The sequence below is a fragment of the Urtica dioica genome, chromosome 4 (genome assembly GCF_054948205.1).
Source record: "Urtica dioica subsp. dioica isolate 48M chromosome 4, U.dioica_male_clone48M_v1_H2, whole genome shotgun sequence".
NCBI lineage: Eukaryota > Viridiplantae > Streptophyta > Magnoliopsida > Rosales > Urticaceae > Urtica > Urtica dioica.
The window spans coordinates 1,346,487-1,572,502 of NC_142759.1; the positions used below are offsets into that span (position 1 = coordinate 1,346,487).

The 226,016-nt window shown below is 37.5% G+C and overlaps 25 protein-coding genes and 1 pseudogene across 42 annotated transcripts; 22 read left to right on the forward strand and 4 right to left on the reverse strand.

Moving 5' to 3' along the window:
- Positions 1 to 16,739: 16,739 nt before the first annotated feature.
- LOC149399073 (Serine carboxypeptidase S28 family protein) lies at positions 16,740 to 20,264 on the forward strand. Its single transcript, XM_089612924.1, has 9 exons — positions 16,740 to 17,225; positions 17,294 to 17,480; positions 17,610 to 17,743; positions 18,011 to 18,123; positions 18,201 to 18,474; positions 18,936 to 19,091; positions 19,519 to 19,598; positions 19,672 to 19,721; positions 19,837 to 20,264. The coding sequence occupies exons 1-9, from the start codon at positions 16,815 to 16,817 to the stop codon at positions 19,974 to 19,976; spliced, it is 1,545 nt and encodes a 514-aa protein (XP_089469050.1). The 5' UTR covers positions 16,740 to 16,814; the 3' UTR covers positions 19,977 to 20,264.
- A 2,191-nt stretch (positions 20,265 to 22,455) lies between these two features.
- PDR2 (phosphate deficiency response 2) lies at positions 22,456 to 28,018 on the forward strand. The gene is made up of 17 exons (XM_089611981.1): positions 22,456 to 22,855; positions 22,938 to 23,122; positions 23,208 to 23,453; positions 23,530 to 23,692; positions 23,762 to 23,866; positions 23,979 to 24,089; positions 24,172 to 24,258; positions 24,333 to 24,515; positions 24,605 to 24,655; positions 24,730 to 24,855; positions 25,139 to 25,218; positions 25,555 to 25,663; positions 25,870 to 25,998; positions 26,095 to 26,160; positions 26,259 to 26,330; positions 26,419 to 26,567; positions 26,649 to 28,018. Exons 1-17 carry the CDS (start codon positions 22,517 to 22,519, stop codon positions 27,856 to 27,858), a joined length of 3,411 nt encoding a protein of 1,136 aa, XP_089468107.1. The 5' UTR covers positions 22,456 to 22,516; the 3' UTR covers positions 27,859 to 28,018.
- A 2,642-nt stretch (positions 28,019 to 30,660) lies between these two features.
- On the forward strand, positions 30,661 to 35,677 carry LINC4 (crowded nuclei-like protein). Its single transcript, XM_089611982.1, has 8 exons — positions 30,661 to 31,153; positions 31,834 to 32,043; positions 32,163 to 32,416; positions 32,544 to 32,814; positions 32,904 to 32,987; positions 33,146 to 34,935; positions 35,029 to 35,188; positions 35,307 to 35,677. Exons 1-8 carry the CDS (start codon positions 30,944 to 30,946, stop codon positions 35,349 to 35,351), a joined length of 3,024 nt encoding a protein of 1,007 aa, XP_089468108.1. The 5' UTR covers positions 30,661 to 30,943; the 3' UTR covers positions 35,352 to 35,677.
- Positions 35,678 to 36,722: 1,045 nt separating this feature from the next.
- LOC149399076 (branched-chain amino acid aminotransferase 2, chloroplastic-like) lies at positions 36,723 to 41,400 on the forward strand. The gene is made up of 10 exons (XM_089612134.1): positions 36,723 to 36,934; positions 37,013 to 37,110; positions 37,180 to 37,354; positions 37,905 to 38,081; positions 38,526 to 38,657; positions 38,930 to 39,028; positions 39,188 to 39,304; positions 39,749 to 39,844; positions 40,196 to 40,308; positions 40,972 to 41,400. The coding sequence occupies exons 1-10, from the start codon at positions 36,803 to 36,805 to the stop codon at positions 41,084 to 41,086; spliced, it is 1,254 nt and encodes a 417-aa protein (XP_089468260.1). The 5' UTR covers positions 36,723 to 36,802; the 3' UTR covers positions 41,087 to 41,400.
- Positions 41,401 to 49,399: 7,999 nt separating this feature from the next.
- LOC149399077 (transcription factor MYB87-like) lies at positions 49,400 to 51,245 on the forward strand. Its single transcript, XM_089612579.1, has 3 exons — positions 49,400 to 49,973; positions 50,104 to 50,233; positions 50,322 to 51,245. Exons 1-3 carry the CDS (start codon positions 49,838 to 49,840, stop codon positions 50,998 to 51,000), a joined length of 945 nt encoding a protein of 314 aa, XP_089468705.1. The 5' UTR covers positions 49,400 to 49,837; the 3' UTR covers positions 51,001 to 51,245.
- A 16,988-nt stretch (positions 51,246 to 68,233) lies between these two features.
- On the reverse strand, positions 68,234 to 70,257 carry LOC149399078 (1-aminocyclopropane-1-carboxylate synthase 3-like). Its single transcript, XM_089612681.1, has one exon. The coding sequence runs from the start codon at positions 70,043 to 70,045 to the stop codon at positions 68,645 to 68,647; it is 1,401 nt and encodes a 466-aa protein (XP_089468807.1). The 5' UTR covers positions 70,046 to 70,257; the 3' UTR covers positions 68,234 to 68,644.
- Positions 70,258 to 83,359: 13,102 nt separating this feature from the next.
- LOC149399079 (Pentatricopeptide repeat (PPR) superfamily protein) lies at positions 83,360 to 85,714 on the forward strand. The gene has a single exon (XM_089611761.1). It carries the CDS (start codon positions 83,492 to 83,494, stop codon positions 85,655 to 85,657), a length of 2,166 nt encoding a protein of 721 aa, XP_089467887.1. The 5' UTR covers positions 83,360 to 83,491; the 3' UTR covers positions 85,658 to 85,714.
- A 67-nt stretch (positions 85,715 to 85,781) lies between these two features.
- On the reverse strand, positions 85,782 to 88,865 carry LOC149399080 (putative pectin methylesterase CGR2). Of its 2 annotated transcripts, none has more exons than XM_089611762.1 (7): positions 88,704 to 88,865; positions 88,303 to 88,437; positions 88,167 to 88,206; positions 87,997 to 88,035; positions 87,420 to 87,794; positions 86,975 to 87,030; positions 85,782 to 86,226 (listed from the first exon to the last, which is right to left on the reverse strand). In XM_089611762.1, exons 2-7 carry the CDS (start codon positions 88,420 to 88,422, stop codon positions 86,074 to 86,076), a joined length of 783 nt encoding a protein of 260 aa, XP_089467888.1. In that variant the 5' UTR covers positions 88,423 to 88,437; positions 88,704 to 88,865; the 3' UTR covers positions 85,782 to 86,073. The 2 variants fall into 2 exon arrangements, with proteins under 2 accessions (XP_089467888.1, XP_089467889.1); XM_089611763.1 differs by lacking the exon at positions 88,704 to 88,865 and adding an exon at positions 88,593 to 88,613.
- A 4,828-nt stretch (positions 88,866 to 93,693) lies between these two features.
- LOC149399081 (GTP-binding protein At3g49725, chloroplastic-like) lies at positions 93,694 to 106,624 on the forward strand. The gene is made up of 27 exons (XM_089611498.1): positions 93,694 to 94,175; positions 94,256 to 94,361; positions 94,866 to 94,981; positions 95,139 to 95,258; positions 95,341 to 95,859; positions 99,002 to 99,206; positions 99,283 to 99,467; positions 99,803 to 99,860; positions 99,954 to 100,147; positions 100,430 to 100,731; positions 101,058 to 101,115; positions 101,223 to 101,388; positions 101,702 to 101,763; positions 101,866 to 101,953; positions 102,991 to 103,302; positions 103,392 to 103,456; positions 103,545 to 103,610; positions 103,709 to 103,798; positions 103,892 to 104,004; positions 104,151 to 104,219; positions 104,572 to 104,716; positions 104,878 to 104,933; positions 105,036 to 105,086; positions 105,180 to 105,234; positions 105,346 to 105,402; positions 105,679 to 105,798; positions 105,912 to 106,624. Exons 13-27 carry the CDS (start codon positions 101,761 to 101,763, stop codon positions 106,380 to 106,382), a joined length of 1,761 nt encoding a protein of 586 aa, XP_089467624.1. The 5' UTR covers positions 93,694 to 94,175; positions 94,256 to 94,361; positions 94,866 to 94,981; positions 95,139 to 95,258; positions 95,341 to 95,859; positions 99,002 to 99,206; positions 99,283 to 99,467; positions 99,803 to 99,860; positions 99,954 to 100,147; positions 100,430 to 100,731; positions 101,058 to 101,115; positions 101,223 to 101,388; positions 101,702 to 101,760; the 3' UTR covers positions 106,383 to 106,624.
- LOC149399082 (putative starch synthase 4, chloroplastic/amyloplastic) lies at positions 96,445 to 98,485 on the forward strand. The gene is made up of 8 exons (XM_089612934.1): positions 96,445 to 96,504; positions 96,585 to 96,648; positions 96,740 to 96,871; positions 97,134 to 97,338; positions 97,582 to 97,716; positions 97,888 to 97,992; positions 98,087 to 98,185; positions 98,314 to 98,485. The coding sequence occupies exons 2-8, from the start codon at positions 96,588 to 96,590 to the stop codon at positions 98,456 to 98,458; spliced, it is 882 nt and encodes a 293-aa protein (XP_089469060.1). The 5' UTR covers positions 96,445 to 96,504; positions 96,585 to 96,587; the 3' UTR covers positions 98,459 to 98,485.
- A 3,206-nt stretch (positions 106,625 to 109,830) lies between the features above and the next one.
- LOC149399083 (MLO-like protein 8) lies at positions 109,831 to 114,817 on the forward strand. 4 transcript variants are annotated; one of them, XM_089611500.1, is made up of 12 exons: positions 109,831 to 109,885; positions 110,417 to 110,532; positions 110,749 to 110,868; positions 110,950 to 111,468; positions 111,543 to 111,727; positions 112,062 to 112,119; positions 112,215 to 112,448; positions 112,745 to 112,823; positions 113,306 to 113,490; positions 113,811 to 113,868; positions 113,961 to 114,126; positions 114,543 to 114,817. In XM_089611500.1, exons 5-7 carry the CDS (start codon positions 111,566 to 111,568, stop codon positions 112,415 to 112,417), a joined length of 423 nt encoding a protein of 140 aa, XP_089467626.1. In that variant the 5' UTR covers positions 109,831 to 109,885; positions 110,417 to 110,532; positions 110,749 to 110,868; positions 110,950 to 111,468; positions 111,543 to 111,565; the 3' UTR covers positions 112,418 to 112,448; positions 112,745 to 112,823; positions 113,306 to 113,490; positions 113,811 to 113,868; positions 113,961 to 114,126; positions 114,543 to 114,817. The 4 variants fall into 4 exon arrangements, with proteins under 4 accessions (XP_089467626.1, XP_089467627.1, XP_089467628.1 ...); XM_089611501.1 differs by having other exon boundaries at positions 110,950 to 111,179; positions 111,320 to 111,727; XM_089611502.1 differs by having other exon boundaries at positions 110,950 to 111,043; positions 111,121 to 111,727.
- A 487-nt stretch (positions 114,818 to 115,304) lies between these two features.
- On the forward strand, positions 115,305 to 144,505 carry LOC149399084 (GTP-binding protein At3g49725, chloroplastic-like; annotated as a pseudogene). Its single transcript, XR_016296520.1, has 18 exons — positions 115,305 to 115,895; positions 115,998 to 116,062; positions 116,151 to 116,216; positions 116,314 to 116,402; positions 116,496 to 116,608; positions 116,757 to 116,825; positions 117,178 to 117,322; positions 117,484 to 117,539; positions 117,642 to 117,692; positions 117,786 to 117,840; positions 117,952 to 118,008; positions 141,973 to 142,092; positions 142,198 to 142,907; positions 143,365 to 143,422; positions 143,516 to 143,618; positions 143,720 to 143,813; positions 144,115 to 144,176; positions 144,279 to 144,505. The product of XR_016296520.1 is annotated as a GTP-binding protein At3g49725, chloroplastic-like (transcript).
- LOC149399085 (putative disease resistance protein RGA3) lies at positions 121,253 to 125,650 on the forward strand. Of its 2 annotated transcripts, none has more exons than XM_089613633.1 (5): positions 121,253 to 123,612; positions 123,847 to 124,166; positions 124,579 to 124,759; positions 125,105 to 125,160; positions 125,262 to 125,650. In XM_089613633.1, the coding sequence occupies exon 1, from the start codon at positions 121,367 to 121,369 to the stop codon at positions 123,572 to 123,574; it is 2,208 nt and encodes a 735-aa protein (XP_089469759.1). In that variant the 5' UTR covers positions 121,253 to 121,366; the 3' UTR covers positions 123,575 to 123,612; positions 123,847 to 124,166; positions 124,579 to 124,759; positions 125,105 to 125,160; positions 125,262 to 125,650. The 2 variants fall into 2 exon arrangements, with proteins under 2 accessions (XP_089469759.1, XP_089469760.1); XM_089613634.1 differs by having other exon boundaries at positions 124,583 to 124,759.
- On the reverse strand, positions 129,792 to 133,089 carry LOC149399086 (uncharacterized). The gene is made up of 3 exons (XM_089612130.1): positions 133,031 to 133,089; positions 132,096 to 132,102; positions 129,792 to 131,958 (listed from the first exon to the last, which is right to left on the reverse strand). Exons 1-3 carry the CDS (start codon positions 133,087 to 133,089, stop codon positions 130,135 to 130,137), a joined length of 1,890 nt encoding a protein of 629 aa, XP_089468256.1. The 3' UTR covers positions 129,792 to 130,134.
- Positions 132,974 to 171,659, forward strand: LOC149399087 (MLO-like protein 8). 4 transcript variants are annotated; one of them, XR_016296523.1, is made up of 11 exons: positions 132,974 to 133,866; positions 134,397 to 134,512; positions 134,670 to 134,789; positions 134,872 to 135,649; positions 135,973 to 136,030; positions 136,126 to 136,317; positions 136,614 to 136,691; positions 137,175 to 137,359; positions 170,893 to 170,948; positions 171,042 to 171,207; positions 171,525 to 171,659. XR_016296523.1 is itself a non-coding variant. In XM_089612010.1 (7 exons), exons 4-6 carry the CDS (start codon positions 135,488 to 135,490, stop codon positions 136,284 to 136,286), a joined length of 381 nt encoding a protein of 126 aa, XP_089468136.1. In that variant the 5' UTR covers positions 132,974 to 133,866; positions 134,397 to 134,512; positions 134,670 to 134,789; positions 134,872 to 135,487; the 3' UTR covers positions 136,287 to 136,317; positions 136,614 to 137,163. The 4 variants fall into 4 exon arrangements, 1 of the variants encoding a protein (XP_089468136.1); XR_016296524.1 differs by lacking the exons at positions 170,893 to 170,948; positions 171,042 to 171,207; positions 171,525 to 171,659 and adding exons at positions 137,678 to 137,735; positions 137,828 to 137,993; positions 138,412 to 138,684; XR_016296525.1 differs by lacking the exons at positions 137,175 to 137,359; positions 170,893 to 170,948; positions 171,042 to 171,207; positions 171,525 to 171,659 and adding an exon at positions 136,938 to 137,163 and having other exon boundaries at positions 136,614 to 136,827.
- LOC149399088 (GTP-binding protein At3g49725, chloroplastic-like) lies at positions 139,086 to 140,818 on the forward strand. 2 transcript variants are annotated; one of them, XM_089612005.1, is made up of 6 exons: positions 139,086 to 139,694; positions 139,806 to 139,870; positions 139,960 to 140,025; positions 140,122 to 140,211; positions 140,305 to 140,417; positions 140,566 to 140,818. In XM_089612005.1, exons 1-6 carry the CDS (start codon positions 139,370 to 139,372, stop codon positions 140,735 to 140,737), a joined length of 831 nt encoding a protein of 276 aa, XP_089468131.1. In that variant the 5' UTR covers positions 139,086 to 139,369; the 3' UTR covers positions 140,738 to 140,818. The 2 variants fall into 2 exon arrangements, with proteins under 2 accessions (XP_089468131.1, XP_089468133.1); XM_089612007.1 differs by having other exon boundaries at positions 139,089 to 139,694; positions 140,305 to 140,428; positions 140,566 to 140,630.
- Positions 142,446 to 142,874, forward strand: LOC149399089 (putative disease resistance protein At3g14460). Its single transcript, XM_089612787.1, has one exon. The coding sequence runs from the start codon at positions 142,446 to 142,448 to the stop codon at positions 142,872 to 142,874; it is 429 nt and encodes a 142-aa protein (XP_089468913.1).
- On the forward strand, positions 145,216 to 148,353 carry LOC149399090 (GTP-binding protein At3g49725, chloroplastic-like). The gene is made up of 11 exons (XM_089612791.1): positions 145,216 to 145,331; positions 145,427 to 145,568; positions 145,662 to 145,774; positions 145,869 to 145,937; positions 146,297 to 146,441; positions 146,603 to 146,658; positions 146,761 to 146,811; positions 146,904 to 146,958; positions 147,070 to 147,126; positions 147,404 to 147,523; positions 147,611 to 148,353. Exons 1-11 carry the CDS (start codon positions 145,216 to 145,218, stop codon positions 148,079 to 148,081), a joined length of 1,395 nt encoding a protein of 464 aa, XP_089468917.1. The 3' UTR covers positions 148,082 to 148,353.
- Positions 149,170 to 149,701, forward strand: LOC149399091 (uncharacterized). Its single transcript, XM_089612801.1, has 2 exons — positions 149,170 to 149,219; positions 149,338 to 149,701. Exons 1-2 carry the CDS (start codon positions 149,170 to 149,172, stop codon positions 149,699 to 149,701), a joined length of 414 nt encoding a protein of 137 aa, XP_089468927.1.
- On the forward strand, positions 156,693 to 160,139 carry LOC149399092 (putative disease resistance protein RGA1). Its single transcript, XM_089612807.1, has 2 exons — positions 156,693 to 159,610; positions 159,837 to 160,139. Exon 1 carries the CDS (start codon positions 156,702 to 156,704, stop codon positions 159,570 to 159,572), a length of 2,871 nt encoding a protein of 956 aa, XP_089468933.1. The 5' UTR covers positions 156,693 to 156,701; the 3' UTR covers positions 159,573 to 159,610; positions 159,837 to 160,139.
- On the forward strand, positions 170,029 to 207,847 carry LOC149399093 (MLO-like protein 8). Of its 5 annotated transcripts, none has more exons than XM_089612013.1 (10): positions 170,029 to 170,053; positions 170,174 to 170,349; positions 205,167 to 205,351; positions 205,685 to 205,742; positions 205,836 to 206,029; positions 206,304 to 206,381; positions 206,478 to 206,631; positions 206,979 to 207,036; positions 207,129 to 207,294; positions 207,608 to 207,847. In XM_089612013.1, the coding sequence occupies exons 3-5, from the start codon at positions 205,190 to 205,192 to the stop codon at positions 205,982 to 205,984; spliced, it is 369 nt and encodes a 122-aa protein (XP_089468139.1). In that variant the 5' UTR covers positions 170,029 to 170,053; positions 170,174 to 170,349; positions 205,167 to 205,189; the 3' UTR covers positions 205,985 to 206,029; positions 206,304 to 206,381; positions 206,478 to 206,631; positions 206,979 to 207,036; positions 207,129 to 207,294; positions 207,608 to 207,847. The 5 variants fall into 5 exon arrangements, with proteins under 5 accessions (XP_089468139.1, XP_089468141.1, XP_089468137.1 ...); XM_089612015.1 differs by having other exon boundaries at positions 205,218 to 205,351; XM_089612011.1 differs by lacking the exons at positions 170,029 to 170,053; positions 170,174 to 170,349 and adding exons at positions 204,373 to 204,808; positions 204,928 to 205,103.
- Positions 172,599 to 174,327, forward strand: LOC149399094 (GTP-binding protein At3g49725, chloroplastic-like). Of its 4 annotated transcripts, none has more exons than XR_016296521.1 (7): positions 172,599 to 173,037; positions 173,136 to 173,200; positions 173,289 to 173,354; positions 173,440 to 173,529; positions 173,624 to 173,747; positions 173,889 to 173,997; positions 174,310 to 174,327. XR_016296521.1 is itself a non-coding variant. In XM_089612008.1 (7 exons), the coding sequence occupies exons 1-7, from the start codon at positions 172,713 to 172,715 to the stop codon at positions 174,048 to 174,050; spliced, it is 735 nt and encodes a 244-aa protein (XP_089468134.1). In that variant the 5' UTR covers positions 172,599 to 172,712; the 3' UTR covers positions 174,051 to 174,118. The 4 variants fall into 4 exon arrangements, 2 of the variants coding, with proteins under 2 accessions (XP_089468134.1, XP_089468135.1); XR_016296522.1 differs by lacking the exon at positions 174,310 to 174,327 and adding an exon at positions 174,184 to 174,228 and having other exon boundaries at positions 173,889 to 173,957; XM_089612008.1 differs by lacking the exon at positions 174,310 to 174,327 and adding an exon at positions 174,044 to 174,118 and having other exon boundaries at positions 173,624 to 173,736; positions 173,889 to 173,957.
- Positions 191,078 to 197,993, forward strand: LOC149399095 (putative disease resistance protein RGA1). The gene is made up of 8 exons (XM_089612838.1): positions 191,078 to 194,162; positions 194,432 to 194,438; positions 194,605 to 194,753; positions 195,584 to 195,663; positions 195,722 to 195,788; positions 196,099 to 196,159; positions 196,646 to 196,723; positions 197,545 to 197,993. Exons 1-8 carry the CDS (start codon positions 191,217 to 191,219, stop codon positions 197,991 to 197,993), a joined length of 3,837 nt encoding a protein of 1,278 aa, XP_089468964.1. The 5' UTR covers positions 191,078 to 191,216.
- Positions 199,914 to 202,905, reverse strand: LOC149399096 (uncharacterized). The gene is made up of 4 exons (XM_089612843.1): positions 202,847 to 202,905; positions 201,887 to 201,893; positions 201,107 to 201,749; positions 199,914 to 201,060 (listed from the first exon to the last, which is right to left on the reverse strand). The coding sequence occupies exons 1-4, from the start codon at positions 202,903 to 202,905 to the stop codon at positions 200,003 to 200,005; spliced, it is 1,767 nt and encodes a 588-aa protein (XP_089468969.1). The 3' UTR covers positions 199,914 to 200,002.
- Positions 207,848 to 208,716: 869 nt separating the features above from the next.
- On the forward strand, positions 208,717 to 214,446 carry LOC149399097 (GTP-binding protein At3g49725, chloroplastic-like). Its single transcript, XM_089612860.1, has 18 exons — positions 208,717 to 208,793; positions 208,889 to 209,241; positions 209,345 to 209,409; positions 209,498 to 209,563; positions 209,643 to 209,732; positions 209,826 to 209,938; positions 210,088 to 210,156; positions 210,509 to 210,653; positions 210,689 to 210,740; positions 210,932 to 210,974; positions 211,068 to 211,122; positions 211,234 to 211,290; positions 211,561 to 211,680; positions 211,769 to 212,550; positions 212,809 to 213,252; positions 213,524 to 213,623; positions 213,717 to 213,839; positions 214,063 to 214,446. The coding sequence occupies exons 1-14, from the start codon at positions 208,717 to 208,719 to the stop codon at positions 211,934 to 211,936; spliced, it is 1,473 nt and encodes a 490-aa protein (XP_089468986.1). The 3' UTR covers positions 211,937 to 212,550; positions 212,809 to 213,252; positions 213,524 to 213,623; positions 213,717 to 213,839; positions 214,063 to 214,446.
- Positions 214,447 to 219,319: 4,873 nt separating this feature from the next.
- LOC149399098 (putative disease resistance protein RGA3) lies at positions 219,320 to 224,747 on the forward strand. Its single transcript, XM_089612016.1, has 5 exons — positions 219,320 to 222,397; positions 223,301 to 223,481; positions 223,773 to 223,977; positions 224,288 to 224,343; positions 224,445 to 224,747. The coding sequence occupies exon 1, from the start codon at positions 219,525 to 219,527 to the stop codon at positions 222,357 to 222,359; it is 2,835 nt and encodes a 944-aa protein (XP_089468142.1). The 5' UTR covers positions 219,320 to 219,524; the 3' UTR covers positions 222,360 to 222,397; positions 223,301 to 223,481; positions 223,773 to 223,977; positions 224,288 to 224,343; positions 224,445 to 224,747.
- The last annotated feature ends 1,269 nt before the right edge of the window (positions 224,748 to 226,016 follow it).

Consider the following 226,016-nt stretch of genomic DNA (forward strand, 5'->3'; position numbering starts at 1 on the left):
TGATTGGGCATAATCTGAAAAATCAATTTTAAATTGTGAACTTTTAACTAATTCCTCCGCCTGATCAAATCACCAATAATTATCAATCTAAGAGACTCAAATTATAAAATTATTCCCCATTGTCAAAAGAAATGGTGGCTCTGTTATGTCATCTTATCACTATTGGTTCTTTTCCCATGTACACATATACCATTAAAGAAAATGGTAGTATTTTTCTAATTTTTTTATGCTAAGTGCCAAGATATCAATGAAGTGACACGTTATCCATTAGACACGTGGACCCCACAAATGATTTGGTATGATGGGCATTTGATTCCGTGGGGAGTTGATGATTATGGAGCGCAGAATTTGGCAATTATGGTGTAATATATTTATAGTATTTATATCTATATATATATTATACAGAAAGAAAGATAATTTAATTAGCATGAGGATTTATTACAGAGCTATTTTTCTTCTTCATTTAATTTGTTATCCATGCGTTTAAGGCCGCCCACCGCTTACATCGGATTTCTTATTCTATTTTTATTTATGGCTGCCGTGATATTTATGAACTTAAATGCGATGGCTTAATTAGTGTGAAGTGTCATGTTTGGCAGTTGAGACTTGAGATCGCGCAATTAGTTCTTTGAGATATAGCATCATTACTTTTCAAGCATATAATTAGATATTATTGGCTTAGGCGTATTAGGTATACTATCGGGATATTTGTATTTAGAACATCAAAATGTGTAGTTAATTAGAAAATGAGAATGACGTGTTTTGGTAATAAGAATCGGAATATTAATGGAATGGCATGTAATGTAAACGGTTTATCTTTCTTTTTTTTTCAATCATATTTGAATGTATTGATTAGTACAATCAAAGACCTTAAATTTAAAGTTTCAACTTTTTACATCTAACTTTTTATAAGCTAGGTAACATACCAAAATCATCAAGATTATGTTCAATCACAGCCAAGAGAAAGACACCACGATTCAAGTCATCGATAAATTAAAATCGTTTGTGACGACGATGGAAAAATGTGAGAAGCGTCGTGCAAAGATGGATAGCATTTTTTTTCATGTTTTTGATTCTTACATAAAAATAAATTAAACCTAAAAGGCTAGTTATTTATCTACAATTAATTTGTCATTTTTTTCTTCAACTAAATGATGAATATTTAATTTTCAATATTAGTATTATGTAATACAAATATGAAATATTACAAAAATGGAGCGGGGATTATAGTGACTTTAAAATTTGTCACATTGAAGTTAATTTTTTTTTTTTTTTTTGTTATAAAAAATTGAAATTTAAAGATGTGAAAGATGTTATGCCGTTATTTTTCACAAGTAAAAAACGACACTTTTAATAAATAAAAAAAAAACGACAAGCAAATGGCTCTGAAGGCTGAGCCCCAAACGGCTCTGAAGGCTAAATCCAAAACAACTTTGACGACTGAGCCACAAAAACGGCTCTAAAAATTGAGACCCGAACGGCTCTGAAGGCTAAGCCCAAAACGGCTTTAAAGGGTGAGTCACAAAAACAACTCTGAAGGCTGAGTCACACAACGGCTCTCAAGGCTGAGCTAAATAATCAAACTTCCGATAAATACTACATATATTTTGGAAGAAAAGAACAACAATTCTAAGAGAAGCAACATACTACAACTTATCTCTCTCTCTCTCTCTCTCACTAAAAATTTCATTAACACATACCCGCAAAATAATACTAGAGATACTCCGCATCTCTCAACTTTGATTTAGAAAAACACAAAAGATGAATAATCCACTTCATTTCTCTCTAGAATTGAAGAAGAATTATTTTCTCTCTCACACATATTTCTTTTCATAAACAAATGATGAAATTATGTAACATTACATTCCCTCTAAAAAGGTGTCAAAGAGTTTGAGAAATCTGATTCTTATGTTATTCACTTGGTAAGAGGGACATTTTATTATATATCACCATTTGTATCTTTTACTTTATCTAAGAAAAAGGAAGATCACGGCGAACCACATCACCCATGTCGAGTTCCCAAAGGTCTCCACCACGGTCGTAACACCACAAGATATCTTCGATCCGTTGCGATCCATTCAGATCCATGGGAGATTTGACGACCGCAACCCAAGACTGATACACGTTGCAAGCTCGCACTCCGACACGTGTCTCGTTAATGTTATAAAATAAACGCATTAACAAAAAAAATTAAATAAAATATATTATTTAACTATGAATGCTAAACTGAATTACATCAAGCTAGAAATGCGTGGATTTCACGTGTGCCGATACTATCAGTTAGTTAAGAAACCAAAACCAATAGCATCTTCAATCATCACTTCCGTTACGTGTAGGAGATAAAAATATGATTAGACGTTGTCTATAATATATGCACATAAATATTGGCCACAAAAATAAGAAAATGTGCTAATGCTATCGCCACCTTTTGGTGCCTTTGCCCATAGGGAGGTACTTTACTAAAATGTATATGTGCTTTGCACCTACGTCATCAAAGCACCCTAAGCATACTATTCTCTTTTAGTCAACTATACCATACATATCTTTAGAGCATCTTCAATAAATTTCATTTAAGTCAAATTCCGGTCTCTTGATCTATGATATAAAAAATAAAAAATTGGAGCTGCATGCCCTAAGATAGTATTTTTAAGATTTTTCTATGAAGCCCTAAGGTGGTTTATTTATTTATTATGTATATTTCACCCACTGCTTTTTGTGATTTAATTCAAATATTTGGTGCGCACTAATAAACTTAATCTTTTTCCCTGTTTGACTGTGTTTTATGGAGCACGATAAACTTATGTAATGTACTTTGAATATACATCAATTATATTAACATAATTATTTCTTTTGTCTTTTTTTTAACAGTTTAATATATTAATTATCTCATATTATCAAATTCAAAAAATAAACTTTACAAAGCTAGATAAACATTACCCTAGCTTATGTGAAAACTTCAATATTCATTTTGCTAGCTACATTAATTTTTATTTTATTTTATAGGAACATAGCTTTATGTTTGGAATAAATTAACATTTTTCAAAAAACCTTCAAGATGGTGTAGCTAAATCAAAACTTTTTAAGGGTATGTGCTTCAAGCCTTTAAATCTGTATGGCAAATTTTACTCCAAACATTTTTTTTGTTGCATGATCAGTTAGGAAGAAGTTGCGATAAAAACGATGTTTAAAGTCTTTTGCATTCGAAGAAGATCTCAAACAGCAATAGCATATGTATAGGAAAGCGCTAGGATTTATCAATAAGAACGTATTTACACAAATCAATTACATTCGATTTCGATGTAATATGTTTGGATAGTAATGGCATCGGATTTCACTTGGCTCATACTTAGGGTTGTCTTAGAAGCAAGGCCGGCCTTAATTATTATTTGGTCTTAGGGAAGAGTAAAAGAATTAAGACCTTTTAGATATATATTAAAAAAATAATAGCTTATTTTCTAAAAAGTTTGGAGGAATCAATATCTGACATAAGTCAAGAGGCAGATCTTGTGCCACTCCACCTTAAGGCATTTTCTCCTAAAATTTGAGGCTTTTTTTTCCACAAAAAATTTGGAGCCTTAAACCATTGCCTAAGTGGTTTAAGCCTTGCTTGTTAAAAAGTGACACTAATTAATCTTGTCATTATAGCCAATCCATTTCACTAATAAATTTAACTCGGGCGAGGGTTGTTCTTGACATATACTTGACTTACTTGAAACAACAAGTCATAGTTCTTGATGGCCGTGGCTCGTTCCACTTGTTAAGCGGCTCACCTCATACATAAGCTAGCTCTTATTGCTCTTGTAATTTTCTACAGTCGAAATATTTTATTCTATATTCTCTTCACATAATGTCAATTTCTTGATTAATCAATATTATATATATTTTTAAAACATAATTAAATAATTAAGACGTAAAATCAATCTCTAGCATTTGAACATCCAAATTGTCCAAATTCCATAAAAAGGCTTCCCAACTTTTTATGAGATAGAAGATTTCATTCTAACTTTTTATGGATTCCAAATTTTATTCTTAAAAAAAAAGTTGGATTGGAATATGGATTAATGTTATATTAACCTTTTATTTTGTGAAAATAAATATTTTTAATTTTAAAATAAGAGATTTTTCTGAAATTTTTTTGTAGTTTTAAATAAATTTGAAAACAATGACAAAAATTAAAATTTTAAATAAAAGTTAAAAGTATCAAATGAGAAATAATTTGAATAACAACATAACTTTGATTAATGAAAACTATAAAAAAAAAGTTTTAAATGAGAAATACAAAAGTTCAAATGAAAAATAAAAAAGACAATGTTTCAAATGAAAAATACAAAAGACAAACTTCCAAATGAAAATAACAATCATCCAAATGAAAATTACAAGGGACCAAGATTCAAATTTCTTCATTCAAATTGACATCAACATTTGAAAATTGCTCGAGAAATTCGGTCATCTCAAATATTCTTCTTGTATCCGTTTTTTCGGGTTGATACCAATCTTTTCCAATTGTGAGTGCCTCGACCAGGTAAGCTTGCACATCGATCTTCAAGAATTCACCTCGCGCTACTAAAAGCGGCTTTGGAAGAGACGGTGGAGACGAGGATGGTTGGATGTCACGGGCCATCTTGGACAATATCGAAAACACATTTCATGTTCTTTCAACCACTTCAAGAGGTCTATGTTATCATCGTCCATTGCCGCCCATTGGGTTGAGTTGTAAAGGTTGATCTCGACATTCGATGATGAGCTTCTTGCACTCAGATATGTTTCGCATTAGTCGGAAAACGGTGGCTCCTCTAGTAGATGAAATTCTTTGCCGAGAAAAAGGATTCGTGATTGGAACGCCATACTTCATTTCGTAATTTTTTAAAAGATAATAAAACGTGTAACGTAATATTCGCCTTATAAACATGTTTTTAAACTTTCTAAAATTCCTCTCCACCCGTGAAATTTACTATGAGGGCCTATAATATAATACCACATCCATACAATAATGGAATTTTTCAAGAACCCAATATTTGATAAACTTTGATTTCATATGGTGTACACAATCACTAAACACGTCGAATTTGCTATATTTTGTCAAGATGAGATGCAATTTGTAACAACGAATGAATAGCTATATGCGATGTGGTGTATAAACGGCAGAGAATGAACAAGTTTGGATGTAAAAAAATGTTTAAAAAAGTACTCCATATTTGTGTCAATTTAATATCATCGACGCTTATCGGCGCATCTAACCCATGAATTGAGTTGATGTAAGCAACGTTAATATCAACATAATTTTCCTCCAATAAATGAGTGAGCATTAGAAAAGTTGGACATTCAAATTAATATGGAGTACAACCAACTTTTCCAATTTAATATAGGGTTATCCATTTTTTCCATATTAGATATTTAGGAATTTGGACTATCCAAATTTCAGGGAAAAAAATTTTAGACACTGTCTGCCCAGCTTTTTTGGTTTATATGCGCAGGGTTACGGAAGAATAGTTGACAATTTGTAGGTCGCAGAAAACCACTACAACTAATTAATAAAAACTGTATTATATATGCATAAACTTGGCATTCGGAAGTGGTGTTTCCATTAGGCAATTTCTTGCTTCCATTGCTTAACGAAAGTAAAATTTCCGTTAGGCTTAATGGAAGTTAGAATTTTCGTTAATATTCATTAATTAAGTAATAAAAAAAATTAAAAAATCAATCTTAAATGGTAAATGAAAGGAATTCAAATGTTAAAATTTCTAAAGAAGGTACTAATATATGTAAAATGAATTGCATCTTTATTAATAAATAAAAATGTAAAAACATGACAACAAGATTATGAGTAAAACATTACAATAAGACTACACTTCATTAATAGTCATGTTTTGAAAGTTTTTATCAAAATTATCAACTATTTTTTTTAGATAATAACTATATACCAATTTGTAGACAATATTGTAGAGATATATTTGTAGAGAATATTGTAGATTAATGTTGTAGAATTGAAATGTGAGTTGTAAGATGAGTTGTGAAAAATGAATTAAAATGAGGTCTATTTATAGGGAATGTGTGGAAACGGACTGAAAATGTAAATAAAAAAATTATCAACCAACGCCCATAATTTTGTAACGGTCTAATGGAATTAAATGCCCTGCCGCTTCCCACCTGCTGTCACTGCCACTTCCGTAGGTGTATCGGAAATTTTTTTCCGTTTCCGTGACAGATAGAAATGTTTCCTTCCATGAGGCGGAGAAGGGTATTCGAAAGCCCTTCTTTCCGTTATGTGCCAACCCGAAGTCCAAGATGAATTATGCATATATATATATATATATATATATATATATATATATATATATAAGATGCCATAAAATCTATCTATCATATATATATATATATATATATATATATATATATATATATATATATATATATATAAGATGCCATAAAATCTATCTATCAAGCATAATTCAGTCAATTCACGTAAAGTCTTGAGAAATATAATTTTTTTTTCATCCTGTTTTTTGAAGTGCATTATTAGGTTATATCATTAACTTTTTTCCTGAATTTGACAAAAGCTTATGCGTGAGAACTGGGGCGTACCCAGGTGGTGGGCTCAAGTGGCCTGGCCCCCCCTCCCAACAAAAATTTGGGCTAAATTTTTTTTTTTTTTTTTTTTTTTTTTACAGCCTAATTTCAGTTTTGGCCCCCACTCCTTCCGAGTTTGGATCCGCCACTGTGAGAAGATGTTAATGTGTAGCACTTATTTTTAAATTTAGGTTAATGGAATATTATTTATGTTAGTTAAACAAAACATTAAGAAAAAGATCGCCAATAAATTACATGTAAATTATAATTATTCTAGAAATCAAAGTCGACAGATGGCAAAAACGATAGAATGAAAAGTTTGAAGAGAATAGTTATTTTGACTATTCTAAAAACTCCTTTGTCTTGTTCTTCACATTTTGGACTATAAAGAAATTATGACTGGTTTCTCTGAAACTCCCAAGAAAATTATTATAATTGTCCGGGTGAATGGTGGTTTTATTATGCACGTCACCAAAAAAGAAGTAAAAAGATTGATTAGAAGAATGTATATTTGGAATTAAAAAAAAAAACTATCTACATAAAATTCCCATGCATACTCATTTAGAAAAGTGATGGGGTAACATTTGATGACCAAAAACGAATCAAATATTGCATTGCACACCATGCATCTAGTCAGAGCAGTACAAATTATTAATTTTATGTTCGATTCTTGTAAGAAAATTTATATATGGCATATAAACAAACACACCGACTTTCAATAACAATTGAGAAAAAGCAAAAGATTGTGACTATCTATGCCATCTTTTGAAAACTTAATTTGTCATTTCTTTCTGTCATATATACAGAATTATTTTTGACATATACATATATATATATATATATATATATACATATTAACAATTAAAAATCGAAGCAAGCCGATCTGTTCCCAGTCTAGCAGCTTCCTAAGCTTGTCCCATTACAATATTTACAGCCAATAAATCTCTTTCTTAGTCATTATACTCGTTTAAAGTTGTGAAAGCAAAACCATGCCACTCAACATTACATATGCTGGGTCCCAGATCTGTTGCTCGCGTGGACATGTATGTGTAACAGTTAACACCACATATATATATATATATATATATATATATATATATATATATTTGTGCTTGTAGATATAATTATATATAAAGGTGGTTGGGAGTTTTGGGGCAAAATAGGTTGGAAAGGCTCTGCCGGCTAATCTTGTGGCACGAAGTTAGGGCACCAGGGACCCATGTAAGTACTTATTTAGTTCACACTTCACAAGCAACTTTAAATCTACTAATGGATCTATATATACATATATATATTTTTTATTGACAAAGATAAATATCATACCCCATGAAGAAGCTAAGGTACTTGGCAGAAATATGACAAGCACGATAAAAAAAAATTCCATGCGAAGCTGTCTACGCATACAGACAAATCTACTAAATTTTAGAAAAAAAATGTGTTCGTGTCAAGGGTGCTATCAGCTATGTGATACGAAAAATCGATGATTAGATCGAAGTGTGCTTCAGAGCGTCGATTTTTTATTTTATATTTATTTCTCATGTTTGTGATATATAGTCTATTTATTTACGTGGATCGTGGATTGATAGGACCCATAATTATTTAGTAATTTCGTGTGATAATCGTTGAGTGCGTGTCTCTTGTTAGTATATACCGTTTTTGTTGTATAACTTTGAGTGATTAATTATTTATCGATAGTATGCTCGCATTTTTTTTTCTTGTATGACTAGTTTATGATCAAAATAACTTCTTGTTATTTTTGGGTTCTGTTTGATAAATTGCATCCATATAGAGTCATTCCTATCTTCTTTCGATGTCTCGAGACTACGATTGCTCGGACCTTGGTGGCTTGTTTGACTTGTAAATTTACTGATTGTTTGACCATGTAAATTTACTGAATAACGTGTGTGTATATACATGAGGTAATGTATAGAGAAATGGGGCAAAATCTTAGTGTTTGTCGGATCGATGAAGAAACACATTCTTGTTTATGGATGAATGAGTCACGTCTATATGTATGTATCATATATGTATAATTGGTTATATAACCTTACATTTTTAACATATATAATTAATTTCTCATGGTATCCAAATTATATATAATAGTTGTTATTGGCATTTGTTGATTTCTACGCGTTTTCGTCTTGAATACTCATTTTTCAAAGAGGTTAAACAAATTAATATTCTTGGAGAATCGTAACTATATTGTTATGAATCGACGAGAGTACCAGAAAATGGAATACAAAAAAAAAAAAAAAAAAAAAACACATATATAACATGAAATCTCCAAGACCGAAAAAGTCATAGGCAGTGTATATATGTATTAAAGGCTAACGAAGAAGGTGACAAAACTCTAGGCAAAAATTCAAAAACTGAAAAGATTCGTATCTCATCAACTACCCAATCCTGAAGAAATCATCGTTGTAGCGCGGGGCTCTTGAGCCCGACCAAAATGTTTTCGAATTGCTAAATAATATATATATATAGAGAGGGAAAATTATGTATATAAATATTTTATACTCTTGTATATATATAACCTTGTATTTAATAATTAAAAATTAGTCTACATTAAGACAAAAAAATGAATGTGTTATATTATGTGAGACATAGAGTACTTAAGCTGTTTATTTATACTTAAATAATTGGAATATAATTTTAATTCGACTATTTGAGATATTCTTTCATATTTATATATAGCCTTAAATCTAAGATGATAATTATGTAGGTTTTTTTTATCCTTAATTTCACTCAAAAGTTTTTTTAAGACTTCTTAATCTAACGGTTATCTAGGGTTTTGTTAACTACCTTTCTTTTCTTTTTTTTTGAAGGGATTTTGTTATCTACCTTGTATATTAAAACTTTCAACTAAGTAATTTGTTAAACCTGTGAACATTTATTATTAATTTTTTTAGGAAGTGATGAACATTATTGATTAAACACGTACGGCTAGCTTAAATAAGATTGGTAGTATTTCCTATCTGTCTGCGTCCGATATATACAGGTGTGTTGGACACTTAGATAAGCTAAAAGATGTACAACTATTATTAGATTTAAAAAAAAAAATTATGATGCATGACTACTAATGAATAAAGTTGCGGTGCAGTGTGGGGACAACTAATAATAATGGTATAAACAGTGCAATAATTGATCATATAACGTTTTCTCATGTCATTTTTATATATAGTATCTCAATATTATAATATAAATGAAACCGGAGTTTGTAATAACTTAGTAATATTGTTTCAAGAACACAATTGAATATTTAGTATAGAACGATTGGAGCTATTGATAAAAATAGTTTAAACATAGATATCCTCATAATGTATTACTATTTATTATTCATAAAGAGAATATTTGTGTTATCTAGACATATACAAGTACTGTTCTTTACACTCTTATTAACCTCTTAAAATTTATGTAACGCTACTTATTTTTCTTAATTACTTATCTAAATTAGTATTTAGCTCTTCAAACTTAACGGGTAAATCCAATGAATAATCTTTTACATACATTTAGGATATGAGACATAGGTACGTAGTTCAAGATTATTAAAAAAAACATAGTAAAAAAAGAAATTAAATATTTTCTTTTCTTAAAAAATATATAACGCTATCAGAGACGTTATTGAGTTTTCCTCTCTACAGCGCAATGATGGTGACATGGCGATATCTCTTATTAGAATCTCATGACTCTAAACAAAATTAGAAGCCCAAAACAACTCTTATCACAAAATCTACTTAGTTTTAGACTTAGCTAGTCTGTATGGGCTTCCAAGAAAGAAGTTTGAGTCTTACTTTCTTAATTATTAGTTTATAACTTTATATGCTCCAAAAAAAAGTCTCACCAACAAGTCTAGACTCTATAGGGTGGTGACACAACGAGGACATGAAGCTGAGGATTTTCCAACACGGACAGTGGACAACTGGAAATTGGTGTATAAATGGAAATAACATCAAATTCCGTGTCCTTGACGAATTTATCTTATTATTAACTTACTCGCTTTTATTTTCATGCTTGTCATGGAATATTTATTTGATTGTGCTCTTTTTATTTTTTTACGGATCACTTTCAAGTTTCTTGTAGTTCTATCCAACGGTGCTTTTGCCTTTTCCACATATGCAAATCCATATTTCCTATTTATGGACACTAGATATTGAATTCGTGTTCTCTTTTGAACCCAAAAGAATTTTTATGAAACGGAATGGAATTGGCTTTGAGGACCATATTAATTTGACGTATTACATTAGTTGAGAAGCTAGCTTCATTGATTAGTCACATACTAAAATATTAATTTCCACCTAACTTTGGCCAAAACATATGAGTGGTAATTAATATAGCGGCAAACGGAACCAGCCAACAACAATTATATGATTAGACCTTTCATATTGTCAATGAATGATCCAAGTTTTGGTTAAATTAATAGTATTGTCATTTTATTTTTTGAGCGAATATCTATTAGTCATGGAAAGATAATCATGCCTTGTCAAAAAAAAAAAGAAAAAAAGAAAAAAAAAGATAATCATGCGACGATGGAAAAGAAAAGGACATGATTTTCCTAATAGACCAATATATAGCTGTTCAATTCGTTAAAATTTCAAGATCTTGAAATTTAGGAAGTCTTCTGGAGTCTGGACAGTGCTTTACATGGTCCAAGGAGAGTAAATACAAAACACGACAATTAGACCAATAATTCAAGTCTATTTTTCTTTTAAAAAATAGGCAATATTTCATTTTATTAAGAAAGTAACCCATCAAGCATAAGTTAATCAAATTAATTGAACAGTTATAATTTAATTAACTTCGGATTGGTGAGTTATTTCTTAGTAAAATGAAATTTTAGCTAAATTAAAAAATTGACTAGTTGCAACAAATTCTTCAAAAATATCACTATTAATTTTTTTTAGAACTCGTTCTAAAAGAATTCATGATATCTAGTATGCTTTATATCAAATATTTATTTATTTATAGAAATAAAAATAGCCATAAGTAACTGATCATTGGCAAAATAGCTAAATTGGTCATTTTTATAATGATACAGTGGATAAACAATAGATTGAGGTATAATTATTTCTTAAGAAAATATTAAATTATTTACAAAATAAAATATTTTATATATATTAGAAATCTGCAGACAAATATGTTATTATAACCAAATAGAAAATATCTATCTAGATATTCATCACACTGTAAGTCATTAGATCCTTCTCAATGGTCCCCCGTAAAATGAGGAGAAAAAATCTTGATCGTTAACGATTGGCCGATAAATAGTAGTGTTCATGATTTCGAGACTTTCTGATAGAATTAAAAAGAAAAAATGCACTACAATGGCCGACACAGGTTTGAACAAAATTTCAACAAACGTACCGGTAATTAATACTTTTTAATCTTAAATTAATTATAAAAAAATCTCACCGTGCCAAATATTTTTAGCTGAAAAGGATTATTAAAATAACGCAAAAACTCTATTTAATCTTATCATCTTTATTGATAGTTGTAACTATTACAAGCAAAAGACATAATCTTTTGCCTTTGCATATAGTTTAGAAAGGAAAAAAAAAACCATTAGAAGCCAAGAGACGTTTATATATTGCTGAATGAGCATATATGGCTTTATCTAGCCGATTTGAGGAGCCATAGTCACAAGCCCATTGTCATCGGTCCAAACCCGAACCCGATCGCAACGGAAATCCATGGTCACAGCCATCCCATTTTTCACTATAACTGCCTTAACTTTAGGGTTTTCGCTCATTATAATAGCCGTTGCAACTTCTCCGTTCACTCCTTTTAACTCCGGCCATGATTTCTTCCCTGATTAGCCATGTTTCATTCATATTAACACAAAAGGAGAGAAAATTAAGAAGAAGAAAGAAAGATAAATACTGTTATTGTAATATTTGGACGCTAATAATTGAAGAAGATAATATAATTATTACCACTGCAATATGCCATTTCTCTATCTCTGGTCGATTCGGCAATGAAGATAACAAAATGTTTGAGGGTTTGATGTATAAATATAGAAGAAGAGATCTTGTTTTGGTTGTTTTGATAGTCTGAATTAATGTGATTCTTGGCATGGTTTGACAAAAACATCCACAATTTTAATATGTAGCCGGTAGTGGAACTGGTTATAATAATAGTATTAATTAAAGTAGTTGACTATTCCTTTAGGGTTGGGATGCTATTATTCATTTCTCATTAATATGAATTTTGTAATTAACTAGGCTACCATAAACTCAATGTTTGAGATTTAACCCACGTTTGGAGATTTTTAAAAAAATAGTCAATTATATTAGATGACACCAGAGGTAATGAGTTAAAATTTCATATTTGTCTATAAATAAATATAACGTTTTTTTTTCTAGATACATCATTTTCTCTCTCTTGTTTTTTAATTCGTCACTTTCTCTCTCATACTTTTTTTCAAACATTTTTTTTTTCATCAAACTTTAAAAATTCATATCTATCTCATACGAACTCGAAATTGACTGATTTCAAATCCTACAAATTGGTTGCGCCGAGATCTTCAAAAATAGATTGTGTTTGATAAAAAAATCATGTTTAATACATCATGTTTACGTTTCCATTTATTTTCAAATGGTTTCCGAAAATTTTCAGTTATTTGCATGTCTAAGGCAGTAACGTGATTTTTCTACGTCTATGGCATTAAACATGATTTTTCATCAATTACAATGGATCTATTTTTGAACATCTCGTCGTCACGAGTCCGTATGATTTGAAATCACTCAATTTCGAGTTCATATGAGATAGATATGGTTTTTTGAAGTTTTTATGGGAAAAAAAGTGTAGAAAAAAAAGTAGGAGAGAGAAAGTGACGAATTTGTTAATAAAGGTAATTCCACACCACCTCCTGTGTGGAGGTCTTGGGTTCAATCCCCACTGCAGCAAAGCTGCCTTAAAATAAATAAATTAATAAATAAATAAATGCAAATCAAACTTTTTTTTTTGCTTATCAGTCCGTTTGACTATATTCCTCAAGTTTGACAAACATGAGCTAAAACAAAAAAAAAGGTTTGTTTTTAGCCATATTTCTAGAACGTCCCATTAATATCATAACCACTATGGTTTTGTTATATATAGTTAAGGTAAAGTTTATCTCAAAATAAACAGGACAATGTTTGGATAGAGCCCTAATCACTGTGTAGTTTGTTTGGGTTATATACATGATGTGGTTCTCTTATTGTTTCATATTGTCGATTTAAAAAAAAAAAAGTCTCTGTCGTTAATTCTCTGACTGTGATTTACATTCATATATGAAAAATAACTTCGTACATTATATAACTAAAATCACGTCGATTAAAGCAATAACGGTGAGTTAAAGCAATTCTCTGACTGTAATTAGTTTTTAAAATATGACTTTGAGTTTAATTAAATTATATAAATCTACTATGTTTCTTAGTCTAAAACTACAAAGCAATAAAGTTTATAACAATATTTTATATATTTTTAATCTCATTTGATACTTTAGCTGTTTTATTTATTGATTTCTATGATGTATATCGTACCTCGATTATGATATTTATATGCTTTGTAGATACTAAAGACATATAAACAACATATATTTAGAAGGCATATGCAAGTTAGTTTGATTAAGTTAAAATTGTATATTTAATTTTGAATTACTACGTACACAAATAAATAAATAAATATGTGATTTTGTCATGAGTTGATTTCTCACGCTAATTATAGTCATAGGGGACTCATAGTAATTATAATCGTGAAATTAGGTTGTCCGCGACTGTCCTCCTATTAGTCGAATCGCCTAATCTAAAAAATAATGATGTTTGACATATTATTAGTACGTACGTGGATCCCAATACTTGCATTATGATTGTGTGAAAGTACAATGCCGATAACTTCAAGGAGACCGTTGGGCGGCCAACAAGACAAAACTACGCCCACGTGAACTTAGACCCACAACTCATAACCATCATACTTTCATGATTGGATTTTCCAATTCATGTAATGTGATTGTGATCTAGATATATATACGTGGGACATACTTTAGATGTCAAAAAAAAATATCAACACAAAACAAAAGTTCTTTGATTTTAGTGGATGATAATAGCTAGGAAGAAAAAAAAAATAAAGGCTTTCATTTCAAATTGAGTGGTGTCTAACAATTGTGTGGTTTTTATTTATCTATTTATTATAATATGTCCTACGAGTTCTAACGTCCAAGTATTAATTGATCTCTTGCTTTCTATAGGTATATATTATTTAAATAGAATATTTTTTTAAAAAAAATAGAGATGAAGTTAATGATATCCTTAATGTGAATTTGGACTTTATATATTCTCGATGTTATTAGTCCAAAAAATTGACAATTCTTTCGTTAAAGATCATGCGTGTATATCTTGTTAGATTTGCCTCTTATCCAGGGTTCATTAATTCCTTTAACTTATTTAGGTGTCCTTTAAAACATATACATACACAAACAAATGTAAGACTTTTCCCATACAAAGAACTCACTAGCGTTTTTAAGATAATTTCTATCAACAAGTTGTGTGGTGGTGACCGAGAAGCTAGATACTATTCAAGTTCATCAAACTTCATACCTAACTATATATTTAAGGGCAGTAGACCAATATTTGGTCTAAATATATAGTTTAGTGAATTTGTACGTAAATTTGGAATGAGCGATCTACTTTGAAACGATATGTAAATGATGAAAATATATTGTCTAATATATATTTGTTATTTCTCAATGTACGCCAGAAAGCACATTTACATTGGATTAATATCGACATTCTCAAGCTCAAGACAGCAAATAAATATGTATGTCTGGAAAACTTTGATAATCATGGTCTTTGACCCAAGATATACTTAACTTAGTACACTCACTTTAACAAAACATGAATTTGAAACAAAGTAAGACATACGCTTTCTTAAAATTTCCCCTAATAAAACTTACGTATAGAATTTATGTTTAATAACATAATCGCTCATGTATAAAAACACGAAACTAGTAATTTAAGAAGCATATACATATTTCTTTAAATACTTTGTTTGTATAAACATACTCGGAATTTTTCGTGAGCTTTCTTCACAAGAGAGGCCTAAAGAGTGGATCAGGCTCGCTTGTATGATATGTGTCTGCATTTGAGTTAAATGAATTATTCATTAGAAAAACATTGTATTCTTTCAGCAATTTTATGTGTGTATAATTACTCAAGCATATCAAAATTTGAATGCCTCTTATTCTTTCCCTTTTCTTGAATGTTAAACTCTTTAACTCTCTTCCAAAAACAAATGTCATTGGATGAAAAAAAAAATCCCTAACGCTCCAAAGTGCTCCTAGATGAGAAACTCAAAATAGCCTAGAGAGATCCATGCAATTCTTCAAGAAAGCCACATTTACGTTATTGATGACTAAAATCTCAAACAGTCCAAGGAGATCTTTAGAGGACTAGGTTATTGAAAGCATTATTTGATGCCAAAAGTATTTGTCCAAACTAAGGACCGATTTTAAAATTGAATTTATAGTCAATTTTTTATTCTAAATGAACTCGTAAACAAAAAAAATATTAATATCAAGAAAAATAAGCCAAGTAAAACTGTATGAGGTAAAAAATTATAAACAATAGGTATTTAATGAGATTAAAACATTTGGGTAAGAATTCCAAGTTTTGTTATTATTTTATTGGAAAATTGCCAAACGTAGGACTAAATTAAGGTCAATTTCCATTTTCCTACTTTTTTTCAAAAATTTACCAAACTAGGACCGGTAAAAAAAAAAATCAAATGAGAGATACACAAAATTCTACCTATTATACCATCATACTAATTACCAACCTACAATCTTCCCCAATAAAATCTCTTATTTTTTCTCTTTCTTTCTATTTTCCCGCTCAGCCCATCGAAAAAAAGAATTTTTTTTTTTTACTAGTCCTAGTTTGATAAATTTTTGAAAAAAGTAGGAAAATGGAAATGTCCCTTTATTTAGTCCTAATTAAGGAAATGTCCTTTTTATTGTATTTCAGTCTTATCAAAAGGCCCAAAAATTCGAAAATTAAAGGCCCAAATCTAAACTCCTAGAGAAGTAATCCTTCACACAAAAAAATAAAAAGTTAACATAAAAGACTCCAATAATCCGTCAAAAAAAATAAAAGACTCCAATAAAAATCCTCACGTGGCAAAATAAGAAAACGACAAAAGGCATCTAATCTACATCCATCCAGTCTAACGACACTGTAAGCTCAACAGTCAAAAACCAACTCAACCGTACGGAAATGGCGAAACCCAAACGACTTTACACAATCTCCGTCCTCGTCGCCGCAATCCTGATCGTCGCGTTCGGAACACCGTCTCCGCCGTCCGTACTCGCCGCCAAGAAATGGACCCCGCGATTCCCCGCCGCCCGGTCCCCGCGGCCCGCGGCGGAGTCAGGCATCCTCCGCCGGAAAATCCGGTACGAGACACGCTACGTGGAGCAGAGGCTCGACCACTTCAGCTTCTTCTCGGAGTCTCCGAAGTTCCGGCAGAGGTATCTCGTTGGCGACGAGCACTGGTCCGGCGCCGCCGCGCAGGGGCCGATCTTCGTGTACTGCGGCAACGAGGGAGACATCGAGTGGTTCGCCGAGAACACCGGATTCGTATGGGAAATCGCCCCGATCTTCCGCGCCATGGTCGTCTTCCCCGAGGTAAAATGAATCATCAACGGTTTACTGCGGTGGTTAGGGTTTTTATTTGTATATATTCTTATATATAGCACCGGTATTATGGTGAGTCGATGCCGTACGGAAGCGGAGAGGAGGCGTACCGGAACGCCACCACGCTGGCGTATCTGACGGCGGAGCAGGCCCTGGCTGATTTCGCCGTCCTGATCACGCAGATCAAGGCCAATCTGACGGCTGAGGATTGTCCCGTCGTCTTGTTCGGTGGATCCTACGGCGGAAGTAAGTATTATTACATCATTCCATTTTTTCAATATTTTTGGTGTGAATTATGATATGTGTTTGTATGATTGAGCTTAATGTGCTTGATGAAATGTAAGAACTTTCATCAGGTTTTAATTTCCTTAACAGTGTTGGCTTCGTGGATGAGACTTAAGTATCCTCACATAGCGATCGGCGCTCTCGCTTCCTCTGCGCCAATTCTTCAGTTCGAGGACATCGTTCCATTCGAGACGTATTATGATATCGCCTCTAATGGCTTTAAGGTCTGCTCTTTCTTCTGTCTTCCTAGGGTTTGCGCTGGATTCGGAGTAACGAATTAGGATTTCTTTCAATATAATAATACATTGATAGTTAAGGGGTTAATAGTGAAACGAGAAGCTGTATTAGTCAATGGATAAGGGGAGATTATATGATGAAAAGGCATTGAACATTTTAGATAAGAAGAGCCAAGGGTGTCTCGAATCACCTGGATTTACAACTTTGTTGGATCGCTCTGTAACGTTGCCGTGTCTTTGTTAAATATTCCCAAGCGGGAAAGTGACAGCTGCTTCAAAACCATAAAAGATTCCTGGGACGTATTGATCTCAGAGGGTCAGAAGAACGACGGCCTTCTCAAACTGACCAAGACTTTCCATTTCTGCGAGTGAGTTTCGCGGAATTTAGCTTTCCTTTCCTTATTGGTCTTTTAATGGGCGGTGTTTTATTTATTTATTTTGGAAGGAATTTGGCGAGCGTGGACGATCTGGTCGAGTGGTTATCGTCAGCTTACAGCTATTTGGCGATGGTAAACTATCCGTACCCTGCGGAATTCGTGAGGCCTTTGCCCGGCCACCCAATCAGAGAGGTTTGTAAAAGGATCGACGGTTCTCCTTTGGGGACGAGCATTTTGGACCGAGTCTTTGCGGGAATCAGTGTGTTTTACAATTACACCGGCGATCTCAAATGCTTCGAATTGGATGACGATCCTCATGGTTTGGATGGTTGGAATTGGCAGGTTCGATACAAACAGTGCTTATAGCAAATAATCCATGAATTATTATGCATGTGGCATTTGGATTTGGTTTTGAGCAAAATGGTGTCCAAAATCATTGATTTTCTAGCATAAAATATTTTATTTTATTTTATGAAATTTAAGACCTATACAACTTGGCTTTTCCTAAAACATTTCACTAAAAAATTTAAAATTGTCATAACCTTTATTTAACCTTTTTTGGGGTTAAAATAATAGACTTTATTCACTTTTTTTTATTAAGAAGGTTTTAAGTTTATTAAGTTGGCAAATATGTTTAAGTTTCTTAGGTGATAGATTTAATAAAATTATGAAAAAGAGTAAAGTGCTACAAAATCAGTAGTTTGAAGACTATAAATGCCATTGACACATCGAATGATTCTAAATGCCGTTTAGGACATGTGAATAGATTTCTGATTTGTTTCTTCTTCGATTTTTTTGCTTAGGCTTGCACAGAGATGGTTATGCCAATGTCGAGTAGCCAGGATTCGAGCTTGTTCGGTACATATGATTTCAATTTCACGTCTTATGAAGAATCGTGTGTCAAGGAATTTGGTGTCAAACCGAGGCCCAAATGGATAACCACTGAATTTGGCGGGCATGTAAGACCATGAACCTTGTGCCTTTTTTTTTTTTTTTTTTACTATTTTCATGAATATTTTTTTGATCAGATTTTCCTGTATGAATATATAGCTTGGTACGAGTTTATCTTTCAATGATGAAACATTGGGTACCATGAGATTAATAAGCCACGAAATAATAGCTTTTTGTAATAATAAAAAAAAAAACCCTTCCCAGGACTTGTGTTTGTAGAATATAATAGCTGAGCTAATAATTGTTTGAGAGAGAAATGTCAGAAGTTGGATGATGAAATTGACCCAACAGGCCATCTTATTGTTTTCATTATTGTTTGTGTGAGGTTTTCTGTTATGTATTTTTTCTGTCCCCAAAGCTCTTTGAATTTGGTAGCAGAGTCTTATCAACATTCTGCTGTTCTATTTATTTATTTTTGAATATTTTGTGTCGTAGAATATCAAGGACGTTCTTGAAAAATTTGGGAGCAACATCATCTTCTCCAACGGTCTACTGGATCCCTGGAGCGGTGGAGGGTACATTTTTTTTATTTTTTTATTTATTTTGTAAATAAACTTATTTAACAGATTCAAATATTGTCTCTTGCAGTGTTCTGCAGAATATATCAGAAAGTATTGTGGCTCTTGTGACCAAAGAAGGTATGATGTTTCTTCTCGTAATTCCTAGCTACAATTTTTCTTGTACTACATATTGATGTCCTTCCTTTTTTTTTTTTTTTTTTTTTTTTTTTTTTTTTTGTATTTTTACTATCAGGAGCTCATCATATAGACTTGCGTTCTTCGACCAAAGAAGACCCGAAATGGTTGGTTGATCAGCGAGCTTCAGAGATCGAGCTAATACGAGGATGGATCAATGATTACTATCGAAAGAAGACAAGAGTCTCCGCCGTTTAGGGGTGATGATGATTTTTCACTATTCGGCTCAAAGACACTTCTATTTTTTCCCACGCAACAATAACTACGTCAATCTCGTTTAACAAGCCTATAGTGTCAATCCTTTTGTGCGTTGTGCTTGTTGCTATTTCATGGCTGATTAAGAGAAGAAGGTTAAGCAAAACGGATCGTTGTTAATTCTTCTTAATACATCGCCTTCTTTTGTGTAAATATTAGCAACGGGCTTGAGATTTGCCAATAAAATGTAACACGGTTCTCAGGTTTGACATGATATTTGTAGGGCAGTACTAGGGCTGTACAAAAAAATCTTGTTAAAAAATTATTCGGAGTACTTGGAGCCACGTCAGCAACAAAATTTTGTGTGTGTGTGTGTGTGTTTTTTTTATTTTTTATTTTATTTTTAATATTAGATTCACTTTTGCAGCTTTGCTAAACTTGAACCAAAATGACTTTACAATACCATTCTTATTTATTTATTTATTACTTTTGGTTTTTGAATCGATTTGTCTCTCAATTCGTTTTGTTTAAAAATTTGGTAAATCATAAATTTGATCTAGTTCGAATTTTTACAAATATAAATTAAAATCTTAAACCGAATCCCAGTGGTCTTTATGATTTTCTATTGTTAAAACTTATGATCAGCAGTTAGACCAGTAGAATATGTCACTATTATTGCTAGTGATACTATTCTTGATTCAGAATTGAGGCAAGTTTCTTTAAGTTTGGTTTATTCCATTACATTAGCGATTGTGACTCTTTGATGTTCATAGAATCATAGATAGATTAATAAATAGATAAAACAAAACGTGAAACGACGGCGTAGGCTACAAATTAATTTGATCTTCCTATGAAAACGGCATTAGAATGAGCAACCTCACCATGCCAACTATAATAATCTGTATCAAAATTATTTTATTGTCCCACTTTAAATTAAATAAAATAGAAACGCAAATGGATTATTTCATCACAAATTATTTTATATATATATATATAATAATAATAATAACAGAGAAGACATATTGCAAGACTCATTTTATTATTCATTCGACAATAGCCATAATCATAATGCCCTTTCGACGTTAAAGATTACACATATGCCATTATAAATGAACAGAAAAATAACTCTAAAAACTTAATAAATTATAAAGTTGCCACTTTTATGAAATAATCTTGAAAACTTATTAAATTACAAAAAGACCTTAAACATTAATAAAATAAAATTATATTTAAATTCATTTTTTTATCTATAATTTTTTAGATGTATGCTGAAATCATTAGATATTTCAAGAAATAAAACCATTAAGAATGATACACATTATCTCAGTATTACATAGTATATATATAATTTATTATTATTAAAATATATCAATCATATGCCTAATTTATTAGTATTTAAATGTATGAATCAATCTCGTCTACAACGCGCCTGGCATATGACTTGTTCTAAAAATAAAATACAAAGAAAATGAACAAAATATCATAATTGAAAGAATTAAGATTTGGGATAACTATAATCATCATTTACAAATAGAAAGTAAATAAAAAATGAAATAGTAATGTGGCTAGTTGACCCTATGCCTTGGGGTAGAAACGTGGGATCTACCTTTGACCTTCCTTAAATATGTCCCCAAAACTCTTAGGGGCCGTTTGGTTTAGTTTTATAAACTTGTTTTCTGTTTTTAAATTCTGTTTTCTGATTCTAATTTTTAAATTTAAAAAACAGATTTAGAATTACGTTTCAGAGTATTTTAAATGTTGTTTGATTATGTTTTCCATTCAATTGTATAGAGATAAAATAGAAAACAACTTTTTATTGTTTTCTGTTTTCTAAACAAATTTCAAAGAAAACAGAAACATGATTATAAATCTGTTTTCTGAATTTATAACCTAACAGTTTTTCTAAAACTGTTTTCTAAAATTTAGAATCAGAAAACAGAAAACAGGAATAGAAAACATAACCAAACGGGACCTTAATTTTTACTTCAATTTGAATCAAGCACTTTAAAACGAAAAATTCACCCAAAAATCCCTAACGACGTCGTTTTTCCCGAAAAGCCCAAAACAAGAGAATAACCAAAGAAAGAAGCCCTTGTCGAGAGTTTTGCAGAGCCCTCTGAGCGACGAAACGATCTGAAAGCGTCTCAAAGAAGCTGGCTTTGACGAAGAGTCCATTAGGCGGAGAGACAAGGCTGCGCTTATTGCGTACATCGCCAAACTCGAAGCCGAAGTAAAATTTTCCGTCAATTTTTAACTTTTTGTTCGAATCATCAGAAATCTAAATTTTTTTTGTTTCAGTGTTGAGAGATTTGATTTGAGTTTGTGAAAAAGCTTGCAAATGAGATTTGATTTGATTCGATTCGTGCCTTTTAGTGTTTCTGTTGATGAGGAAACGAGTATTGGAATGTGTTGTGGTGTTTATTTGCAGTTTCCTTTTTTTACTCTTACGATCTTTTTTGACCTTGACCATTGTTTACGACGACGACCAGCTCACCCAAGCCACACAAGTGAACGGTGGCGATTTCCGATCGATAATAGCAGCGATGGTGAGGTTGGAAGTGGGAGGGAAGGTGGTGGAAAAAGTGGATTTGTTGAGGAAGAAGAAGTGGACGTGGCGTCTCGATTTGTGGGGCTTCGGGGCTCTCTACGCGCTCTGCTTCGCTCTCCTCTTTCCCACTCTTGACTTCTCCGATACCCTCATCGTCCTCGCCGCCCTCGCCGTCCTCCAAATTCTGGTCCTGCTCTTCACGGCCTGGTCCGTCGACTTCAATTGCTTCATCAACTACTCCAAGGTCAACAATGTCCGCCAAGCCGACACCTGCAAGATCATTCCCGCCAAGTTCTGCGGCTCCAAGGAGCTCGTGACTCTCCACTTCCAACAAGTACTCTCTCTCTCTCTCTGTGCCACGTCACGTCATGTCACATCGTATACCATCCTCATTAACAGCCTTGCGTCTCTCTCAGCAACCCCACGAAGCTGAAATCTCTTTCGATTTTAGAAAGCAAAGATTCGTCTACTCTGAGGAGCGCCGCAACTTTTTCAAGCTGCCATTCCCGACCAAGGAGCCATTTGGATACTACCTCAAAACCACCGGCCACGGCACCGAAGCGAAGCTCGGTGCTGCCACCCTTAAATGGGGACGCAATTCGTGGGTCTTTATCCAATGCAAGTGTGTATGATGTGATGGTGATAATGATAGTGATAGTAATGTATCTCTGTGTGCGTGCGTGTAGATTTGAGTATCCACAGCCGACTTTCCAGAAACTGATGAAGGAGCACTGCATGGAGCCATTCTTTGTGTTTCAGGTCTTTTGCGTGGGACTGTGGTGTTTGGACGACTATTGGTACTACAGTTTGTTCACGCTCTTCATGCTCTTCATGTTCGAGTCGACCATGGCCAAGAGTCGCTTGAAGACCCTCACGGAGCTCAGGCGGGTCAGGGTCGACAACCAGACCCTCATGGTGCATCGCTGCGGCAAGTATGGGTTCCGTAATTGAAATGAAGTTCTGTCTTCTTCTTGATCTTGCTGGTATAATTGGGGAATGGGTTTGTAGGTGGGTGAAAATCTGTGGGACCGAGCTCCTTCCGGGGGATGTGGTTTCGGTGGGACGCTCGTCTGTGGAGGATAAGTCGGTGCCGGCGGATATGCTGATATTGGCCGGAAGTGCGATTGTCAACGAAGCCATCCTCACCGGAGAGTCTACTCCTCAGTGGAAGGTAGGGACCGCGACCCAACATTTCATCATCGCATGAACGCTTCATCTTTGCATCCTCGCTGTGTTTCAGGTTTCAATTATTGGAAGAGGAACCGAGGAAAAGTTGTCAGTCAAGCGAGATAAAAGCCATGTACTATTTGGTGGCACCAAAATTTTGCAGCACACCCCCGATAAGGTGGTCCTCCATCCACACTTCTTGATGCTTCACTTCCTGTATGTGTATATGCTTTATATGTCTATGCGTCTCATTTGTCATTCTCTCATCAAAACAAACAAAAATGGTCCAGATGTTCCCTCTGAAGTCTCCTGATGGTGGCTGCATTGCCGTCGTTCTAAGAACTGGGTTCGAAACAAGTCAAGGAAAACTGATGCGAACAATTTTGTTTTCTACCGAGAGGGTAACTTTTAACCAAATTTGTTTTTTTGGCTGTGATGAACTATGTGCTTGATGCTCCACCTCACTTTTCCCTTGCATTGCAGGTCACTGCCAATAGTTGGGAAAGCGGACTGTTTATTTTATTCTTAGTTGTATTCGCTCTAATAGCTGCTGGTTATGTGCTAAAAAAGGTAAGACTGTGGTTCTATGTGGTATTGTTGCCCGGTCTAGTTTCTGTTATGAGACCTAATAATTACTGGTTCAGGGGCTGGAAGATCCCACAAGAAGCAAGTACAAGCTTCTCCTTAGTTGTTCATTCATTATTACATCTGTGATTCCTCCCGAGTTGCCGATGGAATTATCTATAGCTGTTAATACATCTCTGATTGCTCTTGCGCGTCTCGGAATATACTGCACCGAGCCGTTTCGCATTCCGTTTGCTGGGAAGGTACGTCCGACTTAAGAGTCCGGGGATGGATTATCTGCAGTCAGACTTGCGTTGTTTTGTAAAAAGTATTTGTGGTTTGCCATCTGCAGGTTGACATTTGTTGCTTCGATAAAACCGGAACACTTACGTCAGATGACATGGTATGCTCTTACCAACTACGCCATTCTAGCTCCATATGACACTTCTTATCCGCTCCTTTTTGGTTCATTCGCAGGAGTTCTGTGGAGTTGTCGGGTTGAATAGTAGTGCGGACTTGGAATCTGATGCAAATAAGTTGCCTGCTCGCACCATGGAGATCCTAGCTTCCTGTCACGCTTTAGTTTTTGTGGATAACAAGCTGGTAAGTTTCACCAGATGTCCTATCAGCAATGATAACCAATAAAAAAAAAAAACAGATGTACTAGACAGGATTATGTACTAATACGGGTTGCTTTGAAAGAGCACGATTTATGTGTATCTGACTGGAGTTCCGGTTCTTCTTTAGGGGAGAGTCTATAGGAATATGTATCCTTTCAAAAAATGAATTTCTTTTTCCTTGCTATTATTTCCCAATTTTTGTAATTGGTGAATGATATATTTTCAAGTTGGTTAATTTTGTTTGATCAACATGTATGTTGCTGCAGGTTGGTGATCCCTTAGAGAAGGCTGCACTTAAGGGAATCGATTGGAGTTATAAATCCGATGAGAAAGCCATGCCAAAGAGGTGATCTCACATCTTCCTATGATTTATGACATCTGTATGCAGATCTTGTTGTATTGTATAATTTTAATTTTATAATCATGTTGGGGCCAGATTAAAAGATACCGTTTTCCTTTTCCAATTCATTGGCGTTATTAAAGTTACAATTTCATTTTTATTTAATTCGGCAAGAATTTAACTAGTTTGTTTTAAATCTATGAAAAATGGGGCATTCATCAGAACTTTCGTATTGGAATACTCGAAGCTTTTATATTTTTCCTTCATTCTCTCGTGAAATTTATATGAAATGCTGACTGTTGCCAATTTTTTTTTTTCTTTTTCTTTTCCAATTGATTGCAGGGGAAGTGGTCGCTCTGTTCAGATTGTGCAAAGGCACCATTTTGCTTCACACTTGAAAAGAATGGCAGTCGTTGTTCGCATTGATGAGGAATTTTTTGCATTTATTAAGGTTTGTCACGATATCCGAATCTATTATTGTGAAAAATGAAATGCAACTATTAAACTCGGATCCCCGTGCTTTTATATACCAAGTGTACACCTCCAATTCATTATAAGAAAGAACAAAGATTTAAATAAGAATTAGTAATCGTTCATTGGAAATTTACCGTACTTGGTTTGGTGGCTCTGTAAATAGTTAATTTTTTTTGTTGCCAGGGTGCTCCAGAAACTATTGAGGAGAGGCTGACGGATATCCCGTCGTCGTATGTGGCAACGTACAAGAGATACACTCGGCAAGGGTCCCGCGTTCTGGCCCTTGCTTTCAAGCCCCTCCCAGACATGACAGTATGACTCTTTTTTTTTCTATTTTTTTTTCTTCTTACTCTCATTCTCTCTCACTCCCTCGCTTACTTACTTTATCCGGCTCTCAATCCTGTGAAGGTTAGTGAAGCGAGAAGCTTGGATAGGGAAGAAGTGGAAAGCAACCTCATTTTTGCCGGCTTTGCGGTAACTGAAATGTTTCCATCTTCCAGCATTTTTTTTTGGTCTGTAGGAATGTTTTCAGATCTAGTTTATATAACTGATTGGATAAACTTTTGTGGCAGGTATTTAATTGTCCAATTAGAGCAGATTCTGCGGCTGTGTTGGCCGAGCTCAGAGGCTCCTCACACGACTTGGTAAGCTATATGGTGTTGAATACCCGAATAGGTAATGTTCATCCATATAGCGTTCGTGTGTGACATTTTTATGTATGTACGTGAACAGGTAATGATTACTGGGGACCAAGCTCTGACAGCTTGCCATGTTGCTAGTCAAGTTCACATTGTGTCAAGACCAGCTTTGATTCTTGGACCTGTAAGGAACGACGGCTTTGAGTGGTTGTCGCCAGATGAGAGTGAGAGGATTCCCTTCAGGTAACATTACCGAATTCACTTGTTTTTTTTGGGGTTGTAAAGCGTTTGGTCTAACAGTTGGCTCGGTGGTTGGGATGACAGCGAGAGAGAAGTAGAAGCTTTATCAGAGAGTCACGATCTGTGCATCGGAGGTGACTGCTTCGAAATGTTGCAGCAGAGCGGCGCTACTCTAAGCGTCATCCCGTTTGTGAAGGTGTTTGCTCGGGTCGCTCCGGAGCAAAAAGAGCTGATCATGACGACCTACAAAACGGTGGGCAGGGTCACGATGATGTGCGGAGACGGAACCAACGACGTCGGAGCTCTCAAGCAGGCACACGTGGGAGTGGCGTTGCTGAACGCGGTGGTCCCAGCGACAGCCCCGCCGAAGGAGGCGAAGAAGGCGGCGCCGGAGCCGAAGGCGTCGTCGAAATCGAAGCAAGCGGAACGGCAGGAAAAGCTGAAGAAGCTGATGGAGGAGCTCAAGGAAGGGGACGGCGGGGAGGGGCGGGCCCCGGTGGTGAAGCTCGGGGACGCGTCGATGGCGTCGCCGTTCACGGCCAAGCACGCGTCGGTGGGGCCCACGCGGGACATAATCCGGCAAGGGCGGAGCACGCTGGTGACGACGATGCAGATGTTCAAGATCCTGGGGCTCAACTGCCTGGCGACGGCGTACGTGCTGAGCGTGATGTACCTCGACGGAGTCAAGCTGGGCGACGTTCAGGCCACCATAAGCGGCGTGTTCACGGCCGCGTTCTTCCTCTTCATCTCCCACGCCCGCCCGCTCCCGACGCTCTCCCCGCAGCGGCCCCACCCCAACATCTTCTGCGTCTACGTCTTCCTCTCGCTCCTCGGCCAGTTCGCCGTCCACTTGCTCTTCCTCGTCTCGGCCGTGGGCCAGGCGCAGGCCCACATGCCCGACGAGTGCGTCGAGCCCGACTCCCCCTTCCACCCCAACTTGGTCAACACCGTCTCCTACATGGTCCAGATGATGCTCCAGGTGGCCACGTTCGCGGTCAACTACATGGGCCACCCCTTCAACCAGAGCATCTCGCAGAACCGGCCGTTCATGTACGCCCTCGTCGCCGCCGCCGGGTTCTTTGCCGTCATCGCCTCCGACTGCTTCCGGGCGCTCAACGACTCGCTCAAGCTCGTCCCGTTGCCCCCGAGCCTGCGCAACAACTTGCTCCTCTCCGCCTCCCTCATGTTCGTCGCCTGCTACTCGTGGGAGCGTCTCCTCCGCTGGGCATTCCCGGCCCAAATCCCCGACTGGAAGAAGCACCAGCGGTCCGCATCGTCCAAGAAACACGACTAAGGCTCTCTCTCTCTCTCTCACCTTTTTGACAATTGCTACGCTTTTGATCAACAAATTTCAGTTTTTTTTTTTTTTGCTCTTCTTTCCTGATATCTGATATGCATGAACAAACTCGGCAGCTATTCTTTACTCTAGTAAAATTGCCTAATTTATTCTCAAAGCATTTCTACCAGCTATGATTCATTCCAAGAAGATAACTGCATAATAGTTTATTCAGAAACTCATCAATAGAGTGATATAAAAAGAAGCGGAGGGAAGAATGTGGCCTGCAGTGGTATTCTCGTAAATAGTCAACCGGAAATGAGTATATATGTAATGTAACTAATTGAATGTGAAAAAGGAGAAAAAGGAAAATATAAGAATAGGAAAAGGGTTCGGAAGTGGAGAAGTGAATGTAGGAACATCAGAGTAGGACTGTTGGAGAAATTGCCCGAGTAAATTAGGAGTGCTCATGTTTATTTGGCGCTCATGTGGAAAGCACATTAAATTGCTTTTGTATTGGAGGTAATTGGAGCCCACAAAAAAAATGGCACCGGTGCTATGAAGGAGCAACGCTCACCTTATTTTTTTAATACAAAAAATTCAATAAAGCAATAAATATACCACAATGCTATAAACAAATACGCTAAAGTGATATAGTGGGACCTATTTTGAGCAACTATGAGTGATATTAACATTGGAATGTTTGTTTATAATTTACTAAAAAATGATGTGGATGAAAAAAAAATAGCAACGAGTTAGTCTCTAAATAACTAGCACATTTTAGATCGGTAAGGAGAGCCGAGGAATCACTGGGACTGAATCGTTCGCCGTTTGTTAATAATTTCCAAGCGTGAAAGTGACTGCTGCTCCAGCAGAACGACGGCCTTCTCAAACTGACCAAGACGGCCTTCTCATTTATGCGAATGAGTGTCGTGTCCTTTCCTTGATTAATCTTATAGTGAGACGAAGTTTTTATTATTATTGTTTTATTTGTGGAAGGAATTTGACGAGCGTGGATGACTTGGAATGGTGAGAAAAAAAGAAGTAATTACTATCGTTAATAAATGAGCATATATAAATAATAAACTGTTTGATTATATAATTATAATTGAAATGAAATTTAGACTATCACGAGAAGGCTACAACACAAGCGTCATCGTGGTGTCGTTTAAAGGAACGAATTCTTTCAACACAGAGGATTGGTTCTCCGATTTTGACATCTCGCGGAATGGTTTCTCCAGAATGATATATCAGAAATTATCGTGGCTCTTGTTACCGAAGAAGAGACGATGTTTCTTCTCGTAATCATAGCTACAATCTTTCTTGTACTTCAATATTATTGTCCTTCCTTTTTGTATTTTTATTATTATTATTTATAAGGAGCTCATCATATAGAGACTTGTGTTCTTCGATCAGAGAAGACCCGAAATGGTTGGTTGATCAGCGAGCTCTAGAGTGAGCTGATGTGAAAACCAGTCTCTCTGGTTTATCCAATTATCTGATTTTTCACTGCGCGGCTCAAAAACGATAACTATGCCAATCTTGATTGACAAGCCTCTAGTGTCAATCCTTTCTGTGCATTACGGTTGTTGCTGTTTCATGGCTGATTAAGAGGAGGTTAGGCAAAACGGGTCGGTTTTAATTCTTCTTAATTCATCACCTTTTGTGTAAATATTAACATCGAGCTCGAGATTCGCTGATTAAATGTGACACGGCTCTTAGCCCCTCAGGTTTGACAAGATGTAAGGCTGTACAAAAAAATCATGCCAAAAAAATTGTTCTGAGTACTTTGATGCCATGTTAGCAACGAAATTTCAGTGTTTTTTAAAACATATCATATTCAGTTTTGCTAAACTTGAGCCAAAATGGGTTTAACTTTAAGATACCATTCGTTTTATTTATTTATTATTATTAATTTTTTTTATATACATTTTGAACAAGATTTGTCACTAGATTCGCTCGGTTTTTAAAATTGCAAAATCAGAATTTCTATACTGTTATAAAATTTGAATTTTACAAAAAAAAAAAAAAAAAAAAAATTCGAACCAAATTCTAATACCATTTGATTTTCTGTTGTTGAAATCTAAACCTATGAGCTACAGTTATAATAGTTTTGAATATGTCACCGATTACTGCTTGTGGTACCATTCGTGATTCAGAATTGAGGTAGGTTTCTTTATATTTGGTTTATTCCATTACATCAGTGATTGTGACTCTGATGTGTTCTAAATCTAATAACCTTAAAATAAGATGGTTCATTTCATAGATAGAATAATAAACAAATAAAACAAAACGTGCAGCGATAGCTTATGATACAAATTATTTTTTTCCTTCTCATGAAAATGGTATTAGCATGAGCAACCACATCATGCCAACTATAATCATCTGTATCAAAATTATTTTACTGTCGCACCTTAAATAAAATAAAAACACAAATGGCATGCTTATAAAAAGTGGTAAAAATAAAATCCAAATAAATTGAACAAATTACCAACTCCATTTTTATAAACAATAGCCAACTTATTTTTTCCTAAACCATAGCACAATAAATATTATGATCGGAAAGAATTAAGATTTGGGTAATAACTATAATCATAATTTAAAAATAGAAAGCAAGTAAGAAAATGAAATACTAACGTGGATCTACCTTTGACCTTTCCTTAAATATGTCCCCCCAAAACTTTTAATTTGAAACAAGCGCTTAAACCAAAAATTTATTACCCAAAACACTCTAACGACGTCGTTTTATTGCCCCAAGTCCGAAACAAGGAGAAAAACCAAAGAAACAAGGCCTTGACTATTCAAACTGGTCTGTACTTTGTCGCATAATGTGATAATAAAAAAATCAGTCAAAGCAGTAAACAGAGCTGGTCTAGAGAGAGAGAGAGAGCGAAAAAGCACGAGAAAGAAAGTGACAGAAAATAAAGTGGAGAAATTTGGTAGAACTTCATTAGTCTCTCTCTCAGCCTGAGCCTAGATCATCATTTGCTGAGCGAATAGTATAAAGGAATCTAACAAAAAAACGAAAAAAGGAGAGGAAAGTAAGAGAGAGAGAGGAAAAGAGTGAGCTAGAATTTAGGGTTTTGGTTGGTTGATCGGAGATATGGCGGCAACTCCGAGGTCGGAGAGGCGTATGGCGTCGCCGATTTCAGGGCGGTCACTGTCGATAACGCCTGGTTCTAGAGTTTTGCAGAGCCCTCTCAGCGACGAAACTATCTGGAAGCGTCTCAAAGAAGCTGGCTTTGACGAAGAGTCCATTAGGCGGAGAGACAAGGCTGCTCTTATCGCGTACATCGCCAAACTCGAAGCCGAAGTAAATTTCTTCTTTTACTGAATTCAAAATTTTCTGATGGCGTTCCTTAAAAGTTTGGAAATTTCAAGATTCAATTTATTCCTCCATAATCTAAGGAACTGCTTTGCGTGACTCTCTGCGCCTTTATATCAGAAATCTAAATTATATGTGTCAGCGTGGAGATATCTGATTTGAGTTTCTGTTGAGGAGAGGAACAGCATGGGAATAACTATTTATAAGCCTAGTTGTGTTTTTCAGTATACCTAAAGCTTTCTTCTTCAAGTCCTTGTGAGTGTTCATTTTAGAGCGGACCCAGATAAAGAAAGAGCGAGTAAATTGTGTTAAAGTTTAAGCCATTTTGCTAATTATTGATCAGGATTTGATCCTGGTGTACCATATAAGTCTTTCATTACTCGATTTCCTTTCTGTCTTCATTCTGCGTGTGGTTTGTTTGCGGTTTCAGTTTTACTCTTATGATGATTCTTGACCCTTGACCATTATGTATGGCATTTATGTTGTGAGGCAATATTTTGACTGCGGAGTTATTATGATACTTTAATATAATCCTTAGATTTTTAGCGATCTTACAAGTTTAGTCTGTTTCTTTTTATTTTTCGATTGTTTTCGTAAATTGATGATTCTTGCAACGCTCATCTTACATTTTTTTTTTGTCACTTTGAAATTGGAAACGTTTACTGCAGATTTATGAGCATCAACATCATATGGGTCTGATCATAATCGAAAAGAAAGAGTTAAATTCAAAGTATGAACAAATGAAAGCCTCTGCTGAAGCATCTGAAATAATGTCGAAGCGAGATCAAGCTTATCACATGTCAGTGTTAGCTGAAGCAAGGAAGCGAGAAGAGAAACTCAAGAAAACGATAGGAGTCAAGGACGAGTGTATAGCTAGTGTAAGCCTATTACTATTATTTTATTGTCAATACATTTCTTCTATTGTGTAAGAATAAAGTTTCCCCTACATGTCAAAACTCCTGATTTATTTTTATCTGAAAAATGTTTGTAATCGCAGGTTGAGAAAGCACTGCATGAATTGCGTGCTGAATCTGCTGAAACCAAAATCTCGGCCGAGAGTAAATTGGTCGAAGCCAAGAGTTTGATTGAGGAGGCTCGGGATAAATTTTCTAAAGCCGAGGCGAATTTGCACACTGCAGAAGGTTTACAACTCGAAGCTTCTCGGTATCGCAGCGTTGCCGAAAGAAAGCTGCAGGAAGTCGAAGCCCGGGAAGATGATCTTCGAAGGCGCATCGAGACTTTTAAATACGAGTATGTACCGAGTCACTTAGTTATTTATTTGTTTTGTTGAATTTCTACAAATGAAATGAGATAATCATTCATGTTTCTCTTAGTCAAAGGACGAGTTTATTTATTTTATTGAATGGTTGTATGGCAGGGGTGATGAAAAAGAGAGGGAAATCAATCTTGAAAGGCAAAATTTAAGTGAAAGGAAGAGCTCTTTGCAACAAGAGCATGACAGGTTGCTCGAGGCCCAAACTTTGTTAAATCAGAGGGAGGCTTTCATTTTCAGTCGCTCTGAAAAACTTGATAAACTCGAGAAGGAGCTAGAGGAGACCAAACTAAGCATAAAAGAGGAACGTAGAGCTATAAATGACGATAAATACAAATTAGAGTTGGACGGCGTTTCTCTACAGAAAAGAGAAGAGGTATGTTAGTGAAAGTATTGGTCTATGTATTTGGTGTACATTTTTTGTGCAATATTAAAAAAATTCCCTAATATTCTGATCATATGCAGATTTTGATCAAGCGTGAAGCTTTATTAAGCGAAAAAGAGCGGGAGATAATACTTTTACAAGAAAAGCTAGCCAACAAGGAATCTGTGAGTTTATCATCCGACTCCTTTTGTTTCGACCATAGTTTTTATGCCAATTTGGATGACCTTATTTGGGGATAAGGGATGGGATATGTGTATTTACATAATATATTGAAAGAAATACAAATTTCTTGAATAATTGAACCTTTTAATGGGTTGTGCAGAGTGAAATTCACAAGATTATTTTGAATCATGAAGTTGATTTGAGGGCTAGAAAGTCTGCATTTGATGCCGAGTTGGAAGCAAAATGCAAATTGGTTGAAGAAGAGCTTGAGGCTAAGAGAAGGGCTTGGGAGCTGAGAGAAGTAGATCTCAGCCAACGTGAGGACTTAGTAAAGGAAAAGGAACATGAACTTGAAGTTCAGTCAAGGGTGCTGAATGAGAAAGAGAGAGAAGTTGCAGACATGTCGAATTTCCTCGACGAGAAGGAAAAAGTTCTGAGAGCTGCCGAGAACGATGTCGAGCTGAATAAAGTTGCTCTGCAACGCGAAAAAGAAGACATTGTGAAAATGAAGCAAGAGTTGGAAAACTCCCTAAATTCACTCGAAGACAGAAGGAAGCAACTTGATTGTGCCAAGGAGAAGTTTGAAGTCCTGAAAACCGAGACAAACGAGCTATCGGTACTGGAAATGAATCTCAAAGAAGAGATTGATTCGATTCGTGCTCAGAAACTCGAGTTAATGGCCGAGGCGGATAAGCTGACCGTCGAGAAGGCAAAGTTCGAAGCCGAGTGGGAAGCGATTGACGAGAAAAGGGAAGAGTTAAAGAAAGAGGCCGAGCGAGTGAAGGAAGAGAGATTGGCTTTTTCCAAGTTCATCAAGGACGAGTACGACAGCCTGAGGCAGGAAAAGGAAGAAATGCGAAATCAGTACAAACGAGACGCCGAGTCACTTAGCCACGAACGCGAAGATTTCATGAACAAGATGGTTGAGGAGCGATCCGATTGGTTCAGCAAGATGCAGAAAGAACGTGCGGATTTCCTACTCGATGTCGAGACGCGGCGGAGGGACTTGGAGAACTGTATTGACGAGAAGCGCGAAGAGTTGGAAAGCTCTTTCAGGGAGAGAGAAATGGCGTTCGACCAGGAGAAGAAAAATGAGCTTCAGCACATAAACTCTCTCATGGAAAAAGTGGCGAAAGAGACCGAACAGGCTGCTTCTGAAATGAGAAGGCTCGAAGCCGAGAGACTGGAGATAAACTTGGAACGCGAACAGAGGAACCGGGAATGGACCGAGCTTAGTAACGCCATTGAAGAACTCAAGGTCCAGAGGGAGAAATTGAAGAATCAGAGAGAGTTATTGCACTCCGACAGGGAAGAGATCAGCGCTCAGATCAAAGAATTAGCCAAACTCGAGAACGTTAAACTCGCTTTAGACAACATGGCTCTCGCCGAGGTGCTCAATTCCGACACCGTGTCGAATCACAGAGCATTAACCAGAAAGAAGAACTTGAAACACTCTACTAACTCTGTAGACAATGGCGGGTCCGAATCACCACCCAAGCTAAGAGACAACGGGTTTACGCCCGGCACCGCCGCTCGTTTCTCGTGGATCAAGAAATGCTCAAGTTTGATCTTCAGGCCCTCTGCTGAGAAGTCTCCCCCGGAGCGAGGGCAAAGCTCTCTGATCGCTCACAACGGAGATACTAACTCTTCGGATGAAAATGAGGACAAGGTTACGGGGACTACCAAGAAGAGGGAAGAGGATCGAGGATATTCTTTTGAAGAACCGAAAGTGATACTCGAAGTGCCTCCATCGGACGATGCCTCGAAAGGCGTTCATGGTGGTGATGATGATGATGTTGGAGATGAAGTCAGCGAAGGCGAGAGTGAAATCTCTCGGAAAGCTTCGCAGACGAAAAGAAAACGAAGTGTAGGCGAAACCAACTACAGCAGAAAAAGAAAGGGTCAACAACGAAACGGCAGCGAAACTCCAACACAAAACACTCTGCACAGGTATAGCAACACCTTACAAAAATACTTTCAAAACCCGTTTTAAAAAAAAAAAAAAAAGGGTTCGATTCTGACTAGATAGTTTCTATGTTTCAGCACTGCTTCAGGTCAAGGTAACGGTCACGGGATTGAGGGTACGGAAGAGACGGCTGTGTTATTTGTAGATAAAGTCATCAGTGTTTCTGAAGTGACTACTTTTGACAAAGTTGAAATTGTCAAGGAGGACATGGATATTCACCTTGCTGGTGAAAAACAGGTAAAGTCATAGATATGTTTAGTTTATGGTTCTTTCTTTTGATACCTTGCTGACGTAAAACAGTTGGTGGAGAAATAGAAATCGGATTGCCTAACTTTGTGCTAGATTTGATTCGCAGTCTCAGGAAAAGGATATTGCGGAACGCTGTACAGAAGAAGCTTAGGATAATGGAATGGATGAGATCAAAGAAGTTGAAAGAGAATTCATGTGTGTTCTTGTTAATGTACTTATACTCGGAATTTGTCTCATTTCATTAGGTAAAAAAAATGAGTGTTATTAAGTTTCCTCCCTGGTTTGTATTTCTCGGCAAATGAAATGGAATACACAGATTGTTAGGGAGGGTTTTTTTTTCTTCTTTTCTTTTTGGGTTTGTTTGGCAGTTAGTCTATTGGGTTGAGCTGGAATCTGTATATGCGTGGATTGGTTTATTTCTCTGCTATACATTTTGCATTGTATTACGCATTATGTGTGTAATATGTTCATGTTCAATTCTTGTGGTCCATCTTAATTATTTGCTTTCTTGTTTTCGACATTTTAGAAAGACCAGAAGTCCTAATTCAGCCTGAATGAATCGACCATTTATATTCCTACTTTTTTTTTTGTTGGGTTATATATACATATTACATACCAGTTCAACTCTCTTGTCTCGTGAGTGATTCTTCAGAGTTTTATTTAGGAAAGAAAGACGACATTTGGTTATGTTTTGATTAGGCTTTGTTCATGTACCAAAATCTCGAAGCGGACAAAATTTATAGTGATTTTTTATTTGATTTAATAAAGTTACGTAAGATATGCATCAAATTAGTAGGGACATTTAAACATAATGTATCCGTTATACATTCCGACCATTTTTTTTCTTCTTATTTATGCAAATTATGTCGAATCATATGAACGTCAGTTAGTTCGGATAATGATAATAATAATATAGTATTACCATGTTGTCATGTCAAATACTTTACATCACTAGGGCTTCCAATAATTATTTGTGATAAAAAAATCAAATACTAAATTTTACTTGGAGAAATGACATTGTGTGTCACTATTTTGAGAATGTGGGATTTTTATGCCCCTTTCATTTTTCCTTCTTAAAATCGCCCCATATTCACATAAAATTTAGTTTATATTTATTTAAAAATAAATTAAAATGATTAAATTGATTTATTTTAATTAGAAGGACACTAAAGACTAGAGGAGCCATAAAAAAAGGGATAAGATATGGATTCAATAAAGTTGGTTCATTCGACGCCTCAATTGATTAAATAGATGTTCCAAACCAACAATTTTTGGCATCAATAAAAATAAAATAGTTCAATCAGTAATAATTTATTATTTATTGTGTAATTGTTGAACCAAATAAACAAATAAACAAATAAATAAAGAATATCATATGTGAAGAAAAATGCAATACGGCAATGGCAATGGCAATGGCAATGGCAATGTAGACCGTAGAACGGTAGAAGTACATAAAATAATATAAGTAGATTCATATTTACAGTTACTTTTCCATTTTATTATAGTATTTTCTTTTTCTCTCTCTCTCTCTCTCTCTCTCTCTCTCTCTCTCCTTGACTTGTTGTGAGGCAGCCGCAGAGAGTTTGGAGAGTTTAGTCAGCGATGGAAAACGGCGGCGTTTTGACTGCGTTCCAGACCAACTCCGTTCTCTTCCCTCCTTCTTCCTCTTCGCCGTCCTCCTTCGCCGCTTCCATTAGAGCACCTTCTTCTTCCTCTCCTTCTCATATCCTCAAGGTCTTTCTCTCTTCTTCGCTTCTTCATTGCATGTCTCTTTTTTTTTTCTTCTGATTAATTATTTTTTATTTATTCCAGTTTTCGCTGCAAAGGGAACACCTCTCTCTCGCGTCGTCTCAACACTTCTCTAATCTTCATCGCCGCCGCGTCAATGCCGCGGTCTCCGATACCGTCAGGTAAACCTTCGAATGCTGAGCGATTGTTTGGATATTTGATTGAGCTATAATCTTTCTTTTTTTCTCCAGTGAAACTGTTGAATTAGTGGACTTAGATTGGGACAACCTGGGATTCGGATTAGTTCCGACGGACTACATGTACTTCATGAAGTGCTCTCAGAACGGCGAGTTCTCCGGCGGCGAACTTCAGAGGTTTGGCAACATTGAGTTGAGCCCTTCCGCTGGGGTTTTGAACTACGGACAGGTTTTTTTTATTTTTATTTTTTTAATAAATAAAAATAAACCTTGAAAGTATCGATATTTTGATGCAGATTCTAGTGATGCTCATTGTAGTTGTTATAACTTCTGTACTCTTAAACTTCTTTCGATTTTGAGGTTCAAACAAATTTTGGAGCAAATAAACTATCCAAACGGTTGAATTTTAGGATCACTAATAAAAATTCGAAAAGTGTCTCTTTGTTTTGTTCTCGAAGTCTTGAAAGTTTACATTTGATGCAGATTGTAGTGATGGTCAATGTAGTTATTACAGCTTCTATACTCGAACTTATTTCAGTTAGAGGTTCAATGATTTTTTATAGCCATTAAACAACCCAGACGATGGTATTTTAGGATCACTGATTGAGATATTCAAAAGTGTCTTTCCTAGTTTGTTCACAGAATCGGAGAGCTGACCTTATGATCCATATTCTAGTGATATCTCTGTACTGAATCACTGTAGTGAGAACTTGTACATGTCGCCAGTGATAAGAGATAAATTATATTTTTTTCTGTTTGTTTTGTTTGATGTACTTTAGGGTCTGTTTGAAGGCTTGAAAGCTTACAGAACTAAAAGTGACAGCATACTTCTATTCCGCCCCAAGGAAAATGGTTCGAGGATGGAAATGGGCGCCGAGAGGATGTGTATGCCTGCCCCGACCGTTGACCAGTTTGTCGAAGCAGTGAAAGCCACGGTCTTGGCAAACAAGCGTTGGGTAATTTCATCTCTCGTCTACAAGCTCTATATATTCTAAAGTTATTCATGAAAAGGTCCTAAGACCACATAATTATTTGGTCTGGATTTAGATATAATTGAAATTTGATACTAGTAGATAGATTCGGGCCATTAGAAAAAGATAGTTAAGGGGTTAATATATCCAAATTCCCCATCAAAAAAATAAAATAAAATAAAATAAAAATATATCCAAATTCACTAGGCTGATTACCAAAAGTCGTATAAAATTTCGACGTTGAAATCGACGACCGTTGCTAAGTTGGATGATAATTGATTCGAATATAAATTGGGGGACTAAAATCCCCAGAATAAAAGTTGAAATAGTTAGGGAAGAATACAGCAACCTGGTCTGTTTTTTTATTTTTTTTTTTATTTTTTATATTTGTTATTATGTTAAAGAGTGATAATTGATATGCTGTTTCAGATTCCTCCTTTTGGCAAGGGTACCTTGTATATCAGGCCATTGCTAATAGGGAGCGGAGCGGTTCTGGGTATTGCACCGGCTCCCGAGTACACGTTTCTGATTTACGTTTCACCTGTTGGAAACTATTTTAAGGTTTGTTGACTTGTCTCACTGGTTAAATCTCCTGGGTGTGTGTGTGTGTGTGTGTGTGTGTGTGTGTGTGTCCTCTTCTATTTTTCGCTTATTAACGAGAATTATAAGTAATCTGTATCCGACCGTCAAAATCATATTTCGTAAGAAATTTGTAGCAACTGTTTATTCTTTCCTTTTTCATTTCAATATATAGTTTTCGGGACATTGTCAATACTTTTTTTTAAAAAAAATTTATTTCATCTTATATTGTTTTTGTGTATATCACTTGGCAGGAAGGTTTAGCGCCGATTAATCTAATCATTGAGAGTGAATTGCACCGTGCAACCCCTGGTGGCACTGGAGGTGTAAAGACTATAGGGAACTACGCAGCTGTAAGATCATAAGATGAAATACCGACCTGCTATTCAGATGATATTATCGATGTGTTTTTCGGTTTCCTATCTTGCAATATTAGTATCTTAGATTCTGTTTAAGTTGATATCTTGACTGGTGTTTCTGTTCTAATAATTTTTGTGTCTTTTATAATCCAGGTTCTGAAAGCACAAAGTGCTGCAAAAGCAAAGGGTTATTCAGATGTAATTTATCTGGACTGTGTACACAAAAAATATCTAGAGGAGGTCTCCTCTGCTAACATTTTTATTGTGAAGGTAGGTCAACAAATCTTACATTTTTTTAGTTCCTTCTTGAGTGTCAAGATGTTTGATTGCTTGTTTGAAATGCATAAAGGGGATACGTACTTGATGTTAATTTGGAGTAGCATAGACTGTCTTTTTACATTGCTATCAGTTATTGATGAAATATGTCGTGCTATTCTGAGGCCAGTACTGATTTGGTCTTTAGATTGTAATCATTCTTAGCTGAAACTAGAAACTGAAAAAGAAAAAAGAAAAAATCAATCTGTCAAAAAATAATATGATAAAGCTGGTTGTATCGTATTATATATAATCCACCAAAAGAAAACTTGATCATGATACTTCTGCTAAGGCTAGCTCGCTCCTCATCTTATTGTTTGCAGACAAGCTTTCAAAATGCTTCTTTTTGTGTGTGTGTGTGTGTGTACAAGGAAGTTAACTCAGTTTCATGCTGTTCAGGACAATGTTATATCTACTCCAGTAATAAATGGAACAATCTTACCTGGGGTTACCCGGAAGAGTATCATTGATGTTGCTCGTAGCCAAGGATTTCAGGTACTTAAATTATTTATCAGCATTTAAAAAAAATTATAGAAACTCTTGCCATGTTTCCTTTTGCTAAACATCTGGTGATTGTTGATTCATTGTGTTTCTCTCTATCCAAAAAGTTGTGCCAGAAAAATTAACGTCCCCTCGATTCGGTGTCAAGTGATCTATGCTTATGTAAAAAGCTTAGTGGAAAAAAACACTTCAGAACTTGGGAACATAAGTTTATCTTACTTGTTGTTTTCAGCTTTGTATTAGTTATATTTCATCTAATCATCAACCGGGTTACTCTCGATTCCGCATATTGTATATGAATGACTCGTTGATTCAAAATATATTCATCGAACAAATGACGTGCAGGTCGAGGAGCGAAATGTGGAGGTGGATGAACTACTCGCAGCCGATGAAGTCTTTTGTACCGGAACGGCTGTCGTTATGTCTCCGGTTGGAAGCATCACTTACCATGGAAAAAGGTGAATTCTTTTGAATCCGGAACGATTATTCAAGTGATGTTTTTGTCCCTAAACTCTTAATTCCGAGTAAATAGGTCATCAAACTGTTGGTTTTGCAGAATTTTAGTCATTTTCTGAGGAATGTATATATATAATGAAATTTTACAACTAAACAAGTTAAAATAAATTTACAGACTTAGGTAATTTATAAAAGGAATTAGTTATATTATATTTGACCAGGAAAATCTATAAATAAAAGAAAGAACGTTAGATTTTTAGAGTTACATTTTGCTTTAATGAAACTTTCTAAATTTATAAACGAGTTATTTAAGTTTGCAATTATGTTTTAAGTAGCTGAGGTGTTGAATTTCTTAAATTAAAATGACTAAAAGGTTACAAAAATCAATAGTTTCACGAACCTTTTTGTTCCAAAAATCAATTTAAGAACGAAATGTCTCTCGTGTTAGAACATTCTATGTATAATTGGAGATGCTATGCTCTGTACTTTCCCTTAAGCGAACTCATGCAAAAGAGAACTCAATACTTGACAGAAACGATGGTGTGCATGGCAGACTTAATCCGTCAATCGTCGATAGTTATTCTGTTTTTTTTTTTTTTTATTTTTTTTTTTTATTGAATATCCAAATATTGGTTTCAAGTTGATTGTGCTATATACTTTTTCAGGGTGACTTATTCTGGCGGGAAAGTTGGAGTTGTGTCGCAAAAACTCTACTCTGTACTCACACAACTACAGATGGGTCTCACCGAGGACAATATGGGTTGGACTGTTGAGATTTAGCCTTAATCACCGACAATTGTTCGCAAATTTAGTTCCTTACATGGAGCTTTTCTTATTGCGGAGAATGATCTTTTTTCTCGGTTCGCTTTCGTGTTTGAGTTAGATTTTCATTGCATTGTGACAGTTTTGAAGAATAATTGCTGTGTTTGCATGCAGGGTAGTGTTGAGTAATGTTCATATTTCTGACTACTAAAACACCGAAATTTAATAGTTTATAATTCTTCCAAATTTAGAATTTGGTATTATTAAAAACAGGATAATAATACTACATGGTTCTCAAAAGTTTCTAAATTGTTTTGATGATGTGTTTGTTACTCTCCTTTGTTCTATTTCCTATTGAAATGATGAGCCATGTTGTTATTGGCTTTTGGTTTTGTCTCACTTTCTTGTTTCCAAGTACTTTTTTAAGCTTGACGATTTGTGTAAACAGATAGATAAACGTTCTGTGCCACACAAATTGCTGGACAAAGTACGAACCTTTCATGTTCTCTACGTGGTTCTTTGCTTTTATTTATTGTTATTTCTTCTGCATAAGGCAACAAATGACACTCCTAATAAAAATCATTCAGGGTTTAGGGTTGAGTCATAACAGTTCTGTCATAAAACTTTTTAATTTATCAAATTACATGATTGTTCTTTTAACTCCTTTCTTTCTTCTCTAATTCCGTTCATAATGTAACAAAGATCACGAATAATTTCAATAAGGACCAATAGAAAAAAAGTTGAGAGGGTATATCAAAAGTATGACGTAATAGAAAAAAAGATACCTTTTTTTTTTTTTTTTTTTTTTTTTCTTTCTTCTTCTACCCTTTGCCCTTATTTCTTTCAACTTTTTATTTCTTTCGAGTTTCCACATTTTTCATAATCCATTTATTATATGTAATTCTATTTCTCAAAAAAAAAAAAAAAAAAAAAAAATGCTCATCCAAATCTACTTTGGGGACCTCAGTCTTTTGGAACTACGTCGCTTCTCTGTCAATCTGCTTGGTGGCCACACTCGAAACATCTCAAGGAAAAAACAGTGAGAAGGGAAAAAAGATATCCTACAATAAGCATATGCAGGCAAAATAAATATCCACATATATTAAAATAAATAATCACACTTAATTTGTATAAAAATAAAATTACCGTGTGAAAATTAAACAAAAACAAGCAATGGCCCGGTGAGTTTGCCATTCCTCGGTTGCTAATTATCACACTTTGTATAGCTGCCCTAAGTTTATATTTTGTATAATATTGCAAATAACATACGATTTTTTTTCTTATACGTAAGACAAATTAGCAAAAGACTGTATAGGTGTCAATATACCAAAACAATTAATTGAACATAAAAAAGATCATTCATGAGCACTGCTACGTATATTAGCAGTATAATGATGTTTTGAATCTTATTAAATAACATGGTAAGTAAATTTTGTATCTGTAACCCTGTATTGCCTGATATTTCGCAATCACACACAGTTTCATCTTGGATTCTCAACCCTATACAATAAAATAAAAAAGCTAGGTTCATCCAAAACATATATAAAAGTTTCATGAAGCTTAATATATAATAATACAATGTTAATCTTAGATTATATAAAGCTTATTCAGTTTCATGAGTCGTCCCGCGGACTTTTCGGCCGGTTTTGAAGAAGAATTCGAGTCACAAAATCTAACCTCATTGGATGAAATTAATTAGCATAATTGTGGTTCCCAACTTTATAGGGCTAAAATAATAGTTTGAGTTTCTATCATGATCGCCTTTCTCCTAAGTGCGAGATTTTCTTTGCTAAAAAGGTGATCATCATGAAAAGAAACCGCGTTGATTGGAAAAAAGTTAAATTCTCTTTAGTATTAGTCTTCCATAAGTAATTTATTAAGCAAAAGCTTCTTTTTTTTCCCGTAAATTTTATGGGAAGTCAATTTTAGAAATGTCACTGTGGCTTGGCTTTTCTTTGGTCGTAAAGCATAATGCATGTCATGCTTACCTTACCATGACCTATGTCTCAGTTAAGTTCTAATATATGTGGCATCAAAACGATCAGTTCTAATGGCATCAAAATGATCAGTTTTTAAATTATCCTTTTTTTAAATTATATATGTAAATACAATGTTGTCCATGAAACGAAGAAAAAGAGAAGCAAATAAAAAAAGTTATATCCATTTAATTTCATTTCACTCATATGATATATATAGCATTTTTCAGTGTACATAATATAGACCATCATATAATAATTTTGTCGTTCATTAGATTTGTTTTAGATTTGCATATTACGTTTATGCTTGTCTTTTTAGACTTTTTTTGTATTATTACCCAACCACGTGTTAGAACTTTCTGAGTCTCTAATATGTAACGCTTCCCAGTCTTACTAGGTAAATATATAACATTAAAAAATGGGGAAATTTTCTTGCCGTATCATGATGATATTAATACACACACGTATGCTTTAATTCATGAAAAAAATTATATTTTATATTTTTAGTTTGATGACAAAACTTCTTTTATAATTTTATCACAAAAGAAAAAAAAAATCTTTTGTTCTCATATGTAAATAAATTATTTACAAAAGTGATCCTCAAAATTTTCATAGTTTCAATTGTGTATCATATTCATTACATCTAAAAACATGGTATTATATTGTGACATATTTTTGAAGGGTGATTTGGTGATATTACATACTAATGCACGTCTTCCTGTTCATAAAAAAATTAAAAATAAATAAAATATTATTTTAATTAGTAAAGGAAGATAAGTGTAGAATAATTTTTTTTTGTTAAAAGTCAATAAGTGGGATACAAAAATTTTGAAGACTATATTTACATATAATTTTATTGTTAGTGAGGAAAAGTTGTATATTCTCATAGGTTTTTTTTTATAGAACATACAGGGAATAGTTTTAAAATATAAGCTCAAATTTTGTCACTATGAAAAATTGAAGACATTATTATTATTATTATTATTATTATTATAATTATATATATATAAAGTAGAGGTTTGATCTTTAGAGACAAAATCACTATTCAAATGAACAATGATTTGTTTTGGACCCTAAACACAAGTAATACTCGTTCGTACCGATTTTTTTTTAATCAGAAAGATAAAAATATTTCTAAAAAAATTAAAATTCATTTTTTCAAACTTAGATATTTCTGAACATATCTCAATATATAACTTCCTCCAAATTAAAATATATTAACTATTCCGCTGTAATGCACAAGGCATATTCTTATAAAATTGGATTAAATCTACTATTTTTGTATACACACGGTATGAGATGTTTCTAGATGCTCAAAACATTTCAAAGTAAGGTTTGACTCGCATACATATTCACTTCTTGAATACATTATTAAAAAAAAAACATTTTGACATTGTCCGTATTAATTAGCAATATCATATTATTTTTAACGGTAAGAATGATTTACAAACATAAATTGGATAGACTAATCTAGATAAATACCGTAGTCTATCTTCTTCTTTTTTTCATTTAAAAAAAAAAAAAGATAGACTACGGCATTTATCTAGATTAAGAGAAAGTAAGCAAGTACGTAGTAGTAATAAAAAAACAAAAAAGTCTCTACATACGAAGTATATATCATGTGTAGAAACATGGCACGCAATTTCCATGTTTACACACAACTAGGTCAGAGCACATAAACACTACTTGGTAAATTGACCTAATCTTATTTATTTGTTATTTATTATTACCTCAGCGTTCACTTTAGTTGGTGGTGTGATTTTTTCTTGCAACTCAATAACTCGGAATCGTTTCCCGGTCTTGGAGTTTAACAAATCAACTTTGATTAATTGGTCCTAGAATTTTCTTATAGCCATCACAAAGCTATGGTATTGAGAATAATTAATCTCCTAAGAATTTATAGGGGGTGTATTTTTTCAGTTCGTTAACTAGTTCTTTTTCCCTTTTAAATTAATTGTTATGGAAGAAAATCTGGTGATAAGTATAAAAGGAATGGTATCCTTTTCGTTCTTAGATATGGATATGCCTATGGACTCTTCCATGACGCGGTATAATATAATTACACTTGCAATTGTACTTCCGAGATGGTTAATTGACGTTGTACCTTTCAGATGGACAAATTCAATCATATAGAATTAATCAAACTAAACTATTCTATAAGTTTCTCAGAAAATAATTCATATTCAAAAGATCTATTATCGCATCGAAAGTTAAACGAATTTGAGTAAAAAGATAATACTTTTGTTCAAGTTCACCCAATTATAGTTATGTACCACGCCATTCACAATTCTAAGATCGGCGATGAATATATAATCAAATTTTTCTCATACCTAAAAATTGGTTTATATCCTACTAAATTGTATTGACAAACCTCTTCAATGAGTAATACATTAGTTTTTTTTTTTTTTTTTACAATAAAAATACCCTTACATTCCTATTTTTCACATCCCAAACATGATCGATTATGACTGTCAGCTTAAAATTTCGTTGTTAGAGCATCTTTAATAGTAAGCAAATATCATATTTGCTTAACTTGTCACATAAGCAATTTAAGCTACAACTAATTTAAGCAAATTTGTTCTCTATTGGTAAGCTAAATCACTCTCCTAGCTTAACTTTATCCCACATGTCAATAATTAATATTTTATTATTATTTTCTATTCAATTCCCACTTATTAAATAATAAAATAATAAAAAATTGGTCCATTTAATTTGCTAAGCTAGTAGCTTAGTTAAACTAATAGATAAAGTGCAAAATAATGGTAAGCAACTAGCTTACAACTTTTGCTAATTGCTAGTAAGTCCTCACAATTGTTAAGCTACAAATCATTAAAGATGCTCTTATGGCTTGAAAAACTCAGGACGTTCACAAAGTATCGTCTTACTTCAATTAGTCTCTACACAATCTCAAGAATGCTTATCGCTACGTTCATGTATATATCAACTCTTATGAGAAGTATAAAAATGCACTGAAAATTTTAATATCGTTATTATTATTTTTAAAAAAAATTAGTTTATTTTTTATGTTTAGATTGAAAGAAAATATCACAATAATATTATCCTTTTTTACATGTTGTTTCTATAAAACAAAGAGGCAAGAACTGAAATCCCTTTCAAAATCATGTTCTTAAAAAAATACCAAAATATATCTAATCAATATCAATCATGAAGTTATTAATATCAAAACCCCCTGAACAGTGCATATATATGACATTTTCCTTCCACTTTACAACTTGCATCATATCATCTACACTTTTATTTTCTTTTCTCATCTTACCATATATATATAAATAGGGCATAGAAATGCCTCGAGAAGATAGTGGTGACACAGCTGTATTCGCTTTTTTTTATTATTTATTGTTACTTTTATTTGTTTTAACACAACTGTCAAAAAGAGACTCTTTCAAACCCCAAATAGGTCCAAAATCACACACAGAATAAAAAGAGGATAGATTAAATATTAATCCTGACGTTAATAGAGAGAGTGTATATATGTGTGTGTTGGTATGCCCTACCACGTAGACCAATTCATTTTCTGTAGTTGAAAAGTTTTTGTGTACTTCAAACTTCATGCATTAACTTTAATTAACTTTGCAAGAGTAAAATATATGTATATGCTATAATTTCTCGCAGTGGAACTTGAAAAGAATAGTCCAAATGTAAACACACTGAAAACTAGCCACCATTTTTGATATACCATATTCATGTATTCCTTTTTCATACATATAAGTCAGATTCTCTCTGTCATATAAAATGTATATCTAATGCTCAGAGTTTAATATTCTTGCTTCTTTTTGACATTTTGATTTTGTAAATTGCAATTACTAGCCAAGAAATACATACACATGTAAAGTTTATTCTATATTAGCATAACATATTACTTGAAACTTGAAATAAATTAAAATGTCAGTACCAATGAAAAAAAATATATCGAAAAAATATCGAGAGTTCATTTTTATTACTATTATACCCCGAGAGATGCAATGGATATTTTACAAATATTTGAAATAATGTTATCCATGTACATATTATAAAAAATTGAAGGTGAACTTTTTCTTATAAAAAATTGGCTAAAATAACATATGTTTTGTATTAATATTAATATATATATATATATATATACGTACGTGTAAATATATATAATTAGCTATACAACGAATTTTCTTATACTATAGCAACGTACATCGAGATATACGATAGTTTACATACTTGATACTTCTATAATTTTTGAAGACTAGAAGTAATATATAATCAAAACAAGAAGGCAAGGTCAAATTGTGACGCAATAGATGTGACACTGGGCTTTCCTTGTTTTACGACTTCTTCTGAAAAGTCGTTCTTTATACTATATTACTATTATATTATATACGAATATTTTTAATCGCAGTTTTTAAGTGACGAGTGTCGTCAGTATATAATTGGTCCCATCCAATAATTTTTCTTTTCACCAATTGTTTTTAAATTCGTAGTTTCAAACTCTCTCTTTAAGATTAATAAACGTATAATTAAAAGAAACCAATTATTGTTGCTTTAATTTCAAGGCAATGTTGTAGTAATTCGTTTCCCTAGTGGTGATTCGGTCATCTACCTCGACCCAATAATCCAATGTTGCGGATTCCATGTAATTGCTCTCCTTCTAGATGTACTTAAACATCGGATTAACTATAGTTATATCTTAGGCAGATAAATTTAATTATTACGGTCGACCTTTGAAATGTGACTAAAAATGTTTGAGAATCAAATGTAATAAATTCAAATAGATCTAAGAAAAAAGATGAGTATATGAACAATTTGAGAGAAAGAGAGAGATTTGAATGTCGATATTACATCCCATTTATAAAATATCATTAATATTCTAAGTTTGCTAAGAAAGATTATACGGACAAAGTCACTTAAAACGTTGAAATTTTAAAGTAGCCAACATTTGATGTTTTAAAAAAAATAGCCAATATCACTTACGTGACAATCCAACCAAAATTTCAATTCCAAATATAACCTTAAACATGTATTTGATTAAAAAAAATTGGTAGTTTTATTTTTATAAATAATTACTTTTATTTTGAATTCCTAATCCATTTCTCTCTTTCTCTCTCTCGATACCATTTATCTTCTCTGTATAGCCAACGAACATGGTTTTGATTTGTCATCATCTTTTATTTCTTGCCCAATATATATCAAAAACATATTGATGCGCTACAAATATACCAGATATCCAGAAATTGCAGCAATTGAATCCTAAAAAAAAAAAAAAAAAAAAAAAAAACACCCCAAATTCTAGGTATAGTGTTTCTCTATGAATCTCGTTGCAAAAGGCGAAGACGCGTGATAAAGCATATTTCTGCACTTCGTATCCTTCTTCTTTGTTGTCGTCGTGTTTGTGTAGTTTCATTGGGCTGGACAAATTAGTCAATTTTTATGAGAACCAATTATTTTAGAATTTAAGAGTTAGTTGAAATTGATAGATTTATATTCATTGTATTTTTCCTTTTTACAATGATTAAATACAAAAGCATTCACTAAATTATTATTCAAAAAATTAGGTAACTAACTAATTAAAACGTTTGAGATTGCTATATAGTCAACGTTTCGTAAATCTTAGGTATTTCCATAAAGATGACGTGACATTCCCGATTTGCATTTTCATTGAAATAAGAGGGTGTGGTATCTACTTCAATTTGCGCGTGTAAATATATGGACGTGATTATGAATATAAGACAATGAAACGTTGGTTATATAGCGATGTGAAACTGTAAATATATATGACTATAACCTAATGGACTCTTGCTTATTTAACTAATTAAATTAAAATGTTTACTATAAAACCTACAATTATTTATTTTTATTTTTTCAAACGAACATTTCATTTCTATTTTCTCAAGTTAAGAATTAAACTTCTATACACACATGTATGGATAGACCTCTTCAAAAAAACAATTGCATCATAAATAGTGAGCCATTCAAAGTGACATTTGCTTACTTCATATTGATATCCTTCTTTCTAAATTATAGGTTCTTGTTAATTTATTATGCTACCATCACATAATACGCGGAAGATATATCATCTAAAGAACCGGGTAAAAAAAAGGTATATTATATATACATATGAATTATGAACCATTCAACCGGTTACGACTTACAAGACAATTCTTTATCTGGACCCACTTTTTTACTAATATTTTAAAAATCATGCACGGTCATCATCCACCATATCATCGTGATCGTGTGCTTATTATGTGTGTACGTGTAAGAGAGAGAGAGAGAGAGAGAGAGAGAGAGAGAGAGAGAGAGAGAGAGAGAGAGAGAGAGTCAATCAATTAGGTGGATATATGGATCAAATAAAATGGTGTTAAATTCTTGAGCAAAATGTGAAAGCCAGAGAAATTTTTTATTTATGTTATCAGGAGAAGCTATTTTATTTTTCTATATATCTGCTCATTACTATCATATAATTAATCACCCACATAATAAAGGTCTCATATTTTCCCATTAAATTTTTATTTCCCATATCACCTTTTTGAAATTCTGTGACCCCTTCCTTTCCCATATGTTTCTCCTTCTCCAGCTAACATTGTATCCTCTCTCTCCTTTCTCTCAACTCTCTCTCTCTCTCCCTCTATCTATATATATAATCACAATCATATCATAATCTTTACTAGCAACAACAACAACAACAAGGAAGAAGCTCTTAGAATATAATACAAGTTTACCTCACAAACCACTCAGAAAAAGAAAAGCTTATATAAAAGAGAAACGATCAACGATCAACTCAAGAGATAGAGAGAGAGAGAGAGTCATGGGAAGAGCACCATGTTGCGACAAAGCGAACGTAAAGAAAGGGCCTTGGTCGCCCGAAGAAGACGCCACTCTCAAATCCTACATTGACGAAAACGGCACCGGCGGTAACTGGATTGCTTTGCCCCAGAAAATAGGTATGTATATATGCATATATATCAGCTTGAGGTCATGGGTTCTAGTCAAAATCCCCTTATCAATATTTCTTATGCCTATGTGTATATATTATTCGTGTATTTATTTTATGTGATTCAATCATATGATCAGGGCTGAAGAGATGTGGGAAGAGTTGTCGCTTAAGATGGCTTAATTACTTAAGGCCAAATCTGAAGCATGGAGGGTTTTCTGAGGAAGAGGACAACATTATTTGCAGCCTCTATGTTAGCATTGGAAGCAGGTATATACATACATATTAATTCATTCAATTGTTGATTGTGTTATATTAACTAATTAACTAATGCTTGTTTTATTTACTGAATTAAAAGATGGTCTATCATCGCGGCTCAGCTCCCGGGGCGAACCGACAACGACATAAAAAATTACTGGAACACGAGGTTGAAGAAGAAGCTCTTAGGCAAGCACCGCAAAGAACAAGCTTCTCATCACTCCCGCCAAAACACTTCTCAGAAGAGAGCACTAAACCAATACCAATACCACCACGGCAATGCTATAGTCTCTAGTCCTTTTGTTGGGGTTGATTATCATGATCCTCAACACGGGTTTTTCGAATCGGGCCAAATGCCTTACTGGCCCGATTTGAAGCCCGTCCTAACCCTACCCGTGCCCTCGGTAGCCGATCATCACCAACAACAAGCTTCCGCGAAAGAATTCAAGGTTAGAGATCAAGGCATGTTTCAATCAGGGTTAGAGAGTCTTCAGGCCGAGCTGAGCGAGCTCATAAACTACAAGAACTATCAACAAGAGGAAGTCTTGCTATTCGACGGCGGTGAGATCAATAATTACCCTACTTCGATCAATAATAATAACTCGGAGGGTTTCAATGAAAACATCGCAAGCAGTACCGCCACGAGCAGCGCTTCTTTCGAAAGCTCGATTGAGTATTTCTCGTATAACTACGTTGAGAATGCATTGCCTCATCATCAAGATTACAGTGGTTTTGATCATCAAGATCAGTCAAGGTGTTACTTTGGGACTAATTATTGATGCTTTATATATGTATTTTCTGCATACGTCTTAATTAGCTAGAATAATTAGAAACGCAATGATGTTATAAGGGGAATTGTATTCATAGTTAGGAGGGTGAAGGAAATTTGTTTGATTTAATTTGGGGTTGGTATATCTTGATTAAATTTTCGTAGCTAGTTGATGATTCTGGGTGTAATTGTAATTGTAATTGTAGTTTCAAGAACTTTGGTTATTTAAGAAAATAAAGATTTTCTTTTCTATGATCGGATGAGGAAAAATTCAATTGGATCTCTTTTAATTCTTCTGCGTTTGTGTTTGGTTAAAATTAAATCACAAGAATTTCAGAACCCCCTTCAAATATTACATCCTACATGGAATTGTCTCAAACCATCCCATAAAGCTGATCACATGGAAAAGGCAGTATTAATTAATTAGTAATAATAATAAAACGTTAAAACTCAGAAAAAGTGCATGGCCTAGACGTTATTTGGCGCAACTTGCTCGGCTCTACCAAAGTGGATGTTTCCCCTTATTTGTTTCTCAAATCCATTTCCAAATTCTTTAATAACATATTCTTTTTATATCCTATAGGTTCGTATTATATTTAGGAGCGTATATATATATATAGTATATCTTTGACGTGTTGCGACTTGCGATAGAATTTCATGTAGAGAAGAAGCATGAGGAATAAGTACTGATTTCTATGTTTTAAAGATGACTATCGAAAATTATAGATATATAAGAGCTTATTTAATTAATGTTAAAAAAAATGTGGGGCATATTCGTTGGATTTGTTTCCTATGAGTTTTATGCATTCATAAAGTTTCTGGGTCAAATAATATATATCAAGAAGTCATTCTTAAGTTTGCAGCCAACTTGTTCCTCAAGTCCTCGTTAAAACTTGAGTACTCATTTGGACTAATTTCTCATTTGGTATGAAAGAAACCTTTAAACATGTGAGACCTTGCGTTGTGCCACTTCAATTATATTCTTAATTAATTATTGGATTCTGTTTATGATACTTTGATGCCTCTCAAGCTAGGTCAAATTGGTTACGTCAATCTTTGTTGTGTCATGTCGTTTGGTCGTTGAGGTCTATTGATCACGTTGTTTGCTTAATTTTCTATACATGTTTTTCAAATGGATGTGAAATCACCATACTCGAAATCCTAGATTTTAGTCTTATTAGTACAAAGTTTATAAATATCTCTTTTTTTTTCTTGAAAAATCAAATCTTATTTTCTAGCGTCAACTTGGCGGTTGAAATTCGCAATAATGAATGTTCATCTGATGGAATCAAACAACGGAATAATAATAAATGTGAGTGCAAAAGCTATATGATCACGCGAATTATATCTGATTGAGTTGAGTACTGCTCTTGGTGTTGGGCTTTAATGTACAATTTTCACTATATTGAAATAAGTCCCATATATTTAAATAATTGGCCGAAACCCCCCTAACATTCTATTTCGAAAACAAATAAGTACATCGCGCTATTTTGAACACAATTATAATTACAAAATAATTGCTCTCTTTAAGAGTAAGACCCAATACGATGAGCTTTTGCTGAGTCTGATTTGTTCGTTCATGAGCTAAACTTGTTGGCACTAAACTACACTATTTTGAGCAAAAGACCTCTTTGATGATAATGACGAGTTCAACTATATTGACTTTGTCATTTTTCTGGGTCACCTATAACAGTTTTTTATTTTAGCTTAGAAAGATAGATGTTTGCAAGGTCTTCTTCAAAATGATAAAGGAAAATGTAAATAGCACATATTATAGTGAAAAAGTAATGATCGTAATTTTTAAATGCACAGAACGTTGCGCCTATTTTACAAAGTCAAACTAGGCCAACTCCATTATTGGTGTATTATTGATCATTATATAATACCTGCAGTTGTTATATAATTTGTGGACACGGTTATTATGATTTGTAATGCCTATATACCCTAGAAATATATATGCTTCATATTTGAGAATCTCTATGTTGACAATTGACGACGTACCATGCAACTGTTAGATGGGTAGGTCAATATATATGCAGAAACTTCAAAGTCCAAATGACAAAACTCAACTCTCACATCATAAAATTTAAATATACATTTTAAACTTAAAGAGGCGGACCTTCTTAATAATCTACTATATCACCTGGAGTTTGTGAGAATTAACAGTTTTTTCTTTTTTTACATGTTTGTAATCGATTAAAAAATGGTTAATATCGGTTTTTTGAAAAACAAAAACTTATTGTTTTAAATTGAAGTTTGTGGTATTAAAAAAGGTTAATAACTAGCCAACATTTGTTTATATAAGATTGACGTTGAATAAGCTAAAAGTAAACCAAATTATACCATCTCTATTATCACCCTAACTTCTGAGTTTTATAAAAGTGACTATGAACAGATAATTCGCATAACAAAAAATAATATAAAAATATTTTTATAATTTCATGTTAAAATTATCTTTTAAAATAATTTTGAATTTTAATTGGCTAAAAAATTCGTCCACATTTCTCTCAACAAATTAGTAATATATTTTATTCAACCACATATTGAACACTCAATTCGTTAATGGCGGCTAAAAAAAATTATTTGCTTGGTTCTGGTAGTCATGTGTAAATGATTTTACTATGTACGTATCTTAATGATAACTTTTTAGAGAAGATTTAACACTGTTTTTTTTATAGCTAATTTGGGAGTAATTAAAAGAGTTTAGGGCTTGTTTGACTTCTTTTCTATCAAAATGTTAAACTAGAGCTACCATGCAAAGTTTTTAAGTTTCTTATAGCCATACAACTTCCGGACTCTAAACTATATATTTCTCTAGAATTATTAGTGAACTCTAGAGTTATATATATTTACATTTTCTCAATAAATTGAAAGATTTTTTTTTTTCTCGATCACCTTCCTCCCAAAAGAATTATGTAAAAAAAAGAATTTATATATGAATATATACATGATAAAGAACATGCTTTTAAAAGTACGATGTTTGACCGATAGCACAGTTTCATCTCGACCACCAGGGCCACAAAAGGTTGAAGCCTCGGACGTCCTTAATTATCGAGTACCAGCACCTCATAAATGTAAATATTAATTATATTAAATATAATTAATTATAAATATAACACATGTATATAATTAAAGCTTTACTAGCTTTACCAAATATTAAATCTGCCATAAGTTATTTTAAAACATTTATTAAACACATTTGGTTTTTACAACAATTTTTTCCTATAGTCAAATTCAAAGCATTTTTTTTCCTTAACGAACAAAAATGTCAAACTAGAACCAAGACAATATGTATTTGGAGCCTATTTTTATTTTAATTCCCTATTTTGGTGAGTGCATAAGATCTCTAAGAGAACAGGTTATTCATGAGCCCTCGTTGTCACCTAAAAAATATTATGTTAAATCTCTCTCTCTCTCTCTCTCTCTCTCTCTCTCTCTCTCTCTCTCTCTCTCTCTCTCTCTCTCTCTCTCTCTCTCTCTCTCTCTCTCTCACACACACACAATTGAAAGGTGATAATAAATGCAACAAGAGATGCCGGTAAGAAAATTAATCCTAAATTAAAAAGCGTTTATATCTGCAAAATCGAATCAATAAAATGGTGTAAGCAGTGACATCAGTAAAGAAAGAAGACTGTACCGCTAATTACAATAAGGCTTCACTATACATGCATGGTTGGTTTTGCGATCTATTATCATCAATAATATTAGGGAATTATCTTTGTTATTTTGCGACGATAGGGTTCAAAACCGTGATCCTTAAATTTTTCAAACCTAAACTTTTTTTTATTTCAAATTGAATACAATCTATATTAATTAAATTAATTTTAGATTGATCTATTGTTTGATGTTTCAATTTCCTAAATTACTGGTCAACAATTGAAAGTTCAAATTAGGGTTTTTCTTCATGTATCTTGAAGAGATCAAGTTTAACTTTTGAGGCTACTAGATTATTGTATTCATACTTGAGAATCAAGAATCAAAAGACATATATGGCATCTAGAACAACATGCACTTTTTTTCCTTGGTTAATTTTTTATCTTAAGCCTAGTAATTTTATTCGCATATCAGTAGATCCTAACCTGGTTGGTTTTCAACCTTGGTTTTAGTTTTTATTTCTAATTCGGGTTTTGTTTGTAATGACAATTCTGTATTTTTTTTATATAATTTTTAATAAATTTTGAGCTTTTGCATGGGGTAGCGGATTTTTATAGTTTGTGTGTCAATCTAGTTCGGATAAACTCAATTTGAATCCTAGTGGGATATGCTTCATTTGGATAATTGGGATTTCCCAATAATATTCCATACACACACACACTGAGCCAGACAAAAAGATTAAGGGGGGCTAACTTTTCTTTTTTTGAGAGGTGGCTTTTTTTACACAGTTTTTAGCTTCTATTAGTATATATTTTATATTTAAAAAATCAAATGCATGTAGAAAAAATCATTTGTATTTAGAGGGGGTTTAAGCCCCTCTAGACCTATACTGACGCCGTTCATGTATTTATATATATATATATATATATATATATATATATTATATTCTGATAAAATAAATGTATGTATATTTTATGTATATATATACACTACGGTACGGAATACAAAGAGTATACACAGAATACAAAGCACTATTCATAAATAAATAAAATACTATAAATAAAAGGAGGAGCCTATCCTAGGGCTTTGGTTTGTGTGTATGTATATACAATTTGAAATTATAAGTTCATAAAAAATCAGCTGCTATGAAGAACCACACTTAACAGAAAATACCTAAAAGAAAAATAAATATTACCAAAAGAAGGAAGTTTTTTTTTCCGTCCCATTTATCAATTAAATAATGTAAAGCCACTTTATTAAGAGTGGACACATTTCTTCAAGGCCATGAAACTCCAAATGAATAATACCTTGATTGAAGCCTTCAGGTCACTCCGCGAGACGCGACAAAAACCCAACGACGATCTTTGTTTCAACTTTTTATTTTTTTACTATTTTCTTAGCACCACTAAGTCCAATTAACTAACAAGAAAAGTTTCTCTCTGATCTGTTATTTTGTTTATTAATTTTGACGATGATGTTGACACTCACTAACATAATATGGAGAATTATTCTTGATTTTGAGTTTTGTTTTCTTCTCCAAAGGGTTGCTAATCTGTTGTATTATTTATATGTGAAAACGTTATCATATTGACCAAGGAAACCCTCTTTAAATCTGCATATATTTGGTTGTTCCTGTTTGAATTATACTTAGCGAGAATATTGATTATATATCAACCAATATGTGTAACACTTTCACCGGCTAGCTAGTGAGAAATACTATCTGTAAACAATTTTAATACATGTAAAAAAAAATCAATAAAAAGATAAAGGTTGTCCAAAGTATGAGTTAAATCTGAATTTCAGAGTTTCCAAAATTTAATAGGTATTTTTGAAATTCCAGTCTTCAAAATCAATATTCGTTCGTATTTTATTAATATCCCTGATATTCCAAAAATATCTCATTTGAAGACGGTCATTTCAAGAATATCTCACATTTTATAATCTTTCGGTTTTTCTAATTTTCAAACAGGTTTTTCCTTATCATAAATGAAACTATGAACACGGGAAAAAAAAAGATATATGAAACTGTTTTATTTCAACATTTAATTAAAATAAAACTGTGAAAAACAAGAAATGTACGGAGAAATTGTGAAATAAAAACAGTAATGCTATATTTGGGGAATTAAGTTTAAAGAAATAATTTAGTCAATTTCCTCTCATGTTTTAAATGATGGCATAAAAGCCCACTAAGTTTTTCAATCAACACTGGAGGGCCGAAGCCCGTAGCAAGCATAAGCCCATTTGACCTTAGCGGAGATCACCTGCATATAAAGTAGGAAAAAATAATATCAGAAGTAGTGTTTCTAAGGTGTATTATTTCCAAAATAGTGGTTGTTTTTAATTTTTTAAATGTAGTATTTTTTATTAAACTATTTGGTATTATTTTCTTTTTAAATGAAAGGTTAAACAATGAACAAAGTTAAATACAGCTCAAACACTGATAAAAAAAATAAATAAAATATGAAACATAAAAATAAATTTGCTAACGACTTGAAACATACTATTTTCGTGATAAAAAAAATAATATAGGTGCAACTAAGCCTATTAAATATAAATATTGAGAAAAAAAAAATCACCAAATTGCAGGGTAGATTTAAAGACATTTAAGACTTTTCTGCTTCAATTTATTCCCTAAGTATTGTAATTCATTATTCAACAATACGTTGAGTTTTTTTATATCTGTTTATATAGCTAAAACTAACACCATAAGCTGAAATTGTCACATCATTTATATATTATAAATCATCATTTTTTTTCATTATAAACTATCATGTATATAATTATAAATCAATGTTTATATACTCTACTTACTCCAATATAAGAAGGAGACTTGTGTTCTTTAAATAATACTATTCTCCAAAGTTTTGCATTGATAATACAAAGTTTGTCAAAGAACAGCAGTCCGAATCACTAGCTTTGAATGATCAAGATTTGGTGACGAGAGATAAAAGATAAATAAGAGACATAAGTGAATTGAGTATATTCTTATTCACTTTTTTTCTATACAATTAATTTGAAATTTGAAATTCCTTTTTATGACAATTCATAATTAACTTTAACCTGGTTTTGTTGCATGGCATATTAGATATGAGATCGGTCTGTAATCTTCTGATCTTATTATGGATTCGATTTGTTTTTTTTTATATAGAAATATGTGACTGTACAATGTACATATACATATACATATATAAGGAAATTGATCGACAGAAACAACAACAATAAAAGACCTATTTATTTGGCGGCAAGAATGTGTACCTCTTTTTATGTTTATTGTTATATCATTTCTTATTTATATGTCAAATTATATATAAATGTGGGACATTAGTATAATAATATGAAAATATACAAAAACAACCATAAGGGACAATTAGTGTTATCTTTGAAGAAGAAAAAAAATTATAGCTCAATCATCAGTAGAAAACTACAAGGAAAACAGAGGCACGTGTTACTGCTCAAAACATCATCATTTATTGGAAAGAGGATTGTACTGAATGATCTTGGTAAGAAATTTTCAAAATAAATGTTTCTTGGCCTTTATGATAAATTTCTGCCAAGTTCATATGATCTGTAGAAAGTCATTGAATTTCCCTACTATTGAGATCAATGTTGTTGACTAAGGCTACAATGAAATAAAAGTGCTCACAATGGTCAAGGAACATATCCTCTAAATTGATCCCCTCACATTGAAAAATCATAGTCCTTTATTAGAGGGAAAACAAAAGCGAAAAAAAAATGCTATATGAAATTGCGCATGCAAATTGAGTACTTTATATAAAAAAAAAAATTATCTAATATTAATGTGGCTATGATCATTTTAACGTATGTATTCTTGATTATAATTGGTGAATGAGTCTAAATAATAAAAAATAAAAAAAAAAATAAAAAAGGTTTTGCTGTGAGCAAGACAGACTATGTTACAGTGTGAACTCAGACTTAGCCCAATTAAGAATAACAAAACTTGGGTTTCTTTTAGAGAAATTCCACTAACATATCTTGAATGTCTACATTTTCAAAAATTTCATAAATTAATATTTATAATTTCCGATTTGTAAATAAATAAGGAAAACTTAAACGAAACCTTAAACATTAACAATATATGTCAAATAAATCTGTAAACATTGAGGGGAAAAAATGGAAAACAATGAGGTATTCTCAGAATAAAATAAGAAATTAGTTATTCACAGAAGATATTTCTGAAACATGTATCTCCGGTAATTTCTCCATTCTTTTTTACAAACATGGGTTCTATAAAGCCCACTGCCAACGAAAATAAAATCGATTTTTTATTTTATTTTTGTTTTCCCTCTCATCCAATCACCTAAAATCAAGAATCAAATCAGAGTACTTGGATGTCAAAAATGATTATTTTTTGCAGACAGATAGCATTAGGAGTCTTTTATTCATTTTTAGGAGACCTGATAAAGAATTTATACCGATGCAATTTGATGCAGTTGCGGCAAAATATGCATAAAGTTAAATAAAAAAAATAAAAACTCATAAAAATATATGTTTTAAAATATTTTGTCTTCTTATCAAAATATTATTCTCACATTCAATTCACTTTTCAATAAGAAATCTTTTTTACATAAAAAAAAAAAAAACACACACACACACACACACACCTTTTTTTTAGCAAATGTTTTGGTGCAATAATGAACAAAGTAGAAATATAGTTAAAAGTATTATATAAAAATTATATATCTTAACACTCCACTAAGAAAATGATAAATAAATAAATTAAATAAAACAATTATTTCAAACGTTCCTTTCAAAAAAAACTTTGAAGAACATGCAATTATTGTTTGTTGTATAAATTATGGAAGATTTTAGATCAGAATATGAAATGGAGATAATAATAGTTGGTACAAGATGTAAGACAATATTTGGGTCCAACCCATTTAACGCAACTCAGAATGTGCGAGAAGATTTGGGGGTAGAAGAAGAAGATAAGATGTGGTACTGGTGGTGGTGTTTTTTTTTTAAGAAAAACCTTAGGAGATACGCAATCTTAGGGAATAAAAATACAAATAATAATAATAAATAAATCATAGAAGATTTTTTTGGCGGAATTAGTTCCCCAAAAAAAAAAGTTCTTTAGAAGAACTAAAGTTTGTTGGAAGAACGTTATGCTAATAATGGGTTCATTATAAAAATATATAATATATTTATTAAAATAATGTAAATAATTAGTTATTGTAAGGAATGTTCAAAGTAAACTGGGGTGTTAACCGACCCACCAATTGGCAACCCTTAAATTGTTAAATTAAGAGGAATACTAATTAATGTTATACCTTGCCATTATTATTTAATACTTTTTTTTATTAGGTTTGCAGTTAAGGTTCAATTAAGTGCATAACCGCCCATATATTTGTGGGGAAAAGACCAATGCATAACCGAACTATATATTAATTTCAAATCAGATTTGATTTTCAGTTATCATATATTAACGACTTTAGTTTTATAATGTTATATACGTATACATATATACATAGTACACAACTTGGTATTAAATGAACGAATAAATTTGCTATACGTATCTTTTGTTGATTTCAACCTGATCATCACATATAGCTCTCTGCGCCACATTTAAAATTTTAATATGTCAGAAGTCACAGATTCTCACTTAAATAAAAAAATAACGAATAAACAAGTCAGTCTATAAATGCTACGGAAATTTATTATTAAAATGAAAAACGTGATATGTTTCTAATCATAACATTATTATCATTCATAGTTTTCCATTGCCATTCATTGAGCTCTAATTTCGGAGGTTGCACCAACTTAATTGCATAGTGAGGGTCCACGCTAACTAATAAGTGGGACTTACTTCCATATTTTAAATTGGGAAACAAATTTTTCAAAACATGATAATAGTAACTAATGATGTTTAGCTCAGTAAACAATATTCTTAGAGATTGTACATATATGAATATATAATTGGTTTATCTTGAAGAATTACTACATGATTAATTACTTAATTTCGTAATGTTATAAGGTTTATCTCATTTGAGAGGTTAATGGTTAACTCTTCAATAATGTAAAAAGATTCTGCAACGAAAAGTTTAAGATTTATGATTATAATTTGTGTTTAGATAAAATGTTAAATATGCAGCCTAGCGGTTTTTTAACAAGTCGTAGAATTTAACGACGGTAAAAAAATATGCTTTTTCGGATAAAGGCGACTTACGATGGATACCTAAGCGGGACTACGAGTGAGAAAATCATAAATAAAAATGAGAGCGATGGAGGGCCAAATGAAAGTAACAAGGGCATATAGTGAGTCAAGGTGTTATTTATTTAAATTTTATGTCATCATCTTTATATAAAGACAAACCCTCTAATAAATTGCTCAATCATTCAACGACTTCAAAACAACACCAATCTATTTGTGGAGCCTAAGGAAAGACCCCACAAAGGGATAGTGAAATGTCCTATTAGTATGGGAAGAGAAGTGTTTGAGAGAGCCTTCAAAAAAAAGGAAAAAAAAATAGCACTATTTTATGGGCAAATAAGCCATGTTCATGTAGCCCCTTCTTGTCCCCATCACTATGAGCATCACCCAAGGGAGGGCATACCAGGTTGCTCCTCATAAACCCTCACATATATAAATATATATGTACTACTCAATCACTATTTAGCAATCAATATATATATATATATATATATATATATATATATATATATGTATGTATGTATTTAAGGACTATGTATATATTCATGCTCATATTCCACTCACACACATTGAAGAAAATGATGTAATTGGTGAGGAGAGATATAGGCAGGTGTAATATGTTCCCTTGACATGTGATAAGCTTGGTCTTGCTCATGTGAAACCCACATGTCACCCATACCCACGTAATCAAAAGTGTCAAGTCCTTCCATTCAATCCCAAAAATAACTAATCCATATCTTATTTGGAATAATTAACTATTGACCATTAGCTTCTTTTAAATTGTAATCACTGCAACGAATAATTAATCACTTAAATGGCTTAATTAATATACGGCACTCAATAATCTATCCTCACTAATACGATAAAATTAGTACAATTAAATAGATTCAATGAGAATAGAAATATTTTTCTTTAATTCCCAAACTTAGAAATAATAATGAGTTTAATTCAATGTTGATTGTTATTGATCCATTTATAATTAAATTATTGAAAGTTATTAATTTTGTAAGATCGATACTATAAATTATTTTATAGACCTAAAATGGGTTGATGAAGAAACTATTGACATTTTATCAACGTTGAGGTTTATCAAAGTTTATTTCCTTTTCAAAATTGATCATGCATGTGCTTTGTTTTGACAAAAATTTACTAAATTTATGTTAAATTTTGGACTAAAAGGAAAACGTTAGGGATGATCACGGCCTATCTTTTCTACATGCAGTATATTTTTACATACAAATTTATTTATAACCTCATTAGATCAACGTAAGTATAATAAATTATATTTTAATGAGAAAATTAACCTCTGGATTTATTTTTCAATTTTTTTAATATTTCCTAAAATTTATTTGACAATATATAATGATCTAGTGATCTAAACTCCTATTTTTTAAATTCGCGTAAGGACGAGCCATGCAGTGATATAATAAGTACTAATGCCTTAAGTGGGAGTACGTTCGTTCATTTAAAAATATAAAACTTACTATTATCTCTTTTCATAAAAAAGTTATATTAATTATCATAAATTAAAAAAATTATTGCTTCATTAATGTACATCATCTGAAAAAAAAATATTTTAGCCCCCTCAAATATATATTATCAAGTACGTGTAATTGATAATCCATATTAATGCTTATTCTTAAAACATTAATTTTAAACCTATCTTTTCAATGTCTCCAGGAAAAAAAAATGGTAATTTGATTACGGTCTAATTATGATGTTGGTTAGCCTTTGTCGAGAAACAGCTTTATTAATCAAAGATTATCATGTCTCTGAATTTATCTAATGTCTACATATAAAGCCAAACAATATGCACATTGCTGACCTTTGTACTGCTTTATTAGCAAAAGCTTTTTTTTTTTTTTTTTGAAAGGGCGAAAGCTTTTTATCTTTACACATATAGTTTAAAAGGTTTTGCATGTGTATTCCTCTATCAAAGCCAAATTTTTTGTTTAATCCTTATTCGTTATAGTAGTCATAAATATCATGATATTTTAATGAGCTCAAGTTAGAATGGGAAAATTGATTAATTACATGAATGAGAAGTTGTAGACTTTTACTTATGAGATCTAATTCAAACTTCCTGCGCAGCTATATAAGTTATACTGTAATAATATAAAACAAGTTGACATATGGAAAAATATTGAAAACAAACAACCAATGAGATGCCAAAAGAACTAAAATGAAGAAGAAGAAATAAAAATTGAACCTAACAGGATCTCATGATCATCGCAATGAAATATTATATATCAGTTAGATGTATGCAAATAAATAATGTATATTTTTATTATTATATAACAAAGCATTTTTTAGATATTTAAATTAGGTTCTCTAACACATGCATATAAGTCAACAAGAATCGACCAAAATTCTCACTTCTTTAAATTTAATAAATTCCAACTAAATTATTCTAGCGATTTTTTCGCTCATTGTTTAGAAGTAAACAACTACTTTCTCACATGCCATGACCATGGGTCATTTAGGTCATTTAAGTTGGAACCAATAAATTATGTACATATATATAGATTGAGTTGAAAGGATATGCTTTGTTAAGGGATATCTTCCATTTAAATAAGGGCAGTGTAGCGAAATAGCCAAAATGAAACTATGAAATTTGTTTTTAGCTTATGTTTCACAACTTTTAGGAAAATAGCCAACAGACTTACGTGGCAATAATTAAGGTCTGATTTACCCGTATTTATTAACAAATTCGTCACTTTCTCTCTCCTATTTTTTTCCTACACTTTTTTTACATAAAAACTTCAAAAAACCATATCTATCTCATATGAACTCGAAATTGAGTGATTCCAAATCCTACGGATTCGTGACGCCGAGATCTTCAAAAATAGGTCCATTGTGTTTGATGAAAAATCATGTTTAATACCATAGATGTAGAAAAATCACGTTACTTCCTTAAATATGGAAATAACTGAAAATTTTTTAAATTATAAAAAAAAATAAATGGAAACGTAACTATGATGCATTAAACAAAATTTTTCTCAAATACAATGGGTCTATTTTTGAAGATCTCGATGCCACGAATTTGTAGGATCTGAAATCACTCAATTTCGAGTTCGTATGAGAAAGATACGAATTTTTGAAGTTTTGATGCAAAAAAAAATATTTGAAAAAATATAGGAGAGAGAACGTGACGAATTTATTAATAAATAAGGGCCAGTCAGACCTTAATTATTGTCACATAAGCCATTTGGCTATATCCCTAAAAATTGTCAAAAATAAACTAGATCCAAAATCACATGATTAAAGTGACCTAGTTACTTACAAATCTCTTTAAATAAACTCTAATCGTCTAAGAAATGTATATAGAAAAAAGACTGGATATTGGAAGAAAATTTGATAAGGACCATAAAAAAGTAAGGTGTATATATATATATACACTTATGGCTTCATGGATACTATGTGCCTTCGTCCATGCATATATAATTTTCTCTTATGGTGATCGGAGTTTGAGATATGATTGCTTTACCAACTGAGCCAACTCATCTCATTCTTAATGGCCGATTGAAATAATCAATTTGCAATATAGCTAAAATTTGGATAAAATTATAGAAATAGTCAAAGATTAAAAACTTTACAAGTACAAAGTGTTATTATGTTTTTCTCCAATATACAAATTTCTACACATTTGTAAATATTTTATATACAAGTGTCGATATATTTATTGACGCCATCCAATTTTTGTTATAATTTTTTAATTAAATTTCTAACAACACTGATTATTTTACTAATCAATTACGTTTGAATTGCTATTTTTATTATTTTTAGTACCTAAAATACATGTTATCAGAAGGCAGATAGATCAATTAATTCTAAAAATAATGCATGCATGTCTATGAGACTCTAACCGATATTCCACTTAGATATTAAAATAGTTTTCGATTAAATAATTTCGGATTTTATTCCGCCCCACATGGGCCGCTAATATGTATATATCTTCTGAGTCTAATTCCCAATAAATTAGAGTGCTTCTGAAAAACAAAAAAAATTAATAAAAAAAAATAAAAAAATTACTTCTTACTTTTCCACCAAGAGTTGAGTGATTAATTTGGCGGAAAACATAATTTATAAGCCAACAACTTTTAGTTTCGAAAAATAGGTCACACTCGAATATAATTTTAATATGGTTATTGACTAGATCCAAGTAATTGATCTAAAAGAGAGACATATTTATCTGCTACGAAGGAAAACATTTCTTTGCAAGTATAGCAGATTTTGACCATTATCGCATAAAATATATAAACGCCAACTTAGTGCTTTGGTTAAGAAAGTCTATGACTTGCCGATGAATAAAAGACTCAAGCTTTGACATCCAAAAATAAAAGGAGTGGACAGATAAATTTAATTAATAACCAAAGGAGGTTTTTTTGTGGCATGAAATGAAACTATGAAAAACTTGTCTGGTCAAAAGGGACTGTCTATAGCTTTTTAATTATGTATTTAAGTGTACGTGTACTTGAAGTTGATTGTGATTAAAATCTAATGTCTGCTTGAATACAATCGTGTACACTAAGGTGTTCTTCCTATTCAGTGTACCTTAAACTTAAAATATAATAAGTATCGAGCTGAAAATTAAGTTCCCGGTAAAAATAAAAAATAAAAAAATATCTAGATAATATAGCTGATTTTTTTTTTTATCAATTTATGCAGTCATTTTCATTTTTTATATTTATTTAAAAACTATATATTGATAAGCTCCATAATATATTTTTGATTTTGTGTCGATTGGGATTGACAAACTTATGGCTGAAATATTTAGAAAGCCTAATATTTTAGAACCAAATTAGGTTGAAAGAGATCTAAACTTACTTACACACATGTGACATGACATTAGATTCTAATACCATGTAAATTTGTTCTGTTAAGAAATTGACTGAGTAACAGAGTTGTCATCATGATTTTAAGATACTAATAAGAACGGAGAAGAGAACGGACAATAATGATGTTCATGACACTCATACAGGTGAGCTCTATCATCTCAGGTGGGACATACATACATATATATATATATATATATATATATATATATATATATATATATATATGAGTGTCATCAGTGCTGATGAACATTATTAGTACTCAAGAATGAAAATCAAACTCTAAAATTTACTAATATATATTTAGTAGAAAATAAATCTACTGATTTATTACGTATGTGCTAAATATAATTATGATCTCGTGCATGACTTCGGATAATTTATAAAATAAAAAAGATCATATATACCTTATTATATGATCATAGATTTTTTTAGGTGTTACTGTATATCGTATACAATATCTTACGATCATACTTTTTTTTAGGATTTATGATCATACATTTTTTAAGGATTTATGATCATACATTATGTTAGGTCTTACGATATATTTTTATACAAAGTAAATTTACGTAAAGACAAATTTCGGTAAAATTATCCACTCAAAATGGTCCATTTAGATATTTCTGATTAGCATCTTTTAGCCATGGATCTTTAAAATATGATTTTTTAAGTGTAGCTTTGAGTCATAAACCTAAAAAAGGACTAAGTGCTAATGTATTGGCAAACATGCTTTATAGTTTCCTCAAAATTAGCAATCTAAAAGTTATAAGTTATAAACACTATTTTTCGGGAGGATAATTTTAAGTTGGAGAATTGAATATAAACGCGTTACACGTCACTATATCATGTGATCTTCTATTAATTTTATTAGCTGATCATGAATTCTAGGACGTAAGTATGTATTATAATTTTATAAATATCATGACGTGCTATGTATTCATACACTAATACATCACATGTATTTTTTATCCAAAAAAAAAAAAAATACATCACATGTATTATATCGTTTCTCAATGTGTGAAATGATACGAAACTGATCGATAATGTTGATATTATTTAATTAGCAACTAAGATACTAAACAGAAATTGCTAAAATACCATTATATTTGCTCCTTTTTGGATTTCGTGAGTGACACTTTCTCGTGAGACAATTTCAACTTTCAACAAAATTATTATATACAATTAACATGTCTTCTTGAATCTTTTGATTTGCTTTTGAAGAAAGATTATAGGGCTACTAGCCATGTCTTCCGCAAGAAAAATGCAAATTCAGTTAACCTCGATGACCTTTGAATTGATTTTTTTAATTGAAGGACGTCTATCGAATTTTTTTTTTTTTTTTTTTTTTTACAGTTTCATTAACATATACATTATTTAAATAAAAAATTGTAAAATAGTCAATGATAACATAATATTAATTATTTTCTTGTTAAATTAGATCTCTATTTATTTTTCATACTTAATTTTAACCGATTTAAAAAATTAATTAATGAAAAGATCAAACAAAAGAACACTTATCTTCCAAAAAAAATCAAGAGTTGGGTTTTCAATCTTCGATGTTGTCACCTCCCTTGAGATATGAAGAACAATGGAAGACTGACTCTCGACCGAAAAAGGGAAAGTATTTTTCATCGTTATTTTTTCTTCATGTTTTGCCTTTTTTTAATTATGTTTTGATAAATCCAGACTTATTAGATCTAACTTTTGTACTTCCCGATCTTTAATCGGAGTGGTTTTAAATATTTCTTCATATTTGAATCTCAGATCTAAGATATGATTTTCTTTGATTGTGGATCTAGTTAGACAAGACCCCTAAAACCGCAATATGCAACAGGCGAAGACCGGCGTTTCTGCTCGTGATTTGTGTAGTAATTTGACTGGTTACCTATATAGACGGGTAATCCACAAGTTATTTTATTATATTCATAATTGTTTGTGGTCCACTTTTCATCTTCTTTCTGTAAAAAAATTTGAATTTTCTTTGCGATACTTTTATAATTTAAGTCATTGATTTTTATCAATATATTGTTTTGAGGAGCTCTTTATAAATAATAAAAATTAATTAATAGATATGCCAAAAATATATATATAATACTTTCGGAAGTTGTAACCCTAAACCGTAATGCAAATCATGATAAGCTCTTTGACTATCGTAGCTTCTGACCCCATCTATAACACAGAAGTAATTATAACCTTAATTTAATCTACCCACCCATTATTGCGAAATCTTCCATAATATCCGTCTCTCCTATTTACGCGCTCAAAAATATGTAACGAATACACTAATCATTTCTCAACTCACCAATAATCAAAAGAGAGCTGATAATAAAATAGTCGGTTGAAACTTCATATATATATATATATATATATATATATATATATATATATATATATATATATATATATATATATGATTGCATAATGAAAACTCCTCGTCGTCGTCGGCAGCACGAGCCGCTAAACCCGCCAGCGTTATTACTTACGTATTGCATAGATGTATATTTTATATATATAATATAATATTATAACGTTCACACATAAACATGGCATGAGTAGAGTACAGTATTATTAGTGGAATGTACCAATGAAAAAGATTTGTTTTCGATGATCTACAATATAAATATACTCACTTGAGTGAATTATATCAACTATAATAATATTATCATTCATAATAACAAAATAGTATGTAGTAACTCGTAATTACATCAGATAATAATACATATATTCCTTGATTTTTTTTTTCTTTGTACGAGAGGAAAATAATAACACTTTTACACAAAATGTTGCTACTGCTATACGTCCACTTCTAATCCACAAAAAGGACAGAGTGCAGTACATACAAATCCCCCTACACTTAACACCCCTAATTAATTAACTTATAACTTACCCTTAATCAACATTAAAAATAATAAATAATAACCATATAGCATCATCATCGATCACCATATAAACCAATGAACTAGCTTGGCAAAAAATTCTTCCCTTTTTTTTTTTTTTTTTTTTGGAGTTTTAGTGACCGTGTGAGAGTGGATAAAAAAAAAAAAACGACCAGACTATCTTTGCTCGGGCTGGCGATCGCCGGCGTCGAAAGAGAGTCGGAAAACCCACTGCGAGACGGAGCGTCTGCGGTGGCTGCTCTTGGCCTTGGCGGCTCGGTGAAACTCGGCGTTGAGCTGGTCGACGAAAGCCTTGAGCCTCTTGACGGCGGTCTCGAGAGTGTCCTCGGACATGTTGGCGAAGCAGACCCTGAACCAGCCTGGCTCGCCGCAGTGGCACGACGACCCGGGAGAGATGTTTAGACCCACCTCGTAGACGATCCTCTTCCAGAGCTCGATCTCCGCCTCGAACGTGGCGGCTCTCAATAGGTGCCTCATGTCCACCCAGCAGAACAACCCCGCGTTGCTCCTCAGGCAACCGATCCCGGCTTTTCCCAGCCCCGACACCATCAGATTGTGTCGCTTCCTCAGCCTCCGCCGATTCTCCGACAAGTACTTCTCCGTGAACGACTTGTCCGAGAGGATCGCCGCCATCAGGCACTGCGTCTGCGACGACACGAGCCCGAAGCTCGACATTTTCGTCGCGGCCGAGACCACTTCTTCGTCGCCGGAGTAGATCGCTCCCACGCGGAACCCCGGGAGCCCGAGGTCCTTCGACAGGCTGTACACCACGTGGACGCGCTTCCTGAGCTCCACGTGGCGGTCTTCGAGCACTTCCATGACGCTGACGAAGCCGGGGGAGTCGAAGACGGTCCCGGAGTAGATCTCGTCGCTGATGACGTGGATTTTCCGGCTCTCGGCCGTGTCGAGGAGGAGGTTGAGCTCTTCCTCGCTCAGCGTGGTCCCGAGCGGGTTCGACGGGTTCGTGACCAGTACGCCCTTGACGCGTAGGCCTCTCCTCTCGGCTTCGTCGAAGGCGTCGGAGAGAGCCGACTCGGTGATCTTGTAGTCGTTGTCGCTCGAGCAGTGTATCGGGACGATCTCCGCTCCGGTCCGCCATTTCAGGTCTCGGTCGAACCCTGGGTAGTACGGCGTCGGGAGGAGAAAGGCCTCGCCTTGGTCGGCCAGGCAGAAGACGAGGGTCTCGTTTGCTGACGTGGCGCCGGCGGTGAGGACGAGGTTGTTGGGGTTGAATTCGACGCGGCGGCCGCGGATTTCGGACATGAAGTCGGCCAATGCGGATTTGAAGGAGGACATGCCGTGGTAGTCCTGGAAGAGCGCGAGGTCTCTGAACGTTGACTTTCCGTCGCGGCGGAATCCGGCGGCGTCGGGGTTGGCGGCGAGCCAGGCTTCTAGAAGGTCGAAGGAGAGCTGGTTCTCGGCGAGGCCCATTTGGATTATCCCTTTCGGGTTCGAGGCCTCGTCGAACGGGTTTTTCTCATATTCTTCCCAACCCAGGAAATACGACGAGTCTTGGCCGTGGTTATTGCACGAAGCCTTCGTTGACAAAAGAGACATTTTCCTTTCTGATATGTGTTCTTTGTCTTGATTCTAGTTTTGGAGTTCAGTGAGTGTGTGTGACAGTGGTTATGAGGAGAATGAGAGAATTAGGAGAAGATTGAAGAAGAAGAAGAAGATGATGATGAGTTTGTTTATGAATTTTGATGTGTTGTTTTGAGTTGCTGGAGTGGGACGAGACGTCTATTGCAATTGTAGTAACCATATTTATAGGCGCATACGTAGGAGTGATATTTTACTACTATTATTATTATGGTTATTTACAAGAAAATAAAATGAATGCCACGGTGGAAAATCAGGGAGACATACAATTTAAAAAAAAAATGAAAAGGAGAAAAACGAAAAAGGAAAACATACATACATTTGACTAGAGAAAAGATAGGTCTCTCTCTCTCTCTCTCTGCTTGGTATTTGATTAATTAATTAATTTATTGATAGAAACTAAGATATGTCATATGTGTGCTGAGAGACAAGAATGTTACGCGCTTTAGTCACCGTCCGAGAGTTGTCTGTAGTCTAAATGGCAATACTCTCAACTTGAACTCTCACGTATAATTTATGCCGCTATGCGTATAATTATACTCTCGCGTGGGCTTTTATAAAAATGTCTTATTTGACATTAAATCTAAGTCACTGTTTGACTTTGTCATTGCTTTAAAACACACAAAAATCAACTAATTTTATTTTATTTGGCATGAGAGAAAAATTGAGCTTTTTTTTTAATAACCTTATCGAAGGAAATTAATTTAAAAAATTATTAAATAAAAAGTAATTTTATGAATTTTTAAAATCATTTATATTATTATTATTCCAAATAAATGAAGCCTAAGCCAAATATATATATATATATATATGTATATTATATATATATATATATATATATATGAAAAAACAAGAGTTATTAAGATTAAAGGGTGTGTTATGACATATTAGAAAGTGGTTACCGACAAGAAATCACATAGAAAATGGTTAGAGTGGGCTACACGGTCCATGCAAACTAAGACCTACGTTGTGGCAACATTGGTCCATCTGCTTCCTCACATCTAATCTCTGTCTGCCATTTCCTTCACTCTTTTAGGCAATTCCCATTTCTTATTGTTTTTCCCTCTATGCCTTTTTTTGTTTTTCTACTTTCTTTGTTTTTATTAAAACAAACTTTGGAATTGGAAGTCAACCTTGTGAGAATCTGTTGGCAATAAAAGATTATTGTCACCTTGTGACAAAAGATTTTCACCAAAACTAGGTCGGTCCAAATCAAACATTTGATCATGCACTCCTCATATATTTATATAGCGGAATATTTGGGATTACTATCCATATTCCAAATATGTTTCATCTTTGAAGAAACAAATGTAAAGTGTGTATGCTCAAAGAGTAAGACCGCCCTTTTTCTACCTTTGGCTTTGAGACTGAATATTTAGGACGCTGATATTTCTAACCAAAGAAAATATCTTATCCTTTCTCATCTACCCTTGCAAAAATAAATATATGAACCTATTGGTAACAAAGTTGTAATTGTACTATACTACATTTGAGGTTGTTCCTGAATATTATATATAAGTAGAAAGGTTATATCATTCGTTTAAATCGACAATGATCTTGTATTTAACTGTTGTAGAGTACTTTTGGGCGGTGGAGTTGCGTGGGTTATCTTTCAATTTCAAACATTAATTTAAAGTTTTGCCACAACATTAACGTTTGTACCCAAAGTGTATATAAGACTAAAAGTTTGGTCGTTGCTAATTTGATTTAGTGGCATCTATGTTAAGTATAGATTGCTTTTGGTATGAAATATTTGTATATTTGATTTTTAGTGCTCTTTCTCCAATTCACAATTCTGTTTTTTTTTTTTTTTTTTTTTGTTGTTGTTTGTTTGGCATGTGTATTTGGTATAAATTTCATTTATATTTTGAATAAAATTATATGCTTTGAACATATAATTAATTCTGAAGGCATGTTGTAATTTTTTTATGAACTAGGTACATATATATATATATATATATATATATATATATATATATATATATATTTGTAGCATCTGTTTTTAATAATAAGATATATAAATCCTCAAAACATATATACAAATAATATGAACTAGGATGAAACAGGAATTACGAGTGCACAAATTTTTTTTATTCAAAGGAGTCTTTTATCCTCTATTTCTTCATTCGGCTTTCAAATTATTTCTTCTTGTCCTGCTTGTAAAACCATCGACGTCGATAAATATCACAAGTGCATTTCAAATTAAACACTGAGCACTTGCCTTCGTGCTTGCTTCTTATTCTTCATCAATATTATTTCATGTAATTTAAGTTATTTTAATAGTACATTATGCATAAAGGTTAACAAAATGACACATAAAAAAAAAAAATTACAAACGCAAAGTTGGAGGAAATTTTGTAATATAAGTAATATTATGCCATTGAGACAAATCGAGAGTTTATGATATTTTCCTTAAGTGGGTGGATGAAGAAGTATTACAAAGACTTAACAACGAACTAACCAATTGCCCGCCCTTTGTTTTTGGCTACCTGATTTTGTTTATTGGCTTAATTTTGAGTAACATGGTAACCGGATTTTACTACTTTTTATGGTTATAAAAGTAAAATAATAATTAGAATAAGTCAGAGAGCTCAGTTGAATAAGTCACCAACAACTTAAATATTGTGAAGGTAAGAAAAAGGTCATCAATCAAGAGAGACGAGTAAGTTCATTGATTCCTTTCCTTAGAAAAATAAATGTCAGATATCCAAGGTTTAAAATTTGGATACCGCTATTGATATTGATACTGATTTTAGTGAGATATTAGTTATAAATGAATATAATTAAAAATCACATCTATTAATATTTAAATATTAATAATTCAAATACAATATTTATGATTTTATCACTAAATACATTATTTTTACAATAGAAAAATAATATTAAATAATAAAAATGCTATTTACAGCTTAAAATTAATATTGTTTCATTTTATTAATGAAAAATTAAAATTCAACTCGATGACTTGCTCAAAAATACCGAGAGATACTGACTATATTTTATAGGGCACTGTAGCGAAATAGCCAAAATGAAACTATGAAATTTGTTTTTAGCCTATGTTTCACAATTTTTAGTGAAATAGCCAACAGACTTATGTGGCAATAATTAAGGTCTGATTTACCCTTATTTATTAACAAATTCGTCACTTTCTCTTTCTTACTTTTTTCCTACACTTTTTTTTTACATAAAAACTTCAAAAAACCATATCTATCTCATATGAATTCGAAATTGAGTGATTCCAAATCCTACGGATTCGTGACGCCGATATCTTCAAAAATAGATCCATTGTGTTTGATGAAAAATCATGTTTAATACCATAGATGTAGAAAAATCACGTTACTACCTTAAATATGGAAATAACTGGAAATTTTTAAAATTATCAAAAAAATAAATGGAAACGTAACTATGATGCATTAAACATAATTTTTCATCAAACACAATGGGTCTATTTTTGAAGATCTCGACGCCACGAATTTGTAGGATCTGAAATCACTCAATTTCGAGTTCGTATGAGAAATATACGAATTTTTGAAGTTTTGATGCAAAAAAATTATTTGAAAAAAAAATAAGAGAGATAAAGTGACGAATTTGTTAATAAATAAGGGCAAATCAGACCTGGTTACATAAGTCATTTGACTATATCACTAAAAATTATCAAACATAGGCTAGATCCAAAATCACATGTTTAAAGTGGTCTAGTTACTTACAAATCTCTATTTTATATCTATCTACAAACTGAGATAAAAGAATAAAATAAAATAAAATAAAAAAGAGAGAGAAGGTTAAAATTAAGTAGGTGAGTTGCTAGAGTGGAATACGGATGGGCCAATGGGTGTGTAAAAGCAAATATTAGTCCGCTCCCAGATTTGGAGACCCTTTATTTCTTCTTCTTGTCTTTGGCTTTTATGTTTATAGCTTAATTAATAATAGTTTTATAATCAATTTATAGCATTATACATATATTAGTTCATAGTCAATTATAATGCGCCTATTAGACACGGTGTTAAGTGATGAATAACCTAAAGTGTAAGACAGCTCATGATGATCTTACTCTTTTGGCGCTCAACCCGATTGATCGGATATTCCTATATCGAATATATAGAGATATCAAAAAGTGCTTAGAATGTGCTAAGATGCTTCAATTTTATATTAAATGTTATGACTGAATCTATAGGATAAAGTGAAGACGAATTATTATTCAAAATTAACCGGAAGGAACATATCACATATGGAAGATCTTGAAATTAAAAAGAGAGAATAATAAAACACTTGCAAAAAGATTTCGCAAAAAAAAAAAAAAAATAGAATTCTCGAATATTTTAAAGTTTTTGGGAAATTTTCAAAGTTTGTTTTTCTTATTTTTTAAATTCTTAATTATGTTTTTTTACAGAGAATTCAAAATATTACCAGAATAGTAATTCTGTTTTGATACTGTTATATATGTATATATATATATATATATATATAATTTTCGGCGTAGGTAATTAACAAAATTAAATATTATAGAACAGTACAGTTGGAACAAAATTTCTGTTCCGATAGTGTTCATGTATCTATAATTTGGAACAAAAATTCTGGTTCAAAAATTCGGAACAAAATTTACGACGTTCCATTGATTCCTCTGGTTTTACATTATATGATATTATAAATCCTCAGTATTCTATAATAAACTTTCAATTTGTTGTTAGTAGTTGTGAGATGGTATAAATGTGTACAATAAATTTAACAGGGTGAACCACTTCATTATTTACGTGGAATTTCTGAATACCCTCTTCACTACCTTATTAGTAATTTAAGTAGTACTTTTGTCAGCCATTTGACTTGAGAAATTTAAATTAGTCCAAGTAAATGCAGTTGATTTCCGTGATAGCGATTACTGGGATGCAACTTTTCATTTTTAAATAAAAAAAGATAATCGACTTTAATTTATAAACTAACAAACCAGTAACAATAACGTGTCAAGGTGCTTAAACGGATTTTTTTTTTTTTTTTTGCAGTTTTAAATTTGCTTACTGATTAATACGGTTGACTAATACGCTTACCTATTTTAGTGGCTTATCAGTTTTTTTTTTTTTTTAACTGATTATACTGTTTTCAGAAGAGATCTTCTACAACCAAAGAACTTGATGGTAATTTAAAAAAAAAAAAAAAAATCAGATGCAAATGAGGAAACTTAAGAAGGTTATGATTGTAGAGCGCCTTTAATTATATAGTGCAAGATGTTTATGAGTTGTGTACATATTTAATTAAGAAGCACATTAATCTCAGTTAAATCATGATATGCTGAAGCGTTGTAATTGAACCTGATTGAAGCTGGTAAATAAATATATAAATAACGTATAGCTGTATATTTTATTGTTTTATAAGTAATGACATTTTGAACAAACAACGCCCTATAATAAATAAGTACAGCCACTTTGAGGAGTAAATACATAGCGTACATGATTTGACCGTTTTGAAATTCGCCAAAAGTGACCATGCAAAATGGTGCCGTAACTTATATAAACTTACTATACATGTCCATACAAACTAACTGATATTCGAAGGTTGTGCATGCAATATTCCTTTTTAAGGTACGTAGTAGTAGTAATTAGACTAGCTAGTCTTCGTTATATTGTTCTATCTCATTACATGACGTCATCACTTGAGATATGTATGTGAACATATTGACTTCAATATTGGAAACAAAAAGAAATTAACGGAGCCCAATATACATATGTATAAATTACCAAATATATCCTCCTGTAGTTAATGAAAGAAGGAACTCGCTACATGATAGACTGGATGACAAATACTATATAAATGTATACGACAGCAAAATATTATATGTATATAAATATTTATTATGTATATACTTAGTCAATTCAAACTACAAACTAAGTGTCTAATAAAATAGTCAAAGTTTTATAAGTTAGTGTATTGAGTCACTTATATTTTAAAAGTTTTATAAGTTTTATTATGTATATATGAATTATGACAAATATTATCACTCTTTTTTTTTTTTTTTTTTTTTTTTTACTGAAAGAGGGTGTGGATATATTTGACCTTAAGGCTTTAGGCAATTATGCACTTTTCACAAATAAGTTAATATATCAATGACCACGCTAGCTACCACAGTTTGAAGTTTGAAGATGAAATCATTTACAGCGAGGAACACGTATGAAGTAACGTTATCATTATTTACTGAAAGAGGGTGGGGATATATTTGACTTTAAGACAACTATAAAATTTTCACAAATTAATTGCTCAACGACGTGCATATATATACACATATATATATATATATATATATATATATATAATTACATGTATATTATATGTGTGGGTGTGTGTATTTAATATATGAAAAGACAATTGACTGCAAAACAATTACACATTTAAGGATAAAAATCATGTTGTGTTAAAAAAAAAATCCGATTCATCACTTTTTAACTGTACCCCATTACGAATTTTATCTTAATAAAAAAAAAATGTCGGAAATAGTGCTCAATTATTGCGTGGTTAAATTGTCTTGGATACACCATACACGTGCTACAGTAACTGTCCCGGAAAAATAAAACTAATCTCGTTTATAGTATTTTATTTACATGTTATATTTTTTAGGTTATTTTTCCGTTCAATTTCATAATTTTATAGTAAATTTATGGTCGTTTTCTTCCCAATACATCAATGGTAAATAAATTTGTGATTTCGGATCATAAACCTGGCCATTACATTGAGTTGCACATCAAACACACTTATTTATTCATGAGTTCTTGAATGTCTTCACAGCACTTTAAAACGAAACGTACTTTATTATCGATCATAAAAACCGTTTTATTTTAATCCAATTAAATTATCAATTATCAATACATATATTTATAGTGTCACTTTCAAATGTTTGGTCTGTTAATTGGATTATATGTTGAAAATTTTAATATTGCTATCGCTAATTCTTTGTGAACAAGGTAACATTGACTTCATTGATATTCAACTTAGAATTTGGTCGTGGGTTGAATATATCCGCATGCAATATATAATATAACGAAGTAATCCATGAAGTTGACACTCCAGAAAATAATAAAATGCATAATAAGATTATCCATTATATATTGTCAAGAGATAGTTAGTATACATGGCATTATTTTTTTTATATAAATAAAATAAAGGTAATTCGTGTGAAAGGTACTAAAAGTCACTATTGGAAAATGACTTGCTAAAGATGATCAAGTATTCATTAATAAGGGCATGGTTGTGCATATGCATGAGTCAAGCTGTCTAAATTAATTGATTTTTTCATGGCATTAGCTACATAAATATAAAAATATATAGTATTTATCCAGAGATATATGTTGTAGCGTACATAAATATACATAGATGGACCACTCTGTTAATAGAATACCCATGTATTCCTAAGCATGGGCTACAACGATCTGATTGATGTAATTAATTTGTGACAATTTTTTTTGGATTGACCAACGACACGAAAACAACTTGTGCAACTACTTGCGAAGACATCTCGCTTGACGAGATATATAATTGTCCCTAAGTTTTTCTTAATTAATTAGGATATGAAGGCGTACTTTTTTAATTTACAGCTGGATAATAAATTAATTAATTAATTAGACATTATTATTATAATTAAAACCATTTATCCTCTGTCTGATATATAGACGACTAGCCGTATCATACATACATTTAAATTTTCATTAAATGTTATTACAATATTGATGTTCTTAAAAATGAAAGAATTAATATATTTAGCCAAAAAAAAAACATTTTGAAAGAATATCGTGATCTATGTTGGCTAGGTTCATCATAAATAACGTTGCACATATCATTGATTGACGATGGCAAAAACGTAATATTGAATGTCAAGTCACGTGATGATGCAACATTGCACAATATGTATGTGTTTATTTATGTAATATATATATATATATATATATAATAAAAATAACAAAAAATTAGGTGACAAGCCAATTAAAACGTTTAGGATTGCTATATAGCAACTGTTTCGTAAGTCTCAAATAAATATCCATAAATATGACGTGTCATTCCTGAGTTGTCCTTTTATTGAAATAAAATGGTGGGATATTAATTACTTTAATTTACACTTGTAAATATATGGACGTGGATATTTACGAAACGTTGGCTATTTACCTAAGATTTACGAAACGTTAACTATATAACAATGTGAAATTGTATATATAGTTATATAGCTAATGGACCTAAAAATAACTCATTTAATTGTCTAGGTAACACGACAAGCATGTATTAGAATGACACAGTTTATGATGTGCTTATAATAATCATACAATTAAACCATTCAGTTTTATGGCTCTAGCAAGAATATATCCTAATTATATTCATATTATCTCAATCAAGTGCAAATGTTGATGCAATTTTTTTAGTGAAAATGACGTGTATGTAGCTGATTAACAACGTACAAACTTAAATTTTGATTAATGATCAACGTTTTGTTAATTTTGTGAAATAGTTATTAACGATACAAAAATATTTGAATTATAAAAAAATATATAAATTAACATTGTCACGTTAGATTCAGTGACTATATTTGAAACGTTATTAACATTTCAAGTGACCTAATCCGTTATATTTTTTTATCTTTAAATATATAAGAAGAAAATCAAATTTGAGCATAACTAATAATAACTAACTAGATGACATATTATATGTTCGTTATTTAATTGTGATTTTGTATGTAATTGTCAAAATAATAATAAAAATAATGGAAGAGGGGGGCCACGTGGCCTGTGGGAGAGGGAGGGATATTAGGGCATGTGAGAGCCTCGTTGAAGTGCCTCCCAAGGCGTACCCATATAAAACCCACAATCACAAATGCTTCAAGGGACCATCTAAAACTCGCGGTCCTTTGGGTGACACCTAACGTGGCACACACGTTATAACTCTATTCCTATGAGAGACAATTTCATTAACAACTTGCTTCCTTTTTTTTAAATACCCTAGGCCCCAATTATATGCATATATATATATATATATATATATATATATATACATATATTGTATATGATATATCATCTCTCTCGATCTATATATATTATTTATATCAATGTATTGAATTAAAAAAATCTTAATGTATATATATATATATATATATATATATATATATATATATATACACACTAGTGTTCATTGTCAATATAGGTATATATTTGTGATTTTTTTTAGGTAACTTAATAATAGGGGTCAACGAAAATTACGCCTACCAAATCCGAATCAGAAATTAATGGAGAGAGCATGGGCGGAGCCACGTGATGCCCCGGGAGGCAAATGCCTTCTCAAATTTTTGAAATCGTATATTTTACCTGCGATATATATATATATATATATATATATATATATATATATATATATATATATATATATATATATATATATATATATATTAGTCGAAAGTTATATTTTTTTCATAACTGCCCCTACAAAGAATTTCTTTAACATCTACCCCTCTTCAGAGAGAGAAAGATTCTCACTTTTTAACGTAGTTATTGTGATTTTGTTTGTTTATTCAAAATTCCTAAATTTGTTGATTTTTCTTTTGCATTTTGCACTCTCGTAGTATTGACTAAGTTAATCCAGCAAAATTATTGTCAATGGTTTGAAGTCCAACCTTTGACTTTTAAGTTATTTTAATGATAAACGGCTTTAAAAAAATATGCAATATATTTATTATTATTATTATTATCTTTCGTAGCTCAGTCATGGTTATTCTTAGTCTTTCTGTGGAAGGAGCAAGGAAAATTGTGTTGAATTTTATGGCATTGTGTAATATATAAATGCTAGCTAAACAAAAGCTTACCATGTACATGTGGTCTTTTATTTGAATTATTAAGAAATTTGGTTATAATATTATCTATAAAATAAAACCTTACATCACCCTGGTCAACATTTGTCGCTACATGTATTTTGTACATACATATTGAATATTAAATATATTAATAATAAATACCAAAAATATTTGAATCATATCCACATCACACATGCGCAAACAGTTATGCATTGAAAAAGAGATTCAAGGTTGAATATGATTCCATAGAAATGTGACCATGAATGATGATCGCTAATTATTTTCCAAAACTGGATATTTTCTTTTGGCCAAACCGGTTCTTATCCAATTGGGTTGGTATAATCACCTTAAGAAATAAAAGCCACATTTGTACCGCACATATAAAACACTAAGAGTTAAGCATTATCTTTACATATATAGGTTGTGTATATACCAATTTATTGGCTAAAAAAAGCTAACAAAAGATTTTGTACTGCAAAGCATATCAAGTTATTTCAGTGGTTCATGCATGGTATAGTGGAAAATGTACGTGACATGGATATACCTGAAATTATCAATGTAAATAGATAGATAGTCATATCTGACCACACATACTTTCTCTTCCTGAATTATAGAGTAAGAAACACTTCCAATATTATATGCATGTTCATGTACATTAATCTAACTTAACACATACCCTTATATAAATATATATAGGCAATTAATATGTAAACTATCCCAACTATCTCCTATAGAACTACTAAATATTGTTGTCACAAAATTTAGCCAGCGCTCATTCGTCACTACGTACGTACAATATACACATAAATAATTTTGAAAAATATAAATAAATAATAGACCCGGCAGGGATGAAATTAATTGTATGGATATATGAGAAATTAAGACAATAAATAAGCCTTATTTGGCTATACATGCATGAATAAATCAACCAGTGTTCAAAGTCGATCGGTCCAATTTAGTTTAGACAGTGAAGCAAGTTGTTCAAAGTCGCTTATTATTTATGAAGAGATGAGACAAAATTAGACAGAGAGCAAATGTTGAATTGAAGAAAACTCCTGGTCCTGCAAAGAAGAAAATATATATATATATGCTAGGCTTCACTTTCATACCCAGATGGAATTATTTGTCTCGTAGCTCACTGATCATATCACAAACTTTTCAACAAAAAAAAAAAAAAAAAAAAAAAAAAAAAAAAAAAACTGGGCCAGAGTTTTCAAGTTGAAATTGAAGGGTAAACTAAACAGTCAAGCATGGAAGGTTGTGAAATAAGCACAGAAAAGAGGGTCTCATTTATTAGCCCTACACTTCGCTAATTATTTGAAACACCCATCCATATCAAGCAATCTCTCACATTACATTACACACACAAGTAAGTCAATGTTTGTTTGCCCTATTGCTTCTCATATGGGGACTCATCACAACCCACCTTGAAAGCGAGTCTTATCTTGACATATTTGCTTCAATGCGTGTTTATTGTGTAGTATTACATACATATACAGTATACATATATATCCCCCCTAATAATAGTGCTATATAGCTACTACCTTACCTAGCTTTCTCTCTCTTTCCCAATTAATACCAGCTCATCATTTTTTTTTTGCAACAATTTATTTGTTTACAATGTTCATCACTATTATTGGTACCTCACTTCTAATCTTTTGAGAAATGACGTTTGAGTCCTTATATATGGTATAAAATGTGAATATCCGTTTCACAAGGCCTATACTCACTCAACACACTTAAGTCATCATATTCACAATCACAAGCATGTTATCAATTATTAGTGTTATCTTCTTCAATTTTATTATTGTAACGACTTGCAACATAAATAAATAAATAAAATAAATGAAACAAGAAAAACTAGCTAGGCTAGCTCTCTCTAATTTCCTCAAAAGGGCCTGTTCAATCGGGCCATAACAAAAAAAAAAAAAAACACTCAAAAACACAATTGGGACAGAATGTGAGAATTGGAGGCCCATTAGAAGTACTGAATTAACCGACAAGTTTAAGACAGCCGGTATGGGATGCCTATGGGCACTATAAGAATCAGAAACGCCAATTACTCCGACTTTCTAACTTATTATCATATTATCAACTAGAGACTTCTTGACAGCTATATCTATAGGTTTCATATATAAACGGAGAGTTGAAAGAGAGACTAAGAAAATGTGAGCTTCAAGGCTGAAATCAAAATCTCTGCCAAAGGCTGAAAAGGGCCATTGGGCCCAGACCAACTAATAAATGGGCCCATTCTTTGCTAAACATGTGTTCCCATTTCTCTCTCGGCTAGCAAAGATGCTGTCTGAATCTTTGTCTTTCTCTGCTTATGTGTAAATACTATTTTCAAATATCTTTATATGTGGATATGCCAAAATTTTGGAAGATTAGTGGTGGTGGTTTCATATGGGAGACTAGGGTTTGGTGAGATTGAAATATAATGAATGTCGATATTACAAATGATTTTTGAATTATGTGGGGTATTGTGATATGTTATGTTATGTGATGTGAGTATTTGTATCGTTTTTTTACATTATTTTATTTGGTAAGTACCTATACTATAGTATCGTCTTCACTAGTTGTTTCGATGCACAACTCAAGTGTGCATTACATTATACATATGATACAAATAATAAGAAGAAAAAAAATGTATATATATATATATATATATATATATATATATATATATATTGCTTGTGTAAATAATCGTTTGCAAATAGTTATCTTTAATGTCAGGGAAGGGAAGAGGACGATATTGAAGAATTTTAAATATAACAGTTAATTTCTTAAATTCTAAAATGGTCAATTTCATTAGAATGTGGAGAACTTTATCCTCTATGATATTCCGACTTAAATACTATTATCAAACTCAATCGAGTTTTGGAACAACTTGCATGAGCAATCATATTATAATAAGATATTCCGAGAAAGGAAGTCTGTGAAAAATGAAGCTTGGCAAAGGTTTAGATGAAATACAAATATCCGACTCGCAACATGAGTAGAAGAGTAAATGTATAGTATAATAGCGGTATCTTTTAAGCTAATTACGTTGAAATGCTATTCCTAAGATTAAAGGTAATATAAAATAATAATACTAAAAAGTTCTTTTACCAGATGTGAAAATATTGTTTTGGTCCAAAAATTGTGTTTCATGATGCAAGTCGTCATAAAATAATGCATTTTGTGATATTTTATTCATAAAATACTCTTAATTTTGGAAGGAAAAAATAATATTTTGATAATTATATATGTTAAATTTAATTATTTTTTATTTATAAAATATGGTAAAAAAAATATTATTGATGTTCATTTCTATAAAATTAAACTCTTCAAAATTATATGTTAGACATATGTCTCCCTATTTTGGTTTCTTTGTAATATTTGGTTTTTTCTTGAAATTTTCTTCAACCCAATGTTATCCACATAGAATAAATGGACTGTATAAACGTTAAGAAAAGCCCATCATGAGCCCAACAGCCATAGATTGCAATGCACAGCAAAGCTCATGACAATTCCCCAAACGGAAATCACTCGGATTTCAACCCAAACAAATTAGATTGGAGCAACATTTTCTTTTCTTTTTGGGTATCTAATAGATGAGCCAATATTCGTGGAACATCCAAAACTTTGGCCAACGTTTGAAAACATGCATAGCCGAGAGAGAGACGTTGAGAGGGAAATCACTACATGCCTTGTACCTCAAGTCACTCGTCCCTCACACGACCTACCTCTCCAACCACTTCATCATCTTCTACTCCAAATGCGGCTTCCTCCAATCGGCTCGCCGGACCTTCGCCGGAACCCTAAATCCCAACGTCTTCACCTTCAATGCCCTCCTCGCGGCCTACACCGCTAACTCCATGACTCACCTCGCACGCCAGCTGTTCGACGAAATTCCCCAACCAGACTCAGTCTCTTACAACACTCTCATCACCTCTTATGCTGGCTCTGGAGACGCCATTGAGGCTCTCCGGCTGTTCTCCGCCATGAGAGGCGCCGGAATTGACGCTGACGACTTCACTCTCTCGGCCGCCATCACGGCCTGCTCCGGCAGTAGCGGTGGCGCCACGGTCCGGCAGCTTCATTCGGTGGCGGTCTCTGGCGGGTTCGATCGATTCCCCTCCGTGAGCAATTCCTTGCTCACTTGCTATGGAAAATCCGGGGAGATTCGAGAGGCAGAGCGGGTTTTTCGGTCCATGCAGGGGTTTGGAAGAGACAACGTGTCGTGGAACGCGATGATCGCGGCTCTTGGGAGGAACCGAGACGGGCTCGGAGCGGCTCGGATGTTTCAGGAGATGGTCCGAACGAGGGGCTCGAGGGTTGTCGATGTGTTCACGCTCGCGAGCCTTTTGACTGCCATGGAGGGTTCGCCGGCCGGGCTTCAGTTTCACGCCAGGGCGATCAAGTCCGGGTTTAATTTGAACGCCCACGTGGGGAGCGGGTTGCTTGACTTGTATTCCAAGTTACCCGGCGGGGCGTTATGGTTCGAGAAGATATTCGAGGAGGCGGTTTCGCCGGATTTGATTATGTGGAACGCGATGATAACGGGCTACTCTCGGAACCCTGACTTCTCCGTGGCGGCAATCGATTGCTTCCTCGAGATGAGACGGGCGGGACATTTTCCGGACGATTCGAGCTTCTCCGGTGCGATCATCGCGTGCTCGAATCTCTCGTCGCCCTCACAAGGGAAGCAGATTCACTCCTTAGCGATCAAATCGGAGATCACGCCGGGGAAGCTCTCGGTGAGCAACGCCCTCGTGACGATGTACTCGAGGTCCGGGAATCTCCGGGACGCGAGGAAGATCTTCGACGGGATGCCCGAGCGCAACGAGGTCACGATGAACTCGATGATCGCGGCGTACGCGCAGCACGGCCTCGGCGCCGAGTCGCTAAGCCTCTTCGACGAGATGGTCCGGGCCGGGATCGGGCCCACGGGCTCGACCTTCGTCTCGGTCCTCTCGGCCTGCGCCCACGCCGGGATGGCCGAGGAGGGTCGAAAGCATTTCGAGTCGATGAAGAGCCGGTTCGGGATCGAGCCGGACGCGATCCACTACTCATGCCTCGTCGATCTCCTGGGCCGGACGGGGAATCTCGACGAGGCCGAGGAGCTCGTCGAGTCCGCATCGTTCGTGCCCTCCTTCGCGGGCTGGGCCGCGTTGCTCGGCGCCTGCAAAAAGCACGGGAAAGTCGAGCTGGCTCTGAAAGTCGCGGACCGGCTCGTTGAGTTCGAGCCCACGAATGCTTTGCCGTATGTGGTTCTCGCGAACATGTACGCTCGGGCCGGGAAATGGGCCGAGGCCGCCGGAGTTAGGCGGGCCATGCGGGCCCGTAGGGTGAGGAAAAAGCCCGGTTGCAGCTGGATCGAGGTGGGGAAGCGGGTACACTATTTCGTGGCCGAGGACAGTTCTCACCCGATGATAAGGGAGATCCACGCTTACTTGGCCGAGATGATGACGAGGATCGGGCGGGTCGGGTACGTTGTGGACCCGAGGTGGGCCCACGTGAAGGAGGACGAGGCGGTGGAGGGAGAGACTGAGGCGAGGCTCGGACACCACAGCGAGAAGCTCGCGGTCGCGTTCGGGCTCATATCAACCGGAGAAGGAGAGCCGATTCTCGTGGTGAAGAATCTCCGGATATGCGGGGATTGCCACAACGCCATCAAGTTTATATCTGCTGTGACCGGAAGAGAAATCACGGTGAGAGACAACCACCGGTTTCATTGCTTCAAAGAAGGGCATTGCTCCTGCGGGGATTTTTGGTGACTGAAAACATTTTTAGGGTTTGTTTATTATTGAATTTGTAACATGTTAAATGTGATTTCTCTCTATAAATTAATTTATTCATCAACATTGAATGGATAAAAAAAAAGTGAGTAGATCACTGGTAAAAAAAAAAGTACTAGGAAACAAAATTCTTAATTTATAATTGGTTCATAAATAGAACTATAATATCAGCCTATACTTTCATGAATCAAATCAAGTAAAACTCAACCGTGAAGAGGTTGAACAGACAATACAGCAGGGGGATACTCTTTTAACTTTTCTCAATAATCAATATAATGAATGACCTAAAAGCCGGGCATTTCTTACACGCCTAATCGACCTGTCTTCGTGTTTTTTTTTCGGTGGCCTTTAATTCACGCAAAAATCGTGAATGAATCGGCACTGTAATTCACAGATTAGTTATAGGACTTGAGGTGAAACAATTGACAGCTTGGCTCGTACAACTTCTTGGACGCAGCCTGTTCAAACTTCTTGATGGCGACTTCGTTTTCTTCCAAGCTTGTTTGGACGAAAAATCGAATCCACCAAGACGAGCTTCTCATTTTGGCCTAAACCCAGAAAAATAAACACCATAAGAACAAACCACATAACTTCCAGGATATACTAATCCATATAACTTCTAAATCTCTAGCCGAACATAAGTCTACTTTAAGAAGTGTAACATGTGGATCCTGTATCCAGCCATGGATAATATCAAGCTACAGATTTTGACATGTTACTTCTTTTGTTTCTTTGATGCTTGGAATTCCGTTCAATTTGTGATATGTTCTGGTTTCATTATGAATTTGATTAGACCTTTGTAATTCAAGACTAACAAAACATGAAAATACAAAGATAGTTGCAAGATTTCAAGAGTGTTGTTCTTACATGATGGACACGTCCCAATTTAACTCAAGAAATACCTGTCTTGTCCCATGCCTCTTTTCTTTTAAGGCCAAGTATTTTATTTTATTTTTGACATCTTAATGCTTAGTGGATTTAACTAACTAGTAATTTCTTATTACAGTTCACTAACAGAATTCCAATTAGAAATTAAAGCTTCCTGTTCCAGACTGGCTTTACAAATCCTTATTAATTTTACCATCTTAAGTCAGATTAGATCGAATTCAACATAACTTATAATCCACTGATGGAATTCCTTTTGCTAGACCGCCTATCAATTGCATATACTCAGTGATGACAACTATTAGCAAAATTCGTATGAACGCGAATCACTATTAGCATAATTTTTAACACTGCTGCATAAAATAAAATAAGTAAATAAATAATGCATCACAATAAGCATATGTCACTTACAGGGCGTCCAAACTTTGAGAGCTCAGGAAGTTTAGCTCTCTGCTTCCCAGGGTAACCTATGTACGAAAATGGATGGAAAACATTAAATTCGTGATTACCAGAACAAAATAACATGCTCGTAGAAATCATAACCCAAACACAGAGTATATAATATAATGCATCTATTGATTTAAACAGATAAGAACAAAGCATGACCCAAATACTACAGCTGAAAGGTGTGTTTTAATTTGTAATTCACTATCAGCAACAGATCCTTTTCCATAGGCTTCTCTAAACTAGCATGTTTGACGATATCAGTTTATAATCTTGGCTTATTCGACTGGTCTATAGAACACATGGTAAACTACCTCCCAATATTATCCAAATAACAATATTAAAAGCAGCGATACCTGGGATGATCTTAGCTATTGCATTCTCATCGGCATAAAAAATTTCAGGGGATTACCTGCAAAGATTACAAGACTCTCAGAGGACACCCTTGCCAATTCTGGGAGGGTCTTGTTGAGATATTTCGGGGAGAGGTAATCCAAAGCTTCTGAGACAATGACCAGAGAGAATGACTTGGATCTGTACGGAAGTGGGAACTTAAGATCGGCGACTCGGACGATGCCTTTTTGCACAAGACTCTTGCAGTTCGCATCAGCATCCTCGATATCGTACGGTTCAATCCCCCATGCCTCGGTTTCCTCTTCCTTCAATAATGAGGAAACCACCGAGCAAGTGTCGGGGCCGACGTGCAAGACTTTTCGCATACTGTCACCGTACGCTTTTTTGAGAAAAGGGATCGCTCTTTGGACTTCGAACGCACAAGAAAAATCGCCTGAAAAATATAATAATGAATCACCACGACTCTTGCTACATAATTTATCTCAAATTGACTCTTGGGATACAACAAATACACAAAAATGGCTAGATCTTCTTCCACCCCATCTTTTTTTTTTTCCAAAACACATTGAGCTTGAGCTGTATATTTCCTTTTAAATGAAAAAACCCAATCATGATAGATGGAAAAGGGCGATTACCTTCAACCCTGCTGACCATTTTATCCCCTTTGAAAACACCTGAAAAAATAATACAAAAACCAGAAGTTTTAACATTGCAATCCCACTGAAAAAAGTCATCGAAATCCAAAGAAACATGGATTTAAGAAAAGAAAATTGCTAAGCATCGACAAATTTAAAAGTGTGCGGACCTGAGCCACTGTAAGCATAGGTGATCAAAAGCACCGCACCCTGTAATTTTAGATCAAACCAACCAAAACTCAGAATTCGATACAATGCACGCCATTTTCATCATCACAAAATAATAATAATCTAAAATTTTATTACCACGACGACGAGACCTATCGACAGCAAAGGAGAAGCCCTAGACTTCGAATTCAACGCCCCGGCGAACGGAAAGTTCCCGGCGCGGCGGTTCTGATTCGTTTGCGGTCTCCTCGAAGACATGCCTACCTCCGAGCTCTGTCAAAATGAAAATGCCAGTTCTTTAACCACTGGAAATGTTATCTTTATCAATGTACCATTAGAAAAAGAAAAGAAAAAAAACTGTTCTAGTCTTCAGGCATTTGCGCAACATTGTTTTTCGAAAAACGAAAACCACAGATCAAAATCTATACCGAATTCTAAGCAGATCGATTCAGATCCAGAACCAAAACAAACAAAATATACGCATATTCTATATAGATGCACACCGACATGTGAATGAATCATATATTATTCAGAAGTACCTGCAAAATCGAGAGAGAGAGAGATTGGATCGTAGATCTGCGAATTTCTAGTTCGCGTATTTTCGTCGTGTAGCTGTGGCTCGAGAAGAGATAATGTGAATGTGAAGAAGTGAAGTGTGGGAACAAAAGAAAGAAGAGTATAAAGAGGTGTTTTTAATTAATAATTTAATATAATATTCTATATATATAATTTGAAAACGGTAAATTATTGGGAAAAAGCGATGTGCGTACGGGGACACAAAGAGCGCGCAAAAGAAACGCGGAATGGAATTCGGTGTCTTAATGATGTGATTTAACCGATCTGTCTGTCGGCGCGGTGACCCTGGGTATTTTCGACTTTTATGTTGTTTTATTGTTTGTTTCTCCATTCTAATCTAATTACGGGAATGTGTCCACCACAATTCTTCATCTTTGCTGATAAATGATCTTTAATTTAATGGATTAATTAAATATTTTTTCCATCGACTCGCAACGACATGTCATCTCAAGTCTGAAAAATAACATCCGTACTCTTGTAATCTTGCATGGGTGAAATCATACTCTTTATGTCAAAATCTACTTGACGACGTTAAAGTAGTGAAGATAAAATGATATTTTTCCTCTCATTCATTCTTTTATTTTATTTATCCTTTTTATTATTGTTTAAAAGAGTATTGCAGGTATGACAAGTTCAGAACGCCGTTCGTTTCTCGTCGGAGGCTCAATGAAGTTATTTGGGGTTTATGAGAAATACTCATCACTTCTCCAAGGATGCTTCCCTGAGAACTTGAGCTTTCGGGGAATTCTTTTGAGCCTTTTTCTTCAATTCCAATTCCATTACTTTCTCATATGTACATACAAAAAACAATAAAACAAAAATTATTCGGATATCAGTCTAAAAACAAAAGTCGGTCTTGATCATGAAAAACTCCATTGAAGCTTTGACTAGAGCAGTTCCAACCGAAATCTTCAAATATCAGTCCAAAAATTTTGTGGGGACTAAAAATGACTCTTTTCTAAAACTTTTATTGGGCTTTTACGAAGCCCAATGGTTGATGGAAGCCCAATCAGTATCTAGCCCACTACGCCTCAAGGTCCAGCTCGGGCCCTGGTTCGGATAAGGATGATGATCCTTTGTCTTCCCAGCGAAGTATCAAGACGAAGTCTCAGTCAAGGCATGTATTCCCGTCACGAATTCCGGATCTAGGACGATTTCCACCAAGTAGCAGACGAAGTCTTCACCACGTGTCTCTGAGGATTTCGTACCTCGCCTAGTCTATAAATTCTCTCCTTCAGAGAGAATTCACACCGACTCTTTACGTACGCGCGACCTATACTTTTAGTCCGCAATTTACGATCAAGTCTGTAATCTTGAGTTCGCTGAGTATATTCTTATTCAGTGACCTCGTTTGTAATCGAAGTCCCTTCAACATAACAGTTCATTTTCTCTTAATTACGTTTAGCCAATTTCATTTATAAAGTCTTTTGAGATCCACTTAAATATAAATCAAATAAACACTTTATTATATAGTTTTCTTCGTGATTATTGAGGGCTCGGTTTCCGACATCGACAAATTTCATCTTTTTTTCCACCACAAAACAAAATATACATAAACCCATTACAAAATCTGGTTCTGGATTGATAAAAATTTACTTGAACAGAGTGAAATAGTTCATCAGATTTGATCTCAAAGCAGAAATCAACTTTTAAGATTATTTTGTCAATGCCAAGAGATCTTATACCATAATTAACCCCAAATTACAACCCATATTATCACCAAAAAAGTTATGAGTATTTCTCATGCCCTCGCGTTGAAGTCAATGAAGTTATTGCGAAAATTGCTTAAGAAATTCGAATCGAGCTTTACGATAATGAGATGAGCGAACAAACTTTGTAGATCGTTAAATATTGTAGATGAATAAATAAATCGAGGGCTTCGACATAGCTTATTCTTTTCCATCGCCATCGCTGTCAGTGGTGGCCGAATCTTTGTTTTCCCACTTGGTCGTTTCTTATTTTTTCGATTGTTCGTTAATGTTTGTTTTAGGGATTGCCGAGAGAGAGAATCAGAAGAGAGATCACTTCAACGAATTGATCATCGAGCTCTCCAATGCTCTTGCTTCGCTCTCTATCTTTTTATGTGAATCTTAAAACATTTATAGTTCAGAATTATAATTATTTGTATGCTTAGATTGTGACATGATTTTGATTTGTTAGATCTAAAGCAGGACAACGATGGTGATGGAAGAGTGAGAAAAAATTAATTTTTTTGCCTTTAGTTGTTTATTAATGTTTTATTGTATTTTTTTATATATGGGAATTTAGGTGATATCACATATTAGTGGGTCAAATGACCAAACCGTTGACTAAATATTGGATGACCGTTAATAAAAGTTAACAGAAGGGGCACAATATGATCAGTGCAGGATTACAAGGACATAGATGCTATTTTTCAAACTTGAGGGGCTACGTCGTTACGCGTGCAATAGTGGGGGGGGGGGGGGGGGGGGGCACTATATATATTATTATATATAAAAAAGATTTCTGACTGTATGCTAGTCAGATTATGAAAAGTTTTATATAATGATAATTTTGATCATTAGATTGTTGCTTGAGAGTAATTACTTACTGCATTTTTGTTTTATAATTGCCACAAAACAAATATGTACTCTATTTTCAAACTTTTCCACGTAAGATTTACTTGTTGTCTTTATCAAGAAAATATACAAGTTAATATTGCAATGAGAAATTTCATTTTGTAAACTTCAAAAGTGGAGAAATATTAAAGCTAGATTTTTTAATTGAATAATACTTGAAATTGAATTTTTAACTCAAAATCGAACAAAAATGCCTCTTAAACTCATTTAACTATTTTTCTCTCATTATCTCTCTAATTTAACCCAAAGGAGAGAATATGTAATTTATCCAAATTTAATATTTGTAGGCATTCTTGATTTTGTTATAAAGTGATAACTTGGTTTCTAACTATATATATATATATATATATATATATATATATATATATATATATTTTATAAAAAGATTTCTGACTATATACTAGTCAGATTATGAAAAGTATTATATAATGATAATTTTGATCATTAGATTATTGCTTGAGAGTAATTACTTACTACATTTTTGTTTTATAATTGCCACAAAACAAATATGTACTCTATTTTCAAACTTTTCCACGTAAGATTTACTTGTTGTCTTTATCAAGAAAATATACAAGTTAATATTGCAATGAGAAATTTCATTTTGTAGACTTCAAAAGTGGAGAAATATTAAAGCTAGATTTCTTAATTGAATAATACTTGAAACTGAACTTTTAACCCAAAATCGAACAAAAATACCCCTTAAACTCATTTAACTATCTTTCTCTCATTATCTCTCTAATTTTTCTAATTTCCTCTACTCTTTCTCTCTCCATAGCTCTCATTTATGATGATTTCGAAGATTTACAATGAACTTTATAGTTTTTGGGCATTTTGAGTGGTGAAAGTCAAATTTATGCAAAATTTGTCTACCGTAAACCGTTAGAATCGTATCTCGTCGAAATCGGGTGTGAGAAAGTCCGAGTGAGTGAAATGAACAAAGAGGTATGAGATGAATTTATTTGATTTGAGGGGTATTTTTGTCCAATTTTGAATCAAAACTCTAATTTTAGATATTTTCCAACTAAAATGTTTAACTTCAATATTTCTCCACTTTGAAATTAATTACTTACTATTGATAGACATTAATCAAGTGACTAATATGTACATAACATATTTTCGATAAAAGAAAGGAAAAATGGTATGAACTAGCCAATCCCAAACTATTACTTTTGCAAAATAGCCATAGTTTCATTTGTTTGGTAAAATAGCCATCTCTCAAAAACTTTAATCCAGGATTGAATCAGACTTAGGGTACCCGCGCTTCCACGCCCGCCCCGTGCGGCTGTAGAACTCCTCCGCCCCGCCGAACGCCTCGAGGTCCTCCACGATCTCGCGCTTCGTCCCCGGGTCCATCGCCAGCGTGTCGAAGCTCGCCGGGTGCTGGAACGCCATGTGGCTCCAGTAGGCCCCGCCCCCGCCGTTGGTGTAGAGCCGCCGCTGCCGGTTGCGCGCCCTGAAGGCGATCCGGTTCCGCCGCCGCCGTCGGAGCGATCGGGAACATCGCGAGCATCGAGGACGCAAGAATCGCGTCGCCGAAGAAGGAGATGTTTCGGTTCTGCTTCAGATCCTCGTTTCGGTTCTGCTTCAGATCTGTTGGATTTCCAGATTGTCATTAAATTTAATCCTGCCTCGATTAATTTTAATCCAGTCATCATAAACCTTACATTCTGTCTTTATAGTTCGTTGAGATTAAATTTAATCCAACCTAGATTAAGTTGGCTAGTTTGCTTATAATTGACAAACGATGACTATTTTGCAAAAGCTTAAATTCTATTTGGCTATATAGCCGCTTCACCCTAAAACAAAAATATACATAACATAAGTGAAGCCCAAGCAATTACCAATTGATATTGTAATTTTACAGCTGGCTTAATCATAAAAAAAAATATTAATCCAAAAACGGAAACTGTGGAAAATACTCAATATAATATGAAAGTATAAACGCGTGTTGTTTTTTTTTTTTTTTTTGAAGGCGTATAAACGCGTGTTGTTGCACGGTGTTACTAATACTGTGTAAAACAAAAAAGGAAACTAAAAAAATGTAGAAATGAGTTTATAACGGTCACTAATGAGAAGGGTTATAAAAAACGGAAACCTCATTCTATTCTTCTTCTATTTCCCTCTCTTCAGTTTTATGGCAATTTAGGGTAATTGAATGGCGATCTAGGGTTTATTCGCCGCCGTCCCTGCTCGCTCACAGCCTGTCCCTCTGTGACTCGTCGCCAAACCCCGACGCCGTCGCAGGGCCGATCGCCATCGCCGACCTCGGCAAAAAGAATCTCGCCGGTAATGGGTTTTCAATCATATGCAGAGCCAGGATTTGGTGGTGTCGATGAGCGGCGTTGTCCGCGAGGCCGAGTCGCACCACCGCCAGGTCTCAACCCGTTCCGGCTGGTTGATCGGAGAGATTTTGCCGGGGCTCCGGTGATGGAGACGCCTCAGAACCGAGCGGCGGTGATCGGGCTAAAAGCGCAGGTGGAGAACGCGATTCGCTGTGGAAAGAAATAAGTCCCGTCGCGTCCCTCAAAGAACGAGTATAAACCCTAGAAAGCCAAACGAAAACCCTAGAAAGTTAACATTCTCTCTCTGATTCCGTTTTCTTGGGGTTTCTGTTCGCGGGGCAGTCACGACGCCGTCGCCGGAATCTTGCGGCCGATTGTCAACGCCGTCCCTCTCAGAAGCTCGTGCTAGTGCGGATCGTCCGTAGAGCCTATGATTGGGATCGGTGCCGGTTAAGCCAACAGAACCATGGCGGTGGGTGAATAAGAGAGACTAGGTACGACCACACGGTGATCGAATCATCATTCTTGAACAAAGGAAGCTGTAAACAAATGGGTAGTTCTCTCTATTTCGTTTTTCTTTTTCCTTTTTTCCCTGTTTTGTATTTATTTCTAACCCAATATATCTTCACACAGGCTTTGCGAGAAAGGTTTGATTCATTCGGCTCCTTCTTTGGCTAGGGAGATCGTCACTCTTTGCAAGATAGGTCTGATCGAGAGAGCCAGTCATAAGACCACCGTTGTATGTGAACATCTCTTGTTTTACTTACTGATTTTTAAAAGTGGCGTTATTATAAATTTTTCCTCAAGGGAATACGAACAACACTAGCAGATGAGCTAATCGTCGTGTCAGTACTAGCAGTGATGTAAGAGCAAATATTTGTATGCATATTTCTCATATATAATGGACTTGAACAGTTAAGGGACATACCAATGACTTCACAGTTAAGGGTATGAATTTAGAATAATTGATGTTTTTTTAATTACTATATTATCTATATAAATAGATGGGATAGTGAAGAAAATGAATAAATTTGTTTTGGGAGAGAGCGAAGTAGAGCCTGTAATAAACAGATTTGTTCTAAATCTAATGATTATTCCATTGTTAAATAGATATTTTGTAAGAAATTTATGTTGGAAATGGCTCATTAATTCTTTTGTTTTATAGTTTTTTATATATGTTATAATGCTATTTTTACTTGTGTGCTCAATTTTACTTGTTCTGACTACCACGCTGTTTGCATAGGAAGTAGTTTTACCTTCTTTCTATGGTATTGCAAATTATGGCGATATACCCTAGGATAAAGGAAGCCAAGCGCTTTCAAATGGGCCGCCGAGAATCTACTCTCAATACTCTTTCAGGTATTCAACACCTACAATAAGCTTTATTGATTTGACAGAATTAACTTGATTGTGATGTGGTAGCTTTGCAAAAACTCCTTTGATCTAGTGTGTGTTTTCAGGCTTTTGATGTGGTTACTTGACTGTCATCTATGGTTTCCTCTGTGTGTGTTTTCAGGCTTGTGATGTGGTTACTTGACCGTCATCTGTGGTTGTCTCTGTGTGTGTCTTCACTGAGAGCTTCCACGGGAACCCTCCTCCGCCTTGCCCATCATAGAAAGGGTTGGAGGAATATCAGGTTTACCCCCCTTGTTTTGTTTCTTGCAGCGCAAGTATTTTTTTTTCCCGGCGTTTTATTCTTTTTTTTTTTCACTGTGCAGTCTGCGAGCGATTCTAGCTCAAGAGTGGTTTAGCAATGGGGTTAAAGAAGAGGATGACAACAAATATGATTGTGGTGATGATCAGACCTCCAAGGTGTGAATTTATGAAGTAAAATAACTATTTTGGAAAATTATTTTGAATTTACGGCTTATAACCGGTGTCGACCCCAGTCGGAAGCTTGGTGTGTTCGAGTTCGTATTGTCAATCTGCTATGGAACAACTCGCTCAGGTTTGGTTAATTATAAAAAGCATGAGAAATATTAAAAAAAAACATCAATTCCATAAGACTTCACAAAGAACCCAAACATCTTTTGGCATTACTATTTTTTTTTTCTTCGAAGAAACCTGAATAAAACTAAAAAGAAATAGAGGGAGAAAGAAAGCTTTGGCTAGGACCGAAGCAAACCCGAATCTGCCATGATTGCATCTCCTCTTAGCAACCGTTTATGCAACCCTGAATTGGCCATAGTTCGACACTCAAAAAAACAGTTACCACTTCCAAACTTTGCATATTGAAGGTATGTGTGATTTTTTAAGAAAATATCAGTCATTGGTTTTCCTTTCCTTTTCTTTATTAATTTATTTTTTAAAGTGCGATATGGATTGTCATCTTTGATGCTGAGCTTGGAGTTTGGTCGGAAAGCCATAGCGTCAACGGAGATGACAGGTCAGTCGAAGGAGCTCCATCATCTGCAGACCTGGACGGACTCCGGAGTTTGGGCCATCATAATCATCATTTCCGTAATCTTGGAGGAAGTCCTTCACAAGCTCGATGCTGTAAGTCCTTGTTGTGTTTCTTTTTTATGCTGAAAAGTGATTAGGGTTTTGGTCTCTGTTTTTTTACCATTTTAAAAGGAAATTTGGTTTGCTCTATGTCTTTGATATTCTTACAAAGAGTAGAGTTGACTAATTTTTACAGTAATCGAAAAAAAAAGAAAGTAAGTCTGATTTAAATAACCTCATTTTGCTGTCTTGGGTTACATGGTTTTACTCTATAGGCCTATAAAATTGAACTGGCTGATGGGTTTTGGTTATATTTAAGTTTTTTTTAATCATTTCTCGAGTTGATTGTCAAACTAAATGAAAATATTTAATCTCCATCTCGCTTCTCGTGCTCTTTCAGGTTGGAAGGTCAAGGTCATGGAAACGCAGACATTTCTCAGGTACAGAATCGCTATATCTCGCTTACTTAATTCCCCTCTAATACCCATTTTTGACCGTTTTCAATTCTCGCTTTTTAAAGTCCATGAATGGCGGGGATAATAAACAGGCCGAGATTTGGCAATACTTCAAAGAAGCTCAGCAGAGTAAGTCCCTATGCAAATGGATCCGCAATTTGAGTACTCGATTTTTTTTTGTGTGTTGATTAATGGTGGTTTATTTGGTGTTGATGATTAGACATTATGTACTTGAACAAACAACGCGTAAAGGCCGTGGATGAGCTCAACAGAGTCAGTGAAGAGAACCACTCGCTTCGGGAAACTGTAAGCCGGCTTGAGGCCGAGAAAAAGCTAGCTCGTTTCGGGGAAGGTAACTTTTGCTCCGGCCCTCGTTTTTGTTGAATAGAGCTTAGTTTATTAATTCTGTGGCTGTTCCATAATTTACAAAAATTTATAAGGTCGGTTTTGAGATATGTATAAAGCTAAATGTATAAGGTAACTTTTCGGGGAATTTTGATTTTTGTGGTGTCTGATGAGTCTCTTCATTTATGTATCGCTTTGATCAAATGATATACAATTTTTTTCTACACTTGGGCAATGTTGTTTGGCTGAATTGAGTCGAGTCTATGTAGAAAGTCAGACGCTGTGTTGGGAATTACTGCTTCGAATAGACTCGCTGGTTCTGACGGGAATGATTGGCAACTCCGAATCGTCCGATTTGAGGAGGCTGATCATGGATTGTAGAGTTGGTCTACACGATGTTTTTTCCGGCGTTCGTGAAGGGAACGATGTCGAGTTTCTAGAAGCACTCCGTCGGTTCTTGGACAGAAGCAAAAGGTACACACATTTTTTTTTTCTAGATGTTTAATTGGATTTCGGACCCGGAGTGTCACATTCTTTTGATCATGAAAGATTCTCTTTGGCATCAAATGATTTTAGAAAGTATCATATTTCATGGATGGAATTTTATACATTAATGAACTAATATTATTGCCTTGATGAATCGTACGCTAAAATATCTCTTTTCATGCTTTCCTTCCCCGGTTCTATTAATAATTTTTATTTTTATTCTCGACCCAGAAATGCATTCCATGTTGTCCACATATGCACTGAAATGGAACCATTGGTTTCTGTTGGATGTTTGGGATCTTATGTGACGGGATTATCGCGAGCCTTGCAGAGAAAGGGTCATCTCGTGGAGGTTATATTACCCAAGTAATCAACATACTTTTTTATTTTTATTTTTATTTTTTAATCTTGTTCTTTAAGTGTCTTTGGTGCAGTAGATATCCAAATTTGGCCGGATACATGATCTAGGATTATTTTATTATATTTTTGATAGATTTTTTTAAAAATTTATTCGCAATGACTTTGCACTGGACATAGGTATGAGAGCCTGGACCTAGAAGCAATTCAAGGGCTGCGTGAAATCGATGCGGATTCTTATTCATACTTTAATGGCCAATTACATGAGAACAGAATTTGGAATGGGTTGGTAGAGCTCATTTTTTTTCTTCTCATGGGACATTGTAAGAAACTATGTTTTAAACACCTACTTTTTTTTTATTTGTTTTGTTTTTTGCAGTGTTGTTAGTGGTATCGGAGTTACTTTAATTGAACCACGGCTTTACTCTTCCTTCTTCAACCGTGAGCTGATATACGGCTACTCGGACGACTTCGAACGGTTAGAAATAAAACTATTTCGGGTTTATTCTTAGTTCCCCTAAGTCATTGATATTTTTCACGTCGATGATCACAATCATACCAACATTTTAACTTTTTATTGTTAAAACCGCCTTTTATGATTCTCAGATTTTCCTATTTTTCGCGTGCTTCTTTGGATTACATATTGAAATCCGGAAAACGGCCCGATGTATTACACATCCACAATTGGGAGACCGCTATCGCTGGACCACTCTTCTGGGATGTCTTTGAAAAGCAGGTTTACCTTTATTAACACAAATGAAGAACTAACGACTTGGATATCAGTTTTTTATTTCTTGTAACTTTAGATATCAGCTTTAAAAATGTTATGATTAAGCTTGTGAGCAATTGAAAGGTTAGATGTGTAAAAGAGTGAAGAGCGGTAGATTAATAGATTGGACGATGAATCCATGAAGAGGTTCATTAGATCCGTTGCTCTCTTTAGTTAAAAAGTTACGGTCTGTGAATGTGATCGGGTTATACAATTACTTGACTAGTTCACATGGAAATGCCAATAAAGACTTTAAGCGAGAATGAGCAACTATTTCTCTAGATCATCTTTCAGTTAATAATCCTATATGGAAATTTAAGTTCATGTAAAGGCTATTTATTTTTAAATTTTTTTTATGTCAGATTTTGACGTAAAGCTATTTTATTAGAGAAGCTCTCTCAGTTTTACTTCTGTTCCATATGCGATCTTCAATTCCAACAAATGATCCTTTTAGAAGTGTAATTTTTCTTCGATGATTGTTCGTTCCTTAATTAGTATTTTTCTTTATTTATTTATTTTTTAAAGTGCGATATGGATTGTCATCTTTGATGCTGAGCTTGGAGTTTGGTCGGAAAGCCATAGCGGCAACGGAGATGACAGGTCAGTCGAAGGAGCTCGATCATATGCAGACCTGGACGGACTCCTCTTAGCAACCGTTTATGCAACCCTGAATTGGCCAAAGTTCGACACTCAAAAAACAGTTACCACTTCCAAACTTTGAATATTGAAGGTACGTGTGATTTTTTTAAAAAATATCAGTCATTGGTTTTCCTTTTCTTTATTATTTAATTTAATTTTTTTTTAAGTGCGTTATGGATTGTCATCTTTGATGCTGAGCTTGGAGTTTGGTTGGAAAGCCATAGCGGCAACGAAGATGACAGGTAAGTCGAAGGAGCTCGATCATATGCAGACCTGGACGGACTCCGGAGTTTGGGCCATCATAATCATCATCTTCGTAATCTTGGTGGAAGTCCTTCACAAGCTCGGTGCTGTAAGTCCTTGTTGTGTTTCTTTTTTATGCTGAAAAGTGATTAGGGTTTTGGTCTCTGTTTTTTTTACCATTTTAAAAAGGAAATTTGGTTTGCTCTATGTGTTTGATATTCTTACAAAGATTGATTTGACTAATTTTTACAGTGATCGCAAAAAAAGAAAAGAAAAAAGAAAGTCAGTCTGATATAAATAACCTCATTTTGCTGTCTTGGGTTACATGGTTTTACTCTATAGGCCTATAAAATTGAACTGGGTGATGGCTTTTGGTTATATTTCAGTTTTTTTTAATCATTTCTTGAGTTGATTGTCGAACTAAATGAAAATATTAAATTTCAGTGGTGCGCTGAAAGGCCCGAGAGAGCTCTGTTTGAAGCTCTTGAGAAGGTCAAACCCGGTAGATTTTACTGAGTTCGGCTCTCTTTTTTCAGAGCTTATATTGAGTTATGTAAAATCTGAAATTGTAATTTTGGGTATGTTGATTTCACAGAGCCTGATGATTCTGGGCTTCATTTCGCTGCTCTTGACTCAGTCAGACCCACATTGCCAAAATATGTATCGGAGACCATGTTGCCGTGTTCTGTCAAAGAAATGAAACCAAGGGAAGAAGAACACGGGAGAAAACTCTTGTGGGTTTGAGCGCCAATATTTAGCTTTCGGCGGCTACGCTACTATTTAAAAAACGTAAGTCTCTACCATTTTATTTAAGAAACTAACACACGCTCATGATATTGATAAAGAAAATTGTAATATATGGGGAACTTGAATGCTGTATTAGGATTCTTCACTTTTGTCTGTTACATTCCCTCTCTGACTTAAAAACAATACTAATGAAGATTTTTTTCCGTTGGTGTCACAGATGGTTCATTTTTATTTTTATTTTTATTTATTTCTTATATTTATTTACTATAATTTAGCAGACAACAAATTTTTGGGAGGTAAGTGACCGTGGTTCTGTTTTCTCAGATTCATGGATGGAATAAATGGTAGCAGGAAACATCTACTCATTACTTATAAATTTACGGTGATGATCAGACCTCCAAGGTGTGAATTTATGAAGTAAAATAACTATTTTGGAAAATTATTTTGAATTTATGGCTTCTAACCGGTGCGATATGGATTGTCATCGTTGTTGCTGAGGTTGGAGTTTGGTCGGAAAGCCATAGTGGCAACGGTGATGACAGGTTAGTCGAAGGAGCTCGATCATCTGCAGACCAGGACGGTCTCCGGAGTTTGGAGGAAGTCCTTCACTTCACAAGCTCGGTGCTGTAAGTCCTTGTTGTGTTTCTTTTATGCTGATAAGTGATTAGGGTTTTGGTCTGTGTTTTTTTACCATTTTAAAAGGACATTTGGTTTGCTCTATGTGTTTGATGTTTTTACAAATAGTAGAGTTGACTAATTTTTACAGTAATTACAAAAAAAATTGTAAATCTTATGTAAATAACCTCGTTTTGCTGTCTTGGATTACATGATTTTACTATATAGGCCTACAGAATTGAACTGGCATCAGGGTTCTGGGTTTTTTTTAAAAAAAAAAAAAAAAAAATCATTTCTTGAGTTGATTGTCAAACTATATGAAAACATTTCATTTCAGTGGTGCACTGAAAGGCCCGAGAGAGCTCTGTTTGAAGCTCTTGAGAAGGTCAAACCAGGTAAATTCTGGTTTTTTTTCATTTACTGAGTTCTAATCTTTTTTTCAGAGCTGACATTGAGTTATGTGAATTCTGAAAGTGTAATTTTGGGTGTGTTGATTTCGCAGAGCCTGATGACTCAGTCAGACCCACATTGCCAAAATATGTAGCAAAGACCATGTTGGCGTGTTCTGTGAAAGAAATGAAACTGAGGGACGATGAACACGGGTGAAAACTCTCGTGGTTTGAGCGTCAATCTTTAGCTTTCGGTGGCTATGCTACTATAAAAAAAACGTAAGTCTCTATTATTTTATTTTATTTTATTTATTTATTTATGAAACCAACACACGTTCATGATATTGATGAAAAAAACTTGTAATATCGGGGTAACTTGAACGGGTCTATTAGGATTCGTCACTTCTGTCTGTTACATTCCCTCTCTGACTTAAAAACAATATTAATAAAGATTTTTTCCGTTGGTGTAACTTATGGTTAATCTTTATTTTTATTTTTTATATTTTCCTTATATTTATTTACTATGAATTTAGCAGACAACAAATATTTGTGTAAAAATGAGAAATAAGTGACCGTGGTTCTGTTTTCTCAGATTCGTGGATGGAATAAATAGGAGCAGGAAACATCTACTCGTTGATTATAAATTTACGGATGGTGAGTCGTCCAATCCGATGCTCTCTGATATATATTTTTTAAAGTTTCCTTATAAAGTGCAGTGTCGTTCTTGTTATAACAAACACATATAAATCAATATAGATCCTTCATGAGTCCGGCTTACTCATGAGACGCATTTGTGAGAGCACATGCAAGTTTCTGGACCAGAATTCCCGTCTTCTTCTACATTGTGAGAAATTTTAACTAAGTTCGTTGATTCCATATTTTTTTTTGTTTGACAAAGAAAAATAACTACATAAATTGCGTGTTGACTTGATATATAATGCAAGGCACTGGATTACTGTTTCAAAAAAAAAAAGTACAATTTTATTTTCCATTGTAGGAGATGGAAGGAGCTTCAAGCTTAAGTTAGGATTAGGGTTCGGGAAAAGGGAATTAGAGTTTTATTAGGTTTTTTTTTTAAAACTGTGATCGGCGAGAGAGCATGATAAATTCTTCTAATTCGTTGCTGAAATTCGTCTATAATTATCAACTCATTCGATAGTCCTCATATATTTCTTAAATTCGTCGTTTTTCATTTTCAATTTCTGAAACGAACGATTTGGTATTATGTCGTTTCTCAAGATTGTCTATTTTTATTTATTTTCTGAAACGAAGGATGTCGTTTTGTAGGATTGTCGTTATTTAGACAATGTCGTTTTGTAGGATTGTTGTTTTTGGACAATGTCGTTTTGAAGGATTGTCGTTTTTTAGGATTGTCGTTTTGTAGGATTGTCGTTTTTTTGACAATGTCGTTTTGTAGGATTGTCGTTTTTGTGGACTGTCCTTTTCTAGGACTGTCGTTTTTTATTTTCTGAAACGAACGATGTCGTTTTTTGATATTTTGTCCAGGATTGTCGTTTTTTTAATCGAAATATCACGTATTTATGAAATAGGACCGTATGCAGCGTAGAAAAAAAAAATAGTAGTTTGGGTGGGTTAGTTGGGACAAAATAATTGGGCAAAATAAAATTCTGCTAAAGACAAAATGATAAATTCGATGATGATTCAAGATTTCGGTTCGATCATATGGATTGCTATGTCCTCTCCTGTTCGTTATGCGTTGATAGGTTTCGGATTCGAGTCTCTGATTTTTGGGGTTCATTGATTTGGGATTGTTAGAAATCTTGGGGTTTTTGAAGAAAAAAGAAATATAATTAAAAATACTAACATTGTCTGAGAAGAATACTTGATTTGAGCAAATATCTAAAAAAATGCTGAGAGCAGCAATCTCTCTAACGAGGTCGTCTCTCTACCGAGCTTCGATTTCTCTCTCGCCGGCGAGAATTAGGGTTCCGGCAGAGCCGTATTCCCAGGACGCGAGCTCCGGCGATGACGCTGCGACGCTTCTGGTGGTCCAGCCTCGACTCCGCCCTGATTCGTTGCTTCAGGCCAAGCTTGACGAAGCTGTTTGCCTCGCCGACTCTCTCGGCGAAATCCGCGAAGAGTACTTCGACCATGTCGTCGCCGCCGAGAAGAAGGTTCCTGAGCACATAGTCGTTCAAAACCCCTCCGCCAGAGGTCATAGGGCTCACGCTGGTTAGCTTCTTCAACTCTCTCTCTCTCTCTCTGTGCTTTAAGCCGATATTTTTTTTTTTTCATTTCTGAATGAATGTATGTTTGTGCAGATACGTATTTTGGTGGAGGGACAGTGGAAAATGTTAAAATCCACCTAAATCATGTCGAATCAAAGGCATAAACTTATTTCGTTTTGTATACAAGATTGACGTTAGAGAGCAGTATTGATTAACGTGTTACTGATATGTGATAATACAAACCAGGGTGATGAAGTTGATGCTGTTTTCGTGAATGCAATGCTGAGCGGGGTTCAGCAGAGGAATTTGGAGGTAAATTCGTTTGGCTTTCTTGACAAAGGTTCTCAATTGTGACTTTTTTTATTTTATTTTATTTATTTATTTTTAATTCGGCTTCCGAAACAATGCAGAGATTGTGGGGAAAGCCAGTGCTGGACAGGGTCGGTCTCATAATCGAGATATTCCATGCTCACGCCAGCACAAAAGAAGGGAAGTTACAGGTGCGCAGTTTCGACCTTGATTTGGAATAGTTGCTGATCGATTTCCGAGTTCATGGGATGAGTTATTTTATTGAAGGGGCTAGCTTTTTACAGGCCGAATTGGCAGCTCTAATGTATAAGAAGACCAGACTTGTTCGTGTACGAGGCGATGATGGGAAGCTTACTTTCGGGGCTGGCGGAGATACTGAAGTTGTTAGCGCTCGGGGGTAATGTGTTGGTTAGTTCGTATGCTGTGAAAAAAAATTGATTCAGAACATTACTTCTAGCTTTCTAATGTACCGACGTGCTTTTGAAAGTCTGTTGTGCGTTTTAGATTGCTATAGATTTATGACCCATCTGTATTTGACTTCAGGAGAGGAAGTGGTGGACGTGGATTTATTGGCGGTGCCGGTGAAACCGAAATTAATCTTCAACGTCGAAGGTCCGGTTCACAATCGGTGTTTTTGTATAATTGTATCATAGTGAGTGACTTGGAACTAACTTCAAGCTATACCCTGTGTAGTTTAGGCTCTTGTGGGAACTAACTTCAGTTTGTTAAGCTTGACTCTTGTGTCAGATGATGACTATACTTCACGGATTTAGATTTTATAGATATAATATACTTCTATGATATATGATATCTTTATCTTATAATCTTGTTTTTATAGGTTAAGGATAGAGTTACCATTTGTTTATTTGGACATGTGATTCACATCTTCTTTTCTCGGATTACTCATTTACTGTATCATTACGTTTGTGGAACTTCTTATCTTAATTATCGAGTGTCGTCTCAGAATTTCAGACCGGCGAAAAATTTTGACGGCACAAATCGAAGAGGTTCGTCGCACTAGAGCTGTGCAGCGGGCTTCACGGAAAAGAACTGGAGGCTCACAAGGACAAAGCTTACCCACTGTAGCTATTGTTGGCTATACCAACGCTGTACGTTATCAACACTTCTTTTTCTTCAGATTTAGATTGTAAGTTCAATTGAACTGCTAGAACACGACCCAGCTTCTGTTGATTTTCAGACAAGATCACATTTGCTTCCCGTTAGTTTTTAATTATTTATTGATTTGGTAACTCTGATCTTGCTGTAACAGGGAAAATCTACATTGGTTAGTGCACTCTCAGACAGTCCTCTATTTAGTGATTCTCGGTAATTTATCCATTTTTATTACTACGTTCCTTCCCAGGGTCAAAGAGTTATGCATACTAAGTCATGATATTCCTTCCTATTTTTTGTTTTGTTTTGGTGTAGACTCTTCGCAACTGTGGATCCTAGATTAAGAAATGTTGTTCTTCCATCGGGGTAAGAAATGGTCTATGTTTGAGCCGTGTAATGTGCTTGAATTTGAAGAATGAATTTTTTGACTTATCTTTGCCAATTTTTTCTCTTATCCAGAAGGAAAGTCCTCCTGAGTGATACAGTGGGATTCATTTCGGATTTGCCAGTGCAGGTATGTTGTTGTTATAGCGTTAAACAATAAACAACTCTATTCTTTGCCGATTTCGTGACACTCTTCTTCACCTTCTTCATTACGAACACAATGTTGAATCTATTTTTGCAGCTAGTGGAAGCGTTTCATGCAACTCTGGAAGAAGTAGTGGAAGCCGATCTGCTTGTGGTAAGCTCACCCAGCTCTTTAATTTCTTTCTATATATTGACTTCCACGGCAAAAAAAATCGTTAATTGTGAGGTATGAGCTCACAAAGTAGAGAGAGATCTCGATAAATTGAAATTAATCTAATTTAAAAACTTCAGTAACAGATTACTTATTGAATTTCATTCTATTACGTTGTACTGAAAAGCAACGTGGGTGACAAGTTTATGAAATATATCAATAAAGTTGAAAATGAACCAATTTGAGGAATTTTTTTCACTATATTTTCTGTCATAACAGCATGTGTTAGACTCCACTGCCCCAAATCTCGAAGAGCACCGCTCAACCGTTCTCGGCGTTCTAGAGCAAATCGGAGTTCCAAAAGAGAAGGTCAATAATATGGTCGAAGTTTGGAATAAGGTAATGATATTTCAAGCCTCTGCTTCATACTTGTAGTTTTTTTTTTTTTTTTTTTTTTTTTTTTTTTTTTTTCTTTTGCAAAAGCAAATTCAGATCATCTGCGAAATGCTCAGATTGATGTTCAAGATTCATTTATCGATGGTGAGAATAGCCATATCTCCGAAGAAGACGAAGCTGACACCATTGATGGTGAAGACGATCTCGAGTCCATTGGCAATGGTGATCAAGAAAATGACGGGTCTCCGGAGAAAAAGTCGATGCAGTTCGATGCACAGTCCGGCGAATTTGAGCCTGTTGAGTGGTCCGATCAGGAAGATCACCATAACCATCAAATCAACGACGATGGTTCTTCCGTTTTGGAGAAGAGCGCCACGAACGAGCCACACAGAGAGTGGTCAAAGGGCGTGGATTGTTCTCGAGATCCGGATGTGAAAACATCGGCCTTGAAGAGGACTGGTTTGCAGGAGCTGCTTGAGCTCATCGACCGGAAGTTGAAGCCTGAAAATGTTGTCGAAAGGACCGACTTTGACAGAAAATGGAGACCTCCACGAGAAGGAGAAGATGGGACCGGAGTTGCGATTTGAGGTTGAATTAGAGGGTTCCTGAAAGAAAAGCCCATGGATTCTCCACCAAACAAAGCCTTTAGTTTTTTCAAGTTTTGTCTTGGATAAAAATAGTCGTCCTGAAAGTTGAAAATTGAATTTTTTACGCAAAAACTCCCCCATGTAGTTGTATTTCTTTTAAAAATTGAAAAAATGCAAGTAATTTTGTTTCGGACAAAATATATAATGACACAAGTGTTATGGTGTAAATTTTTCAAAGATAATTTTGATAGAATAAGACATCTTTTTTTTTTTTTTTTTTTTTTTTTGGTAATAACATACTAAATTAAGTTTTATCCCCAAATATTATAACTTCTAAAAAACGGATATTTTGCTTTGCACAAAAATATATTGTAGATAATTTATCACTAAATTGAGTTTTTATCCCGAAAGATCAAGATTTTAAAAACGTTGCTCTATAAAAGACTAGTATATTAAAGAGAAATTGTTTTATTTGTCACTTTTTTGATAACTTTTTTCCACATTCCACTAAAACCTTAATTTGTCTCGAAATGCCACCATGACAAGAGTAAAAAGTCAAGTTTGCCCTTCACTATCTATTTTCTTTACAAATTGGCATCTATGTTTACTCAGCCATTTTCTCGTCCAGTACATCTAGGTCTCAGTCTCTCTCTCTCTCTTCCAGTCCATCTCTTCTCTGTCTCTCTCTCTCCCCCATTTCGTCTAAGCTCTCTCGTCCAGATCTTCTCTCTCTCTCTCTCTCCCCCACTCTCCCCCATCTCGTCCAAACTGAGAAAACTCGTGAACACAGCTCAAAAAAGTCGTCGGAGGAGCTCAGTTATCGTCGGAGGAGCATTCCGAATGTCAGCCCAAAAAAAGAGAAGTTGCAATCCACGAAATAAAACCCTAGGTTCGTTTTTTTTTTTTTTCATTTTCCGGTTATGAAAAAGCTTTTCGTCTTGAAATAATGAAATTTTTGTTGTTTAAAAGCATGAGTTTGTTATGAGTATGTTATGTGATTTTTCAAGATGACGTTCATTATTTGTTGACATATATGTCAACAATGTTGACATCGGATGTCTTCAATGTTGACATCTATGTCTAATGTCAACATTGTAGACACATATGTCTTCAATGTTGACATCTGTGTCTGATGTCAACATTGACACATATGTCTACAATGTTGACATCAGATGTCAACATTGTAGACATAGATGTCAACAATTTATTGTTTTTTTTATTCTCATATCATTTCCTTATCTGTTAATCTTTATTTTCAGGGTTGGTCGAGATTTGTTCCCGAAGGAAACATTGTTGACCATAATTTCAGTTTCTTTGGATCCCTCGAGGAAGCTGCGGATATGAACGATATGATCAGTGCAGGATTACAAGGACACGTACGCTATTTTTCAAACTTGAGGGGTTATGCCGTTACGTGAACAAGAGGGGGGGGGGGGGGGGAGGGGGATATGTAATAGGATAATTTAATATTTGTAGGCATTCTCATTTTTTTTTATAAAGTGATAACTTGGTTTCTAACTATAAATATATATAAATATATACATATATATATATATTTTATATAAAAAGATTATAAAGATTTCTGACTATATGCTAGTCGGATTATGAAAAGTTTAATTTAATGATAATTTTAATCATTAGATTGTTGCTTGAGAGTAACTACTTACTACATTTTTGTTTTATAATTGCCGCAAAAGAAATATGTTCTATTTTCAAAACTTTCCATGGAAGATTTACTTGTTGTCTTTATCAAGAAAATATATTAATATTACAATGAAAACTTTCATTTTGTAAACTTTAAAAGTGGAAAAATATCAAATCTAGATTTCTTAATTGAATAATACTTGAAACTGAATTTTTGACCAAAAATCGGATAAAAATGCCCCTTAAACTCATTTAACTATTTTTCTCTCATTATATATCTAATTTTTCTAATTTGCTATACTTCTTCTCTCTCAATAGCTCTCATTTATGATGATTTCGAAGATTTACAATGAAGTTTATAGTTTATGGATATTTTGAATGGTAAAGGTCAAATTTATGCAAAATTTGTCTACCGTAACCCGTTAGAATTGTATCTCGTTGGATTTCTTCGTATCTCGCCTGAATCGGGTGTGAGAGAGTCCGAGTGAATGAAATGAACAAAGAGGTGTGAGATGAATTTATTTGATTGGGGGCATTTTTGTCCAATTTTGAATCAAAACTCTAATTTTAGATATTTTCCACTAAAAAGTTTAACTTTAATATTTCTCCACTTTGAAATTAATTATTTACTATTGATAGACATTAATGAAGTGACTAATATGTACATAACATATTTTCGATAAAAGAAAAATATACATAATATAAGTGAAGCCCAAGCACTTACCAATTGATATTGTAATTTTACAGCTGGCTTAATTATAAAAAAAAAAAATACTAATCCAAAAACGGAAACTGTGGAAGATACTTGGTCAATATAATATGAAAGTATAAACCCGTTTTGTTGCACACTTGCACGGTATTAATTTATACTGTGTAAAACAAAAAAGGAAACTAAAAAAATGTAGAAATGAGTTTATAACGGTCACTAATGAGAATGGTTATAAAACACGGGAACATCAAACTATTCTTCTTCAATTTCCCTCTCTTCAGTTTTATGGCAATTTAGGGTAATTGAATGGCGATCTAGGGTTTATTCGCCGCCGTCCCTGCTCGCTCACAGCCTGTCCCTTTCTGCCTCGTCGCCAAACCCCGACGCCGTCGCAGGGCCGATCGCCATCGCCGACCTCGGCAAAAAGAATCTCGCCGGTAATGGGTTTTCAATCATCCGCAGAGCCTGGATTTGGTGGTGTCGATGAGCGGCGTTGTCCGCGAGGCCAAGTCGCACCACCGCCAGGTCTCAACCCGTTCCGGCTGGTTGATCGGAGAGATTTTGCCGGGGCTCCGGTGATGGAGACGCCTCAGAACCGAGCGGCGGTGATCGGGCTAAAAGCGCAGGTGGAGAACGCGATTCGCTGTGGAAAGAAATAAGTCCCGTCGCGTCCCTCAAAGAACGAGTATAAACCCTAGAAAGCCAAACGAAAACCCTAGAAAGTTAACATTCTCTCTCTGATTCCGTTTTCTTGGGGTTTCTGTTTGCCGGGCAGTCACGACGCCGTCGCCGGAATCTTGCGGCCGATTGTCAACGCCGTCCCTCTCAGAAGCTCGTGCTAGTGCGGATCGTCCGTAGAGCCTATGATTGGGATCGGTGCCGGTTAAGCCAACAGAACCATGGCGGTGATTCGGCCACACGGTGATTGAATCATCATTCTCAAAAAAAGGAAGCTGTAAACAAAAAGGGAGTTCTCTCTATTTCGTTTTTTTTTTTTTTTTTCTTATTTTGTATTTATTTCTAACCCAATATATCTTCACACAGGGTTTGCGAGAAAGGTTTGATTCATTCGGCTCCTTCTTTGGCTAGGGAGATCGACACTCTTTGCAAGATAGGTCTGATCGAGAGAGCCAGTCATAAGACCACCGTTGTATGTGAACATCTCTTGTTTTACTTACTGATTTTTAAAAGTGGCGTTATTATAAATTTTTCCTCAAGGGAATACGAACAACACTAGCAGATGAGCTGATCGTCGTGTCAGTACTAGCAGTGATGTAAGAGCAAATATTTGTATGCATATTTCTCATATATAATGGACTTGAACAGAGTAAGTAATTGTTAGGATCTCAGGATTAAAGGGACATACCAATGACTTCACAGTTAAGGGTATGAATTTAGAATAATTGATGTTTTTTTTATTACTATATTATCTATATAAATAGATGGGATAGTGAAGGAAATGAATAAATTTGTTTTGGGAGAGAGCGAAGTAGAGCCTGTAATAAACAGATTTGTTCTAAATCTAATGATTATTCCATTGTTAAATAGATATTTTGTAAGAAATTTATGTTGGAAATGGCTCATTAATTCTTTTGTTTTATAGTTTTTTATGTATGTTATAATGCTATTTTTACTTGTGTGCTCAATTTTACTTGTTCTGACTACCACGCTGTTTGCATAGGAAGTAGTTTTACCTTCTTTCTATGGTATTGCAAATTATGGCGATATACCCTAGGATAAAGGAAGCCAAGCGCTTTCAAATGGGCCGCCGAGAATCTACTCTCAATACTCTTTCAGGTATTCAACACCTACAATAAGCTTTATTGATTTGACAGAATTAACTTGATTGTGATGTGGTAGCTTTGCAAAAACTCCTTTGATCTAGTGTGTGTTTTCAGGCACACTTTCAAATGTGGTAGCTTTGCAAAAACTCCTTTGATCTAGTGTGTGTTTTCAGGCTTTTGATGTGGTTACTTGACTGTCATCTATGGTTTCCTCTGTGTGTGTTTTCAGGCTTGTGATGTGGTTACTTGACCGTCATCTGTGGTTGTCTCTGTGTGTGTCTTCACTGAGAGCTTCCACGGGAACCCTCCTCCGCCTTGCCCATCATAGAAAGGGTTGGAGGAATATCAGGTTTACCCCCCTTGTTTTGTTTCTTGCAGCGCAAGTATTTTTTTTTCCCGGCGTTTTATTCTTTTTTTTTTCACTGTGCAGTCTGCGAGCGATTCTAGCTCAAGAGTGGTTTAGCAATGGGGTTAAAGAAGAGGATGACAACAAATATGATTGTGGTGATGATCAGACCTCCAAGGTGTGAATTTATGAAGTAAAATAACTATTTTGGAAAATTATTTTGAATTTACGGCTTATAACCGGTGTCGACCCCAGTCGGAAGCTTGGTGTGTTCGAGTTCGTATTGTCAATCTGCTATGGAACAACTCGCTCAGGTTTGGTTAATTATAAAAAGCATGAGAAATATTAAAAAAAAACATCAATTCCATAAGACTTCACAAAGAACCCAAACATCTTTTGGCATTACTATTTTTTTTTTCTTCGAAGAAACCTGAATAAAACTAAAAAGAAATAGAGGGAGAAAGAAAGCTTTGGCTAGGACCGAAGCAAACCCGAATCTGCCATGATTGCATCTCCTCTTAGCAACCGTTTATGCAACCCTGAATTGGCCATAGTTCGACACTCAAAAAAACAGTTACCACTTCCAAACTTTGCATATTGAAGGTATGTGTGATTTTTTAAGAAAATATCAGTCATTGGTTTTCCTTTCCTTTTCTTTATTAATTTATTTTTTAAAGTGCGATATGGATTGTCATCTTTGATGCTGAGCTTGGAGTTTGGTCGGAAAGCCATAGCGTCAACGGAGATGACAGGTCAGTCGAAGGAGCTCCATCATCTGCAGACCTGGACGGACTCCGGAGTTTGGGCCATCATAATCATCATTTCCGTAATCTTGGAGGAAGTCCTTCACAAGCTCGATGCTGTAAGTCCTTGTTGTGTTTCTTTTTTATGCTGAAAAGTGATTAGGGTTTTGGTCTCTGTTTTTTTACCATTTTAAAAGGAAATTTGGTTTGCTCTATGTCTTTGATATTCTTACAAAGAGTAGAGTTGACTAATTTTTACAGTAATCGAAAAAAAAAGAAAAAAAAAAGAAAGTAAGTCTGATTTAAATAACCTCATTTTGCTGTCTTGGGTTACATGGTTTTACTCTATAGGCCTATAAAATTGAACTGGCTGATGGGTTTTGGTTATATTTAAGTTTTTTTTAATCATTTCTCGAGTTGATTGTCAAACTAAATGAAAATATTTAATTTCAGTGGTGCATTGAAAGGCTCGAGAGAGCTCTGTTTGAAGCTCTTGAGAAGGTCAAATCAGGTAGATTTTACTGAGTTCTGCTCTCTTTTTTCAGAGCTTATATATTGAGTTATGTAAAATCTGAAATTGTAATTTTGGGTGTGTTGATTTCACAGAGCCTGATGATTCTGGGCTTCATTTCGGTGCTCTTGACTCAGTCAGACCCAATTCTGGGCTTCATTTCGGTGCTCTTGACTCAGTCAGACCCACATTGCCAAAATATGTCTCGGAGACCATGTTGCCGTGTTCTGTCAAAGAAATGAAACCGAGGGAAGAAGAACACGGGAGAAAACTCGTGGGTTTGAGCGTCAATATTTAGCTTTCGGCGGCTACGCTACTATTTAAAAAACGTAAGTCTCTACTATTTTATTTATGAAACCAACACACGCTCATGATATTGATAAAGAAAAATGTAATATCTGGGGAACTTGAACGCTGTATTAGGATTCTTCACTTTTGTCTGTTACATTCCCACTCTGACTTAAAAACAATACTAATGAAGATTTTTTTCCGTTGGTGTCACATATGGTTCATTTTTATTTTTTTGTTTTTTTATTTTTTCATATATTTATTTACTATTAATTTAGCAGACAACAAATTTTTGTGTCAAAATGAGAGGTAAGTGACCGTGGTTCTGTTTTCTCAGATTCGTGGATGGAATAAATGGGAGCAGGAAACATCTACTCATTGATTATAAATTTACGGTGATGATCGTCTCCTCCAAGGTGTGAATTTATGAAGTAAAATAACTATTTTGGAAAATTGTTTTTATTTACGGCTTATAACCGGTGTCGACCCCGGTCGGAAGCTTGGTGTGTTTGAGTTCGTATTGTCAATTTGCTATGGAAAAACTCGCTCAGGTGTGGTTAATTATAAAAAGCACGAGAAATATTAAAAAAAAACATCAATTCCATAAGACTTCGCAAAGAACCCAAACATCTTTTGGCATTACTTTTTTTTTTCTTCGAAGAAACCAGAATAAAACTAAAAAGAAATAGAGGGAGAAAGAAACCTTTGGCTAGGACCGAAGCAAACCTGAATCTGCCACAATTGAATCTCCTCTTAGCAACCGTTTATGCAACCCTGAATTGGCCATAATTTGACACTCAAAAAGCAGTTACCACTTCCAAACTTTGCATATTGAAGGTACGTGTGATTTTTTAAAAAAATATCAGTCATTTTTTGTTTTTTCTTTTGTTTTTTTAAGTGCGATATGGATTGTCATCTTTGTTGCTGAGCTTGGAGTTTGATCGGAAAGCCATAGCGGCAACGGTGATGACAGGTTAGTCGAAGGAGCTCGATCATATGCAGACCAGGATGGTCTCCGGAGTTTGGGCCATCATAGTCATCATCTCCATAATCTTGGAGGAAGTCCTTCACAAGCTCGGTGCTGTAAGTCCTTATTGTGTTTCTTTTATGCCGATAAGTGATTAGGGTTTTGGTCTGTTTTTTTACCATTTTAAAAGGACATTTGGTTTGCTCTATGTGTTTGATGTTTTTACAAATAGTAGAGTTGTCTAATTTTTACTGTAATTACAAAAAAAATTGTAAATCTTATTTAAATAACCTCGTTTTGCTGTCTTGGATTACATGGTTTTACTATATAGGCCTACAGAATTGAACTGACTGATGGGTTCTCTGGTTTTTTTTTTTTTTTTTTTTAATCATTTCTTGAGTTGATTGTCAAACTATATGAAAACATTTCATTTCAGTGGTGCTCTGAAAGGCCCGAGAAAGCTCTGTTTGAAGCTCTTGAGAAGGTCAAACCAGGTAGATTTTACTAAGTTCTAATATTTTTTTCAGAGCTGATATTGAGGTATGTGAATTCTGAAAGTGTAATTTTGGGTGTGTTGATTTCACAGAGCCTGATGACTCGGCCAGACCCACATTGCCGAAATATGTAGCAGAGACCATGTTGGCGTGTTCTGTGAAAGAAATGAAACCGAGGGACGATGAACACGGGAGGAAACTCTTGTGGTTTGAGCGTCAATCTTTAGCTTTCGGTGGCTACACTACTATTTAAAAAACGTAAGTCTCTATTATTTATTTTTATTTTTATTTTTTTATGAAACCAACACACGCTCATGATATTGATGAAAAAAACTTGTCATATCGGGGTAACTTGAACGAGTCTATTAGGATTCGTCACTTTTGTCTGTTACATTCCCTCTCTGACTTAAAAACAATATTAATGAAGATTTTTTCCGTTGGTGTAACATATGGTTAATCTTTATTCTTATTTTTATTTTTTCCTTATATTTATTTACTATGAATTCCCGTCTTCTTCTACATTGTGAGAAATTTTAACTCAGTTCGTTGACTCCATATTTTTTTGTTTGACAAAGAAAAATAACTAAATAAATTGCGTGTTGACTCGATATATAATGCAAGGCACTGGATTACTGTTTAAAAAAAAAAATTACAATTTTTTTTTTCCATTGTAGGAGATGGAAGCAGCTTCAAGCTTAAGTTAGGATTAAGGTTCGGGAAAAGGGAATTATAGTTTGATTAGGTTTTTTTAAAAAACTGTGATCGGCGAGAGAGAGAGAGAGAGCATGATAAATTCTTCTAATTCGTTGCTGAAATTCGTCTATAATTATCAACTCATTCGATAGTCCTCATATTTCTTAAATTCGTCGTTTTTCAATTTCAATTTCTGAAACGAACGATTTGGTATTATGTCGTTTCTCAAGATTGTTGTTTTTTTTATTTTCTGAAACGAAGGATGTCGTTTTGTAGGATTGTCGTTTTTTGGACAATGTCGTTTGTAGGATTGTCGTTTTTTGGACAATGTCGTTTGTAGGATTGTCGTTTTTTGGACAATGTCGTTTGTAGGATTGTCGTTTTTTGGACAATGTCGTTTAGTAGGATTGTCGTTTTTTGGCCAATGTCGTTTTGTTCGATTGTTGTTTTTTTGGACAATGTCGTTTTGTTGGATTGTCGTTTTTTGGACAATGTCGTTTTGTTGGATTGTCGTTTTTTGGACAATGTCGTTTTGTTGGATTGTCGTTTTTTGGACAATGTCGTTTTGTTGGACTGTCGTTTTTTATTTTCTGAAACGAACGATGTCGTTTTTTGATGTTTTGTCCAGGATTGTCGTTTTTTTAATCGAAATATCACGTATTTATGAAATAGGACCGCATGCAGCGTAGGAAAAAAAAATAGTAGTTTGGGTGGGAATCAGTTGGGACAAAATAATTGGGCAAAATAAAATTCTTCTAAAGACAAAATGATAAATTCGATGATGATTCAAGATTTCGGTTCGATCATATGGATTGCTTAATGTCCTCTCCTGTTCGTTATGCGTTGATAGGCTTCGGATTTGAGTCTCTGAATCCGGATTATCGGTAGTTTAGGGTTCATTGACTTGGGATTTTTAGAAATCTTGGGGTTTTTGAAGAAAAAAGAAATATAATTAAAAATACTAACATTGTCTGAGAAGAATACTTGATTTGAGCAAATATCTAAAAAAATGCTGAGAGCGGCAATCTCTCTAACGAGGTCGTCTCTCTACCGAGCTTCGATTTCTCTCTCGCCGGCGAGAATTAGGGTTCCGGCAGAGCTGTATTCCCAGGACGCGAGCTCCGGCGATGACGCTGCGACGCTTCTGGTGGTTCAGCATCGACTCCGCCCTGATTCGTTGCTTCAGGCTAAGCTTGACGAAGCTGTTTGCCTCGCCGACTCTCTCGGCGAAATCCGCGAAGAGTACTTCGACCATGTCGTCGCCGCCGAGAAGAAGGTTCCTGAGCACATAGTCGTTCAAAACCCCTCCGCCAGAGGTCATAGGGCTCACGCTGGTTAGCTTCTTCAACTCTCTCTCTCTCTCTCTCTCTCTCTCTCTCTCTGTGCTTTAAGCCGATATTTTTTTTTCATTTCTGAATGAATGTATGTTTGTGCAGATACGTATTTTGGTGGAGGGACAGTGGAAAATGTTAAAATCCACCTAAATCATGTCGAATCAAAGGCATAAACTTATTTCGTTTTGTATACAAGATTGGCGTTAGAGAGCAGTATTGATTAACGTGTTACTGATATGTGATAATACAAACCAGGGTGATGAAGTTGATGCTGTTTTCGTGAATGCAATGCTGAGCGGGGTTCAGCAGAGGAATTTGGAGGTAAATTCGTTTGGCTTTCTTGACAAAGGTTCTCAATTGTGACCTTTTTTTTTTTTTTTTTTTTTTATTATTTTATTCGGCTTCCGAAACAATGCAGAGATTGTGGGGAAAGCCAGTGCTGACAGGGTCGGTCTCATAATCGAGATATTCCATGCTCACGCCAGCACAAAAGAAGGGAAGTTACAGGTGCGCAGTTTCGACCTTGATTTTGAATAGTTGCTGATCGATTTCCGAGTTCATGGGATGAGTTATTTTATTAAAGGAGCTAGCTTTTTACAGGCGGAATTGGCAGCTCTAATGTATAAGAAGACCAGACTTGTTCGTGTACGAGGCGATGATGGGAAGCTTACTTTTGGGGCTGGCGGAGATACTGAAGTTGTTAGCGCTCGGGGGTAATGTGTTGGTTAGTTCGTATGCTGCGAAAAAAAAAATTGATGCAGAACATAACTTCTAGCTTTCTAATGTACCGACGTGCTTTTGAAAGTCTGTTGTGCGTTTTTGATTGCTATAGATTTATGACCCATCTGTATTTGACTTCAGGAGAGGAAGTGGTGGACGTGGATTTATTGGCGGTGCCGGTGAAACCGAAATTAATCTTCAACGTCGAAGGTCCGGTTTACAATCGGTGTTTTTGTATAATTGTATCATAGTGAGTGACTTGGAACTAACTTCAAGATATACCCTGTGTAGTTTAGGCTCTAGTGGGAACTAACTTCAGTTTGTTAAGCTTGACTCTTGTGGCAGATGATGACTATACTTCACGGATTTAGATTTTATAGATATAATATACTTCTATGATATATGATATCTTTATCTTGTAATCTTGTTTTTATAGGTTGAGGATAGAGTTACCATTTGTTTTTTTGGACATGTGATTCACATCTTCTTTTCTCGGATTACTCATTTACTGTATCATTACGTTTGTGGAACTTCTTATCTTACTTATCGAGTGTTGTCTCAGAATTTCAGACCGGCGAAAAATTCTGACGGCACAAATCGAAGAGGTTCGTCGCACTAGAGCTGTGCAGCGGGCTTCTCGGAAGAGAACCAGAGGCTCACAAGGACAAGGCTTACCCACTGTAGCTATTGTTGGCTATACCAACGCTGTACGTTATCAACACTTATTTTTCTTCTGATTTAGATTGTAAGTTCAGTTGTACTGCTAGAACACGACTCTGCTTCTGTTGATTTTCAGACAAGATCACATTTGCTTCCCGTTAGTTTTTAATTATTTATTGGTTTGGTAACTCTGATCTTGCTGTAACAGGGAAAATCTACATTGGTTAGTGCACTCTCACGCAGTCCTCTATTTAGTGATTCTCGGTAATCTATCCATTTTTATTACTATGTTCCTTCCCAGGGTCAAAGAGTTATGCATACTAAGTCATGATATTCCTTCCTATTTTTTGTTTTGTTTTGGTGTAGACTCTTCGCAACTGTGGATCCTAGATTAAGAAATGTTGTTCTTCCATCGGGGTAAGAAATGGTCTATGTTTGAGCCGTGTAATGTGCTTGAATTTGAAGAATGAATTTTTTGACTTATCTTTGCCAATTTTTTCTCTTATCCAGAAGGAAAGTCCTCCTGAGTGATACAGTGGGATTCATTTCGGATTTGCCAGTGCAGGTATGTTGTTGTTATAGCGTTAAACAATAAACAACTCTATTCTTTGCCGATTTCGTGACACTCTTCTTCGCCTTCTTCATTACGAACACAATGTTGAATCTATTTTTGCAGCTAGTGGAAGCGTTTCATGCGACTCTGGAAGAAGTAGTGGAAGCCGATCTGCTTGTGGTAAGCTCACCCAGCTCTTTAATTTCTTTCTATATATTGACTTCCACTCCAAAAAAAAATCGTTAATTGTGAGGTATGAGCTCAAAAAGTAGAGAGAGATCTCGATAAATTTTTTTTTAAAAGAAACACCTCCTTTATTAATAAAACGGCTCAGCCAAAAAGATTACAGGCAAAAGAGTTGAATAGAACACAAAACCAGCTCCGAAAGAAAAGGAAAAAACCCTTACAACAGTTACAAAGCACTGACCCAATCCCTACCCAGATCTGTAAGAGAAAACGCCCCAAAAACTTTACTATTAGAATGAAGCCATAAGGCAATACAGGTGTTAATTCTGTCGATCAACTTATCCCTGTTCCAAGCCTCGTCTTTAAAAATCCGGTTGTTCCTGGCAGTCCAGATACACCACAAAGAGGATAAAACTCCAGCCTTTGACGCTTCAATCCATTTGTCGTTACGTCCTGTCGACTCGTGGATCCGAAGCAGCCCTTCGATAGAAACAGGCAGGGTTTGGATGTTCAATTTTTGAAACAACCATTCCCAAATTAACACCGCCACGGGACAGAGGATGAAAAGGTGGTTGGCATCCTCACTCGCTCTGACGCAAAGATGGCAGAGACTAGGCATCAAAGACATATGCGGGTTAATCTTTTGAACCCGATCAGCCGTGTTGACTCTGTTGAGCGCTAGTTGCCACTCAAAAACCTGGACTTTACTCGGGACAGGAGACTTCCAGACCGTCTCGAAAAAAGGAACAGAAGCATTTTCCCCGTCGTCTGAGAGATCAGCCACCATGGACCTCACTGAAAAATCTTCCTTATCTCCTAACCAAACTCGGTGATCTCCGACACCTTCCCAAAGCCTAAAAGACTCCAAAGACTCCATCAAATCCACAGCTTCACGAGATTCCCGATCCGTAAGATTCCTGGGAAAACAGAAATCCCAGTTGACGAGGTCGGGATTATCGGGCGAAAGAGACGCAAAACTTTGGACATTCCCATTCTTGATCGGGCATAACCTGGCCAGCCCCGGGAAGCGGTCCTTGAAACACCTATCACCAGCCCAAACATCTTCCCAAAACCGAACCACTGACCCGTCTAGAACCCTCCAAGAGACACGGCTGAAAAAAACTTCCCGCACCACAGAGATCGACCGCCACGGACTGCGAAAAGAGCGATCTACCGCTACTCCCGGATCCCAACCGTTAGGTAGAGTTCCGTAAATCGCTGAGATCACCTTATGCCATAACGCGTCTTCCTCAAGGGGGAAACGCCAAAGCCATTTAGCAAGGAGCGCTGAATTCTTGTTCACAACACTTCCGAAGCCCAAACCTCCTCTTTCTTTGGATTTCGAGCAAACTTCCCAGGACACAACCGCTCGCGTTCGCTTCGAATCGAAACCTTCCCAGAAAAAAGATTTCATCAACTTCTCGAAATCATCAGCCACTCCTTTCGGCATTTTGAAGATAGACATGAAGTAAGTGGGAAGGGCTGAAAGAACCGATTTAATAAGCGTCATCTTACCTCCCTTCGAAAGAAAACCCTGTTTCCATCCGGCCAATCTTTTGGACACCTTAGCCAACACAGGATCCCAAAAGCTTTTCCTTCTAGTAGAGAGAGATCTCGATAAATTGAAATTAATCTAATTTAAAAACTTCGGTAACAGATTGCTTATTGAATTTCATTCTATTACGTTGTACTGAAAAGCAATGTGGGTGACAAGTTTATGAAATATATCAATAAAGTTGAAAATAGTCTTTAGTTTTTTCAAGTTTTGTCTTGGATAAAAATAGTCGTCCTGAAAGTTGAAAATTGAATTTTTTACACAAAAACTCCCCCCTTGTAGTTGTATTTCTTTTAAAAATTGAAAAAATGCAAGTAATTTTGTTTCGGACAAAATATATAATGACACAAGTGTTATGGTGTAAATTTTTCAACGATAATTTTGATAGAATAAGACTTCTTTTTTTTTTTTTTTTTTTTTTTTTGTAATAACATACTAAATTAAGTTTTATCCCCAAAGACTATAACTTCTAAAAAATGGAAATTTTGCTTTGCACAAAAATATAATGTAGATTATTTATCACTAAATTGAGTTTTTATCCCGAAAGATCAAGATTTTAAAAACGTTGCTCGTTAAGGCTCCGTTTGGAACCCGAAAAATAGGAGGGAAAAGAAAATGGAAATCCCTCTTATTTTACTTAGGTTGTTTGGATTGAGGAAAATATGATGGAAAATGCGAGAGTGTATAATTAAAATGAGGATTTCATTTTCCTTCGAAAATCAAATGGAAAATGAGAATCTCTTCAAATTTGTTTATGAGGGGATCACATTTGTATGTCTCGTCTAGGGACCAAGCTAGAAAAGCTAAATAAGGGGCTTATTTGAAAAAAAATATTTAGAGGGGCTAATTAAAAAAATTCATGGTAAAAAATGAATTTTAAAAAAAATGAGTCAAAAGTGTAAATTTTTAGGGTAAAAAATGTAAAACTTTTTTAAAATGGGCAAAAAATGTAAATAAAAAATATTTGAAGGGGGGCTAATTAAAAAAATTCATGGTATAAATGAATTTTTTTAAAAAAATGGGTCAAAAGTGTAAATTTGTTAGGGTAAAAATGTACAACTTTTTTAAAAAAGCAAAAAATGTAAATAAAAAAAAATTTAAGGGGGGCTAATTAAAAAAATTGATGGTAAAAATGAAATTTTTTTAAAAAAAAGGTTAGAAGTGTAAATTTTTTAGAGTAAAAAATGTAAAACTTTTTAAAAATGGGTAAAAAATGTAAATAAAAAAAATTTGAGGAGAGCCAACTTTTGACCTGAGCTCCATCTCTCATCTCATCGTTACTTTCTCGTCAATTTTCTCTCATATTTTCCATAATTCCAAACACAATTAAAATTTTGACTTTTTCTATTATTTTCTCTCACATTTTCATTTTTTTCTATAATTTTCACTTTCTCTCTTATTTTCCGGGTTCCAAACGGAGCCTAAAAGACTAGTATATTAAAAGACTAATATAACCTCGTGTTTATTATATACATCTTTTCATTTAGTACCATGGAAAATAGCTGTAAAGGAGAATATGGTAATAAACATTATTGGGAATGGGATGGCTGTGTGCCCGTTCTCCTCGTCATTCTTCAATCATTCTCCTTCGCATATTTTCCTTCACAGCTGTTCTCCAATATTATCCTTTTCATTCATTTTGTTGTATATATTGCTGAAAATATAATAAACAAGAGTTTGTATTAGTCTTACAGTAATACAAGTATATATATGTGTCTGTGTTTCACCGTTTACAAACCAAGCTCTGACGGAGCATTAGAGTGAGTTGAGCTGTGAAAAAAGTTCCAAAGTTGGAAGATGGCTGAAGCTGTTGTTTCTCTGCTGATTGAGCATCTGGGTTCCATGGCATTCGATGGAATTGAATCGGAGATCAGATTGGTGAGCGGAGTCAAAGAAGATGTCCGAAATCTGAAGAGCAATCTCGAGGACATTCAAGCTGTTCTCGAGGATGCCGAGGAGAGGCAACTGAACGACGCTGCTGTGAAAAGATGGCTTCAAAAGCTCAAGAACGCTTCCGAGGACATCGAGAACGTTCTAGACGATTGGAGCACTGCTGTTCTCCAGCACGAGATCAAGAAACAAGAAAAGAGTTCTTCAAACAAGAAGGTGTGTTTTCCAGTTTCTTTCTCTCCCTTCGCTTTCACCAAAGCCGGTCGCCTCGTTATGAGCCGTGATATTGCTCTCAAAATCAAGAAACTTAACGGAGAGTTGACTAGGATTTCCGAAGATAAGAATAGGTACAATCTCAGCATAAACACTGTTGTTGAGAGGCCTAGGCCGCTTCAGACGACCTTCCTTGTTGATGAGACCAAAGTACACGGTCGAGACGAGGAAAAGAGTGTTTTAGTGAGCAAGTTATTGCGCGAGAGCAGTACCGATGACGATGATGGGACATCATCTCTTCACGTCATCCCCATTTTGGGATTGGGGGGTCTCGGCAAAACAACTCTCGCACAACTTGCTTACAATGACGAGGCGGTTAAGACCCACTTTGATAAGCGAATTTGGGTGTGCGTCTCTGATCCTTTTGACGAGATCAAGGTTGCCAAAGCGATCGCTGAAGGCCTTGGAAGTAATTCTGAAAACTCTGAACTGAATGCCGTTGTCAAATGCATTCACAAGTCCATTGAGGGAAATAGAGTTCTCATTGTCTTAGACGATGTCTGGCTTGAAGATTATAGTAGATGGGAAATCTTTGGAGAAGCTCTTAGGAATGGGGGTAGAGGAAGCCGGGTATTGTTGACCACGAGAAAGCAAGAAGTTGCGATAATGATGGGAGTGCGCACCGACCAGATAATTAGTCTAAAAAAGTTGAGTGAAGAGCATTGTTGGTTGATTTTTTCCCAGTTGGCATTCATGGATACGAGTGCCAAGGAGCGTCCACATCTTGAACCGATCGGCCTGCAAATCGCTGCTAAATCGAGAGGCTTGCCTCTAGTTGCTAAAACTCTAGGAAGTCTTATGCGGTTTAAAAAGACGGCGAATCAGTGGGAGGACATTTTGGGTAGTCAACTGTGGGATTCGAATGACGCTAAAGTTAGGAATGTTTTCGCTCCTTTTCTACTAAGTTACTACGACCTACCACCGCTGGAAAAACGTTGCTTTTTGTATCTCTACATTGATGAGTGTTGGGAGTTAGAGGGGCTTCCGAAAGGGTTAGGAAAAATAAGTGGTTTGCAAAGTCTAGACGAGATAGTGGTGCCCAAGGAGAGGGGATCCTATCTAGACATTGGAGATCTGAAACACCTTCAGTTTCGAGGGCGTCTAACCATCCTAGGGTGTGGAAATGTAGCGTTGACAGTGAATGATGTCGCGAAGCTGAACCTCTCGCATGTGCTTGAGTTGGAGTTGATCTTCAGATCGTATTCTGAGTCGGAATCAGTAGATAGCAACAATCACAACGACACCGAAATCCTGAGTTCCATTCATCCACATCCCAATTTGAAATCCCTGGAAATTTATAATTACTTGGGTCTCACCGCGTGGCCCGCTGGGATGATGTCTCTTTCCAATATCACCAGTCTTACATTAGAAAGATTCAAGAATTGCGAGACTTTACCTCCGCTTTGGAAATTGCCTTCACTTAAGGAACTAAAGCTACAGGAATTTCCCAAGATGTGTAGGGTGGGTGAAGAATTCCTCGGAATCACTGAGGCCGATCGAGAGGTCATTTCATTTCCGAAATTGGAAGAGCTTCGTTTTGTTACAAATTCGCAGTGGAGAGTGTGGGAAGGATGTTGCACAAAGATGACAACAAAAGTTATGCCATGTCTACGCACCTTGTTCATTCTCGATTGTCCAAGCCTTCAAACACTACCAGAGTTTCTGAAAATGACACCACTGCAAGAGCTGTCCATTGGAGATGGATCCCACAACTTGCAAAGGCACTGCCAGAAAGAGGTCGGGAAGGAATGGCACAAGATTTCGCATGTCTCCAACATCCTCTTCGATTGGAAACACGTGCAGAAATATGGTGTTTGGATCCAAACAGACGAGACGGAGTGATAGAGCTTGGATCACAACAATCTATACACACGTCCCTGGTAATTTCATTTTTTCTTGCTTCCGAAAAATTATCATGTTTAGTATCATCATATTCTAATCCTCCATATCAAGCACTTGCATTAGCTTTTTGACTTGGAGATTTCAATATCCACTTTTAATATTTAAAAAAAAAAAAAAATACTGGCCTTCTCTGGTGGTGATGCTTTCTTTTGCAATCAGTTTCCCTTATTCTATAAGCTAAATCCAATTCTTGTTTGTTGAAATACTTGCAGGAGAACAGTACTGAACATACAACGATCGATTGCAAATGCAAATAGTCTGATGTTTATTTTGTAAAGAGAAAGGAAAGTTTAAATCTCGTCATCTGTGTTTGTCTGGGTTCTCTTAGATCAGTCCGGTCTAGCTTGGCTTCCACGCTTTTTCATCATGATTGAAAATTGAAGGATTATTTACACCAGTCTCGTACGTTAAAGCCAAGCTTCTTCTTCCTCACTGCAATTTTGGGTTTAGTCCTTTTCTTCCTTCCCCAATTCCTCAGAAAATTGGAGCTGTCTTCCGAATCTCTGCCGTTTTTGAGCCGATTCCTCATCTGGTATTTTTCTAATCTATTGTTTGACTCAATTTTTTTTTTTTTTTTTTTTTTTTTTTTTCTGTTTTCTTGGTAACTCTATCATGAATTCATAATTGATTTTTCATTGATATAAAAAAGTTACCAACCCTTGTTCATCAGTAGAAGTCCACTTAGTCCAGACTAATTTCTGCTGTTTTAAATGCGGTCTAGCTTCTTTGTATATGGCCAATGAAGACTCTCTTAAGTTTCTTTCATTAATTAATGCACTCTATATGTTTTGAGAATTTGTTGTTGGCATCCAGTCTGTTGTACTGTTCTGTTCCATTGCTGTACTTGATCTGATATGATTAATCGCCTTCAGACACCGATTAGAGTTCATCTGGGTGATAATCTTGATTGATTATTAGTAACGTTTTGTCCATTTTGTTCATAGATAGTAATACTAGTAGAGAGGTTATACTCGCGATGGCTGAGAAGAAGACAGTCCACGGAGATTAAAAGCAGCAAAGTTTGGCCGTGTTATAGCAGCGATTCGCAGCTGCGAAAACAGAGCTCAATCTTAGCCACAACAAACTCACGCACACCGATTCCAAACCTTCTTCCCTCAGAAAAAGGTCTCTCTCTCGCTCTCTCTCTCTCTCTCTCTCTCTCTCTCTTAAAAAGACTGAAGCTTGATCTTCTTCTGTTATGAGTAAAGTCTGAATCTTTATTGGTTAGAGGCTATTTCTATGCTTCTTCCTTTTTGTAGTTCCAACTATTTTTTGTAGTTGCAACTATTTTTGAACGCTGGAAAAATATGATGGCCCAACATCTGAAAAAAGAATGGCTAATTTACATACAAAATTGTTTCCTTTGGTTTTACCTAATATGATCGTAGTTCTGTTGAACTCAACTTAATAGGTTAAATCACCTCGCTCAACATTTTATGGATATAGACTTACACGATGCTCTTCTTTCAGGTATGGGCCTACGAAGAACCGATGGCTGTGATTGGAACGAGACAAATAAAAATTGGGTATGGTTCTAACAATGACTCATTAATTAACTAGATTTGCAATCAGTATCCCTTGTTGTAAAAAGCCAAATCCAAATTTTGTTTATTGAAATTACTTGCAGGAGAACAGTACTGAATATCCATCAAAGGAATGCAAATAGTGCGATTTTTATTATGGAAAGAGAAAGCAAGAGTTTAAAGATCGTAATTTGTCTTAGTTGTCGATTCCGTTGGATCAGAGAGAATCGTCTCAATCAGAGACTTTTTATATTAAGGTTTCCAATTGTAGAAGATGAAAATCAGAGAGAATCGTCTCAATCAGGTTGATATTGAACGTATTATATTCTGTTGGCTACACTGTATCTCTTTGGAATTGTATATATTATTACATCTTGACATCATTTTAGGCTTATGTCTGTAAATACCGTTTAGAATTTATTGTTGTATCAACTATTGGTATATTACATTGACTTTGGCCCTGGGAATATTTCTTTACAATCTCTGTGGATAGCTGTTGAGATCAACTCTGTGCATATATCTTGTTATTCCTGGAAAATAATATTTGGGGTAAGCTTCACTCTTTTTTTTTTTTACTGTTACAACAACGCCTAATATATTGCATATCTGAAGGGTGTTATGTTTAACTTCGCGTGTATCTAAATATGTAGATGAGACTTTTGATTATTTTTTAAAATGAATCTGTTTTTAAAAGGCACAGATCAGCCCCTGATGATATGAGTATGGCGCAAATGTGGTCATATGGGATCCCGCGGGACCCCGTTTTCAGTATTATTGGTACCATATAGGAAATGAGAAAAAAACCGTATTATAAAATGTGATACTGGGACTTTTGAACCATCCGGAAAATGAGATGGAACTGGGATCCCCATTTAACACCATTTAGTACCATATTTTTAAAATTGTATTTTTTAATTGAAAATATATGAATTTTTTTATTTATTTTTAAATGCATTCATGATTAAAATAAAATGAAAAAAATAAATATGGGAATCCCGGAACCGCGAAATATGGTACAAGGAATTCCCGGTACCGTGGAAAATGGTTCCGGGATTTCCCGGTACCATTTTTACGGTTCCGGGAGTCCCATTCTCCGCAAAATATGGGACGGGATCAGGGGATTCCATTTCCCGGGTTGAAGAATTCCTAGGCATCACTGAAGCTGATTGAGAGGTCATTTTGTTTCCGAAATTGGAAGAGCTTTCTTTTTATAAAAATTCGCAGCGGAGAGTGTGTGAAGGATGTTGCACAAAGACAACAAAAATTATGCCATGTCTACGCACCTTGAGAATTAATTTTTGTAGAAGCCTCGAAACACTGCCTGAGTTTCTGCAAACGACGCCACTGCAAGAGCTGGCCATTAGTTACGCTGAAACTCTGCAGAAACACTGCAAGAAAGAGATTGGGAAGGAATGGCACAAGATTTCACATGTCCCCAACATCTTGTTCAATCGCAAACACGTGCCGAAAGATGGCGCTTCGGTTCAAACAGACGTGATAGTGAGAAAACATGGATCACAACAATCCACAATTACTGGTAATTTATCTGCCCTTCCCTCCAAATAAAAAAATATTCATGTTTAATGTTACAAATAATTAGGAAACTAGCCAATTAAAACTAGAGCAATTTCTAATTAACCAACGTTTTGTACAATTTTAGGTGAATAGCCAATGATTTTTAAGTTATTAGTAAACTTCAGTTAAATAACCAACACTTTAATAGACAATTTCAGTCAATTTACGCGTGTAAATATTTGATCATGATTATTTACCAAAAATTTATTAAAAGTTGGCTAAATGACAAATCAAAACTGTAAATAAGTCAAATATTAATAGTCATATTCTAATTCTTCATATCAAACACTTGCATTAGCTTTATTTACTTTAAAGATTTTAATATCCATTTTTTTTAGAAGAATGTCCGTCTCTTGTGGTGATGTTTTATTGTTCGATTTGATTCATGGAACCTTATTTTTTGTTTTGCGTGCGGTCCGTTGGTCTCCGGCTTCCACCCATTTCTATTTTTTTTTTTTTTTTGTAATTCATGATGTGTAACACTGGCACAAGTGAGGGTTATCAATAAAGAATTCGTGGTGCCGCCCAGTGACGGAGCCAGAAAAGCCCATCAGGGGGGGCTAATTTGAAAAAAAAAAATTCAGGGGGGGTTTGATTGTAAAAAATTTATAAAAATTTGGCCAAAAGTATAAATTTTCAAGGGAAAAAAATGTAATTTTTTTTTAAAATTGGCAAAAAGTGCAAAAAAAAATTTAAGCCCCCCCTGGGCCTTAGCTGGCTCCGTCACTGGTGCCGCCAACGCTTCTAAACAAACAAAAAAATACTTATAACTAAGGTACCTGTTTCTATTTAAAATAAATAAATTCAAAACTCGCAACAAAGAAATTATTGAAGAGAAAACAGCTCTTCATCTCTCATAAGATTTAATACTTATTATTCTGAAGCTCATCACATGAATCATCTGAACCTTTCGAGCATCATTCTATGGAACTTTACCAGTGGTCAGTGGCGGATCCAGACTCGGAAGGCGGGGGGGGGGGCGGCGGGGGGGCCAAAACTGAATTTTGGCCGAAAAAAAAAAAAAAAAAAAATTTAGCCTGAATTTTTTTTTTTTGTGGGGGGGCCAGGCCTCTTGGGCCTTCAACGTGGGTCCGCCACTGCCAGTGGTTTGATTGACAGCATCAACCACTGGATTGCACTGTGGCTATTTTCTTCTTGTGGGGAGTTTAAAAGGGAAAACTTGAACAGCAAGGAATTTTTTTGCTTTTTGGTTAGTGTAGTTTTTATCTGTCGTTACATATTGTTCACAGTCTATATAAAGGCTGGTTTGATGTACAAATCGATAAGTCAAATAAAACTGTTTTGGGTCTCTGATTCATTCAAGAACATAGTCCAAATTCCCAATTTGATTTCATCTTCTCAAATCCTAGAATTGTAATATGGTATCAGAGCGAATCTTCCGCGGTCTCTGAGTTTTCCGATTTCCGATCTCATCTCCTCGATTTCAAGCTTCCTTTTTGTTGCTGTGATGCCGGATAACGAAGCTTCATCGACGGAGACGAGTCGCCCGGTTCAGAGCGATTTTCAGCAAAGTTTCTGAGATTAGGTCATCGATTCGGCCCCCAAATCCGAGATTTGTTTCGTTTTCATCGTCTCTTCAATGACGATTGAAGAAACCTCGACGGGATCGGCGACGCCTATCCTCAATCCATTTCTGGGTTTGTCTTTCTCTCGTTTCTCAATTGCAATTTCTGATTCCTTTCCCGTGTGTCCATGGCGGAATTCGGAGATTCATCGACGGGGAGTTCTTTATTTCGATCCGATGAAGATTCTAGACGACGTTCCTTTCTCTCGATCTAGGGAAAGAACGAGATGGCGTCCATTCTTGAAGTTCAGACGGATTCTCATTAATTCGGAGACAATTCCGTCTCTGAGTTGCGATCAAGACGACGTTGCATCAAGTGTCAATCGATCGAGATCATTTTCCGGCGATTCCAGCCGTGTCAAACCTTCAAGATCATTCTCTGGCGAGTCTCGCCATGTCAAGACATTCAAGATTCAACTCCAGCGAGTCCCTGCCATGTCAAAGCCCTCCAGATTCATTCGTCTACCTCGCCTGAAAAGCCACAACAACCCCTCGCCGAAGTCAGTCCGAGATTCTCTCTATTAAACCCCGATGTCCAGACTTTTTCGGTGGTTCAACCGCTGTCTGGAGTCGTGGGACTGGGAGAGGATCAGCGCCGCTGAGGTGAAGAGAGCTTGGTCATCGTGGAGGAAGGCTATTCGTGGAGGTGTACTACGAGTTTTGGGGCGTTCAAGTAGAGTTACATCTTTGTCAGAGTTTTGTCTTCATCTTCGTCGAGCTCTTGTCTTCTCCAACTCTACGAAGAGCGAATTTTTTTTTTAACCGGAGTTGTATATGTTTTCTCCGGAGTCCACGTTCAGTCCAAGATGAACTTTCATCACAAGTTCATCTTGAGGGAGTGTATTAGAATTTAGATTTGGTCATGTCGTTTACAGTTTTAGTTTAGTTTAAGCAGTCTTTGTTATGTCGTTTTTGGTTGATGTAGTTTTTATCTGTCGTTACATATTGTTCACAGCCTATATAAAGGCTGGTTTGATGTACAAATCGATAAGTCAAATAAAATTGTTTTGGGTCTCTGATTCATTCAAGAACATAGTCCAAATCCCAATTTGATTTCATCTTCTCAAATCCTAGAATTGTAATAATTTTGTTGACTTTTAATCATTCTATTGAACATGTTAGTATATTTTCCATACATATATAAAATTATGTGTGATTTTGCTGATAGATGATAGACATGATATTTTTATAAATTTCTCGATGGATGGTTGTCCAATGTGATCTCTCGTCTGAAAAAACATAATTCATATAGAGAAGTTAAAGTGGACATTTGCTTTCGAGCAAATAAAAAAAAAAAATAATAAATAAATAAATAAAAAAGTGGACATTTGCGACGAAATAACTTATGTTTCTTCGAAGAGCGATAGAAAGATTAAGTTGTTGAAGAAATGGTCAACCAACTTCGGATTGGACCTTTTGCGGGCTGATAAAGAGCCGTTTCCGATTCCCAACGAAGCTGGGAAACCCGTCGCGATTATAACGCTGGAAGACATTATTCAATAGCTGTTACATGTAACCAAAAATCGACCGGCCGGTTTTCTTTAGTTGCTTTGAAGCAAGTTCGGCAATGAAGTTGCTTATTACAAGCGCGCCATTGATGCAGGAGGAGATTTACAACGAAGACCATCCTAACGAGTATGTTTATCACTTTTGAAAGGAAGAAAAAAAATGATGTATATGTAACAAAGTAGAGATAAAAAAGAGTTTATGGCTGTTAGTGTTTTTTTTTTTTTTTTGGTATCTTTCTCTAGCTTAGTACTTCATTAGAGTCAGCGGATGGTACATGAGGAAAAAAAAAATAGTATGGAAAATCAGATTTATTTGTCAGCACTATCAATCCCTTGCTTTAAAAGTGAATGTGTGTGAGAATGAAGATGACACCCCATTTTTTCCATTGTGCTTGCAAGTTCTTTGCACAACTCTGCAAAGCCTTTTTTAAGCAAACCATGTATGAGTATCTCCCAAGCCACTTCGTCACAGTTATATCCGCACCGTAACAGCTTACAAAACACCGATTTCGCCTCTTCTTCTTTACCCTCTTCGCAGAGCTTGCACACGAGTGACTTCGCGCGGTCGAGCGAAGGAAGGTATTGCTTCTCGGCCATCACGTCCAACAGCTTCGTCGCCTCTCCGTACATTTTGGAGGACTCGCAACAGCAATTAAAGAGAGCGCAGTATATATCCTCGGTGGGCGAAATTCCATTTTCGCCCATGTGGTCCAACAGCCTAAGGGAGATATCCAGTCGGTTTTCGCCGCAGAGGCCCACGATAAGCTTCTCGTACGCCCCTGCGTGGGGCCCGCATCCACGCCGACCCATTTCCTCGAAGAGCCTCGTGGCGTCCTCGAGCTCCAAGTCCTTCCAAACCTCGACGACCGGTTTCAGATAATCTTCTTCGTCACTTTTCTTCTTCTTCTTCTTCTTCATCATCATAGGCTGGATCAGGCAGCGATACGTTTCGCAGGAGGGCTCGCAACCCGCGGCGATCATGCGGGTCAGAGCGTCGAAGGCTCGATCAATCGAGCCGAGATTCCCGTACATGTCGATCAAGAAAGTGTAGCTATACGAATCCGGGGAAACCCCGTCTTCGATCATCTTCGCGACCAGAGACTCGGCTTCTTCCGTGTTCCCTTGGTTGCAGAGGGCTTTGAGGAATTTGTTGTGGAAACGCGAGTCTGGTTTCGTTCCGCCCGAGATCATCCGGTCGGCGATTCTCCGGGCGTTCTCGAACTCGCCGGATTCCAGTAACTCTCCGGCGAAGATCGTGTACGTCACCACCGTCGGATTCACGCCCTTCCTCAGCATCGCCTCGAGCAACAGCTCGATTTCGACCCTCTTCTCCTCCTTGCAGATAGCGCTGATAAGGGCGTTGTAGGCGCAATCGCTCGCCGGAAAATTCTCGTCGGAGATCATCTCCAGCGCCTCGGCGATCAAAGCGTTGCACATCGTCTCGTTGGCGCTTATGCCCTTTTCTCGGAGAGATTCGAATATCGAGTCGGCTTTGTCCAATCGGCCGTTCTTACAGAGCCCGTCGATGAACACTCCGTAGGTGACCTCGTCAGAGACCAGGCCGGAATCGTTCATCATCCCGAGAAGCTTGTAAGCGATGTCTATGTGGCCGGCCTTTAACTGGCCGTGGATGAGCGAAGTGAAGGTGATCTTGTTCGGTGAGAGCTTTCTTTTGAGCATCTCGGAGAGTAGAGACATCCCTCTGTGGACCTGATTCCGCCGGCAATGGCCTCCGATCAGGGACGTGAATGTGACGGAATCCGGAGGACACTTCTCAGATTCCATGAGACGAAAAACCCGGAGGGCGGAATCGACCATTCCTCTCTTGCAATACCCGTCGATCAGCACGTTGTATGTCACCACGCTCGGGACCACCCGATTCCTCGACATCTCTTTGACCAAATCCGAAGCCTCGTCGAACTTCCCGTCCCTCGCGAGGCTTCCGACGAGGACATTGTAGCTCTGAGCGTCCTTTTCCTTCATCTCTCTGAAGAGCTCGAACGCCTCGGTAACTCTGCCAAGCCGGCACAGAGATTGGAGGAGAACGGTGTGAGTCTTAACACTTGGAGAAAAACCGTCCGTCCTCATCTGAGCCAAAAGCTCGAGAGCCTCGTCGTCCCTTCCGACAATATGCTAGTCAGATTATGAAAAAGTTTTATTTAATGATAATTTTAATCATTAGATTGTTGCTTGAGAGTAATTACTTACTACATTTTTGTTTTATAGTTGCCACGAAACAAATATGTACTCTATTGCCACGGAAGATTTACTTGTTGTCTTTATCAACAAAATATACAAGTTAATATTGAGAAATTTCATTTTGTAGACCGAGAAATATTAAAGTTAGATTTCTTAATTGGATAATACTTGAAATTGAACTTTTAATCAAAAATCGGACAAAAATATTATTTAAACTCATTTAACTAATTTTTCTCTCATTATCTCTCTAATTTTTATAATATCCTCTACTCTTTCTCTCTCCATAGCTCTCATTTATGATGATTTCGAAGATTTACAATGAAGTTTATAGTTTTTGGGCATTTTGAGTGGTAAAAGTCAAATTTATGCAAAATTTGTCTATCGTAAACCGTTAGAATCGTATCTTGTTGGATTTCTACGTATCTCGTCAAAATCGGGTGTGAGAGAGTCCGTGTGAGTGAAATGAACAAAGAGGTGTGAGATGAATTTATTTGATTTGAGGGGTATTTTTGTCCAATTTTGAATCAAAACTCTAGTTTAATTAGATATTTTCCGACTAAAAAGTTTAACTTTAATATTTCTCCACTTTGAAATGAATTACTTACTATTCAAGTGACTAATATGTACATAACATATTTTGGATAAAAGAAAAATATACATAACATAAGTGAAGCCCAAGCACTTACCAATTGATATTATAATTTTACAGCTGGCTTAATCATAAAAAAATATTAATCCAAACGGAAACTGTGGAAAATACCTGGTCAATATAATATGAAATTATAGACGCGTTTTGTTGCACGGAGTTAACTTGTACTGTGTAAAACAAAAAAGGAAACTAAAAAAAATGTAGAAATGAGTTAATAACGGTCACTCAAGAGAAGGGTTATAAAAAACGGAAACCTCATACTATTCTTCTTCTATTTCCCTCTCTTCAGTTTTGTGGCAATTTAGGGTAATTGAATGGCGATCTAGGGTTTATTCGCCGCCGTCCCTGCTCGCTCACAGCCTGTCCCTTTCTGCCTCGTCGCCAAACCCCGACGCCGTCGCAGGGCCGATCGCCATCGCCGACCTCGGCAAAAAGAATCTCGCCGGTAATGGGTTTTCAATCATCCGCGGAGCCTGGATTTGGTGGTGTCAATGAGCGGCGTTGTCCGCGAGGCCAAGTCGCACCACCGCCAGGTCTCAACCCGTTCCGGCTGGTTGATCGGAGAGATTTTTCCGGGGCTCCGGTGATGGAGACGCCTCAGAACCGAGCGACGGTGATCGGGCTAAAAGCGCAGGTGGAGAACGCGATTCGCTGTGGAAAGAAATAAGTCCCGTCGCGTCCCTCAAAGAACGAGTATAAACCCTAGAAAGCCAAACGAAAACCCTAGAAAGTTAACATTCTCTCTCTGATTCCGTTTTCTTGGGGTTTCTGTTCGCGGGGCAGTCACGACGCCGTCGCCGGAATCTTGCGGCCGATTGTCAACGCCGTCCCTCTCAGAAGCTCGTGCTAGTGCGGATCGTCCGTAGAGCCTATGATTGGGATCGGTGCCGGTTAAGCCAACAGAACCATGGCGGTGATTCGGCCACACTTGGGTGAATAAGAGAGATTAGGTACGACCACACGGTGATCGAATCATCATTCTTGAACAAAGGAAGCTGTAAACAAATGGGGAGTTCTCTCTATTTCGTTTTTCTTTTTCTTTTTTTCCCTGTTTTGTATTTATTTCTAACCCAATATATCTTCACAGGCTTTGCGAGAAAGGTTTGATTCATCCGGCTCCTCCTTTGGCTAGGGAGATCGACACTCTTTGCAAGATAGGTCTGATCGAGAGAGCCAGTCATAAGACCACCGTTGTATGTGAACATCTATTGTTTTACTTACTGATTTCTAAAAGTGGCGTTATTATAAATTGTTCCTCAAGGGAATATGAACAACACTAGCAGATGAGCTAATCCTCGTGTCAGTACTAGCAGTGTTGTAAGAGCAAATATTTGTATGCATATTTCTCATATATAATGGACTTGTACAGAGTAAGTAATTGTTAGGATCTCAGGATTAAAGGGACATAACAATGACTTCACAGTTAAGGGTATGAATTTAGAATAACTGATGTTTTTTTATTACTATATTATCTATATAAATAGATGGGATAGTGAAGAAAATGAATAAATTTGTTTTGGGAGAGAGCGAAGTAGAGCCTGTAATAAACAGATTTGTTCTAAATCTAATGATTATTCCATTGTTAAATAGATATTTTGTAAGAAATTTATGTTGGAAATGGCTCATTAATTCTTTTGTTTTATAGTTTTTTATATATGTTATAATGCTATTTTTACTTGTGTGCTCAATTTTACTTGTTCTGACTACCACGCTGTTTGCATAGGAAGTAGTTTTACCTTCTTTCTATGGTATTGCAAATTATGGCGATATACCCTAGGATAAAGGAAGCCAAGCGCTTTCAAATGGGCCGCCGAGAATCTACTCTCAATACTCTTTCAGGTATTCAACACCTACAATAAGCTTTATTGATTTGACAGAATTAACTTGATTGTGATGTGGTAGCTTTGCAAAAACTCCTTTGATCTAGTGTGTGTTTTCAGGCTTTTGATGTGGTTACTTGACTGTCATCTATGGTTTCCTCTGTGTGTGTTTTCAGGCTTGTGATGTGGTTACTTGACCGTCATCTGTGGTTGTCTCTGTGTGTGTCTTCACTGAGAGCTTCCACGGGAACCCTCCTCCGCCTTGCCCATCATAGAAAGGGTTGGAGGAATATCAGGTTTACCCCCCTTGTTTTGTTTCTTGCAGCGCAAGTATTTTTTTTTCCCGGCGTTTTATTCTTTTTTTTTTTCACTGTGCAGTCTGCGAGCGATTCTAGCTCAAGAGTGGTTTAGCAATGGGGTTAAAGAAGAGGATGACAACAAATATGATTGTGGTGATGATCAGACCTCCAAGGTGTGAATTTATGAAGTAAAATAACTATTTTGGAAAATTATTTTGAATTTACGGCTTATAACCGGTGTCGACCCCAGTCGGAAGCTTGGTGTGTTCGAGTTCGTATTGTCAATCTGCTATGGAACAACTCGCTCAGGTTTGGTTAATTATAAAAAGCATGAGAAATATTAAAAAAAAACATCAATTCCATAAGACTTCACAAAGAACCCAAACATCTTTTGGCATTACTATTTTTTTTTTCTTCGAAGAAACCTGAATAAAACTAAAAAGAAATAGAGGGAGAAAGAAAGCTTTGGCTAGGACCGAAGCAAACCCGAATCTGCCATGATTGCATCTCCTCTTAGCAACCGTTTATGCAACCCTGAATTGGCCATAGTTCGACACTCAAAAAAACAGTTACCACTTCCAAACTTTGCATATTGAAGGTATGTGTGATTTTTTAAGAAAATATCAGTCATTGGTTTTCCTTTCCTTTTCTTTATTAATTTATTTTTTAAAGTGCGATATGGATTGTCATCTTTGATGCTGAGCTTGGAGTTTGGTCGGAAAGCCATAGCGTCAACGGAGATGACAGGTCAGTCGAAGGAGCTCCATCATCTGCAGACCTGGACGGACTCCGGAGTTTGGGCCATCATAATCATCATTTCCGTAATCTTGGAGGAAGTCCTTCACAAGCTCGATGCTGTAAGTCCTTGTTGTGTTTCTTTTTTATGCTGAAAAGTGATTAGGGTTTTGGTCTCTGTTTTTTTACCATTTTAAAAGGAAATTTGGTTTGCTCTATGTCTTTGATATTCTTACAAAGAGTAGAGTTGACTAATTTTTACAGTAATCGAAAAAAAAAGAAAGTAAGTCTGATTTAAATAACCTCATTTTGCTGTCTTGGGTTACATGGTTTTACTCTATAGGCCTATAAAATTGAACTGGCTGATGGGTTTTGGTTATATTTAAGTTTTTTTTAATCATTTCTCGAGTTGATTGTCAAACTAAATGAAAATATTTAATTTCAGTGGTGCATTGAAAGGCTCGAGAGAGCTCTGTTTGAAGCTCTTGAGAAGGTCAAACCAGGTAGATTTTACTGAGTTCTGCTCTCTTTTTTCAGAGCTTATATATTGAGTTATGTAAAATCTGAAATTGTAATTTTGGGTGTGTTGATTTCACAGAGCCTGATGATTCTGGGCTTCATTTCGGTGCTCTTGACTCAGTCAGACCCACATTGCCAAAATATGTCTCGGAGACCATGTTGCCGTGTTCTGTCAAAGAAATGAAACCGAGGGAAGAAGAACACGGGAGAAAACTCGTGGGTTTGAGCGTCAATATTTAGCTTTCGGCGGCTACGCTACTATTTAAAAAACGTAAGTCTCTACTATTTTATTTATGAAACCAACACACGCTCATGATATTGATAAAGAAAAATGTAATATCTGGGGAACTTGAACGCTGTATTAGGATTCTTCACTTTTGTCTGTTACATTCCCACTCTGACTTAAAAACAATACTAATGAAGATTTTTTTCCGTTGGTGTCACATATGGTTCATTTTTATTTTTTTGTTTTTTTATTTTTTCATATATTTATTTACTATTAATTTAGCAGACAACAAATTTTTGTGTCAAAATGAGAGGTAAGTGACCGTGGTTCTGTTTTCTCAGATTCGTGGATGGAATAAATGGGAGCAGGAAACATCTACTCATTGATTATAAATTTACGGTGATGATCAGACCTCCAAGGTGTGAATTTATGAAGTAAAATAACTATTTTGGAAAATTGTTTTGAATTTACGGCTTATAACCGGTGTCGACCCCGGTCGGAAGCTTGGTGTGTTTGAGTTCGTATTGTCAATTTGCTATGGAACAACTCGCTCAGGTGTGGTTAATTATAAAAAGCACGAGAAATATTAAAAAAAAACATCAATTCCATAAGACTTCACAAAGAACCCAAACATCTTTTGGCATTACTTTTTTTTTTCTTCGAAGAAACCAGAATAAAACTAAAAAGAAATAGAGGGAGAAAGAAACCTTTGGCTAGGACCGAAGCAAACCTGAATCTGCCACAATTGAATCTCCTCTTAGCAACCGTTTATGCAACCCTGAATTGGCCATAATTTGACACTCAAAAAGCAGTTACCACTTCCAAACTTTGCATATTGAAGGTACGTGTGATTTTTTAAAAAAATATCAGTCATTTTTTGTTTTTTCTTTTGTTTTTTTAAGTGCGATATGGATTGTCATCTTTGTTGCTGAGCTTGGAGTTTGATCGGAAAGCCATAGCGGCAACGGTGATTACAGGTTAGTCGAAGGAGCTCGATCATATGCAGACCAGGATGGTCTCCGGAGTTTGGGCCATCATAGTCATCATCTCCATAATCTTGGAGGAAGTCCTTCACAAGCTCGGTGCTGTAAGTCCTTATTGTGTTTCTTTTATGCCGATAAGTGATTAGGGTTTTGGTCTGTTTTTTTACCATTTTAAAAGGACATTTGGTTTGCTCTATGTGTTTGATGTTTTTACAAATAGTAGAGTTGTCTAATTTTTACTGTAATTACAAAAAAATTGTAAATCTTATTTAAATAACCTCGTTTTGCTGTCTTGGATTACATGGTTTTACTATATAGGCCTACAGAATTGAACTGACTGATGGGTTCTCTGGTTTTTTTTTTTTTTTTTTTAATCATTTCTTGAGTTGATTGTCAAACTATATGAAAACATTTCATTTCAGTGGTGCTCTGAAAGGCCCGAGAAAGCTCTGTTTGAAGCTCTTGAGAAGGTCAAACCAGGTAGATTTTACTAAGTTCTAATATTTTTTTCAGAGCTGATATTGAGGTATGTGAATTCTGAAAGTGTAATTTTGGGTGTGTTGATTTCACAGAGCCTGATGACTCGGCCAGACCCACATTGCCGAAATATGTAGCAGAGACCATGTTGGCGTGTTCTGTGAAAGAAATGAAACCGAGGGACGATGAACACGGGAGGAAACTCTTGTGGTTTGAGCGTCAATCTTTAGCTTTCGGTGGCTACACTACTATTTAAAAAACGTAAGTCTCTATTATTTATTTTTATTTTTATTTTTTTATGAAACCAACACACGCTCATGATATTGATGAAAAAAACTTGTCATATCGGGGTAACTTGAACGAGTCTATTAGGATTCGTCACTTTTGTCTGTTACATTCCCTCTCTGACTTAAAAACAATATTAATGAAGATTTTTTCCGTTGGTGTAACATATGGTTAATCTTTATTTTTATTTTTATTTTTTCCTTATATTTATTTACTATGAATTCCCGTCTTCTTCTACATTGTGAGAAATTTTAACTCAGTTCGTTGACTCCATATTTTTTTGTTTGACAAAGAAAAATAACTAAATAAATTGCGTGTTGACTCGATATATAATGCAAGGCACTGGATTACTGTTTTAAAAAAAAAAAATTACAATTTTTTTTTTCCATTGTAGGAGATGGAAGCAGCTTCAAGCTTAAGTTAGGATTAAGGTTCGGGAAAAGGGAATTATAGTTTGATTAGGTTTTTTTAAAAAACTGTGATCGGCGAGAGAGAGAGAGCATGATAAATTCTTCTAATTCGTTGCTGAAATTCGTCTTTAATTATCAACTCATTCGATAGTCCTCATATTTCTTAAATTCGTCGTTTTTCAATTTCAATTTCTGAAACGAACGATTTGGTATTATGTCGTTTCTCATGATTGTTGTTTTTTTTATTTTCTGAAACGAAGGATGTCGTTTTGTAGGATTGTCGTTTTTTGGACAATGTCGTTTGTAGGATTGTCGTTTTTTGGACAATGTCGTTTGTAGGATTGTCGTTTTTTGGACAATGTCGTTTTGTAGGATTGTCGTTTTTTAGACAATGTCGTTTTGTTCGATTGTTGTTTTTTTGGACAATGTCGTTTTGTTGGATTGTCGTTTTTTGGACAATGTCGTTTTGTTGGATTGTCGTTTTTTGGACAATGTCGTTTTGTAGGACTGTCGTTTTTTATTTTCTGAAACGAACGATGTCGTTTTTTGATGTTTTGTCCAGGATTGTCGTTTTTTAATCGAAATATCACGTATTTATGAAATAGGACCGCATGCAGCGTAGGAAAAAAAAATAGTAGTTTGGGTGGGAATCAGTTGGGACAAAATAATTGGGCAAAATAAAATTCTTCTAAAGACAAAATGATAAATTCGATGATGATTCAAGATTTCGGTTCGATCATATGGATTGCTTAATGTCCTCTCCTGTTCGTTATGCGTTGATAGGCTTCGGATTTGAGTCTCTGAATCCGGATTATCGGTAGTTTAGGGTTCATTGACTTGGGATTTTTAGAAATCTTGGGGTTTTTGAAGAAAAAAGAAATATAATTAAAAATACTAACATTGTCTGAGAAGAATACTTGATTTGAGCAAATATCTAAAAAAATGCTGAGAGCGGCAATCTCTCTAACGAGGTCGTCTCTCTACCGAGCTTCGATTTCTCTCTCGCCGGCGAGAATTAGGGTTCCGGCAGAGCTGTATTCCCAGGACGCGAGCTCCGGCGATGACGCTGCGACGCTTCTGGTGGTTCAGCCTCGACTCCGCCCTGATTCGTTGCTTCAGGCAAAGCTTGACGAAGCTGTTTGCCTCGCCGACTCTCTCGGCGAAATCCGCGAAGAGTACTTCGACCATGTCGTCGCCGCCGAGAAGAAGGTTCCTGAGCACATAGTCGTTCAAAACCACTCCGCCAGAGGTCATAGGGCTCACGCTGGTTAGCTTCTTCAACTCTCTCTCTCTCTCTCTCTCTCTCTCTCTCTCTCTCTCTCTGTGCTTTAAGCCGATATTTTTTTTTTCATTTCTGAATGAATGTATGTTTGTGCAGATACGTATTTTGGTGGAGGGACAGTGGAAAATGTTAAAATCCACCTAAATCATGTCGAATCAAAGGCATAAACTTATTTCGTTTTTGTATACAAGATTGGCGTTAGAGAGCAGTATTGATTAACGTGTTACTGATATGTGATAATACAAACCAGGGTGATGAAGTTGATGCTGTTTTCGTGAATGCAATGCTGAGCGGGGTTCAGCAGAGGAATTTGGAGGTAAATTCGTTTGGCTTTCTTGACAAAGGTTCTCAATTGTGACCTTTTTTATTTTTATTTTTTATTTTATTTTATTCGGCTTCCGAAACAATGCAGAGATTGTGGGGAAAGCCAGTGCTGGACAGGGTCGGTCTCATAATCGAGATATTCCATGCTCACGCCAGCACAAAAGAAGGGAAGTTACAGGTGCGCAGTTTCGACCTTGATTTGGAATAGTTGCTGATCGATTTCCGAGTTCATGGGATGAGTTATTTTATTAAAGGAGCTAGCTTTTTACAGGCGGAATTGGCAGCTCTAATGTATAAGAAGACCAGACTTGTTCGTGTACGAGGCGATGATGGGAAGCTTACTTTTGGGGCTGGCGGAGATACTGAAGTTGTTAGCGCTCGGGGGTAATGTGTTGGTTAGTTCGTATGCTGCGAAAAAAAAAATTGATGCAGAACATAACTTCTAGCTTTCTAATGTACCGACGTGCTTTTGAAAGTCTGTTGTGCGTTTTTGATTGCTATAGATTTATGACCCATCTGTATTTGACTTCAGGAGAGGAAGTGGTGGACGTGGATTTATTGGCGGTGCCGGTGAAACTGAAATTAATCTTCAACGTCAAAGGTCCGGTTCACGATCGGTGTTTTTGTATAATTGTATCATAGTGAGTGACTTGGAACTAACTTCAAGATATACCCTGTGTAGTTTAGGCTCTAGTGGGAACTAACTTCAGTTTGTTAAGCTTGACTCTTGTGGCAGATGATGACTATACTTCACGGATTTAGATTTTATAGATATAATATACTTCTATGATATATGATATCTTTATCTTATAATCTTGTTTTTATAGGTTGAGGATAGAGTTACCATTTGTTTATTTGGACATGTGATTCACATCTTCTTTTCTCAGATTACTCATTTACCGTATCATTACGTTTGTGGAACTTCTTATCTTACTTATCGAGTGTTGTCTCAGAATTTCAGACTGGCGAAAAATTCTGACGGCACAAATCGAAGAGGTTCTTCGCACTAGAGCTGTGCAGCGGGCTTCTCGGAAGAGAACCGGAGGCTCACAAGGACAAGGCTTACCCACTGTAGCCATTGTTGGCTATACACTTCTTTTTCTTCTGATTTAGATTGTAAGTTCAGTTGTACTGCTAGAACACGACTCTGCTTCTGTCGATTTTCAGACAGGATCACATTTGCTTCCCGTTAGTTTTTAATTATTTATTGGTTTGGTAACTCTGATCTTGCTGTAACAGGGAAAATCTACATTGGTTAGTGCACTCTCAGACAGTCCTCTATTTAGTGATTCTCGGTAATTTATCCATTTTTATTAATATGTTCCTTCCCAAGGTCAAAGAGTTACGCATACTAAATCATGAAATTCTTTCCTATTTTTTGTTTTGTTTTGTTGTAGACTCTTCGCAACTGTGGATCCTAGATTAAGAAATGTTGTTCTTCCATCGGGGTAAGATATGGTCTATGTTTGAGCCGTGTAATGGGCTTGAATTTGAAGAATGAATTTTTTGACTTATCTTAGCCAATTTTTTATCTTATCCAGAAGGAAAGTCCTCCTGAGTGATACAGTGGGATTCATTTCAGATTTGCCAGTGCAGGTATGTTGTTGTTATAGCGTTAAACAATAAACAACTCTATTCTTTGCCTATTTCGTGATACTCTTCTTCACCTTATTCATTACGAACCCAATGTTGAATCTATTTTTGCAGCTAGTGGAAGCGTTTCATGCGACTCTGGAAGAAGTAGTGGAAGCTGATTTGCTTGTGGTAATCTCACCCGGCTCTTTAATTTCTTTCTTTAATTTCTCCATTGCTTATTGAATTTCATTCTATTACGTTGTAGTGAAAAGCAATGTGGGTGACAGGTTTATGAAATATATCAATGAAGTTGAAAATGAACCAATTTGAGGAATGTTTTTCACTATATTTACTGTCATATCAGCATGTGCTAGACTCCACTGCCCCAAATCTCGAAGAGCACCGCTCAACTGTTCTCGGCGTTCTAGAGCAAATCGGAGTTCCAAAAGAGAAGGTTGATAATATGGTCAAAGTTTGGAATAAGGTAATGATATTCCAAGCCCTTCCTTCATACTCGTAGGTTTTTTTTTTTTTTTTTTTTTTTTTTTCTTTTGCAAAAGCAAATTGAGATCATCTGCGAAATGCTCAGATTGATGTTCAAAATTCACTTATCGATGGTGAGAATAGCCATATCTCCGAAGAAGACGAAGCTGACACCATTGATGGTGAAGACGATCTGGAATCCATCGGCAATGGTGATCAAGAAAACGACGGGTCTCAATTTGATATAACAACCACAATGACACGGAAATCCTGAGTTCCATTCATCAACATCCCAATTTGAAATCTCTGACCATTGAGAATTACTTGGGTCTCACCGTGTCGCCCGCTTGGATGATGTCTCTTTTCAATCTCACCCATCTCGTATTAACTGGATTCGTGAATTTCGAGACTTTACCTCCGCTTGGGAAATTGCCTTCACTTAAGGAACTAGAACTAAATAAATTTCCCAAGATGTGCACGGTGGGTGAAGAATTCCTAGGACTCACTGAAGCCGATCGAGAGGTCATTTCATTTCCTAAGTTGGAAGAGCTTACTTTCTATGATAATTGGCGGTGGAGAGTGTGGGAAGGGTCTTGTACAAAAGGAACAATAATCATGCCATGTCTACGCTCCTTGAGCATTCTAGGTGTTGCAAGCCTCGAAACACTACCGGAGTTTCTGCAAATGACGCCACTGCAAAATCTTTCTATCATTGTCTGCGATACTTTGAAAGAGCACTGTAACAAAGATGGTGTTTGGATTCAAACGGATGAGATTGAGTGAGAAAACATGGGTCACACACTCCTACACTTACTGGTAATTTCATTTTCTCATTGTTTCAGAAAAATATTTATGTTTAGTATTATCATATTCTAATTCTCCATATCAAGGACTTGCAGTAGCTTTCTGACTATACAGATTTAAGATCCAATTAAAATATAAATTCCTTTCTCATAGTGATGCTTTGTTTTGAAGAAGTTGTTTCAATTTGATTCGGGTTTTGGTCTGTGTTTTTTTACCATTTTAAAAGGATATTTGGTTTGCTCTATGTGTTTGATGTATTTACAAATAGTAGAGTTGACTAATTTTACAGTAGTTACAAAAAAAAAATGTAAATCTGATTTAAATAACCTTGTTTTGCTGTCTTGGGTTACATGGTTTTACTATATAGGCCTACAGAATTGAACTGGCTGATGGGTTTTTTTTTTTAAATTTTTTTTTAAAATCATTTCTTGAGTTGATTGTCAAACTATATGAAAACATTTCATTTCAGTGGTGCACTGAAAGGCCCGAGAGAGCTCTGTTTGAAGCTCTTGAGAAGGTCAAACCAGGTAGATTTTACTGGGTTCTAATCTTTTTTTTCAGAGCTGATATTGAGTTATGTGAATTCTGAAAGTGTAATTTTGGGTGTGTTGATTTCACAGATCCTGATGACTCAGTCAGGAACATTTGGAAATTAGAAGCAACAAAAAGCCTGAAGATCCACTTGACTTTAATGACCTCAAGTCAATGACCTTCACTCGTGCGGTAAGTTAACACATTTCCCATCTTTTTTTTTTCTTTTCTTTTCACTTGAATAAATAAATTAAATTATTGATTTACGCACATGTTGGCATGTTCTGTGAAAGAAATGAAACCGAGGGACGATGAACACGGGAGAAAATTCTTGTGGTTTGAGAGTCAATCTTTAGCTTTCGGTGGCTACGCTACTATTTAAAAAACGTAAGTCTCTATTATTTTTTATTTATTTATGAAACCAACACACGCTCATGATATTGATGAAAAAAACTTGTAATATCGGGGTAACTTGAACGGGTCTATTAGGATTCGTCACTTCTGTCTGTTACATTCCCTCTCTGACTTAAAAACAATATTAATAAAGATTTTTTCCGTTGGTGTAACTTATGGTTAATCTTTATTTTTATTTTTTATATTTTCCTTATATTTATTTACTATGAATTTAGCAGACAACAAATATTTGTGTAAAAACGAGAGATAAGTGACCGTGGTTCTGTTTTCTCAGATTCGTGGATGGAATAAATAGGAGCAGGAAACATCTACTCATTGATTATAAATTTACGGATGGTGAGTCGTCCAATCCGATGCTCTCTGATATATTTTTTTTAAAGTTTCCTTATAAAGTGCAGTGTCGTTCTTGTTATAACAAACACATATAAATCAATATAGATCCTTCATGAGTCCGGCTTACTCATGAGACGCATTTGTGAGAGCACATGCAAGTTTCTGGACCAGAATTCCCGTCTTCTTCTACATTGTGAGAAATTTTAACTCAGTTCGTTGATTCCATATTTTTTTTTTGTTTGACAAAGAAAAATAACTACATAAATTGCGTGTTGACTTGATATATAATGCAAGGCACTGGATTACTGTTTCAAAAAATAAAAGTACAATTTTTTTTTCCATTGTAGGAGATGGAAGGAGCTTCAAGCTTAAGTTAGGATTAGGGTTCGGGAAAAGGGTATTAGAGTTTTATTAGGTTTTTTTTTAAAACTGCGATCGGCGAGAGAGAGAGAGAGCATGATAAATTCTTCTAATTCGTTGCTGAAATTCGTCTATAATTATCAACTCATTCGATAGTCCTCATATATTTCTTAAATTCGTCGTTTTTCATTTTCAATTTCTGAAACGAACGATTTGGTATTATGTCGTTTCTCAAGATTGTCGTTTTTTTATTTTCTGAAACGAAGGATGTCGTTTTGTAGGATTGTCGTTTTTTGGACAATGTCGTTTTGTAGGATTGTCGTTTTTGGACAATGTCGTTTTGTAGGATTGTCGTTTTTGGACAATGTCGTTTTGTAGGATTGTCGTTTTTGGACAATGTCGTTTTGTAGGATTGTCGTTTTTTTGACAATGTCGTTTTGTTGACTGTCGTTTTTGTTGACTGTCGTTTTTGTTGACTGTCGTTTTCTAGGACTGTCGTTTTTATTTTCTGAAACGAACGATGTCGTTTTTTGATATTTTTTCCAGGATTGTCGTTTTTTTTAATCGAAATATCACGTATTTATGAAATAGGACCTTATGCAGCGTAGAAAAAAAAATAGTAGTTTGGGTGGGTTAGTTGGGACAAAATAATTGGGCAAAATAAAATTCTGCTAAAGACAAAATGATAAATTCGATGATGATTCAAGATTTCGGTTCGATCATATGGATCGCTATGTCCTCTCCTGTTCGTTATGCGTTGATAGGTTTCGGATTCGAGTCTCTGAATCCGGATTATCGGTAGTTTAGGGTTCATTGATTTGGGATTTTTAGAAATCTTGGGGTTTTTGAAGAAAAAAGAAATATAATTAAAAATACTAACATTGTCTGAGAAGAATACTTGATTTTTTTTTTTTTATTATTTTATTCGGCTTCCGAAACAATGCAGAGATTGTGGGGAAAGCCAGTGCTGACAGGGTCGGTCTCATAATCGAGATATTCCATGCTCACGCCAGCACAAAAGAAGGGAAGTTACAGGTGCGCAGTTTCGACCTTGATTTGGAATAGTTGCTGATCGATTTCCGAGTTCATGGGATGAGTTATTTTATTAAAGGAGCTAGCTTTTTACAGGCGGAATTGGCAGCTCTAATGTATAAGAAGACCAGACTTGTTCGTGTACGAGGCGATGATGGGAAGCTTACTTTTGGGGCTGGCGGAGATACTGAAGTTGTTAGCGCTCGGGGGTAATGTGTTGGTTAGTTCGTAAGCTTACTTTTGAAAGTCTGTTGTGCGCTTTTTATTGCTATAGATTTATGACCCATCTGTATTTGACTTCAGGAGAGGAAGTGGTGGACGTGGATTTATTGGCGGTGCCGGTGAAACCGAAATTAATCTTCAACGTCGAAGGTCCGGTTCACAATCGGTGTTTTTGTATAATTGTATCATAGTGAGTGACTTGGAACTAACTTCAAGATATACCCTGTGTAGTTTAGGCTCTAGTGGGAACTAACTTCAGTTTGTTAATCTTGACTCTTGTGGCAGATGATGACTATACTTCACGGATTTAGATTTTATAGATATAATATACTTCTATGATATATGATATATGATATCTTTATCTTATAATCTTGTTTTTATAGGTTAAGGATAGAGTTACCATATGTTTATTTGGACATTTGATTCACATCTTCTTTTCTCGGATTACTCATTTACTGTATCATTACGCTTGTGGAACTTCTTATCTTACTTATCGAGTGTTGTCTCAGAATTTCAGACCGGCGAAAAATTCTGACGGCACAAATCGAAGAGGTTCGTCGCACTAGAGCTGTGCAGCGGGCTTCTCGGAAGAGAACCGGAGTCTCACAAGGACAAGGCTTACCCACTGTAGCTATTGTTGGCTATACCAACGCTGTACGTTATCAACACTTCTTTTTCTTCTGATTTAGATTGTAAGTTCAGTTGTACTGCTAGAACACGACTCTGCTTCTGTTGATTTTCAGACAAGATCATATTTGCTTCCCGTTAGTTTTTAATTATTTATTGATTTGGTAACTCTGATCTTGCTGTAACAGGGAAAATCTACATTGGTTAGTGCACTCTCAGACAGTCCTCTATTTAGTGATTCTCGGTAATTTATCCATTTTTATTACTATGTTCCTTCCCAGGGTCAAAGAGTTATGCATACTAAGTCATGATATTCCTTCCTATTTTTTGTTTTGTTTTGGTGTAGACTCTTCGCAACTGTGGATCCTAGATTAAGAAATGTTGTTCTTCCATCGGGGTAAGAAATGGTCTATGTTTGAGCCGTGTAATGTGCTTGAATTTGAAGAATGAATTTTTTGACTTACTTTGCCAATTTTTTCTCTTATCCAGAAGGAAAGTCCTCCTGAGTGATACAGTGGGATTCATTTCGGATTTGCCAGTGCAGGTATGTTGTTGTTATAGCGTTAAACAATAAACAACTCTATTCTTTGCCCATTTCGTGACACTCTTCTTCACCTTCTTCATTACGAACACAATGTCGAATCTATTTTTGCAGCTAGTGGAAGCGTTTCATGCAACTCTGGAAGAAGTAGTGGAAGCTGATCTGCTTGTGGTAAGCTCACCCAGCTCTTTAATTTCTTTCTATATATTGACTTCCACTGCAAAAAAAATCGTTAATTGTGAGGTATGAGCTCACAAAGTAGAGAGAGATCTCGATAAATTGAAATTAATCTAATTTAAAAACTTCGGTAACAAATTGCTTATTGAATTTCATTCTATTACGTTGTACTGAAAAGCAATGTGGGTGACAGGTTTATGAAATATATCAATGAAGTTGAAAATGAACCAATTTGAGGAAATGTTTTTCACTATATTTACTGTCATAACAGCATGTGCTAGACTCCACTACCCCAAATCTCGAAGAGCACCGCTCAACCGTTCTCGGCGTTCTAGAGCAAATCGGAGTTCCAAAAGAGAAGGTTGATAATATGGTCGAAGTTTGGAATAAGGTAATGATATTCCAAGCCCCTCCTTCATACTTGTAAGTTTTTTTTTCTTTTGCAAAAGCAAATTCAAATCATCTGCGAAATGCTCAGATTGATGTTCAAGATTCACTTATCGATGGTGAGAATAGCCATATCTCCGAAGAAGACGAAGCTGACACCATTGATGGTGAAGACGATCTCGAATCTATCGGCAATGGTGATCAAGAAAACAACGGGTCTCCGGAGAAAAAGTTGATGCAGTTCGATGCACAGTCCGGCAATTTTGAGCCTGTGGAGTGGTCCGATCAGGAAGATCACCATAACCATCAAATCAACGACGATGGGTCTTCGGTTTTGGAGAAGAGTGGCACGAACGAGCCACACAGAGAGTGGTCAAAGGGCGTGGATTGTTCTCGAGATCCGGATGTGAAAACATCGGCCTTGAAGAGGACTGGTTTGCAGGAGCTGCTTGAGCTCATCGACCGGAAGTTGAAGCCAGAAAATGTTGTCGAAAGGACTGACTTTGACAGAAAATGGAGACCTCCACGAGAAGGAGAAGATGAGACCGGAGTTGCAATTTGAGGTGAATTAGAGGGTTCCTGAAAGAAAAGCCCATGGATTCTCCACTAAACAAAGCCTTTAGTTTTTTCAAGTTTTGTCTTGGATAAAAATAGTCGTCCTGAAAGTTGAAAATTGAATTTTTTACACAAAAACTCCCCCCTTGTAGTTGTATTTCTTTTAAAAATTGAAAAAATGCAAGTAATTTTGTTTCGGACAAAATATATAATGACACAAGTGTTATGGTGTAAATTTTTCAAAGATAATTTTGATAGAATAAGACTTTTTTTTTTTTTTTTTTTTTTTTTTTTTTTTTTTTTGTAATAACATACTAAATTAAGTTTTATCCCCAAAGATTATATAACTTCTAAAAAATGGAAATTTTGCTTTACACAAAAATATAACTAAAAAAGTTTTTGTTTTCTATTTTCTAATTTTTGTAGTTGTACTGAAAAATTATTTTGCAGTTGTTTTCAAAAAGTTGTTTGGTATAGTTTTCATTTTTGTTTTTGAGAAATTGAAAAAACTGTTTGGTACAATTTTCATTTTGTTTTTTAAGGAGAAAGAGGAGAGAAGAGAAGAATTTTTTTTTACAAAACATTTTTTATTTGTTTTCAGGTTTCTTTACTCTTTTACAAAACAACTTCAAAATTTTTGAAATTTTTTTCCGAAAAATTAAACCAAACGCAACTTTCATTTTTTGTTTTCAATTTTTTCCACTAAAAAAAGTCAAAAACACTTTTTGAAATGAAAACCAAACACTCTCCAAGATTTTAAAAACTCCCCAAGATTTTAAAAACGTTGCTCTATAAAAAGACTAGTATATTAAAAGACTAATATAACCTCGTGTTTATTATATATATATATATATATATATATATATATATATATATATATATTTTCATTTAGTACCATGGAAAATAGCTGTAAAGGAGAATATGGTAATAAACATTATTGGGAATGGGATGGGTGTGTGCTCGTTCTCCTCGTCATTCTTCAATCATTCTCCTTCGCATATTTTCCAATATTATCCTTTTCATTCATTTGGTCGTATTGCTGAAAATATAATAAACAAGAGCTTGTATTAGTCTTACAGTAATACAAGTATATACATGTGTCTATGCTTCACCGTATACAAACCAACCGCTGACGGAGCATTAGAGTGAGTTGAGCTGTGAAAAAAGTTCCAAAGTTGGAAGATGGCTGAAGCTGTTGTTTCTCTGCTGATTGAGCATCTGGGTTCCATGGCATTAATTCGATGGAATTGAATCGGAGATCAGATTGGTGAGCGGAGTCAAAGAAGATGTCCGAAATCTGAAGAGCAATCTTGAGGACGTTCAAGCTGTTCTTCAGGATGCCGAGGAGAAGCAACTGAACGACGCTGCTGTGAAAAGATGGCTTCAAAAGCTCAAGAACGCTTCCGAGGACATCGAGAACGTTCTGGACGATTGGAGCACTGCTGTTCTCCAGCACGAGATCAAGAAACAAGAAAAGAGTTCTTCAGACAAGAAGGTGTGTTTTCCAGTTTCTTTCTCTCCCTTCGCTTTCACCAAAGTTGGTCGCCTCGTTATGAGCCGTGATATTGCTCTCAAAATCAAGAAACTTAACGGAGAGTTGAGTATCAAGTTGAAATTCTATTGCTAAAAAATAGATCAGCCATAACGATACATAGAAGGTATTTAATATATATCATATTTTATATCGAAACAACATTTTATTTGTATCCTTGTTCACATTAGTAATCTTGTTTATTGAAGGTGTGGTGTTCCATCTAAAACCAAGCTTGACAATTAGATGAGTAACCCACAAGCCCATGACCGTAATACCCAGTCGATATGAGACTATCCTTGATATTGTTTGTGTTGAACTTTGTGTACGAACGTGATTTGGGATTTTGAGCTTCATATCTTTACGAACATTTATTTCACATATACACAAAATGGTTATTTTTTTTATTATCATTTTATAATTTTATAGAACGTATTCAAGAATCGATAAGATCGCTATGGGAATTTCAAAATAACCATAAAACACATGAAAATTATAATCAAAAGAGATCAAATGTAAATACGAAAAAAAACTTGGGCGGAGCTAATGTAAGTATGCCCATGAGTGCATACTTAATAAACTGTAATTACACACCTCTAAAACTAATACTCTACTCCATTTTTTTAATTTCTTTTTAAGATTATAAAGTATTTAGAATAGAATTCAAATAAATAGTGAAAAAAAACACCATTAGAAATTCAAAAACAGTTATAAAAAAAAAAAAAAAAAAAATTGAGAGCCATTTCATTAATAAAGGGCAGCAACTTACCCAGCTATTACACCTTCAAGACATAATGAACATCATCTTAGTGGACTCCTGAGCTAGCTAGCATGTGAGTAATATTTGTTTTCCTTTCGAGAAACAAATTTGCACGTACAATTGTCAAGCTCGGATAATCGATAGAATTTACAATAATCGATAATTGGATAACAGCCTAATGGGGCATTTAGATACAAAATATTGTCAACTCTAGTTCACGGTTGGCTCGACAAGGTAACTCCCTCTCGGATTCAATCAATCATTAGTAATTGTATATCTCTCGAGCTAAAAACATAAATCATTGTTTAAGCAATTATTGTATCGCTTACGTGTCTCTTAATTGTTCTTATGTCCTTGTTTAACGACAACTTTTGGGTTTTTAACGGTTCTAATGAGTTACGGTCAACTCTACTGTAAAATATGTTGGTTCCACGAATTTTTATTTTATATTACAACAATCTCACACGATTCACGTACGTGACAAATGTTAGCAAGTGCTTAGCTGTTGCTTATACAAGACTTATATTAGAAAACTATTTTATGTACCTTTTGCTAAAAAATAAAATTTATTCGTATATTAAATTTATCCAGACTGATCTAACTTCCTTATCACATGGATCTAACATATAGAAATATTGTCAACTCTAGTTTACGGTATCTTCCTCGGAATCTGTTGAAAGAATAAAGAAAGAGAGAATCGGAGAAGAGAGAGAGTGTTCCGAGACTTTGAATATTTCTTATGTTTGATATGAACTTGTATCACCTATTTATACATATGGTGGATACGAGAGAGAGTGTAAAAAATACATGTAATAATTCTATCTAGGAAATAGAAAGTAATAAATGTTACACAGAAAATAAGACATAGAAAATAGATGACAAATAAATTAACACAATTTCCCATGTGATGAGCTCCAATGAGAGAGGACTTCCGAGGCACGCTTGTCAGGAGCTGGCGAAGTGACGAGCTGACGAGCTGGCGAAGTGACGAGCTGACGAAGTGGCGAGCTGACGAAGTGACGAGCTGGCGAAGTGACGAGCTGGTGAAGTGGCGATCTGTCGAACTGACGAGCTCGATTTCAACACTCCCCCTGAAGCTTGACTGTATATGTTGAGGAGATCAAGCTTGCTACATAGCTCGGAGGCTCGAGGAAGGGCTTTGGTGAGAATGTCGGCGAGCTGACGACCTGATGGAACGTATTCCATATCGATTATTTTTTCTTCAATCTTTTCACTGATGAAGTATCGGTCGATCTCGATATGTTTTGTTCTGTCATGATGGACTGGATTTTTGGCTATGCTGAGAGCAGCTTGATTATCGCAAAAGAGCTTGATTGGACCTTCGATGATGATCTTGAGGTCGTCGAGAACTCTCTTCAGCCAGATGCCTTCACATACTCCGCTTGCTAAAAACCTGAGCTCGGCTTCAGCACTACTTTTTAAGACAACTGACTGCTTCTTGCTTCGCCAGGTAACAAGATTTCCCCAGACGTATGTGCACATGCCTGATGTTGATCGTCTGTCTGGAACATATCCGGCCCAGTCCGCATCTGTGAACACTTCGACACCTCGACTTCGTCTTTTCTTGAAGGCGAGACCAGTCCCTGGGGCAGCTTTGAGGTATTGGAAAATCCTCATGACTGCGTCCATGTGAGTTTCCGAGGGATTACTCATGAATCGACTTACCATACTCACTGCGAATCCAATATCTGGTCTCGTGTGAGTTAGGTAGATGAGTTTTCCTACGAGCTGCTGAAATATTTCTTTGTCGGTGGCGGCCTCGGTGGTGCGAGCTAGAAGTTTCACATTAGCATCCATCGGAGTGTCAACTAGTTTACAGCCAAGCATGCCAGTTTCTTTGAGGAGATCCAACGTGTACTTGCGCTGGGAAACAGAGATGCCCTTTTCTGATCGAGCTACCTCCATGCCGAGGAAGTATCGTAGGCTGCCGAGGTCCTTGACTTCGAACTCAGATGACAAAGTTTGCTTCAGTCTCCTGATCTCTTCTAGGTCGTCTCCGGTGATGACTATGTCGTCCACATACACACTCAGGATGTTGAGATCTTTGAGAAGAGTGTTGGATCGGCTTGACTCTGCTCGTAGTCGCAACGCTTGAGCACATTGGTGAATTTTCCGAACCATACTCGAGGGGACTGTTTTAGACCGTATAGAGACTTCTTGAGTTTGCAGACTTTGTTGGCTCCTTGATCATTGTCAAATCCCGGTGGGAGTTGCATGTAGACTTCCTCTTCCAGTTCGCCATTTAGAAACGCATTCTTCACATCGAGCTGAATGAGAGGCCAATCTAAGTTGGCTGCTAGTGAAAGGAGGATTCTGATGGTATTGAACTTCGCAACTGGAGCGAACATCTCTTGATAATCAATGCCATATGCTTGAGTGTACCCTTTCGCGACAAGGCGGGCTTTGTATCTCTCCACTGTCCCATCTGGATTGTGTTTGATGGTAAAGAGCCATCTACATCCAACAGTTCGCTTGCCTGGTGGTAGCTCGACTATATCCCACGTATCATTCTGTTCGAGGGCTTGGATCTCGGCATGACTCGCATCTCGCCACTCAGGACTTTGAAGGGCTTCCTTGATGGATTGTGGCACTTTACCTTCATCTAACTTCGCCACATAGGCTTGGTAGCTCGTAGATAGGTTCCTATAATACACGTAATCCTCTATTCTGTATTGACCACACGACCGAGCAGGTTTTCTCAATGCAATTGGTAAGTTTGGAGATGAGATGTTACCTTGTTCAATAGTGTCGTGGTTCAGGTTCGGAGAGACATTTTGTTCACGAGCTTGTACCGGACTCTGGGTGATGTTCAGTTCGCATGGAGAGGGTTCAGAGGCTTGCGAGCTGGGGATCAGAGTCGGACTGGGCGAGCTGGGAATTTCTTGAGCAGGTGAGGTCGGACTGTGGGGCGAGCTGAGAATTTCTTGAACAGATGAGGTCGGATTTGGGAGCGAACTAGGTGGACTAAGTGGCGAGGTGAATTCTGGGTTTATGATGAGCCAATTTGGGAAGTCATCTCCATTATTCTCCCCCTGACGAGCTGAATTGACGAAGTAAGGACTTAACTCATGAAATGATACATCCATGGAGACTATGAATTTACGGGACCGGGGTTCATAGCATTTGTAGCCTTTCTGAGTTGCTGAATAGCCAAGGAAGATGCACTTGAGAGATTTTGGATCAAGTTTACCTTGGTCATAAGAATGGGTGAAGACTGTACATCCGAATACTTTCGCAGGTAGAGTTGAGATGAGTCGAGAGTGAGGGTATGACTCTAGAAGGACTTGGGATGAGATTTTGTAGCCAAGGACACGAGATGTCATTCTGTTTATGAGGTAGGTGGCTGTGAGGACTGCTTCTCCCCAAAAATGAGATGGAACGTTTGAGGAGAACATGACGGCTCGAGCGACCTCGAGTATGTGTCGATTTTTCCTTTCGGCTACCCCATTTTGTTGTGGGGTGTGAACGCACGAGATGGAGTGAATTATGCCATGTGTTTTGAAGAAATGGCCGAGCTCGGAATTAAAGTAGTCTCGGGCGTTGTCGGTGTGGACAATTTGGATGGAGGTGTCGAACTGTGTTTGGACCATTTTGTGAAAGATTTTGAATAGGTTGGATGTTTCGGATTTTTGTTTCATCATGTATATCCAACTGAGTCTAGTGTGGTCGTCAACAAAGAGAAGAAACCATCGAACTCCATTGATATTGAGAATTTTTGAGGGTCCCCATATATCACTGTGAATTGTGGCAAATGGGCGAGATGGTTTATACGAGGTGGAGTGATATGAACTTCGAGTATGTTTAGCGAACTCACACATGTCACACTGAATGGAATTGATATTTTTATTGATAAACAAAGAAGGAAATAGTCTTTTGAGATACATGAAATTTGGATGTCCTAGTCTAAGGTGATTGAGCATGATCTCTTTGTACTAGGGTGATTGTTGGGCGAGCTGACACATGGCGGACTGATCTGATTTGATGACATAGAGTTCGGTACTCAGCTCGGCATTACCAATCTGTCTCCCCGTGACTTGTTCATGAAACACACATGAACTTTCATAAAAAATAGTTCGGCACTTAGAGTCTTTGTTGATCTTATGCACAAATAAGAGATTGCATTGTAATTGGGGAAAAAAGAACACCGATTCTAGCCTCATAGACTTCGTCAAGACCACAGTGACAACACCAGTGACTTGAGTTTTGGCTCCGTTGGCGATGGTGACTGATATGCTTCTATTACAAACGGAGTAAGTTGTGAATAGACTTCGATTACCAGTCATATGATCAGAGGCACCGGAGTCGACAATCCATGCTGTGGGATTCTCTGAGCTTACATTGAGGGCTCTAGGAGAGTTACCTAGAGGACCAATGCTGGAGGTTTCTCCACTGAGTTGGACTTGTTGGACAAGCTTTTGGAGAATAGCGATCTGGTCGTTGTTGAAGGGAGAGTCCGAGGTCGAGGTCGAGGCAGCGGACGAAGTGGATACTAAGTTTCCGACTGAGTTCGGATCCTTAGTGTCTCGGGTTGACTTCGAGCTTGGTGGTTTCCCATGTAGCTTCGAGCAGTTTTCTCGGAGGTGTCCAGGTCGTCTGCAATGATCGCAGTAGGGGCGAGGTTTGCGAGGTCTCTCTGTTGAGACGCGGACGGCAAGTACTTCGTCTCCATGCGTGGTGAGGGCGGACGAGTCTGAGGATGAGCCCGGAATTGAGCTCGATTGGATAACTCCCAGCATGAGTTTCCTCCTGCTTTCCTCGTGTCTGACCGCGGAGAAGGCTTCACGGAGAGATGGTAGTGGTTTTGTACTAAGTATCCGACCTCTGACCTCATCAAGGTCTTGGTTGAGACTGGATAGTAGTTTAAACACACGTTTGGTCTCCACTATCCTGCGGTAGAGTTTTGAGTCTTCGGGGCAGGTCCACTGGTGCTGTTCGTAGAGGTCGATCTTCTGCCATAGGTGTGTGAGCGAGCTGAAGAACTGAGTAACAGACATTTCTCCTTGACGTAGGTCGTGGAGAGTGTTCTCAGTCTCAAACAGCTCGGACACATCTTCGGAGTTGGAGAAGATTTCTCTAGCTGCTTGCCAGATTTCTGCTGCCGTTGGGTAAAGGAGGAAGGTTTCCCCGATTTCGGGATGCATAGAGTTTATGAGCCAGGACATCACCATGTTGTTATTTGCCTTCCAACTCTTGAACGTCGGATCTTCGATCTTTGGAGATTTTGCCGCGCCTGTGAGGTAGTCATCTTTACCTCGTCCCGATATGAACATGAGCACGGATTGTGACCACTGTAGGAAGTTGTGACCATTGAGTTTGTGGCTCGTGATATGTTGGGAGAAGGATTCCGATTGAGACTGGAAGGTGGTCGGAGTAGTGTTCATGGTGATTGATTTTCCCTGCTCTGATACCATGTTGAAAGGATAAAGAAAGAGAGAATCGGAGAAGAGAGAAAGTGTTCCGAGACTTTGAATATTTCTTATGTTTGATATGAACTTGTATCACCTATTTATACATATGGTGGATACGAGAGAGAGTGTAATAAATACATGTAATAATTCTATCTAGGAAATAGAAAGTAATAAATGTTACACAGAAAATAAGACATAGAAAATAGATGACAAATAAATTAACACAATTTCCCATGTGATGAGTTCCAAGGAGAGAGGACTTCCAAGGCACGCTTGTCAGGAGCTGGCGAAGTGACGAGCTGACGAGCTGGCGAAGTGATGAGCTGACGAAGTGACGAGCTGGAGAAGTGACGATCTGTCGAACTGACGAGCTCGATTTCAACAGAATCAATAATTTTTAACTGTTACGTGTCTCAGGTTAAATTTAAAGCATTGTTTAAGCCATTATTGTATCCCTTAGATGTCTCTTAATTGTTCTTATATCCCTATTTAACAATTTGTGAGTTTTTACGGAATCAAATATGTTTGTTTAAGAAGACTTCTCCAACTAAGTTTTAATAAACATGGTTTTGTTTTTGTACAACTTGCTATTTTATATTTAATTATATTGTCTGGTGCAACTTCCAACTTCCTTATCACATGGATCTGAAGATATATGTTCACATTTTTATTTAAAGAGATCCAAACTTGGGAGTGGGGCTGGCCTGGTGCATTATATATATTTATTATGTTATTACTAAGATGAGACATTTTTGACAGCCATATATATGTTAATTAAATTAGCATGCCCTGTCAGTCAGAGGCACTATAAATATATATTTCTTGATCTAATACTATTACAAACATAGCGTTGAGAGAGCATTAGAGTGAGTGAGTTGAGCTGTGAAAAAGGTTTCAAAGTTGGAAGATGGCTGAAGCTGTGGTTTCGGTGCTGATTGAGACTCTGGTTCCCATGGCAATCCATGGAGTCGGAGGGGAGATCAAGCTCGTGAAAGGAGTCAAAGAAGATGTCGAAAAACTGAAGACTAGTCTTGAGGACATTCAAGCTGTTCTTGAGGATGCTGAGCAGAAGCAACTGAATGACGCTGCTGTGAAAAGATGGCTTAAGAAGCTCAAGACCGCTTCCGAGGAGATGGAGATTGTTCTCGACGAGTGGAGCACGGCCGTTCTCCAGCACGAGATCAAGAAAGAAGAAGACAAGAAGGTGTGTTTCTCGGTTTCTTTCTTTTGCTTCTCTTGCACCAAAGTCGGTCACCTCGTTATGCACCGTGATATTGCTCTCAAAATCAAGCAGCTTAATGAAGAGTTGGCTAGGATTTCCAACAATAAAAATAATTACAATCTCATCCCAAACACCGTTGTTGAGAGGCCTAGGCCACGCGAGACAACCTTCCTCGTCGACGAGACCAAAGTACACGGTCGAGACGAGGAAAAAAGTGTTTTAGTGAGCAAGTTATTGTGCGAGAGCAGTACCGATGAGGATGATGGGAGATCGTCCCTTCATATCATCCCCATTGTGGGACCTGGGGGTCTCGGAAAAACTACTCTCGCCCAACTTGCTTTTAACCATGAGGCGATTAAGAACCACTTTGATAAGCTAATTTGGGTGTGCGTCTCCGATCCTTACAATGAGATCAAGGTCTGTGAAGAGATTATTGTTGGTCTTGGAAGCTCTGCTCAAAGCTCTTCACTGAATGCCGTTGTCAAATGCATTCATGAGTCCATGGAGGGGAAAAGAGTTCTGATTGTCTTAGACGATGTCTGGTTTGTAGATTGTAGGAGATGGGAAATTTTAGCAGAAGCTCTTAGGAATGGGGGTAGAGGAAGCCGGATATTAGTGACCACGAGAAAGCAAGAAGTTGCGACGATGATGGGAGTGCCCACAGACCAGATCATTAGTCTAAAAATGCTGAGTGAAGATCATTGCTGGTCGATTTTCAGACAATTGGCATTCATTGGGAAGGGAGACGAGGAGCGTCGACAGCTAGAACCTATCGGCCGGAAAATCGCTGCTAAATCGAAAGGCTTGCCTCTAGTTGCTAAAACTCTTGGAAGTCTTGTGCGGTTTAAAAGGACGGCCAGTCAGTGGAGGGACATTTTGGGAAGTCAACTGTGGGAGTCAAAAGATGCTCAAGTTAAGGAGGTTTATGCTCCTTTTCTGCTAAGTTACTACGATCTTCCACCGCTGGAAAAACGCTGCTTTTTGTTTTGTTCGGTGTTTCCTCAAGACCATGTTATATGGAGAGATGAACTAATCGAGATGTGGATGTCTCACGGTTACTTAGGCCGAAGAGTAGAATCGTGGAAACTAGGTCGAGATTGTTTCGAGACTTTGGCTATGCGGTCGTTTTTTCAAGAAATCAAAGAGGATGAATATACTGGAGGCGTTGAGTGCAAAATGCATGACATAGTTCATGATTTTGCCCATTTTTTGACGGGCGATGAATACGTTTATATGGAACTTGACGGAAAGGAGAAGAAGGCGGTGGTGGTAGAAGATAACACTCGTCACTTGACTCTCAAAGGGTGTTTTCCTAATTCATTAGGAAATGCGAACAATTTGCGCACGCTTTTCTTCCTACGAAGATGGGATGGAGGCCTCGAACAATTAGTGTTTTCTCAACTTACATGTCTTCGGACTTTGAGTTTGGTGCATTGCAATTTGAAACGATTATCAGAGGATATTGGTCTATTGAAACACTTGAGATATCTAGACTTATCATGGAATTGTAATTTGGAAGAATTGCCGAAGAAACTATTCGACCTCTGTAATCTGGAGACCTTGAAACTCAAGGGTTGCTATGAATTAAAAGCACTACCAGAGTGGATCTCAAAACTAGTCAGCCTAAAACATCTCTACATTGATGAGTGTGTGGGGTTAGAGGGGCTTCCGAAAGGGTTAGGAAAATTAAGTGGTTTGCAAAGTCTAGACATGATAGTGGTGCCCAAGGAGAGGGGATCCTATCTACACATTGGAGATCTAATCACAATGAAACACCTTCAGTTTCGAGGGAGTCTAAGGATTGAAGGGTGTGGAAGAAACACAGGGTTGACAGTGGATGATGTCGCGAAGCTGAACCTCTCGCATGTGCTTGACTTGGAGTTGAGCTTCAGATCTGATTATGAGTTGTGGAAGTTTGTAGATAGCAACAATCACAACGACACCGAAATCCTGAGTTCCATTCATCCACATCCCAATTTGAAATATCTGGAAATTTATAATTACTTGGGTTTCACCGCGTGGCCCGCTTGGATGATGTCTCTTTCCAATCTCACCTTTCTTAAATTAGATGGATCCGTGAATTGCAAGACTTTACCTCCGCTTGGCAAATTGCCTTCACTGGAATATCTTGCACTAAAAAAATTCTCCAACATGTGTACAGTGGGTGAAGAATTCCTCGGAATCACTGAAGCCGATCGAGAGGTCATTTCATTTCCGAAATTGGAAGAGCTTTTTTTTCATAAAAATTCGCAGTGGAGAGTGTGGGAAGGATGTTGCACAAAGAAGACAACAAAAATCATGCCATGTCTGCGCAGATTGAGGATTAGAGAATGTGAATGGCTTGAAACACTACCGGAGTTTCTGAAAATGACGCCACTGCAAGAGCTGTCCATTGGGATGTTCATTGGAGATGGATCCCGCACCTTGCAAAGGCACTACTGCCAGAAAGAGGTCGGGAAGGAATGGCACAAGATTTCGCATGTCCCAAACATCGAGTTCGATGGCAGACACGTGCGGAAAGATGGTGTCTGGATTCAAACAGACGAGACCGAGTGAGAGAGCTTGGATCACAACAATCTATACACACGTCCCTGGTAATTTCATTTTTTTTCTTGCTTCCGAAAAATTATCACTTTTATCATATTCTAATTCTCCATATCAAGCACTTGCATTAGCTTTTTGACTTGGAGATTTCAATATCCACTTTTAATATTTAAAAAAAAAATACTGGCGTTCTCTGGTGGTGATGCTTTCTTTTGCAATCAGTTTCCCTTATTCTATAAGCTAAATCCAATTCTTGTTTGTTGAAATTACTTGCAGGAGAACAGTGCTGAACATACAACGATGGATTGCAAATGCAAATAGTCTGATGTTTATTTTGTAAAGAGAAAGGAAAGCTTAAATCTCGTCATCGTATTTGTCTGGGTTCTCTTAGATCAGTCCGGTCTAGCTTGGCTTCCACGCTTTTTCATAACATGATTGAAAATTGAAGGATTATTTACACCAGTCTCGTACGTTAAAGTCAAGCTTCTTCTTCCTCACTGCAATTTTGGGTTTAGTCCTTTTCTTCCTCCCCCAATTCCTGAGAAAATTGGAGCTGTCTTCCGAATCTCTGCCATTTTTGAGACGATTCCTCATCTGGTATTTTTCTAATCTATTTGTTTGATTCAATTTTATTCTGTTTTCTTGGTAACTCTATCATAAATTAATAATTAATTTTCATTGATATAAAAAAGTTACCAACGCTTGTTCATCAGGAGAAGTACACTTAGTCCAGACTAATTTCTGCTGTTTTAAATGCTGTCTAGCTTCGTTGTATATGGCCGATGAAGACTTTCTTAAGTTTCTTTCATTAATTAATTTGTTGTATATGGCCGATTGGAGTTCATCTTGGTGATAATCTTGATTGATTATTAGTAACTTTTTGTCCAATTTGTTCAGAGATAGTAATACTAGTAGAGAGGTTATATTCGCGATGGACGAGAAGAAGATGATCCACGGAGATTAAAAGCAGCAAAGTTTGGCCGTGTTATAGCGGCGATTCGCAGCTGCGAAAACAGAGCTTAATCTTAGCCGCAACAAACTCACGCACACCCATTCCAAACCTTCTTCCCTCAGAAAAGGTCTCTCTCTCTCTCTCTCTCTTAAAAAGACTGAAGCTTGATCTTCTTCTGTTATGAGTAAAGTCTGAATCTTTATTGGTTTGAGGCTATTTCTATGCTTCTTCCTTTTTGTAGTTCCAACTATTTTTTGTTATATATATGTGTGTGTGTGTGAGAATTTAATCATGTTTTATATATATGGTTGAATCTTGAGATTTTTGGTTGATATATTACATTGACTTTGGCCCTGGGAATATTTCTTTACAATCTCTGTGGATAGCTGGTTAGATCAACTCTGTGTATATATCTTGTTATTCCTCGAAAATAATATTTGGGGTAAGCTTCACTCTTTTTTTTTTTTTTTTTACTGTTACAACAACGCCTAATATATTGCATATCTGAAGGGTGTTATGTTTAGCTTCGCGTGTATCTAAATATGTAGATGAGAATTTGGATTATTTTTTTAAAATGAATCTGTTTTTAAAAGGCACAGACCAGCCCCTTGATGATAGAGTATGGCGCAAAGGTGGTCATATGGGATCCCGCGTGACCCCGTTTTCCGTATTATATGTATCATATGGAAAATGAGAAAAAACCGTACTATGAAATGTGGAACTGGGATCCCCGTTTAGCACCATTTAGTATCGTATTTTTAAAATTGTATTTTTTAATTGAAAATATATTAATTTTTTTATTTACTTTTAAATGCATTCATGATTAAAATAAAATGAAAAAAATAAATATGGGAATCCCGGAACCGCGAAATACGGTACCAGGAATTCCCGGTACCGTGGAAAATCGTTCCGGGATTTTCCGGTACAATTTTTTACGGTTCCGAGATTTCCTGGTACCATTTTTTTACGGTTCCGAGAGTCCCATTTTCCGCAAAATATGGGACGGGACCAGGGGATCCCATTTCCCGGGCTGAAGAATTCCTAGGCATCACTGAAGCTTATCGAGAGGTAATTTTGTTTCCGAAATTGGAAGAGCTTTCTTTTTTATAAAAATTCGCAGTGGAGAGTGTGGGAAGGATATTGCACAAAGACAACAAAAATTATGCCATGTCTACGCACCTTGAGAATTAATTTTTGTAGAAGTCTCCATTAGTTACTCTGAAACTCTACAGAAACACTGCAAGAAAGAGATTGGGAAGGAATGGCACAAGATTTCACATGTCCCCAACATCTTGTTCAATCGGGAACACGTGCAGAAAGATGGCACTTCGGTTCAAACAGACGTGACAGTGAGAAAACATGGATCACAAGAATCCACAATTACTGGTAATTTATCTGTCCTTCCCTCCAAATAAAAAATATTCATGTTTAATATTACAAATAATTAGGAAACTAACCAATTAAAACTAGAGCAATTTCTAATTAACCAACGTTTTGTAAAATTTTAGGTAAATAGCCAACGATTTTTAAGTTATTAGTAATTTTTAGTTAAATAGCCAACATTTTAATACACAATTTTAATCGATCTACGTGTGTAAATATTTGATCATGACTATTTACCAAAAAATTATTAAAAGTTGGCTAAATGACAAATCAAAACTGTAAATAAGGTTATATATTAATAGTCATGTTCTAATTCTCCATATCAAACACTTCATTAGCTTTATTTACTTTAAAGATTTTAATATCCAATTTTTTTTTTTTAGAAGAATGTCCGTCTCTTGTGGTGATGTTTTAATGCTGAATTAGTGTATTCGATTTGATTCATGGATCTTTATTTGATGAGCATTGACCATAGCTGGATATGTTTATGGTACTTCACAAATTAATATGCTGTTCGGAAAATTCTGATTTTCAGGTAAGTTACTTCTGGGCCTGCAAAGTGAGAACATCGACGGCTGCGATTGGAACAAAGATGAATGAAAATTGGTAGGGCGAGAGTGACTCATTTAACTAACTTGCAATTAGTTCCCCTTATTCTATGAGCTAAATCCATTTTTTTCTTATTGGAATTACTTGTGTGAGGTATAGATAAGATTTGAGTATAGGGAGAGAATGAAAATATTCTGTTTGGATGAGAGAGTAAATCACTTCTCTCTGATTCTCATTGAAATGAACTGGATTGTACAATCATGTATAAATACAGATATGATTAACAGACTCGTCTAACTAACTCGCCTAACAGACTAACTGCTTCGCCAACTTGTCACGTGACTCCATCATTAGCTGGCGTTGGTGACGTGTCTGCTGACGTGGTAGACTGTAGTCTATTAGGTATATACTTTCTAAAGTTGGTTTTTCACTCAAGCAAGAAGAAAGAGCTTCATTCTTTGATAAATAATGGATTAAAAAATCAAGAAAAAAAAAATATTTCGGTATCAAAATTCAAGACTCAAATCTGTGTGCCAGTTGTGCTGGTTCCGTTTCAGTCCGTGCTGGTGTGTTGGTTTGCGTGCGATCCATTGGTCTACGGCTTCCACGCCTTTCTTTCTTTCTTTTTTTTTCTTTTTTTTGTAATTCATGATGTGTAACACTGGTTTTTGCCACACTTTCAACTTATAACTAAGATTGTATCAACGGTGTTCCTCCGCCACAAGTGAGGGTTATCAATAAAGAATTCGTGGTACCGCCCTAGCTTCTAAAAAAACAAAAAAAAAATACTTATAACAAGGTACCTGTTTCTATTTAAACCATAAATATATTCAAAACTCGCAACAAAGAAATGATTAAAGAGATAGCAGCTCTTCTTCTCTCATAAGATTTAATACTTATTATTCTGAAGCTCATCACATGAATCATCTGAACCTTTCGAGCATCATTCTATGGAACTTAACCAGTGGTTTGATTGACAGCATCAACCAACTGGATTGCACTGTGGCTATTTTCTTTTTGTGGGGAGTTTAAAAGGGGAAAACTTGAACAGCAAGGAATTTTTTTGCTTTTGGAACAGCATCATAATATGGAACTGAACCAGTGGTTTGGTTGACTTTTAATCATTCTATGGAACATGTTAGTATATTTTCCGTACATACATAAAATTGTGTGATTTTGCTGATAGATGATAGACATGATATTTTTATAAATTTCTCGATGGATTTTTGTCCAATGTGATTTCTCGCACTACAACAAATACTAGCAACAGCCACAATTTTTTTTCTCGGGAATAGCCACGACAAGTCGTGGCTAAATATTTTAGGCTTCAGCCACGACTAGTCGTGGCTAATTCTAATTTCACTTTTTTCATTCACGCGGCTAACTGTTGGCGCTTAATATTTTGGGGATTTTTCAGTGTCCCTTCTTTTCGTTTCTTTTTTTTTCCTCACCGACTCTAGGCTTTCTTTCTCTCTTGTTCTCTCTCTCAAATCACCACGATCATGACTCCGCCACTCCACGACGACGACCATCACTCCACCACGACGACCACCACCACTACCACGCAGCACCACCTATTCCACGCAACACCATCGCGACCACGCAGCACCACTGCGACCTCGCACCACAACCCATCACTAAACCCAAATCACTAGACCACCACCACCGTTCTCGGGATCCCCTCCTTGTAGCGCCAAAATGTTATTCGTGTTTTTGGATTAGCACTAAGAACCGTCCGTGTTTCGATCTAGGATCGGATTCAATGATCGTACGTAGGTTAAGTTTGGTGAAGTTCTTCTCTTCTTGTCGTTTATGTCTCGTCAATGAATTTGCTTCGTGCTTCTCGCGTTCGTCGGGCTCTTGAGTCTTTGTTTCTTTGAGTCTTCAACCCTTTGAATCTCTCTCTAAAGCCTTGCTTTCAACCCGTAATCTCTCTTGACCTTGCCTTCAACCCTTTGATCTCTTTCTTCGAGTCTTCACGTCATTGTGTTCTTCATGTTGCTCATTGTTCTTGGATCTTCAAATCTTTCGAGTTCGTTACTGGGTCTTTGAATCCTCGTACCTTCACTTAAACACAAGAAAACAGGAATCTAGAGGGACGCGGAGGGTTTTCCCTCGGCGCGCACTCCGACACTCAACATTAGTCGTGTTGTATTGTGTTATTGGTGAACGATTTATACTCGTCTTTATGTTTTCTAGAGAGAGAAAGTCGTGGTGTGATTTTTGTAGAGTTTTTCCAAGTTGAGAGAAACTTACCTTGGAATGAGAGTGACATGGGTATTTATAGTGCTTTTGAGGTACATAAGGGACTTGGTTTGAGCCTTGGAGGCTTGTGGGTCATGTGGAGGTTGGCGACAACCCGAGTTGGCGTCAAGGGGGAGGTTGGCGACAACCCGACTTGGAGGCTCTTTAGGTTGACGTCAAGGGGGAGGTTGGCGACAACCCGAGTTGGCGTCAAGGTAAGGGTTGGCGACAACCCGACTTGGAGGCACTTTAGGTTGACGTCAGGGGGGAGTTGGTGTTAAAGACTTGGCAGCTAGAGGGGTTGGCGGCCACATGGGGGTTGGTGACAAGGAAAAGGGTTTAATTGAGATTTTGTGGCTTATTCGGGGTTTTTTGGGCCATTGTTTGTGACCTCATCTTAAGTGACTTTGACATGAACATTTTATCAATAAGATGAGCTTGAACTTCTTTCGAGAGTTTGATTTGAGATTTGACTTCAAAAGCTCTGTTCGTGGGCTTGGGCCCCACGAATTGACTTGGCGTGTCGTTTTTTATTTTTGAGGTGTCGTTTTTACCTCGCAAAAATGACGATATAACAATCACTTTTGAAAGGAAGAAAAAAAATGATGTATATGTAACAAAGTAGAGATAAAAAAGAGTTTATTGCAGTTAATTTTTTTTTTTTGGGTATCTTTCTCTAGCTTAGTACTTCATTAGAGTCAGCAGATGGTACATGGAAAAAAAAAAAACAAATAGTATGGAAAATCAGATTTATTTGTTAGTACTATCAATTCCTTGCTTTAAAAGTGAATGTGTGTGAAAATGAAGATGACACCCCATTTTTTCCATTGTGCTTGCAAGTTCTTTGCACAACTCTGCAAAGCCTTTTTTAAGCAAACCATGTATGAGTATCTCCCAAGCCACTTCGTCGCAGTTATATCCGCACCGTAACAGCTTACAAAACACTGATTTCGCCTCTTCTTCTTTACCCTCTTCGCAGAGCTTGCACACGAGTGACTTCGACCCTCGAGCAACAGCTCGATTTCGACCCTCTTCTCCTCCTTGCAGATAGCGCTGATAAGGGCGTTGTAGGCGCAATCGCTCGCCGGAAAATTCTCGCCGGAGATCATCTCCAGCGCCTCGGCGATCCTACCGGCGCCGCAATACCCGCTGATCAAAGCGTTGCACATCGTCTCGTTGGCGCTTATGCCCTTTTCTCGGAGAGATTCGAATATCGAGTCGGCTTCGTCCAATCGGCCGTTCTTACAAAGCCCGTCGATGAACACTCCGTAGGTGACCTCGTCAGAGACCAGGCCAGAATCGTTCATCATCCCGAGAAGCTTGTAAGCGATGTCTATGTGGCCGACCTTTAACTGGCCATGGATGAGGGAAGTGAAGGTGATCTTGTTCGGTGAGAGCTTTCTTTTGAGCATCTCGGAGAGTAGAGACATCCCTCTGTGGACCTGATTCCGCCGGCAATGGCCGCCGATCAGGGACGTGAATGTGACGGAATCCGGCGGACACTTCTCAGACTCCATGAGACGAAAAACCCGGAGGGCAGAATCGACCATTCCTCTCTTGCAATACCCGTCGATCAGCACGTTGTATGTCACCACACTCGGGACCACCCGATTCCTCGACATCTCTTTGACCAAATCCAAAGCCTCGTCGAACTTCCCGTCCCTCGCGAGGCTTCCGACGAGGACATTGTAGCTCTGAGCGTCCTTTTCCTTCATCTCTCTGAAGAGCTCGAACGCCTCGGTGACTCTGCCAAGCCGGCAAAGAGATTGGAGGAGAACAGTGTGAGTCTTAACACTTGGAGAAAAACCGTCCGTCCTCATCTGAGCCAAAAGCTCGAGAGCCTCGTCGTCCCTTCCGACTATATGCTAGTCAGATTATGAAAAAGTTTTATTTAATGATAATTTTAATCATTAGATGGTTGCTTGAGAGTAATTACTTACTACATTTTTGTTTTATAGTTGCCACGAAACAAATATGTACTCTATTGCCACGTAAGATTTACTTGTTGTCTTTATCAAGAAAATATACAAGTTAATATTGCAGTGAGAAATTTCATTTTGTAGACTTTTAAAAGTGGAGAAATATCATAGTTAGATTTCTTAATTGAATAATACTTGAAATTGAACTTTTAACCCAAAATCGGACAAAAATATTATTTAAACTCATTTAACTATTTTTTCTCTCATTATCTCTCTAATTTTTCTAATATCCTCTACTCTTTCCTTCTCCATAGTTCTCATTTATGATGATTTCGAAGATTTACAATGAAGTTTATAGTTTTTGGGCATTTTGAGTGGTAAAAGTCAAATTTATGCAAAATTTGTTTATCGTAAACCGTTAGAATCGTATCTTGTTGGATTTCTATGTATCTCGTCAAAATCGGGTGTAAGAGAGTCCGTGTGAGTGAAATGAACAAAGAGGTGTGAGATAAATTTATTTGATTTGAGGGGTATTTTTGTCCAATTTTGAATCAAAACTCTAGTTTAATTAGATATTTTCCAACTAAAAAGTTTAACTTTAATATTTCTCCACTTTGAAATTAATTACTTACTATTGATAGACATTAATCAAGTGACTAATATGTACATAACATATTTTGGATAAAAGAAAAATATACATAACATAAGTGAAGCCCAAGCACTTAATTTTACAGCTGGCTTAATCATAAAAAAAATATTAATCCAAAAACGGAAACTGTGAAAAATACCTGGTCAATATAATGGGCGTGTTTGGCACAGCTTTTTTAAGCCTGTTTTTGTTGTTAGCAAAAGCCAAACTACAATCTTACTGTTTGGTAAAACAGTTTTTAGAAAAAATTTCAAAAACGATTTTAAAAATTGTACATGAGTCACAAAAGCTAAGAATCTTAGCTTTTAGAAAAAGCGTTTTTGTATCTGATATAAAATTACTTTAATATCCTCACGTGATTATCCATAGCACTGTTAAATATTTATTTTATGTCTATTTTAGTCTTTTTACTATAATATATTTATTTTACCAAACGCTAAATCAGTTTTTGTTACCAGCAACAACTGTTTTATAAACAGTTTACCAAACACCTTGTCAGTTTTTGAAAAAAACGGTTTTTTTCAAAAACTGAATCTAAAAGCACTTTTTTTAAAAACAAAGCTGTGCCAAACGATGCCAATATGAAATTATAGACGCGTTTTGTTGCACGGTGTTAACTTATACTGTGTAAAACAAAAAAGGAACTAAAAAATATGTAGAAATGAGTTAATAACGGTCACTCCTGAGAAGGGTTATAAAAAACGGAAACCTCATACTATTCTTCTTCTATTTCCCTCTGTTCAGTTTTATGGCAATTTAAGGTAATTGAGTGGCGATCTAGGGTTTATTCGCCGCCGTCCCTGCTCGCTCACAGCCTGTCCCTTTCTGCCTCGTCGCCAAACCCCGACGCCGTCGCAGGGCCGATCGCCATCGCCGACCTCGGCAAAAAGAATCTCGCCGGTAATGGGTTTTCAATCATCCGCAGAGCCTGGATTTGGTGGTGTCGATGAGCGGCGTTGTCCGCGAGGCCAAGTCGCACCACCGCCAGGTCTCAACCCGTTCCGGCTGGTTGATCGGAGAGATTTTTCCGGGGCTCCGGTGATGGAGACGCCTCAGAACCGAGCGGCGGTGATCGGGCTAAAAGCGCAGGTGGAGAACGCGATTCGCTGTGGAAAGAAATAAGTCCCGTCGCGTCCCTCAAAGAACGAGTATAAACCCTAGAAAGCCAAACGAAAACCCTAGAAAGTTAACATTCTCTCTCTGATTCCGTTTTCTTGGGGTTTCTGTTCGCCGGGCAGTCACGACGCCGTCGCCGGAATCTTGCGGCCGATTGTCAACGCCGTCCCTCTCAGAAGCTCGTGCTAGTGCGGATCGTCCGTAGAGCCTATGATTGGGATCTGTGCCGGTTAAGCCAACAGAACCATGGCGGTGATTCGGCCACACTTGGGTGAATAAGAGAGACTAGGTACGACCACACGGTGATCGAATCATCATTCTTGAACAAAGGAAGCTGTAAACAAATGGGGAGTTCTCTCTATTTCGTTTTTCTTTTTCTTTTTTTCCCTGTTTTGTATTTATTTCTAACCCAATATATCTTCACAGGCTTTGCGAGAAAGGTTTGATTCATTCGGCTCCTCCTTTGGCTAGGGAGATCGACACTCTTTGCAAGATAGGTCTGATCGAGAGAGCCAGTCATAAGACCACCGTTGTATGTGAACATCTCTTGTTTTACTTACTGATTTCTAAAAGTGGCGTTATTATAAATGGTTCCTCAAGGGAATATGAACAACACTAACAGATGAGCTAATCCTCGTGTCAGTACTAGCAGTGATGTAAGAGCAAATATTTGTATGCATATTTCTCGTCTATAATGGACTTGTACAGAGTAAGTAATTGTTAGGATCTCAGGATTAAAGGGACATAACAATGACTTCACAGTTAAGGGTATGAATTTAGAATAATTGATGTTTTTTTATTACTATATTATCTATATAAATAGATGGGATAGTGAAGAAAATGAATAAATTTGTTTTGGGAGAGAGCGAAGTAGAGCCTGTAATAAACAGATGTGTTCTAAATCTAATGATTATTCCATTGTTAATAGATATTTTGTAAGAAATTTATGTTGTAAATGGCTCATTAGTTCTTTTGTTTTATAGTTTTTTTATGTATGTTATAATGCTATTTTTACTTGTGTGCTCAATTTTACTTGTTCTGCCTACCACGCTGTTTGCATAGGAAAGGTAGTTTTACCTTCTTTCTATGGTTTTGCAAATTATGGCGATATACCCTAGGATAAAGGAAGCCAAGCGCTTTCAAATGGGCCGCCGAGAATCTACTCTCAATACTCTTTCAGGTATACAACACCTACAAAATAAGCTTTATTGATTTGAGAGAATTAACTTGACTTTGATGTGGTAGCTTTGCAAAAACTCCTTTGATCTAGTGTGTGTTTTCAGGCTTGTGAAATGGTAACTTGACTGTCATCTATGGTTTTCTCTGTGTATGTTTTCAGGCATGTTGTCTTCACTGAGAGCGTGCACGAGAATATTAGGTTTACCCCCCTTGTTTTGTTTCTTGCAGCGCAAGTATTTTCTATTCCCGCACACTTTTTTTTTTTTTTTTTCATTATGCAGTCTGCGAGCGATTCTAGCTCAAGAGTGGTTTAGTAATGGGGTTAAAGAAGAGGATGCCAACAAAGATGATTGTGGTGATGATCAGACCTCCAAGGTGTGAATTTATGAAGTTAAATAACTATTTTGGAAAATTATTTTGAATTTACGGCTTATAACCGGTGTCGACCCCGGTTGGAAGCGTGTTCGAGTTCTTATTATCTGCTATGGAACAACTCGCTCAGGTTTGGTTAATTATAAAAAGCACATACTAAAAGAAAAAGCATCAATTCCATAAGACTTCACAAAGAACCCAAACATCTTTTGGCATTACTTTTTTTTTTTTTTTTTTTTTTTTTTTGAAGAAACCAGAATAAAACTAAAAAGAAATAGAGGGAGAAAGAAAGCTTTGGCTAGGACCGAAGCAAACCTGAATCTGCCACAATTGCATCTCCTCTTAGCAACCGTTTATGCAACCCTGAATTGGCCATAGTTCGACACTCAAAAAGCAGTTACCACTTCCAAACTTTGCATATTGAAGGTACGTGTAATTTTTATAAAAAATATCAGTCATATTTTGTTTTTTATTTTTGTTTTTTTAAAGTGCGATATGGATTGTCATCTTTGTTGCTGAGCTTGGAGTTTGGTCGGAAAGCCATAGCGGCAATGGTGATGACAGGTTAGTCAAAGGAGCTCGATCATAGTCACTATCTCCATAATATTGGAGGAAGTCCTTCACAAGCTCGGTGCTGTAAGTCCTTGTTGTGTTTCTTTTATGCTGATAAGTGATTAGGGTTTTGGTCTGTGTTTCTTTTTACCATTTTAAAAGGATATTTGGTTTGCTCTATGTGTTTGATGTTTTTACAAGTAGTAGAGTTGACTAATTTTTACAGTAATTACAAAAAAAAAATGTAAATCTGATTTAATAACCTTGTTTTGCTGTCTTGGGTTACATGGTTTTACTATATAGGCCTACAGAATTGAACTGGCTGATGGGTTCTGGTTATATTTCAGTTTTTTTTTTTTTTTTTTTAAATCATGTCTTGAGTTGATTGTCAAACTATATGAAAACATTTCATTTCAGTGGTGCACTGAAAGGCCCGAGAGAGCTGTTTGAAGCTCTTGAGAAGGTTAAACCAGGTAGATTTTACTGTGTTCTAATCTTTTTATTCAGAGCTGATATTGTGTTATGTGAATTCTGAAAGTGTAATTTTGGGTGTGTTGATTTCGCAGAGCCTGATGACTCAGTCAGACCCACATTGCCAAAATATGTAGCAGAGACCATGTTGGCGTGTTCTGTGAAAGAAATGAAACCGAGGGACGATGAACACGGGAGAAAACTCTTGTGGTTTGAGCATCAATCTTTAGTTTTCGGTGGCTACGCTACTATTTAAAAAACGTAAGTCTCTATTATTTTTTATTTTTTCATTTATTTATGAAACCAACACACGCTCATGATATTGATGAAAAAAAACTTGTAATATCGGGGTAACTTGAACGGGTCTATTAGGATTCGTCACTTTTGTCTGTTACATTCCCTCTCTGACTTAAAAACAATATTAATGAAGATTTTTTCCGTTGGTGTCACATATGGTTAATCTTTATTTTTAATTTTTAATTTTTATTTTTTTCTTATATTTATTTACTATTAATTTAGCAGACAACAAATATTTGTGTAGAAATGAGAGATAAGTGACCGTGGTTCTGTTTTCTCAGATTCGTGGATGGAATAAATAGGAGCAGGAAACGTCTACTCATTGATTATAAATTTACGGATGGTGAGTCGTCCAATCCAATGCTCTCTGATATTTTTTTTTTTAAAGTTTCCTTATAAAGTGCAGTGTCGTTCTTGTTATAACAAACGCATATAATGCAAGGCACTGGATTACTGTTTCAAAAAAAAAATTACAATTTTTTTTTTCCATTGTAGGAGATGGAAGCAGCTTCAAGTTTAAGTTAGGATTAGGGTTCGGGAAAAGGGAATTAGAGTTTGATTAGGTTTTTTTTTTAAAACTGTGATCGGCGAGAGAGAGAGAGCATGATAAATTCTTCTAATTCGTTGCTGAAATTCGTCTATAATTATCAACTCATTCGATAGTCCTCATATTTCTTAAATTCGTCGTTTTTCATTTTCAATTTCTGAAACGAACGATTTGGTATTATGTCGTTTCTCAAGATTGTCGTTTTTTTATTTTCTGAAACGAAGGATGTCGTTTTCTCAAGATTGTTTTTTTTTGTAGTCTGAAACAAACGATGTCGTTTTTACGAGAATGTTGTTTTTTAGTTTCTGAAACGGACAATGTCGTTTTTTGAACAATGTCGTTTTTTGAACAATGTCGTTTTGTAGGATTGTCGTTTTTTGGACAATGTCGTTTTGTAGGATTGTCGTTTTTGGACAATGTCGTTTTGTAGGATTGTCGTTTTTGGATAATGTCGTTTTGTAGGATTGTCGTTTTTTGGACAATGTCGTTTTGTAGGATTGTCGTTTTTTGGACACTGTCGTTTTGTAAGACTGTCGTTTTTTATTTTCTGAAACGAACGATGTCGTTTTTTGATATTTTGTCCAGGATTGTCGTTTTTTTAATCGAAATATCACGTATTTATGAAAAAGGACCGTATGCAGCGTAGAAAAAAAAAATAGTAGTTTGGGTGGGAATTAGTTGGGGCAAAATAAAATTCTGCTAAAGACAAAATGATAAATTCGATGATGATTCAAGATTTCGGTTCGATCATATGGATTGCTTAATGTCCTCTCCTGTTCGTTATGCGTTGATAGGCTTCGGATTAGAGTTCATTGATTTGGGATTTTTAGAAATCTTGGGGTTTTTGAAGAAAAAAGAAATATAATTAAAAATACTAACATTGTCTGAGAAGAATACTTGATTTGAGCAAATATCTAAAAAAATGCTGAGAGCGGCAATCTCTCTAACGAGGTCTTCTCTCTACCGAGCTTCGATTTCTCTCTCGCCGGCGAGAATTAGGGTTCCGGCAGAGCCGTATTCCCAGGACGCGAGCTCCGGCGATGACGCTGCGACGCTTCTGGTGGTCCAGCCTCGACTCCGCCCTGATTCGTTGCTTCAGGCAAAGCTTGACGAAGCTGTTTGCCTCGCCGACTCTCTCGGCGAAATCCGAGAAGAGTACTTCGACCATGTCGTCGCCGCCGAGAAGAAGGTTCCTGAGCACATAGTCGTTCAGAACCCCTCCGCCAGAGGTCATAGGGCTCACGCTGGTTAGCTTCTTCAACTCTCTCTCTCTCTCTCTCTCTCTCTCTGTGCTATAAGCCCATATTTTTTTTTTTCATTTCTGAATGAATGTATGTTTGTGCAGATACGTATTTTGGTGGAGGGACAGTGGAAAATGTTAAAATCCACCTAAATCATGTCGAATCAAAGGCATAAACTTATTTCGTTTTGTATACAAGATTGGCGTTAGAGAGCAGTATTGATTAACGTGTTACTGATATGTGATAATACAAGCCAGGGTGATGAAGTTGATGCTGTTTTCGTGAATGCAATGCTGAGCGGGGTTCAGCAGAGGAATTTGGAGGTAAATTCGTTTGGCTTTCTTGACAAAGGTTCTCAATTGTGACTTTTTTTTTTTTTTTTTTAATTCGGCTTCCGTAACAATGCAGAGATTGTGGGGAAAGCCAGTGCTGGACAGGGTCGGTCTCATAATCGAGATATTCCATGCTCACGCCAGCACAAAAGAAGGGAAGTTACAGGTGCGCAGTTTCGACCTTGATTTGGAATAGTTGCTGATCGATTTCCGAGTTCATGGGATGAGTTATTTTTATTAAAGGAGCTAGCTTTTTTCAGGCGGAATTGGCAGCTCTAATGTATAAGAAGACCAGACTTGTTCGTGTACGAGGCGATGATGGGAAGCTTACTTTTGGGGCTGGCGGAGATACTGAAGTTGTTAGCGCTCGGGGGTAATGTGTTGGTTAGTTCGTATGCTGCGAAAAAAAAAAAAAATTGATTCAGAACATAACTTCTAGCTTTCTAATGTACCGACGTGCTTTTGAAAGTCTGTTGTGCGTTTTTGATTGCTATAGATTTATGACCCATCTGTATTTGACTTCAGGAGAGGAAGTGGTGGACGTGGATTTATTGGCGGTGCCGGTGAAACCGAAATTAATCTTCAACGTCGAAGGTCCGGTTCACAATCGGTGTTTTTGTATAATTGTATCATAGTGAGTGACTTGGAACTAACTTCAAGATATACCCTGTGTAGTTTAGGCTCTAGTGGGAACTAACTTCAGTTTGTTAAGCTTGACTCTTGTGGCAGATGATGACTAGACTTCACTGATTTAGATTTTATAGATATAATATACTTCTATGATATATGATATCTTTATCTTATAATCTTGTGTTTATAGGTTGAGGATAGAGTTACCATTTGTTTATTTGGACATGTGATTCACATCTTCTTTTCTCGGATTACTCATTTACTGTATCATTACGTTTGTGGAACTTCTTATCTTACTTATCGAGTGTTGTCTCAGAATTTCAGACCGGCGAAAAATTGTGACGGCATAGATCGAAGAGGTTCGTCGCACTAGAGCTTTGCAGCGGGCTTCTCGGAAGAGAACCGGAGGCTCACAAGGACAAGGCTTACCCACTGTAGCTATTCTTGGCTATACCAACGCTGTACGTTATCAACACTTCTTTTTCTTCTGATTTAGATTGTAAGTTCAGTTGTACTGCTAGAACACGACTCTGATTTAGCAATCTTGAGGACATTCAAGCTGTTCTTCAGGATGCCGAGGAGAAGCAACTGAACGACGCTGCTGTGAAAAGATGGCTTCAAAAGCTCAAGAACGCTTCCGAGGACATCGAGAACGTTCTGGACGATTGGAGCACTGCTGTTCTCCAGCACGAGATCAAGAAACAAGAAAAGAGTTCTTCAGACAAGAAGGTGTGTTTTCCAGTTTCTTTCTCTCGCTTCTCTTTCACCAAAGTTGGTCGCCTCGTTATGAGCCGTGATATTGCTCTCAAAATCAAGAAACTTAACGGAGAGTTGACTAGGATTTCCGAAGATAAAAATAGGTACAATCTCAGCATAAACATCGTTGTTGAGAGGCCTAGGCCGCTTCAGACGACCTTCCTTGTTGATGAGACCAAAGTACACGTCAAGACGAGGAAAAGAGTGTTTTAGTGAGCAAGTTATTGTGCGAGAGCAGTACCGATGAGGATGATGGGAGATCGTCTCTTCACGTCATCCCCATTGTGGGATTGGGGGGTCTCGGCAAAACAACTCTCGCATAACTTGCTTACAATGACGAGGCGGTTAAGACCCACTTTGATAAGCGAATTTGGGTGTGCGTCTCTGATCCTTTTGACGAGATCAAGGTTGCCAAAGCGATCATTGAAGGCCTTGGAAGTAATTCTGAAAGCTCTGAACTGAATGCCGTTGTCAAATGCATCCACGAGTCCATTGAGGGAAAAAGAGTTTTCATTGTCTTAGACGATGTTTGGCTTGAAGATTATAGTAGATGGGAAATTTTTGGAGAAGCTCTTAGGAATGGGGGTAGAGGAACCCGGGTATTGGTTACCACGAGAAAGCAAGAAGTTGCGATAATGATGGGAGTGCGTACCGACCAGATAATTAGTCTAAAAAAGTTGAGTGAAGAGCATTGTTGGTTGATTTTTTCCCAATTGGCATTCATGGATACGAGTGCCAAGGAGCGTCCACAACTTGAACCGATTGGCCATCAAATCGCTGCTAAATCAAGAGGCTTGCTTCTAGTTGCTAAAACTCTAGGAAGTCTTATGCGGTTTAAAAAGATGGCGAATCAGTGGGAGGACATTTTGAGTAGTCTTATGTTATAGTGATAGATGATCTAATCGAGATGTGGATGTCTCACGGTTATTTAGGCCGAGGAGTAGAATCGTGGAAACTAGGTCGAGATTGTTTCGAGAGTTTGGCTATGCGGTCGTTTTTTCAAGAAATCAACGAGAACGTATGTACTGGAGGCCTTTGGTGCAAAATGCATGACATAGTTCATGATTTTGCCCATTTTTTTACGGGCAATGAATTCGTTTTTATGGAAGTTAGCGAAGATGGAGAGGAGAACAAGGCAGTGGTAAAAGAAAACACTCGTCACTTGACCTTGAAACCAAGATCTCATAATTCATTAGATAATGTGGGGAATTTCCGCACGCTGTTCTTCCAAACAAGTGTGTTCAGCGGACTATATTGCAAGCCTTTATTGTTTTCTCAACTTTTGTGTCTTCGGACTCTGATTATGCGATCTTGCAAATTGGAACTATCAGAGGATATTGGTCTATTGAAACACTTGAGATATCTAGACCTATCGGAGAACAGTGGGTTGATAGAATTGCCGAAGAAACTATTCAACCTCTGTAATCTTTAGACCTTGAAACTCTGTTTTTGCTTCAAGTTAAAAACACTACCAGAGTGCATCTCAAAACTAGTCAGCCTAAAACATCTCTACATACGATTGTGTCCGTTAGAGGGCCTTCCGAAAGGGTTAGGAAAATTAAGTGGTTTGCAAACTCTAGATACGATAGTGGTGCCCAAGGAGAGGGAATCGTATCTAGACATTGGAAATCTGAAACACCTTCAACCTCGAGGGATTTAAAGCATCCAAGGGTGTGGACATGTAGATGATGTTGCAAAGCTGAACCTCAATGGCAAACCGGATGTGCGTGCGTTGGAGTTGAATTTCAGATCCAATTCTGAGTCGGAATCCGTAGATAGCAACAATGACAATTGTTATCGGCCCGACGAGGTCCGACGACTCGATCGACGTTTCGGGCGGCCGAGCAGGCTCACTCGGCCATTGGCCGAGTGAAACCCTACTTCCAGCCCACACTCGGCCGGCCCATCAACTCACTCGGCCAATAGCCGAGTGAGCCTTCTCTCGGACCAAGCCCATCACTCGGCCAATGGCCGAGTGAACTTCTCCATATGTTCACTCGGCCAATGGCCGAACGAGATCCACCATGCTCACTCGGCCCATGGCCGAATGAGGCCTCAGACGTCCCAGCGTGTTCGCCCAGCCGAGGGCCGAATGAAGTCTCCAGCCGGCCCACCATGCTCACTCGGCCAATGGCCGAGTGAGGCCCCAGGCGGCCCAGCACGCTCGATCGGCCGAAGGCCGAATGAAGACCCCTGCCGGCCCAACAGCTCACTCGGCCGACCGTCGAGTGAGTCTTCTCTCGGCCCAGACTCTTCACTCGGCCAATGGCCGAGTAAAGCTCACCCGGCGTCCATTCCTTCACTCGGCCATTGGCCGAGTGAATCTCCCTCGGCGGCCATCATCTCACTCGGCCATCGGCCGGCCCAGCTCCACTCGGCCAATGGCCGGCTCAGCCTCACTCGGCCAAGGGACCCTCAACACGTCCCTTGGTCGCCTATAAATAGAGGAGTCCATTCTCTATTCCAGGTAATCCGAATTTGAGTACTGAAACGCTGTCGAACTCGTACCTCGCTCGTTTCTCTCAAGTCTCGACCTCTAAACACTAAACCCTCTACAAACCACCTCAATCCTACTAATGTTGAGCGTCGGAGAGGTAAACAGAGGCAACCCCTCTGTTTCCCCTTTGTAGTTCACACCTTCTTTGCTTACTTTTCAGGTGCTTGGACGAGACAGAGACCACCTACAGCTAAGGGACGGCTTGGAATACCAAGCCCGACACGCTCGAGTCGAGACGAGACCACTTGGTCCGGCCTTGGGTCTAACCGTCTGCGACTCCTAAATCGTTGTCCAAAAATCAGCGACAACATTTTGGCGCTAGAAGGAGGGGGATTCTCAACCTTGACGACGCATTCCCTCTACCAGTCTTCTTCCTTTGTTCTCACGACTCTCGAGAGATTAGTCACACTCCTACCACCTCCGCGGGTACCCGAGCGACGAGCTCGAGGTACGGTCTTCGACGTCTCGCACATCGTCTTGAAGGGCAACCTCGCGATAGCGAGAGCCAGCCCCAAGACCCGATGATTGACCCCGAGGCCGAGCTCCGAGAGGACACGGCCCGGCGGCTTGCGGAGCTCCTTGACCGCCCCGGCGTCGACGGTACGCTCATAGCCGACCTCATCGGCTATGACATTAAAGATAGGTCCGCCCAAGACGACTCCGACCCCGAGTATGTGGAGGAGTCGAGGACCAACGAGGCAACGCCTACCCTTGCCCCTTTGCGGCCTGAGAGGTCCAACAATGCTCTGGCCGGGCCGTCGCACCTAGCGCGGCAACAGGCACGGTCACATTCCCAGGGACTCGCCCCCTCGGTTTCAAGAGGCGGCCGGACACGGCCCCTCGCCGAGGAGAGAGCGACTCTGGCTGATGATGGGGCCGATAGCCGAAGCGCCCGCCGGACGGTCCGACCAAGGGCGATCTCGCCTCGCCCCGCACCAAGCGTGGACCTTAGAGAACGCTTGACGGCGCAGAGAAACTCCCGAGGGGAGGATCTCCGCCAAAGGCTAAACTCTCGAAGGGATGCGCTCCCCGCTGCAACTCTTGGCCGGCCTCAGGCCAACGTCGTGGATCAAGCGTCCAACGAACGCCAACCGGTGACTCCCGTGGCCCCGACGGTCGGCCCCGCTAACGGCCTCGACATGGTCACGATGATTCAGAGCCTCCAGAATCAAATCATCGAAATGAGAGAGTCAGGGAGGCAAAGGCCGTACGGAGGGATCGAGGAATCATACTCTCCCTTCGCCGCGCAAGTCCTCGCGCAACCATGCGTGGAGAACTTCAAGTTGCCGTCCATTCCCCCCTACGATGGACGTACGGACCCCCACTTCCACGTCCAACATTATGAGACGTGGATGACAATGCAAGGGCAGACGGACGCCACTCTCTGCCAGGCCTTCAGCCTGACCCTCACAGGGTCGGGGTTTGAGTGGTTCCGAAGTTTGAGGCCGGGAAGCATCCCGTCTTTCCGGGCATTGCGAGAGGCGTTCCCCGCCCGATTCGCCACCCTTGTGGCGCAAAAGAAACCGAAGACCCACCTCCTCTCTATCCGACAAGGAAGAGACGAGACGTTGAGACAATACCTTGCTCGTTTCACCGAGGAGTCTCACAAGGTCGAATGATTCGACGACAGGGACGCCATCACGGCAATCACTGAGGGAGTACGCACGAGTGACTTCCTCAAGTCTATTGTTGGCCAAGTCCCGCGTGACATGACGGAGCTAATGACAAGAGCCCGCACATACATGAGAGTCGAGGACTATCTCGATGGCCGAGATGGCCGAAAATCTGGAGGACAGGGGAGTCGCCGCCGCGACGATCGAGACGAAGATCGTCCCGACCCCCGAAAGAGGAGGAATAAGGGAAGCCAGGGCCCTAACGGCCGTTCCCTCCCCGGGCCAAGGCCGCCGCATGTCGACAGCTTCCAAAAGTTCTCGCCATTCACTCCTCTGAACACTCCGCCGGAGCAAATCCTAGCTCTGCACCGTGACAAGTTGGGGAGCCCAACCCCTCTCACGAAGGATCCCGCCAAGATGGATCAAAGCAAGTACTGTGACTACCATCAAGATCACGGGCACCTGACATCCGAATGCTATCAGCTCAAGCGTCAGATTGAGGCCCTGATTCAGGATGGGAAGTTGAAAGAATACGTCCTTAGAACTATCGGGACGGCCGCGGCGCACGGAGGTCGCCCGCGGCAACGAAGAAAGGTCCGGCGACGGTGACCGTCACAGACCGTGCGACAAACGAAGAACCGGAAAGCTCGCAACTTCACGTCGTGGGCGCGATCTTAGGCGGCCCGGAGTTCGGAGACTCGGCTACGCAGAGGAAGAAGTATGTGCGCGAAGTTTCCCAAGGGAAAATATCGCACTACATCAACCATACGTACGAGGTCCCTCCTCCGGCCCCCTTCGAGTCCATGTTCTTCACCGGACAAGAAGCGGCGCGAGTACTCCACCCACACAACGACGCGATAGTCGTCTCTGCCCCGGTCGCCAACAACCTCGTCCGGAGAATCTTGATCAACAATGGGAGCTCCGCCGACATAATCTTCAAATCGGCGTTGGACAGGATGAAGCTTTCCGGGGTAAGACCGACCCCGATCTCAACCCCGCTCTTCGGCTTCTCTGGGGAGAGGGTTATGACGAAGGGAACTATCGACCTCCCGGTTACCTTCGGTACGCCGGGGGGCTCGAGGTTACCCACATCGTGTCGTTCCTAGTGGTGGATCAACCCTCGGCGTACAACATCATCGTCGGCCGCCCGACTCTCAATCGGTTGAAGGCCATAACGTCCACGTATCACCTGATGATGAAGTTCCCAACTGAGAAGGGAATCGCCGTGATGATGGGAGACCAATCCATGGCAAGGATGTGCTACATCCAGGGCGTGGACGGAAAAGGGAAAGGGAAGGTGGTGTGCACCGTCTTCCAACTCGGGGACAAATTCCCGTGCAAGTTAGAGGAGGGAGGTACCTTCGGAGAGCTAGACCAAAGGGACGAAGTCGAGCATCGGAAGGTGGAGACACCGGACGACCTCGTTCCCGTCGTGTTGGACGACGCCAAGCCTGACCAAGTGGTCAAGGTAGGCGCCCAACTCTCGTCTGAAGTCCGAACCGAGCTCGCCGCTTTCCTCCGAGAGCACAAAGATGTCTTCGCGTGGACACACGCCGACATGCCGGGGATCGACCCCGAAATCATGGTTCATCGTCTCAACGACGACAAGAGAGTGGCCGAGCGCGTTTAACCGCGACGGGCGTTCAGTGGGGAGAGGTACCAAGCCATCGGTGAAGAAGTTGACAAACTTCTCGCCGCCGACTTCATCAGGGAGGCGGAGCACCCCAAGTGGGTGTCCAATGTGGTAATGGTTAAGAAGCCAATCGGGAAGTGGCGGATCTGTATCGACTACAAAGATCTCAACAAAGCCTGCCCGAATGACAGCTTCCCTCTCCCGAGGATCGAGCAGCTCGTGGACGCCACTGCGGGCCACGAATTGCTAAGCTTCATGGACGCCTACTCAGGCTACAATCAGATCCGCATGCACGAGCCGGATCAAATTAAAACCACCTTTGTTACGAACCGCAGACTTTACTGTTACAAGGTCATGCCCTTTGGCCTCAAAAACGCGGGAGCAACGTATCAAAGGTTGGTGAACCGCATGTTCTCCAATCAAATTGGCAAAACTATGGAGGTCTACGTGGATGACATGCTTGTCGAAAGCCTCAAAGCCCGCGACCACGTTCGAGACCTTAGGGAAATGTTCACGATCCTGCGGCGCTACAAGATGAAGCTTAACCCCAACAAGTGCGCTTTCGGGGTCGAGTCTGGAAAGTTTCTGGGCTACATGGTGAGCTGCCGCGGGATCGAGGCCAATCCTGAGAAGATTAAGGCGATCTTAGAGATGAGGTCGCCACAAAAGGTCAAAGAAGTTCAAAGCTTGACGGGAAGGATCGCCGCCCTGACGCGATTTGTTTCCAAAGCCACTGATAGGTGCCAACCATTCTTCAAGTCACTGAAGAAGACCGACGGGTTCGTGTGGACGGAGGAGTGCGAGGAAGCATTCCGCGATATGAAAGCCTATTTCACCTCCCCCCCGTTCCTCGCGAAGCCAAAGAATGGCGAAACCTTGTTCCTCTACCTCGCGGTTTCCGATAGGGCCGTGAGCGCGGTCCTCATACGCGAGGAGGACAGGGTACAATGGCCGGTCTACTACGTTAGCAAGGCGCTCCTCGACGCCGAAACCCGATACCCGGAAATCGAGAGACTGTCCATCGCCCTCGTCATGAGCGCGAGAAAGCTCCGGCCCTACTTCCAAGCGCAACCCATTGTGGTCCGCTCGGGACATCCCATCGAGAAGGCCCTTCAAAAAGGGACCTCATAGAATGGCGATATGGTCCCAAGAGTTGGGCGAGTACGGGATCGAGTTCCAACCGAGAACCGCCATTAAGGGTCAGGCCCTCGCCGATTTCATCGCCGAATTCACAAGCTCGCCCCCGGCCGACGAGGGCGACGAGAATAAAGAGAGCACGGAAGAGAAGAGGGACGACCGCGTCGAATCGTCGAAGAAGAGAACCAACGACCCGATAGGGCCAGTCTGGGACTTGCACGTGGATGGCGCGTCAAACGCCCGGGGGGCTGGCGCCGGCGTTGTGCTCACAAATCCCGATAGGGAAAAGCTGAGATACGCCTTGCGGTTCGAGTTCAAGGCTTCCAACAACGAGGCAGAGTACGAGGCTTTGATCGTTGGCTTGGAGCTAGCGAACAAGTTGGGCGCCCAAAACCTGCGCATCCATTGCGACTCGCAATTGATTGTGAACCAGGTTAAGGGCGACTACGCCGCAAAAGAGCCACACATGATCGCGTACCTGTCTAAGGCCCAAAAGAATCTAGAAGCCTTGTCGTGGTTCGAGATCGTCCAAGTCCCTCGAGAGGCGAACACTGACGCTGACGCCCTGGCTCGCCTCGCGTCTGGGATAGACGAGGAGGGCGAGGGTAGCGTCCCAATCGAAGTGCTGACCCGACCCTACGTCTCGAGAGGCGACGTAGGGGTCGTTGACGAGACTCCGCCTCCCTCGTGGAATTTCTTAAGCGAGGAGTCGTTCCCGAAGACAGAGAAGAGGCCAGAAAGCTGAGAAGCTTGACGCCGAAGTACACAATGAGGGAGGACAACTTGTTCAAGAGAGGCTACTCTATGCCTCTCCTTCGCTGCTTGACCGAAGTCGAGGCGAAGAAGGCGCTCCGCGAGGTGCACGAGGGGGTGTGCGGAAACCACGCCGCTGGGCAATCGCTGGCATTGAAACTACTGAGACTTGGATACTTTTGGCCGACCTTAAAAAAGGACTCCCACGAGTGGGCCAAGAAATGTGATAAGTGCCAAAGATTCGCCCACATCCCGCGTCAAGCACCGGCCCCACTGTGTCCAATCATCGTGCCGCGACCTTTCGCGAAGTGGGGAATCGACCTCATTGGTGAGCTACCTACGGCCCCGAGGCAATACAAGCACGCGATCGTGGCTATCGATTACTTCACGAATTGGGTAGAGGCCGAGCCGCTAGCAAAGATCACTGAGGCGAACACGACGAGCTTCATTTGGAAAAGCATCATCTGCCGCTTCGGGATCCCTGCGTCAATTGTAACCGACAACGGAAAACAATTCGACAATGCGCGCCTCCGAGAAATGTGCGAACAACTTGGCATTAGCAAGACTTTCTCCTCTCCCCGTCATCCTCAAGCCAACGGTCAGGTCGAGGCGGTGAACAAGACGATCAAGGAGAACCTGAAGAAGAAGCTGGAGGCAAGAAAGGGGGCTTGGGCCGACGAGCTCCCTATGGTCTTATGGGCATACCGCACCATCGCTCGAAACGCGACCGGCGAAACCTCTTTCGCTCTCGCGTTCGGTGTCGAGGCTGTGGTACCCGTCGAGACCAAGTTGCCAACCTTGCGCATCGAGGAGTACGACGAAGCCGCCAACGATGACGCGATCAGGCTCGAGCTAGACCTCATAGACGAAAGGAGGGCGGACGCACTCACCCAGCTTGCTGCGCAAAAGAGGAAAGTCGAGAAGTACTACAACTCAAAGATCAAGCTGCGGAAGTTCGCCGACGGAAGCCTCGTTCTTCGAAGGGTGTTCCAAAACACCAAGGTGCAAGGTGCGAGAGTTCTAGGCCCCACCTGGGAAGGCCCGTACCGTGTGCGCCGAGCCATCCACAACGGCACGTACGAGCTCGAGAACATGGAGGGACTCGGGTTCACAACGGCACGTACGTCAAATGCGGCAGTAAGCCGTGCCAACCGGTTACGCTAGGCATAGCAAACCAGGCTCGTAAGACACGCACTATTCAAATTGCGCAAACCGATATACTGAGCATTATAGATCGAGAAAATAAGACGCATAACGAATGTAAAAACTTCAATCAAAGCAAGACAATGTCACACAATCAAACCGGCAAGAAAAACAAAGAAAGTACGATGCATGCCGAACAAATGAGAATCCGAAAGCAAACAATACGTAAGCGCTAAACAATGGCGCGAAAAACTAAAGGAAGGTTGGCTACTTCGAGCCGAAATCAATCTGCTCCTCGTCTTCTTCGGGGCAAGAAGTGCCGAACCCGTCGACGGCTTCTCCGTCCGGTTGATGGGTCGTCGATTGCGCAGCCTCGGCAGGGATTCGGGGATGCGGGTCGTCCTCCGGCAGCTCGTCGTCGTAAGGAGGGAACATGGTGTTGAAAAAGGAAAACATGGTCCCGCGAGACGCGTTCTCCTTCTCGGTCGCTTCCCGAACTCGCCTGGCCACCTCGTAACGAGCCGCCTCCAACGCCAAGTCCCAGTCGTCCTCCAAGTCAGTCTTGGATCGCACGGCGTCTTCCTTCTCCTCAGTAAGGGTCTGCATCTCCGTCCGGAGGGTATCCCTCTCCCTCTCGACCTTGACCCGAGCGATCTCGCTCGCCGATAGTCGAGCGTGGACGATGCTCAGCTCTGCATCCCGACTCGAGAGTGCCGTCTGAAGCTTCTTCGTTTCCCCCAGGAAGGTGACGGTTGTTTGCTCCGCCTTCTCACGAAGCGCCTTCTCGGTGGCCAATTCCCTGCGAGCTCGCTCTAGCTCCCCCTCGAGCGCCTCAAACTCTTGGGCGGTGCGAGCCCCCGCTAGGGCGGCAGCGTGCGCGGCCGCCATGCTCGTCTTCTCCTTCTCCATGATTTGCATGCGTCGTAGCATATCTCGGAGAATGCGATCGCTCCGCTCTTGGCGCGCGAGCATCTGCAAGCAAATGGAACGCGGATGATTACAATAAGCACGACAGCCATACATAACACAAGCAAAACGAGTCATACCTTTCGGGCGTCGCCGATTCCGTTCTGGAAGTGCTCAAGGTCGCTCGTCGTCAGCAGACCCTTGAAATCTCGCAAGGAGGTCTCGAGGATCCCTCGGGAGCATTGGTCTCTCAACTCTGCCGCCTCCGCTAGGAGCATAGAGTCCAAGCTGTCTGACACCGTCGATGTGTGAGCGCGTTTGTGGCCGGGCGGTGACCCGAGAGAAGCCGACGATGATGGTCGCTTGTTGGAGGAGATCGCTTCATTCCTCGCCCGCGACGGCGACCCTCTGCGACGGGCCTCAGCTGGAGGGCGGGCCACGGTCGTAGCGTCATCAGTGGGCGTTGCTCTCGGCATTTGTGTGCGCGGTCGATGACGCCGAGCCATGGTTCCTGCAGAGGAGAAAAGAGCGTCTGTCAGTTAAAACATAACGATAAGCACGAATAATGGAAAACAATGATAGCACAATAACGCGAAAGTATATGCGCGGCCAGTACCCCCCGCGTCGGGGGAAGGAGCTGACGAACCCCCCGCCTCGGACTCGGGATCCTCCGTGGCCCCCGCGTCGAGGCCAGGGCGCAAAGGAACATCGTCACTAGGCACGAACCACCCAATCCTCGCCATAAGGTCCGGGGACTCGAAAAGCGATCCCTGCCGCCTCGAGTCGGGGACCGCTCCGATCACGAGCGCGAGTTCGGAGCTCTCGACGCCGTAGTCAGCTGGGAAATCAGCGACGGGGCCAAAGGCGAGAGGTGCCGTCCCGAAGGCAGATGCGGACACCCACACCCAAGGGTATCGGTGTTTCGAGGTCAGCTTGGTGAGGATGGGGAATCGCTTCCGGTGCTGAACCTTGTAGAAGCCGGGTTTCCCGGGAACATCGAAGACGGCCACGAGATTCCTGATGTCGTCGGGCGTAACGATTCGACCTTTCGCTCGGTGCAGCATCATGTGGCAGGCAGCCACCATACGGTAAAAGGATGGAGACATCTGGGCCGCATGAACACCGAGCCGAGCTAGAAGGTCCTGGATCACGGGCTGAAAAGGTAATCGCAACCCCCCGCGAAGACTAGCCTCGTGGACGGCGGCGTATCCCTTCCGAGGACGAGTGGGGAGATCTTCAGGCAATGGTCGCAGTAACGACACGGACTCCGGGATACCGAAACGTTTCCTCAGACCTCTAAAGCTCGCGAGCGAAAGAGAACTCGGGAAATCGACGCCGGAGCAGTCGAAGCCGTCCCGAATCGCTGATTCTCCGATAGGGAATGACGATGCACGTTCTTCTTCATGTGCGGTCGAGCTGATTGAGGCGGTCGACGGAGTACGGCGGCTCAACGCCTCGCGCGAACCCTCGGCGTCAGGATGGGCCGCTCGAGCCGAAGCGCGCGCGTTCGGCCCGGCCGGGCCCGTTTCTCGTGTATCATCCGCGAGAGGTGGCCCTGTCGGCGCATCCGACCCGGTCGCAGGCCCATGGTGCGCGTCGGTCGCTCGAGCCCGGAGGCCGATCTCGCCTAGGGCCGGCCCAAGCGTATCCTCCTCGTGGCCCTGGGTCACTGGGTCGGCCATGGGACCTCCATGTGGTGCATCCGGCCCAAGCACATGACCCGGCCCAAGGGGGGCCAAATCTTCTTCACCTAGGCCCGGCCCATTGGGCCCTAGGGTTTGCAAGGCAGCCAAGGTGGCCGCCTCCTCCTCTCCGGCCGCGGGCGGTCGGCATTCTTCCTCACCGGCGTTGGGCGGCCGGTACTCCTCCTGTCCGGCGACGCCGCCCCCACCTGCAGCGTCGGCCGCCGCCGCCGGCGCTCCCCCGCCATGGACGCGCTCCGGCCCGGCTGGGCCCGACCCACCTGGGCTCCCATGGCCGCCGGCCACCTGCAACACAACCCCACCCGAGGGGGTGGGGTCCTCCCCGACACCAGCGCCGCCCCAGGCGGCGTTCCTCCACGCCAGCGCGTCATCGCCGGCGTCGGCCTCGCCAGACGCGCCGCCCCGAGGCTCGCCCGCGTCCTCCACGACCGGCTCAACCCTCCCAGGGCGAGGGGCGTCACCCCCAGGTCTGGGTTCGCCCCGGACGGCGCCGACTCGGTCGGGCGCGGCCTCCTCCGCTGGTGCCATCAAGCCGGCGCTCCCCTGCCGGTTTGGGTAATCTCCGGCGCGCGTGTCCCCCTCCCCGTCGGCCAACCACGCCTCGATCAAAGAAAAATCGCCACCTGTCGTATCCACCACGTTCCTGCTCGAGACAAACGAAGACGATGCGTTGTAGTTGGGAGGGGTGGGCGAGAATTGTGCCCAAAAATTATCCAATCCGGCGTCCTGATTCTCGAGAAGAGGAAAAAGGTCGTCTTCAACGGACCCACACCCCGACAGGTGGTTGGTGGGATCCATGGGCGCGAATAACGATGAACACGTCAGCAAAAATATTAAAATAATACCTAAGGTTAGCGGGCTTACCAATTGTTGACAAGACGGTTCGGTGAGACGACTGAAGACGGAGCTGCTTGAGTTTACCACACGGGCTACGCCCGGTGCCAAACTCGGGGGGCTAATGTTATCGGCCCGACGAGGTCCGACGACTCGATCGACGTTTCGGGCGGCCGAGCAGGCTCACTCGGCCATTGGCCGAGTGAAACCCTACTTCCAGCCCACACTCGGCCGGCCCATCAACTCACTCGGCCAATGGCCGAGTGAGCCTTCTCTCGGCCCAAGCCCATCACTCGGCCAATGGCCGAGTGAACTTCTCCATATGTTCACTCGGCCAATGGCCGAACGAGATCCACCATGCTCACTCGGCCCATGGCCGAATGAGGCCTCAGACGTCCCAGCGTGTTCGCCCAGCCGAGGGCCGAATGAAGTCTCCAGCCGGCCCACCATGCTCACTCGGCCAATGGCCGAGTGAGGCCCCAGGCGGCCCAGCACGCTCGATCGGCCGAAGGCCGAATGAAGACCCCTGCCGGCCCAACAGCTCACTCGGCCGACCGTCGAGTGAGTCTTCTCTCGGCCCAGACTCTTCACTCGGCCAATGGCCGAGTAAAGCTCACCCGGCGTCCATTCCTTCACTCGGCCATTGGCCGAGTGAATCTCCCTCGGCGGCCATCATCTCACTCGGCCATCGGCCGGCCCAGCTCCACTCGGCCAATGGCCGGCTCAGCCTCACTCGGCCAAGGGACCCTCAACACGTCCCTTGGTCGCCTATAAATAGAGGAGTCCATTCTCTATTCCAGGTAATCCGAATTTGAGTACTGAAACGCTGTCGAACTCGTACCCCGCTCGTTTCTCTCAAGTCTCGACTTCTAAACACTAAACCCTCTACAAACCACCTCAATCCTACTAATGTTGAGCGTCGGAGAGGTAAACAGAGGCAACCCCTCTGTTTCCCCTTTGTAGTTCACACCTTCTTTGCTTACTTTTCAGGTGCTTGGACGAGACAGAGACCACCTACAGCTAAGGGACGGCTTGGAATACCAAGCCCGACACGCTCGAGTCGAGACGAGACCACTTGGTCCGGCCTTGGGTCTAACCGTCTGCGACTCCTAAATCGTTGTCCAAAAATCAGCGACAACAACAATGACACCGAAATCCTGAGTTCCATTAATCCACATCCCAATTTGAAATCTCTGACCATTGAGAATTACTTGGGTCTCACCGCGTTGCCCGCTTGGATGATGTCTCTTTCCAATGTCACCCATCTCGTATTAACTGGATTCGTGAATTTCGAGACTTTACCTCCGCTTGGGAAATTGCCTTCCCTTAAGGAACTAGTACTAAATACATTTCCCAAGATGTGCACGGTGGGTGAAGAATTCCTAGGACTCACTGAAGCCGATCGAGAGGTCATTTCATTTCCTAAGTTGGAAGAGCTTACTTTCTATGATAATTTGCGGTGAAGAGTGTGGGAAGGGTCTTGTACAAATGGAACAATAATCATGCCATGTCTACGCTCCTTGAGCATTCTAGGTTGTGCAAGCCTCGAAACACTTCCGGAGTTTCTGCAAACGACGCCACTGCAAAATTTGTCTATCCTTGTCTGCGATACTTTGAAGGAGCACTGTAAGAAAGAGGTCGGGAAGGAATGGCACAAGATTTCGCATGTCCCCAACATCGAGATTGATCTCAATTACGTGCAGAAAGGTGTTTGGATTCAAACGGAAGAGACTGATCTCAATTACGTGCAGAAAGATGGTGTTTGGATTCAAACGGACGAGATTGAGTGAGAAAACATGGGTCACACACTCCTTCACTTACTGGTAATTTCATTTTCTCATTGTTTCAGAAAAATATTCATGTTTAGTATTATCATATTCTAATTCTCCATATCAAGGACTTGCAGTAGCTTTCTGACTATACAGATTTAAAGATCCAATTAAAATATAAATTCCTTTCTCGTAGTGATGCTTTCTTTTGAAGAAGTTGTTTCAATTTGATTCATGGAACCTTAGCTGGATTTTCTAATATGTTTATGTTACTTCGCAATTTAAAAGGTTGTTCGAAAATTCTTATCTCCAGGTTCAGCTGATATTCTCTGGCTGTGTACACGACAATCATTCACTGATAATGTCTTAACATTGGGCTTCAGTTCGTACCTCTCAAACAGGCGACTCTGTCGGGTTCCTAATGAACTCGCTTTTATGAAGGTTCTTACACATTTACTGACTATTTTTTTTTTTTAAATCCAAGTACGGTGTCTTTTAGTTAATATTTGGTTTTGACATGTGTTGTGGAAGGTTGGAGCAAGAACGGGTAAAAAGTTGCACCAAAATATCAGTGCTGCAGCGATACGGCGGTCTAGAGAATGTGAGGTTGAATTGTGTGTTGGAATGGGACGAAAATCAGAGGATGGGTCGGTCGGGTTAGAGTTTCTGCAAACGACTACCGAAAATATGGTGTTTGGGAAAAACTGATTGATAGACAGGGATCGCAACAATCTATAATCACTCATACACTTACTGGTAATCTCTTTCATGATGTCCTTGATTCCAAAAAAAATTCATGTTCTTCTTACCATCCATATCAAACAGTTGCATTAGCTTTTTGACTCTGAAGATTTCACGATAAAAAAAAACATTGTATCCTTCTCTAGCGGCGATGCTTTCTTACGAAGAAGTGTATTCGATTTAATTTATGAAAGCTTAGTTGATGAGCATAGACCATAGCTGGATTTTATACAATGTTTACATTAGTTCACAATTTATAATGTTATTAAGAAATCGTTACCTTTTCGGCTGAACCGTTTTTTTAATAAAGGAGGTGTTTCTTTTAAAAAAAAAATAATGTTATTAAGAAATTCTGATTTTCAGTTGGGTTATTTAACTGCCGAAGTTCGAGAACATGCAATGGGTACACGATTAGTGAAAGATGGTTAGAGTAACTCATTTATTGATCAGGGCAGGAAAATGGTAAATCTCATTCAACTTCACTAGCAGTTAGTTTTCCTTATTCTATAAGCTAGATCAAATTTTTGTTTATTGAAAATTTTAAATTACTTGCAGGAGTCGGGGTATATTTTCTAAAGTTATTTCATTCAAGCAAAAAAGAAGAGCTTCATTCTTTGAAAAAGAGGGTATAAACAAAGCAAGAAAAGGACTTCAGTATCTACTTTCAAAAGCATGTAAGGTTCAGCTGATATTATCTGTGTATACATAGCAATCATTCAAAGGTAATATCTTTCAAACAGCCTAATGAGGCATTTAGATACAAAATATTGTCAACTCTAGTTCACGGTTGGCTCGACAAGGTAACTCCCTCTCGGATTCAATCAATCATTAGTAATTGTATATCTCTCGAGCTAAAAACATTAATCATTGTTTAAGAAATTATTGTATCGCTTACGTGTCTCTTAATTGTTCTTAGGTCCTTGTTTAACGACAACTTGTGGGTTTTTAATGGCTCTAATGAGTTACGGTCAACTCTACTGTAAAAGATGTTGGTTCCACGAATTTTTATTTTATATTACAATAATCTCACACGATTCACGTACGTGACAAATGTTAGCAAATGCTTAGCTGTTGCTTATACAAGACTTATATTAGAAAACTATTTTATGTACCTTTTGCTAAAAAAATAAAATTTATTCCTATATTAAATTTATCCAGACTGATCTAACTTCCTTATCACATGGATCTAACATATAGAAATATTGTCAACTCTAGTTTAGGTTATCTTCCTCGGAATCAATACTTTTTAACTGTTACGTGTCTCAGGTTAAATTTAAAGCATTGTTTAAGCCATTATTATATCCCTTAGTTGTCTCTTAATTGTTCTTATACCCATATTTAACAATTTGTGAGTTTTTAGTTTAAGAAGACTTCTCCAACTAAGTTTTAATAAACTGGTTTTGTTTTGTACAACTTGCTATTTTATATTTAATTATATTGTCTGGTGTAACTTCCTTATCGCATGGATCTGAAGATATATATTATGTTCACAGTTTTTATTTAAACAGATCCAGACTTGGGAGTAGGTCTGGCCTGGTGCATTATATATTTATTATGTTATTACTAAGATGAGACATTTTTGACAGCCATATATATGTTAATTAAATTAGCATGTCCTTTCAGTCAGAGGCACTATAAATATGTGTTTCTTGATCTAATACTATTACAAACATAGCGTTGAGAGAGCATTAGAGTGAGTGAGTGAGTTGAGCTGTGAAAAAAGTTTCAAAGTTGAAAGATGGCTGAAGCTGTGGTTTCGCTGCTGATTGAGACTCTGGTTCCCATGGCAATCGATGGAATCGGAGGGGAGATCAAGCTGGTGAAAGGAGTCAAAGAAGATGTCAAAAAACTGAAGACCAATCTTGTGCTCATTCAAGCTGTTCTTCAGGACGCCGAGCAGAAGCAACTGAATGACAGCGCTGTGACATTATGGCTTAAGGAGCTGAAGAACACTTCGGAGGAGATGGAGAACGTTCTCGACGAGTGGAGCACGACCGTTCTCGACTACAAGATCAAGAAAGAAGAAGACAAAGCTCTGGAGAATTCTTCTTCTTCAGACAAGGTGTGTTTCCCGGTTTCTTTCTCTTGCTTCTCTTGCACCAAAATCGGTCGCCTCGTTATGCATCGTGATATTGCTCTCAAAATTAAGCAACTTAATGGAGAGTTGGCTAGGATTTCCGAAGAAAAAAATAGGTACAATCTCAACATAAACACTGTTGTTGAGAGGCCTCGGCCACTTGGGACAATCTCCCTTGTCGACGTGACCAAAGTTCATGGTCGAGACGAGGAAAAGAGTGTTTTAGTGAGCAAGTTATTGTGCGAGAGCAGTACCGATGAGGATGATGGGAGATCTTCCCTCCATATCATCCCCATTGTGGGACCGGGGGGTCTTGGAAAAACTACTCTCGCCCAACTTGCTTTTAACCATGAGGCGGTTAAGAACCACTTTGATAAGCTAATTTGGGTGTGTGTCTCCGATCCTTACAATGAGATCAAGGTCTGTGAAGAGATTATTGTTGGTCTTGGAAGAACTGTTCAAAGCTCTTCACTGAATGTCGTTGTCAAATGCATTCATGAGTCCATAGAGGGGAAAAGAGTTCTCATTGTCTTAGACGATGTCTGGTTTGTAGATTGTAGTAGATGGGAAATTTTAGCAGAAGCTCTTAGGAATGGGGGTAGAGGAAGCCGGATATTAGTGACCACGAGAAAGCAAGAAGTTGCTACGATGATGGGAGTGCCCACAGACAAGATCATTAGTCTAAAAATTTTGAGTGAAGATCATTGTTGGTCGATTTTCAGACAATTGGCATTCATCGGGAAGGGAGACGAGAAGCGTCCACAACTTGAACCGATCGGCCGGAAAATCGCTGCTAAATCAAGAGGCTTTCCTCTAGTTGCTAAAACTCTTGGAAGTCTTGTGCGGTTTAAAGAGACAGCGAGTCAGTGGGAAGACATTTTGGGCAGTCAACTGTGGGAGTCGAATGATGCTAAAGTCAAGGATGTTTTCGCTCCTTTTCTGCTAAGTTACTACGACCTTCCACCGCTGGAAAAACGTTGCTTTTTGTATTGTTCGGTGTTTCCTCAAGACTATGTTATAGTGAGAGATGATCTAATCGAGATGTGGATGTCTCACGGTTATTTAGGCCAAACAGTAGATTCCTGGAAATTAGGTCGAGATTGTTTCAAGAGTTTGGCTATGCGATCATTTTTTCAAGAAATCAACGAGAACGTATATACTGGAAACGTTGAGGGCAAAATGCATGACATAGTTCATGATTTTGCCCATTTTTTGACGGGCGATGAATACGTTGAGGGCAAAATGCATGACATAGTTCATGATTTTGCCCATTTTTTGACGGGCGATGAATACGTTGATATGGAAGTTGACAAAGACGGAAAGGAGAAGAAGGCGGTGGTGGTAGAAGAAAACACTCGTCACTTGACTCTCAAAGGGTGTCTTCCTAATTCATTAGGAAATGCGAACAATTTGCGCACGCTTTTCTTGCTGTCAAATTGGGACGAAGGCTTCGAAGAAGAGATGTTAGTGTTTTCTCAACTTACATGTCTTCGGACTTTGAGTTTGGTGCATTGCGAGTTGGAACAATTATCCGAGGATATTGGTCTATTGAAACACTTGAGATATCTAGACTTATCAAACAACTATAAGTTGCAAGAATTGCCGAAGAAACTATTCGACCTCTGTAATCTGGAGACCTTGAAACTCAATGGTTGCTGGAGACTAAAAGCACTACCAGAGTGCATCTCAAAGCTAGTCAGCCTAAAACATCTCTACATTGATGGGTGTTCGGAGTTAGAGGGGCTTCCGAAAGGGTTAGGAAAAATAAGTGGTTTGCAAAGTCTAGACATGATAGTGGTGCCCAAGGAGAGGGGATCCTATCTACACATTGGAGATCTCAAACACCTTCAAACTCGAGGGCTTCTAAGCATCCAAGGGTGTGGAAGAAACACAGGGTCGACAATGGATGATGTCGCGAAGCTGAACCTCAATGGCAAACCGCATGTGCTTGCGTTGGAGTTACTTTTCAGATCCCCTTCTGAGTTTGTAGGTAGCAACAATCACAACGACACCGAAATCCTGAGTTCCATTCATCCACATCCCAATTTGAAATCTCTGGTTATCAGATATTACTTGGGTCTCACCGCGTCGCCCGCTTGGATGATGTCTCTTTCCAATCTCACCCGTCTTACATTAGAAGGATTCATGAATTGCGAGACTTTACCTCCGCTTAGGAAATTGCCTTCACTTAAGGCTCTGTTACTGGTGGGCTTCTTCAAGATGTGTAGGGTGGGTGAAGAATTCCTCGGAATCACTGAAGCCGATCGAGAGGTCATTTCATTTCCGAAATTGGAAGAGCTTACTTTCGATTACCATCCGGAGTGGAGAGTGTGGGAAGGATGTTGCACAAAGACGACAACAAAAATCATGCCATGTCTACGCAAATTGAGCATTGAAGATTGTCCAAGCCTTGAAACACTACCAGAGTTTCTGAAAATGACGCCACTGCAAGAGCTGTCCATTGGAGATAGATCTAACACCTTGCAAAGGCAGTGCCAGAAAGAGGTCGGGAAGGAATGGCACAAGATTTCGCATGTCCCCAACGTCCTCTTCAATCGCAAACACGTGCGGAAAGATGGTGTTTGGATTCGAACAGCCGAGACTGATTAAGAGAGCTTGGATCACAACAATCTATACACATGTCCCTGGTAATTTCATTTTTTCTTGCTTCCGAAAAATTATCACTTTTATCATATTCTAATTCTCTATATCAAACACTTGCATTAGCTTTTTGACTTGGAGATTTCAATATCCACTTTTAATATTTAAAAAAAAAAGAATTATTGGCCTTCTCTGGTGGTGATGCTTTCTTTTGCAATCAGTTTCCCTTATTCTATAAGCTAAATCCAATTCTTGTTTGTTGAAATTACTTGCAGGAAAACAGTACTGAACATACAACGATCGATTGCAAATGCAAATAGTCTGATGTTTATTTTGTAAAGAGAAAGGAAAGTTTAAATCTCGTCATCTGTGTTTGTCTGGGTTCTCTTAGATCAGTCCGGTCTAGCTTGGCTTCCACTCTTTTTCATAACATGATTGAAAATTGAAGGATTATTTACACCAATCTCGTACGTTAAAGCCAAGCTTCTTCTTCCTCACTGCAATTTTGGGTTTAGTCCTTTTCTTCCTTCCCCAATTCCTAAGAAAATTGGAGCCGTCTTCCGAATCTCTGCCGTTTTTGAGCCGATTCCTCATCTGGTATTTTTCTAATCTATTTGTTTGACTCAATTTTTTTTTTCTGTTTTCTTGGTAACTCTATCATAAATTCATAATTAATTTTCATTGATATAAAAGTTATCAACCCTTGTTCATCAGGAGAAGTATACTTAGTCCGGACTAATTTCTGCTGTTTTAAATGCGGTCTAGCTTCGTTGTATATGGCCGATGAAGACTCTCGTAAGTTTCTTTCATTAAATAATGCACTCTATATGTTTTGAGAATTTGTTGTTGGCATCCAGTTTATTGTACTATTCTGTTCCATTGCTGTACTTGATCTGATATGATTAATCTCCTTCAAACACCGTTTGGAGTTCATCTTGGTGATAATCTTGATTGATTATTAGTAACTTTTTGTCCGCTTTGTTCATAGATAGTAATACTAGTAGAGAGGTTATACTCGTGATGGCCGAGAAGAAGATGATCCACGGAGATTAAAAGCAGCAAAGTTTGGCCGTGTTATAGCGGCGATTCGCTGCTGCAAAAACAGAGCTCAATCTTAGCCACAACAAACTCACGCACACCCATTCCAAACCTTCTTCCCTCAGAAAAGGTCTCTCTCTCTCTCTCTCTCTCTCTCTCTCTCTCTCAAAAAGACTGAAGCTTGATCTTCTTCTGTTATGAGTAAAGTCTGAATCTTTATTGGTTTTAGGCTATTTCTATGCTTCTTCCTTTTTGTAGTTCCAAATATTTTTTGTTACATATATATATATATATATATATATATATATATATATGAGAATTTAATCATGTTTTAGATATATGGTTGAATCTTGAGATTTTTGGTTGATATACGGTTGGTTTTGGTATAGAGCTCTGATGGGAAAGAGAGTAAAGTCAATAACAATTTGGACCAAATATGTCATAACAGGGAGGTAGATCAGAAATACACGTAAGGGTTGAGAAGCTTAAAGATCGACAATTGGGTCCTTCTCGATAATTACGCTCAGGGACGGAGTGTCTCCACTATTCATGAAACAAGAACGGGACGTTCGATTTGCCCAAGGAGTTCCACAAGTGAGTTCGATAACTTGTTATTCGGTTTTGCTCGATCTTGATTTTGTGAATTGTTATCTTTTGCTCCCTTAGTAATCATTGTGGCAATATGTGATCATCGGACAGCAGATACAAATTGTTCTTGCCCGTGCATGAGCACTGGAAAAATATGATGACACAACATCTGAAAAAGAATGGCTAATTTACATACAAAGTTGTTTCCTTTGGTTTTACCTAATATGATCATAGTTCTGTTGAACTCAACTTAATAGGTTAAATCGCCTCGCTCAACATTTTATGGACATAGACTTACACGGCGCTCTTCTTTCAGGTATGGGCCTACGAACAACCGATGGCTGTGATTGGAACGAGACAAACAAAAATTGGGTATGGTTCTAACAATGGCTCATTAATTAACTAGACTTGCAATCAGTTTCCCTTGTTGTAAAAAGCCAAATCCAAATTTTGTTTATTGAAATTACTTGCAGGAGAACAGTACTGAATCTCCATCGAAGGAATGCAAATAGTGCGATTTTTATTATGGAAAGAGAAAGCAAGAGTTTAAAGATTGTAATTTGTCTTAGTTGTCGATTCTGTTGGATCGGTCGGGGCTAGCGTGTTGGTTTGCGTGTGGTCCCACTGGTCTATGGCTTCCAGGCTTTTTGTATTAAGGTCCCTCCTTAAATATATAAAAATCAAAACTCACAACACAGAAATGATGTGTATGAATGAATATCTGTCTTATTGTGCAAGAAATGATTAAAGAGATCGCAGCTCTTCTTCTCTCAGAAGGCTTAATTTATAGCGTTTACCACTGGATTGCACTGTTCTTATTTTCTTCTTGTGAGGAATTTTAAGTGTATTCCCTACGCTTACAGGACTTGTCAAGGGAAGATATTGCAATTCTAGGGTTCGAATTGTAGAAGATGAAAATCAGAGAGAATCGTCTCAATCAGGTTTGATATTGAACGTATTATTCTGTTGGCTACACTGTAGCTCTTTGGAATTGTATATATTATTACATCTTGACATCATTTTAGACTTATGTCTGTAAATACCGTTTAGAATTTATTGTTCCATCAACTATTGGTATATTACATTGACTTTGGCCCTGGGAATATTTCTTTACAATCTCTGTGGATAGCTGTTGAGATCAACTATGTGTATATATCTTGTTATTCCTCGAAAATAATATTTGGGGTAAGCTTCACTCTTTTTTTTTACTGTTACAACAACGCCTAATATATTGCATATCTGAAGGGTGTTATGTTTAACTTGGCGTGTATCTAAATATGTAGATGAGACTTTTGATTATTTTTTAAAATGAATCTGTTTTTAAAAGGCACAGATCAGCCCTTGATGATACGAGTATGGCGCAAAGGTGGTCATATGGGATCCCGCGGGACCCCGTTTTCCGTATTATTGATACCATATGGGAAATGGGAAAAAACCGTATTATAAAATGTGGTACCGAGACTTTTGTCCCAGAACCATCCGGAAAATGGGACGGAACTGGGATCCCGGTTTAGCACCATTTAGTACCATATTTTTTAAATTGTATTTTTTAATTGAAAATATATGAATTTTTTATTTATTTTTAAATGCATTCATGATTAAAATAAAATGAAAAAAAAATATGGGAAATATGAGAATCCCGGAACCACGAAATATGGTACAGAGAATTCCCGGTACCGTGGAAAATGTTTCCGGGATTTCCCGGTACCATTTTTTACGGTTCCAGGAGTCTCATTTTCCGCATAATATGGGACGGGACAAGGGGATTCCATTTCCCGTGTTGAAGAATTCCTAGGCATCACTGAAGCTGATCGAGAGGTCATTTTGTTTCCGAAATTGGAAGAGCTTTCTTTTTATAAAAATTCGCAGTGGAGAGTGTGGGAAGGATGTTGCACAAAGACAACAAAAATTATGCCATGTCTACGCACCTTGAGAATTAATTTTTGTAGAAGCCTCGAAACACTGCCTGAGTTTCTGCAAACGACACCACTGCAAGAGCTGGCCATTAGTTACTCTGAAACTCTGTCGAAACACTGCAAGAAAGAGATTGGGAAGGAATGGCACAAGATTTCACATGTCCCCAACATCTTGTTCAATCGCAAACACGTGCAGAAAGATGGCGCTTCGGTTCAAACAGACGTGACAATGAGAGAACATGGATCACAACAATCCACAATTACTAGTAATTTATCTGTCCTTCCCTCCAAATAAAAAATATTCATGTTTAATGTTACAAATAATTAGGAAACTAGCCAATTAAAACTAGAGCAATTTCTAATTAACCAACGTTTTGTACAATTTTAGGTGAATAGCCAATGATTTCTAAGTTATCAGTAAACTTCATTTAAATAACCAACACTTTAATGGATAATTTCAGTCAATTTACGCGTGTAAATATTTGATCATGATTATTTACCAAAAATTTATTAAAAGTTGGCTAAATGACAAATCAAAACTGTAAATAAGGTCCGAATTTGGTGGTTAAACTCTACTGCGGTGACGATACTGTAGATCTGTTTCTATAGTTCTTGCTCTGTTGCCAGTTTATTCTGGTACCCCTCTTCCTCTTGCATGCATTTATTCAGCAGAGTCGATGTTCAAAGAGAGAACAAGCCTTCCGCTAAGGAAGGCGAAGTGAACGGCGGCCGCGAAGCATTAATAGTCATATTCTAATTCTTCATATCAAACACTTTCATTAGCTTTATTTACTTTAAAGATTTTAATATCCACTTTTTTTTTCTTTTTCTTTTTTTTTTTTTGCGAAAAATGTCCGTCTCTTGTGGTGATGTTTTATTGTTCGATTTGATTTATGGAACCTTATTTTCTGTTTTGCATGCGGTCCGTTGGTCTCCGGCTTCCACCCCTTTCTAAATTTTAATTTTTTTTTGGTAATTCATGATGTGTAACACTGGTTTTTGCCACACTTTCAACTTATAATTAAGATTGTATCAACCGTGTTCCTCTGCCACAAGTGAGGGTTATCAATAAAGAATTCATGGTACTGCCCACGCTTCTAAAAAAAACAAAAAAATACTTATAACTAAGGTACCTGTTTCTATTTAAAATAAATAAATTCAAAACTCGCAATACAAAGAAATTATTGAAGAGATAGCAGCTCTTCTTCTCTCATAAGATTTAATACTTATTATTCTGAAGCTCATCACATGAATCATCTGAACCTTTTGAGCATCATTCTATGGAACTTAACCAGTGGTTTGATTGACAGCATCAACCACTGGATTGCACTGTGGCTATTTTCTTTTTGTGGGGAGTTTAAAAGGGAAAACTTGAACAGCAAGGAATATTTTTGCTTTTGGAACAGCATCATAATATGGAACTGAACCAGTGGTTTGGTTGACTTTTAATCATTCTATGGAACATGTTAGTATATTTTCCATACATATATAAAATTATGTGTGATTTTGCTGATACACTACTAGAAATATGACATTTAGCTACGGAAGTATTAGCGACGACTTAATCGTCGCTAATCACCCTTTTAGCGACGAATTTATCGTCGCTAATTATTTGGTGCCAAAACTTCTAAAGTTTGGCGGCAAAGATAATTAGCGACGATAGATGATAGACATGATATTTTTATAAATTTCTCGATGGATTTTTGTCCAATATGATCTCTCATCTGAAAAAACATATAATTCATGTAGAGAAGTTAAAGTGGACATTTGCGTTCTAGCAAAAAAAAAAAAAAAAAAAAAAAAAAAAAAATCGACATTTGGAACGAAATAACTTATGTTTCTTCGAAGAGCGATAGAAAGATGAAGTTGTTGAAGAAATGGTCAACCAACTTCGGATTGGACCTTTTGCGGGCTGATAAAGAGCCGCTTCCGATTCCCAACGAAGCTGGGAAACCCGTCGCGATTATAACGCTGGAAGACATTATTCAATAGCTGTTACATGTAACCAAAAATCGACCGGCCGGTTTTCTTTAGTTGCTTTGAAGCAAGTTCGGCAATGAAGTTGCTTATTACAAGCGCGCCATTGATGCAGGAGGAGATTTACAACGAAGACCATCCTAACGAGTATGTTTATCACTTTTGAAAGGAAGAAAAAAAATGATGTATATGTAACAAAGTAGAGATAAAAAATAGTTTATGGCAGTTAGTGTTTTTTTTTTTTTTTGGTATCTTTGTCTAGCTTAGTACTTCATTAGAGTCAGCGGATGGTACATGAGGAAAAAATAATAGTATGGAAAATCAGATTTATTTGTTAGCACTATCAATCCCTTGCTTTAAAAGTGAATGTGTGTGAGAATGAAGATGACACCCCATTTTTTCCATTGTGCTTGCAAGTTCTTTGCACAACTCTGCAAAGCCTTTTTTAAGCAAACCATGTATGAGTATCTCCCAAGCCACTTCGTCGCAGTTATATCCGCACCGTAACAGCTTACAAAACACCGATTTCGCCTCTTCTTCTTTACCCTCTTCGCAGAGCTTGCACATGAGTGACTTCGCGCGGTCGAGCGAAGGAAGGTATCGCTTCTCGGCCATCACGTCCAACAGCTTCGTCGCCTCTCCGTACATTTTGGAGGACTCGCAACAGCAATTGAAGAGAGCGCAGTATATATCCTCGGTGGGCGAAATTCCATTTTCGCCCATGTGCTCCAACAGCCTAAGGGAGATATCCAGTCGGTTTTCGCCGCAGAGGCCCACGATAAGCTTCTCGTACGCCCCTGCGTGGGGCCCGCATCCACGCCGACCCATTTCCTCGAAGAGCCTCATGGCGTCCTCGAGCTCCAAGTCCTTCCAAACCTCGACGACCGGTTTCAGATAATCTTCTTCGTCACTTTTCTTCTTCTTCTTCTTCTCCTTCTTCATCATAGGCTGGATCAGGCAGCGATAAGTTTCGCAGGAGGGCTCGCAACCAGAGGCGATCATGCGGGTCAGAGCGTCGAAGGCTCGATCGATCGAGCCGAGATTCCCGTACATGTCGATCAAGAAAGTGTAGCTATACGAATCCGGGGAAACCCCGTCTTCGATCATCTTCGCGACCAGAGACTCGGCTTCTTCCGTGTTCCCTTGGTTGCAATGGGCTTTGAGGAATTTGTTGTGGAAACGCGAGTCCGGTTTCGTTCCGGCCGAGATCATCCGGTCGGCGATTCTCCGGGCGTTCTCGAACTCGCCGGATTCCAGTAACTCTCCGGCGAAGATCGTGTACGTCACCACCGTCGGACTCACGCCATTCCTCAGCATCGCCTCGAGCAACAGCTCGATTTCGACCCTCTTCTCCTCCTTGCAGATAGCGCTGATAAGGGCGTTGTAGGCGCTTATGCCCTTTTCTCGGAGAGATTCGAATATCGAGTCGGCTTTCGTCCAATCGGCCGTTCTTACAGAGCCCATCGATGAACACTCCGTAGGTGACCTCGTCAGAGACCAGGCCGTAATCGTTCATCATCCCGAGAAGCTTGTAAGCGATGTCTATGTGGCCGGCCTTTAACTGGCCGTGGATGAGCGAAGTGAAGGTGATCTTGTTCGGTGAGAGCTTTCTTTTGAGCATCTCGGAGAGTAGAGACATCCCTCTGTGGAGCTGATTCCGCCGGCAATGGCCGCCGATCAGGGACGTGAATGTGATGGAATCCGGCGGACACTTCTCAGACTCCATGAGACGAAAAACCCGGAGGGCAGAATCGACCATTCCTCTCTTGCAATACCCATTGATCAGAACGTTGTATGTCACCACGCTCGGGACCACCCGATTCCTCGACATCTCTTTGACCAAATCCGAAGCCTCGTCAAACTTCCCGTGCCTCGCGAGGCTTCCGACGAGGACATTGTAGCTCTGAGCGTCCTTTTCCTTCATCTCTCTGAAGAGCTCGAACGCCTCGGTAACTCTGCCAAGCCGGCACAGAGATTGGAGGAGAACGGTGTGAGTCTTAACACTTGGAGAAAAACCGTCCGTCCTCATCTGAGCCAAAAGCTCGAGAGCCTCGTCGTCCCTTCCGACTATATGCTAGTCAGATTATGAAAAAGTTTTATTTAATGATAATTTTAATCATTAGATTGTTGCTTGAGAGTAATTACTTACTACATTTTTGTTTTATAGTTGCCACGAAACAAATATGTACTCTATTGCCACGGAAGATTTACTTGTTGTCTTTATCAACAAAATATAGAAGTTAATATTGAGAAATTTCATTTTGTAGACTTTAAAAGTGGAGAAATATTAAAGTTAGATTTTTTAATTGGATAATACTTGAAATTGAACTTTTAATCCAAAATCGGACAAAAATATTATTTAAACTCATTTAACTATTTTTTCTCTCATTATCTCTCTAATTTTTATAATATCCTCTACTCTTTCTCTCTCCATAGCTCTCATTTATGATGATTTCGAAGATTTACAATGAAGTTTATAGTTTTTGGGCATTTTGAGTGGTAAAAGTCAAATTTATGCAAAATTTGTCTATCGTAAACTGTTAGAATCGTATCTTGTTGGATTTCTACGTATCTCGTCAAAATCGGGTGTGAGAGAGTCCGTGTGAGTGAAATGAACAAAGAGGTGTGAGATGAATTTATTTGATTTGAGGGTTATTTTTGTCCAATTTTGAATTAAAAACTCTAGTTTAATTAGATATTTTCCAACTAAAAAGTTTAACTTTAATATTTCTCCACTTTGAAATTAATTACTTACTATTGATAGACATTAATCAAGTGACTAATATGTACATAACATATTTTGGATAAAAGAAAAATATACATAACATAAGTGAAGCCCAAGCACTTACCAATTGATATTATAATTTTACAGCTGGCTTAATCATAAAAAAATATTAATCCAAAAACGGAAACTGTGGAAAATACCTGGTCAATATAATATGAAATTATAGACGCGTTTTGTTGCACGGTGTTAACTTGTACTGTGTAAAACAAAAAAGGAAACTAAAAAAAATGTAGAAATGAGTTAATAACGGTCACTCATGAGAAGGGTTATAAAAAACGGAAACCTCATACTATTCTTCTTCTATTTCCCTCTCTTCAGTTTTGTGGCAATTTAGGGTAATTGAATGGCGATCTAGGGTTTATTCGCCGCCGTCCCTGCTCGCTCACAGCCTGTCCCTTTCTGCCTCGTCGCCAAACCCCGACGCCGTCGCAGGGCCGATCGCCATCGCCGACCTCGGCAAAAAGAATCTCGCCGGTAATGGGTTTTCAATCATCCGCAGAGCCTGGATTTGGTGGTGTCGATGAGCGGCGTTGTCCGCGAGGCCAAGTCGCACCACCGCCAGGTCTCAACCCGTTCCGGCTGGTTGATCGGAGAGATTTTGCCGGGGCTCCGGTGATGGAGACGCCTCAGAACCGAGCGGCGGTGATCGGGCTAAAAGCGCAGGTGGAGAACGCGATTCGCTGTGGAAAGAAATAAGTCCCGTCGCGTCCCTCAAAGAACGAGTATAAACCCTAGAAAGCCAAACGAAAACCCTAGAAAGTTAACATTCTCTCTCTGATTCCGTTTTCTTGGGGTTTCTGTTCGCCGGGCAGTCACGACGCCGTCGCCGGAATCTTGCGGCCGATTTTCAACGCCGTCCCTCTCAGAAGCCAACAGAACCATGGCGGCGATTCGGCCACACTTGGGTGAATAAGAGAGACTAGGTACGACCACACGGTGATCGAATCATCATTCTTGAACAAAGGAAGCTGTAAACAAATGGGGAGTTCTCTCTATTTCGTTTTTCTTTTTCTTTTTTTCCCTGTTTTGTATTTATTTCTAACCCAATATATCTTCACAGGCTTTGCGAGAAAGGTTTGATTCATTCGGCTCCTCCTTTGGCTAGGGAGATCGACACTCTTTGCAAGATAGGTCTGATCGAGAGAGCCTGTCATAAGACCAGTGTTGTATGTGAACATCTCTTGTTTTACTTACTGATTTCTGAAAGTGGCGTTATTATAAATTGTTCCTCAAGGGAATACGAACAACACTAGCAGATGAGCTAATCCTCGTGTCAGTACTAGCAGTGATGTAAGATCAAATATTTGTATACATATTTCTCATATATAATGGACTTGTACAGAGTAAGTAATTGTTAGGATCTCAGGATTAAAGGACATAACAATGACTTCACAGTTAAGGGTATGAATTTAGAATAACTGATGTTTTTTTATTACTGTATTATCTATATAAATAGATGGGATAGTGAAGAAAATGAATAAATTTGTTTTGGGAGAGAGCGAAGTAGAGCCTGTAATAAACAGTTGTGTTCTAAATCTAATGATTATTCCATTGTTAATAGATATTTTGTAAGAAATTTATGTTGTAAATGGCTCATTAGTTCTTTTGTTTTATAGTTGTTTATGTATGTTATAATGCTATTTTTACTTGTGTGCTCAATTTTACTTGTTCTGCCTACCACGCTGTTTGCATAGGAAAGATAGTTTTACCTTCTTTCTATGGTTTTTGCAAATTCCCTTTGCTATGGCGAGATACCCTAGGATAAAGGAAGCCAAGCGCTTTCAAATAGGCCGCCGAGAATCTACTCTTAATACTCTTTCAGGTATTCAACACCTACAATAAGCTTTTCTTGATTTGAGAGAATTAACTTGACTGTGATGTGGTAGCTGTGCAAAAACTCCTTTGATCTAGTGTGTTTTCAGGCTTGTGATGTAGTAACTTGACTGTCATCTATGGTTTTCACTGAGAGCTTCCACGGGAACCCTCCTCCTCCTTGCCCGTCATAGAAAGGATTGGAGGAAAATCAGGTTTACCCCCCCTTGTTTTGTTTCTTGGAGTGCAAGTATTTTCTTTTCCCGGCGCTTTTTTTTTTCTTTTTTTTTTTTCTTTTTCCCATTGTGCAGTCTGCGAGCGATTCTAGCTCAAGAGTGGTTTAGCAATGGGGTTAAAGAAGAGGATGACAACAAAGATGATTGTGGTGATGATCAGACCTCCAAGGTGTGAATTTATAAAGTAAAATAACTATTTTGGAAAATTATTTTGAATTTACGGCTTATAACCGGTGTCGACCCCGGTCGGAATCGTGTTCGAGTTCGTATTGTCAATCTGCTATGGAACAACTCGCTCAGGTTTGGTGGAGTCTTATGGAATTGATGCTTTTTTTTTTTTAATATGTGCTTTTTATATTTAAGTTACAAAGAACCCAAACATCTTTCGGCATTATTTTTTTTTTTTTTTTTTTTTGAAGAAACCAGAATAAAACTAAAAAGAAATAGAGGGAGAAAGAAAGCTTTGGCTAGGACCGAAGCAAATCTGAATCTGCCACAATTGCATCTCCTCTTAGCAACCGTTTATGCAACCCTGAATCGGCCATAGTTCGACACTCAAAAAACAATTACCACTTCCAAACTTTGCATATTAAAGGTACGTGTGATTTTTTTTAAAAAAAATCAGTCATTGGTTTCTTTAATTATTTATTTTTAAAAGTGCGATATGGATTGTCATCTTTGATGCTGAGCTTGGAGTTTGGTCGGAAAGCCATAGCGGCAACGGAGATGACAGGTCAGTCGAAGGAGCTCGATCATATGCAGACCTGGACGGACTCCGGAGTTTGGGCCATCATAATCATCATCTCCGTAACCTTGGAGGAAGTCCTTCACAAGCTCGGTGCTGTAAGTCCTTGTTGTGTTTCTTTTTTATGCTGAAAAGTGATTAGGGTTTTGGTCTCTGTTTTTTTACCATTTTAAAAAGGAAATTTGGTTTGCTCTATGTGTTTGATATTCTTACAAAGATAGATTTGACTAATTTTTACAGCGATCGCAAAAAAAGAAAAGAAAAAAGAAAGTCAGTCTGATATAAATAACCTCATTTTGCTGTCTTGGGTTACATGGTTTTACTCTATAGGCCTATAAAATTTAACTGGCTGATGGGTTTTGGTTATATTTCAGTTTTTTTAATCATTTCTTGAGTTGATTGTCAAACTAAATGAAAATATTTAATTTCAGTGGTGCGCTGAAAGGCCCGAGAGAGCTCTGTTTGAAGCTCTTGAGAAGGTCAAACCAGGTAGATTTTACGGAGTTCGGCTCTCTTTTTTCAGAGCTTATATTGAGTTATGTAAAATCTGAAATTGTAATTTTGGGTGTGTTGATTTCACAGAGCCTGATGATTTTGGGCTTCATTTCGCTGCTCTTGACTCAGTCAGACCCACATTGCCAAAATATGTATCGGAGACCATGTTGCCGTGTTCTGTCAAAGAAATAAAACCGAGAGAAGAAGAACACCGGAGAAAACTCTTGTGGGTTTGAGCGCCAATATTTAGCTTTCGGCGGCTACGCTACTATTTAAAAAAAGTAAGTCTCTACTATTTTATTTATGAAACCAACACACGCTCATGATATTGATAAAGAAAAATGTAATATTTGGGGAACTTGAACGCTGTATTAGGATTCTTCACTTTTGTCTGTTACATTCCCTCTCTGACTTAAAAACAATACTAATGAAGATTTTTTGCCGTTGGTATCACAGATGGTTCATTTTTATTTTTATTTTCTTATATTTATTTACTATTAATTTAGCAGACAACAAATTTTTGGGAGGTAAGTGACCGTGGTTCTGTTTTCTCAGATTCGTGGATGGAATAAATGGTAGCAGGCAACATCTACTCATTGATTATAAATTTACGGTGATGATCAGACCTCCAAGGTGTGAATTTATGAAGTACAATAACTATTTTGGAAAATTATTTTGAATTTACGGCTTCTAACTGGTGCGATATGGATTGTCATCGTTGTTGCTGAGGTTGGAGTTTGGTCGGATAGCCATAGCGGCAACGGTGATGACAGGTTAGTCGAAGGAGCTCGATCACATGCAGACCAGGACGGTCTCCGAAGTTTGGGCCATCATAGTCATCATCTCCATAATCTTGGAGGAAGTCCTTCACAAGCTCGGTGCTGTAAGTCCTTGTTGTGTTTCTTTTATGCTAATAAGTGATTAGGATTTTGGTCTGTGTTTTTTTTTTACCATTTTAAAAGGATATTTGGTTTGCTCTATTTGTTCGATGTTTTTACAAATAGTAGAGTTGACTAATTTTTACAGTAATTACAAAAAAAAAAAAAAAAATGTAGATCTGATTTAAATAACCTTGTTTTGCTGTCTTGGGTTACATGGTTTTACTATAATAGGCCTACATAATTGAACTGGCTGATGGGTTCTGGTTATATTTCAGTTTTTTTTTTTTTTTTTTTATTTAAATCATTTCTTGAGTTGATTGTCAAACTACATGAAAACATTTCATTTCAGTGGTGCACTGAAAGGCCCGAGAGAGCTCTGTTTGAAGCTCTTGAGAAGGTTAAACCAGGTAGATTTTACTGAGTTCTAGTCTTTTTTTTCAGAGCTGATATTGTTTATGTGAATTCTGAAAGTGTAATTTTGGGTGTGTTGATTTCGCAGAGCCTGATGACTCAGTCAGACCCACATTGCCAAAATATGTAGCAAAGACCATGTTGGCGTGTTCTGTGAAAGAAATGAAACTGAAGGACGATGAACACGGGAGAAAACTCTTGTGGTTTGAGCGTCAATCTTTAGCTTTCGGTGGCTACGCTACTATTTAAAAAACGTAAGTCTCTATTATTTTTATTTTTATTTTTTATTTATTTATGAAACCAACACACGCTCATGATATTGATGAAAAAAACTTGTAATATCGGGGTAACTTGAACGGGTCTATTAGGATTCGTCACTTTTGTCTGTTACATTCCCTCTCTGACTTAAAAACAATATTAATAAAGATTTTTTCCGTTGGTGTCGCATATGGTTAATCTTTATTTTTATTTTTTATATTTTCCTTATATTTATTTACTATGAATTTAGCAGACAACAAATATTTGTGTAAAAATGAGAGATAAGTGACCGTGGTTCTGTTTTCTCAGATTCGTGGATGGAATAAATAGGAGCAGGAAAGGTCTACTCATTGATTATAAATTTACGGTTGGTGAGTCGTCCAATCCAATGCTCTCTGATATTTTTTTTAAAGTTTCCTTATAAAGTGCAGTGTCGTTCTTGTTATAACAAACGCATATAAATCAATACAGTTTCTGGACCAGAAATCCCGTCTTCTTCTACATTGTGAGAAATTTTAACTCAGTTCGTTGATTCCATATTTTTTTTTGTTTGACAAAGAAAAATAACTACATAAATTGCGTGTTGACTTGATATATAATGCAAGGCACTGGATTACTGTTTCAAAAAAAAAAAAATTACAATTTTTTTTTCCATTATAGGAGATGGAAGGAGCTTCAAGCTTAAGTTAGGATTAGGGTTCGGGAAAAGGGAATTAGAGTTTGATTAGGTTTTTTTTTTAACACTGTGATCGGCGAGAGAGAGAGAGAGAGAGAGAGCATGATAAATTCTTTAATTCGTTGCTGAAATTCGTCTATAATTATCAACTCATTCGATAGTCCTCATATTTCTTAAATTCGTCGTTTTTCATTTTCAATTTCTGAAACGAACGATTTGGTATTATGTCGTTTCTCAAGATTGTCGTTTTTTATTTTCTGAAACGAAGGATGTCATTTTCTCAAGATTGTCTTTTTTTTTGTAGTCTGAAACAAATGATGTCGTTTTTAAGAGAATGTGGTTTTTTAGTTCTGAAACTGACGATGTCGTTTTTTGAACAATGTCGTTTTCTAGGATTGTCGTTTTTGGATAATGTCGTTTGTAGGATTGTAGTTTTTTGGACAATGTCGTTTCGTAGGATTGTCGTTTTTGGATAATGTCGTTTTGTAGGATTGTCGTTTTTTGGACAATGTCGTTTTGTAGGACTGTCGTTTTTTTTCTGAAACGAGCGATGTCGTTTTTTTATATTTTGTCCAGGATTGTCGTTTTTTAAAATCGAAATATCACGTATTTATGAAAAAGGACCCTATGCAGCGTAGAAAAAAAAATAGTAGTTTGGGTGGGAATTAGTTGGGGCAAAATAAAATTCTGCTAAAGACAAAATGATAAATTCGATGATGATTCAACATTTCGGTTCGATCATATGGATTGCTTAATGTCCTCTCCTGTTCGTTATGCGTTGATAGGCTTCGGATTTGAGTCTCTGAATCCGGATTATCGGTAGTTTAGGGTTCATTGATTTGGGATTTTTAGAAATCTTGGGGTTTTTGAAGAAAAAAGAAATATAATTAAAAATACTAACATTGTCTGAGAAGAATACTTGATTTGAGCAAATATCTAAAAAATGCTGAGAGCGGCAATCTCTCTAACGAGGTCTTCTCTCTACCGAATCTCGATTTCTCTCTCGCCGGCGGGATTAGGGTTCCGGCAGAGCCGTACTCCCAGGACGCTAGCTCCGGCGATGACGCTGCGACGCTTCTGGTGGTCCAGCCTCGACTCCGCCCTGATTCGTTGCTTCAGGCAAAGCTTGACGAAGCTGTTTGCCTCGCCGACTCTCTCGGCGAAATCCGCGAAGAGTACTTCGACCATGTCGTCGCCGCCGAGAAGAAGGTTCCTGAGCACATAGTCGTTCAAAACCCCTCCGCCAGAGGTCATAGGGCTCACGCTGGTTAGCTTCTTCAACTCTCTCTCTCTCTCTCTCTCTCTCTCTCTCTCTGTGCTTTAAGCCGATATTTTTTTTTTCATTTCTGAATGAATGTATGTTTGTGCAGATACGTATTTTGGTGGAGGGACAGTGGAAAATGTTAAAATCCACCTAAATCATGTCGAATCAAAGGCATAAACTTATTTCGTTTTGCATACAAGATTGGCGTTAGAGAGCAGTATTGATTAACGTGTTACTGATATGTGATAATACAAACCAGGGTGATGAAGTTGATGCTGTTTTCGTGAATGCAATGCTGAGCGGGGTTCAGCAGAGGAATTTGGAGGTAAATTCGTTTGGCTTTCTTGACAAAGGTTCTCAATTGTGACTCTTTTTTTTTTTATTCGGCGTCCGTAACAATGCAGAGATTGTGGGGAAAGCCAGTGCTGGACAGGGTCGGTCTCATAATCGAGATATTCCATGCTCACGCCAGCACAAAAGAAGGGAAGTTACAGGTGCGCAGTTTCGACCTTGATTTGGAATAGTTGCTGATCGATTTCCGAGTTCATGGGATGAGTTATTTTATTGAAGGGCCTAGCTTTTTACAGGCCGAATTGGCAGCTCTAATGTATAAGAAGACCAGACTTGTTCGTGTACGAGGCGATGATGGGAAGCTTACTTTTGGGGCTGGCGGAGATACTGAAGTTGTTAGCTCTCGGGGGTAATGTGTTGGTTAGTTCGTATGCTGTGAAAAAAAAATATTGATTCAGAACATAACTTCTAGCTTTCTAATGTACCGACGTGCTTTTGAAAGTCTGTTCTGCGTTTTTGATTGCTATAGATTTATGACCGTTCTGTATTTGACTTCAGGAGAGGAAGTGGTGGACGTGGATTTATTGGCGGTGCCGGTGAAACCGAAATTAATCTTCAACGTCGAAGGTCCGGTTCACAATCGGTGTTTTTGTATAATTGTATCATAGTGAGTGACTTGGAACTAACTTCAAGATATACCCTGTGTAGTTTAGGCTCTAGTGGGAACTAACTTCAGTTTGTTAAGCTTGACTCTTGTTGCAGATGATGACTATACTTCACGGATTTAGATTTTATAGATATAATATACTTCTATGATATATGATATCTTTATCTTATAATCTTGTTTTTATACGTTAAGGATAGAGTTACCATTTGTTTATTTGGACATGTGATTCACATCTTCTTTTCTCGGATTACTCATTTACTGTATCATTACGTTTGTGGAACTTCTTATCTTACTTATCGAGTGTTGTCTCAGAATTTCAGACCGGCGAAAAATTCTGACGGCACAAATCGAAGAGGTTCGTCGCACTAGAGCTGTGCAGCGGGCTTCTCGGAAGAGAACCGGAGGCTCACAAGGACAAGGCTTACCCACTGTAGCTATTTTTGGCTATACCAACGCTGTACGTTATCAACACTTCTTTTTCTTGTGATTTAGATTGTAAGTTCAGTTGTACTGCTAGAACACGACTCTGACAGTCCTCTATTTAGTGATTCTCGGTAATTTATCCATTTTTATTAATATGTTCCTTCCCAAGGTCAAAGAGTTACGCATACTAAATCATGATATTCTTTCCTATTTTTTGTTTTGTTTTGTTGTAGACTATGTATGAGATTACTACTAGACCAAACTACATATCACTAAAATACTGAATTGTAAACGGATAAAAGGATGTTATAGCAACAGTGGATCCTAGATTAAGAAATGTTGTTCTTCCATCGGGGTAAGAAATGGTCTATGTTTGAGCCGTGTAATGGGCTTGAATTTGAAGAATGAATTTTTTGACTTATCTTCGCCAATTTTTTCTCTTATCCAGAAGGAAAGTCCTCCTGAGTGATACAGTGGGATTCATTTCGGATTTGCCAGTGCAGGTATATTGTTGTGATAGCGTTAAACAGTAAACAACTCTATTCTTTGCCCATTTTGTGACACTCTTCTTCGCCTTATTCATTACGAACACAATGTTGAATCTATTTTTGCAGCTAGTGGAAGCGTTTCATGCGACTCTGGAAGAAGTATTGGAAGCTGATCTGCTTGTGGTAATCTCACCCGGCTCTTTAATTTCTTTCTATATATTGACCTCCACTGCAAAAAAAATCTGTGAGGTATGAGCTCACAAAGTAGAGAGAGATCTCGATAAATTGAAATTAATCTAATTTAAAAACTTCGGTAACAGATTGCTTATTAAATTTCATTCTATTACGTTGTAGTGAAAAGCAATGTGGGTGACAGGTTTATGAAATATATCAATGAAGTTGAAAATGAACCAATTTGAGGAATGTTTTTCACTATATTTACTGTCATAACAGCATGTGCTAGACTCCATCGCCCCAAATCTCGAAGAGCACCGCTCAACCGTTTTCGGCGTTCTAGAGCAAATCGGAGTTCCAAAAGAGAAGGTTGATAATATGGTCGAAGTTTGGAATAAGGTAATGATATTCCAAGCCCCTCGTTCATACTTGTAGGTTTTTTTTTTCTTTTGCAAAAGCAAATTGAGATCATCTGCGAAATGCTCAGATTGATGTTCAAGATTCACTTATCGATGGTGAGAATAGCCATATCTCCGAAGAAGACGAAGCTGACACCATTGATGGTGAAGACGATCTCGAATCCATCGGCAATGGTGATCAAGAAAACGACGGGTCTCAATTTGATATAACAACCACAATGACACGGAAATCCTGAGTTCCATTCATCCACATCCCAATTTGAAATCTCTGACCATTGAGAATTTCTTGGGTCTCACCGTGTCGCCCGCTTGGATGATGTCTCTTTTCAATCTCACCCATCTCGTATTAACTGGATTCGTGAATTTCGAGACTTTACCTCCGCTTGGGAAATTGCCTTCACTTAAGGAACTAGAACTAAATAAATTTCCCAAGATGTGCACGGCGGGTGAAGAATTCCTAGGACTCACTGAAGCCGATCGAGAGGTCACTTCATTTCCTAAGTTGGAAGAGCTTACTTTCTATGATAATTGGCGGTGGAGAGTGTGGGAAGGGTCTTGTACAAAAGGAACAATAATCATGCCATGTCTACGCTCCTTGAGCATTCTAGGTGGTGCAAGCCTCGAAACACTACCGGAGTATCTGCAAACGACGCCACTGCAAAATCTGTCTATCATTGTCTGCGATACTTTGAAAGAGCGCTGTAAGAAAGAGGTCGGGAAGGAATGGCACAAGATTTCGCATGTCCCCAACATCGAGATTGATCTCAATTACGTGCAGAAAGATGGTGTTTGGATTCAAACGGATGAGATTGAGTGAGAAAACATGGGTCACACACTCCTACACTTACTGGTAATTTCATTTTCTCATTGTTTCAGAAAAATATTTATGTTTAGTATTATCATATTCTAATTCTCCATATCAAGGACTTGCAGTAGCTTTCTGACTATACAGATTTAAGATCCAATTAAAATATAAATTCCTTTCTCATAGTGATGCTTTCTTTTGAAGAAGTTGTTTCAATTTGATTCATGGAACCTTAGCTGGATTTTCTAATATGTTTATGTTACTTCGCAATTTAAAAGGTTGTTCGAAAATTCTTATCTCCAGGTTCAGCTGATATTCTCTGGCTGTGTACACGACAGTCATTCACTGATAATGTCTTTACATTGGGCTTCAGTTCGTACCTCTCAAACAGGCGACTCTGTCGGGTTCCTAATGAACTCGCTTTTATGAAGGTTATTGCACATTTACTGACTATTATTATTTTTTTAAATCCAAGTACGGTGTCTTTTGGTTAATATTTGGTTTTGTCATGTGTTGTGGAAGGTTAGAGCAAGAACGGGTAAAAAGTTGCACCAAAATATCAGTGCTGCAGCGATACGGCGGTCTAGAGAATGTGAGGTTGAATTGTGTATTGGAAAGGGACGAAAATCAGAGGATGGGTCGGTCGGGTTAGAGTTTCTGCAAACGACTACCGAAAATATGGTGTTTGGGAAAAACTTATTGATAGACAGGGATCGCAACAATCTATAATCACTCATACACTTACTGGTAATCTCTTTCATGATGTCCTTGATTCCAAAAAAAATTCATGTTCTTCTTACCATCCATATTAAACAGTTGCATTAGCTTTTTGACTTTGAAGATTCCACGGGAAAAAAAAACACGGTATCCTTCTCTAGCGGCGATGCTTTCTTACGAAGAAGTGTATTCGATTTAATTTATGGAAGCTTAGTTGATGAGCATAGACCATAGCTTGATTTTATACTATGTTTACATAAGTTCACAATTTATAATGTTATTAAGAAATTCTGATTTTCAGTTGGGTTATTTAACTACCGAAGTTCGAGAAGATGCAATGGGTACACGATTAGTGAAAGTTGGTTAAGAGTAACTCATTTATTGATCAGGGCAGGAAAATGGTAAATCTCATTCAACTTCACTAGCAGTTAGTTTTCCTTATTCTATAAGCTAGATCAAATTTTTGTTTACTGAAAATTTCAAATTACTTGCAGGAGTCGGGGTATATTTTCTAAAGTTATTTCATTCAAGGAAAAAGAAGAGCTTCATTCTTTATAAAAGAGGGTAAAAACAAAGCCAGAAAAAAAGGACTTCAGTATCTACTTTCAAAAAAGCATGTAAGGTTCAGCTGATATTAAGTATCCGTGTATACATAGCAGTCATTCACAGGAAATATATTTCAAACAGCAGGCTTGAAATGGCTATTTTAAGTCAGAGAGATGGGAAGAAAGTGAACACACTCCCATTTATTAATGCTCTTACGCATTGAATGATTATTTGAATTTTTATCCAAGTATGTTTTGGTCAATATTTGGTAATGAAATGTGTTGTCCGTTTCAGTGTGATCCAAACCACAGCAAAGGTTGGTCGATCTGAAGAACTCAAGAATGTCAATACCCAATTTAAGATTCTGAAACAAAAAGATCAACTGTTGATTTCATGGCTAACTTGGAATGGTCGTGCATTTTTGCGGGGGATATTAGAGAAAATGGTATCTCAATTCAAAACTCAAATCTGTGTGACAGTTGTGCTGGTTTGTGTGCGATCCGTTGGTCTAAGGCTTCAACTCCTTTCTTATTAGTCCCTTTTTGTTTTTGTAATTCCTGATGTGTGAACACTGGCAAGAAATGACGAGTGTGTTCGATTCAAGAGATCGCAGCTCGTCTTCTCTCAAAAGATTCAACACTCTTTATTCCATGGAACTGAACCACAGTGATCTGATTGATAGAGTTAATATGTTCTTGTGAGTATTCCTTAGAAGAGATTGCCTCTTTCTATGGTGCTGAGGTTCTCTTCCGTCTCGTTCTAGCGTTGAATCCTCAAAAGGCTTTTTCTGCATTTCATTAAAAAATAAATAAAAAAAAAAACAAAAAACAAAAAAATGTTGGTTCCGCGAATTTTAATTTTATTTTGTAATAATGTTCCAAGTTTCACGTTACAAATGTTAGCAGATGCTTGGCCAATTATTTTAGAAGACTTTCTCTTGCTAATTTTTAAGCTTATTTTGTACCACTTGCTTTTTTTTTCCCACATATTAAATTATCATATTAATCCCTACTTATTACTTTGATCTGATCAATACATCGATTCTCATTTTCGTTGAACAGACCTAAATTTGAGAGTATAGCTGGCACGGTGCATTTTATACAATATTTTGATAGCCACTTTCACTTATTTAATTAGCATGTCCAGTCTCTCTGATTTAAAATATAATTATAATCGGTATCTAGTTAGTATCAAGTGGAAATTCTATTGCTAAAAAAAAGATCAGCCATAACGGTACATAGAAGGTATTTAATATATATCATATTTTATATCGAAACAACATTTTATTTGTATCCTTGTTCACATTAGGAATCTTGTTTGTGTTGAACTTTGTGTACGAACGTGATTTGAGATTTAGAGCTTGATATCTTTACGAACATTTATTTCACATATACATAAAATGGTTATTCTTTTATTATCACTACATAATTTTATAGAACATCCGGTCCGTCGTCTATAACCGGTATCACAATAAATTCAAGAATCGATAAGATCGCTATGGGAATTTCAAAATAACCATAAAACACATGAAAATTATAATAAAAAGAGATCAAGTGTAAATACGAAAAAACTTGGGCGGAGCTTATGTAAGTCTGCCCATGAGTGCATACTTTATAAACTGTAATTACACACCTCTAAAACTAATACTCTACTCCATTTTTTTTTTAATTTCCTTTTAAGATTATAAAGTATTTAGAATAGAATTCAAATAAATAGTGAAAAAAACACCATAAGAATTTAGAAATTCAAAAACAGTTATAAAAAAAATAATTGAAAATTGAGAGCCATTTCATTAATAAAGAGCAGCAACTTACCCAGCTATTACACCTTCAAGACATAATGTACTCCTGAGCTAGCTAGCATGTGAGTCATATTTGTTTTCCTTTCGAGAAACAAATTTGCACGTACAATTGTCAAGCTCGAATAATCGATAGAATTTACTATAATCGATAATTGGATAACAGCCTAATGAGGCATTTAGATACAAAATATTGTCAACTCTAGTTCACGGTTGGCTCGACAAGGTAACTCCCTCTCGGATTCAATCAATCATTAGTAATTGTATATCTCTCGAGCTAAAAACATAAATCATTGTTTAAGCAATTATTGTATCGCTTACGTGTCTCTTAATTGTTCTTAGGTCCTTGTTTAACGACAACTTGTGGGTTTTTAACGGCTCTAATGAGTTACGGCTCTCATCCAGCTCGATGTGAAGAATGCTTTTCTAAACGGTGAACTGGAAGAGGAAGTCTACATGCAACTCCCACCAGGATTTGACAAAGATCAAGGAGCCAACAAAGTCTGCAAACTCAAGAAGTCACTATATGGACTAAAACAGTCCCCTCGAGCATGGTTCGGAAAATTCACCAACGTGCTCAAACGTTGTGACTACGAGCAGAGTCAAGCAGATCCAACACTCTTCTCAAAAATCTCCACACAAGGCAAGCACACCATTCTTAGTGTGTATGTGGACGATATAGTCATCACCGGAGACGACCTGGAAGAGATTAGGAGGCTGAAGCAAACTTTTTCATCTGAGTTCGAAGTCAAGGACCTCGGCAGCCTACGATACTTCCTCGGCATGGAGGTAGCTCGATCAGAAAAGGACATCTCTGTTTCCCAGCGCAAGTACACGTTGGATCTCCTCAAAGAAACTGGCATGCTTGGCTGCAAACCAGTTGACACTCCGATGGATGCCAATAATGTGAAACTTCTAGCTCGCACCAACGAGGCCGCCACCGACAAATAAAGATTCCAGCAGCTCGTAGGAAAACTCATCTACCTAACTCACACGAGACCAGATATTGGATTCGCAGTGAGTATGGTAAGTCGATTCATGAGTAATCCCTCAGAAACTCACATGGACGCAGTCATGAGAATTCTCTAATACCTCAAATCTGCCCCAGGGACTGGTCTCTCCTTCAAGAAAAGACGAAGTCGAGGTGTCGAAGTATTCACAGATGCAGACTGGGCCGGACATGTTCCAGACAGACGATCAACATCAGGCATGTGCACATACGTCTGGGGAAATCTTGTTACCTGGAGAAGCAAGAAGCAGTCTGTTGTCTCCAGAAGTAGTGCTGAAGCCGAGCTCAGGTCCTTAGCAAGTGGAGTATTGAAGGCATCTGGCTGAAGAGAGTTCTCGACGACCTCAAGATCATCATCGAAGGTCCAATCAAGCTCTTTTGCGATAATCAAGCTGCTCTCAGCATAGCCAAAAATCCAGTCCATCATGACAGAACAAAACATATCGAGATCGACCGATACTTCATCAGTGAAAAGATTGAAGAAAAAATAATCGATATGGAATACATTCCGTCAGGTCATCAGCTCGCCGACATTCTCACCAAAGCCCTTCCGCGAGTAACCTTTTCCGAGCTATGTAGCAAGCTTGACCTCCTCAACATATACAGTCAAGCTTGAAGGGGAGTGTTGAAATCGAGCTCGTCAGTTCGCCCTTCCGCGTCGAGCTCATCAGCTCGCCCTTCAGCGTCGAGCTCGCCAGCTCGCCCTTTCGCTGACAAGCTTGCCTCGGAAGTCCTCTCCTTGGAACTCATTCCTCGTGGGAAATTGTCGCATTTATTTCTCATGTTATTTCTTATGTCTTGCTTTCTGTGTATATTTATTATTCTCTTTTTCCTAGAAGTAGGTATTACACATGTATTTATTACTCTCTCTTGTACCCACCATATGTATAAATAAGTGAGACAAATTAATATCAAATATAAGAAATATTCAAAGTCTCGGAACACTCTCTCTCTTCTCCAAGTCTCTCTTTCTTTATCTTCTCTCCAGTTCGACTCTCTCTAAACTTCAACAATTCTTATTTTCGTTGAACAGACCTAAATTTGAGAGTATAGCTGGCACGGTGCATTTTATACAATATTTTGATAGCCACTTTCACTTATTTAATTAGCATGTCCAGTCTCTCTGATTTAAAATATAATTATAATCGGTATCTAGTTAGTATCAAGTGGAAATTCTATTGCTAAAAAAAAGATCAGCCATAACGGTACATAGAAGGTATTTAATATATATCATATTTCATATCGAAACAACAACATTTTATTTGTATCCTTGTTCACATTAGGAATCTTGTTTGTGTTGAACTTTGTGTACGAACGTGATTTGAGATTTTGAGCTTGATATCTTTACGAACATTTATTTCACATATACATAAAATGGTTATTCTTTTATTATCACTATATAATTTTATAGAACATCCGGTCCGTCGTCTATAACCGGTACCACAATAAATTCAAGAATCGATAAGATCGCTATGAGAATTTCAAAATAACCATAAAACACATGAAAATTATAATCAAAAGAGATCAAGTGTAAATACGAAAAAACTTGGGCTGAGCTTATGTAAGTCTGCCCATGAGTGCATACTTTATAAACTGTAATTATGTACATCTCTAAAACTAATACTCTACTCCATTCTTTTTTTAATTTCCTTTTAAGATTATAAAGTATTTAGAATAGAATTCAAATAAATAGTGAAAAAAACACCATTAGAAATTCAAAAACAGTTATAAAAAAATAATTAAAAATTGAGAGCCATTTCATTAATAAAGAGCAGCAACTTACCCAGCTATTACACCTTCAAGACATAATGAACATCATCTTAGTGAACTCCTGAGCTAGCTAGCATGTGAGTAATTTTTGTTTTCCTTTTAGAGAAACAAATTTGCACGTACAATTGTCAAGCTCCGATAATCGATAGAAATTACAATAATCGATAATGGGATAACAGCCTAATGGGGCATTTAGATACAAAATATTGTCAACTCTAGTTCACGGTAGGCTCGACAAGGTAACTCCCTCATCAATCATTAGTAATTGTATATCTCTCGAGCTAAAAACATAAATCATTGTTTAAGCAATTATTGTATCGCTTACGTGTCTCTTAATTGTTCTTAGGTCCCTGTTTAACGACAACTTCTGGGTTTTTAACGGCTCTAATGAGTTACGGTCAACTCTACTGTAAAAGATGTTGGTTCCACGAATTTTTATTTTATATTACAATAATCTCACACGATTCACGTACCTGACAAATGTTAGCAAATGCTTAGCTGTTGCTTATACAAGACTTATATTAGAAAACTATATTATGTACCTTTTGCTAAAAAATAAAATTTATTCCTATATTAAATTTATCCAGACTGATCTAACTTCCTTATCACATGGATCTAACATATAGAAATATTGTCAACTCTAGTTTACGTTATCTTCCTCGGAATCAATACTTTTTAACTGTTACGTGTCTCAGGTTAAATTTAAAGCATTGTTTAAGCCATTATCCCTTAGTTGTCTCTTAATTGTTCTTATACCCATATTTAACAATTTGTGAGTTTTTACGGAATCAAATATGTTTGTTTAAGAAGACTTGTCCAACTAAGTTTTAATAAACTGGTTTTGTTTTGTACAACTTGCTATTTTATATTTAATTATATTGTCTGGTGTAACTTCCTTATCACATGGATCTGAAGATATATATTATGTTCACAGTTTTTATTTAAACAGATCCAGACTTGGGAGTAGGTCTGGCCTGGTGCATTATATATTTATTATGTTATTACTAAGATGAGACATTTTTGACAGCCATATATATGTTAATTAAATTAGCATGTCCTTTCAGTCAGAGGCACTATAAATATGTGTTTCTTGATCTAATACTATTACAAACATAGCGTTGAGAGAGCATTAGAGTGAGTGAGTGAGTTGAGCTGTGAAAAAAGTTTCAAAGTTGAAAGATGGCTGAAGCTGTGGTTTCGCTGCTGATTGAGACTCTGGTTCCCATGGCAATCGATGGAATCAGAGGGGAGATCAAGCTGGTGAAAGGAGTCAAAGAAGATGTCGAAAAACTGAAGACTAGTCTTGAGGACATTCAAGCTGTTCTCGAGGATGCTGAGCAGAAGCAACTGAATGACGCTGATGTGAAAAGATGGCTTAAGAAGCTCAAGAACGCTTCCGAGGACGTCGAGAACGTTCTGGACGATTGGAGCATGGCAGTTCTCCAGCACGAGATCAAGAAAAAAGAAGACAAGAAGGTGTGTTTCCCGGTTTCTTTCTCTTGCTTATCTTGCACCAAAGTCGGTCGCCTCGTTATGCGCCGTGATATTGCTCTCAAAATTAAGCAACTTAATGGAGATCTGGCTAGGATCTCCGAAGAAAAAAATAGGTACAATCTCAACATAAACACTGTTGTTGAGAGGCCTCGGCCACTTGGGACAATCTCCCTTGTCGACGTGACCAAAGTTCATGGTCGAGACGAGGAAAATAGTCTTTTAGTGGGCAAGTTATTGTGCGAGAGCAGTATCGATGAGGATGATGGGAGATCGTCCCTTCATATCATCCCCATTGTGGGACCGGGGGGTCTCGGAAAAACTACTCTCGCCCAACTTGCTTTTAACCATGAGGCGGTTAAGAACCACTTTGATAAGCTAGTTTGGGTGTGTGTCTCCGATCCTTACAATGAGATCAAGGTCTGTGAAGAGATTATTGTTGGTCTTGGAAGCTCTGCTCAAAGCTCTTCACTGAATGCCGTTATCAAATGCATTCATGAGTCCATAGAGGGGAAAAGAGTTCTGATTGTCTTAGACGATGTCTGGTTTGTAGATTGTAGTAGATGGGAAATTTTAGCAGAAGCTCTTAGGAATGGGGGTGGAGGAAGCCGGCTATTAGTGACCACGAGAAAGCAAGAAGTTGCGACGATGATGGGAGTGCCCACAGACCAGATCATTAGTCTCAAAATGTTGAGTGAAGATCATTGCTGGTCGATTTTCAGCCAATTGGCATTCATTGGGAAGGGAGTCGAGGAGCGTCGACAGCTAGAACCTATCGGCCGGAAAATCGCTGCTAAGTCGAAAGGCTTGCCTCTAGTTGCTAAAACTCTTGGAAGTCTTGTGCGGTTTAAAAAGACGACGAGTCAGTGGGAAGACATTTTGGGTAGTCAACTGTGGGAGTCAAAAGATGCTAAAGTTAAGGAGGTTTTTGCTCCTTTTCTGCTAAGTTACTACGATCTTCCACCGCTGGAAAAACGCTGCTTTTTGTTTTGTTCGGTGTTTCCTCAAGACCATGATATACAGAGAGATGAACTAATCGAGATGTGGATGTCTCACGGTTACTTAGGCCGAGGAGTAGAATCGTGGAAACTAGGTCGAGATTGTTTCGAGAGTTTGGCTATGCGGTCATTTTTTCAAGAAATCCGTGAACTATTTGATGGAGGCGTTGCGTGCAAAATGCATGACATAGTTCATGATTTTGCCCATTTTTTGACGGGCGATGAATACGTTTATATGGAGAAGAGGGCGGTGGTGGTAGAAGAAAACACTCGTCACTTGACTCTCAAAGAGTGTTTTCCTAATTCATTAGGAAATGCGAACAATTTGCGCACGCTTTTCTTCCTATCAAGGGTGGAGGTAGAAAAGATGTTAGTGTTTTCTCAACTTACATGTCTTCGGACTTTGAGTTTGGAGAGTTGCGATTTGAAACGATTATCAGAGGATATTGGTCTATTGAAACACTTGAGATATCTAGACTTAACGAGGAATGGAGAGTTGGAAGAATTGCCGAAGAAACTATTCGACCTCTGTAATCTGGAGACCTTGAAACTCCGTTTTTGCAGGAGTCTAAAAGCACTACCAGAGTGCATCTCAAAACTAGTCAGCCTGAAACATCTCTACATATGTGGGTGTGGGAAGTTAGAGGGGCTTCCGAAAGGGTTAGGAAAAATAAGTGGTTTGCAAAGTCTAGACAGGATAGTGGTGCCCAAGGAGAGGGGATCCTATCTACACATTGGAGATCTAATCACAATGAAACACCTTCAGTTTCGAGAGTATCTAACCATCCTAGGGTGTGGAAGAAACACAGGGTTGACAGTGGATGATGTCGCGAAGCTGAACCTCTCGCATGTGCTTGCGTTGGATTTGCACTTCAGATCCGATTCTGAGTTGGCGGAATCCGTAGATAGCAACAATCACAACGACACCGAAATCCTGAGTTCCATTCATCCACATCCCAATTTGAAATGTCTGGAAATTAAGAATTACTTGGGTCTCACCGCGTGGCCCGTTTGGATGATGTCTCTTTCCAATCTCACCAGTCTTAGATTAAATGGATTCAAGAATTGCGAGACTTTACCTCCGCTTGGGAAATTGCCTTCACTGGAAGATCTGACACCGGAGAGGTTCTCCAAGATGTGTAGGGTGGGTGAAGAATTCCTCGGAATCACTGAAGCCGATCGAGAGGTCATTTCATTTCCGAAATTGGAACAGCTTTCTTTTTCTAGAAATTCGCAGTGGAGAGTGTGGGAAGGATGTTGCACAAAGACGACAACAAAAATCATGCCATGTCTACGCACCTTGTGGATTGGAGATTGTCCAAGCCTTGAAACACTACCAGAGTTTCTGAAAATGACGCCACTGCAAGAGCTGTCCATTGGATATGAATCTGAAACATTGCAAAGGCAGTGCCAGAAAGAGGTCGGGAAGGAATGGCACAAGATTTCGCATGTCCCCAACATCCGCTTCAATTGGGAATACGTGCAGAAAGATGGTGTCTGGATTCAAACAGACGAGACGGAGTGAGAGAGCTTGGATCACAACAATCTATACACACGTCCCTGGTAATTTCATTTTTTCTTGCTTCCTAAAAATTATCATGTTTAGTATTATCATATTCTAATTCTCCATATCAAGCACTTGCATTAGCCTTTTGACTTGGAGATTTCAATATCCACTTTTAATATTAAAAAAAAAAAAATTACTGGCCTTCTCTGGTGGTGATGCTTTCTTTTGCAATCAGTTTCCCTTATTCTATAAAGCTAAATCCAATTCTTGTTTGTTGAAATTACTTGCAAGAGAACAGTACTGAACATACAACGATGGATTGCAAATGCAAATAGTCTGATGTTTATTTTGTAAAGAGAAAGGAAAGTTTAAATCTCGTCATCTGTATTTGTCTGGGTTCTCTTAAATCAGTCCGGTCTAGCCTGGCTTCCACGCTTTTTCATAACATGATTGAAAATTGAAGGATTATTTACACCAGTCTCGTACGTTAAAGCCAAGCTTCTTCTTCCTCACTGCAATTTTGGGTTTAGTCCTTTTCTTTCTCCCCCAATTCCTGAGAAAATTGGAGCTGTCTTCCGAATCTCTGCCGTTTTTTAGCCGATTCCTCATCTGGTATTTTTCTAATCTATTTGTTTGACTAAATTTTTTTCTGTTTTCTGGGTAACTCTATCATAAATTCATAATTAATTTTCATTGATATATAAAAGTTACCAACCCTTGTTCATCAGGAGAAGTCCACTTAGTCCAGACTAATTTCTGCTGTTTTAAATGCGGTCTAGCTTCGTTGTATATGGCTGATGAAGACTCTCTTAAGTTTCTTTCATTAATTAATGCACTCTATATGTTTTGAGAATTTGTTGTTGGCATCCAGTTTGTTATACTTCAGACACCGATTGGAGTTCCATCTTGGTGATAATCTTGATTGATTATTAGTAACTTTTTGTCCATTTTGTTCATAGATAGTAATACTAGTAGAGAGGTTATACTCGCGATGGCCGAGAAGAAGATGATCCACGGAAATTAAAAGCAGCAAAGTTTGGCCGTGTTATAGCGGCGATTCGCTGCTGCGAAAACAGAGCTCAATCTTAGCCACAACAAACTCACGCACACCCATTCCAAACCTTCTTCCCTCAAAAAAAGGTCTCTCTCTCTCTCTCTCTCTCTCTCTCTCTCTCTCTCTCTCTCTCTCTCTCTCTCTCTCTCTCTTAAAAAGACTGAAGCTTGATCTTCTTCTGTTATGAGTAAAGTCTGAATCTTTATTGGTTTGAGGCTATTTCTATGCTTCTTCCTTTTTGTAGTTCCAACTATTTTTTGTTACATGTATATATATATATATATATATATATATATATATGTGAGAATTTAATCATGTTTTATATATATGGTTGAATCTTGAGATTTTTGGTTGATATACGGTTGGTTTTGATGTAGAGCTCTGATGGGAAAGAGAGTAGAGTCAATAACAATTTGGACCAAATATGTCATAACAGGGAGGCAGATCAGAAATACACGTAAGGGTTGAGAAGCTTAAAGATCGACAATTGGGTCCTTCTCGATAATTACACTCAATGACGGAGTGTCTCCACTGTTCATGAAACAAGAACGGGACGTTCGATTTGCCCAAGGAGTTCTACAAGTGAGTTCGATAACTTGTTATTCGGTTTTGCTCGATCTTGATTTTGTGAATTGTTATCTTTTGTTCCCTTAGTAATCATTGTAGCAATATGTGATCATCGGACAGCAGATACAAATTGTTCTTGCCCGTGCATGAACACTGGAAAAATATGATGGCACAACATCTGAAAAAGAATGGCTAATTTACATACAAAGTTGTTTCCTTTGGTTTTACCTAATATGATCGTAGTTCTGTTGAACTTAACTTAATAGGTTAAATCACCTCGCTCAACATTTTATGGACATAGACTTACACGGTGCTCTTCTTTTAGGTATGGCCCTACGAACAACCGATGGCTGTGATTGGAACAAGACAAATGAAAATTGGGTATGGTTCTAACAATGACTCATTAATTAACTAGACTTGCAATCAGTTTCCCTTGTTGTAAAAAGCCAAATCCAAATTTTGATTATTGAAATTACTTGCAGGAGAACAGTACTGAATATCCATCGAAGGAATGCATATAGTGCGATTTTTATTATGTAAAGAGAAAGCAAGAGTTTAAAGATTGTAATTTGTCTTAGTTGTCGATTCCGTTGGATCGGTCGGGGCTAGCGTGTTGGTTTGCGTGTGGTCCCACTGGTCTATGGCTTCGAGGCTTTTTGTATTAAGGTTCCTCTTTAAATATATAAAAATCAAAACTCACAACACAGAAATGATGTGTATGAATGAATATCTATCTTATTGTGCAAGAAATGATTAAAGAGATCGCAGCTCGTCTTCTCTCAGAAGGCTTAATTTATAGCGTTTACTACTGGTTGCACTGTTCTTATTTTTTTTCTTGTGAGGAATTTTAAGTGTATTCCCTACACTTACAGGACTTGTCAAGGGAAGATATTGCAATTCTAGGGTTCGAATTGTAGAAGGTGAAAATCAGAGAGAATCGTCTCAATCAGGTTGATATTGAACGTATTATTCTGTTGGCTACACTGTATCTCTTTGGAATTGTATATATTATTACATCTTGACATCATTTTAGACTTATGTCTGTAAATACCGTTTAGAATTTATTGTTCCATCAACTATTGGTATATTACATTGACTTTGGCCCTGGGAATATTTCTTTACAATCTCTGTGGATAGCTGTTGAGATCAACTCTGTGTATATATCTTGTTATTCCTCGAAAATAATATTTGGGGTAAGCTTCACTCATTCCTTTTTTTTTTTACTGTTACAACAACGCCTAATATATTGCATATCTGAAGGGTGTTATGTTTAACTTCGCGTGTATCTAAATATGTAGATGAGAATTTGGATTATTTTTTAAAATGAATCTGTTTTTAAAAGGCACAGATCAGCCCCTTGATGATAGAGTATGGAGCAAAGGTAGTCATATGGGATCCCGCGAGACCCCGTTTTCCGTATTATCGGTACCATATGGAAAATGGGAAAAAACCGTATTATGAAATGTGGTACTGACACTTTTGTCCCAGAACCATCCGGGAAATGAGACGGATCTGAGATCCCCGTTAAGCACCATTTAATACCATATTTTTAAAATTGTATTTTTTAATTGAAGATATATGAATTTTTTTTTATTTTTTTTTTAAATGCATTCATTATTAAAATAAAATGAAAAAAAATAAATATGGGAAATATGGGAATCCCAGAACCACGAAATATGGTACCGGGAATTCCCGGTACCGTGGAAAATCGTTCCAGGATTTTTCGGTACCATTTTTTACGGTTCCGGGATTTCCCGGTATCATTTTTTACGGTTCCGGGAGTCCCATTTTCCGCAAAATATGGGACGGGACCAGGGGATCTCATTTCCCGGGTTGAAGAATTCCTAGGCATCACTGAAGCTTATCGAGAGGTCATTTTGTTTCCGAAATTGGAAGAGCTTTCTTTTTATAAAAATTCGCAGTGGAGAGTGTGGGAAGGATGTTGCACAAAGACAACAAAAATTATGCCATGTCTACGCACCTTGAGAATTAATTTTTGTAGAAGCCTCAAAACACCGCCTGAGTTTCTGCAAACGACGCCACTGCAAGAGCTG

Coding starts and splice junctions, on each gene's coding strand:
- LOC149399073 (XM_089612924.1), top strand. CDS start 16,815: ATGGCGAAACCCAAACGACTTTACACAATCTCCGTCCTCGTCGCCGCA. Junction 18,124..18,200: donor AAGACTTTCCATTTCTGCGA/GTGAGTTTCGCG, acceptor TTATTTTGGAAG/GAATTTGGCGAGCGTGGACG. Junction 18,475..18,935: donor TGGATGGTTGGAATTGGCAG/GTTCGATACAAA, acceptor TTTTTTGCTTAG/GCTTGCACAGAGATGGTTAT.
- PDR2 (XM_089611981.1), top strand. CDS start 22,517: ATGGTGAGGTTGGAAGTGGGAGGGAAGGTGGTGGAAAAAGTGGATTTG. Junction 22,856..22,937: donor TGACTCTCCACTTCCAACAA/GTACTCTCTCTC, acceptor CGTCTCTCTCAG/CAACCCCACGAAGCTGAAAT. Junction 24,516..24,604: donor GCATTCCGTTTGCTGGGAAG/GTACGTCCGACT, acceptor TGCCATCTGCAG/GTTGACATTTGTTGCTTCGA.
- LINC4 (XM_089611982.1), top strand. CDS start 30,944: ATGGCGGCAACTCCGAGGTCGGAGAGGCGTATGGCGTCGCCGATTTCA. Junction 31,154..31,833: donor TCGCCAAACTCGAAGCCGAA/GTAAATTTCTTC, acceptor CGTTTACTGCAG/ATTTATGAGCATCAACATCA. Junction 32,988..33,145: donor AGCTAGCCAACAAGGAATCT/GTGAGTTTATCA, acceptor TGGGTTGTGCAG/AGTGAAATTCACAAGATTAT.
- LOC149399076 (XM_089612134.1), top strand. CDS start 36,803: ATGGAAAACGGCGGCGTTTTGACTGCGTTCCAGACCAACTCCGTTCTC. Junction 39,029..39,187: donor CTATAGGGAACTACGCAGCT/GTAAGATCATAA, acceptor TTTATAATCCAG/GTTCTGAAAGCACAAAGTGC. Junction 39,845..40,195: donor CTCGTAGCCAAGGATTTCAG/GTACTTAAATTA, acceptor AATGACGTGCAG/GTCGAGGAGCGAAATGTGGA.
- LOC149399077 (XM_089612579.1), top strand. CDS start 49,838: ATGGGAAGAGCACCATGTTGCGACAAAGCGAACGTAAAGAAAGGGCCT. Junction 49,974..50,103: donor TGCTTTGCCCCAGAAAATAG/GTATGTATATAT, acceptor TCATATGATCAG/GGCTGAAGAGATGTGGGAAG. Junction 50,234..50,321: donor TATGTTAGCATTGGAAGCAG/GTATATACATAC, acceptor CTGAATTAAAAG/ATGGTCTATCATCGCGGCTC.
- LOC149399078 (XM_089612681.1), bottom strand. CDS start 70,045: ATGTCTCTTTTGTCAACGAAGGCTTCGTGCAATAACCACGGCCAAGAC.
- LOC149399079 (XM_089611761.1), top strand. CDS start 83,492: ATGAGCCAATATTCGTGGAACATCCAAAACTTTGGCCAACGTTTGAAA.
- LOC149399080 (XM_089611762.1), bottom strand. CDS start 88,422: ATGTCTTCGAGGAGACCGCAAACGAATCAGAACCGCCGCGCCGGGAAC. Junction 88,207..88,302: donor CGATAGGTCTCGTCGTCGTG/GTAATAAAATTT, acceptor CTAAAATTACAG/GGTGCGGTGCTTTTGATCAC. Junction 88,036..88,166: donor CTATGCTTACAGTGGCTCAG/GTCCGCACACTT, acceptor TTATTTTTTCAG/GTGTTTTCAAAGGGGATAAA.
- LOC149399082 (XM_089612934.1), top strand. CDS start 96,588: ATGAATGGCGGGGATAATAAACAGGCCGAGATTTGGCAATACTTCAAA. Junction 96,872..97,133: donor GCTAGCTCGTTTCGGGGAAG/GTAACTTTTGCT, acceptor GAGTCTATGTAG/AAAGTCAGACGCTGTGTTGG. Junction 98,186..98,313: donor TACTCGGACGACTTCGAACG/GTTAGAAATAAA, acceptor TATGATTCTCAG/ATTTTCCTATTTTTCGCGTG.
- LOC149399081 (XM_089611498.1), top strand. Junction 104,005..104,150: donor GAAGTTGTTAGCGCTCGGGG/GTAATGTGTTGG, acceptor ATTTGACTTCAG/GAGAGGAAGTGGTGGACGTG. Junction 105,799..105,911: donor TGGTCGAAGTTTGGAATAAG/GTAATGATATTT, acceptor CGAAATGCTCAG/ATTGATGTTCAAGATTCATT.
- LOC149399083 (XM_089611499.1), top strand. CDS start 111,566: ATGCTGAGCTTGGAGTTTGGTCGGAAAGCCATAGCGTCAACGGAGATG. Junction 111,728..112,061: donor TCCTTCACAAGCTCGATGCT/GTAAGTCCTTGT, acceptor ATTTAATTTCAG/TGGTGCATTGAAAGGCTCGA. Junction 112,120..112,214: donor TCTTGAGAAGGTCAAATCAG/GTAGATTTTACT, acceptor TTGATTTCACAG/AGCCTGATGATTCTGGGCTT.
- LOC149399085 (XM_089613633.1), top strand. CDS start 121,367: ATGGCTGAAGCTGTTGTTTCTCTGCTGATTGAGCATCTGGGTTCCATG.
- LOC149399086 (XM_089612130.1), bottom strand. CDS start 133,089: ATGGCGATCGGCCCTGCGACGGCGTCGGGGTTTGGCGACGAGGCAGAA.
- LOC149399087 (XM_089612010.1), top strand. CDS start 135,488: ATGCTGAGCTTGGAGTTTGGTCGGAAAGCCATAGCGTCAACGGAGATG. Junction 135,650..135,972: donor TCCTTCACAAGCTCGATGCT/GTAAGTCCTTGT, acceptor ATTTAATTTCAG/TGGTGCATTGAAAGGCTCGA. Junction 136,031..136,125: donor TCTTGAGAAGGTCAAACCAG/GTAGATTTTACT, acceptor TTGATTTCACAG/AGCCTGATGATTCTGGGCTT.
- LOC149399088 (XM_089612005.1), top strand. CDS start 139,370: ATGCTGAGAGCGGCAATCTCTCTAACGAGGTCGTCTCTCTACCGAGCT. Junction 140,212..140,304: donor CAAAAGAAGGGAAGTTACAG/GTGCGCAGTTTC, acceptor AGCTTTTTACAG/GCGGAATTGGCAGCTCTAAT. Junction 140,418..140,565: donor GAAGTTGTTAGCGCTCGGGG/GTAATGTGTTGG, acceptor ATTTGACTTCAG/GAGAGGAAGTGGTGGACGTG.
- LOC149399089 (XM_089612787.1), top strand. CDS start 142,446: ATGTCTCTTTTCAATCTCACCCATCTCGTATTAACTGGATTCGTGAAT.
- LOC149399090 (XM_089612791.1), top strand. CDS start 145,216: ATGATAAATTCGATGATGATTCAAGATTTCGGTTCGATCATATGGATC. Junction 145,569..145,661: donor CAAAAGAAGGGAAGTTACAG/GTGCGCAGTTTC, acceptor AGCTTTTTACAG/GCGGAATTGGCAGCTCTAAT. Junction 146,442..146,602: donor TTGTTGGCTATACCAACGCT/GTACGTTATCAA, acceptor TTGCTGTAACAG/GGAAAATCTACATTGGTTAG.
- LOC149399091 (XM_089612801.1), top strand. CDS start 149,170: ATGTGTCTATGCTTCACCGTATACAAACCAACCGCTGACGGAGCATTA. Junction 149,220..149,337: donor ACCGCTGACGGAGCATTAGA/GTGAGTTGAGCT, acceptor ATCGGAGATCAG/ATTGGTGAGCGGAGTCAAAG.
- LOC149399092 (XM_089612807.1), top strand. CDS start 156,702: ATGGCTGAAGCTGTGGTTTCGGTGCTGATTGAGACTCTGGTTCCCATG.
- LOC149399094 (XM_089612008.1), top strand. CDS start 172,713: ATGCTGAGAGCGGCAATCTCTCTAACGAGGTCTTCTCTCTACCGAGCT. Junction 173,038..173,135: donor AGGTCATAGGGCTCACGCTG/GTTAGCTTCTTC, acceptor ATGTTTGTGCAG/ATACGTATTTTGGTGGAGGG. Junction 173,737..173,888: donor GAAGTTGTTAGCGCTCGGGG/GTAATGTGTTGG, acceptor ATTTGACTTCAG/GAGAGGAAGTGGTGGACGTG.
- LOC149399095 (XM_089612838.1), top strand. CDS start 191,217: ATGGCTGAAGCTGTGGTTTCGCTGCTGATTGAGACTCTGGTTCCCATG. Junction 195,789..196,098: donor TTGCCCAAGGAGTTCCACAA/GTGAGTTCGATA, acceptor CTCTTCTTTCAG/GTATGGGCCTACGAACAACC. Junction 196,160..196,645: donor ACAAACAAAAATTGGGTATG/GTTCTAACAATG, acceptor CTACGCTTACAG/GACTTGTCAAGGGAAGATAT.
- LOC149399096 (XM_089612843.1), bottom strand. CDS start 202,905: ATGGCGATCGGCCCTGCGACGGCGTCGGGGTTTGGCGACGAGGCAGAA. Junction 201,061..201,106: donor GAACGGCCGATTGGACGAAA/GCCGACTCGATA, acceptor GCATAAGCGCCT/ACAACGCCCTTATCAGCGCT.
- LOC149399093 (XM_089612013.1), top strand. CDS start 205,190: ATGCTGAGCTTGGAGTTTGGTCGGAAAGCCATAGCGGCAACGGAGATG. Junction 205,352..205,684: donor TCCTTCACAAGCTCGGTGCT/GTAAGTCCTTGT, acceptor ATTTAATTTCAG/TGGTGCGCTGAAAGGCCCGA. Junction 205,743..205,835: donor TCTTGAGAAGGTCAAACCAG/GTAGATTTTACG, acceptor TTGATTTCACAG/AGCCTGATGATTTTGGGCTT.
- LOC149399097 (XM_089612860.1), top strand. CDS start 208,717: ATGGATTGCTTAATGTCCTCTCCTGTTCGTTATGCGTTGATAGGCTTC. Junction 209,410..209,497: donor TAAATCATGTCGAATCAAAG/GCATAAACTTAT, acceptor AATACAAACCAG/GGTGATGAAGTTGATGCTGT. Junction 211,291..211,560: donor TGGAAGCTGATCTGCTTGTG/GTAATCTCACCC, acceptor CTGTCATAACAG/CATGTGCTAGACTCCATCGC.
- LOC149399098 (XM_089612016.1), top strand. CDS start 219,525: ATGGCTGAAGCTGTGGTTTCGCTGCTGATTGAGACTCTGGTTCCCATG.